The sequence below is a fragment of the Puma concolor genome, chromosome A1 (genome assembly GCF_028749965.1).
Source record: "Puma concolor isolate L17-30 chromosome A1, mPumCon1.1.hap2, whole genome shotgun sequence".
Taxonomy (NCBI): Eukaryota; Metazoa; Chordata; class Mammalia; order Carnivora; family Felidae; genus Puma; species Puma concolor.
In genome coordinates, this window is record NC_141667.1 from 33,489,542 (window position 1) to 33,777,899 (window position 288,358).

Here is a 288,358-nt window from a genome sequence, read left to right on the forward strand (position 1 = left end):
GTGGGGAACAAGGATCTAGCAGAGTTAGACAAGACAATAACTGAAGAAGAGAAAATGGACAGTTAATGACCATGATAGGAACTTTCCAATGGTGATCTGTAAGTCAATGGAATAGGGAAAGCACTTGGGAAAAATTAGTGAGGCTTTTAAATATGTTTGCAAAATATGCTTTTTTTTATCCATCTGTGAAAGTCAAGTGTGAGTCATGGATGTAATATTGTGTTAGGATATGTATATATGTGTGTGTGTGTGTGTGTGTGTGTGTGTGTGTGTGTGTTGTTGTTGTTGTTGTTGTTGTTTGTTTTGTTTTCCTTTCTTTTTGTTGGGGGAGGTGTGGAAATTCTACTCCAGAATGTTCCATTTACCTCCTGAGTGACAGAACTGCATTTAAATCCTATCATCTCAAAGTTTGGTGTACAACACACTTTAAGAGAATCATGAAAACATCTATTTCATTTAGAAGATTGAAACAGGAAGGAGGCTTATCCTTTGCCTTGTACAGGGTCTCCTTTGGTTGAAAATCACTTAAACATTGAACTGAGAACATTTGTTGCCTTTCTTGATTTACAGATGTTTTCTTAGAACTACATTGCCAAACAGTCCCAGCTGGCTGTAGCTAAGGCCTGTGTAAATTGATAAGAAGCATCTGGCTTCAAGACACCAACTAAGTACAGGGGCAGGCTCTTTGTGTCCCCAGAGAATCTGGTTGGGGTAGGAACTAAGTCTCAGAACCACTTGCTGTGTTTGTGAGTGAGTGCCAAGTTAATCCCCAGCAGGAAGAGACAGGGACAGAGCCCACTGCTGGGCTCTTCCCACTGTTGAAAATTCACCAGGCGCTCAGTGGAAATTTTCTTCCTTTCTTCTGCCCTGAGTGTTTTCCCTAACATGAAGGTAAGATAATAATTTCATTACTTTTGTAAGTGAAGCAATCTCAAAAGGGAGTGAGGCTTAACTGAAATGGCTCAAATAAGGAGACGACATGGGGAAATAGGAAAGAGAAAGATATGGGGATAACTTAAAAAAATCCTTATTTAAATATATTTAACAATTCAGACAAAGTGAATTCCTTTTTCTTGTTTTGCAGTAAAATTAGTGGTTCGAAGGTATGGAAATGAGAGTGGAGACTATGTTTATGAAAGTCCTGACTGAGCCATCAAGGAATATAATAGTGCCATTGTTATTTTTAGGGAAAAATACCCTGTCGTGTATTTTGTTTGTTTGTTTGATTTGCAGCTATTCAATGAGTCCCCATGATCTGACTTATCTAAGAGCTTTATAGAAAAGTGAGTTCAGAAACTTGGAACTTTAGAATTTGGAATCCTGGACCAAAGGGTCAAGAATGTGAGAGTGGAAGACACAGAGAGAAGAATGCAATGAAAGGCTTACCAAATGTACATGTTGGCCCAGTGCAATGTAGCCAAATGTTAGAAAAATTACTATTCAACTAAATACAGGACCAAAGACAGTAACTTCAACTCCAACTTATTTATTTTTTAAATGTTTTACTTATTTTTGAGAGACAGAGACAGAGAGAGAGCACACAAGCAGGGGAGGGGCAGAGAGAGACAGGGACAGAGGACCTAAACAGGCACTGCCCTGACAGCAGCGAGCCCATGTGGGGCTTGAACTCATGAACCATGAGACCATGACCCGAGCTGAAGTTGGCCACTCAACCCACTGAGTCACACAGGTGCCCCAATTTTTGTATCATTTTTAAAAAGTTTTTTAAACGTTTATTTATTTTTGAGAAAGACAGAGTGCAAACAGTGGAGGGGCAGAGAGGGAGGGAGACAGAATTTGAAGCAGCTCCAGGCTCTGAGCTGTCAGCACAGAGCCCAACACGGGGCTCGAACCCATGAACTGTGAGGTCGTGACTTGAGCCCAAGTCAGTTGCTTAACCAACTGAGTCACCCAGGTGCCCCAAGTATCATTTATTATTACTTTATGATTGTTCTATCTTGTCCATTTGTTAAGATACTCTTTCTGAAGGTGGGAAATGATAACTTGATGACTTGTTTTCAGGGACTTAGCTAGCAAATTCAAGAAATTCTTTTGGTTAATAGATTCAGCTTGTGTAACTCATGAACAGAACTGCCTTGTAATTAGGCAGATCTTCAGAAGTTACAATAAGGAGTATGTATATGGGGAAGGTGTTGGCAAAGGCACTGCTGAAAAAAATGTATATTCCCTAAAGCTTGATTGAAATTCTTTTAAAACACGTGTAATAATAGACTGTTAAGAATGAATTTTTTCATGATGCCTGCTTTGGCTGAGAGTCAAAGGCCAAGAAGAATAAGTGGTCAGCATCCCCACATTTTAAAGTGAGATAGATACTGGACATTCAAAGCAGTTTTACAAAAGGATAGTGTCTAGTGACCTTTGGCTATCCCCATCCTCCGGAATATATAGGATCGTGCCCCTTAGAGTATAGGGGATGTAGAAAATCATACTCTAGTCATGTCTGGGAAAATCTAAAGGCACAGGCTGGTTCCCTAGCCTGCCTTTAACAGAGTTAATCAACACAGCATTATTGGTTACATTCTGGACATCCAGAGTCTGACAGGATAAGGATGTGTGCAGGTATCGCATGGACACAATGTGGACCTTTAGAAAGGAGCCAGACTTGGGTTGTCAGGGCTTCTGCCTGAGAAACTGCCTGCAGGATGAAGCAACTCCAACAGGCAGCATACATATGGAAAAGGAGTCCCAGGAGGCAAGCACTGGGGAGAGTCAAGTGTGATAAACAAAGAGATGAATCATTTTTGCCAAGAGCATAGTGGTTGTAGATCACCAATGGGGGCCATCCAAAGAACCACAAAAACACAGTGGGAGATAAAGACTTGGCATTCAAATATTCACCACATCCTGGGTCACCATTATGGACTCCAGCTGGATTAGTCACACAAGACCCTTTTTGGCTCTTGTCCCTCTCCTGCTGCTGTGACTTTGAAGAAGACAGAGGCAGTCTGGGGATGTGGGGAAGAAAAGCAGAACAAGGAGGAGGAATTTGGAATCAGACTCCACCCCACTCCCATTATGAGCATCCAGGACCCAGGAGTAGGAGAGACACTTAAAATTGGATATTGAATTGAAATTTGACTGTTAGAGTGTTTCAGAATCTTTGTTTTCCAAAAATGTGACTGTTAGTGCCTATGAGTGACTAATAAAGCTATGGAGATAGGCTTTCCCAGGGACTGAAGAAGAAGTTGACAGCATGGAGTAAAGATATATTGTTGAAAAACAGAAAAATTAACCCAAACCCTTGTAGGTTTTTTTTTAATTGTTTTTAATCCTTGTAATTTTTAATTAAAAACAAAACCTGTAGAAGGTGTTGCTTTATGTTATGTGCTTTACCTGCTCATTAAAAAAATCACATAAGTATTCATACCTCCCCCCACTCATTTCCAGGATGCCCATAGCTGTTTGGTTATGCTAATCAGAATAATAGGCTAAAAGCTTCTGAGAACAATAAAAGACAGAAGTGGGCAACTGGGACTTTACAACTGAAAGGAAGATACCTAATAAGATGGCAGGTGATCTAGGAAGGCAGGGAGAAGGATCTGGAAAAAATGTTGGGAGGCCACTCCACAAATACATGGAAAGAAAAGGTTTGAGGAGGTCAGGGAGAAGAGAAAGAATATTGGCCTGTTAAAATATGGAGTAAGATGGTTTTAAGGACTTTTACACTGGGTTATATATTGAATACAATTGATATCCTTGGAGAATCTCCAGGAAAGATTTGAATGATATTCCCAGACACCCTCAGTTGTCAAAGTAGGGAAATACATAAAAGTAAAAAAAAGTTAATAGAAATTACCTATAATTTCATTACCAGAAATGAACTATTATCCTTTATTATATTTCTTTCTAGATTTGTTTTTAATACATGTTTGACTTTTCAAACAAAATGTAATCCCGTTTTATATACAATTCTGTGACCTTCAATATTTAGGCTGGTGCTGTCATGGACAGATGATTGCAACAGGCCTCACAGGTGTTTTAAAAACCAGAGGAGCTGCCCATAGAACTAACGGGCAGGGTGAGGATCCTGGGCCCTCTGGCTGGGGATGTGCCTCAACTTTTGGTTGACTCTTCATTTATGAAACTTACTTCCCTTCTAACTTCTCACTCTTGGCTGGTCTTTCTTCCAGGCTTCATCCTCTTTGGGTGTCTTCATATGTGTTGAAGTTAGAGTGAAGAAGGGTAGAGAAAGGAATGAAAAGATGATGGGTCCTTAAAAAAATGCTCTAATGAGCTACATTTTCTATTTGCTTGGCTATGACATTCCTCAGTCCCTAGCCTTCTTTACAGAAATGAATAGTAAGAGGTGAGCTCAACAGAATTGTATTAAACTTTTATTTAAAATGGAAACTTAAAGGACAAACAGAGTCAGGGAGACTTCTCCATGTTTCTTTCCTTCTTTATATTCACAACTCACAAATCTTGACTTGCACAAATGTATTCATTTTCAACTCATTAAAGAAATATAAACTAAAGCAATGCTTTATTCTCCCCCCAGGCAATAAGTTTTTTCATCTTGGTGGGATTTGCAGGAGAGTTCCAAATTTTTTCAAGGTGAGAATGTTTTGGATTGTATTGGAGATCATTAAAAATTATTATTATTTTTTTTATTTTTAGGAAGTTCTTTATCATACGGCCTGATTTTAACATTGCAGCCTGAACGTCTTTTTCCCTTCAACACTTATCTTTCTGCGTTTTGAGAAAAGGCAATGATAGCAAAAGCTTGTTTTATTCTCATTCTTATTTTACTTTATTTTATTTCCCATAAGGAAGAAATTTGAAGACTAAAACTACTTCAAAGTTTTCTTCTTGTCCCAGTACCATGATTGTACCTGCAATTCAGAGAATTGCACCGACCTTAGAATTAACACATCTTGGAGTAGAATGTGATCTTTAAATGTAGTCATTGCAAAACATTCTTTGGATTTTAAAGGTTGAGAGTTTTTTTTTTCTTAATTGAAATACAGTTGATACACAATGTTATGTTAACTTCAGGTGTACAACATAGTAATTTGACAAGTCTATACATTATGCTGTGTTCCCCACAAGGGTAACTTCCTTCTGGTTGAGAGTTTTTTTTTTTTTAAGAAAATAGGTGTGCTGACTCTTGAGACCTGGAAAAAAGCCACCATCATTTACTCATGGCTTTCTCTTGCTTTCACTGTCAGTTTGATGGGATAGGACCAGGTCAGTTCATGTTTTCAAACTATCAGAATATGTGTCAGGGGCTGTGCCAGTGACTGGGGACACAAAGGGGGCCAAGTGTCTGAGAGTCCACTGGGTGATACAGATCTTGAAACAGTTGATGTCAATATAAATGTGCTAGGCCTCTGGGAGAGGGCTGCATGGGATACTGTGGGAGCACAGAGAGACGAGACCAAGCTGGCTTCCCTTCCTAAACCTCAGTGTTTGGGGAAGGTCTCTGCCTGTCCCTGGGGCACAACATAGAACAATAGCAAGTTCCGATTGTTTAAGGGTCAAAAACAGTGAGGCATTTGGATCATTGGCACCATGTCAAGACTACAAGTTAGCAAGTTTGGCTTGAAAAAAAGCATGAGAGGCACATGCACTTCAGATCAAACTTCTTACTTTCAGGATCACCTCACAGGCTTAAGATAAGCACAAATCACCTTGACTGAAGGTGTCCCAAGGCTAGGAATCTGCTCAAAATCCAGAAATCAGGATTCTGATTTCCTTTACCCCTTGTAAAATATGCTTTAAGTTAGACTTCCTTAATCGCTGAGGATGAAGTCATGATATGCTCTCTACAAAGCTGGAGTTAAGCATCACACAACAGATTCTCCATTCTTCATGTATTTTAGTGGAGTGGAATTGTTTAAGCTCAAATGGACGCTACTTGGATGTGTTCTTGAGTAGTAGCCTAAATGCACAGGGAGAATATTTAAAAATCAATTTCTGTCCATTTCATCTTTGCCAGTTCTTAGTTTTTCTCTTCTGATAGGGTCTTTTTAGAGCCTTTTGTCTTCCACTTAAGAGTTTCTGTTATAACTCTTCAGTTCATTATTCAGAATCCTTTCAAAGACCGTATACCTTCCTCCTACAAGTTCTCACTTACCCTTCCAACTGTGAACACTCCTTTATCTATATTTCCATAACACATTATACTGTATACATTTTTGTTATGAAATTGATCAAAGTAGGTACATTGCATTATGGATCATGTTTGTATTATTATATTATAATTATTTGTTTACATATGTGTCTTTGTCCTCTTCTCTATCAATGGTCAGTGATCTCTCTGTTATTGTGTCTACAACTTTAGTATCTAAATAGTGCCTGGTACATTATAGATGCTTGATAAGCATTAATCTTGAGAAAAGTTGGTTCCTTCCACGTGTATTTTTATAGATCTTGGGATACTTTTGATGTCTCTTAAAAAATTGTAAAGCAATTATTTTTTTTGAAATATTTTTGACTATTCTTTGTGCCCCCTCTCCCCCATTATCTTTCTACCTGATTTATCATAATTTGGCAGTGCTTCCTCTCCAGTCAATTGCCAGTGGGATTCCTATGCCCTGTGGTCAGAATGCAGTGGTTGTACCAAGACTCAGGTAGGACCATACAAAACTTTGTATTTATTGTTTCCTATGCAGAAATAGCTTACATATGGACAAAATGACATGAGCTTTTGAATGTTATTTTTTATGTTGAAAATATAATTGGTACTTTTAAAGGGAGAAAAGTATGACTCTAGTGATTAATAATGTAATAAAGTAATTTCTGCGTTTCCTATTTTTCTTGCAGGACTTTTCTAAATCTTACATTTGAGCCTAGAAATATACACAGGGTATAGCAATTCACTAACTCTTTAACTAGAGAACTCTTTAATTAGAGGAATAGAGTAGCATGAAATGAAGATAGTAGGTAATTCAAAATCTGTTTCATATTTACTGGGTTCAACTTTTCTTCTTATTTGAAAGGAACGCTAACGAGTAGCAAAACTTTGTTTTACCTAATGAGCTGAATGATCATGAAAAATGAAACATTTGCACCTTTTAAAAAAAGATTTTATATTTAAATAATCTCTACACCCAAGGTGGAGCTCGAACCCACAACCCCAAGATTAAGAATCACCTGTTCTACTGACTGAGCCAGGCAGGTGTCCCTGTATTTTTAAACTTTTTAAACTTTAATTTCTGAGTAATACAAATAAAATACTGGACTTGATCTGGAGATTATAAAGCACTTCTAAAAGTGTTTTTTTTCCCTTATAAGTTATTCATTGGAGGAAACAGGAAGGTCTAAATAAAGAAAACACTATTTACAATTTTACCATTTAAAAGAAACCAGGGGTGTCTGGATGGCTCAGTTGGTTAAGCGTCTGACTCCTAATCTCAGCTCAGGTTATGATCTCAGGGTCCTGAGTTCAAGTCCTGCATTGGGCTCCACACTGGGTATGAAGCCCACTTGAAAAAAAAAAAAAGCATGAGATTTTAGAGGTGCCTGGGTTGCTCAGTTGGTTAAGTGTCCGACTTCAGCTCAGGTCATGATCTCACAGTTCGTGAGTTTGAACCCCGCAATGGGCACACGTCTGTGCTGACAGCTCAGGACCTGCAGCCTGCTTCACATTCTGTGTGTGTCTCTCTCTCTGCTCCTCCCCCACTTATACTCTCTCTCTCTCTCTTTTTTTTTTCTCTCTCTCTCTCTCAAAAATGAATAGACATTAAGAAAAATTTTTTAAAAGAAACCAATATACCATCATTTTGGTATTTATTCTTTCAATTTATCTTCTTTCTCTATGTTTATAATTTTTAAAAATACAATTGTTTGATTAAAGTTTTATATTCTACTATTTAAAAATTTTTGTTTGTTTGTTTATTAAAACTTTTAGAGAGAGAGAGCACAAGCTGGGTAGAGACAGAGGGAGAGAGAGAATCTTACACAGGTTCCATGCTCAGTACCGAACCCAATGTGGGGCTCAATCCTACGAGCCTGGGATCATGACCTGAGCCGAAATCAGGAGTAGGATGCTCAACCGACTGAACATGTAGACACCCCTTTATTGGTTTATTAAAAAAATTGCTTTTATTGTAAACTCCATGCCACACGTGGGGCTCAAACTCATGACCCCGAGATTAAGAGTCATATGCTCCACAGACTAAGCCAGCCAGGTACCCCTATATTCTACTATATTACCATGATACTCTCAGCGTGAATTTTAACAGCTGTATTATTTGCCGTTATATGAATATACCCATCTTATATATCCACTTTCATATTGTTTGAGATTTAGATTATCTACATTTTTGTTTGAGTGAAACTTGAGTGAATGTTTTTGTACATAGAAATCTGTCCTCTTTTCTGATAATTTTCTTAGGACAACTTCCACAAATATAATGTTCATGTTAAAGATTCTAAATATTTGAATGAATAAGTGTTTTTATTGAGATATACTTAACACATAATATTTATATTAGTTTCAGGTCTATAGCATGATTCTATAGTTGCAAAATATTTTAAAGGTGGTTCAGCTTGAATAAAAATGTGTATTTAAAAATCACTTTTTGGGGCGCCTGGGTGGCGCAGTCGGTTAAGCGTCCGACTTCAGCCAGGTCACGATCTCACGATCTCATGGTCCGTGAGTTCGAGCCCCGCGTCAGGCTCTGGGCTGATGGCTCGGAGCCTGGAGCCTGTTTCCGATTCTGTGTCTCCCTCTCTCTCTGCCCCTCCCCCGTTCATGCTCTGTCTCTGTCTGTCCCATAAATAAATAAAAACGTTGAAAAAAAAATTAAAAAAAAATAAAAAATAAAAAATAAAAATCACTTTTTAATTCTTAAAATAACAGAACTGTATTACAGGAGATAATTTCTGTTTTATTTTTTTTATTTTATCAAAACAATTTTTTTAGATGTTTATTTTTGAGAGAGAGAGAGACAGAGCGCAAGCAGGGGAGGGGCAGAGAGAGGGAGACACAGAATCTGAAGCAGGCTCCAGGCTCCGAGCTGTCAGCACAGAGCCTGAGGAGGGGATCGAACCCACAAATTGTGACATCATGACCTGAGCTGAAGTTGGATGCTTAACCGACTGAGCCACCCAGGCGCCCTGATAATTTCTGTTTTGAAGCATCATCATAATCATCATTTTCATCAAACATTTAGTACCTACATGAGTGGTATTTACAAAACCAGTTACTCGAATGTGGAATTTGGCTTTGGGCAAGTAGATGAGTACTCTGAATACAGACAGGCAAATGGGTCCATGAATAACAAGGCAAAAAATCAAATACCGACCACAGAAAACATTTTTATAATTTAAAAACAAGCTAAGAAAGAACACTAAATAGAAAGGGATGAGAGGTATTTTTCATATTAGTAATTTTTTTTCTTTGCATGAAGGTCATCATGCAATGATTACATCCCTAGATGGTAACGACAACATTTTCATCCACAGAGAGACAAGTGAAAATGGAAACGGGGTCATAAGATCAGAAGTTGTCAGGTGAGAATATGGCTGCTCACAGTGGGCAGCTGTCGAGGTCATACTGGTATGTGGAGAGAGGGAAGCATTACTTAGATGAACAACACAATCTGTGCTTTGGAACTTCAGAAAAGGACAATTTAATAAGACATTATGAGAGGCGTCTTCATCAATCAAATACAGAAACTAGAAATTTATGAAGGAACTGCACTGAGTTCTATTCCCCTCTCATATTCCTCCATGGCTCCTCTGCTCAGATACAATGGAAGGTGCCAGCACCAGGCCCAGGTTGACACACAGCTGCTCAGAGATCAAACTGCATTACCGTGACCCTTTGTCCCAATGAGTCCCCACTTCTAACCCAGTTTAGGATGGATGAGGAGATTCAACGTTGGTTTGTGATGAGGGATAGAAGCAAAAATGTGTTCGCATTTAGCCCAGAAGGCTGACCTATAGCTGCGTAGTTCCGATAAGTATCAAATATGTACTGGTTGCTGCATTCTTAGAGTCTCATGACTGTTCATCTCACTTGTTAATATCAAGCTGAATGATAAGCATCGGAGAAATCCTGTGAAACTACTTTTAAGAGTAGAAATTTGAAAAAGACATTTATGATCTAATATTCCCTGCACGTCCTCTCCCCTTTGAGCACTTAGTATAATAACCACCATCTTCACCCAGTAAAAGTGCAGCTCTTTCTCCCCACGGGCCCTGTCCCCGTGCTATAATAAAAGCTCCTTTTTGCACCAAAAATGTCTCAAGAATTCTTTCTTTCTTTCTTTTTTTTTTTTTACTTTTTACTTTTTACTTTTTTCTTTTTCCTTTTTAATTTTTTTAATTTTTAATTTCTTTTTTATTTTGTTTTTTTTTTTAATTTACATCCAAATTAGCATATAGTGCAACAATGATTTCAGAAGTAGATTCCTTAGTGCCCCTTACCCATTTAGCCCATCCCCCCTCCCACAAGCCCTCCCGTAGCCCTCAGTTTGTTCTCCATATTTATGAGTCTCTTCTGTTTTTTCCCCCTCCCTGTTTTTATATTATTTTTGTTTCCCTTCCCTTATGCTCATCTGTTTTGTCTCTTAAAGTCCTCATATGAGTGAAGTCATATGATTTTTGTCTTTCTCCGAGTGACTAATTTCACTTAGCATAATACCCTCTAGTTCCATCCATGTAGTTGCTCAAGAATTCTTTCTTGACCGTTCTCTTCTGACCCCACATCAGTTTGTAGATCCAGTCTTCCCTGTTGATCTTTGCTCAAGGTTTAAATTCTCTGGAATGTCAGATTCTATTTTTTTTTTTTTAATGGGGAAAAGATGAGTACAGGAAGAGGCTTAAGTGATGCATCTTTGATTGCTTTTGGGCAGGAAAAGGATTTTGTGGACCTTTCTTTTTGTTTAAGTGTTAGATATATGTGTTCACATTGATAAAATGAACTTTAGGATGACTTAGGTGTTTCTCGGTTGGCTTGATGATTTCCTCAATTTTCCCATACTTTCTCTCCCAGAGATTTGCCTTTGACATATTTCCCACTTCCGAGGCCAGTGATTTTTATTATCTAGTAAAATTCCGTTGCAGAGGTAGCTTCACCTTTGGATGACCGAGGTTTCTGTGCTGTAAATTTGACTTCCATATTAGCATCTTTCTCTCCAGATTTATTTTGCATTGCCTTCCTGAAGAAGGCTTAACATTCAGCTCAAATCAATTGCCACCATTTTTCTAAAGTTTTTTTTCCTTTTTTTTTAAGAGTTATTTTTTATTTATTTATTTATTTTTTTGAGAGAGAATGAGAGTGCACCTGGGTATACACGAGCCAGGGAGGGGCAGAGGGAGAGACAAAGAGAATCTCAAGTAGACTCCTTGCCCAGTACAGAGCACCACATGGGGCTCAGTCTCACGACTCTGAGATCATGACCTGAGCCCAAATCAAGAGTCGGCCACTGAGCCCACTGATCCACCCAGGTACCCCTCTAAAGGTTTTTCTAACTTTACTTCTTAACCATTGTTCCCAGTATCCTTCCCGCCCTCTGACAAAATCCATTTCTCCTTTCTAGTTGGCACACAGCTTGAGCAGAAACATTAAACGTTCTATATCGTAACCTATTTGCTTATATGTCTACCCAGCTAACTTTTTCAAGTTGCTTTTTTTAAGAGCCACTGTTTTTATTACTATTATTTTTTTAATACTCAACTCTGAGAATAAATACATAGCTGGGAGAACGTCACAAATAATCAAGTGTCACTTGTCACCCACTCCAGGACAAGTAGGTCTGTGGGTTCATTGATTTGGGAGGTTTTACATCTGTGGAACACCAGAACAATTTCCTGAACCCTGTTTCTTCAATTGCATTAATTTCTCTCAGATTTGTTTCTCCGATAAAGGAAAGGAGATATCAGAAAGTACTACCTGTTCTGTGTTTAGACTCGCAGGCGGTCAATAGCTGTTTACGGGCAGTATGGTGGCCATCCCTGTGTCGGAAATGCATTTGAAACACAATCGTGTGAACCTACCCGAGGATGTCCAACAGAAGAGGGATGTGGAGAGCGTTTCAGGTGTTTTTCAGGTATGTTTTCATAGGCTTGGCAGGCAGGGTGTAATTTCAAATGCTATTTGGTTAACTTGCTCAGTATGTGTTTGTTGACTTTTACTGAATGTGTATCGGCCTTAAAATTAATTTCAGGCCAATATCAGTAGGATTTTTATTGGCATATTAATTACATACTCAGTTATCATTATTTAGAATGCAAGAGGAGGCATCCGGTAAGAAAGGTAAGGATACTGCTCACTTCTTTGAAAAGAAATATGGCTGTTGCCAGACCCAAACAGTTCTTGACATTGCATTGTTGGTGGAGATGTAGAGTGAGTCCGGTACACCGAGATTAGGCAAAAACAATGTTACTGCCCAAATTATCATTATGTTTACAAGAGAAGCAACTCTAATTAACTAATCAAGGAGTAATACAGGTCACTCCTATACACTGGGTGATTGAAACACAATTTCAAGTTTTGGCATTGAGTATTATTTGACCTAGTGTTTATGTATCATTTGTGCAGTGAAGTTAATTCAACAACGTTTACCAAATATTCATTATTGTTACTATGTTCCAGATACAGTGGTAAGGATTGTGGATATACAAATGAAATGCTTAGTCTCTTCCCTGAAAAATATTAAAGTTTATGCACAGAATAGTTCATAATTAATCTCCGTGTTAGAAGTGCTCCTCAACAAGACCTGTCAAATTCCTATTTTACTTTCAAAACCCAGATCAGGTGACTCCTCTTTTCAGAAGCATTCCTTAACTTCCCAATTGATAGAGATAATTAACAAATCACTTCTCTGTGTTCCTACATACATTGTACTATCTGTAATCTGGAGAATTTACTGGCCTCGTTATCTCTCTTGGAGACAGTGAACTCCTTGAGGATATGGATTATATTGCTTTAATTTTTTAATGTTTATTTATTTTTGAGAAAGAGAGAGACAGACAGAGTGTGAGCAGGGAGGGGCTGAGAGAGGGGGAAACACGGAATCCGAAGCAGGCTCCAGGCTCCGAGCTGTCAGCACAGAGCCTGACGTGGGGCTCAAACTCACAAACCACCAGATATGACCTGAGCCGAAGTCAGATGCGTAACTGACTGAGCCACCCAGGTGCCCCTGTTGCTTTAATTTTTGCATCTGGAATACTTGGTACATAGTAGACTGTCCACAACACTGGATCGGATTGAGTGAGAGCATAGTGGGATGCATGCTATACCGTCAGGACAGTTGCATGCAATGCACACTATGAAGACACAGAGGAAGGACATGCACTATAGCCTGTGGAGGAGGGATGGTCTCTAAGAGGAGATGATGTTGAATTTGGTTCTTGAAGGGCAGGTTGGTGACAGGTAGAGAAACCCTTCTAGTCTGAGGGAACCATAAGTGCAAGGTCAGTGGAGATGACAGAAGCCTGGCCTTTTATTCATGCAGGTGTGACTGTCGCATCAGAAGCTGGTAGGAGGATGGCTGGAGATGATGCTGGGGAGGTAGGCAAGGGTTAGATCATCTGATACCCTCCAGTGCTTCCTTGATTCCTGGGATGTATGTCTATCATAGCAATTACGTTGCTGAATTATAATGATCTATGTCTTCATAGTCCTTTCTATTAGCTTGTAAAGTATATGAAAAGCCCAGCATACCATTTTTATTTATATTTGTACCTAACACCTGGAAGAGTGTCTTGCACAGAGTATATGCTAAAGATGTGATGAGTGTTAACCTTTTGATCCAGTTTCTATGCTCTCAAAAGCTTACACATCAAATCACCAAAAGAAGCAGAGCTTTGACATCTTGGTCAGTGATGGCAAAAAATAAACTGAAAGTTGAAGGGCAGGATGTCAATCTATCTTCCCAGTGGTCGGCACTGTTTGATTCTGGAAGATTCAGACAAACTGCTTGGTTATGGGTGAGAGCCTGGAATTTGAATTCAGCTTCTATTTTCAATTTTGTGTCCAGCTGAGGTCAGAATCAGTTTTGTGTACTGTAATATGAGGACCCAAATAATCACCAGTCTTTTCCTAGACATCTTGAGGACTGATCTCAAATTCACATTAGAATATTAGTACAATTTTGGGAATCAAAGGCAAAACCCTTTTGATCCCAGGTAGTTTTTCCCTTCTTCCCTCTTTTATTTATTTATTTATTTATTTATTTATTTATTTATTTATTTATTTATTCATTCATTCATTCATTCATTCATTCATTCATTCATTTATTTATGGGGCTTATCTTGTGTACAGGCCAGTGCATCAGCAAATCTTTGGTTTGCAATGGGGATTCTGACTGTGAAGAGGATAGCGCTGATGAAGACAGATGTGAGGACTTAGAAAGCAGACCTTCGTGTGACCTTGATAAACCTCCTCCCAACATAGAACTTACTGGAAATGGGTAAGGTGCTGGCCAGTTTTCTGTGCACATTGATGGATAGTAGCTTTTCATTTTGTTTTGTTTTATTTTATGGTTTGGTAAGTCTGATAACAAATCACCTAATAGCTCAGCCTTTGGCTCAGAGCTCTTTGCCACATCCTGAAACATTTTTTCATTCATACCTGTATACTTGAAAATGTATGTGGTAAATGCAGAGTGTCCAATTGTCCCTTGACTGTCCTGCTTTTAGCCCTGGAGGTCCTATGTCCAGGGACACCCCTCAGACCTGGGGAAACCTGGATAGTTGGTTACCCTATGGGAGAGAGGTAGAAATAGAGAGAGACAGAGGGAGAGAATTGATTCAATGACAGTGATGTGAGGCTCCTTATGAGAATGAAGAGACAATAGAGTAAGAACAGAGAAAGAAGAGAGAAAGTAACGTATTGGAATATTGAGGCTTGAAACATAATTGTCTGAACGGGCTGGGAACTTTCATTTCAAGTGAAGTGAAGACAATCCCATGTTTGTCTTTCCAAAAAGAATTCTGAGGAATTTTGAGGGTCAGATCCAAGTTGAAGATTTCAAGACTTTAAAACAGTCTATTTTAGAGTGATAGAAGTGGCTTTCCTGTCATAGTTTAAAATTCATTAACAGAAAAATGGTAAAATTACTCTAAAGAGTATACCATTCAGTATACTAAGAGGCAAATTAGTTGAAATTTGTTGTAGAAAGTTCTTTCTCCTCAACAGTCATCTTAATTGTATTGGTTTTATTTATAGATTCAACTCAAAACCAGCTGTTGCCATAAATACAAAAGGGCTATGTTTTCCAAACATGTTCTTAGGCTGAAGGATGTTGGATTTCTCCAGTTATTAGTTTTAGCTATTATAGCACCCAGGGGAGGTTGGATAATATATGGTATGCATTAGGACATTGTTCTTTTTATTTGAGCTCTCTCAAAGAGATACTTCACTATATTTAAAAAATTTCTGGAAGTTCTTTTTCAGAAACTGCTATTTCTGATTTCTAACCATCTTTTCTTCCTTCCTTCCTTCCTTCCTTCCTTTTTTTTCTTTTTTAAACAGTTACAACGAACTCACTGGCCAGTTTAGGAACAAAGTCATTAACACTAAAAGTTTTGGTGGTCAATGCAGAAAGGTGTTTAGTGGGGATGGAAGAGATTTTTATAGACTGAGTGGAAATATCCTCTCCTATACATTCCAGGTACTTAATTTCATTGATTTAATTTATTTTTAATCTGTGAATTATTGCCAGAGGTCATTATTTATGTGATATTGATGTTTTGGTATTTGTTGAGAATTTATTTGTGGCCTAATATTTGATCAATTCTTATAAATGATTTATATGGGCTTAGAAAGAACACATATTCTTTAACTCTGGGGTACGGGGAAATGATACTTTAATTTGTCTCATTTAAGCTGAAATATTCTTTTGCCTCATTTTCAAGTCCATGGACCACATGGGCCCCAAATAGGATGGTCTGTCCCTGTACAGTGTCAAAACTCAAGGCCCTGGCCATGACTGGTCATGATAATCTCTTCACCACTGCCACAGTGTCAGCTCACTTAAAAATGCTTTTACTGTTAAATTGTAAACTATTTCATATATGCAAAACAGTGTAAGTAACATAAACATACAGTTTGAAGAAAACTAATTAGATGAATACTCATATATGCCAACCACGTACCTTAAGAAATAGAATATTGCCAATGACTTAAAGGCTCCCATCTACCCCTCTCTGGTCACATCCTCCCCACTCCGACAAACCACCATCTTCTGTTTTGTATTAACCATTTCTTTGTTTTTCTGTATATGTTTATCTCATATGTATTTGTCCCTACATAAAAATTTGTGATTAGTTTTATCTATTTTTTGCCATTTACGTAAGTAAATCTTATAGTATATGTTCTTCTATGACTTTTTCCCCCTCAAAAATCACAGTTTTGAAATTTATTCATGTTAATCTAGATGACGTTTTTATTGCTGGTTCTACTTTTTTCTTATGAAATTGCCTTGCACATTCTTGTGCATGAGTTCCATGCAAATGAACTAGATTTTCTCTAGGGCATACACCTGGTACTTGGATTGCTGCCTTGCAGGTTATCATAGGTTACACTTTACTCAGTAAAGTTTCCAAAATGGATGTATCATCAATTAATACCCAATCTGCAATGTGGAAGGGTGGCCTGTGCTCCATATCCTTGTGAATGTCTGTATTGCTAGACTTTTAAATTTTCCTTAAGGTCTCAGGGTCTTCTTTCCAGGCTTCTGCTTCTTGCAAGCTGTTTCTGTCACACATGCCTAACCTCATTCTATTCCATGATTTCAACACAAAATCCACTCACACAAAAAACAGTTATGGCTTTAGGGGGAGAATCCTGAACATTGGAAGGGAATATTCTGTTGGAGTAGTGCCAACACATTCCACAAAAATGGTGGACATCCTCTGTCTTAAACATCTGTCCTTAGAGTGCCAGTAGGGGAGAGGGGCAGAGGGAGAAAGAATCTTAAGCAGGCTCCATGCTCAGCATGGAGCCCAATGCAGTGCTTGATCCCATGACCCTGGGATCATGATCTGAGCCGAAACCAAGAGTTGGATGCTCAGTTAACTGAGCTGCTCAGGCATCCAAAACATCTGTCTTTCTAGAACCTCAACAGATCAAGATTTCTGGTCTCATCTCATTTTGGCATCTTGTTCTCTTCTTCCAGGATCTCCTCTCTCATTTCTTTCCTCCCTTCTTCCCAGAATTCTAAAAATTTCCAGTTCAGTGCTTCTTATCTCTTAGTCCCGAATTTGTAAACTAAAACTATTGGGATGTTCAGATAGAAGGGCTTTTCGTTTACCAAAATAAACCCCCATCAGAATGCAATTTTGATTATAAACAGCAAACAGCATCATCCTCTGACTTACAACAGAATAAGTTATATTTAAGAGTTATTGTATCATGAAAATGGAAAGTGAAACTGATCTGAAAAATAATAATAGGTACCAATTTTTGATTACCTACTCTGGCATCTGTACTGTTTTAGGCAATTTGTATAGGTTTAATCCTCATAACATCTTTGGAAGGTAAGTAATATTTTACTATTGTATATATGTAGAAATTGAGGCTCAGAGGACTCCAGCTGACTTGCTCTAAATCGCCAAATTAGTAAGTAGTACAGCTTGGATCCAGCCTGTCAGACCTCACAGCCCTTTGTTTTTCTAGTATGTTTTACTCTCCCAGTATCTTGTATTTAACTGCTTTTTCAACTCTAAATTCTATACGGTGTATAATATGTATTGTAATTTAACCATTGGCCAGAAGGGAGAATGTGACATAGGCATATGTAGAAATTTTTTTTCTCCTATTCCTAGGAGGATGGGTTGATAATTCTTCATAATTATAAGAGGGATAATTGCATATATATTTTTGGATCAAATTTAGAATGTTACAGAGCAGAGAAAATAATGAGAGAATTTCTGACATAGTTGGAGGATAGACATGCTGGAAGTCTGCAGTTTCTGAAGAAGAGAAATAATTTAATAACAGCATAATCCTGACATTCATTTCCCTCAGCATGGCTTGGTTTTTGGATTGACATCTGAAATGCCTTTCCAGTCACTGAATTTGAAGGAGTTTGTCAGAGTTAGAGGGAAATTATAGAGATGTTTTGAGGATCCAGCCTGAGGGAAGTGAGATGGAAGCAATGAGTCAGTCCCTGAAGTGCTAACCTCATGTGGATATGCAGGTGGTAAGTGTCTTCCACAGGCAGATAGACCTGAGGCCACTGGGTGTTCAGCTACCTCTGAGTGGAAGATGACTTCTGACTTGTCGGAACATAAACATTAGTAAGTAAACACAGAACAGAATCAGTTAATTTCTCTTGTGATCTCTGTTTCAGTTTTGAGCATTGTAGTTTATCCAGGGCAAACCTGGTCTCTTGTTGACTAAGTCACTTTCTTTGATGCCATGCACTTTCTCTATCTCCTCATATTTTTCATCCCACGAGGAAGCCTTTGACACACAAGCACATTCCTGCTCCATGGTCGCTTTGGAAGGTGCCTCTCCTGTAGTTGTCTGGGAGGCTGCCGAAAGACTTTTTGTTCATTGTCAACTTGGAATGAGTCACAGATGGGAGTAAAAATTAGGGTGGAGAAAATGAATTACTTCTTGGATCCTCCTGTATTTAGTTTTGAATGCACTTCATTATATTTTGGGAAAAGAGATACTAGTGTATATCAAATAAGAATCACAAAATTATATTCTAATGTTATTTTAACTAATGATTAATGATCTGATCCTCTGCTTCCTCTGTTGGTCTGAATCTAGATATCTGAGATTTCTTTTTTTTTTTAGTTTTTAGTTTTATTTATTTATTTTGAGAGAGATAGAGAGATACAGATGGGGGAGGGGACAGAGAAAGGGAGAGAGAGAATCCCAGGCAGGTTCCCTGCTGTCAGCACAGAGTCCGATGTGGGGCTCCATCCCACAAACTGCGAGACCACGACTTGAGCTGAAACCAAGAGTTGGATGCTCAGCCGACTGAGCCACTGAGGCATCCCTGGATATCTGAGATTCCTAAATCTGCCTTTTAAACCAGGAATCATTTAAATGATGACCAAAAAATAGCTCACATACATTATATACTGTCCACTGTTTCAAGTGCTTAATGGATCTTCTTTTCTTTATAATAACCTAAAAAAAGTAGGCACTGCATCTCTATTTTACAGTTGAGGAAACTGAAAGAAACAATGCTGAATGATTTACCCACAATCATAGAGGTAATAGATAACAAACATGGATTCTGAACACAAGAGTGTCTCCAGAACCCTTGTAACACACTATATTTAAGTGGGGTTGGAATATATATGAGTTTGATATATACGGAATGAAACCGTAGAGAGAGAAAAATGGAAGCTGTGGGAGAGGGAATGAATAATGAATTTAATAAGTCCTTAGAAGAGGTGGGAAGGAATGCAATACAGAGAAGAGACAGAGAAGTTAGCTTTATTATTTTTGTTTGTTTGTTTGTTTTTGGAGGATAATTCAGTTTTTTTAAAAAAATATTATTTATTGTCAAGTTGGCTAACATACAGTGTATACAGTGTGCTCTTGGTTTTGGGGGTAGATTTCTGTGATTTATCACTTATATAGAACACCCAGTGCTCATCCCAACAAGTGCCCTCCTCAATGTCCATCACCCATTTCCCCCTCTCCTTTGCCCCTCTGCCATCAACCCTCAGTTTTTTCTCTGCATTTAAGAGTCTCTTATGGTTTGCTTCCCTCTCTGTTTGAAACTATTTTTTCCCCTTCCCTTCTCCCATGGTCTTCTGTTAAGTTTCCCAAGTTCCACATGTGAGTGAAAACATATGATATCTGTCTTTCTCTGACTGACTTATTTCACTTAGCATAATATCCTCCAGTTCCATCCATGTTGTTGCAAATGGCAGGATTTCATTCTTTCTCATTGGCAAGTAGTATTCCATTGTATATATAAACCACATCTTCTTTATCCATTCATCAGTTGATGAACATTTGGACTCTTTCCATAATTTGGCTAATGTTGAAAGTGCTGCTATAAACATTGGGGTAAATGTGCCCTATAAATCAGCACTCCTGTATCCTTTGGATAAATTCCTAGTAGTGCTATTGTTGGGTCATAGGGCAGTTCTATTTTTAATTTTTTGAAGAATCTCCAGACTGTTTTCCAGAGTGACTGCACCAGTTTGCATTCCCACTAACAGTGCAAGATGGTTCCTGTTTCTCCACATCCTTGCCAACATCTGTTGTTTCCTGAGTTGTTAATTTTAGCCGTTCTGACCAATGTGAGGTGATATCTCAGTGTGGTTTTGATTTGTATTTCCCTGATGATGAGTGATGTTGAGCATTTTTTCATGTGTCTGTTGCCATCTGGATGTCTTCTTTGGCAAAGTGTCCATTTGTGTCTTTTGCCCATTTCTTCACTGGGTTATTCATTTTCTGAGTGTTGAGTTTGAGAAGTTCTTTATAGACTTTGGATACTAACTCTTTATCTGATATGTCATTTGCAAATATCTTCTCCCATTCTGTTGGTTGCCTTTTAGTTTTGTTGATTGTTTCCTTTACAGTGTAGAAGCTTTTTAGCTTGATGAGGTCAAATAGTTCGTTTTTGCTTTTATTTCCCTTGCCTTAGAAGATGTGTTGAGCAACAAATTGCCACAGCTGAGGTCAAAGAGGTTGTTGTCTGGTTTCTTTTCTAGGGTTTTGATGGTTTCCTGTCTCACATTTAGGTCTTTCATCCATTTTGAGTTTATTTTTGTGCATGGTGTAAGAAAGTGGTCCAGTTTCATTCTTCTGCATGTTGCTGTCCCGTTCTCCCAGCACCGTTTACTAAAGAGACTGTTTTTTTTCCTATCGGATACTCTTTCCTGCTTTGTCAAAGATTAGTTAGCCATACATTTGTGGGTCCAATTCTGGATTCTCTGTTCTATTCCATTTGTTTATGTATCTGTTTTTGTGCCAATACCTTACTGTCTTGATGATTTCAGCTTTGTATTAGAGGCTAAAGTCTGGAATTGTGATTACTCCTGCTTTGGTTTCCTTTGTCAACATTACTTTGGCTATTTGGGGTCTTTTGTGGTTCCATACAAATTTTAGGACTGTTTATTCTAGCTTTGAGAAGAATGCTGGTGCAATTTCGATTGGGATTGCATGGAATGTGTAGATTTCTTTGGATAGTAGTGACATTTTAGCAATATTTGTTCTTCCAATCCATGAGCATGGAATGTTTTTCCATTTCTTTATATCTTCTTCAATTTCCTTCATAAGTTTTCTATAGCTTTCAGCATACAGATATTTAAACAACTTTGGCTAAGTTTATTCCTATTTTATGGTTCTTGTGCAATTGTAAATGGGATCAATCAGAGAAGTTAGCTTTAGATGGAGGAGGGACACCTGTGGAAGAAAGGAAGAGGAGAAATGTAAATATATTTGTCGATTTGTTAGCCAGAAATTTAGGAATCCTCTGTCTGGTAATGGGAATGTTTGTAAAGAAAGAGGTTAAGGTCATTTTCTGAAAGTGAGGAAAGTGGTTCTAAGATTGGGGGATTGAGGTAGGGGTTGAAATTTTGAAATAGGTACTGTAGAAAATGGGAAAGAAAGAGAACGGACTAAAGAAATATAGGGCTGCTGGACTGCATTGAGGGTTCCCCTGAGATCAGAAATCATGAATGGACTTACAGTGGTACCCATCTATAGCTGTGTGATTTTTCTATTGTAGTGCTAAGTAGCATGGCTGTGAGCATTGAACCAGGTTGGAATTCTGCCTGGCAAGCATGATGGCAGGGTCTATCTAGGCGAGGATGTTAAGTTCATTGATGAGAAACTGTTGAAGTCATGAACCATGAAGGCAATCTGAAAAAGAAAGAAGTGAAAAAAATGAAGGTGCTGATAGGGAGAGAGAAAGGAAACTAAGTTGAAGAACTTGGTAATTGCTCTGGTGATGATAGTATGAGAGTCAAAAGAGTATAGGTGGCAGACTGTAGGATGTTTGAGTTCGTGATTTTAGAGGAAGGATCAGTCTGAGAGAATTCAGGATTCAAAGTTAGATGGGAAAGAGAGTATCAATTCAGGGTCATTTAAGAAAATCACATCAGCTTGAAAAAGATGACTTGGCAGCCATATGTAGAGCAGACGAGAGTGAGGAGGTGCCGAACTAAATCATCTAAGAGGCTTATTTGCATGAATTGAGTATTTGAATTGTAGATCTGAAGAGGGAAAATAGGTTTTCTTTCTTTCTTTTTTTTTTTTTTACATCAAAAGGAAGATAGATAACTTCTCTTTCTTAAGAGAGAGAGAGAAAAAAATTAAATTGTGTGCGTATCTAAACCCTAATAGGACCAAAACAGTATTTAGTGGCTGCAGAAATCTCTAATAGCATTCTTATTAACGTCTTCTTTGTAGTCAATAATAATACATATATTCTCCATCTCAGCTTTGAGCTAAACTTATGCAGTTGACTTTGAAATAGATCCATTTCATAATTTAATGAAAATAATGCCCTAATAAAAGATATGAATAAATCTATCTTTTCGTATCTTGTGGTGTGTTCTTAACATTCATGCATAATTTTGAACATGGGCAATGATAAAAGTAATATAATATTTTCTAGCATTTTCCTGATGAATTTCTTTCTAGTTTTTTTTTTTTTTTTTTTGACTGGGGAATATACTTGCATTGATGTAATTAACGGGATTATTACATTTATAACAGTTTCTCATTTAACATGAGTATTTCTCTTCATAGGCATCATTTAAAATGACTGCATAATAGTCTGCCATTTTCTTTCCTTTTAGGTTTGTGTTTAAAGTATATCATACCCATCATTTTAATTTTCCCTGTGCTTTTTTATACTTCGATCTCAAACACAGATGTGTATGGATATATGCTAACAACGCAAATGCTCGTGGAAACACAGTTACTGATTTGACTATTTTATATGGAGCAGACACTGTGAGAGGGAGTCCTCGAGCGTGTCTTCTTTTATTCTCGCGGTGATTGGCATTTGCTAGCAAATTAATTGCCTATGACTTTTAAAAATTTCAAGATTTTCATGTCAAGATTCAGATTTATCTCCTATCTTGAAAGCAGATCACTTGTCAGTGCCAGAACCTGTAGTTACACATGGTCACTGTATGATGGATTCCTGCGTTGGTGCCCCTTTTCCACAGTGCGCGTGTTCACTTCATCACCCTGCCTTCCCCTGGATGCCTCCAACATTTATATTACTTGCCAGCCCCCTGGAGGCATTTTATTTTGACACTGGATCTAGGATAAAGTAAGGGATAAATAAATGATTATCTTCCTCATCAGTGCTGGAGCTGTCATGACTCTGTTAGCCACATGTGACTATCCTGTTGCCTGCTTCAAAATTCTTGCGGGATGGCCTTTTCTTCTACTATCTATCACAGAAAAAAAATCCAGTTTCAGCATTAATTAGAAAGTTATAGCTACCACTGGATCACATAGAACATTCCCAAAGTCCAAAAGATCTAAATGCTTCAGATCACCGATTTGCATTTCTGTTCCCTTTTATTAGATGAAAAATCAAGAGCCAAGTGCTTTTCAGTTCTCTGTTAGTATGGTTTTGTTAATTTTCTGACTTCTGGCCTAGATGTTGACATTAAACAAAATGGGAGATGTTTGTACACAAATGTATTCTGTGAATCACTTGGGATTACCATTACTGAGACCATGTCTCCTGCTTAACAAAGAATAATTATAGAATGGACTCTATTCCTTATATTTATATGGGCCTGGTCACAATGAGAGCCACAGTTGTTTTGTGTCAATGAAGAGCTTCCTTTTTTTGGAGAGGATTGTGTAAAGAAAGTATTCACGTTAAAGGATCCATGGCAAAAGATTTTGGGTTATACCCAAGGCCTTGATTTAGTCACAACAAAACTTTTCATTTTCTTTATAGGTGAAGATAAATAATGATTTTAATTATGAATTTTACAACAGTAGCTGGTCTTACGTAAAACATACTTCAGCAGAATATACATCATCTAGTAGGAAACGCTCCTTTTTTTTTAGATCTTCAGCATCTTCTTCGTATAGTCATATTTCACATAGCAATGAAATCCAAAAGCAAAAGGTTAGTATGAAACATGAGTTAACTTTTCCATATTTTACTGCTTAAGTATTTCTAACATTAACAAAAGTGTATTTACCAAAAGGATCAGCTTTCATTTTTAAATTAGGGTAGTAGTATCTTCTTCAAACAGACAATGTAATATATTTCCTTAAGAGGTAACATTGTATCGGGGCGCCTGGGTGGCGCAGTCGGTTAAGCGTCCGACTTCAGCCATGTCGCGATCTCGCGGTCCGTGAGTTCGAGCCCCGCGTCGGGCTCTGGGCTGGTGGCTCGGAGCCTGGAGCCTGTTTCCGATTCTGTGTCTCCCTCTCTCTCTGCCCCTCCCCCGTTCATGCTCTGTCTCTCTCTGTCCCAAAAATAAATAAAAACGTTGAAAAAAAAAATTAAAAAAAAAAGAGGTAACATTGTATCTTGTCAATTCTCTTGGATAATATATCTATTAATACTTTGTCTTCTTTCTTTCTTTCTTTCTTTCTTTCTTTCTTTCTTTCTTTCTTTCTTTCTTTCTTTCTTCTTTCTTTCCTCTATGACTAACCTTGGGCTGAAACTCACGACCTCAAGGTTAAGAGTTTCATGCTCCACTGACTGAGCCAGCCAGGCACCCCTATACTTTGTTTTTCTTATTAAAGTATTTGTTCTTATTTGAAAATCTTAAAAAAGCATTACTTTCAAATCTACTAGTTAAAATTTTCTTAAATTTCTAATTTATGATTACTATACATGATTATATGTGTTATAGAATTGAAAAAATCCTGTTAATATATGTTTTCTAAACAGTAATGCTAGAATCTTTCTTAGAAGGTGCATAAAACTAAAAGATTTTAAGACACTTTGTTACTTTTGAGATACCACATTAAAAAAATTTTATTTATTTATTTATTTTGAGAGAGAGAGAGAGAGAGAGAGAGAGAGAGAGAGAGAGAATATGCATGTGAGGGCACGGGGGTAAGAGGAGGGGCAGAGAGAGAGGATCCCAAGCAGGCTAAGTGCTGTCAGCACAAAATTGGATGTGGGGCTTGATCTCTCAAACTGTGAGATCATGACCTGAGCTGAAATCATGAGTTGGACGCTTAAGTGACTGGGCCACCTAGGTGCCCTGAGATACCAAAATTTTTATCTGAGGAAGTTAAAAATCTTATTTTTAGATAGTTTGTTGTTTTGAGATACTAAAATTTTTATCTTGGGCAATCTGAACAGTTGAGATGACTTGTACTAATTGATGTATACCTACTGCTGATGAATTTTCACGTTGACCATCATTCAAAATCTGCATACTTCATCTCATTCTTGAAGTCAGCAACTTGAATAATAAATCACAGGGAGGTATAAAGGAATATTGATTTTGTTTGTTTTGTGACTAAGAATCTGACTATGGGAATAAGAATTGTATAAACATTTATTGTATTTGTATTATTGTTCACAGAAATGAGGATTTGATATAAGGTAGATCTGTCTTGGACATCATTAAAAGATGCTTAGGAAGTGTTTCAAAGACCTCATATCCACTACTGGGTATTTACCCAAAGAATACAAACACTAATTCAAAAAGATAGATGCACACCTATGTTTACTGCAACATTATTTACAATAGCCAAATTATGGAAGCAACCCAAGTGTCCATTGATAGATGAATGGGTAAAGAAGGTATATTATATATATACAATGGAATATTACTCAGGCATAAGGAAGAATGAAATCTTGCCATTTGCAACAACATGGATGGATCAAGAGAGTATAATGTTTAGTGAAATAAGTCATTCAGAGAAAGACAAATACCATATTATTTTACTCACATGTGGAATTTAAGAAAACAAACAACAGGGGCGCCTGGGTGGCTCGGTCAGTTAAGCGTCCGACTTCAGCTCAGGTCATGATCTCATGGTCCGTGAGTTTGAGCCCCGCGTCAGGCTCCGCTCAGAGCCTGGAGCCTGTTTCAGATTCTGTGTATCCCTCTCTCTCTGCCCCTCCCCTGTTCATGCTCGGTCTCTCTCTGTCTCAAAAATAAATAATCGTTAAAAAAAAAAACTAAAAAAAAAAAAAAAGAAGAAAACAAACAACAACGAAAAGAGACAAACCAAAAAACCAGACTCTTAACTATAGAGAACAAACTGATGGTTATCAGAAGGGAGGCAGGTGGGGGGGGATGGGTGAAACAGGTGATGGGGATTAAGGAGTGCACTTGTGATGAGCACTAGGTGGCATATGGAATTGTTGAATCACTATATTGCACACCTGCAACTAATATAACATAGTATGTAAATTACACTAAAATTAAAAAAAAAGCCTCATTATAAAGTGAGGAACCATAGTATGAGATATAAATTATATGTTCACCTTACCTATAAGTCATTGTCAATGTATACTCCTTAGGGACACATTATTTTATATACCTATTTGTGAGCTTGTTTAGTAGGGAATGAAGATGATGCTTTTTTTCTAGTTGAGATTTTAAAGGCCAAATATGTAAGAAATTACGTATCACTCAGATATTCCTATTTGGCATCCCAAAAACTCTTTAGATTGCTTCAGGTGAGTGAGCCCAGAAAAGACCTCATCATGCATCAAAAATAAAAATTCATATAGTTTGGGTTGGAGGTGGCAGTTGATGGAGACATTGAACAGGAAAGTAATTTCACTGACTTTTTATCTTCAAACTAAAACTCCTTTTATTCTTCCTTCTTCCCATAGAGTCATCAATTGTTGGTTGTCCAGAACACTGTGGAAGTGGCTCAGTTTATCAATAACAATCCAGAATTTTTACAACTTGCTGAGCCCTTCTGGAAGGAACTCTCCTACCTTCCCTCTCTGTATGACTACGGTGCCTACCGAAGATTAATCGACCAGTATGGGACACATTATCTGCAGTCTGGGTCCTTAGGAGGAGAGTACAAAATTCTATTTTATGTGGACCCAGAAAAAATCAAAGAAAGCGGTAGAGTATTAAAAAAATTTATTAACTACAAACATTGCAGGAATTTTAATGGGGGAAATAACATGTAGTTAGCTTAAACTTTTAGAGATTTAAAGTATGACAAATAGAGATTAAATTGCAAAGGAATCCAAAGTGGTGTGAATCCATTATAATCTGCTCAAACTCTTCAAACTGCCTACTCTTTTGGCTAGTACCCTGAAATGTGAGATAACCATCATCATTACTGGCTGTCTCCAGGAGCTATTGATTGGATTTTTAGAATACTTTTTAATGTTTTCCATTTCTCAGCTTAAGTAATATTCTTTGAGGAAAAGCTAATAAGGTATTATATTTCAGAAATCAAAATGTTTTAAAGAAGTGTTTTATTTACCTCTGTTCGTTGCCACTCATTCCTTAAAAAAAAAAACCTGCTCTGGATGTCACAAGATTGCTTACTACCTAATTCTTATAATAATGGCTTGAATTTATTGGATGCCTTTCTTACAAGAGGCAAGTTACATGTTAGCAATGATCCTCACTGCTACCCAGAGAGATGGCCACTATAATTCCTGTCCCACAGACTGAGCCATGGAGAGTCAGTGTTAGATAAGACTCACCCAAGGGCATATGGGTTGTAAGGAGGTCTAACTTGCTCCCAAGTCAGCTGAACTTTTTCCTTATGCTGTGTTGTTGCTAGAATGGCCTGATTTTTGTTAGAATCAGTGCACACCACGGAGTTCATGATTTTTTGGACCCCATAGTAAGAGGACAGTCCTCACCATGTGTCCCGATGTGGGAGGGTAGAGGGTGGTGTCTTAGTGTCCATTCCTTCTCTCCAAAGACCTTTTGGCTGGTTTACTAATATTCTAAGTCAAACCTACTTCTTCCCAACTTTGTCCTTCAGCTGATGTCCACACTTCCTTCTCCATTCCAAATCACCTCTTAGGGGTCTTTCTCTTCAGTCAAGGCTCCCTTACAACCTTGGAGGAGAATAACACTTACTACATGAGATTCAGAGGAAATCTTGTAACCTTCCCTTGTGGGTGAATTACAATATTTTTCTATGTTTCCATTGGCTTCCCCCCCCCCCAATTGGGCTTAGTTTTTTTGTTACCAGTTAAGATTTAACTAGAATTTGAACTTTTCTAACTTCCCTGGTTGGAAATGATGTATAAGCACAAGTTTTTTTGTAGCAATGACAGGGACAATATTTCTTTGGAAAATTAATCCAGCAAGTGGCTTGATCTAAACTTAGTTTCACTGCCTCCCAACCTTTATTCCTTATCACTTAAGGAAATAGGGGAGAATTTTATTAAAGCTTCCAATTTGGTCAAAGCATATTTTTTAAGTAAAAATTTTACTCTTGAGAAGTTTCTGTCCTTCCTAAAAGTTCTAACTGAAATATAATCAAAACTCCTGAGATGTAATAGATCCCCCCAATTATTCCTTAAGAAATATTGAGATTATTACAATACAGTTAGCAAAATTATATAAGAAAAATGTATTTCCACACTTATTATTTTCTATCCTTCTTTAAAAAATGCATTGGCAAAACTCCATTTGATAATGAGTAGAAATTGTTACATTCTGAGGTTATGAGTTATGGGAAGGAATTGTTAGAAACTAGAGATAGTAAACATATTAAAATCAAGAGACTGAGGCAGTAGACCTGAGGTTTTAGGAATTAATTACTATAGAATCAGAACCCAGCTTTTGGGGTTTCCAGTAGGTGGACTGGGGCCATCACATGCCTACTTTTATCTGTTTGCTTCATACTTGAGAAGCTGACTGTATGTGGGTCAAAGATATCACTGTTCCGGGTGTTCCTTCCACTGTTTCATGTAGAAATCACCCCAGTCTCCTCTCTCTGATCCAAGATAATGGAAGCCAAAATTGCTGAATCATTTGAAAGTAAGTTTCAGACACACGATGCTTCATTCCTAAGTGTATGCATGTATGTGTTATTTTGTTTAATAACAAAAAACAAATATTCCTTTTTCTGACCCTTGATCCTCCTACAGCACTTGAAAATGTCCCTATCATATCACTGTTGATTAGATGGCCACAATAGTAGAGTATCCCTATCCTCCCACCTGGCTGCATCTCAAAAGACGTGTTTAACAAATGCAGAAATAAAACCTTTAAAACTTTTCCCTCAGGTCTTAGTTCAACAGATATAAAGACATGTACTTCATCAAGTTTCAAATTTTTGTATTCGTCATCAAAGGGCAAATGCAAGGAGCTGGAAGATGCCTTAAAATCAGATTCAGGTAAATAAGAAGGGGACAATTTGCATTACAAGCTTAATCTCCATCCCTCTCTCTTGTGGTTAATTCCTGGCCTCAAGGTCCTTTGAAATTTTAGCAGGTGTTCTATCTTGTGTTTTTAAAAATGTATTTGGTTATTTTTGCCTCTGCTCTCTCTTTCATATGTCATGACAGTGAGACACTGCCATGGAAAGTTCACTGGGTATCTCCTGTGCACTGTAGATGTGTCCTCAGCATATACTACCTTTTCCACCTGCAGTGACAGTTGGCAATCCAGCCTAGAAAAAGGACACCAACAGGAGAGATTTAGTTCCACTCTGACATGGATGCTCAGATGCTGCTGCTGGTGGTGGTGGTGGTCGTGGCGATGGCAGAGGGAGTGGGGAAGGTGGTGTTCTTTGAGTGATTAGAAAGGAACTGGAAAAAAAAAAACTGATTTAGATTGTGTCTAGATGCCCTGTTAAGGAATTTGGATTTCATTCTGGTAACAAGAGGGTACCATTAAAGGATTTAGTACAGGAAGTGATTAAATGAAAGGTTACAAAGATAAAGTTGTAGAGAAAGAAGAGGGACTGAGAAGGGATAATCTCACAGGTTAAGAATCAGCGAAGAGGTGCTTGGCTGCCTCAGTTTGGTAGAGCTTGCAACTCTTGATCTCAGGGTCGTGAGTTTGGGCAAAAAGCCTACTTTAAAAAAAAAAAAAAGAACCAGAAAAGATCAGTAACATTAAAAATAAAGGAGAAAGAGAAGTTAATAAAGAGAAATTCTAGACAGAAGTTAAGTAAGAGAAGGGCTGGAGACTGTTCATTGAATTTGGTGATTACAACTTAACTTGCCTTACAGTGAACTTCTTAGTGTGGTAGCAATGGACTGAGCAGGTACTAGAGCTTAAATTCTCGGTGACAGCATAAATTGGGGCAAAGGTGAAGACTGACCCAGATGCCAGAGTTCTTCCTGAGGAAGTGGGGATTCTTGGGATATTGGCAGATGACTGTAGGAAGGAGGAAGACAGAGGAATGAAACCAGGTGTATTTACTCATTCACTTCCTTCATTCATCAGCTGTTTATGGAGCCTGTGGTACATGCAAGGATTTGTTCTAGGCACTGGGGTACAAGCAGTGGCATGCCGGAGAAAATGGCTGTCTTCATGGAGTTGGCATGACAGAGGAGGAGGACATGTTTTTGTTTTTGTTTTTTTTAATTTTTTTTAAGTGTATTTATTTGAGAGAGAGAGAGAGAGGGATACAGAGAGAGAATATTCATGAGCAGAGGAAGGGCAGAGAGAGAGGGAGAGAGAAAGAATCCCAATCCAACGCTGATGTGGGGCTCGAAATCACAAACTGGTAGGTCATGGCCTGAGCCGAAATCAAGAGTCAGACACCCAACCGACTGAGCCACCCATGTGTCCCAGCAGGACATGCTTTTGAAAGAGATGGAAATATGGTGATCTGGAAATAGAGATGAGTGGGAGCTTTGGGAAGATAGAGACATCAGTTATCAGCTGGGCTGGCTACTGGAAGCTGCTCACTGATTTTATTTGATGTTGTGTTTAACGCACACATAGCACACATAGCTAGGTATTATTCATATTCTCATTATACAGACAGGGACTCCGAGTGACAGAAAGATTGCCCACGATCACGTTTGGTAAGCGTCAGACATGAGATTCAAAGGCATGATGTGTGGCTTCACAGTCTGGGCTCCTGATTGTCGCACCATGCTGCTTGTCTGGGAGAAGAGGGCCAGAGGGAGCAGAGAGCTCCCTGAGGTATGGAGAGAGAGGCTACAGGCTTAAAAATAAAATTAAAATGGATTTCTCAGAATCTGTAATTCATAAACAGGTGTGCCAGGGCAGGCGGTGATTTCTCCAACTTTACTATACGCGGGGATTACCCGGGAAGTTGTTAAGATGCTGGTTCCAAGGCTCTCCTCCCAGCTCTTCTCTTAGCGGGTGTTGAAGCTCAGAAATGTGTAGTCACTCCGGGTAGCAGCGGAGGGACTGAACTTAGTTGTGATAAGCTGCCTTAAAAGAGTGACTATGTGCATATCAAAACCGGAGCTAACAATGACAATGAGGATGCACTCCAGCAATTTGTCAAAAACACCGGGCTTTAATAATTTCTTTTTTTTTAAGTTTCTTTTTTTTAAAGTTCATTTATTTATTTTGAGAGAGAAACAGAGAGAGCAAGGGAGGGACAGAGAAAGAGGGAAAGAGAGAGAATCCCAAGCAGGCTCTGCGCTGTCAGCACAGAGCCCGTCTCGGGGCTCCAACTCACAAACTGTGAGATCATGACCTGAGCCAGTCAGATGCTTAACAGACTGAGGTACCCAGGCACCCTAGGCTTTAATAATTTCTGATAAATGTACAGTTTTTGAATTTGCAAAATTTTACGAAATTTCAAATTTTCATTAAAAGAAATGAACTAAAGATCACCCCAAATCTGGTTTGCAAGTTAGGAATTTCCAGTCATGACCAGCATAAAAATCAATTACAAATGGAGACAAAAATATTTCTGAAATTATAAGGCACTTAAATGCAGAAAAGAATTTAATTGGTATTCACTGTTTAGAACACTTTTCATGTGTTAATGTATGCCTGCTAATTAATAGCTTTTTTTGCTTAGTTAATATTCCAGATGCAATGAACTCCCCCCATTTATTTTTATTTTTATTAAAACATTTTTTTTTAAATGTTTATTTTATTTTTGAGAGAGACAGACAGACAGAGAGTGTGAGAGGGGTGGGGTCAGAGAGGGAGACACAGAATCCAAAGCAATCTCCAGGCTCTGAGCTGTCAGCACAGAGCCCTATGTGGGGCTTGAAATCACAAACTGCGAGATCATGACCAGAGCCAAAGTTGGACGCTTAACCGACTGAGCCACCCAGGCGCCCCTAGTTGAACCATTTAGAAACACATTCCATGATGCTTCATCCCAAAATATATATTTATTTCCTAAGAAATAAGATAGTCTCCTGTATAACATAACGTTCTTATTATACTAAGAACATTAAGAATATGAACAATAATTCCCTAATATCATCTACTGTCAGGTAATGATTGTGTTTTTCTTTTCTTTTTCCTTTTAATAGATATTTTTGAGAGTCGTTTCAGATTTACAGCACAATCGAGCAAAAAGTACGAAGAGTTTCCATATACCCCTGTCAGAAACTAAGGCCTCCCCACTCTCAGCATCCTCCACCACGGGGGTGCATTTGTTCTAAGTGATGAATCTACGTTGACATATCATCATTGCCCAAAGTGCATAGTTTATGTTAGGGTTCCTTCTTGGTGTTATACATTCTATGGGCTTGGACAAATGTATAATGCCATGTGTCTACCATGATAGCGTGATGTAGAGCAATTTCACTGTTCTAACAATCCTCCGTGTTCCAACTATTTACTCTCCCACCCACCACTGCTGGCAATCACTAATGTTTTCATTGTGTCCATAGTTTGTCCTTTACCAGAATAGGATGGGTTGTGTTTTAGTACTTGAGAGACATTTCACTTTTTTATTCTTCTCTTTGTTTCCTTTGTGCATCCTGACCTATTTCATTTGATTTCTCCTCGTATAGGAACTCAAAGCAATGTTCTGCGAGGGAACCCATTTGTCAGGGGGGGCAGTTCGGGCTTCGTGTCTGGCCTCAGTTTCCTGGAGCTGGACAATCCTGCTGGAAACAAAGAGCGATATGCTTCGTGGGCGGAATCTGTGACTGGTCTTCCCCAAGTCATAAAACAAAAGGTACGTCCTGCTCTGTTGAAAGCACACAAAGCAGACATGTTTATTCGCATTGGGAAAATGAGATTAAATCAAGGTGGTTAAACAGAGACAGCTGTAATTACCATTTTTGTATCCCAATTATGTTTTGTATAGCAAAATGAGTGCATACATAATAATAAGAAACAGAAGATTCATTATCTTGCATGTCCATATTTCAATTGTAAAGGTTAAATGTCTTGTAAATCCCAAGGGAAATTAGTAACAAAATTTGCATTTTAAGCTTTTGACCTAAATTTGATTATGTTTTCCTTGGTCTCTAATTCAGAGGAATTATAGATTCTTGCAAGAGGAAGGCATTTAGGCTTGTCTACTGTCTCATCAGATCACCTCTGTTCCTCTGGCCATGGCATGTAGGCTCTTGGAGACATGTAAATTAAAATAGAACAAATCTGACGGGCAGAATTTTAGGATGTTTTATTGATACAGTCACTTCTGTCATAATGCTACGTATGTGTTCCTAAAATCAGACAGCTAGACAGAATTGCACAATGAAGACCCCCTGGCTTATGGGGAAAATGGATTAAGGACACAATACTCAAAAACTTGATCTATGACACTCATTAAAAAAAAAATAGGCATCAGTAAAAACAATAGTATAGCTTTGTATGTGTTAAATTGTTAAGAAACGCATATATATTAATGTAGCACAATTCTTAGAAAAAGACTTGAAGCTTGCTGGGCGCTGGGTGGGTTAGAGCCTTTGACTTATTGGGAAGTGGTGGGAGGAGAGCTGCCAGAGGACAGACGGTTTCTGCATCAGATGTGGATGGGTGTAGTATATTACACAGGCGGTGAACTGCATGGATGCTTGAAGTGTGTGTTTGTGTGTGTGTGTGTTTTGTGTATTCCTATGTTGGTTCAGTTGTGTCCACTTTTCTGGGTTCACCTGGTTTTTCTTACGGATGAAATTGTATGAAATTTGTGATATGCTCATGGTGCTCCCTAACACATCCATCCCAATGGAACAAATTTACCCTTTCAAAACAAGTGCTATGGCAGAACTGATTCTATGATCTATTCTCTGTCATGGGAGTCAAGAAATGTCTCAGGTGAACTTGACTTGGACACATTTTATAATCCGCCCCCCCCCCCAATTACAAAAGCTTCTTAAGCACCCTCCCAACACCATATCCACCCATTTGCCTCTAAGTAAGGGTAAAAGGAAGAGGCCAGTTTTCCTGGGAGGTCTTATCATAACGTGCCACCATCGATATTCACAATGACCTATTTTCAGTGCCAGTGCCCTGTTACAAATCTTAAAAAATTCTAAGTTGTTGATTAGGGAGGATCAGACATTCCTTCTCATTCTCAACTCTGCATTTCTCCACATAGGACTGTCACTATCATAGCTGTGCTAACTTATTATAGGTATACATCCACGCAATGCCATCCAGTCAGTTCTTTTATAATGCAGCGTGAGAGAGTTTGGGCAGAGACGGAGGGAGATGTGGCTGGGTCTGTAAGTTATCCTCCTACTCCAGTGGTATGCTGTAGCCTGCTCAAGATGGACCCTCATAACAGCCAAAGGTGCCTATCTCTTCCCGACTCCATGGTCACTGGCATCCCAGTGGCAACCTGAAATCGGCCATGGGAAGAGTAGTTATACTGCAGAAATTGGCAAATGCTACAAATCAGAGCATTTTTGTTCTTAGGAGAGCAGATTGTTAAAGCTTAGCCAGCACATCTAGGGGCTCCAAGCTGCTTTTCATCAGACATATTCAACACAGAGAAGTAATGTCTGTCTGTTTTAAATTTTGTCAGGAAGAAAGAGTCATGGTCTCTGCTAAGAGACATGTTAAGTCTCTTAGAGCTGGGTATTTAATCTTAAATTTAATTGCACTTGCTTCTTCACTGTAATTTAAGTGCATTTCCTTTTCTTCTGCCCTCTGCAAGGGTAGAAATGTACTTCCTTCAAAATAATCTTTCAATAACTAGAAAATGAATGTCCTGTTGGTTTTGAAAAATTTTATGCAAGATACAAAAAATATTCCTTCCCTGTTCACTCCTATTGTTCCCTTTGTCTTGCAAAGAAAGTGAATTGCTTTCTTCTTATTTGAAGAAGAAATAATTGGAATTAAGATGAGAGTGGCTTTTGATTTTTATTTTAATGGAGATTCAGCCTAAATGCCAGGAGAAAAATATTCTTGCCTAAAACCCCGATTTACTGACCATGATGTCTTTATCTGTATAGCTGACCCCTCTGTATGAGCTGGTAAAGGAAGTACCCTGTGCCTCTGTGAAAAGACTATACCTGAAGCGGGCTCTTGAGGAATATCTGGATGAATTTGACCCCTGCCATTGCCAACCTTGTCAAAATGGTGGCATTGCTACCGTCGAGGGGACCCAGTGTCAGTGCCATTGCAAACCATACACATTTGGCGTGGCTTGTGAGCAAGGAGTCCTCGTGGGAAATGAAGCAGGTCAGTGTGCTGAGTTTTTGCTAGTTATGCTGGCACTGTGAAAAAGGAATCACTCTTTTCCGCTGATCCCTGAGATCATGCTTCTTTGTGTATTAATTTAGTGTCTCCCTTCCTATTGCACTTCTGGGTTCTAGCAAGGGGGTTAAGGCCCTCTGCTGTCTCTGTTTTCCTGTCTTAATGAATAGACCCACCATGCCCTCCATTCCCTGTTCTCCATTAGAATAGATTAATGCCTAAAATACGTCTCTCTTTTATGCCATAGTCAGCTCATTGAGGTTTTGTCGTAACAGGTCTGTGCAGCTAGTGTGCACATGGCTTAACCTTTCCAATTGCAAGCTCTTTGAAATATCTCTATTTCTATTTTGTATTATGTTTTATCAATCAATTACTCACAAATACTTTCTGAACATTTGCTGAATGTGCTCAACTGAAGGCTTGGTGCTTTAGAGGCACGTCAGTTCACACAGAACTGTGTGAAGTTTGACTTTATGAGTAGACAAAGTGTGGGACAGTTTTGTATTTACTTATATGCCTCTCTCCTCTAGAAAACTCATTTCTTAAGGTCAGGGCTGTGATTCCTTTTTTTTATTCCCAGAGCCCAACAAGGCTTGATTCATAGAAGTCACTTAACAAATGTTTGATGAATGAATGAATACATGACTGAACTATGATTGCTTGTAGACAAGCATCAGGAAAGCCTCCTTGCCTCCAAATGTCTTCCCAAGTAGCCTGTCTGGTAAATTGAAATTCTACCACTTTGATTTCATTCCTTTGTGGCTTGGATTTCCTATTATTTGATAAAATGGAAGCTCCCCCTGCTGGTAAGGATTGGGGTAGTGATCATAATATATCAAGCTATTGTTACCCTGTTAATATACTCAGAGGACTACTTTATTAACTCAATTTCTAATTATGGAAGAAAGTATAAGGAAACTCATTGGAAGATATAATCACATTAGTTTAGTTTTGGTGTGTATGATACTCAGGGGTGGGTGCCGAGTGGAGGAGAGACGGATGTAGGCTACACGGTAGAAATAGGTAAGGAGCAGTAAACAAAACCATCTATCAATTGGAAGTAATGTTTCAGGAGCATGGTCTCTGAGATCTGTTTGTAACCAGGAAAGCCAAGTTCTTAGAATATAGTGCAAGTTCTCTCTTGCCTACCCCAAGGTATATGATGGGGGAAAATTCTAAAAACACCGCTGGTCATGAATCGGCCCTGAGTTGGAAGGTGGCCAGGCTGGGTTGAGGAAGTGCCTGCAGACTGAAGGATGTTGACAGGAGGTAAAAGCATTTCTCCTTCTTATGCATTTCCTCATTTTGTACAGTGCCAGCTCTGAGGTTGGCAGTCTGGAACCCAGTAGATTATGTTCTTCTCATGCCCAACCATGGCTTTTCCAATAAAAATGTTAACAGTAGGAACTGCTGTAATGAGAGGAGCCTGGACTCGGCCATAAGACCATGTTGCTGTCTGGACAGGACTCTTGGCAGCCATTGCAGCACCAGACATGACATTTAACCCCCTTGCCTTAGATCCCATACCTATCAAATGAGAATGGTAACAGACTTCCTGCCCACCCGGATGCATTCTTGTGAGAAGTAAATGAATGGCATGAGGTATGACAAAATGCTCTGAAACAGTTCTAAAATAATAAACAAATTTAAGATATAATTGCAAGAAGTTCGTTGATGCAGCCTTAATATCAACAAACCCAGTCAATGTGCAGAGACATTATGGTCATTGAAGAAGACCTCCTGAACAGAGTGAAGGTAGTATGTGCCCAGACTGTCCCCTCCCTCAATAACTGCCTGAGCATGAAGCTTAATACTAGACTCTGAAATCTTTCTCTCCAAGTACTTTCTGAACAGTCTTTCTCTTATCTTACAGGAGGGGTTGATGGAGGTTGGAGTTGCTGGTCCTCTTGGGGCCCCTGCGTTCAAGGGAAGAAATCAAGGAGCCGAGAATGCAATAACCCACCTCCCAGTGGAGGCAGGCAGTCTTGTATTGGAGAGCCAACAGAAAGCAGGCAATGCGAGGAGGAGGAACTCCAGCATTTGCGGTAATGGTGACCAGATCTCCTGGCAATTGCATAGAATAGAGTGCCCTCTGCAGGAAGTGTGGAATATGTGATTGCTGCTATTAAAAGATTTAAAAATTAAATGGCGATTTTTATCAGTGACTTTGCCTTTAGCAGTGGGGTCAGTTGAAGGAAGAAGGCATGTGTGGACAGCTTGCACTTGTGTGTTTCAAGTTTTTCTGATACAGATGTTACAAAAGGCTGGGTAACTAGAAGGTCATCTGGCCAAGGGGATCTGAGCAGCAGCTTTGGCATCAAGCAGATCTGCCACTTTGCTGTGTGACCTTGGTAACACCTCTAAAATTAGTATAATCATAGAAGGTAAAACAATAGTAAAATGTCAGAATTAAATGAGATTCAGCATAGAAAGTGATTAGCACAGTGCCCAGCACATAGTAAGCATTGATTAATAGTTGCATTACTCTTCAGATATACCAATCCTATTCATTCATTTATTCATGTATTCATTCATTCATTCATTCATTCATTCATTCATTCATTCATTCAGGATTAAGCATAAAGCCAGATGCTCTAGATGGCTAATATCTTGACTGATTAGCCCACCAACTTCCCATTTGCCGGGACCTTGCAAATTCATCAAGTCTCCTGACTAGGAAGCTGGTGAGCATATGGAATTACTGTAGGAGGAGAAGCTACCTTTGAGGCACATATCTCTGGGAGGATGAGGGTCTCCAGCAGAGGAGGCCTCTATGGACTGGGCTTCTTTTCCCAGCCACTAGACATGAAGCTGGAAGGAAAGGAACATCCTACGGAGGCACTGAAGGAATTCTCACTCTTCTTGGTGCTTGGAGGGAGAGAATGTTCTCCTCTTCCTGCCCAGTACAAAGAGGAAAATCATGATCAATACTTCACATTTCTGAGTTTCCTCAAAGTGTGGAAAGCGTATAAGGAACTCAGCTGAGAAGAAGGCAACATTCACGGGCTATTCTGTAATGCTTTCCCTCAGATTTCAGATCTCTAGAGTGGAGGTAATACTGGTGGCACGTTGGCTTCAGAGGCCATAAAACTATTGTTTAGTGATGGATGTCACTGGGATTACCATTATTATGAGCTTCCTCTAGAGATTGCCTTGCGGGAGGTAGAAAGAGCATGACATTAGGAGCCGAACCGACTACAACATGAATGCTGCCTTGGTATTTATTACCTTATAACCTTGGACAAGTCATTCAAACTTTATTTTCGTCACATACCTCATAGGGTTACTGTGAAGGTGCATTGAGATGTTGCGTATTTATAGAGCAACTGCCAAGGTGCCTATACAGAGTAGATGTTCCCTTTCTTGCAGGGTCACTAACAGGAATTCCTTTATTTTTAATCCAGAATCAATTTCATGTTAAAGGCACTTCAGAACCAGACAGCCGAAGAAAAAGTAGGTCTGAGGCAGGTGACCTCTAGAAATCCCATGAAGTAGGTGTTTTGTCCAGAGACTTTTATTTCCTTTTCTTTCTCTTTGTTTTTCTTACTACTGACTTAGTAGCTATTTTTTGGTAGTTTATGTTTGAGTTTTCTATCACAGGATATGATCAGATATTGATCCCGAGAATGACAAAAATAGCACATCAGCATGTTTACAGGAATGGAGTTCTTTCAGATGTTAATGAAAAATTCGCTGTGGTGCAAAATATTTATTATGCTGTGGAAATCCATCACATTAATTATGTTTTGTTTCCTTTTTCTTTCAGATTGCTTGAACCACATTGTTTTCCTTTGTCTTTGGTTCCAAAAGAATTCTGTCCATCACCTCCTGCCTTGAAAGATGGATTTGTTCAAGTTGGTTATGAAAGATATATTGTTTTCCTCTGCATATGCTCTTTGCTCCAAGTTCTCTCTCTCCCTAATGTCATAATCGATTTCCTTCTTCCATGATGAAATAGTGCTACAAATAGTTTATATGTGCATTTTAGTTTTAGTGGTAAGGGTTTTAGTTTGTGACTTTACTTCTTTGGCCAAGGTGATTAGAATTCTGCAGAAGGCAGTGTATCTTCTGCAGTAAGGTAAATCAATACTGCTGCCCGATGAAATTAGAAATGTAATCATGCCAGAAGGCTGTTAAACATTTCCATTCTTAACACTAAAATAAGAATCCATAAGCAAGTTCTGCAGCCAAGAGGACTTTCTCTATTCTTGCCACTGAGAAATGTCTTCCTAAAGATTTTTTTTAAATGTTTATTTATTTATTTTTGAGAGAGAGAGAGCAGGGGAGGGGTAGAGAGAGAAGGAGAGATTGAATCCCAAGCAGGCTCTGTGCTGTCAGACTCAGGGCTTGAACCCATGAACTGTGAGATCATGACCTGAGCTGAAATCAAGAGTCAGACACTTAATTGACTGAGCCACCCAGGCGTCCTGAGAAATGTCTTTAAAAATTTTTTTTTCAGAAATGTTGGGTTTGGGAAGAAATATTGGGTTTATTCCGGAAGCCGATAAGACATTTTGCCAGCATTGGTGAGATATGGGTCATTATACTTGGAGAGATTTTCTTGTTTAGGAAGGAACACAAATCACCTGCCACTTGTCATTCTAGGGAATTTTCTTGGCCTTGAGGCCATATTAATTTCTGCTCTTCTCACTGCTTGTTATGATGAGGCTTTGGCCTCAAGCGCCAATGAAGTCTCCTACTGGCTCACGTAGGAGGCTTTTGTCAGGACCCTCTCAGTGCCGCCAGCCTTGCTTTCTCAAAGGGTTTGCCTTTGAAATTCTAGGCCTTTAAACACACACACTGACATTTTGCTGAAGTTTCCCCAAATGTAGATACTGTTGGGAAATGGAAGAGGGCTTCTGTGTGTGTGTGTGTGTGTGTGTGTGTGTGTGTGTGTGTGTGGAGAGAGGGGAATGAGCCCAGCATCTCTAACACTCATTCTGTCCCAGTACAGTCACCACAATCTACTAAGTTCCTGAAGGAAACACAGGCTTGGCGAACAAGGCCAAACAAACTCATATACTTCAGCAAACCATGAACTGTTGTCCCAAACTCCAGTGCATGTGGTGTCCTGTAAGGGGCAGGGGTTCTGAACACTGCCCCATGGACGGGCTACATCACAGTCACCCAGAGAACTTAAGAATAGAGATTGCTGCTTGCCCCTTACCTTCCTTTTTTTTTTTTCTTTTCTTTCTCGTTCTGTAGGTTTAGGATAGAGCCTGAGAGTTGTGCTTTTTTTTTTTTTTCTTTTTTTTTTTTTTTTTAAATTGCTACTAGTGGTTCTGATACAGAACCAAGTTTGGACACTGTTATAACAGTCCCTTCTGTCAGGCAGACCGCCTATTGGCTAGAACCAAAGCAAATCAACTGTGCTTTCCCAATTTATTCAAACTCAAGTATTAACCTGGGCCCTTTGTTTCCTACCACCTGGAGCCAGACTGGACCAGGACTGACAGTGAATAGTAGAAGGCACCTTGGGATTTGGTTCTAATGCCTGGAGTAGCCAGGTGCTAATGCCTAGCTCTCAGCCCTTCCCCAGGCCGATTTTCTTTACCACCCCTGGGGTGGCAGAGAGCCCCAAGAGTGAGGAAAGGAACTAATAGAGATCCCAAAAGAGCATGATTACCCCTTTAAGTTTCAGCTTCAAATTCTTCCTTGCTTCACCATGAAAGCTCACCTCCTGGCATGTCCTTGAATCTGGCCCAGCCACAGTGGCCCTTCCCTTACAGGGTAGGGGCTGGAGCTTAGGATGGGAGAAGATCAGCATTACACTCCCTCTAAAAGTCATCAGTGAGAAACTTAAACTTTCATAAACATGCTGATAGGATTTGCACATTTCTGTCTGTTCCTACCAGCTTTTATTAGGCGGTATGGCTAATGAGCAGCCCATGATGTCTTACTATGAAGAACTGACTAACAAGTACATTTCCGAGATCTGGTAACAACTGTCTTTTCCTGGAACATGCAGGGGCCGGGGGGGGAAGGGACTTGGGCAGTGTCCACAAAAGTAATTTTGGTAAAATGCTTAGTACAGTGCTTGGTATTTGGGGACAATTAATAAATTATATGTGGCATTAATGGTTTTATTTTAGTTAATGGTAGTACCAGTGTTGTTGACTAGGACCATACAGGGAAAATTGTTTTTACAGATAATTTTTTAAATTTTTTTTTTTTTCCAACGTTTATTTATTTTTGGGACAGAGAGAGACAGAGCATGAACGGGGGAGGGGCAGAGAGAGAGGGAGACACAGAATCGGAAACAGACTCCAGGCTCTGAGCCATCCGCCCAGAGCCCGACGCGGGGCTGGAACTCACGGACCGCGAGATCGTGACCTGGATGAAGTCGGACGCTTAACCGACTGCGCCACCCAGGCGCCCCGATAATTTTTTAAATTAGTTATTTGAACTTAGTTTGCCTGATGACTAAAAGAAGGCATCATTTATAGCCCAAATATATCTAAAGAAACTTTTTTTAATGCAAAATAGACATACTCTCTCTCTCTCTTTTATTTCTCTTTAGGATGAAGGTGCAATGTTTCCTGTTGGGAAAAACATAGTATATACTTGCAATGAAGGTTACTCTCTAATTGGAGACCCTGTAGCCAGATGTGGAGAAGATTTACAGTGGCTTGTTGGGGAAATGCATTGTCAGAGTGAGTGGACTTGGTTGTAGCATATAACTTAAGATGAGAGAATAATGTGGAAGGGAATGAATCAAGATGAATAACCGCTCACTGTGTGGCCCGTGTCTTGACATTCCTTTCCTGAGAAGCTCATATGCTCCTGTTCAAGTTTCAGCTGTGTCTTGAAAAAGCCCTCAGCAGTCTCTAGTTGATAGTGCTTCTGTTAGGCGAGGCTCATTTCACTGCAATTTTAACATTTCTGGTGCAAATTCGAATAGGCCAGGGAGCTCCATTCTGGCTAAGACCTTCAGAACATCCCATATAGTTCAATTTCTAGGGATGTGACCAAATCAGTGTACTTCCTTGATTTTCCTGCAGTATTAGTTGGTTCAGCAGATGGATAGAGCTGTAGAGATACATTTTTTGCTATATCAGTTGGTCTAGGCCATGGAGAAAAGCCTAGTGTACACGTGAACATCTTTTTCCTCTTGGGTATATACCTCTGAATAAAGTCTCTGAGTCATACGATGTACATACATTTAGACTTAGTAGATGCTACCAGACTCCCAAATGGTTGTACTAATTTACATCCCTACCAGGATCTGAGAAGCCAAGATTGCTCTGTATCCTTATCAACACTTGTATCAACAATCTTTAAAAAATTTTAGCTATACTGATGAGTGTGTAGCAATATCTTATTTTTAAATTTTGACTTTTCAATTTATATTTTCCTGGTGACTATGTTATGATGCCTGTTTTCATGTTTATTTGCCATTTGCATATCCTCTTTGGTGAAGTGACTATCCAATCTTCAGCTCCCCTTTTCTGTTGGCTTGTCTTTTTCTTATTTGTAGGACCTCCTCTCTTCCTCTTTGTTTCTGTCTCTATCTGTCTCTCTGTCTCTCTCGCCTGGAGTCCTTGAGCAGAAATTACTGAAATAGAATATAAACATTTTCTAGCTTACAGTAACAAAGCCAAAAGTTGGTTCTTTGAAACGTTTAATAAGATGCTTTTGCTTGAAGAGATTTTTTTCCCTTTATTGTGAATCTGCTGATAAGAAGTTGACCCAATCTTTGTTCATCTTAAAATGTCTTTGTTTTATCTTCATTTTTGAAGGATGTTTTTATGGGTAAGGAATTCTAGGTTAGCAGTTATTTTATTTAAGCTCTTTAAAGATTTTATTCTAGTGAGACATTCACTCTTAGTCATACCACTTCTGGTTTGGAAATCTTATGTCTGGACACTTTTGGGAATTTCTCTTTTTTTCTGGTCTTTGGGTTTCAGAAGCACCTCCACAGTGATGTGCCGAGGTGTGATTTTCTTTGTCTCTACCCTGGTTAATATTTGAAGCACTTCTTGAATCTGTGCTTTTATGTCTTTTGTCAATTTCAGGAGCTTCTTCGCCATTGTGTCCTCAATTATTGCCTCTGTCCAATTCTTGCCCATTTTTCCTCACAAGACACAAATGATATATTTTTTTAGATTGTATATATTACTACATTATTTTGTTTTACATAATTTTTTTCTTCTCTCCGTTTCATCCTAAATATTTGTTAATTGATCTAACTTCCAGTTTATTAATTCTCTGTACACTTGTATATAATTTGCTTTTAAGAACTCTGTTGAGATCTTAATTTCATTTTCCAATTCTAGATATTTCATTTGTCCACTTTTCTTTTTTTTCCAACGTTTATTTATTTGTGGGACAGAGAGAGACGGAGCATGAACGGGGGAGGGGCAGAGAGAGAGGGAGACACAGAATCGGAAACAGGCTCCAGGCTCTGAGCCATCAGCCCAGAGCCCGACGCGGGGCTCGAACTCACGGACCGCGAGATCGTGACCTGGCTGAAGTCGGACGCTTAACCGACTGCGCCACCCAGGCGCCCCCATTTGTCCACTTTTCTATACTTTCCTTTTCTCCATTGAAATTCTGTGCCTTGTCATTTAATTTTTTCCCAACATGTAAATCACAGTTATTTCAGGGTCCATGGCTGTTAATCCCATTCTCTGGACCTACTGGGGGTCTGTTTCTATTGTCTTTTTTGGGGTTTTGGTGAATTCTTTTCCTTTTAAATGTCAGAATAGTTTTGATTAAATGCCAGACTTTATGTGTGAAAAAATAATGGAATAGTCTGAGGTTTTGGATGATGTTCTCTTCCTCTAGAAAAGACTTGATTTTGTTTCCTGCAAACAGTGAGGCTGTTTTATGTCCGGTTTACCTTTATTCCTAGGGTGTAACCATTAAGGGATCCTAGTGGAAGGTCTGAGATATCTTCCTAGGTCCCTCCTTTGTGACGGGACTGGACTCTACCTCTTTGTCCCCTAGCCCAATTAGACTGTTAAAAACTCTACTCAGCTTTTCAGCCACGAGCTATAGTTCCTCCTTAGTTTAGCAGCCTTTAAGCATTTTTTTTTCAAACTTAACAAATACCTCAAGGAGAAAGGCATTACCAAATGTTGTAATCACCCCTTTAGACTTCTCGCTAGAATCTTGTACCTTCAAATTTTCATGACCTTGGTATCTCTCTTATGCTTTCGGAAGTACTTTTTCCTTTACTTTTGTATAGCTTTTCTATTTGTCTTTGTGGGAGCATGATTGTGAAGCCAGTGATTGCGTCATGGCCAGAAACAAACAAATCTGATGCTAGATTATTAGGTTTATGAAGGCAGGATATGTAACTTGTATCTTGTTAAATCCCTAGCAGCATACAACGTACTTCGTTAAATATAGGCACTCCATAGATGCTGTTTTTGAATTAATGAGTGAATGGAATTTCTGATGGAAATGGTACAGAAACAGAGCAGTATTTTGTAGAATATTGTCCGAAGTCCATTAGAGAGATTGCCAATTTTTTTTTCAAATCATGAATTCTGACTTGCTTCCCATAAGTGTACATGTTTCTCTTTTTTCTCTTTGCTGTTTTCTCAAGCAGAAGATTTGAGGTAATGAATGTAACTGAGAAAGACTAGAGATGGAAAACCAAAGAACATTTAATACTTGTATGGTTTCAAGGTTAAAGGTGGTTCTTTAAAACTTTCAAATAATAAAAATATCTAATTGGATATATGCTAATGGTATGCAAACAATATGCAACTTTTCTTGGGAAAATTCTGGTAGGACTTCATCAGACCAGAGAGATAAGTGGCAGCGATGGAAAGTTTAGTTTTGACAGCAGCCTGGGCTTTTTAGGTCTCTGTTTATAAGGCTGATTCATTTTATGTTGTCACATTGCTTTGAGGGCAGGAGTGGAGGATGGGAACTGTTTTGGTCTTCAGTCTTTTATTGGTCAATTACATGCCGGGCACTGTGGGACATGTCTTTCCGGGCATCCTAGGAGTGAACTTACCTCTTCCTCTTTGTCCTCTAATGTGAAAAAGCAGAGCATGTGTATTAACACTATTCGAAGTTGTCTTTTTTAAAAAAAGATGGCTTAGGAAAGCAATGACCTTTGTATTCTGTTTTCTTCTATCTTTAGAAATTGCCTGTGTTCTACCTGCCTTGATGGATGGCATACAGAGTCATCCCCACAAACCTTTCTATGCAATTGGTGAGAAAGTGACCATTTCCTGTTCGGGTGACATGTCCTTAAAAGGTCCTTCAACATTTCTCTGTGGATCCAGCCTTAAGTGGAGTCCTGATATGAAGAATGTTCAGTGTGTGCAGAAAGGTGAGTAGCTTGTAGGTCTGTCCAAGGACACCTGCACTCAGGTGAGTGAGGGTCCCTGTGGCGGTCCTTTATGGCACTGGATGGCCATAACTGTGAGTTATTCCCTCTGTCCTTGTCCCCCTACAAGAAGGTCGGCTCATAGATGGGGTAACAGACTTTGTTTCACGTGGCATAGATAGATTCATGGAAAGCAAGGAAAAGCAAGAAGAGCCCTGTGGTTCTGAAACTAACTTAAATCCTTATCAAAGATTAGCTTTGTATCTGTTTTGGTGCCAAGAAAATAAAGGATTTTCAAAGGATGATTTCTGGCTTTTTTCCTGATTTTTTAAATGTACTTTTATTAAGTACCGAGTTTAAAAACATTCTGTATGTTTCCTTTCTGGGTTTTCAGAGGGTTTATTGGCATTATTGAAATAGAAAACTTAAAAGCATTTACATTTAACACTGCAGAGCAGAAGTTATTTAAAGCAAAGTGTTGTGGCTTGTGAAGCCGTTTTTAAGAGTGGAAATCCAAAAATCCAGTATTTTGAACATCAGGCAAATTAAAATGGTCTTTAAAGAAGCTATGGTAAGAAGAGATTTAAAAAGCCGAACTATTTCTTTTTAGAGATATTTAAGGTGGGATGGATTTATTTTTTAAATAACCTCCTATTTCTTCTTTACTTACATTTTTTTAAATAAATGGAAAATACATGTTTGTGACAATTAAAAAACAGGAAAGAAGGAAAACTCACTTGCATTCAATTTTGTATGGTATTCTTATTTTTCTAGTGTATGACTTTATTTTTTATTAGTTTTTTTAATGTTTATTTATTATTGAGAGAGAGAGCATGAGCATGGGAGGGGCAGAGAGGGGAAGACACAGAATCTGAAGCAGGCTCCAGGTTCTGAGCTGTTAGCACAGAGCCCGACGTGGGGCTTGAATTCACAAACCGTGAGATCATGACCAGAGCCGAAGTTGCACTCTTAACCGATTGAGCCACCCAGGAGCCCCTCCAGTGTATGACTTTTATTTAATTCAATGCTGAAGTTTTTGCCTTTTACACTGAGTATGAAGTACTAGATTTCATGAGTGATACCATCAGATGGATCAGATGGTCACAACTTAAGAGGGGGCAGGCTGCACAGAGCCGTCTGTGGCTGATGGCGGGCATGGGCTGTGGTATGAAACATAGATGCTGATGACAGAAAACAGGAGGGCAGCATGGCCAATGGTGTGCCTGCTGTGCTGGTTCCCACGTGCTCGTTAGCAGTCAGAGGTCCAGAGCAGGGACAAGTGCTTTGTTTTTTACTGCGCTGAAGCATAAATAGGAATTTATCAGGCATGTTTGAAGTAATGGACCTGTACCAGGAATTCTAAAATTAAAGAGAACAATGTACACTTGATGAGGTTGCTCTTTTATTCCGAATGAGATATTATATACTTATCTTTCTAAAATGTCTCCTTCATTCGTTTTGTAGCACAATTCAGTATGTATTTTCTCCTACACAGTAGCAAATTCTATTAAAGTTTTAATTAAGGGTATTTTTCAGGCCTGTGTGTTTTTCAGAAGTCATGATGAATATTAACAGTAACTACCCTTAAAATATGTCTATCACAAATAACAAACTCCAGGTTTGTCAGCCTCCGAGGTTGAGCTTTTTCAATACCTGATGTATCGGTATTTAGTCTTTTTTTTTTTTATTGTGGTAAAATAAACATAACATAAAATTTACCATTTCAGCTATTTTTAAATGTACAGTTCAATGCATTAAGTGCATTCCCATTATCGTGCAACCAACATCACCATCCATCTCCAGGACTTTCTCATCTTCACAACTGAAACCCTGTGCTCATTAAACACTAACCACTGATTTGTCCCTCCCTCCATCAGTATGTAGTTTTGACATAAAGATATAGGAAGTTAAGAAAGCTGTGTTCTTAAACGCAAAGGTCTTCGGTCTAGCTGATTCTACCCGTGATTTTTCATAAAGAAATTGTAATAACTTCTGGAAAACATTTAAAATCTAAACTGTCATTCTTATGAATGATTAACAAATAAACTTTTAAAAAATATCATTTCCAGTTTTATTGAGAAATAATTGACATACATCACTGTAGAAGTTCAAGGTATACAGCATGATGGTTTGATTTGCATCCACTGTGAAATGATGACCACGGTAGGTCTGCTTAACATCCGTCATCTCACAAAAGCACAATTAAAAAAAAAAAAAGAAGGGTGCCGGAATGGCTCAGTCAGTTAAGCGTCCCACTTTGCTTAAGTCATGATCTCATGGTTCATGAGTTCGAGCCCCATGTTAGGCTCTGTGCTGACAGCTCAGAGCCTGGAGCCTGCTTCAGAGTCTGTGTCTCCCTCTCTCTCTCTGCCCCTCCCCTGCTCATGCTCTGTCTCTCAAAAAGAAATAAACGTTAAAAAAAAAGAAAAAAAGCAAATTTCTCCTTGTGATGAGAACTCTTATGATCCACTCTTCCAACACTCTACCTGTATATCATTGAGCAGCATCAACCACATTACATTCCCAATACTCATCTCTCTTATAACTGAAATTTTGTACTCTTCGGCCACCTTCTTCCACTCCCCTCCCCTCATCTCTAGCAAATAAACGTCTAAGCACAATGAAGAGCTCATTTGCATGGCTTTATCATAGAACTTTAGTTTTGGTACATTTAGATTAGACTTTTCTTAACCCCAACACTATTGGAAGTTTGGGCCCGGTAGCTCTTTGTTGTGGGAGTCTGTCTTGTGCATTGTAAGATATTTAGACATTGCCAAATTGCCCCTGCTTGAGAAGCACTGATCTAGATAACACCACCTTAAAAAACATTTTATTTTGGAATAATTTTAGATTTCGGAAAAGTTGCAAATAGAGTTTCTATATGCCCTTTACCATGTTCTCATAATATTAACATCTTATATAACTTGACATAATTTAGTGGGTTGACTAAGACATTAATATTAGTGTAATACTATTGACTAAACTACAGACTTTATTTATATATCATCAGGTTTTCCACGAATATCTTTTTTTTTTAATGTTTATTTATTTTGAGAGAGATTGAAAGCACAAGTGAGGGAGGGGCAGAGAGAGAAAGAGGGAGAGACAGAGAATCCCAAGCACACTCAGTGCTGTCCGCACACAGTCCACTGTGGGACTTGAACCCACAAACTGTGAGATCATGACCTGAGATAAAACCAAGAGTCGGATGCTTAACCAACTGAGCCACTGAGGCACCCCTTCACTGATGTTGTTTTAATGGTCTAGGATCCAATTCAGGATACTACATTGCATTTAGGATACTACTATTATAAAGGGGAGTATTTAAAGAATGAGTGCTTATTATACACATTGCTGAACCTGGCAGGCTACAGTTCACATATTTACCATTTTTACAAGTTACGAATTGTCCCCGAGATTTTACTGTCTTATCTAAAGCTCTTAGGTTTTCCAAAGTGAGGAAGTATCACATAGTTTGTGCATCCGTAAAAATATGCTTTTCAGATAAGCTACCTTTATAAATATATCCAACAGAGAACTAGTTTTATGATGGGAAAGTATATATACCATTGAATTCCATTGTCATGAAGCAGGAAGGAGGTGGGAATAACAGGATGTTTTAGGTTAGTCACCTTGTAATCAGGTATAGCTGAGGAGACGACAGTTAAATTAAGCTCTTGTAAGCTGGCCTAAGGTGTTTTCCTATCAAAGTTGGAATGATGGTTCATTTTTGATCCATTTGTAGAAAACATAAAGGAATGGAAAAGGTATAATTAATGTAAGTACCTCTAGATATTTACTCACTGTTGAAAGGAGACCAATTAGACACTTACATATGAGAGGTTGTTAGCAGATCTTGGGGTACCAGGGAGTTCTCCATGTGGAGATCACGTTACGGTGCTTTCTGCCCCACTATAGACAGAGGGGGCAACATGCAGTCCAAACAACAAACAGTTTATAAGCACCGACTGCTTGATGAAAGGCTGCCTGCTCCACTGGCCTTGAATTCAGACAAACATGGACTTAAATCCTGGCTTGACCAATTTGTTAAATGTGTGAACTAGCACTAGTTTCTTAACTTTTCTGACCCTTAATTTCTTTAACTCTGAAGTGGGCATTTGTTAAGGGGGATTAAATATCACAACAGCCACTGTTCCCACAGTAGTAAATGCTCAAGATATGGTAGCATTGAAATTATTTGTAGGCTTCTCCTAGGAACACTGTTGTTTGTAAAATGCTTTACAGCTTTTTTTTTTTTTTTACTGTACAAATTTGTAGCAGTTGAGAATATTACAGAACCTGGTTCAACAATTAAAATAATAGTTTGTTTACCACAAAGAAGCTCTTCTAATGATTGCATCTCCCTTATCCTTTTTTTTTTTTTTTTTTTTTTTTTTTTAGAAACCACTTTAACCCTGGCAGTGCCTGAATGTCAGCCCTGGGAGAAACTGAAGAATTCAAGATGTGTTTGTAAAATGCCTTATGAATGTGGGTAAGCTCTGTCTTTGCTCACCTCTCTCTGGTTTGTTTTACTCAAGATAAAAAATGTTTTGGTAGATGCTAGTGTCTCTGTTTGATCCAGGGTGTTGCTTACCAAGGGTTAAAGATTTTTGCTTGCATTTTAATCTGGCCCATCTGCTGTCTGTTATTTGCCTGGGTCTCTGGGGCTGACACCAGTGGTGTTAAGCAGTGTTCTACTCTGTCTAGAGAAAGGCTGAAGGACTTGGGCACTGCTAGTTTTCTACATAAGATGGGGCAACATGAAAACTTGAGGATTTAGAGCTTACAAAGATTAGGATTGAAATTCCCTTGAAAGATACACTTTTTAAAAAAAAGTTTATTTCTTTATTTTGAGAGAGACAGAGACAGCACGAGCAGGGGAGGGGCAGAGAGAGAGGCAGAGAGAGAATCCCAAGCAGGCTCCGTGCTGTCAGCACAGAGCCCAATGCAGGGCTGGAACTCATGAAACTGTGAGATCGTGACCTGAGCTGAAACCAAGAGTCCATGCTTAACCAACTGAGCCACCCAGCTGTCCAAAGATACACTCTTAATGCAGTACCAATAGAGATACTGGTTTCTGAAATGTCCGTGTCTCTAGATGTGCATTACGAGAATTCCACCCAACTTGAAATCACTCCACCATGGGTGGATATCTGAAGTAGGTACTAGATGTCTATGTTATGGTCCTAGTTGGACAGATTGTATGATTGCATTAAGACAAGAGGAGGTTTCCTAGGGGGACTGTTTACAGAAGTGTGGGCAGAGTGAAAGAAACTGGCAGGACTCCCACAGGGCAGTACTCCCAGACTGCAAACAACCAGGGTACAAATCCATGCCCCCAGGCCTGCAGAGTGACAAGAGGAGCTTTTTTTTTTTTTTTAAGATTTATTTATTTATTTATTTATTTATTTATTTATTTATTTATTTTGAGAGAGAGAGAGAGAGAGAGAGAGAGAGGGGCTGTGTGAGCAAGGGAGGGGCAGAGAGAGAGAGAGAGAGAATCCCAAGCACTGATACTGCAGAGCCCATTGTGGGGTTCAAACCCAAGGAACAGCAAGACCATGACCTGAGCTGAGATCAAGAGTCAGAGGCTCACAGGAAGAGGTGCTCCACAGGAAGAGCTTTTATGCAAAGCTGGAGACAGAGGAAGATTCTGTACAGATGGCAGCCAAGGAAGAGTGGAGTCCCTCATTTTAGGGACCTCAGAGACTGCCCTGGAGTGAGTCAGGGCAGTAAATATCCCTTAAATCTCCTGCCATTGCTCAAATTCACCTGAAGCTAGAGGACAAGGAAGTCTATGGATATAGCTCATAGTTTCAGCCTTCCTGGCAGCAGGGGGGGGGAAGAGTGGAGAACCAATCTGGAGACACAAATGGGAGATATCTAGGCTAAGACATTTATTGGTCATCTTTAAGGCTAAGAATCAAAACACAAATTTACTGACCAGTTACAGTTTGCCCTTGAACAACATGGGGGGTTAGGGGTGCTAATCCCCTCGCATAGTCAAAAATACACATATAACTTTTGACTTCTCCAAAACTTAACTACTGAGAACCTACTGTTGACTGTTACCAATAACATATGTTATGTTACCAATAACATAAATATTTTCTATGTTATATGTATTATTTACTGTATTATTATAATAAAGTAACTAGAGAGAAGAAAATGCTATTAAGAAATCATAAGGAAGAGAAAATACATTTATAGTACTATACTATATCCAAAAAACCCAGGGGCACCTGGGTGGCTCAGTAGGTTAAGCGTTCAATTCTTGGTTTCAGCTCAGGTCATGATCTCGCAGTTCATGGGATTGAGTTCTACTTCGAGAGCCTGCTGGGGATTCTCTCTCTCCCTCTCTCCCTGCTCCTCCCTTGCTCGGGTGCATGCACACTCTCTACATAAATAAATAAACATTAAAAAAAAATCCATGTATAAGTGGACCCACGCATGCAATTAAAACCAATGTTGCTCACGGATCAACTACACTTGGCTTTCAATTATTATTGTCATCAAAACACATATCCAACTCCTTGAACACTCACAGGGAGTAATGGTGATTCTGGTGGCATCTTATAAGATGTAACTTCTTGTGAGAAAAAAATACAGCTAAATAGTGTAAATGGCAGTGGTGGTCAGCCCAGAATATTCTGACTGTGGTGTTATTTTTTATTAATAATTGTTGACTTTGATTCACTTTCATCCTCTTTCCAACTTCTCTGATTCATTTAGTTTATCTGCAGCCTGCTGTTTAGAGACTTGGTGTGAGTTTTCTATCAGATACTGATAACCAGGTGGCTTTACAAGGTCTCTGCCCTTCAAGCTGTTCTGAGTAGTTCGATTTAAGGTTTAAATAAACAGATAAAAGAAAGATATAAGGATTTGTTTTTGTGATGTAAACAACTCCAAGTAAATTTAGCTCTTGGCCATTGAAGAAAGTATGGGAGCTAAACATATATAAAAATAAATATAGACTCCGTCTACTATACAAAAATACTTTGTTGTCTAAGGTTTCACTACAGTAATGCTTTTCTTATCCATCAACATTCAGAAATGTCCTTGTTTTTATTAGTGACATTTCTACAAAGCTGAATCTCACCATTTGAGTACCAATGCTTAAGGAAAAAAAGTAATAATTTTTCTAGAACTATTTCTAAACTATTTTGTAAACATAGATACTTTAAAAAATCCTATTGAAAAATACAGTTTCATCTTCCCTTGAAGCATCGGTCATGAAGTGTTGCACAATGCCGTGTTATGGACAGGAACTCTCCAGGCTACCGGACTGGGAGGAGCTAACTTCTGCCTTCAATGGTCCCACAGGACTGCCATCTCTGAATGTGTGATCTTTGCTGATTTTCTGTCTCCTTCCTGCTTGTCAACCCACCCGTGTCCCCAGCAGACCTTGCCTTCTCTTCTAAGTTGCTGTATCTGATCTGCTGTAGATGAAACAAGATCAACACTAGATATCTCAGCTTGTAAAAATTGGGAGCAAATACAGAGCAAAATTTGTTCATCTCGAAGATCTGAGGAGGGTGAGCCCCAGCGATGAAGGAGATTTGAGTGTTTGCTCCATCTTGTTCCTGTGGGTGGTGACATCTGAGGCACTGAGCTCCCAGCCTCGCCTTTCACTTCACATCCTCCACTTGTAAGAAGGAAAGTCTTCTAAATAATGTAATTTAAAAAATTTGTTTCAGATCCTCCTTGGATGTATGTGCGCAAGATGAGAGAAGCAAAAGGATACTGCCTCTGACAGTTTGCAAGCTGCACGTTCTCCACTGTCAGGGTAGAAATTACACTCTTGCTGATAGGGAGAGCTGCACTCTGCCTGTCGCGGCCCAGAAAGCCTGTGGTGCCTGTCCGCTCTGGGGAAAATGCGATGGTAAGGGGCATTGTGTATTTGTAACTGTAACAGTGCTAAGGTAGTAGTACTGAGGTCTTTTATTTTATTTTATTTTTAAATGTTTATTTATTTTTGAGAGAGACAGAGACAGACTGTGAGCGGGTTAGGGGCAGAGAGAGAGGGAGACAAAGAATCCAAAGCAGGCTCCAGGCTCCGAGCTGTCAGCACAGAGCCCAATGCGGGGCTCGAACTCAACGAGCTGTGAGATCATGACCTGAGCTGAAGTCGGAGGCTCAATCGACTGAGCCACCCAGGCGCCCCAGTACTGAGGCCTTTTAAATGGTAGTTTCTAGTTTAGCAGCAGATCCAAGCAGATCCCTGAGGACATGAAAGTCTCAGGCTGGTTTGAGAGTGAACTGTTCTTATCCACAGTCCTCCTTGGGGAATGGGGTAGGTCAAGTATCTAAGAAGACAAGGAGACATTCTTGATGGTTTGAATGTCCTCCCAAACTCTGGCGATTCTCATTCCACCTTCATGATTTTTGCTCTGTCCTCCTATTATCCATATAATGAACTCATTAAAAAAAAAATAGACTCACAGGGGTGCCTGGGTGGCTCAGTCAGTTAAGAGTCTGACTTCAGCTCAGGTCATGATCTCACAGTTTGTGAGTTCGAGCCCCACATCGGGCTCTCTGCAGACAGCTCAGAACCTGGATCCTGCTTCAGATTCTGTGTCTCCCTCTCTCTCTGCCCCTCCCCACCCCTCTCAAAAATAAGTTAACATTAAAAACATTTTAAAAAATGGACTCACATAAAAATAACTTTTTTAAAAAAGGAAATTTTATCATTTCTTAAAAAGAAGCATCACTTGCCATAAATATTAGATGACCACAAAAATACATATGAAACAAAATAAGGTTGTAGATTCTAGCCAGATGCTGCTGGCAGCTTGAGGGATGCTGCTTCTTTGGGATAAAGGGAGTTCAGCAAGTGTTAGGGGGTGTTAAAAGCATATCAGTGCCAAGGTGACACTTTCTCCTAGAAGTAATAAAAAGAATTTGAAGAGAATAAAAAAAGGAGTTACTCTTTCAAGTTGTGGTTCAAGATTGGCCGGTCAACTGTGTCCATATAGCACTTACAGTGATCTTGAACAACACCCCTGGCATGGCCTACCTCCCACAGTTTCAGGTATATTATCAAGGGGGAAAGCCTGGCTGGCTGCAGCCAAGTCACTGCCTCAGTTTCCCCATCTGTAAATTTGGGAGCCGGACTATGTGATCTGTGAGATCTCTGCCAGCAACTCAGGTCCTCCCCATGGCCTGTGCCAGCCGGGCCCCTGCTCTCTCGCTCCTGGACTGTTGGCCACCCAGGCGATGACATACTGAACTCTAAACCATTGGGTTGGGTTAGGATCGCCGGTCACCAGTGAGCTTGTCATTCCTTTTGGAGACACCTGGCTGGTGCATTCCAGCCTGACACCTAAGCGCACACTGTGAATTCTCCCCCAACTCATTTCTGGCTTTTTTTTTTTTTTAATTTTTTTTAATGTTTATTTTTGAGAGAGAGACAGACAGACTGTGAGCAGGGAGGGACAGAGAGAGAGATGGAGACACAGAATCTGAAGCAGGTTCCAGGCTCTGAGCTGGCAGCACAGAGCCCAATGCAGGGCTTGTACTCAGGAACTGTGAAATCATGACCTGAGCCGAAGTTGGCACTTAGCCCCACCCAGGCGCCCCAGACTTGTTCTCCGCCCCCCTCCCCCCCACTGTCCCCGCACCCCATATGTGGTCTTCTGTGTTTTATGCCCTCTCTCTTAAAGTAAGTTGAGTTCTTTTCTTTGTCTCTGTTTGAGCCTTGAGTCAACTTGGTCTTTGTTGAGGTCTCCTTATCTGGTCAGGGGTTGAGGGCTTACTCAGCTTCTGGCTCCCCTAGCCAGCAGCCCAGAGGAGGAAGAGAGAGAGGGAGTGCCCCTGATTTGGAGAGGGCTGGCCCATGCACCCCCCCCCCCCCCACTCCGGCGGCCTGGTGCCAGCCTAGAACCCTCCTCATGCTGAGTGGAGCGCAATGCTGGGCTTCCCTGGCCCTCCCCCTCTCCCAGGGGAGAGTTGATGCCTCCAGGCAGGAGCTTGGAGAGATCTCCGCAGGGCATCGGGACTTTGGAGGTAATGTGACTTCACTCTCTCACCTCCTCCATGTGCCATTAAGCCTCTGCCGCTCTTCTTTCCAGCCCAGAGCAGCAAATGTGTCTGCAGAGAAGCATCGGAGTGCGAGGAAGGCGGCCTTAGCGTCTGCGTGGAAGTGAACGGTGTGGAGCAGACGATGACCGAGTGTGCGGCCGGCGCGCTCAGGTGCCAAGGGCAGGGCGTCAGGGTCACCAGCACGTGGCCCTGCGGAGCGGGGACCCCGTAGGCTCCCGTGGCCCTTGGCTGGTTCCGAATCCTGCAGCTGCCGTGGCTGAGGTAAAACGTACATACGGTCACTTCTCCCAACTGCCAGCCACCAGTAGAAGCACCGACCTGCGTTCTGCCAAACCTGAACCGAGATGCTCCTGTTCTTCCTATTTAAAATGCCAGTCAGGATGAACAGTACGCACGAACCTTTGCATGAGTTGTGTGTTCCTGGACAAATTGCTGACACGCCTGGACCTTGACTTTTTAATCTGAAAATGAGAGGATTAGACCGGAGAGCCTGGAATACTCCCTTCAGCCCTATGATTCTTTTAAGTATGATGGATTCCACCCATGGGCCCGAAACACTGTACAAAAGGATTAGGAAAACGGTAAGATTAGAGAGGTTGGCTTCTCTCAGTGAAGCTGAATGCAAACGGGACCTTAAATGGAAAAAGACAGATACAAATATCCATCCCAAGGAGTAATCTCTCGCCTGGCCCTGTGGACTCCAGTACCACATGTAAGGATCCTTAAATATTACTGGGAAATGGAACCGCTGAAATTTCAGAACCGAGTTTATTGTGGTACCTTCTGCCTTCTTGTCGAACAACAAACACAATCCCGTCTTCTCTTTGGGGCTTTTCTTTAGTGTGTGTCAAACACGAGGACTGTAATTTGCCCACTTTCTCCCCTTTTCTTCTGTAGGAAACATCAGTTCATGCCTGGGCTGTTGAGTGATCATATATTTGACAGAATAGTTTTCTCTAATGTGAATACATGCTTGGATTTCTCAGAGGGCCATACAGGTACATCAGTGTGAGACATTGGCCTTCTATTTATTCCTTATTCATCTTTCATCAAAACAAAAAACTAGCTGTGGGAGATGACATGAGTGGGCTTAAATGGAATTTAAAATATGCTTTTATATACAAATAATATCTGTGTACTTTTCTGATACTGATAAAGACATTTCAGCAAAACCTTAGTTAAAATGACAGTGATTAAAATCTCATTAAAGATACTATCCTTTGGAATTTTTTGATCTGTATCATGTTTAATTTTAAAGAATCTTCCCATGAAGAATGGCTAATGTGTTCTTTTTAAATATATTTTTATTCTTTAAACTACTTTATTGAGGTATGATTGACATGTAAAAAGCTGTACTGATTTAATATGTACAACTGGATGCGTCTGGGGAGAAGTATATACCAATCAAGACCATAAACCTATCCATCACCTCCCAAAGTTTTCTCCCACCTCTCTTATTATCTTTCTTATTTCTTATTTATTCTTATTTCTCACTTATTTTTATTAAAAATGTCACCTAAGATCTTTCTTCTTAGAAAATCTTAAGTATATGTGAAAGGATTGTTAGCTATAGGCACTATAGCACATAGCTACAGCAATGCTATGTAGTGGATCTCCAGAACTTACTCATCTTGCATAACTAAACCTTGGCACTCTTTAAGCATCACATCCCCGAATGCCCTTCTCCTCAGCCCCTGGCAGCCACCATTCTACACTCTGCTTTATGAATTTGACTTTTATTTTATTATTTATTTATTTGAGAGAGAGGAGCGGGGAGAGGCGAGAGAGAGAGAGAGAGAGAGAGAGACAGAGAGAGAGAATCCTAAACAGTCTCCACACTCAGTCCAGAGCCCTACGTGGGGCTCAATCCCATGACCTTGGGATCATGGTCTGAGCCAAAATCGAGAGTCAGATACTCAACCAACTGAGCTACCCAGGCATCCCTTGAATATTTTAGATCATACCTATACGTGAGATCATCTAGAATTTCTTTCTTTGTTTGGTTTATTTCATTTAGCGTAGTGTCCACATTCTTGTCCACCCACATTGTTGTAAATGGCAGGATTTCCTTCCTTATGAAAGGCTGAATAATATTCCATTGTGTGTATGGAAAATGTACCACATTTTCGTTATTCATTCATCCCTGGATGAACACTTAGGTTGTTTCTGTATCTTGGCTGTTGGGAATAATGCTGCAATGAACATGGGAGTGCAGCTACCTCTTTGGGATCCTGATTTCAATTCCTCTGGATATTTGCTCGGAAGTGGAATTACTAGATCCCATGGTAGTTTTATTTATAACTTTTTGAGGAACCTCCATACTGTTTTCCACAATGGCTGTCTCAATGTGTTCCTACTTGAAATCCACGTAGGATCCAGGTCTAGCTTTATATACCACATTGTCCCTTGAGTGAAGAGTCAGATAGAATATATGGAAGTTATAAGGAGGCAGGTTTAAATAGATTGAAAATAATAATGTTCAGAAATGCTTAATTGAGGCCAACTGCATTTGTTAGAGGTTATAAGGGAGTTAATTTCTACCCTGGGTAGGGAGACAGATTTGAAATTTCAGGCCCAGATGCAGATCCAAAAACCAAGTTGAACAAGTAATTTATTTGGGAGGAAGAGATCAGTATCCTTTCAATAACTTCTCCTTTTGTCTTAAGCTAGTATAAGGTTAAATTTCTACTACTTGTGCTCTACCACCCTCCCTTCCTAATTGATACAGAGGATATGGTAAACATTATCGAATGCTATAGGAGAGGTCAAATGAGGTCTGAAGCAAAGAAATTAGCAGATTTGACAACTAAGATTTGAGAAAGAAGTTTCACAGACTTAGTGAAGGAGAAGTAAGGGGTTAGTGAATAGTTGGTGGAGAAGGAGGGAGCAGGAATGAGGTAGAGAGATGCCATCTTGAAGTATTAAATTTTGTACTTTCTTTCTTTTCTGAACATTCTTACACTCAACCTTTCTTCTAGTTAGGGATGTTCATGATTGCTTATAAGAGTATTAGGATCATTGCAGTAAATCTGCAAGGAGAAAGTAACTTTCAACATTAAGTCTTTTAAAGTGTTTTGAAACTTGAAAATAAGCTCTTGAACATCTAAATAGAAGGCTCGGGGGAAAGCTAGGAGGACTGTTTATGCCATGAAAATTGACTGCAAAGAGAAGAGAGGGAGTGTGAGAATTCCTCCCGTTTGCCCTTCCCGCTGCCTCGGACCAGGTGAGGGTCATCTGGGTTAGAGAGGGCTATAGCCTTGGAGGAGAAGGCAGAAAGTGCTGGCATTAAAGCCTCTGGACCTAGTGGGGGACAGAAGAAGAGGAGGGAATTGGCAGGTGCATTAACCATCCCTAGCCTCAGCGAGGTACATGGGAGCCAAGCCTCATCCTCCACATCATCACTCACAATTTAAGTGGACACAGCAAGTCACCCAGGCAGAGAAGCTGCTTTGGAAGATCTGATCACATTGGAGAGTGTCTTCTTGTGACATTTCCTAATAACTGACCAAATGGAAGTGCTGCTTATCAATGCCCTCAGATTTAGTGAACCTCATCCAGACTGCTCTGCATATAACCTCCCTCCCTTCCACCAACAATCTGGGACACTTGTAATCTCCTGAAACAGAGGAAGGTTCTTATACTCAGGTGAGGGGTACTGGGAGTGTGGGGTGGCAAGCAGAAGTATCTGACAAATGCACCCCGGACCTCTGAGTTACCTGGCAACTGGCCAGCTAACTGGTTAATTGGATCGAGGGCTCCCCTTCTCAGCTGGGAAGGTCATGACTAATCTCAGCTTCATGTGAGAATTATGATCCCATTCTGTTGTGAAGTAGTCACTTTGAGCTGCAGGTGCTGGGCAGATCGTGTAACCAGCATTCCCTAAAACAGGTTGTTATGTGCCTTTACCTTTGGGTTAAGATAAATATGTGTATTAAGGAATACTTTTGAACCCCATAGCTTATCATCTGTTCTATATTTTCTCTCTGTGGATACCAAAATTTCTTACTCCCACACACTCACTAACCCACCATAAGCATTTGGGTTATTTCGTTTTGTAAAAAAATGTTCATTTTTGGGGCGCCTGGGTGGCTCAGTCGGTTAAGCGGCCGACTTCGGCTCAGGTCATGATCTCGCGGTCCATGAGTTCAAGTCCCGCGTCAGGCTCTGTGCTGACAGCTCAGAGCCTGGAACCTGTTTCAGATTCTGTGTCTCCCTCTCTCTGACCCTCCCCCATTCATGCTCTGTCTCTCTCTGTCTCAAAAATAAATAAACATTTAAAAAAATTAAAAAAATAAATAAATAAAAATGTTCATTTTTGAGGGAGAAAGAGAGAGAGGGAGGGAAGGGGGGGAGAGAGAGAGAGAGAGAGAGAGAGAATATGAGGGGAGAGGGGCAGAGAGAGAGGGGGGGGACAGTGGATCCGAAGCTGGCTCGGTGATGACAGGAGAGAGTCCGACACAGGGCCGGAAATCATGAACCACAAGATCATGACCTGAGCCGAAATCAGATGCTTAGTTAACTGAGCCAGCCAGGTGCCCTGGCATTTAGATTATTTCTAATAGCTAGTGGAAGTGGTCATCATAAACTTGAAGATAAACTGAAATGCTATGTACTTTGGGTACAAAATGAAGTAGGTGTTCAAGTGTACCTGTTCTTTTTCTGAGGTAGGAGAGGGGTGGGAAGGGACAAGAGAAAAGAAATGAAAGAGAGGAGAGAGAATCATTTTTAGTACAGGATTAGCAGAAATGAACAGCCACATTTGCCTTGCTACCTACCAGTCCACTGAGATTTTTCCTTCTGGATGGACTAAAGTGTATTCAACACTTGTGCTAGAAATGGAATGACCTGTTTCTTTTTCAGAACACCGAGCCAGAAAGCAACCACAGTAGGAGGCAATTTCCGTTAATATCTGAGAAACCAGAGGTATATGCATGCCTTTCAATTACCTTGGTCTTTCAGGCAGCTCACACATTCGGGGACAGGAAAGCTGATGGCATGATAGGAATCCCTGCTGTGACAACCAAAGCACTTACAATTTGTCTTTTTATTTATTCCTGTCAGGCAAAGCTCCAGATTTACACTCAAAACATCAATCATGTAAGGAAATTTGCTTTTCCAAGCCAAGGGTTAACAAGACTGTATAGAAAGACTGTCGTTGTTTGAGAAGAAATGGGCTGATGGTGACTAGATGCATAGGAGAAGAAAGACAATAAAATGTTATTTTTGATTTACAGGCTGAGGACAATTTCCTGTGAAAGGACAAACATAAAGAACTGTCCTGTTATTGCTGCCATTTGCGCGCGTCCTTAGGAGAGGAGACTTGCACTGAATTCCAGGGGTGGGGTTTTAGGTACACAACACATCAGTGATGTTTAAGACAGAGATGCATTGACTTGAGGCATAAAGTGTATGTGCTGCAGAATGAGTGTCCATTATGTAATAATCAGCTGATCAAGTCGGCTGGGAACACAGAGGGGTCAAGGAATTTTCTATAATTGTGAAATGGAATTTTTCTCATCAAAGGTTAAGTTTCCCAGGCATCCTGAAGACAAAGTGATTAACACAAAAGGCTCAGCATTGATGTGTTATTAGACTATTATACAATCCACGAGTGTATTATGACAGTATTTAATAAATGGCTCCAATAGAACTCTAAGTCTGGAAACTCTTCTCTGCACAGATGCTAAGTATTAAGAGAAACTCCTGAGGTCAGGCATGATGTAAAACTGGACAAGCCAACTAAGTGGATGATTACAGCCCTACTGGATTAAATAGTTTGGTATGATAATAAGGAGCCCTCTGAAGTACTACGGTTATGGTGCACAGAATTCATTAAATGTGATTTTCTGCTTGTTCTATCAGTTGTTATTGAGAGTGTTGACATCTCCAACTGTAAGTGTGGATTTGTTCATTTGCTTTATGTATTTTGAAGCTCTGTTATTAGGCACATAAACTTTTAGAATCATTATGTCCTGTTGATGAATTGAGCCATTTATTGCCATGAAGTGTCTCTTTATCTCTGATGTATCCTTTGTTTTGAAGTCTACTTTGGATTAATATAGCTATACCAGTTTTCCTTTGACTAGTATAGAAGTAACATATATAAGTGATATACATATAAGTAGAGTATATCAGGGCTCTCCAGAGAAACAGACTCTATCTATGTAACTATCTATCTATCATCTATCTATAAAATATGTTTATTATATATTTATTATGAGGAGTTGTCTTATGTGATTGTGGAGCTCAAGTAGTTCTGCAATCTACCATCTACAAGCTGTAGATCCAGAAAACCCTGGTATAAATTCTAGTCTGAGTCTGAAGCCCTGAGAGCCAGGAGCGCCAATGACGTAAGTCCCATTCAAGGGCAAGAGAAGACCAATGTCTCAGCTCAAGCAGTCAGCCAGTGCCCACCCACACTGGGGAGGGCCATCTGCTTTACTCAACTCAGTGATTCAAATGCCAGTGTCTTCTTGAATCACCCTCACAGACACACCCAGAACAAATGTTTAACTAGATACCTGGGCATCCTGTGGCCCAGTCAAGTTGACACATAAAATTAACTCACAGGTCCACTCCTGGTAAACGTGGCACCTATACGCATCTCCAAAATGTACTTAGTCTCCAAAGAAGGATAATAACAAGGTCATAATTCTACCTAATGTAATATAACTGAAAACATAGTAACTACTTCCTCAGAGAGGAGGCAAAGAAATTGAGTGATGTTGACTCTCCTTCCTGATATTCTATAACTTAAGTACTGTGATGTAAAATTAATAATACTTAAATACTATGATATAAAGTCAATAATTTTATGTTGCATGATATAGAGATAGCAAAGAAAATAATGATATTTGCAAATACACAACACACACTTGTAACATAATAAGGAGGAAATACTCATGGCAGTCACAGTCCTCATTTCTGTAACTGGTCATGTGGTTCTACCTGGCATTTATAACTTCTTTCTTCTGCTACCCAATCTGTACTCCCTTCACCTTCAGCAAGCACCTCAGCTAGTTGTGGTTTTCTTACCTGATGGAGTGACCCATATCTTTATTGCTGAATGGTATGGACCATTAGTAGTCCTTCCTGGATTGGGTTGTTGTAGTTTTTCATTGACCTTAATCACAGGGCATAGTAATACTATGAGATGTACTAAGGGAGCTCCTGTATTCCAGACATATTCTTCTTTACCTTCATTGTGGAGTAGTAGTCCAATTTTCCTTTGGCAATCAGGATCAATCACCCCATCCAGCACAGTTATTTCTTCTCTTCCTGTTGACTCAGAGGCATAAGGAGACCAAAGTGGCCAGATGGCAGGTGACTCTAGCCAAATAATTGGACATAGCCCATGAATCAGTATATAATCACACATCTGGCCATTTCTGCTTCTAGGCAAAGTGAACAGCTGAGCGCATTGCTCAAAGTTCTGCCCTCTGGGAGGATTTCCCTTCACCACTGTCCTTCAGGGCTATCCCAGAGAGGCATTGATGACATTATACTGATTGGACCAAATAAGAAAGAAAGAGCAGCTAGTCTTCAAGCACCACTGGATGTGCTGGATCATATGGCTCAAGTAGCACAGCAGCCCAGGCCTGTTGCAGAATCTTTTCTTGTTCTAGGATCCACTCAGCTCTGGCAGCTTTTGGGCCAGTCAGTAAATGTACTAGAGTAACATCCCCAATTGAGGAACATGTTGCCTCCAAAATCTAAAGAGGTCCAGTAGGCATTGTGCCTTTCATGGTTGTAGGAGGGGCCAGATGCAACAACTTATCCTTCACCTTAGATGGGACATGTTGATATGCTCTAGCACTGGCCTCCTAAAAATTTCACTGAGGTCCTTGAATTTATTCAGATTTCTTTCCCACCTTCTGATATGCAAATGTCTTGCCAATAGGTTTGGACTAGCTGCTATTTCTTTCTTATTTGGTCCAATCAGTGTAATGTCATCAACGCAATGAGTTGGTGTGATATAGAAGAGAAAGGTGATTGAGATCTCGGTGAACTAAATTACAACTTAAATTCCACTTGATCATGGTATATGGTCCTTTAAATATGCTGTTGAATTTGGTTTGGTAATACTTTGTTGAAGATTTTCACATCTATGTTTATCAGGAAAATTGGTCTGTAATTTTCTTTTCTTGGGGCTTCCTTTCTGGATTTGGTATCAGGGTAATTCTGCCTTCATAAAATGATTTTGGAAGTGTTCCCTTCTTTTCTCTATTTTTTGGAAGAGTTTGAAAGGATTGGTATTAATTCTTCTTTAAGTGTTGTGTATAATTCACCAGTGAAGCTGTCTTGTCCTGGACTTTTGTTTGTTGGCAGGTTTTTGATGACTAATTCAGTCTTCTTACTAGTAATTGGTCTTGTCATTTATTCTCATAATATTTCCTTAGTCCAAAAGCGTATCACTACTATCTGATATACCAGTTTATCTACTCTGTTAATCACATGCCAAAGTACAGCTTTTATCATTTTACTACCTTGATCAACAACTTCTTTTGGCTACCCACTATCTTCCAGATACAGTATAACTTGATTTGTCGTTCAACATTTGGCCCTCTGCTATTTAACCATCTTTATTTCTTAATAAAACATTTCTGTTATAGTCCGATAGGGTTTTATTCTTTTACAGAATAAAACATTACAGAATGTTATAGACTGGGAACTGACTAGGCCACAAGTCCTGCCATAAGCCTGTCTACCCTCATCCACAGGCCTGTGCAGAACCTCTGAGCGTTGGATGTGAGGTAATTAATGATTTTCTTATGATTCCACTGGGATCAGGGTAAAGATAAATTCCTACTGCCCCTCTACTCTCTGAAAAACAAGTCCTCGTTAACCTATCCTTCAGGCTAATAATAAGCAATTTTCCAGGCTCTCCAGCTCCAAGATAGAGCTTCTTTTTGACCACTGTGCATTTAGGAAGGTGTTAGGGCATTGGTCAATTTAATCCTCTGGATTTACCTCTGAGACTATTTGGAGGAAGTGATAGGTAATGTAGAAGGATTCCTTATCTTATGTTTTTTGGTGGCTCCCAAATTGAAAAAGAAGCTATGAGTCACATGTATTTATAAAATTGTGTTCTCCAAATTTATCTTGCTTTCAGTATAACCACATAATTCAATAAATAAAATCCAGGACAGTTTGTCCAGAAGAAATACAAATAAGTAAGGACGTTTTGTTGAGAAAATAAAGTTTGACTTTTACTTTAAGTAAAATGAAGAAGCAAATGCCATTTCTCATGTCATGACTTGGCAAGTTTACACACACACACACACACACACACACACACACACATAATGAATCCCATTGTCTTTCTCTCATATTGTTCTTGACTCTATCCATGTTTTCTATTGTCCCAGTTTTAGGGATACCTGTAAAAAATGAGTAAGAAAGAGAAATTCAACAAGTGATCATTCCCAGAGTGCAGCCATACAAAATTGCTTATCAGAAAGTTGTTCTCTGTCAGGGGCCTGGAAGAAAGCTCGCGATTAGCTCACAGGTTACCACTGTATCCAGATGACTGTGCATTCTCTAGTCACACACTTAGGTAATCTGAAGGATAATGGTGGGATTGGGGACTAAATCTAGTAGTAATAAAACACTATTAGAAAATCTTTGTTACAATCTCAGAGTGTCTTGAGGGTTCCAGAAAAAGTGCCTGGTCTTGTATTTTATGCTTTAAAACTAGGGCTGTGCAGGGACAATTCCAATTAAGCAATCCTCCTGGCTTCTTTCCCTGGAAGCCTATTTCTTTCTTCCCATCTGTGATCTTTGTTCTTCTCTTTTCTGGTAAAACTGTTTTAGCCGGGTCAGCCAAGCTAAATGTCCCTGATTTACCAGCAGAGCCCTGGCTCTCACTATGGGGTCAAAGGGCAGGGTACAGAATTGCAAAACAGTGATCCTGAGCCCTTTAAAGCAGTTCTAGTCCCTGAAGCACTCTATCCTAAAGTAAACATGAGTTGAGAAATGATTAAATGTACAAATAATAGTAAGGCAAGCAACAGGAGGAGGAATCTGTTGATTTCTTCAATAGTACTTGAACATGCTTTTCCTCTGTAACTCTATTTCCCTGAGACCGCTCCACAAGTATTTCTCCCTTGGGTGATATGCCTGCGTTTGAACCATAAAGATGAACCACAGAGGGCCATTGGAGGACTGACTGTCAAGAGAGGCCTCCAGGGGGGGCTGGTGGCAATTCTGAGAGGGAATAGTAGTCGTTGGGAGGGCTTAATAGAAATAATTGTTGGGGAGAACAAAGAGATCTACGTTTTTCCTGCCACACAACCCGACTGTGGTTCAACTGCAGGGACTGTGAGGCAGGCACAGCGGGAGCGCCAGCTGCTGAGCTGGGATCTTCTGAATGGAGAGGTCGCCTCTTTTTCAGCCCCCCAAGGAGGGCAGCAGCATTCACAGGATCAGGAACACAGCCCCATGGAGGTGGTATAATCAGTTAGTTGTATATGACAGTTGCTGAGTTTACATTAACATTTGTGATTCTAATGATAAATTTATTCATATTGTTAATACTTATACTGTATAGGGCAGCTGGGTGGCTCAGTCGTTAAGCATCTGACTTCAGTTCAAGTCATGACCTCATGCTGAGTTTGAGTCCCACTTTGGGTGAGCTCAAGCCCCACTTCCGGTAAGCCCTGCTTCTCTCTCTCTGTCTCTGTCTCTGTCTCTCTCTCTCTCTCTCCACCCCTCACTCACTTGTGCCCTCTCTCTCTCTCTCTCTCCAAAAAATAAAAATAAAAATAAAAAACATTTATATTGTACAGGTAACATTTACTTAACAATGATTCTATTCTAGGTTTCTAAATGCTTTACATATACATTAATACACTTCATCCCCACAATAGCACCTTGAAGTAGATATCATTACCCTGATTTTACAGATGTGGAAATTGAAGTACAGAGAGGTTAGATGTTTTCCCCCAAGTTACACAACTTGTAAGAAGAGTTGCTGGGATGTGAGGAAAAAATGTGTTGGGAATTCTTGTCAAGAGAGAATCCTAAGATTAGGGTTTAGAGAGATAAAGTTTCAGTGGCAACGTGTGTTTCATGTGCCCGTTCTACCTGGTTTCTTTTCTTTTTAGATTGAAGTACAGTTGACACACAATGTTCTATTAGTTTCAGGTGTACAGCATAGTGATTCAATCGGTCTGTATGTTATGCTTTGCTCACCGTAAGCATAGCTACCATTTGTCATCATGCAACACTATTACAGTACCATGTTCTACCTAATTTCTATCGATCAGTGATGAGGAAGGCTCTTTGTTGGATGCTAGGTGGGATGGAGAATAGTGGTGGAGATATATAAATTAGTATCAGACAAAGTCCTGTGTCAGTGAGTTTATACTCATGTTGAGAATATCCTACAATTCCGAGGTGGCCCAGCTCAAATTCTGACTCTTTGCCCCACGTTTCAAAACTGTCTTGTACAATACTGTGGCTACTAGCTACACATGGCTACTTAAGCTTAACATTAAAAATTTAATTCCTCAGATAGACTAGCTGCATTTCAAGAGCTCAGTTGACACATGTGGCTAGTGGCTACCATATTAGTGTGGATATAGAACGTTTCCATCGCCTGCAGAAAGTTCTAGTGGACGGTGCTCTTTTGAAAAGTCTTTTGACTTGAAATAACCTGCCAAAAGACGTCGACTAAACCCATACCTCTTATTTTCTTTTTCTTGCTCTGTTTCATATATGTTATGCTTGGGAACAGCTTCTGACTTCATTAAGAATTTAATGAAAGCCATTACCCTGAAAGTGCACCTACACAATTATACACAGAAATTTGCATACAACATCGGTGGTATCATGGACTCTTTGTGTAATGTTTACCCCCTGGAGCTTAGTCAATGACCCCAAAACTTAGTGGCTTAAAACAACAAAGATATACTATATGGTTTTGTGGTTCAGGAATTCAGGAGGAGTTCAGCTTAGTGATTCTGGCTCAGGACTCTTATGAGATTGTAGTAGGGTTGCCAGATTTAGTAAATAAAAATACAAGATGCTCAGTTAAATTTTAATTTTAAATAAACAATAAATATTTTTTTTCAGTATAAGTATGTCTCATGTAATAATCAGGGCATACTTTACTAAAAAATACTCATAGTTCACCTGAAATTCAAATTTAATTGGGCATTCTGTATCTTATCTCATAATCCAGTCAATGTGTCAGCTCAGGTTTTAATCGTCTGAAGACCTTCAGACCTGGGGAGGGCTCATGGATCTATTTCCAAGATTGCACATTAACATAGCTAGCAAGTTAGCTCTGGTTGTTTGCAGCAGATATCAGTTCTTTGCCACATGGAACTCTTTTGGGGCTGTTTGAGTATCCCCCTCACTTGGTAGCTGGATTCCCCCAGAGTAAGTGACTCAAGAGAGTTCAATACCATGTGTGATCTCACCTGGGAAATCACACTTTGTAATTTCTGAAATATTGTATTGATTGCACAGGTCATCTTTATTCATTGTGAGAGGGGACAAGATGAATATCAGAGACAAGAATCGCTGGAGGCCATCTTGGAGGCTGGCTCCATCTTCTAGAATTTAGACACAGAGTTCATAGCATATAAGTTCCAAGAGGGTAGAATTTTTCTATTTTTTTGGTTCATAGTCGTAGCCCTAGTAGCTATAACAATGCCTTGTAAATTTTAGGCACTCAATAAATATTTGTTAAATGAATGAATAAGTGGACTCTGGCCTAAAATATCTGACCTAAAAAATTCCTAGGGTCCCTAGAAGATCGGTAGGAACAAAAGATGCTTCCCCAAAGAGGTTGAGGAGGAAGAGATTAGAATATAGGTAACAGGGGGGCGCCTGGGTGGCGCAGTCAGTTGAGCGTCCGACTTCAGCCAGGTCACGATCTCGCGGTCCATGGGTTCGAGCCCCGCGTCGGGCTCTGGGCTGATGGCTCAGAGCCTGGAGCCTGTTTCCGATTCTGTGTCTCCCTCTCTCTCTCTGCCCCTCCCCTGTTCACGCTCTGTCTCTCTCTGTCCCAAAAATAAATAAACGTTGAAAAAAAAAAAATTTTAAAAAAAAAGAATATAGGTAACAGGAATTTGGAAAGGGATGCATCAACTTAATAATGTTGCTAATGAATGATCGTGATGGTTTGGTCGTGTCCAATGAGTACCAGCCTCTGTGTTAGAAACTTCTTGTTATGTACATGATTTCATGTATGTAACCTTTCATGTAGGCATTGTGAAAAAGGGTCAGGAGTTATGATTCAGATGCTGTGAAGAAGATTAACACATGCATGCACACACACACGTACATGCACACACATACACACACACACACGCTATTCAAAGGAAGGAGTGCTCTGGGATAACGACAGAAAGAAAACCATGAGATTTAATACAATGCCAGAATGGGTCTTTTGTAGAAAAGTATCGGGCATAGCCTCGACATAAAAATTACAACCTGAGAAAGAGCACACAGGTTCAAGTTTATTGTAAGACTGCTTTTTAGAAAGTAAAGCGTGTGGGTAGTAATTCAAGGCTGGCAGAGATAATACAGAACAGGGCTATGTGTGGCAATAACAGTAGTCCTTTTCTTAATGGCAGCAGAATTGTTTCCAGTTCTGTCATTTTTTGATATCTGCTGGGACATAATATTCCAGCTATGTGGCTGTCACTACTGAAATTACAGGTTATCCCTCAAGTGAATTTGTGGGGTTTACTTTTTACTAGTGGAAGGTGGCAGGGAGACCACGGAGGGTAAGGAATATATCACTACTCCAAGATCCCTATGCTAGGCGCCATCTCTATCCTCAAAATGCTGCAAGTCTGTAGGTTGTGAGGATGAAGACAGGAGTCAGTTGTAGAAAAAGCCTAGCAGTTTATTTCCTGGTGGTTTACAGAAGGATGCTTATCTCTCTACACCTCCTCAGGAGCGTCTGCAAGGCAGCTTCAGCTGCTCTCTGGACACTGATACAGGGGTCTTGCCGAAGTGCTTGGAGCCCTGAAACAAAGAATAGCAAAGTTCAGTGAACGAGGAAAGCCAAGGCTCAAGCTCTGCCTCCCTGTGAGGCTCCATTGTTCAGGGTTAGCTCTATGCAGAGCCCTGGGTCCATGCTTACATTCCATGCCAATAGGTAGGATTTGGATCTGCAAGGTGAGGATCTATTTTAACACTGACATATGGGAAGAGGAGATCCTGACCTTGTGATCAGTAGGTTTATAGACAATCAGAAAATAATGGTCTGTTGGGAATGATGCCTGCAAAGAGCTGGAGCTGGGGGTTGCTTTATACTCTGGAGAAATCCCAGGATCTAGGGAGCATTAGAGACAATAATGAGGTACTATGATTTTCAGTTTCTGGGCTCACATGGAACTTGGTGCATAATTAACTTCTCCTTCTCACAGATATTTCTCTGACAACAGGCTGCGCAGAAACTAGGGTTGGTACTCACGTGTGGTCAGTTGCTCTTTGTCTAATAACTGCACATATTGGTTGGTCAGATTGAGAACAATGGCATCTAAAATCAACAGGAGAAACAGGTGCTAATTTCGTTATAGAGGAAGAGGCCATGAAAAACTGGTCAGGTTAGGCTCTGCTCCTGGTCAGAAGTTAAATGGTCTGGCTAGTGAATGAGCAAACTCTATGACTCCCTTTGTGCCCCCAGAATGATGCTGGGCTAATGTCTATTGGGTGTTAAGTGTCATGTGTGGAAGTGGTCCCTCGGCCAATGTGCATTTGGGAAAGTTCACCCGGTGTCCTCACAGGGCATGCCGGTTGTTGTCAGGGTTTCTAATGTGTGTAAGATATGATCCCTGTCTTCAAAAAGTTTACAGTGTAGCTGGGGGGATCATATACATGATCCAATAAGGAATCCTTATGTTTTAACTAAGTCTTACAGGTGGCCCATTCACAGTGGGCTGGATTAGTTGGAACTGGCTTCAGGATAAATTTTAGAATTTCATGATAGAAGATCCTGAGGGATTCACTTACTTTCCTCTTTTATTTTATAGATCAGACAAAAAGGCAACACAGAGAATTTAAGTGAATTGTCCAGCATCACAGAGCAGAGCCAAGGTCTGCTGGCCTCTTGACCCACACACTTTCCACTTGTATCATGTTGCTGCTAAAACTCTCAGCTTCGGGGCGCCTGGGTGGCGCAGTCGGTTAAGCGTCCGACTTCAGTCAGGTCACGATCTCGCGGTCCGGGAGTTCGAGCCCCGCGTCAGGCTCTGGGCTGATGGCTCAGAGCCTGGAGCCTGTTTCCGATTCTGTGTCTCCCTCTCTCTCTGCTCCTCCCCCGTTCATGCTCTGTCTCTCTCTGTCCCAAAAATAAATAAACGTTGAAAAAAAAAATTTAAAACTCTCAGCTTCAACTGAGCTTAAAAGGTTTACCATGGCTTATGTTAAGGGACAATGCAAAAGAAACCATTTAGGCAGTGGCAGCTGGCTGGGAGCAAAAACTCAGGCAAAAGAAAGAGTGATGACTTGGAACCAGAGAAGCATGAGGGCCCAGTAGGGAGGAGGGTCTAGTAGGAGGAGAGGAGGTGTTGGGAAGTCAGAAGATGTTTGCAAAAGAGAACAAGTTGGTTCCTTTGAGGGAAGATGTTCCAAGAGGTAAAATGAATTCCTTTCTGGCATTTCTTTTTTGGTCACACCAGTCATACTTGTGTTCATGCTAGAGTAGCTTCCAGTCAAAGCAAAAGTGGATGGGAAGGAGCAACATAACTGAGTAGGGAGTGCAGATGTGCCCTCACCTGTGAGTTTGACAGCAGCACTCCGGATCATCTCCCAGTTGCTGCTGAAGAAGGTGAAAGAGTGTGTGTGGAGGATCCACAGGATTTCCTGGTTTCTCTTTGCCTAAAAGAGATGTATTTTACAAAGAGGACAAAGAGGGAAAGTGACTCTGTGTGAAATTTGGCACCCTCTAGGTCCTGCAAAAGGAAATCTAAAGACCAGTGAACACTCACAGAGCCATTATTTTACTGGGATATGTCTTCTGGCCATTTCAAACCTGAATTTAATCAGGAAAGTACTGGGGGGGGGGGGGCGGGTAGGAGCACCTGGGTGGCTCAGTCAGTTAAGCATCCAACTCTTGATTTCTGCTCAGGTCGTGATCTCATGGTTCATAAGTTCGAGCCCTGCATCAGGCTCCATGCTGCCCATACAGAGTCTACTTGGGATTCTCTCTCTCCTTCTCTCTCTGCTCCTCCCACAGGCATGCTCTCTCTCTCTCTCTCTCTCTCAAAATAAATAAATAAATAAACTTATAAAAAAGAAAAGTCCTGGGGCTTTTGGGACTAATCAACAGATGGGTTTCAGGAATCTTGAAGAACAGATCCCAGTCAGGACTTGGAAAAGAGCAGAGAGTAATGTGGCAGGACACCAAGAATCATTGCTGTCCCTCCAAGACAGTTCTGACTCTGGCCAGAGATCCTTGCTGTGTTGTTTGCTTGTCTGGGATTTGCCTGGACTCTTGGCTATGGCTTTGCAGGCAGCATTTACTGCATGCTCACCAGTTTCACACAGAGTTGCCGGTAGAAATCTCTGGCCCTTGGTAGATCCTGACCATCGAGGAGATGATCTAACACCCCATAGAGTTCCTGAAGGCCCAGAAAAGGGATGCAGATGATCAGGACATCACGGCAAGCCTAAGAAACAGAGTTCTTTGAGTCACAGTCCAGAATACTGGATTGTCTTCTGGAAGAGTGGGGTGCTGCCTAGGGCTGGGAGAGTGGTAGTGGATGCCTGCAATGTGAGGGGCTTACGATCTATGCTGGCACCTTCCCAGATTCAAGGATGGAAGAACAATCTGAGAGAGAGGGCAAGAAAGAACCTAGGGCTGGAGAAGTGGTTTTCAGGTCTAGTTGGGAGTGGTGGCCTCAGATCTGGCTTCTGGTCCAGCTCGACCAGCTCTCCTGGCACTTCTGGCCAAGGGGTGGGGGGTCGAAGGGGTGGGGTGGAGGTGCGGGTGTCTGTGCAAGCACCACTTACAGTTCCAATCTTGGGATTGGGATCCCAGAGGTGGAGAAGGAATGAAATCATGCTCTTTTTTATTTCTTCCGCAAAAAAAATCTTCCACCTTCTTCCTGTTAGGGATGCCAGATTCTCAAATAAGAAGATGGCAGTCAGTCTCACATCATCCTGCTCCTGTGACGACAGATGCATGTCATGGGTGAGTCCCCATCACAGCCTATTCCCAGCCGGTGTCCACCCCCCACCCTGCCCTGTCCCACTTCAGCAGAGGGAGGCTGTGCCCCGGGCACTGGTGCGCTCCAGTCACTGCCCTCATGTGTGCCAAGAACACTCTTTCTTTTCCAGAAGCTCTGCACTCACACTCCACGAGTTTAAATGACCATGGGTCTGGGACTTGGTTTCTGTCAGTTGAGTAGCTACTGGGGAAACATGACCACAGGGATGGTAAACAGGCCAGGAAGGGTTCCTGCTTATGTATTTTATACAAATTAGCCCGACTGCACCACTAGCCTAGACTTATGGGGCTTCAAATCTAAATTGAAGGCCTAAGGCTCTTCTCCAAGGTCCCAAATACTTTCCAATATGATGAAAGGCAACTTGGAAGATCCTTGGTCTCAGAGACAGAGAATAAACAAATAGTGCTTAGCCCTACCCTTGCATATAAGAAGTTCTGGAACATCCTTGCTTGTTGTCCAGGATGGTTAGACAATGATTTTAAGAACCAAAGGGTGAGGTGGTGGAGAAAGATGGTCTTCTATCATCCCCCAAACCTTGCTGATATTGTTCACAGCTCTAACAAACACTGATGGATTTTCTGGAGGTTCTTCTTTTTTTCCTCCCAGGTCCAGAAAAGTAGTTTAAGATACCCATATAAAGGCAGAGTGATGAAGGGAAAAGTCGTTCTGAGTAGCAGAATATTATATTTTGGATTAGCGATAAACAAGGGCCAACTTTTGAAAAGCATCCCCACGAATATGAGGGGGAGAAGATAGAGAAGTATTAATTTTGGTGGCAAGATGGAATGTATCAGAAATGGGCACAGAAGCAAAAATGACAGAAAAAAGGAAGTTAATAAAGATCTTCCAGAAAAAAGAAAGACGGCTGGTTGGGACAAGGCCAGAAAAGTTAAATGAATACATGAGACGTGACCTTGTATCATGGAAAAAGAAGTAGAAATTTCGATGTACTAGAAAAAAAAATTTTTTTTAAGTTTATTTATTCTGAGAGAGAGAGGGAGAGAGAGGGTTGGGGAGGGGCAGAGAATCCCAAGCAGGCTCTGCAATGACAGCTCGATGCGGGGCTCAAACTCACAAACTGTGAGATCATGACCTAATCAAGAGTTGGACGCTTTACTGACTGAGCCACCCAGGTGCCCCTAAAGGTTTTCTTTTCAAGTAATCTCCACACTTAACATGGGCTTGAACTTATATCCCTGAGATCAAGAGTTGCATGCTCTCCTGACTGAACCAGCTATGCTCCCTAAAAGGTCTCTTTTTAGAAAAAAGAAAGCAAACCAATAACAAAATACCTAAAAAGGTATTTACTTTTTTCAAAATCTTTAAAATTTTCCCAAATCAAATAATAGGACCTAATCATAGGTTAAGGAATGATCAACCAGTTGGATGACGAAAAAGCAGAAAAGAAGCAATGAACCTGTTGTAGGTGCTGGGAAAGATCCTAGAGTTTAGTGTCCTTGTTTCGAGTTGAGAGAGTGGAGTCACAGAGAGTAAGGTGGCTGCTCAGGGACGGGGATGGGCGCAAGCAGGGAATGGAGCACGGCATGGCAGCCATATTTTCCGTTCTGCCCCTTCACTGAAGTGTCACCATGTTTTAAGAATTCCAAGAAAGTGCTTAAATATTGAAAGAAATGGAGGAGGGAAGAAGTTTGGAGATTATAGAATTTTATGCTTAATATATAGATTAAAACTGCATGGGCAAGGTTTCATAGAGTATAAATTTATTTGTGAGAAGAGAGCATTGCCAGAGAAAAAAATAGCATGGCATTACTAAGACCTAAGTTTTATCAAACTTCACTTTTATACAAATATGATGGAATTAATACCTATTAAGGATGAGAAAGTGCTAACCTAACAACCAGCAAGACTTTAGTTGTTTTTTTTTTTTCTTTTGCATAAGACTGAGAAACATTATGTTGACCACAAAACTCATAGGTGATTATTGCAGGCTCAGATCCAAGAGAATTATCATCACTGGACCAACAACAGCCTGGGGAACCTAACAAACAGGTGGGGGCCCTGAAGGGGTTGCTTCAGCTCTTTGTTGTCGAAGATTGTCATCAATGATCTGTGTAATGGAAAAAAAAGAGAAAAGAACATCTTTGTTATTTTACAGAAGATACATCATTGGAAGATACAGCATTGAGTGGGAGCCAAGAAAGCAGTTTTGAGGACAAGATGAGAATTAAAAAGTAATGTTGATAACATTGGAGAAGGTAGCTGGAAACAAGCAGAAAGCTGCTGTCAAAGGAAACTAAAAAATACAAAACTGGAGAATTATTGACTGTGGGTATATATTACAGACTAAAATCCAGAAGTCTATACAGTTAACGGATTGTCAAAGAGTCAGGAGGAAAGGGCAAGAGTTAAAAAAAAAAAATTGGAGTGGATAAATAAAAAAATCAGACCTGAGAGGTAATTTTTCTTCAGGTTGTATTCAATACTCTGCAGGCCACATCTAGAGATACAACACAGTCACTGGCTTGTAAAATATTTAAGGAGCTGAAAAATTAGGTTTATTATGAATAATGAAGGAAATGAAGACTTTTCAGTCTGGAGACTAGAAGGTAGAAAGGTAATTTAATCAAGCCTTAATGTTTAAGAGGAGGAAACCAGCAGTTTTCCATCTCCTCTGACAACAAACATGAGGAAACAGTTTTCGATTATAAAAAACAGATATAAGTTGGAGGTGAAAGAGATTTTACACTGATGATGGTGAATAAGCCAAAAATAATAATAAAATCTAGTTTTCTGGAAGGTATAAAGGAAAATGACTTTCCTCTGTTCTAGGGTCACCAACTGATCTTTTTTGAAATTTATTTCTAGGCTATTGACTAGATTGGGGGTTGGCAAGTTCTTTCTGTAAAGGGCCAGACAGTAACTAATTTAGACTTTGGGGGCCATATGGTTTCTGTAACAGCTAATCAACTCTGCAGATGAAGTGTGAAAGCAACCGTAGACAATATGTAACCGGTGAGCGTGGCTGTGCTCCGAATAAAACCTAATTTATGAAAAGATGCTCGGGGCGGGATTTGGCCCACTGGCTATAGTTTATACCGACTCCTCGATGAAGTGAACCACACAAGCATTTTGAACCTTTGAATCTTGATGTGGAAAAGAGTGTTGGAGATGACAAGGTCTTTACTGGGGCCTTTGTTCTGTGTTGAGTTCTGCGGTAATTTTTGGGAATGACACAGGAGAGAGAGAAAGCTGTGAAAGGGAATATACGTGAGGGTATTGCCCTTATGGGCAAGTGGAGCTCAATCCTTGTGATGGGTGAGGAAGCTGGGAAGTTTATTTGCAAACTTGTGTTTCTTATTGTTTATTTCCTGTTTGTTCTCATTTGTCTGGCCCACCCTGCTCAGAGCAATCCTGATTCCCAGGCCAGAGAGTACCCGCAGGCCGAGAGAGAGGCAAGAAGCCAGCAGCCTGCATAAGAACTGTACAAGTGACCTCTGTGCAGGTGACCTGTGTGCGGGTGACCACAGGGGAAGGCCAAGGAATATGGATGGGACACCAGCATTGCCTGCTACCAGCACCACCTGAATCTCTTTCTGTTCACTCACTCCTGGGAGGGCAGAATTCTGAACAGACTCACGTCTTCAAAGAAGGTTCTAGTTTGCAGCACTATTTCTTTGAAGTAGAAGCTCACATCCCGGTCTGTGAGCAGCTCCAGGATCTTTTTTAGAGCCTTCAAGCTTTCACAGACAACCTCGGTGCGGGCCAGGTGATATAGGCCTCTGATGATAGATTCCAGTATCATCTGCTTATGCTTCTTCACCTATTTGGAAATAAGGTCTCGTAATCTTGAAAATTGCTCTCTGTGCATCTAGAATAGGGTAGGAGACTCCCAAGGAAACTGGAATTCTGTTAGGGTCACATACACTTCAACTCCAGAGATACCACTGTAGCAATTTCTTTTGGATTTTTACTTAATTGCTATACAAGCACGAGATGTGGGTTAGTAAATAATTATTTTAAACTCTGATTAAGTGTCCCCCGCACCTACCCCAACTCCCTTTACCTTGTGAGGGGCTCCAGAAGTTGTATTACCAAGCCCTCGGATGGCCATTTGCCTCAAAATGGCGTTGGAGTCCCAGGCACTCTGATCCATCAGGATCAGCACTTCCCGTAGATTCCCATGCTTCCAAAGGATCGGCTCCTTCATGAGCTGAAAACAACCACTTCACCCCTTTAGTTAAAGGAGTGGCCTCTCTTCAGGAGAATGATAAGTGCATCATAACTACAGTTAAAGACTAGCACCCGGCTGCTCTTGGAGCAGGGGGGAAAGCCCTCAGGTGAATCAGCAAGTCTGGCAGAAAGGAATCTCTCTATTTGAGCAGCCCACAGACCAAGGTTACATGGTGATGAGAACCACACTACCCAGTTAAGTAGGATGTCTCTAATCTAAATGGAAAAACAGGAAAACGGGAGTTACTGGCAATGTTCTTTCTCCGGGTTGTCTGGGACAACCTTTATGGCAGGGTGTGAGGGGACAATAATATAGTTCTTGGTTACTTTTTGTTTTGTCCCTGTCATATCTATCGTCCACCCTTCTCTGTCCTGGGAGGTTGGTTCCGGCAGACTGGAGCGAAGGAAGAGGTTTGGGTGAGTTCTTTTTCCTCTCTCGTTCCCTTCTCAGGTACTGTATTTCTGGCGGCGGCTGAATCTCAGTACTACCAAAGCTCTCCTGAAGGGCCCTCTTCTGTGGTTCCAGCTCCCACTGAACTGCTGACCCTAAGAGAAATGCCCCCAAGGGGACCCAGAGAGCCTGCTGGGCAGTGACATGACTGTTCTCTCTTGCCTCAGAGAAGAAAGCTGTGCCGGTTATCCGGTAGTTCTCCGAGGAGGAGGTGAGAGATGCAAACAGTTGCTCCATGATGTCTAGTATGACTCCATGTTGCCACAGCGCCATGCTCCTAGAAAATGCAAGGCTCCAATTGTAGCAGAGACTTTTTTCTTTCTAAACAATGGAGGAGATTTTAGTCTATTTCTCTCTCAGGGAAATAAATGATCTCAAAAGGAATGTTCCATGAAAGAGCACTAAGGATTTGGGCTCTTCCCACCGTCCCTTCCCATCTGCCTTTGCTCTTTCTTCCCTCTTTTTTCCCCTGGACTACAGATCCTTGGTGAGTCCATTGCTTCCAGTAAAGTTGCCTACATGGCAGTTTTTTACTCTGTTTTTAATTTTTCTCCTTTGTATCCAGTTCTCGAATGTCCACACATTACCTGGCCAGTGCACATACTCCTACATGGTGGGTACTGGGGCTGCTGAGAAGGGTCCATAAGTTGTCCCCCTCATCAGATTCCTTGGCAAGGCCCTCTTTCATGGCTTGGGCTTGCACACACTTCAGAGTTGTGATTGAGAGCCTGAAGGAGACAGTGGGCACCACAAAAGTAAGTCAACCCCATACAGGGAGTTGTGAATCCAAGTTCATTCTTTCTGTTCCCCACAAGGCTGCTTCACCCTGGATTAATGGATGTTGTGTGAGGGAAAAAACCAGACAGCCTGATCTCACACTTCAGTTTTGGGGCCAAAGGGGACACTGAGGTGATTTGGACCAGTAAATAATGCCACAAAATTTTGTTAACCTCTCATGAGAAAATAAAGCCCTAAAGATGGAAAGTGCCAAATACTGTATTTCACTGATTCTGAAACAGCCCTTCAGAAGCAGGATGCGGCTTGCAATGGATAGTGTGTTATGACAGTTGGCCAGACAGTGGTTGTGGTGTAGTTGTTATTACCAGTGCGTGCACACGAACATGCATGGATTTAGGCACGGTTGTTTATACTGTTGTCATTTTGGCAACATTGTGTTATTGGAACTACATGTGTTGGGTCTAACCGTTGTTTAAAATGTCTTTACAAAGTGGATTTGAGGGGTGCCGGGTAGCTCAGTCTGTTAAGCGTCTGACTTCAGCTCAGGTCATGATCTCACAGTCTGTGAGTTTGAGCCCCGCGTCGGGCTCTGCGCTGACAGCTCAGAGCCTGGAGCCTGCTTTGGATTCTGTGTCTCCCTCTCTCTCTACCCCTCCCCACTCACACTCTGTTCCTCAGAATGAATAAACGTGAAAAAAAAAAAAAGATTAAAAAAAAAACTAAGGTGGATTTGACATTGGAATGAAAAGTTATGCAAAAGGGCACAGAAACAGAGCGTTGTGATGTAGGATCAAAATGTGCACCTAATAATTCTCAAAGAGCTCTTTGAATAAATACATAGTAAAAAATTTAAAGTATCACAAAGCATTGATTCGTGGCTTAATCAGGATTCTTTCTTTCTTTTTCAATAGTGCACAAAATAATTTTGCTTCCTTCAATTGGTGATATCTTAAATTTAATAAAATATGGTATTTATTTCTATTTTTCTTCTTTCCTTGGTGGCGTTGACTATCCCAGAATTCCAGCTTTCTTTGAAGGGTCTCAAAGAAAGAAAACAAATGGAGCAGGACAGGTTCTCTATGGAAGCAAACAGAGCTGCTATTCGTTGTTATGTGACCATTCTGGGCAACTGTGCTGGGTACTGCTCAGGGAGGAAGAGCAACAGGGCTCAAGGGCAGTGTGGAGACTCGTTGCCTCATGGGTAGTTGAGGCCACGCCAGGAGGCATAGGCGTTGACTAACAGAGCCCCTCGTCTAGAGTCTGGGGTCCAGACAGCTCTGGCAGGCCCTCTGGCCTGGCCATTTACCTGCAGGGGTCTGCGGTCTGCTGCCGTTCTCCCTGTGGCATCACCCGCCGCCTGCGGCTGAAGGTGGAAGTGGGCATTTTCTGGCCCAGCGTGCAGCTGACCAACTTCAGGAGAAGAGTGAACACCTCCGGGTACAAGCTTGTGACAGGGGTGCCTGCCGATACCACTTCATACATAGCACAGGCCGCCTGAGGGGAGAAAGGACTTCGTGGTCAAGCAGGCTCCTGTCCTCCAAGGACATCTCCCTGGTCTGACCTTCAAGTTGTTTTCTCCCCAAAGGATTGCTTTCCAAGTTGACCGCACTCATACTCAAAACGAAACGAAACGAAACGAAACGAAACAAAACGAAACGAAACGAAACAAAACGAAACGAAACGAAACCAAACCAAAACAAAACACAAAAAATGCCAGAAAAGAGGGTGTATTTGTTTGGAAACTTCTCAGCTCATACTGTGTTTCTCTCTCAGGACTGTTATGTTCGGCAACTCCAAACTCTAGGGGGCACCAGTCAGGTGAAATGAAATCTTTTCCAGCATTGAGGTCTTTCAAAGGGGTGCTCTGGCTATCTTAAGACTAATTTGTAAATACAGACCCACAGATTTTCTTTGGGAGGATGAGAAATTTGCTTCTAAAAGTGATCAGCCACAGACAAAATTGCTGCCATATTTGTCCAACTAACTCCAATTAACTGGAGCCGATTTAAAATCAGGGTATAAGAGGGGAAGAAGTATGATTAATGCTACATCACCAAGTTCCAGGTGGGGACAGACCATGGAGTGGGACACAATTCCAGGTATGCGATGGGTTGTCCAACTCACTGAAATCGCCTCCAGCCCAGCTACGTCATCTTCTAATTCATTCTCAAGTTTGTCTGTTAAGGCTCTCAAGAGCTTACCGCTGGAGGCTGTGTTCTCAGCCAGAGCCTTCCACAATGTCTTTGTGTCCCTAGGGTGGTAAGCCAGGAAGCTGATAAGAAACAACTCTTTGGAATATGAGCTTTTTCATCTGTTCCCCTCTAAAACCACATTATGACTAATCAAAATTTCAAGGACAGATGGCGATGCTAACATGCCCGGAGATGATAAGGATGTGTTATTTAACAGTCCAGCATCTGGACTTGGGTTACTGAGGTTTGTTAATGTCCTTTAAGGCACAAACCTCTCACATAGGTGAAATTCAAGGCAACCAGAAAGAAGAGAAATACTCATTTTCTAATATTCACTTATTCCTATGATGTATTTTTTTTTAAAAAAGAAATCTTATCATATTAGGAGGATATGTATATGAAAAACACTTGGAAAAACATTATTTATGATTTAAACACCATTTTTGAACTTATTATTTAGGTGAGATGTTCTCAACCTTTCTTTTTACTCTCTTTCTCTCAAACCACAAATTCTTCCTCAGTGCGGATTAGCATTTCCTGGGAGAAGGAATGAGCTCAGTTAGAATCTACCTGTCAAAGGGCAGAGGCTTCTGTAAAAGGTTAGCAACAACTGCATCCATGTGAAAGCTGGCTATCTGAGAGATGGCTTCCAGCATAAACTGAAAACTTTCCTCCTTTTGTCTGAGGACTGGCATGTGATAGTAAATCATGTTCAAGATCTCCAACAGCTAAAAAAAAAAAAAGTCCAAATCAAACATTAAATTGCCATTTTCCCTCTACTATATGGCTTAGGACACATATAGTCAGCATGTTAATCATGGGTAGTTGATGAATTATATAATAATGTTAGAAACACTAGTTAAGTCTATGCATGGCCTATCTCTTACTCACGAGGGCTGTAGGTATATTGGGTATTTATTTCTAAGTCAATGTAGCAAATATTTAGTGAAAGACTGCATTATGCCAAGTGTTGTGCTAGGCATTGTGGGGGATTTACCAAAGAGGAATATGATGTAGCCCTTTCTCAAAAGGAATGAATGTTCTAAGAAAGAATACCAGCCATATATCCAAAGGCCTGTGCGCCAGGCAGTATATGGCAAATGGTACACAAGAGGTTCGCAAGATTGTGAGGGAACCCAGAAGTAACTGAGGTCACTTTGGAGGGACACCTGATGTGGGTCTTGAAGGATATATAGAAATTTCAAAAGGCAAGGTGGGGATGGTGGGGAAAGTCATCCTCATCCCAAAGAAGAATATAGATAAGGATGTAAAATAAAAAAGCATGATAATGGATGAAGCACAAAAGATTTTTAGAGCAGTGGAAGTATTCTGTATGTTACTGCAATGGTGGATATGTGCAATTACACGTTTGTCAATACCAACAGTTAACTTTAAGGGAAACTGTGGACTTTGAGTGATAATAATGTGTTGATGTAGGTTCATCGATTGTAACAAATGTACCACCATGTTGTAGGATGTTGATGGTAAGGGAGGATACATGTGTGTGGGGAGAGGAGGTACAGGGCTCTATGTCCAATTTTGCTGTGAGCCTAAAACTGCTCTAAAAAAAAAAAAAATATATATATATATATATATATATATATATATATATATATATATATATATATATAAACTAGCATGAGAGCATGGGCCCAAGCAAATATGGAAAACATTTCTGGAACAAGAGAATGGTCCAGTTTGGAACACAGAGAAAATGAGGGTGATAAGAGAAGATAACTTGACAGAAAAGATGAAGCCAGATCCTAGAGAACACTGAAGGTCACCTTCCAAATTTGGATGTGAATCTGTGGGCAGCAGGAAATGATATTATACATTTGGATTTTTGACGTGGAGAAGGGCATATCTATCTGCTAGTAGCTTTGCTTCTAGTAGATATTTCTCTTGTTTATTTTGGATAGATGTTTTTAGGTTAAACATGACATTTACTCTGAATTAAAATTCTTTAAACATAAATATCTGGCAAATATGATTACCACAGAGTCCCATTAGGGGAGGATTTAGGTCCCTATTGCTCCCTTTTAATGCCAAACACACAAATACAACAACATTCCAAATTTATGAAGCTTTGATCTTCCCATGTCCAGTATAATGCCTGCCACATAGTACACACTCAGTAAATTTTTTAAAAAACTGATTGGAGAGTAATTAGCACAGAAATAATTTCTAAAGGTCATACTTTGGAGAATTCTTTAATTTAGGGTGGTTGACTCCGGGACATGGGGACCATAACTTCTTTCACCTGTAGGAGGTGCCTTCATTGAGTTAAAGATTCTCTTCCTCCTTATTAATCTTTGAATTGCCTGAATTTTGTTTCCAACCTCAAGAGAAAGGCTAGAGCATCCCCATTTGGAGCTCTTAACCAAGCTTCCTGAGCTCAAATCCTTTTCACCCTGCCTAACTCTCCAGCTGGGAGTAAGGACTAAGGACTTTCCCTCAATCAGTTCTTCAATGACACCTTCCTTACCAGAAAACAAACCCCAAGGTGTGTGGAAGAGAAGCCTGAAGAGAGGCAGTGGAATTAGAAACTCTACTGATCCTCAGTGGTCATCCCAAAGGTGATCCACACAGTCACCCTCATCCTTATAGATCTAACAGTCCAGTTTTCCAGAATCCAAATGCCCTTGGTTCAGAGCTGCTGTCTCTGGCCAAAGAGTCACAGTTGGGAAAGACTTTTTGATCACAGACTAGAGAGGCAATTGAGACAGGCTGAGACAACATGAGCCTGGTTGTTAATACACAGGTTGGGTCTCTGCTGAGGCCTCCCGAGGCTATGCATGCTCTTGCTTATTTCCCAACAGAGGACAAACTGGGAAGTAGCAATCAACTTGGCATTTCAGAAGTGTTAGAATTCTGCTCGATGGTCAAACTGGCTGTCAGTTCACCTGTTCTTCCAAAGCAGCTCCCTGCTCCTTCAGGGCAGCAACCATCCATATGCCACAGGCCTTTGTACAGGTGGGGTTAAGGGTCTCCAGACCATCCAGGGTTTCCTCCAGGAACATTAGAATTTCTTCATTTGGGATGAGTTTACTGACAATCTGAGAATGTACCCAGAAAGATTCATGTTATCAATCACCTCACTTCATACAACATGCTGCTACTGTTTGTTTTAAGATATTGGAAACCACTGGAATTTCCAAACAGCACATGATTGGAACTATAGAAACTACTAAAACAGATAGAGACAATACCCTACAACCTCTAGGTAAACTTTTCCTACAGTTGCCCTTTTATCATTTTATATTTATTGAAACCCAAGCCTCCTGAGGCAATTTCTTCTCCAAACTTATAGTGTACTCCACAAGGGAAAAATAATGTATAAATTTTGTATAACAATTTATATGATATAAATTACTTCAGCATACAGTTCATATATCACAGAAATATGTCTTAGGTATGCCAAAGAATAGCTAAGGCTTGGGAATTTAGGAAAGTCTATCACCAGGTACTAAGTGCCATGCTGAATAACAGGTGCCTCACAGTTTCCATAAAAGTATGAATTGTTATGATCCCTGTCTTTTACTCTTTCATGTTTCAAAATTAAGAGTAGTCAAAAGTTCTAGAAAATAAAAACTTTTCAATTTGGTCTCTAAGTACAAGAACTATACAGAATGGGTGATAGCAGTGTGTGAGTATGAGTGTGCGTGTGTGTGTGTGTGTGTGTGTGTGTGAACACATATGCATGCGTGCATGAGTCCTAATGAAAAGGCAGGCAGGCAGGTGAAAAGTTAGCAGTTTGAATGAATTCCAGGAACATTGTCTGGGGCTTTAACCAAGCAAGATGGTTGTGATTATGAGTTTGTAGGTATGAAAACATTACTCTTTACAACTGACTTCCCTCTGCATTAAGTGACCTGATGATTGATATTTAATAGTAATGTTCTTGAAAGGAAATGAGTCCCTTTTCATGAATAGTTGCATGTCTCAACCAGTTTCTGAGTCATTTTTGTTCCAAGATCAAGGGACCAGACTGCTGCATCTGTTCTATGTAACACCAAATACCTGCTTGGGCTCCAAACTCAATGGTTATCTGTTTTTTCCTCATATTGGTATGGATGATGGTTTAGCAAGAAAGGAAGGAGGGGAACTCATGTTTTTGGGTACTTATCATGCATCAGACACTTTCTTAGGCATTTGACCTATGTTTCCTCCGTGCCCCTCAACTGGCCTCTCTCCCTTATTCTGGACACTTTCTTGTTGTTTCTGCTGCTGTCACTTTAGTCCAAGCCACCTCCTTGTAGTTTCCTCCAAACTGACCTCATTAATTTCACTCCTGCTGGCCTGTATTGTAGTATGAACACAGCAGCCAGATGACCCTCTGAAATAGAAGTCTGATCATGTTCCTTCTTGCAGGAACACACCTAGCCCATACAGGGCTTGTGCAAATTAGGAAAAGACACCTGTCCTCAAGACAGTTCACTTCTCTCTGTAAGTATATGGTCATAAAGACTGATTTTGTTGGACCTTTTGCTGCCATCTGTGGATAACTACCTTAAAATACATAAATATCTACAATGTTTACATTAAGAATGATGCTGCCTCACATGAAGAGGCCCTTGTGCATTTCGTATCTGGCACAATTGGACATAGTGCCCCGACTTATGCTCAAAACCCTGTGCTGGCTTTTATTTCCAACTGGAGTAAAAGTCAAAGTCTTTGGAGCATCTGGGTGGCTCAGTCGGTTAAGCATCTGACTCTTGGTTTTGGCTCAGGTCATGATCTCAAGGTTCATGAGTTTGAGCCCCACGTCTGCATTGTCAGTGCAGAGTCTGCTTGAGTTTCTCTGTCTCCCTCTCTCTTTCTCTGCCCCTCCCCAACTTGCGCTATCTCTATCTCTCTCAAAATAAGTAAATAAACTAAAAAAAAAGTCAAAGTCTTTAACAAGACCTGGAAGGCAACTGAATCATTCCTGAGCTATCTCTTGGATCTCACTACCTCCTTCTTTCTCTACCTTAGGGCCTCTGTACTTGCTTTCTCCTCTGCCTGGAATGTTCTTTTCCCTCAGTCTTCATGGTCTCCCCTTCACAGTGGCCTTTTCTAGGAAATCGCCCCTCCCTTACTCTCTATTCCCTTACTTGACTATATTTTTCTCAATTATCACTACCTGACATATTTATTTGGCTGACTCCATCCACCAGGATACAAGGTCATCCAGGGCAGGCATTTTGTCTTTTTCTATTCTTAGAGCCTAGAACAAAGTCTGGCATATGATAGGTGCACAGAACATAGTAGGCGAATGCATAAATGATTAAATAAATGAATGAATTCATTGACCAATTCTCAGAACAACTCTAAGAGGTAGGTTATGCATTTCTTTTTAAGATGAGGAGAATGGGTTTCAAGCAGTGCACACAGAATGCGTTCAATAGACTCCAAAGCTCTTGTTGCTTCTACTCCACTCCACTGCCTCCCTTACCCTGAAGAATCTTGGTTCACAATATTTCTCAGAGAATGAAATATAAGCAGCAGGTGTTGACTGGGCACATGCACCCAGGGTTAATGCATGATAGCCTAAAAGAATGGCTAGATCACTGCTCTCCTTGGTGGTGGGGCATACACAGCTTACTTATTTGGAAATCAACCCAGAACTATCTTTACATCCCTTGGCCAGTCCTCCATATCTATTACCTTTGCTATTTTGGAAGAAATCTTGATCTGGACCTGCACATCATCACACTGCAGCCCTTCCTGCAAATCCTGCAGTCTTTCCACCTCTGGGTGAATGCCTAAAATCCACAAGGGGGGACATATGCAAGAGTTTAAAGACCTGATGGGGTTGAAGAGGTTGGCCATATTGAAAGGGCAGGCGTAAAAGCAAACACGTACAGGTGGTTTAGTACCATGCTAAATACTCTGCATACAATGATCTCATCTATTACTCATAAACATCATCTGAGGTAGACACTCCTGTTTTTGCAGATGAGAAAGATGAGACAGAAAGGTATAAAGTCATTTGGCCATGGTTATCTAGCGACTAAAAATAGCAGAGTCAGAATTTGAACCCTGGTCTGTCTGACTTCGGTGCCTAGGCTCTGACTACTCTGCTATGCTGCTCTCTCTGTTGGAGTTCCATTTTGCAGCGAGCCACTTTGGGGAAAATGGAAAGGTAACTATTGCAATAAAAACATCAGCAACTCTGTAAATGATTGTTGGAATCAATTTATAAACCCAGACCTAAGCAGTAACGATTTTCTGCTTGTTGTTTGAATGTATAGTAATTGTGGAAACTACCACCTAAACCATTTTGTGGCAGGCATCCCAGCCCAACAGAACACACATGGACTTTGGAGTCAGACAGACCTGAGCTCACAGCCCAGCTCCACTACTTGCTGGAATGGGTACATTTCTTTCTTTTTTTGAAAAGTTTTTTTGAAGTTTATTTATTTTGAGAGAGAGAGAGAATGAGAGGGGCAGAAAGCGAGGGAGAGAGAATCCCAAGCAGGCTCCCCACTGTCAGTGCAGAGCCCAATGTGGGGCTTGATCCCATGAACCATGAGATCATAACCTGAGCCGAAATCAAGAGTCATACACTTAGCCAACTGAGCCATCCAGGCGCACGGCGGATGGCTATGTTTCTTAACTTCAGGTCTCTTCATCTCAAAACTGATTATTAAATGGGCATTTAATTTAGCATCACACTTGTTACTTGTATTCAATGGGTGTTTCATAATCATATTCCTTCTCTCTGCCATGCTTATTCGATCCATTGAGGAAAAGAGTTAAAGTAAATAATGAAGTATGGGATTTTTTTTTTATTAACAAAGAATACTTGAGAACCTGAATTTTGCATGTTTCAGGAAAATAAAGTACACTAAAGGAAGAATAGGTAGAACAATAATAGAGTTGAAATTCCTATCTTCCTACGAGGTTCCTCTCTGGTACGTTTCTTCTCTTCCTGGGATGGCCTCTTAGTTCTTACCTCCTTAACTCATTTTTTATTTTGTGGCTTGGTACAAGCATATATCCTTAGTGAATTATCTTCCCATACCCCAAGGGACTTTCATACCTAGTTTGACTCTGTTGAACATTATTTTTTCTTCTCCACTGACTAACCACCCCTCCTCCCCCAAGCCAAATCCCACCTTTTAGTTTTAACACATTTTTTATGTGAATTTTACAGTTGTAGTATCTCTGTGTCTCCAGCATCAGAGAAATGCTTGAAACATGGAAAGTGCTTAATAAACATTTTCTGAGTACTTAAAAGAAAGAGAGTGGAACACAGGTGTGAGATGGCATTAAAACTTAGACCCACAACCCCGCAAGTAACCCTCAGTTTGTTCTCCATATTTATGAATCTCTTCTGTTTTGTCCCCCTCCCGGTTTTTAATATTATTTTTGTTTCCCTTCCCTTATGTTCATCTTTTTGTCATATGATTTTTTGTGGGAGGGGGGATGGGCTAAATGGGTAAGGGGCACTAAGGAATATACTCCTGAAATCATTGTTGCATTATATGCTAACTAATTTGGATGTAAATTTAAACAAATAATTAAAACTTAGACCCATGGTCCTGGCCGCGCCTGGGCTGTACAGAACTGCGCATGTGCAGTGCAAGGCCATCCTCTGTGAAGCCACTGCTGGTTGAACCTGGACCTGAGGCCCTGCTTGTTGATTTCAGCCCGAGATTGAGGTTTTAAAATTCCTTATGTTTCCTGATATTGACACTCCACATGTACTTGGAGAGCAGAGTTTCTGTTCTGGAAGCTGGAAAAACCTCCACAAAGTTGTCTCTCTTAGAGAACTTTAGTAATAGTGCTATTTCTTCCTGAAGAAAACCTTGTGATAGAAGAAGCATTGCTAATACGCCTAAGTGCTCAGTGATTTAAACTGGACACTCTCAAAACGTTTTCACCTACCCCAATGGACCTTTATAATGCATCTGTGTCATTATCTTTATTTCTAAAAATAGCAAAAAACAGAGCCATTGGGGAAAAAAGATCCAAAAGAGAGACAAATCCTATACATAATTAATGCATTAGAATGCCGAAACGACTGACCAGCGGAAAGAGAGGGACAGAGAGACATCGATGAACAAAGAGGAAAACTGAGAACAAAAGAAAACAGGTATCTGCTCTTCATTTGTGGGTTTCTCATCTTTCCCTCACCTTTTATACAGAACAGACCAATCGTGGAGCTGGCAGCTGCTTGACGGATGGTGGGCAGGGTGTCACAGGAGTGAGGAGCCAGGAGGCCAAGGAGTGAGCCGATCTTAAAGTGTTCTGGAGCCTGGAGGATAAAGGAGATGGGGCACAAGGTGATGGGGAGGCTTGACATCCCAGGATATTCCCAACAACACTGGAGATGAAGTCCCTTATTTTCCCCCTAAAGGTCCTTAGAATGAAATTGAATCTTGGACTTTCCCTTCAAGGGCAGTGGAAAAGTGAGCCGGCAATGTAAAGGCAGCCAGATAGTTTAATCCTAGTGTCCTTGCCTCACTCTGGGGTCAGGCGACACCTCTCAGGTGCTTCTCTGGAAAGCACTCCATTCTGGGACTGGAGATCCATCATGCATAAGTTTGGGATTCCAGAGGCCTCAGCTGATCCCTACTGTCAGCAAAGGATGAAATCTATTCACTGCTGGGGATTACTTACCTCCACATCATTTGTCAGCACTTGTGCGGTGATCTGGAAGGCTCTTTCTCTTTCCCAGTCTTTTTGTGAAACAAGCCACATTCGGAGAAGCTGTTGGTCAAAGAATAAATGTCCTTTCCTTAGCACTCCTCATATTCACTCATTCTCATTCTCTGGCTCCTGCTGTCTCTGCCTCTTCTGTAACGGTGCTCACCTCCCACAAACAATTTTAAGAGGACTGGCCCTATGTGGTGGGTTAAATGGGTCAGGCTGGACATCTCCCTGGGAAGAGGATGAGGTAGAGTCTGGAGTGTCACCTTGCAGCACAGATGAGGGGATGTGGGAATCAGTTTGAGCAGTGGCCCTACTCACATTGAACATTTCTTGACAGTCCTCCGCTTTCACATTATCCCACATCATGGTCCTCAGCAGCCTTCCCAGAGCATCCATGGATCGTTCGTAGAGAAACTGAAATCCAAAGTGAGCATGAGTGTCAGGCTCCAGCGGGAGAGTAGAGTCCCACTGTAGTTCTTGATTTTACTCAGGCCTCACCCCCACGTACATGGATGTGCTCCTTGTCCTTATCTGTTTCGCCTTCATCTTTGAGTTTTTCCAAAGGTGGAAGGGGAAGCAGCCTCCGAATAGTCTCTTCAAGAATATTGAGATGGTCATTTAGTGAGAGCTGAGGCTTCAGTTTGCTGAAACGAGAACCACGTAGAGGGATGGACGTTAGGATGACAAACAAAACATAGCCCAGAAGAGTACCCAAGAACTGCCAACCATACCTGAAGGGGTCAGATACGTTTGCCGACGTGTTGGAATGTTGAGGGAGGTGGTGACAGAAGCAGGGAGAGGTTGGGCACATGGAATCAGACTGTACTGGCGTGCATAGTCAACATGCCTCATTTCTAATTTATTAGAGTGATGAACAAATCATCCCTAGCTTTGTGGTATTTAATCCTTTATTATATGATCTGTGGTAACATTAACCCACTTGTTTTTTCTAGTGCTCATGGGTTGTGTGTGTGTGTGTGTGTGTGTGTGTGTGTGTGTGTTGGGTGGGGGGAATTCTAAATTTGGAGCAGTGATTTTTATCCATTTCATATGTCTTCTCAGGTTATAACTGGTGTCACACATACTATAGGTACTCATGAATGTACCTATAGTAATGACATTGTAATCATCCTTCCTTCCCCCTCCCTTCCTCCCTCCTTTCTATTCTCCTTCCTTTCCTTCCTTCATTCCCTTCTTTCTTTCTTTCAGGTATTTACTATAAACATCACGAAGGTATGAGCCTAGACATAATGTGGAAAAATGTAAATGTTCGATAAACATGAAAATCCCCATTTATTATTTAATAAATGTAAATCAAGACAATAAAATGCCACTTGTCAGCTACCAAATTAGCAAAGAAATTGAAAATGATGACATGGTTGGGGCAGGGTGAAACTGGTTCTCTCACAGGGGAATAAAAGTCAGTACCAGCTGGGGCAGGTCAATTGAAAGTGTTAAATATGTTGAACAGTCTTTTCATCTTTATTGTCTGGCTGACTTAAAAAAAAATCAACTTATTGAGGCAAAATGTATGCACAACAAGCTGCATCCAGTTAAAAGTATGCAATTAAATGGGTTTTGCACCCGTGAAACCACCACTATAATCAATATAGAACACCTAGATTTTTCCTTATGCCCCTTTACAGTTCATCTCTTCCTTCACTCTAGCCCCTGAAAACTGATTGGTTTTCAGTCATTAGAGATTGGTTTGCCAGTTCTATAGGCGTGCTGTCCAAATGAGGGTAGTCTCTAGCAACAGGCAGCTATCCAATACCTGAGTTGTGGCTAGACTGAATTAAGACATGCTGTAATTCTAAAACGCACTGGATTTTGAAGATTTTGTATGAAAAATCATGTAAATTATCTCATTACACTTGTTAAATATCAAATACACATTGAAATGATAATATACTGAATATATCGGATTAAGTAAAATAATTATTATAATTAATGTTTCTTTTCACTCTTTTAAAAGTGGCTACCAGAAAATTTTAAGTGACATATGTGACTTGCATTATATTTCTACTTGACATTATTTTAGTGCCTAGCTAACTTTTAGTTTATCTTCCACATTTATTTATCTGAGCTTTCTTCAAACTTCACGTATCTTTGTAAACATGGCAACCTGTGCCTTCTCTTAGTTGCTTCTTGCTACAGTTTAGGAGATTATGTGGGTATGTTTTTGCATCTATTTTCCCCAGTATACAAGGCCATATTTTTTTTTTAATTTTTTTTTCAACGTTTATTTATTTTTGGGACAGAGAGAGACAGAGCATGAACGGGGGAGGGGCAGAGAGAGAGGGAGACACAGAATCGGAAACAGGCTCCAGGCTCTGAGCCATCAGCCCAGAGCCTGACGCGGGGCTCAAACTCCCGGACCGCGAGATCGTGACCTGGCTGAAGTCGGACGCTCAACCGACTGCGCCACCCAGGCGCCCCCAAGGCCATATTTTTTAATGGTTATCTTTTTTGAATCTAGCTCAATGCCTGGTACATGGATGACATTGAATACTATTTATTGAACTAAATTGTCAACTTTGATAATTAAAAGTTCAGAGAGCACTTTTTGCATAAAGTGTTCACCAAAATATTTATAGTTTTTATTTTTTAATGTTTTATTTATTCTTGAGAGAGAGAGAGAGAGAGACAGAGAGAGAGAGCATGAGCAGGGGAGGGGCAGAGCGAGAGAGGGACATAGAATCCAAAGCAGGCTCCAGGCTCTGAGCTGTCAGCACAGAGCCCAACGCGGGGGTCGAACTCACAATCCGTGAGATCATGACCTGAAGTCTGATGCTCAACCAGCTGAGCCACCCAGGCGCCCCTATTTATAGTTTTAAAAACTGACAATTAACTATAGCAAGAGGAGGTTGATTAAATAATATGAGATATATCTATACAGTAAGTCATTAAACAGCCATTAAAAATGCTGTTTGTTACCTCAACATAATAAAGGCTATATATGAAAAGGCTACAGCTAATATCATGTTAATGGTGAAAGACTGTAAACTTTTCCTCTGATATTTAGAGGAAAATCTAAGATCAGGGACAAGATAAGGATGCTTGCTTTTGCCACTTTTATTTAACATAATACTGAAAGTGCCAGCCAGAGCTATTAGGCAATAAAAAGAAATAAAAGCCATGTAGATTGGAAAGAAGAAGCAAAATTATCTCTGTTTGCAGAAGATATGATCTTATATATAGAAAACCCTAGGGTGCCTGGGTGGCTCACCCTAGTTGGTTAAGCGTCCAACTTCGGCTCAGGTCATGATCTCGCAGTTTGTGAGTTCAAGTCCTGCATTGGGCTCTGTGCTGACAGCTCAGAGCCTGGAGCCTGCTTTGGCTTCTCTGTCTCCCTCTCTCTCTCTGACCTTCTCCTGCTTGTGCTCTATCTCTCTCTGTCTCTCAAAAATAAATAAACAGTAAAAAAAATTAGAAAACCCCAACATTCACAAAAAAATTATTAGAATAAAACAAATTCAACAATGGTGTAGAATACAAAATCAATATATACCAATCAGTTGTGTTACTACATTAACAATGAATAATCAAAAAGGAAATTAACAATTCCATTTACAATAGCATCAAAAAGAATAAAATATTTAGCCAAGGGAGCAAAAGACTTGTACACTGAAAACCACAAAAGGTTGCTAAAGGAAATTAAAAAAAACACAAATAAATGGAAAAACATCCCATGTTCATTGATTTGGGCGCTTACTTTTGTTAAGATATCCATACTACCCAAAGCAGATTATAGATTTAATGTAACCTCCATCAAAATCCCAGTTTTTGTAGAAATGGAAAATCCATCCTAAAATTCATATGAAATCTCAAGGGACCCCAAATAGCCAAAATAATCTTGAAAAAGGACAAAGTTGGAGTTCTCACACTTCCTGGTTTCAAAGATTATTACAAAAACCACAGTAATCAAAACAGTGTGGTTCTGGCATAAAGAGACAGACATATATAGACAAATGGAATAGAGAGCCCTGGAATAAACTCTGGGATACATGGTCACAAGGGTCCAAGACCATTCAGTGAGGGAAAGGAAAGTCTTTTCAATAGTGTTGGGAAAACTGGATATCCACATACAACAAATGAATGGGACCCTTACCTTATTCCATATACAAAAATCAAGGCAAAATGGACCAAACACCTAAATGTATGAGCTAAAACTCTTCAACTCCTGGAAGAAAACTTTGAGAGAAAGCTTAATGATATTGGATTTGGCAATGATTTCTTGGATATGACACTAAAAGCACAGATAACAAAAGGGAAAATAGACAAATGGAAAATGGACAATAGACAAATGAAAATTAAAGCTTCTGTGCATCAAAGGACACAATTAATACAGTAAAAAGACAGTCTATGGAATGGGAGAAAATATTTACAAATCACATATCTGGTAAGGAGCTTATAACCACAATATACAAAGAACTCTGACAACTCAACAACAAAAACAAAGAATCAATTACAAAAATGGACAAAAGAAGTAAACATTTTTCCAAAGAAGATGTAAAGATAGGTAATGAGCATATGAAAAGATGTTGAAAGTTGCTAAATCATTAGAGAAATGCAATTCAAAACCACAATGAGATTCTAAGGATGGCTGCTATTAAAAATAAACTAGACGGGGCGCCTGGGTGGCGCAGTCGGTTAAGCGTCCGACTTCAGCCAGGTCACGATCTCGCGGTCCGTGAGTTCGAGCCCCGCGTCAGGCTCTGGGCTGACGGCTCAGAGCCTGGAGCCTGTTTCCGATTCTGTGTCTCCCTCTCTCTCTGCCCCTCCCCCGTTCATGCTCTGTCTCTCTCTGTCCCAAAAATAAATAAACGTTGAAAAAAAAAATTAAAAAAAAATAAAAATAAAAATAAACCAGAAAATGACAAGTATTGGCAAAAATATGGAAAAATTAGAACCCTTATGCACTGTTGATGGGAGCATGAAATGGTGCCATTGCTTCAGAAAACAGTATGGTGCTTCCTTAAACAATTAAAAGTAGAATTCTCGTATGATCCGGCAATCCTACTTTTACGTGTATACGCAAAAGAATTAAAAGCAAGGACTGGAAAAGATATTTAGGCACCCATGTTTGTTAGTGGAATTATTCACAAGAATCAAACCATGAACACAACCCAAGCATCCATTGGGTGAATGGATTAACAAAATACGGTGTATATATTAAATGGAATATTATTCAGCCTTAAAAAGGAATGAAATTTTGACACAGGTTATCATATGGATGGACATTATTCCACTGAAATAAGAAAGGCACAAAAAGACAAATACTGCATGATCCCATTATAAGAGGTACCTAAAATACATAGTTCATAGAGACAGAAGGTAGAATGGTGTTTGCCAGCTCTGGTGGGAGGAGGGAACAGGGAGTTGTTTAATGTGTATAGAGCTTCAGTTTTGCAAGATGAAAAGAATTCTTGAGGTTGATTGCACAACAATATGATTATACTTAACACTGCTGCACTATGCACTTAAAAAATAGTTAAGATGATACATTTTTTGGGTATTTTACAACAATTAAAATATTTTTTAAACAAATTTTTTTATGCTTATTTTTTTTTTTGAGAGAGAGACACAAACACACACACACAATGTGGTGAGGAGCAGAGAGAGAGGGAGACAGAAGATCTGAAGTGGTCTCTGCACTGACAGCCCGGAGTCCAATGCAGGGTTCCAACTCACAAACTGTGAGATCATGACCCGAGCCGAAATCGGTTGCTTAACCGACTGAGCCACCCAGGCACCCCTCACAATTAAAATATTTTTAAAAAACAATGAAAAAAGAATAATGTTTGTAAAGAATGGTAATAACATGGGAATATGTAAGGTGAAATAAGGAAAGACAGGATGCACGATCGTATGTAGAGCACAATCTCAACTCTACTTAAAATGAAGAATAGGGTATGCATTGAAGGACACATACCAAAATGTTGAAAATAGGGGGAAATTATTATTATTATTATTTTTAAAGGTTTATTTATTTTAGAGAGAGAGAGCACAAGCTGAGGAGGGGCAGAGAGAGAGGGGGACAGAGGATTCAGGATCTGAAGTGGGCCCTGTGCTGACAGCAGAGAGCTCGATGAGGGGCTCAAACTCACAAATTTGTGAGATCATGACCTGAGCTGAAGTCGGCTGCTCAACTGACTGAGCCACCTGGGAGCCCAAAGTTTTTATTATTTTTAAAAACTTTCTATAGTTTCTAAGTTTTAACAATGAATTTGTATTTCTTTACTGCAGGGGGAAAATATTATTTTAAAATTTTGATTAAGGGGCGCCTGGGTGGCTCAGTCGGCTAAGCGGCCGACTTCGGCTCAGGTCATGATCTCGCGGTCCGTGAGTTTGAGCCCCGCGTTGGACTCTGTGCTGACAGCTCAGAGCCTGGAGCCTGTTTCAGATTCTGTGTCTCCCTCTCTCTGACCCTCCCCTGTTCATGCTCTGTCTCTCCCTGTCTCAAAAATAAATAAATGTTAAAAAAAAGAATTTAAAAATAAAATAAGACAAAATTTTGATTAAAATTATTTTCTTCTTTAGGTTTATTTCTACTAACCAACTAAAATATGATTAGGGCTTTCGTAAGTTTTTTTTTAATGTTTATTTTTGTGTAAGAGAGAGACAGAGCATGAGTAGGGGAGGGGCAGAGAGAGAGGGAGACACAGAATCCATAGCAGGCTCCAGGCTCTGAGCTGTCAGCACTGAGCCCCAAGTGGGACTCAAACTCATGAACCTTGAGATCATGACCTGAGCTGAAGTCAGACACTTAACCGACTGAGACACCCAGGTGCCCCAGGGCTTCATAAGTTTTTAATTGGAATATTAAAATTTGCCTACAGACCAAAGTCTAGGAAAAGAAATTTCCTTTTGCACCAAAACTTCAATCCTTATGTATCAATAAGTCTCACTCCTCTAAGTTGCTCTTTCTCCCTCTTGGTTATCAAATGGTCGGGCTCTTAGTCAGTTCTGTAAGTCTGAAAAGAGGGAGAAGCCCCAACTGAAATAGCCCATCGATGAGCTGTGTTCACTTTGGGAAGGGTGCACTGGTGTATCCACTGACTGAGAAGTCAGTTGATCTGAAGGAGGATATTGGGAAGGAAATATTTTTCTCAATGAGAGCAAGAAAAATTCTCTAAAATTCTCTACCTGAGGTATCTAATGGCGATTAAAGCTTTCCACCGAACAGGGCTAGCTAAGGAATCCAGGGGCTCATCCCTGATGAAGTCCTGTAACACAAACAAGGAGGTGAAATATTTTAGAAAGGGGAGTTTCCACATGCAGCTGCAATCCCATTGGACCACTAGGTGCCCTTGGTCCAAAATATGGCAGAGATCTGTTTATTCCCTGGGACTGGCAAGTTTTACCCACTTAAAAAAAGACAGCTCTGTGCTCTTGGTAACAGACTTTTCATGGCCTTGCCCATGTCCTCTCTGCCCACTCACCAGCATGTAACCCAGTAGCACCTCCTTGTAGGAGAACTTGAACCCCTGATCCTCAGCATCTTGGACAGCAATGCCAATTTCAGTGATACTTCTTGTGAAACTCATTTGCAGATCCATGTCCTAAAACAAAAGGATTCACAGTGCAAGCCAAAGTCTTGGGTACCACACCTGGTTCTATAAACCCAGTTCTTGACCTAGGGTTGAACTATGTGCCCAGACAGAAGTGCGAATCTGTTTCTTTTTCCTTCTCTACCTCAGTTTAGGATCAAAGTTGCAGGGAAATTAAAAAAACAAAGGTCAATTTCTACTCCTTCCATCCCCTACCCCCCACCCCCCATAGATTGAGGTTCTATAAGGCAGTGGCTTTTAAACTTTTTGGACCATAAACCACACAGTAGGAAACAGTTTACAATTCCATTCTGTACTTACATTCTATCTATCTATCTATCTATCTATCTATCTATCTATCTATCTATCTAAATATAATATATATAATACCTGAAATAAAAGTTTTATGATACTTATTATTGCTATGTGCAATGTTCTCTTCTATTTCTTTTATTTCATTAAAAAATTTGCTGGTGCAGTCTATTAAATCTATTACATTGAAATCATAGTCTACTGGTGGGTCACAGCCCATAGCTCTAAAAATACTGTTCTAGTTTGCAGTCTAACTTTCAAACCACCTGTAACCAAATATAGCTCTATGTTCTGTCCTAGATTAAGCTCAGGGATCCTGGCTTCAGAATTGGATTAATTAGTTATATATTGGGATCCTTTCCTCTGGAATCAAACCAAGAGGACATATATGCTTCCTGCATCTCCAGGGAACATACTTGGTATTCAAATGTATTTGTATCAGATACATCATATACATATATCAAATACATATATCAAATATATTGCATACCTTATGCATCACAGACATGCCCAGAACCTGAAAACCAAAGGCAAAAGCAGATATAGAGCCGCAGTTAGAGAGTTCCTTTACACCAGCAAAAAGACCCACCCACCAACCTGAAAACAAGAGTGAAGCAGGACACGGAGTCTTGCCAAGGAGTGGGTGCTGTTCACTCCCTCCCCTATTTCCAAAGTGAGGTCCTGTACATTGGCAGACATTTTCCCCAGGTGAGTGTAATCTACAGAACGCAGCATAAAGATATCAGGCGTTTGGGTTTCAAGCCTCACAATTTAAAGAGACTCTACCAGATTTTGGTAAGAAAAAGGATAGAGGCTGTTGGCAGAAAGACCAGCGAAATGCTATAGAATGAAAGTCATAGGGCAGCTGCCTTTGGAAGGAGATATAGTCAGTTCTGCTATGATGCTGGCATTGAAAATGCAATTTTGTTCCAGTGAAATTGATATGTGAGTAAATACTTCTGGTATATTCTGAATTTTGTGTTTGCTTATGCACAGTTTGGTCCATGACAGCAAAAGGTGAACTAGCTGAATTGAACTGCATAGGAATACTCACACAACACCTCAAACACGCCAGCTGCCTCAGTTTACCATGGTAAGAGCTGCTTCCCATACAAATCTGGCATTCTAGCTGTCTGTCTGATTTCAAACGACCTTCTTTATACCACCATTTCATAATAACTCACAACTTTCACAATTCATGTGTTTTTCAAGGAAAAGTGACATAATTTTTTATAGTACTTAGATATTTCTTAAATGTTTTTTTCTTAAATGGTTTTAAAAATTAGGTTCCTATTTTTTTCTGTGTCATTGATGGGGTTTTTGAATGTTGTGCCCCTTACCCCATTTCCCCCACAATCCTGTGGCTTTTTTGTACTATGTTGTGCATATGCTGTGTTACAGCAGAACTGACTGTACCATGAAAATGTACAGTCATCATTATCTAAAACATCTTTATCTCTTTTCCTCTTTTATTTTTATCCTAATTTTCCTCAATGACTGACTAAAAATTAATGTAACAGAAAACATCTTAATGTTTAATGTTTATTTATTTTTGAGAGAGAGACAGAGTATGAGTGGGGAGAGAGAAGAGAGAGAGACACAGAACCTGAAGCAGGCTTCAGGCTCTGAGCTGTCAGCACAGAAGCCTATGCGGGGCTTGAACTCATAAACCGTGAGATCATGACCTGAGCCGAAGTCGGATGCCCAACCAACTGAGCCACCCAGGTGCCCCAGAAAACATCTTTTTTTAAATCATATTTTTGGTTTTCATAATTGCTTTTCAAATTTTGAGTGCATCAGAATCACCTTTTCAGGAGCACGGCAAAAATACAGATTCATAGATCCATCCCTAAAGGCTGTGATTCATTAGAGATCTCTATTTTTAACAAGCTCTCCAGGTAATTGTCATGCAACCGAAGGGTGAGGATCACTGCCCTAATCCCTTTCACTGGCGTATACTTATATCTGTGATATCATGAGTTCCCTGTGTTTCCATTTTTATCACATACACACATGAATAAATATCAAGAGTACAGATTTATCAAGCAGGTGGTGTGTGGAGGGCACAGAAGAGGAGGTAAGACAGCATAAGGTACCATCCCTAACATCAAGGTGCTGACAGTCTGATGTGGGAGCAGATGTGCACGTAATCGGCAGAAGCTTCTGAAACTTGGCTATGGATAAGAATCATTTATAAACCTTTTAAAATTACAGCTGTCAGACTCCACCCCAGATCTATGGAATCAATCTCCCTGAAAAATGGTTCTGGGAAGCCATATTTCAAACTTGATCCCAAGGTGATTTTTAGGTGGCTGACCTGGTACTAGTTAGCAAAATGGCTAAATTGACAATATATATAAAGTACTTTATTAAAGATATAAAAAGTACTATGGGGGACAGAAGTGATCAGATGAATTCCAACTCAGATGTGTGGCTCTGAGGCAGGAATATTCCTGGCATGTTTGAAGAACATCAGCGACAGCCGGGGGGATTGGTATGAATGTGTGTGTTGGGGTGCGTGCGAAATAGTACCTAATGATGTAGACTGCGTAGATTGGTTAATGATATATTTTTATTTGCTTAAAGATACATGTATTGTGGGGCACCTGGGTGGCTGAGTCGGTTGAGTGTCTGACTTTGGCTCAGGTCATGATCTCACGGTTCAGTTCTACGAGTTTGAGCCCCACATGGGGCTCTGCACTGACAGCACAGAGCCTGCCTCAGGTCCTCTGTCTCCCTCTCTCTCTGCCTCTTCCCTGCTCATGTTCTGTCCCCCTCTCTCTCAAGAATAAATAAACATTAAAAAAATTTAAAAAGATACATGTATTTCGCTTACTATTTGTGAAGCACTGTTTTAGGTGGTTTATCTATACCACGTAAAAGGTTGAACAACTACCATTAGTAACACTTCAGAGACTATTGCAGGGAAGTAATGAATCCGTAATGCCCTAATGAGGTACTGGAGTAATTATTTTAAGTTTGATTCGAGGGAGACTGCTATGGGTACTTATCTAGGAAGGTATCATGGGACATGAACTGCCCAAGGTTTTGGAAAGAAACAAATTACCTGACCCTGTTTTGTTATGAAAAACATTTTTTTTTGTCTTATGTTCTCATCTTCCAAATATACCAGGTCCTGTCTTGCCTTTTGGCCTGTATCTTTTGAGCATGAATATTTCCAAGAGGTGAGCCCCTCCAAGGTTTGGGAACCCCAGCCTAGAAATCCAGGCAGCCCTGTGCTAGCCATTACCTGAGAGCACTGGCTGTAAAGAAATAGGACTTGGGATACGATGTCTTGATCAAGCCTGGTGAGGAGTTGACCCTTAGGAGCATGGAGGGTCACAGCTCCGTAGATTACCATGACATCAGTCTTGGTGAGGCTCTTTTTCCCAGAAAAAATACCCTGAAAGAGAGACATAAAAACTATGATTGAAGGTGTCGCCTTCCTTCCATGTTGTTTCCTAATTCTATGGACTACTACAGGGATTAAGAAATGAGACTGCGATGATGAAAATTACTCTAAAACTGATACGCTTGCTTGGTCAAATTTAAACACCCAAAACTGTGTTGTGGATCTATCAGGCTTTAAAAGAGGTCCCTGTGGGAAAGCGTGTGTTAATTTTTACTTATTACATCTCTTTCCTTCAGGGGAAGCAGAGTGTACACAATGGAAACTGACCAGGAGGCCTGAACAGTTGGTAAAGGGACAAACCTAGGCACACACAGAATTCCTTAGGACCTTTCAAGTCAGCAATAGTGATAGAAAATGGAGTAGTTCTGTTAGATAGCTGGTCATGCTACAGGGCCTGGGCTCAGGCAATTCTCACCTGGACTACAGACCTGGGGACAGGAAGAGGCTGTTCACTGATGGGATCAGTGTCGTTTGCCCTTGCAGTGACCAAAAGCTTTGGGACAGAAAGTTGTTCTTTTTACCTTACATCGATTCATGAAAAACTTTTCCCGATCCTGGAATGTCTTAAGAACTTTTAAAACAGTATCCAAGTGATTCTCAGCGCAGTATCCTAAAATAGATGTTATTCCCTAAAGTCAGAAAAGATAGGAGTTTTGAGTTTAACCATTCACTTATTCAACAAATATTTATGGAACGCCTATTATGTGTCAGGCACTCTTCTAGGTGCTGGGGAGACAACAGTGAACAGAACACACTGAACTCCCTTTCCTTGTAGTGCACACAACCAGGGGGAAATGACAGGGGAATAACTTTAAATAAGCACATAAATTTGCTAAATATGTAAATACATAGTATTTCAATGGTGAGAAGTGCTATGGACAGAAGGAAAACAAGAAAAGAGAATAGCACTGTAGGTTGGGGCATTTTCAATTTAAATGGGTGGAAGTCTTCATTAACAGGGTAACATTGAGTAGTGTTCTGAAATGAATGAGGGAGCAAGCCATTGGACTGGGTGGGAAGGAGAGTTCCAAACAGGATGGGGGAAATGGTGTTAGAAATAATTCCAAGAGCAATAAATGATCACATCTGACAAGGAGAAGATAAATAATAAAAAAGCAGTCTCAAAAGTTCAGTAAGTCTAGTGGTTTCTGACCATTTAATATGGAAGAGAGAATCCTAAACATCTTAAAATTTCTGCGGACAATGTATAACAAAATACACTACAAAATTTTTTTTTATACTAGGTGGTCTTTATTAGCCTGGGAATTTTTAAAATTTATTTTTAATTTTTTTTAACACACTCTCCTTCCTCCACATTCACATATACTCTGCAGCGTAGGCCAGGGTAGGGAATAGGTAAAAGTGCTTTGAAAAAGCTCTCTAGGTTATGCTTATGTTTTCTCTAGGTTGAAAATCAATAGCATCTAAGGTTATTTTCAGCTTGTAAATTCAATGATTTTGATATTTATGATTTAAGTTAAAAAATCAAGGCCAAAATATACTAAAAATACTTTTTATTAAGTAAGAATAATTGAAATTCATTTTTCAATACTTTCACAAACCTGGCTAAATAATGAAGCATTAATCCTGGGATGCAAGTGTGGCTCAATATTCACAAATCAATGAATGTGATATACCACATCAATGAAAGGGTGAAAACCTTTTCAATAGATGCAGAAAAAGCATTTGACAAAGTACATCCATTCATGATAAAAACCCTCAATAAAGTAGGTTTAGAGGGAACATACCTAAACATACCTAAACATGAAAAACCCAGAGCTAACATCATACTCAATGGTAAAAAACTTAAGAGCTTTTCCCTTAAGACCAGGAACAAGACAAGGATGTCTACCCTCACCACTTTTATTCAACATAGTACTGAGAGTCCTAGCCACAGCAATCAGGCGAGTGAAAGAAATAAAAGGCATCCAAATTGATAAGGAAGAAATAAAATTTTCACTATTTGCAGACAACATGATGGTATGCATAGAAAATCCTAAAGACTACCAAAAAACTACTAGAAATGGTAAATGCATTCAGTAAGGTCACAGGACACAAAAACAGTATAGAGAAATCTGTTGCATTTCTACACACTAATAATGAAGTAGCAGAAAGAGAAATTAAGAAAACAATTTCATTTACAATTGCACCAAAAATAATAAAACACCTAGGAATAAACTTAACTAAGGACATGTAAGACATGCACTCTGAAAACTATAACACTGATGAAAGAAATTGAAGACAGCACAAATGGGAAGCTATTCCATCCTCATAGATTGGAAGAACAAATATTGTTAAAATGTCCACATTACCCAAAGTAATCTACACACTTAATGAAATCCCTATCAAAATACCAACAGCATGTTTCACAGAACTAGAACAAATAACCTTAACATTTGTATTGGAACTACAGGAGTGCCTGGGTGGCTCAGTTAAGCCTGCAACTCTTGATTTCAACTCTGGTCTTGATCTCATGGTTTGTGAGATCAAGCCCCACATCAGGCTCTGTGCTGACAGCACGGAGCCTGTTTGGGATTCTCTCTCTCTGACCCTCCCCCACTCATCATGTTCTCTGCCTCTCTGTCAAAATAAATAAATAAACATTAACAAATTAAAAGAACCTATGCTTAATTCACAGTTGTCCCGTGTCTATAAAAGATACTAAACTTCAAAAAAAAAATTGTATGGAGCTACAAAAGACCCTGAATAGTGAAAGCAATCCTGAAAAAGAAGTATAAAACTGGGGCCCTTGGGTGGCTCAGTCAGTTGAGCATCTGACTCTTGGTTTCAGTTTAGGTCATGATCTCATGGTTTGTGGGATTGAGCCCCACGTTGGGACTGCTTGGGATTCTCTCTCTTCTCTCTCTGCCCCTCCCCTCACTTGCTCATGCTCTCTGTCAAATGCATACACAAACATTAAAAAAAAAAAGAAAAAGAAGTTATAATACTGGAGGTATCACAATCTTAGATTTCAAGATATACTACAAAGCTGTAGTATCAAAATATAGACACATAGATCAACAGAACGGAGGGCCCAGAAATGAACCCATGATTATATGGTCAATTAATCTTTGATAAAGGAGGCGAGAATGATGCTGTGAAAACTGGACAGCTACCTACAAAAGAATAAACTGGACCACCTTCTTACACCATATACAAAAATAAGTCAAAATGGATTAAGGACTTAAATGTGAGACCTGGAACCATAAAAATCTCAGAGTAGAGCATAGACAGTAACTTCTCTGATTTTGGTCATAGCAACATTTTTCTTGGTTTATTTCCTGAGGCAAGGGAAACAAAAGCACAAATAAGCTATTAGGACTACATCGAAATAATTATATATATATATTGGGCATATATATATATATGACTTTCCCCCCCAAGTTTTTATTTAAATTCCAGTTGGTTAACCTACAGGGTAATATTAGTTTCAGGTGTATAATTTGGTGCTTCAACACTTACATACAACACCTGGTGCTCATTACTATAAGTGCCCTCTTAATCCCCATCACCTATTTAACCCATCCCCACCCCCCACCTCCTCTCTGGTAACCATCAGTTTGTTCTTTAGAGTTAAGTCTATTTCTTGGTTTGCTTCTCTTCCCCCCACCCCCCATGTTTTTTATTGTTGTTGTTGCTTCTTAAATTCCACATATGAGTGAAACCCAATAGCATGTGTCTTCTCTGACTGACTTATTTTGCTTAAGATTATACTCTCTAGCTCCATCCACCTTCCTGCAAATGGCAAGATTTCATTTTTTTTTATGACTGAGTAGTGTTCCATTATGTATATATACCAAATCTTCTTTATCCATTCATCAGATAGACATTTAGGTTATTTCCATAATTTGGCTTGTTGTTAATAATGCTGCTTATAAGCATCAGGGTGCATGGATCACTTCTAATTATTATTTTTGTATTTTTTGGGTAAACACCCAATGCAATTACTGGATCATAGAGTAGTTCTGTTTTTAACGTTTTGAGGAAGCTCCACACTGTTTTCCACAGTGGCTGCACCAGTTTGCATTCCCACCAATAGTGCAGAAAGGTTCCCCTTTCTCCACATCCTCGCCAACACCTATGGTTTCCTGTGTTGTTAATTTTAGACTTTCTTACAGGCATGAGGTGATATCTCATTGTAGTTTTGATTTGTATTTCCTTGATGATTGGTGAGTGATGTTGAGCATCTTTTCACGTGTTTTGTTGGCCAGCTGGATGTCTCCTTTGGAGAAATGTCTTTTCATGTCTTCTGGCCAGTTTTGAACTGAATTATTTGTTTTTTGGGGGTATTGAGTTTTATAAGTTTATAAGTTCTTTATGTATTTTGGATACGAACCCTTTATCAGATATGTCATTAGTGAATATCTTCTCCCATTCTGTAGGTTGTATTTTACTTTTGTTGATTGTTTCCTTTGCTAAGCAGAAGCTTTTTATTTTGATGTAGTCCCAATAGTTTCATTTTTGCTTTTATTTCCCTTACCTCAGGAGACCCATGTAGTAAGAAGTTGTTACAGCTGATGTCAAAGAGGTTACTGCCTGTGTTCTCTTCTAGGATTTTATGGTTTCCTGTCTCATATTTAGGTCTTTAATCCATTTTTTTAATTTTAGTTTTTTTAAATTTATATCCAGATTAGCATATAGTACAACAATGACTTCAGGAGTAGATTCCTTAATGCCCCTTACCCATTTAGCCCATCCCCCCTCCCACAACCCCTCCAGTAACCCTCAGTTTGTTCTCCATATTTAAGAGTCTCTTATGTTTTGTCCTGTTTTTATATTATTTTTGTTTCCCTTCCCTTATGTTCATCTGTTTTGTCTCTTAAAATCCTCAGATGAGTGAAGTCATATGATTTTTGTCTTTCTCTGATTGACCAATTTCAGTTAGCATAATACCCTCCATTTCCATCCTCCATTTCCATTTCCATTTTCCTTGCAAATGGCAAGATTTCATTCTTTTTGATTGCTGAGTAATACTCCATTGTAGATATATACCACATCTTCTTTATCCATTCATCCATCAATGGACATTTGGGCTCTTTCCATACTTTGGCTATTGTTGACATTGCTGCTATAAACATAGGGGTGCATATGTCCCTTCTAAACAGTACACCTGTATCTCTTGGATAAATACCTAGTAGTGCAATTGCTGGGTTGTAGGGTAGTTCTATTTTTAATTTTTTGAGGAACCTTCAGACTGTTTTCCAGAGTGGCTGTACCAGCTTGCCTTCCCACCAATAAAGCAAAAGATCTTCTTTCTCCCCATCCTCACCAACATCTGTTGTTGCCTGAGTTGTTAATGTTAGCCATTCTGACTGGTATAAGGTGGTATCTCATTGTGGTTTTGATTTGTATTTCCCTGATGATGAATGATGTTGAGCATCTTTTCATGTGTCTGTTGGCCATCTGGATATCTTCCTTGGAGAAGTGTCTGTTCATGTCTTTTGCCCATTTCTTTACTGGATTATTTGTTTTTTGGTGTTGAGTTTGATAAGTTCTTTATAGATTTTGGATACTAACCCTTTATCTGATACGTCATTTGCAAATATCTTCTCCCATTCTGTCAGTTGCCTTTTAGTTTTGTTGATGGTTTCCTTTGTTGTGCAGAAGCTTTTTATTTTGATGAGGTCCCAGTAGTTCATTTTTGCTTTTGTTTCCCTTGCCTCTGGAGATGTGTTGAGTAAGAAGTTGCTGCAGCCAAGATCAAAGAGGCTTTTGCCTTCATTCTCCTTGAGGATTTTGATGGCTTCCTGTCTTACATTGAGGTCTTTCATCCATTTTGAGTTTATTTTTGTGTATGGTGTAAGAAAGTGGTCCAGGTTCATTCTTCTGCATGTCGCTGTCCAGTTTTTCCAGCACCACTTGTTGAAGAGACTATCTTTATTCCACTGGATATGCATTCCTGCTTTGTCAAAGATGAGTTGGCCATACGTTTGTGGGTCCATTTCTGGGTTCTCTATTCTGTTCCACTGATCTGAGTGTCTGTTCTTGTGTCAGTATCATACTGTCTTGATGATTACAGCTTTGTAGTATAGCTTGAAGTCTGGGATTGTGATGCCTCCTGCTTTGGTTTTCTTTTTCAAGATTGCTTTGACTATTCAGGGTCTTTTCTGCTTCCATACACATTTTAGGGTTATTTGTTCTAGCTCTGTGAAGAATGCTGGTGTTATTTTGATAGGGATTGCATTGAATATGTAGATTGCTTTGGGTAGTACTGACATTTTAACAATATGTGTTCTTCCTATCCAGGAGCATGGAATGTTTTTCAATTTTTTTGTGTCTTCTTCCATTTCTTTCATAAGCTTTCTATAGTTTTCAGTGTATAAATTTTTCACCTCTTTGGTTAGATTTATTCCTAGGTATTTTATGGTTTTTAGTGCAATTGTAAATGGGATCGATTCCTTGATTTCTCCTTCTGTTGCTTCATTGTTGGTGAATAGGAATACAGCCGATTTCTGTGCATTGATTTTATATCCTGCAACTTTGCTGAATTCATGAATCAATTCTAGCAGTTTTTTGGTGGAATCTTTTGGGTTTTCCATATAGTGTATCATGTCACCTGCAAAGAGTGAAAGTTTGACCTCCTCCTGGCTGATTCGGTTGCCTTTTATTTCTTTGTGTTGTCTGATTGCAGAGGCTAAGACTTCCAATACTAAGTTGAATAACACTGGTGAGAGTGGACATCCCTGTCTTTTTCCTGACCTTAGGGGGAAAGCTCTCAGTTTTTCCCCATTGAGGATGATATTAGTGTTGGGTCGTTCATATATGGATTTTATGATCTTGAGGTATGATCCTTCTATCCCTACTTTCTTGAGGGTTTTTATCAAGAAAGGATGCTGTATTTTGTCAAATGCTTTCTCTGCATCTATTGAGAGGATCATATGGTTCTTGTCCTTTCTTTTATTGATGTGATGAATCACGTTAATTGTTTTGCAGATATTGAACCAGCCCTGCATCCCAGGTATAAATCTCACTTGGTCGTGGTGAATAGTTTTTTTAATGTATGGATGGATCCATTTGGCTAATATCTTGTTGAGGATTTTTGCATCCATATTCATCAGGGAAATTGGTTTATAGTTCTCCTTTTTAGTGGAGTCTCTGTCTGGTTTTGGAATCAAGGTAATGCTGGCCTCATGGAAAGAGTTTGGAAGTTTTCCTTCCATTTCTATTTTTTGGGCCAGGTTCAAGAGAATAGATGTTAATTCTTCTTTAAATGTTTGGTAGAATTTCCCTGGTAAGCCATTTAGCCCTGGACTCTAATTTTTTGGCAGATTTTTGATTACTAATTTGATTTCCTTACTGGTTATGGGTCTGTTCAAATTTTCTATTTCTTCCTGTTTCAGTTTTGGTAGTGTATACGTATCTAAGAATTTGTCCATTTCTTCCAGATTGCCCATTTTATTGGCATATAATTGCTCATAATATTCTCTTGTTATTGTTCTTATTTCTGTTGTGTTGGTTGTGATTTCTCTTCTTTCATTCTTGATTTTACTTTGGGTCCTTTCCTCTTTCTTTTTGATCAAACTGGCTAGTGGTTTATCAATTTTGTTAATTCTTTCAAAGAACCAGCTTCTGGTTTCATTGATCTGTTCTACTGGTTTTTTTTTTTTTTTGGTTTCAATAGCATTAATTTCTGCTCTAATCTTTATTATTTCCTATCTTCTGCTGGTTTGGGGTTTTATTTGCTATTCTTTTTCCAGCTCCTTAAGGCGTAAGGTTAGGTTGTGTATCTGAGATCTTTCTTCCTTCTTCAGGAAGGCCTGGATTGCTATATACTTTCCTCTTATGACTGCCTTTGCTGCATCTCAGAGGTTTTGGGTTGTGGTGCTATCATTTTCATTGACTTCCATATACTTTTAATTTCTTTAACTGCTTGGTTAGCCCATTCTTTCTTTAGTAGGATGTTCTTTAGCCTCCAAGTATTTGTTACCTTTCCAAATTTTTTCTTGTGGTTGATTTCGAGTTTCATAGTGCTGTGGTCTGAAAATATGCACGGTATGATCTCTATCTTTTTGTACTTGTTGAGGGCTGACTTTTTTCCCAGTATGTGATCGATTCTAGAGAACATTCCATGTGCCCTGGAGAAGAATACATATTCCATTGCTTAGGATGAAATCTTCTGAATATATCTGTTAAGGCCATCTGGTCCAATGTGTCATTCAAAGCCATTGTTTCCTTGTTGATTTTTTGATTAGATGGTCTGTTGTGAGTAGGGTGTTGAAGTCTCCTACTATTATCGTATTATTATCGGTGAGTTTCTGTATGTTTGTGATTAATTGATTTTTATATTTGGGTTTTCCCACATTTGGTGCATAAATGTTTACAATTGTTAGGTCTATAGACCCCTTGATTATGATATAATACCCTTCTGCATCTCTTGATATATTCTTCATTTTAAAGTCTAGATTGTCTGATATAAGTATGGCTACTCTGGCTTTCTCTTGTTGACCATTTGCATGATAGATGGTTCTCCATCCCCTTATTTTCAATCTGTAGGTGTCTTTAGGTTTAAAGTGGGTCTCTTGTAAACAGCATATAGATGGGTCTTGTTTTCTTATCCATTCTGTTACCCTATGTCTTTTGATTGGAGCATTGAGTCCATTGACGTTTAGTGTGAGTACTGAAAGATATGAATTTATTACCATTATGATGCTTGTAGAGGTGGAATTTCTGTTGGTGTTGTCTGGTCCTTTATAATATTGTGTTTTTTCCTCTTTTCTCCCCTCAGAGAGTCCCCCTTAAAATTTCTTGCAGGGCTGGTTTAGTGGTCACAAACTCCTTTAATTTTTGTTTGTCTGGGAAACATTTTATCTCTCCTTCTATTTTGAATGGCAGCCTTGCTGGATAAAGAATTCTTGGCTGAATATTTTTCTGATTCAGCACACTGAATACATCCTGCCACTCCTTTCTGGCCTGCCAAGTTTCTGTGGATAGGTCTGCTGCAAACCTGATCTGTCTTCCCTTGTAGGTTAGGGACTTTTTTTCCCTTGCTGCTTTCATGTTTCTCTGCTTGCCTGAGTATTTTGTGAATTTGACTATATGCCTTGTTGATGGTCGGTTTTTGTTGAATCTAATGGGAGTCCTCTGTGCTTCCTGGATTTTGATGTCTGTCTCTTTCCCCAGGTTAGGAAACATTTCCCCTGTGATTTGCTCACATAACCCTTCTAGCCCTATTTCTTTCTCTTCCTCCTCTGGGACCCCTATGATTCTGATGTTGTTCCTTTTTAAGGAGTCACTGATTTCTCTAATTCTTAAATCATGCTCTTTTGCCTTAATCTCATTCTTTTTTTTCTGCTTTATTATTCTCTGTAAGTTTGTCCTCTATATCGCTGATTCTCTATTCCGCCTCTTCCATCCTTGCCACCACTGCATCCATCTGTGATTGCAGCTCAGTTGTGGCATTTTTTTTTTTTAATTTTTTTTTTCAATGTTTATTTATTTTTGGGACAGAGAGAGACAGAGCGTGAACGGGGGAGGGGCAGAGAGAGAGGGAGACACAGAATCGGAAACAGGCTCCAGGGTCTGAGCCATCAGCCCAGAGCCTGACGCGGGGCTCGAACTCCCGGACCGGGAGATCATGACCTGGCTGAAGTCGGACGCTTAACCGACTGCGCCACCCAGGCACCCCAGTTGTGGCATTTTTAATTTCATTCTCGCTATTTTTTACTTCTTTTATCTCTGCAGAAAGGGATTCTAATCTTTTTTCGACTCCAGCTAGTATTCTTATTATCGTGATTCTAAATTCTGGTTCAGACATCTTGCTTGTGTCTGTGTGTTGGTTATATCGCTGGCTGTCATTACTTCCTGCTCTGTCTTTTGGGGTGAATTCTTTCATTTTGTCATTTTGAAGGGAGAAAATGAATTAATGAAGTAGAAAATTGAAATTAAAAAATTAAAATTAAAAAAATATTAAAATTAAAAATTAAAAACACACCCACACAAAAATCGAATAGATGATGCTAGATCCTAGGTGTGTTTTGGTCTGGGTGTAGAAAGTGGTTTGACAGACTAGAGAAACAAACAAAAAAAAAGGGAAGGAGAGAAAAAAAATAAGGAAATCGTTTGAGAATTTGAAAAAATGAATACACTAAAGTAGACTAAAATACACAAAAGTAGAGAATATGGTAGAAAAAAATTATAGAAAAATATTTTTAATAAAAAGTAAAAAGAAATATGAATTTTTCATTTTCTGTATCTAAGAAAAAAGAAAAGAAACAAAAAAGGAGAAAAAAGATAAAAAAAGAAAAAAGAAAAGACAAAGAAATCGTTTGAAAATTTGAAAAAGTGAATACACTGTAGTAGACTGAAATAAAATGATGGGAGTAAGATAGAATTTGAAAAAATTTACATAAAAGCAAAAAATACAGTAATAAAAAATAAATAAAAATATTTTTAAAAGAAATTGAAAGTAAAAATGAAGTTTTTCTCTTTCTGCATTGAAGAAAAAGAAAAGAAATGAAAAAGAGAAAAAAAGAACAAGAAAGAAAAAAGGAAATTGTTTGAAAATTTGAAAAGGTGAGTACACTGAAGTAGACTAGAATAAAATGATGGAAGTAAAGTAGAATTTGAAAAAATTTACACAGAAGTAAAAAATATGGTAATAAAAATTAAAGACAGATATTTTTAATAAAAGCTGAAAATAAAAATGAGTTTTTTCTCTTTCTGTATTCAAGAAAAAAAAAAGAATTGTAAAAGAGAAAAAGGAAAAAGAGAGAGAGAAAAAAATGGAATAGATGAACCTGCTAACAGATTGAAGTTGGACTGAAATTGCTTCGTTTCCCCCTAGAGGTCAGTCCATGTAGCTGTTTATAGTCCATAGATTAAGCCGGGGGTGAGGTTTGTGTTCTTGAAGAGCGAAGTTGACCCAGTTGGGCGGGGCTCGGTGTAACAGCTCTGCTCTCCTCTAGATGGCGCTGCTAGCCTACTGGGGTGGATTGTTGCGGTGCTCGTCAGTGCGCATGCGCATGCGCATGCGCGGGCGGTGAAAAATGGCGCCATCCGGCCACCCAGTCTGTTCTCCCGGATCAGCAATCCCGCACTGGTCCTCTGTCTTCAGCTCTCTTCCACTCTCCGCTTTTCCACTCTCCGTGACGAGGCCCCAGGTAGTAACTCTCTCCCGAGCTTTGTCTCAGATGCGGCTGTTTTCCCCAGCCCCTTACTTCCGAAGGACTGTGGCTTTGACCTGCTCTGCCCCTCTGCGGGAGGGTATCACTGAGCAATGGCTGAATGAGCAGTGGCCGAATGTTGGCTGCACCCAGGAATGCCTGCTGGATGCTGCTGTTGCTGGTGCCCCAAGACTGCGGCCAGGTGCCAGCCTTCCCCCACAAAAAATCGCGAGACAGTGTAGCCTCAGCATTTCAGGAACCATGGAAAATCGCAACACACATCTGGCACCAGGCTTCACTCTCAACAACCTTGCTCCAGCACCAGTGAATGTGGCTGCCTTCTGGGGTCTGCTGGGACCAGGTGGCCTCACAGCCTCTACCAAACGTCTTTCCAGCAGTGGAACCTCTTCTCCCTGTGTGGCCTGAGAACCTCCTGGACCCCACTCAGCTCCTGGGGATTCACCTTTCCCACCAGAGCACCACCAGGTATGGAGCTGCAGAGTTTCAGACTCTGTGCTTTCCCTGTTTATAGTCTTAATGGAATTTAAACCCTCTCCCTTCTCCTTTCTCCCTTTTTAGTTGAGTCCCTGCGCTGTTTCGAATTTTCCACTTTCTCTCCAGCTGCTTTTGGGGAGGGATGCTTTTCCAGTATTCTCCACCACACCCCTCCCCCCCCCCCCCCCCCCCCCCCCCCCGTCTCTGTCCTCCCTCCACACATAAAAGCAGCTTCCTGCCCTCTGCGGCTTCTCTATCCCTAGTTCACCTCTCCACACAGTGTACCTACTGAATTCTGTGGTTCAGGTTGTGCCGATTGTTGTGTCAATACTCAGATCAGTTTTCCAGTTGTGCAGGATGGTTTAGTGTTGGTCTGGCTGTATTTCATGGACAAAAGACCCACAAAAAACTTCCGTGCTGTTCCGCCATCATGGCTCCTCCCCCTTTAATCCATTTTGAATTTATTTTTGTGTATGGTATAAGAAAGTGGTCCAGTTTCATTCTTTTGCGTGTTGCTGTCCAGTTTTCCCAAAACCATTTGTTGAAAAAGTATCTTTTTTTTTTTCCTATTGGATATTATTTCCTGCTTTGTGGAAGATTAATTGATCATATAATTATTGGTTCATTTCTGGGTTTTCTAGTCTGTTCTGTTGCTCTAGGTGTCTTTTTTGTGCCAGTTACCATACCTTCTTGATCACTACAGATTTGTAATATAACTTGAAGTCTAGAATTTTGATGCTTCCAATTTTGTTTTCCTTTTTCAACATTGCTTTGGCTATTTGGGGTCTTTTTAGTTCCATAAGCAAAGGGGTTTAGGAATACACTTATGATGAGCACTACACTGTACACTTGAAACTAATATACCATTGTATATTAAGTATACTGGAATTAAAATTTAAAAAATAATGGAACATTGATATTTAAACAGAAAAGCAGAATTTTCTGAAAAAATTCTGTTGGATTATTTTGAATGTGTCCATGGATTCTGGGCAAGTAAGACATTGTCATAAGACCTGTCAGTGGTTGTCTGAATGGAATTAGTTTTCGTCATTATACGAACAAATTGAGAGAAAGGAGTCCTACCGGCCGCTGATCTCCTAGTTGGTTGGGAGCAATGAGAAATTCCTTAATCTGTGAGCTTACAAAATCTGTATCTTGGCAGGATGCTAAGGTGGTTCCCAAAGCTTTCCAAAGAAATTTCTGGAAAACAGAAGACAACAAGGAACAGAATGTTAATGGTCGGAAAGCAAAACTCCAGTGAAAAGTGGAAAGAGTTTACACAGTTATCCAAAGGACAGAAATTTGGGTTACTTAATGACTACTTACTAAACATAAACTTCAAGTATTATTTCTTCCTGAAAGTGTTTTCTTCCCCACCAGGCTCTGTCCTTACCTGTGCTCTTTTGTACTCCTCTATGCCTTGTGATGTGCCATTATAATACCTTTTTACTCCCTACTGTAATGTTCAATTTTCTTGATTGTCTTTGTGCTCAGAATTTCAGTTCTTGGTAACAGAGGGCTTTATTGATTGCTTTCAGTGCAGTCTCTGGTAGCTAATAAATGCTCAATAAATGCTTTTAAAATACACATGTTCAGTGAAAACTGAGTTATTTAAAGATGATGTCATCAGATATTCTCAACTTTCAAAGTATATTAACTTACTTTATAGTTTAGGAGATTTAATCTATATAGTTTAGAAAATAATACTTCGTAAGCTCTACTATGATCTCTCTCAGGAGTAGGGTGAGTTGTCTAGAGGTGCTGTAGAACGTGTCCAGGGTGAAGGAGAAAATACATACAGAACTTTTACGTACATGGTATATCTTTTAGTAAGGGATTCTGAGTGAATTAGAGAGGGAAAACTCCCAGTGCAAGTTTGGGAGAGCAAGAGAGCATGCAGGACATAATTCTGTGGCTTCCACGTCCCTTGAGTTGATGAGAATGTTGGATTCATTATGCTAGCCCTAACATGGATACCTCTGTAATGTCTAGATGTAGAAAAGACAAGACAGACGTGACTTTCTGTTCTCGTACATTTAGCCATACAAGATTTAGAACTATGGCAGAGGGAAGAGGGTAGCCCAAGAGTGCCTTCTGTTTGAACACAACACATGCCTGAATGTAAATATGTGTATGTGTATGTATGTATACGTGTGTGTGTGTGTGTGTGTGTGTGTACACATATTGATAGATCTATATTATTGTGGAGGTAAGATACAAGGAAAAAATTCACAAGAGGCGATACTTGCCATATGGCTAGAAAAATGAAGTCATGAAGTCTTAATTTGTTTTCTAACACTAAAATTATCTACAGCTATATAATATCATAGGATTGCCTGGGTGGCTCAGTTGGTTAAGGTTCCAACATTGATTCAGGTCATGATCTCATGGTCCGTGAGTTGGAGCCTCGCGCCGGGCTCTGTGCTGACAGCCTGGAGCCTGCTTCGGATTCTGTGTCTCCCTCTCTCTCTGCCCCTTCCCCGCTAACGCTCTCTCTCTCTCTCTCTCTCTCTCTCTCTCTGTCTTTCAAAAAAATAAACAATAATATCAGATTGCCATCTCCTTATTTAAAGTTTCCATCTTGTCACATACAGTAGAGAAGACTGGCGAGTTGCAGGTTCATTCTAAGGACTCTGTAGGGTTTGAAGGATTGTAGTGATTGAAGCGTCATTATGGATCAAAAGGAACTTATGGCACTAGAGGGAAGGAAAAACTGGTAGTAACCAATAGAGTTAAATTAGGACATTCAAGAGAAATTGTACAGATCAGTCCAACTAGGGATGAGAGGGCTGCATGAGGTGATAGAACTGGTGGAACAACTGCCTGAGTAAGAATCCAATGATGCGGCACCCCTTGCACTCTTGGATTTCCAGGCAAAAGTCCCCCATGATAATAGAACTATAATGAGAAAAACTGTATACCACAGGGGAACAAATATTAATTAGAGCCAAAGCTGCTAGAGTGCATTTAACTCTACCTTGGAGGAAGGACAGGAAGGAGTCTGCAAAAGTCCTATACTGCAGAAAAAAAATGATATTATGTAGGGGACTTATGTGTAAAGGGTTGGCCTTGATGCCTCCCAATAATATTGACTTATTGCTTCTCTGCTGATGTTGGTCAGATTCAGTGTATTGTGTATTCTTCCTCTGAGACTTGGCAAAGAACCCCAGAAATCAGGATCTCAGAACTGGGGAAAAATGTGTTCAATTGCAAAAACAGCCAGAACCTTTCCATCCCACCTCAATCTTGTGACTTGCTTTGACCAATAGAATGTGGCAGAAGTAATAATGTGCCTGTCCAAGAGACTTTGCATACTTCATTACCACAATGATGAGAGCAAGCCTGGGCTGGCCTGCTGGAGGATGGGAGACCACAAGGATCAGAAACTTGTCCTAGTTGAGATCATGACAGACCAGCCAATGCCCAGTATATGCCAGTGAGACTAGTTGATATCAGATGATTTCCCCCTGCCCCCTCCCGTGAGCTCAGCCCAAGCTGTCAATCTGCAAAATTGTAAGCTAAGTAGGAACCTATTATTTTAAGCCACTAGGGGTAGTTTGCTATGCAGCTAAAGCTAATTGGTATACTCTTACTTTCTTGTTGTTAAGTATAATGGCTGAGAGCCATTTAAGCAGCGCATTGCTTGAATTGCTCTGTCTACCCATACCACCACTACCTTGGACTCATCTTGTAAGTCTGGAAGCTATTGGACGAATGGTATTACATGAGATGCACAAGTGTAGTTGTATATGAGAAGTGTATATGAAGAAGTGTATATGAGAAGTGTATATGAGAAGATGAGGCATTGCTCACCAAATATTCCTGATGAGTTTGTCTGCAGGCTTGATAGACCAATTTGGAGAATCAGTACTCTCCCAAATTAGAGAATCAATCAGAGGAACTTTGAATATTGCATAGGAGAGTTGGAAGTTGATAATAAATAATTTGTTGGAATAGATACTTAATACTAGAACTGATGACTTAGGAATATCATTAGAAATGATATAACCAGGGGCGCCTGGGTGGTGCAGTCGGTTAAGCGTCCGACTTCAGCCAGGTCACGATCTCCCTGTCCGTGAGTTCGAGCCCCGCGTCGGGCTCTGGGCTGATGGCTCAGAGCCTGGAGCCTGTTTCCGATTCTGTGTCTCCCTCTCTCTCTGCCCCTCCCCCGTTCATGCTCTGTCTCTCTCTGTCCCAAAAATAAATAAATGTTGAAAAAAAAATTTTTAAAAAAGAAATGATATAACCATAATGATAACCTTGATCTACTTTTTTATGGAGCACAAGTCTTGGGCCTGGCACTTCACTAGGGACTTTATATACTTTATCTCACTGAACCCTTATAACACTACAACCCTCAGAACAGAGTATAACTTTCATTTTAGATGAATATCCTGAGGCTCCAGAGAGGTTAAGTAATTTACCTAAAGTTACACCAGTAGTAAGTAGCAGAAGCTGGAATGAATCCCTTTTGAAATGGATGACTACAACTCAAAGGGTTAGGTAGAAGCCATCTGGGAATAGAGGAAGGAAAGATCTAGTCTTTGAGCATTCTTTTAGTTCTAAGTTTTTGTTAAACTGTAGTAGATGGTTTCTTGTGGCCTGCCTCACAAAGCTGGCCCAAAGGGCACCAATACATAAGCTGACATTAAATCAGTACTGGGACAGGGACTACTATTTTCCTTCGTTACCTATTTTTCTTCCTTCTTTAAAACAGAACACCTGAATTTCAGCTAGGTACATATTTATCTCAAAGGCATTGAACTACTCAGTTTTCCTTGCAGTAGGTGCAGTCCTATGAATAATTTTTGGTTCAATTCGTGGTGAAGAGAAGATAGCATTTTTCCAGTAATTTATCCCTCTTTTTGGTTGTAGTACAGACAAATTGGAAGTTAAACAGCCATTTTAGGTTATAAAGTAGGAAGTAAAGTCCCTTAGTTGAAAAACCAACCTTCTCAAGGGAGGTGTTGCTGTAACTGTTCATTTGCTGGTTGAAATCTCGACTCAATTGAATGGTCCAGGCTATGTCACTGATCTTCCATAAAGATTCTTTGAGCAACTGTTGCAGGAAGTGGAAGTTAGATATGAACACAACTGGTTAATGTACTTTCTTGGTACTTTTTGTTACCTTAGTTTTTCAAAGAATAGATACATATTGAATGAGATTATTCATTTTCCTATTCAAAAAGTTGGTCATTTTGGAAGTTTTCCTCTTATTTTATTAAAGATTATTTATTTATTTATTTATTTATTTATTTATTAATTAATTATTATTTTTTTGGAATGTCTGCACCCAATGTGGGGCTCAAACTCAGAACCCCACGATTAAGAGTTGCACATTCCTCAGACTGAGCCAGCCAGGTCCCCCCTCTTATTTTATCTTATTTATTTATTTATTAAAATTTTTTTTTTACATTTATTCAATTCTGAGAGACAGAGAGAGATGGAGCACAAGCGGGGGAGGGGCAGAGAGAGAGGGAGACACAGAATCCAAAGCAGGCTCCAGGCTCCTAGCTGTCAGCACAGAGCCTGACGCCGGGCTCTAACTCACAGATCGGGAGACCATGACCTGAGCTGAAGTCAGATGCTTAACCGACTGCGCCACCCAGGCACCCCTCTTAGTTTATTTTAATAGCCATATTCTGTTATGTTCTGAATTCCCTTTAAGAACAAGTTACACAGAATGTGGAAGCAACTCCATGTAAATGCCGTCCTTTTTCCTCTTAATAAAAATTGCTGAAAGGATTAAAATAGAAACTAATCCATTCTGAAACTTAAAGTTAACATTTTAAAGTTTTAATCAGATTTGGAAAACTCCATTTGTCAATGTTAGTTTGTTTTATTATATACTAAGAGAAAGGGACATTTTTTGAATAAAGAATTAAAATGTCTTGAAGGAACAATTAAATGTACAAGTACATTTTGCTAACTTCAACTCTAGTAACTAAATATTCCTGTTTCACCAATTGTTCTGAGCCAGGGCCTCAATCAGTCATCTGAACCCATGCCCTTCTTCATTGAACAATACATAAAATTGTGTTTTTGTCTTTTTGGAGAACAAAGTCCATTGAAATTTCTAAAGTCAATTATTTCTCCTGTGTTTTCCCTACTTTAAGCTTAGAAAAGAACATTAAATTTCAAAACCAATGAAGATTTCTATGTATTTTCTTAATAGGAACTCATTCAGTGAGTGGGTCCTTTGATGAGAAGAAATTAAACAGCCTTGGAAGTCTAAGAGAAGAAGGCACAGGCAAGCAGTTTGGGAAGAAGAAGACTAAATGGAAGCACACCCAAGACCGGAAGAGGGAAAAGAATGTTCTCGAGGCTTCCCTCTGGAAAAAGAACCTTCTCTCCTAGTAAGAAAAGTTACTTTAAAATGGTAGTGGGGGGGGAAATAAGGCAGGAATTTTGAGAGAGAGAAGGGGGAAGATAAAAGAAGCATGAATTTAGGAGAGGTAGATCCTAGAATTAAGGACCAGGAGAATAGAGTAGTTGCTTTCAAATCTCATACTGGATAAGAATCCCTTGTGGGAGTCTTTAAAACATGGAGTTCTCAAGAACCAGTCTTAGAGATTCTGATTCTGGAAGGGGCAGTGATGGCACATGGAGGTGATGTGGAAAGGTCACTAAAACTTGACATTTTTAAGAAGCCATAGTTAATTTCTATGTAGGTGGGTTATGAACGGAGACCCTGCTTGATTAAAAGCTTCCTACCCACAAACCCCTTGACCTCCTGTAGGCTCTTGAAATCAGAATCCTCTCTGTAGAGCCAATATCCAACTCCTACCTCCAATTTACCATTTGGGGGATTTGGCACTGTCTGTGGCACTGTTCAGTTCCAAAGATCCAACAAATTTATAGCTAAGAGATTTTTTCTGGAAAAATGGTGTAATGTGGCCCTCTGATTTTTAGAAATCAGGAAAAATATGGTGAGAAACAGAAAGAGGAAGAAACAGTTACATTTAGAAGCATAGAAGTGGAAATTATGTCGATTTGTGTTTCTTTATATAAACAGTAAAAGAATGCAATTATAAGGAGAGGAAAAACTGAAAATTAGAGTAGATTTAAGAAAGACACAAATATTTGTAAGTGATATCTTCAAAAACTATCTGAAACTCTTAAATCAAAGATTTAAGATTATTGTTCAAATTATGGTGATACAAAGACTGTACTTCTGAAGTGATCACTTCTAACATTCTAGTCCTCTTGTTAAGGAAAGGAAATGTTGTTTGCTGTCCTTTGGTATCCAGATCTTTGTAGTGAAGATGGGTAACTCTAGAGGATTTCATCAACCCATCATGAACTATTAGTCTAGAAGCTACCCTTACCTGAAGCAGCATGGTTTCCCATAGCACGATGCTAGTGTTCTTTCCTAGAAATAGAAATTGATGCAATAAACTGCAAAACAAAGGTCAGGACTCTGTTTCTCCCTTGCCAGGTCCCCAGTGGATGCTGGAGCCCCATTTCAAGCTTTACACAGGATGGTTATTTCAGATGTAATTTACTATGTTGCCAACTTTAAGTGCTAGTCAGGTGGGCAGAAAGTCTTCAATCCATGATAAGAATTTAGGCTTTTTGCTACTTTCAACAGTCACTACTGAAGTGACCATATTTTAATATTCTAACATAAATAGTAATAACTTTTTAGAACAATACCAAAAAGGAGTTTCTCTAAATATAAGGAAAAGACCAGAGCGAAAGTAAGAGTTCCTGTTAAGAATGTTACCCCCAGATCCTCCTGTAGTACAAGTATTTGGTACAGAAATAGAACATAAGGAGTCAAGGAAAAAATGTAGCTGTCTACCTTTCATATCAAGTTCATTGTTTTAACTGCCTAGAATGAGCACTAATGGTTTTAGACAGAGAAGTGGTGCCTTGTTCTTTGCGTTCTTGCCTTGTTGGATAAAGACCTGATCCCAATGCTTGTACCTTCCAGAGGCTGCAGGAGCTCAGGTAAGCGTGTTTTCCATAGGTCTACCAATTTTGGGTGAATTATCTCAGGCAATATCTTCAGAAGTCCTATTGCACCAGCGCCACATAATTTCCCTAAACTGGCAAGCATAGATATTACCTGAAAAAATGGAAGATAAAAGGCAAATCAAATTGAGGTATATTTAAAAGTCCTACTTGCCTTTTCTATTTATCACTATCCTGGATTCCCTTGATTCCTACGGTAGACAATCTTAACAAATCATCAGTCTGTTCTTACTTATTTTAGAGCAAAGCTAATATTTAGACAATACTCTCCAATTTTTATCTGAGGATAAAGGTGAAAAAATATATAGAAACCATCAACCAAAAATAAATGGAGGGTACCAACACTTAGATACATTTATTAATTAAGGGCCTGTAGAAATGGTATTTGAGCAAATGATACATATGGGGGAAAAAAGGAAATCTAAATAATAGATTTAGATTTAAGTTCCCCAATCTATGGGGGAAAGAAGGAAATCTAAATAATAGATGTGGAATTTGTTTGAATGGTACTTAGGGATCAAATTCAGTCTATGCTTATTTTAAAATAATAAATTAAGTTTAACAAGCATTTCAGAGTGAGAAGATAATCTTGCCGGCAATCTTAATGAGTGTCATTAGCAGAACATTTATTATGCCTTTCTAGTGTTTCTTTTGGTTTGGAGTTGCTGCGTAATTTTTATTAACATTTATTTAGAAATGAATGATCTGTGCGGTGTCTGGGTGACTCAGTCCATTAAGCGTCTGACTTCAGCTCAGGTCATGATCTCACGGTTTGTGGGTTCAAGCCCCACATCGGGCTCTGTGCTGACAGCTCAGAGCCTGGAGCCTGCTTTGGATTCTGTGTCTCCCTCTCTCTCTGCCCTCCCCACCCCCACACTCTGTCTCTCTCTGTCTCTTAAAAATAAATAAACGTTAAAATAAAAAGAACTCAATGATCTATATTGGCTTAAATTTAACCAGCATTAGTTATTTGTAACTCACTCACCAGAAGCCTGGCCAGTAGCTGTTGTGGTGAAGGAAGTTTCACTAGAAAGAGAAAGTGATTTTCATTATTGCTGTGGCAGCTAGAAAAATTCAGATTGGAGTTGGGTGTATGGTCAAGGTACTGTAGCCTTTCTGGAAATGAACATCTCATAAGAGAAGTGTTTTGCTTTGTTTTTGAATGTACGCACCAGCTCCTGTAGAGATGACAAGTGCTGTTGACTCCTGTGCATTATTCTTCTTCCTTTCCTCTGCCATAATCAAGCTTCTGATGATATTAAACAGGTAGTCCAAAGTTCCTGTGTATTCTGCAGGTACTACAAAAGTCAGGATTCTTGGCCATAGCACCTGTGGAAACAAGGCACAAGACAAGGATTGCCTGTTCTTTTCCATGATTTCTCCTTGGTCCTCACTCTGTGTTGCCCCCTGATTTAGAGTAGGTTCTCTCACTTGCTATTTTTTTTTTTTTTTTTGCTCTTCAGGCCAAATCAAAATGAAGTCATTATATAAAATCTCTGCACAGCACATTCATTTTCAGGTGCTAGTTGTAGTGAGTGTTACTCAGCATTTCTGCATGGGTTTGCTGGTGGAATTTGGGGCAGGACAATCCTTCATTGTGAAGATGAGTTCTACAAAATGCAGGAAGTCTAGCATCCCTGGGCTCCACTCACCAAGTGCCACAAAGCCTCTTATCAATGTGACAACCCAAAAAAAGTTGTATACGTCCCCAAACTCAAAGACTGGAATGGACTGCTCTGAGAGAGGATGATTGGGCACAGACAGTGAATGAGCTGCTGCTACTGTTTGTGCTCCAGGTGCTGACCTTCTTGCTCTGAAATTCTGGAACACCTGTTTCTATAGTCAGTCTGTTTCATGTTCTCTGGAAAACTCCCTTGCCCTGATGGAAACCTAGGTGTTAACATGGACTCTTCCTTTTGTCTTGTCACCCAGACTTAATCACCAAGCCCTGTCCTTTTATCATTATAAGATCTTCCATGCCCCTCCATATCTCTTTCCTTCTCTCATGACCCTGCTCCTATTCCTGTTAAGTTGGAGCTGATCTCAAGCTCCCTCTTTTTGCTCTTAATCTATTCTTATGTAAATACACTCATCTCTTAAAGTTATCATTTAAAAAATTTTTAATGTAGGGGCGCCTGGGTGGCTCAGTCGGTTAAGTGTCTGACTTCGGCTCAGGTCATGATCTCGCGGTCTGTGAGTTCGAGCCCCGCGTTGGGCTCTGTGCAGACAGCTCAGAGCCTGGAGCCTGTTTCAGATTCTGTGTCTCCCTCTCTTTCTGACCCTCCCCCACTCATGCTCTGTCTCTGTCTCAAAAATAAATACACATTAAGAAAAAAAATTTTTTTAATTGTTAATGTTTATTTACTTTTGAGAGAGAGAGACAGGGAGACAGAGCATGAGTAGTGGAGGGACAGGAAGACACAGAATCTGAAAAAGGCTCCAGGCTCTGAGCTGTCAGCACAGAGCCCAGTGTGGGGCTTGAACCCACGAACTACGAGATTATGACCTGAGCTGAAGTCAGATGCTCAAACAACTGAGCCACCCAGGTGCCCCTAAAGTTATCATTTTAAATGTTTAGCTTTTGTTTCAAATTTTGAATGGCTATCCAACACAAGGTAGTGATTTGGCATTTCAGGCCCACAAGAGTATGGCCCGAGACTTCTTTTCATCATTTATCTTTAGATTGAAATGTTTCAAACTTTAGTATGCATCGGAAATATTGGTACTTATTTGCATGCAGATTCATGGGCCCCTTGCTCAGAACGTTGATTCAGTAGGTCTGAGGTATGGAGATCTGCATTTTAAAGAAATATTTTAGATAATCCAAGAACCACATCTTAAAATGCCATCCTAGATGAAACTGATCCATTTAAATTGGTCTGTTGATTTTCTCCTGTCTGTGCTATGCATTTCTAGTCAGTTAATCCTTTCTCAGGTTATTTTTGCTTAGGGAAAATACAGCTTCTGAGGCTTATTCCCCTTAAGGTGCAGATTATTTTTAACCCTCAGGTGAAGTCTGAGAATATGTCCTTTCAACACCTTCTCAGATGAATGGGAAAAGGTTAGCATTCACTGAATCAATATCTCCACACATCACTTACTGTTATGTCTAGACATGTTAGGGGAAGAAGAGAAACAATATATTAAGGTGCTTGTAAACTCTCACTGGCTATCCAGATATAAGAGATCATGAATCAATTCAACACCTGTTTTTGAGAAACTACCATGTTTTGGGCACTGAGCATGGTAATGCACTTCCTCTAATGAGAGCATCAAAAAGCTGATGACACATGAAGGACAAATTCTTGTCTTTACTCCTAAATGGGCAGAGCTTCAGAAAGATGATCAAAGTAACTGTCAGTGGTAACAAAAGACCCCTTACCTGGGGCATGCCAATGACCAGTGGGTCTAGGGTTTTTAAGACCTCAAGGCTTAGTTCCCGAACAGATTTCTCTCCCTTTTCATCCTCATGGGAATTAGGTTTCATTGGTTTTTCCTTCAAGAAAGATGAAACAGGTGACTTGTTAATAGTCCCTCCTGCTGATCCCCTCTGACCTTATTTGGATGCATTCTCAGACTCTGGGGTGGAGGATGTAGTCACTCAAATTAAGGGGCTCAAGGAACCCAGCAATCTTGGTCTTCAGTGTCTAATTTCTGTTTTAAAGTGTTCCTTGGAGGAATGGGTTAGAACACACTGCTGGATAAAGCAGAAAAGCAAAAATTGTGAGGATCCTTGAACTGCAGATGTTCTCTCTCTCCCTCAGGCCTTTGCCATTTTCTCTGGGGCAAAATTTTCAAAGACACTTCTTCCTAGTGGAGTGGACTGTAATTTCAGCTGTCGTGGTCTTACTAAGATCACAGAGCTCTTACCCACATGGTCTTCAGGAAGTCAACCCCAGTGCAGCAAGAGTGGATGTGTCTTGCTTTCTCGGAAGTAATTCATTTTCTCTACCCCTGTCCCAAGCCTTTGAGGAAAGGTTGTCTCCTCCTTAGGGAAAACCATAGTTTCACCTACCTGGGGTTTATCATAAGTTGAAAGTGGTATCAGTGAAAGAAAACTGAGGAGAACACTAAAGGCTGAAAAATCTTTCAATGAAAGTGATAAGATTGAAATATAACTTCTAAATCAGTCATTGAATTGAACCTCAGCCATTAAAAAACAAACAAACCAGTTGAGTCAACTGTCCTGGTTACAGTGTAGCTTTCAAAACCGCACCCTCTTCATCATACCAGATTCTTGTTGGACATGGCAAACTGGGAGAAGATGTAATCAATCAGTGGCCATCCTTCCCTGGCTTCGATGTAGCATTTTTCACACATGGTTTGGATAAGGAGGAGAGTGGAATTCCTTACCTAGAATCATAAAAATGTATTTGCAACATTCTTCTACATTGGGCAGAATATAAATTTAGCTTCTCCTGTCCTTTAACTTTCATGGATTATTTAGTGGGAACCTTTCCAAAAAGGAGTATAAATTGAATGATGGTACTATAAATAGATGGAGGAGGAAGTAAGCTATAGTTTATGATTTAAGGGGTTACAGGAAAGCATCTCTTTCTTTTTTTAAGTGTTTATTTATTTATTTTGAGAGACAGGGAGAAAGAAAGAGAGCATGAGTGCGTGAGCAGGGGAGAGGCAAAGAGAGAGGGAGAGAGAGAATCCCAAGCAGGCTCTGTGCTGTCAGCACATAGCCTGACTTGGGGCTTGATGTCATGAAACATGAGATCGTGACCAGAGCTGAGATCAAGAGTGGGATGGATGCTTAGCTGGCTGAGCCACCCAGGCACCCCTTTTTTGTTTTCTGCTTTTTTTTTTTAATGTTTGGGGAAAGCTCTCTACAGCCAAAATCTTTCTCCCTAGTTCCCAAAACATATCCTCTATTACTATAGATGATGAAATTTTGGTACTGTGGGCTAAAAAAAGCACTGCCTTGCTTTTAAAATCCTCAGTGAAAGATAGCAAGTTGAACTACAGATCTACAATCTTTTACCTACAATTTCAAAACCCAAATAATGCTGGAAACTGGAATTCTGTTTCTTGAGTTTGGCACTAACTCATTTGGTGGCAAAACCCAACTGAACTGTTTTAAAACTATAGTCTTTACTTATTCAATGTAGTGTGAATATGCATATGTTTTCTTGCAGAGATATTAATGAGTTTGTGACTCCTGTCACAGAAATGTTTTTCTGAAATCAGGAAGGTTGTGAATTCTGAAATATATCTGGCCTCAGGGATTAGAACAAGGGATTATGAACCTGTATTACAATGTTTAAATAATTAGTTTTGCTTATTGGATTGCTTCCCTGAGGAATGAAAGCTCAGATCTAATTCTTTACTGAATGGGTGCTTTAATGGAGAGTTGGAAAAAAAGAATAATTTTGAATAAGGAGTTAGGCCACATGGTAGCAATTAGCAATTAGCATAAAGGTACTAGTAGTCTACCTAAGTGAGAAAAAAAAGTTACAAATTTTCTATTTTTGCCTGGGGAGCTGGACTTCCTTAAAGTTTCTGTCCTCTTTTATTCTACCCTAAACTCTTTTAGTACTTTTTCAATTGGCTTGGCCACTTACTGGACAAGGTTTTTTATATGTAATCACTCCACTGTTTATTAACTATTTTTTATTATTTATTTTTTTGTTGTTTCAATTAAAAATTATTTTTAATGTTTATTCATTTTTGAGAGAGAGAGAGTGCAAGCAGGGGAGGGGCAGAGAGAGGGGGAGACACATAATATGAAGCAGGCTTCAGGCTCTGAGGTGTCAGCAGAGAGCCCAGCACAAGGCTTGAACCCATGAACTGGAAGATCATGACCTGAGCGGAAGTCAGATGCTTAATTGACTGAGCCACCCAGGTGCTCCTCAACTTTTAATTTAAATTCTAGTTAGTTAACATGTAGTGTAATATTGGTTTCAGGAATAAAATTTAGTGATTCATCACTTACATGTAACACCCAGTGCTCATCCAAACAAGTGACCTCCTTAATCCCCATCACACATTTAGCCCATTTCCCCACACACCCCCACTTCAGCCCTCAATTTGTTCTCTATAGTTAACAGCCTGTTTCCTTCTTTCCCTTATGTTCATCTGTTTTATTTCTAAAATTCTATATATGAGTGAAATAATATGGCATTTGTCTTTCTCTGACTGACTTATTTCGCTTAACATAATTTTTGTTATTTACTGCATAGCTTTTGTTATAATCATTGTAGACCAAAGCCTCTTAGGGGAATTTTCTTATTTTCATTGGTTTCTGTATAGGACTTTGATCCAAACAAAATATGGTTTTAATTTAAAAAATACAATAATTTCTAGTTCTTATATTTGTTTCAGTACAAGTTATATATCTTTTCTGATATGGAATGCTTTAATCAAATAATCAGGAAATATTGCACAATCTACTATGTTCAAGACTTGCTGTAGGTGCTTCCTAGTTGGAAAATAGGGTATCTAAGCTAAAATTAAAAAAAAAAAACAGGTTTAGGGGTTATTATTTTTTTGGAGGAAGATATGTTATTTTTATAATTAACAATTTTAAAACTACTTGAAGAGCATAGCTCTGTGATGCTCTAGGCAAAAATCTTTTTTTATACTAGTAAGCCCTTGAACTGAGTGTACTTTAGAATTTACCTTGATATAGTTTATCTTTCAGGGAAAGATGGAATTCTACTAAAAATAGAATTCATCACTGAGCTCTTTATAAAGCAATCTCATAAGTAGATTTTTAAAGAATCAAAACCATTTCATTAATTCATTAAAACATCATCAAAAATCAAAGCCCCCATTAATTCTCTTACTTTTATACTGAGGTCGCCCATGACAATTTTGACTGTTCTTTCAATTGAAGTGATATAATCCCTCAATTTGGGCTCTGAAAGACAGGGAGATAAATTAAGAGACTGGGTTCAGTAGGAGTACAGTATGTTCTAGGACTGATGAAAACCTATTAGACTTATGGCACATAACTGCAAAGTCTTTTGTCCATAACATTTCATGTTATTCAGTTTTCTCTTACTCTCTTCTTTTCCAATTTTTAAAAGATGTTAATTGCTCTCTTTGCTCCCTATTGTATTTGGTTTCATCTTGTTTAAAATGTTAGGTTCCAAAGTGGACTCAATATATCATGCCCAATGGATTAGCTTTAAATTTTGTGAGACTATGTTTCTTGTCTGCTGATTCTTCAGTAAATCCCAGGGTTAACTTAATTTTTAAAAATATTATAATGTAATATAATTCATATTGTATTGAATCCAAGATATCATCAACTTTATGAGACATCATTATTTTGTATTGTACCAAAAAAACCCCTTATAGTGGCCGATTATAATTAAAGATGGTATCAATTATGAGATGCACTCCAATATCATGAAAGTATGTGCTTCTTGGCATTAATGAAATATGATATTTCATTAAATTCTGCTCTTTTCTAAATGTACTAATCTCTAGAATATTGTGCATTCCTCCCACCTACTCTCTATTTATTGGGCCACTTAACCAGCTTACTAGATCTTTTAAATTCTAATTCTACTTGTCCTTCTCCCCTAGGTATATCTCTCAATATCATGAAAGAAGAGAGGTCATTGAAAATGCCTGTTTAAAATTAGTAGATTGTAGATGACAGAGAAGACAGAGTTTCACTTGAATGTGATCCTCTATAAACACCCCAAAGACATAGAATAGAGAATGCATAGGCTTCAGTTTTCTTCTTGGCACAAAATAAACCACTGTGACTTCATCCCTTTGCTTACCCTCAGCATTGATAGCCGATCTTAACAAAGTCAAGATTCCCGTTCGAAAGGTTTCATTATTATTTCTCAATTGTTCATCAAAAAATTCCATCAGGTCTGCAGGGTTGGAATGGGCTGAAGGTTGAAGAAATGCTGGTCACAGAACTCATTTTCACCTTAGGTAAAATACTTGCAAATGGGAAAGGGGGGATTCCATGAAGATTGTCACTCTTTGGTTGGTAATTAGATTTTATGATATTGGTGCATCTTTAGCAACACAGAATTAGGCAGTTTGGTCACTAAGAGAGATTTATATACTTAGGTCCACATCGGTTCATGCCTGTGAATATGACTTTATTTGGAAATGAGGTTTTTTACAATGGAATCAAATTAAGATAAGGTTACTAGGGTTGGCCCTAATTCAATATGAGAGGAGGAAAGGAGAGGAGGCAGGGGGAGAATGCCTTATGAACATGGAGGCAAAGGTTGGAGTGATGCTTCACCATTTGTGGAACTAGAGAGCTACATGAGTAAGGCAGGAAGCAGGGAAGAGAGAGAAGGCCTGATGTGAGTAGAGCAGTTTAGGTTCACACTTATCAGAGATAAGGTGAAACAGTTAATTACATCGAGCATAGAACAGAGGAAAGAATAAAAACAGAGGGATCAATTAGGAAAGACCTAGGATATAATAGAAAGGTATGTAGCGAAGTAATAGAAATGACATTTTTGGGGGAGGGAGGATGTCTGGGAGGTATGGGATTGCTCTTGTCCTTACTTCTTAGGGTCTATGTTAGAACAGAGTTTGTATACTGACTCTGAGAGCTACCACTCATTCCTGTTATTCTAACCAGGCAACAAGTGGTATTGTGATGTGAAAGCAAGAAGGAAAGGGAAAGAGTAAAGGGAGAGAGAGAGAGAGAGAGAAGGAATAGGTACTAAGAGATAACCAGGGAGAAAAAAGCATGACTTTGGGTTTGACACAGTTTCAAATAAACTCAAATACCAAGAAAAAAAAGCATTTTGTATCCCTAGGATTACCAATTCACCCTTGTTTGCCTGGAAATAAATTCATGCATATGTGGTCAATTAATTTTTGACAAAGGAGCCAAAAAATATATCAGGGAAAGGATAGACTCTTCAATAAATTGTGTTGGAAAAACTGGACAGCCACATGTCAAAGAATGAAACTGGATCCTTACCTTATACCATATACAAAGATCAAATTAAAAAAAGTGACATGAGGGGCACCTGGGTGGCTCCGTCAGTTAAGCGTCCGACTTTGGCTCAGGTCATGCTCTCGCGGTCCATGAGTTCGAGCCCCGCGTCGGGCTCTGTGCTGACAGCTCAGAGCCTGGAGCCTGTTTCAGATTCTGTGTCTCCCTCTGTCTCTGACCCTCCCCTGTTCATGCTCTCTCTCTCTCTCTCTCTCTCTGTCTCAAAAATAAATAAATGTCAAAAAAAATTAAAAAAAAAAAAAGTGACATGAATGTAAGACCTGAAACCATAAAGCTCCTGGAAGAAAACATAGGTGGTAAGCTCCTTGACAATGGTCTTAGAATGATCTTTTTGGATTTGACACCAAAGGCAACAAAGGCAAAAATAAATAAGCAGAACTATACCAAGCCAAAAATCTTCTGCTCAGCAGAAAAAAATAAATTAACAAAATGAAAAAGCAATATATGGGATGGGAAAAGTATTTGCCAACCATATATCTGGAAAGGGGTTAATCCCCAAAGTATGTCTGGAAATTTTCTGGTTTTAGAACTAGAAGTAAAGGACTTCTGGGGAAACCAGAGTAATTAATTGATTCCCCTACCTGTTGCGCTTCTCTTGGGAATGGGTAGGATAGGGAGAGGCACAGAATACTGTGAGTTTGAAGGAATGTTTTGTGTGTGTGTGTGTGTGTGTGTGTGTGTGAAATAACTAATGTGATAGTTTGCACACCCTTCATCATTGTTGTCATCATCACTGGGAAACTTTTTTATTGAAAACCCTCTGGATGCTGGGTCCTACCTAGAATGAGGAAACAGCTTGAAGCTTCAATTTCATTTTCCTTTACTGGAGGCTCTGAAACTCTGCACACCTGAATGAGAAAGAAGAACCAGGAGGGAGATGTTAACAACAGAAAACCAGTGAAAGTGAAACAATCAGATCTGACAGCAGGGTTTTCTTACCTGGTGGAGTAAATTGATAAAGATGGTTTTTCTCAAGCCCTTTGGAAGGGCAGCATCATAAAGGACCACCGCGGTCAATATTTGTTTTAGACTCTAGAATGAAAGCTCTCAAACGTTAGTTGGAGGCTGCCTGTGAAGCAGCAGCACAGGATGTGGAAGACAGTTACGTTTTGTGAGGCAAACCCATCACCTTCCTGCAGTTACCAGTTTTCTTTAGTGATTCGTGCCTCAGCAGCTTGAAAAGAAAATTCTTAATCTCTTTTTGGAGATTCCATCACCCAGCTATGCCAACCTCTTCTCTACCTCCTATTCCTCAAAAAATATTTAAGTTCAGCTGCCCAAACCAGTATTTCAGTTCCCTTGGGCCTCTTGGGATTTACTGTCTTTCCGGACGGTTTCCAGTAGACTCTGAATCGGTTCCTTTAGGGCGTGGCTCTTACCTGAGTGACGTGGAAATCAATCTCTTTGTCTTTATACTGGTTCAGGAGCCAGGGTACCTGGTCCAGGGCATATTCGCAGAGGTCTTCCCGATGAAGCAGCAAGCTCACTGTGGGGCCATGCGCCTTAACAATGGCCAAAGTCTGCAGAGGCAGCAAACAAATACCATTTCTAATATTTCACTATGTTTTTTGTACATTTGTCAGAATATCAGGGGCTTTAGACAACCCCCAAAAACTTTCCTCCCTGTTTTCAACCAAGAAAGATTCCTTCCAAAAATGGTTAGGTTAAGATCATTGCACGAGGCAATTATATTTATATTTGTATTTATAGCTATATCTACACCTATATCTATACTATTACTCATTTTAGTATTTTTCCTGTCTCCCTATGTCTTTCTTAAGAAAAGAGTTCTTGGGGTGCCTGGGTGGCTCAGTCGGTTGAGCGTCGGACTTCGGCTCAGGTCATGATCTCGCGGTTGACGAGTTGGAGCCCCGCGTGGGGCTCTGTGCTGATAGCTCAGAGCCTGGAGCCTGCTTTGGATTCTATGTCTCCCTTTCTCTCTGCCCCTCCCCTGTTCATGCTCTGTCTCTCTCTGTCTCAAAAATAAATATAACCATTAAAAAAAAGAAAAGAAAAGATTTCTTAAACCTTTCTCTAATGGTCACTTTCTTTCAATATGCTAACAGATTTAAAATTTCCCTCATATTTATTTTTTTAAAAATTTTTAAATGTTTTTATTTATTTTTGAGACAGACAGAGACAGAGCATGAACAGGGGAGAGGCAGAGAGAGAAGGAGACACAGAATCTGAAGCAGGCTCCAGGCTCCGAGCTGTCAGCACAGAGCCTTACACGAGGCTCGAAGTCACGAACTGTGAGATCATGACCTGAGATGAAGTTGGGTGCCCAACCGACTGAGCCACCCAGGCGCCCCGAATTTCCCTCATGTTTAAAAAAAATTCTTTGACTCCATATTACTTAGACCCCGATTCTGTTTCTTTCCTTAAAAAAGTGGAAATGCTGAATCAGTAAATTCTACTCCTGAAACCAATATTACACTATATGTTAATTAACTAGAATTTAAATAAAAACTTGAAACAAACAAGCAAAAAAAGCAAAGCTCTCTGAAAGAGAGGTCTACATTTGCTATCTCCACTTCTCACTTCTCATTTATTCCTCAATCCATTATAATCTGGCTTCTATTGACACAAAAAATGAACATGTATAAAATATAAGTGTAAATAGGTTGATTATAAAAGTTTAGAAATCACAAAAGTTATGATGAAGAAGAAAACACAGTATTCACATTGCTAATAGTATCTATAGTACCCATGACCATACACTGTTTGGTGTATTTTAATATGATTTTTATTTATTTGAAATTTTTTCTATACTTTCTCCATACATTTTAATTTTTTAAAAAATTAGTGTTATTTTTTACAGTTCTACATTCTGCTTTTTCTACCTAATATTATATGATGAATTTTTTTCTGCCTGCTAAGTTTTGTCATACAGCAAAGCATCTCAAAACTTAGTGGCTCATAATAACAACCATTTATTTCACCCAACTGTGTGTCAGCTGGACGATTCTTTTAAGGAATTGGACATTTCCAAGCAATGGACACTTTTCAAGATTATTCTTGCTTGAGCACTGGAACAATACTCCATAGATCTCCCTTTGCTTCTTGAAAATTATTCCTTGCTTAGAACCCTTTCAAAGGTCTCTCATTTCCTATTAAAAAAAAGTCCAAGCTCCTGTGTAGCATTCAAGGCCCTTCATTGTATGGCCAAGACCACCTATCTAGTTTCATTTATTTCTGCCCCTTTATATTCCCCTTTCTCTTCTCCCCTTCTCTTTCTCCCACTGGGCTCACTCAAGTGTGCATGTTATCTCATCTCAGCCTATGCTTCAGTGGGTTTTATTGCCTCTTTAGGGAATGCATCTTGCCTGCAGTGAATGTCTTTATAGGCTGCAAGCTCAGTTTCAATGTCATGGCCTTTCCAGTACTCACCACAGGAGTTAAGTGCTTCTCTCTCTGTGTTCCCTTATTACTTTTGTGTACCTTCTAGTCACTTGTCTAACTCTTTCTGTGGGAAGCTAGGAAAGTGCTTGGCAAATTTGTATTGAATTTTGATTTTCAGGTGCCCTAAAGAGAAGACTTCTACAGGATATTTTAAAAGTTCCATGTTTGCTAATGACTTAACTACCCCAGCATATGTTAAAAAAATAAATGCTTTGGTAGCTTAAAGTATAGAAAAGAAACTGAACTAGAGAAGGCTATGTGTTGCATCTTTTATAATATAGCAATAAAGGACCTAAAAAGGATTTAATTTATACTACATTTAAAAATTATACCAATTAAGCAAGATAAGCAAGGGATTATATGTGAATGCACTTTGTTACCTATTCTGTGCAAGAGATTACAATATTTTGAAGCAGTTATGAACATTCTTTAGATGTTATTTTATTTCATGGTCATCTTCATAGACATAGGAAATTTCTGTGGCCTGTTGTTTTTCTCAGTCAGTGGCTCATCCCAAATATGGGTTATGGGTTATATAAGGCATGAAATAACTAACCTTATGTATATTTTACTCATTTTCAGTTATTTATTGTTCTTTCCATACATTGGCATGTTGGTTCCATGAGAGTGGTGATTTTGGTCTGTTTAATCCCTGCTGTATCCCCAGAATTTGGAACAGTGTCTGGCATATCATGGGGACTCAATAAATATTAGTTCAGGAATGAATAAACAGTGATTTGAAACAGGAAAAACAAAATATTTGATAAACCCGATAAATCACAACTCATAGCATTCCAAAACAACTGAGACTCATTATCACGTCAGAAAGAATGGAGCAAGTTCAACCAGCATGGACACAGAGCTAGCTTGACACATGTTGAGGCCGCCACTCACTTGCACGGGGGAGGTAATGGGGGCCCACTTCTCCATTATATACCGGAACAGCATGAAGATCTTGTCAGATAGTCGGTTGGCGTCCAATCTGGGATAGGGGAAGTCTCTCCAGTGGTTGACATACTTGTAAATGGCCTTGCTGAACTTCTCAAGGGCTGCATTTTAAAAACAACCACAGACTGAGAAAAATTTAAAGATGGGAGTGACCGTAAAATAATTTGAGAAGAGTGCACTGATGATTAGCAAATGTGTAATAATTTCTGTAAAATGTTATGACTGTACCAAATAAACATATAAAAAGTGTTCAGCCACATTAGTGAAATGCAAATTAAAACCATAATGAGATATTGCAACAGACCATCCAGAATTGCTAAAATTTCAGACAATTTCAAATGTTGGTAAGACTAAGGTGCAGTTGGTATTTTCACGTACTGCCTGGGGTCGGGGGGCGTGGAGCATGAATTGATACAAACATTTTAGAAAGCTGTTTTACGCGATCTACCAAAGTTGAATATGTGTTCTTCATGACCCAGAAATTCCACTCCTAATTATATAGTCATTAGCTACACAAGTATATAGGAACTAAAAAACTTATACAAGAATGTTCATATTCACTTTTTTTTTTTAGTAATAGCCTCAAACAGGAAACAGTTTAAATATCTGCCAACAGGTAGGATGGAAAAATTGTAGTACAGGCACGTAATAGTATAGAGAAATGAACACGGACTGTAGTTTCACACAACAACGTGTAGGATCTCAAAAATAGACAAAACTAATCTATGGTTGTCAGGGTTGTGGTTACCCTTGGAGAGGATGAAGATGGTGATGATTGGGAGAAAAGATGAGGCAGTTTCTGGGGTACTAGTAATGTCCTGCTTCTTAACCTGAGTGGCGGTCAAATGAGTAAGTTCATTTTGTGACAACTCATCAACCTGTACACTTCTGATTTCTGTATTTTTCCATGTGTCTGTTTCCCTTCAATAAAATTAAAAAAATGTCTGGCCTGCAAAAATATTTGCACCACCAACCTAAACATACTTACATCAACTGCATTAAATAATAGTTTTTGTTCCTTCAGCCCTCATGTTTCACTAGATGAAAAAGAAAATTCATAGTTTACTCCTTAACGATACCTCACATGCAAAGAATACTCTGGAAACATCCTGAGTATCTTAGAGCTGGCCATTAACTGGCTAATTCACTTTCTCTTCAAACTGATAATCTCCTGCTATGCTTTGTCATAATCTTGTGTGTGTGTGTGTGTGTGTGTGTGTGTGTGTGTGTGTATGTATGTTTGTGTTGCACTGGCCTATAAACAACATGAGAGAAAGGATGTCTTATCTATTGATGGTATCTGAAACAACAAGCACGATGTCTGCTTATTGGCTGATTGGTTGAATGAAGAGCTAAATGAATGGATGGATTACTACAAAACTTTATACCTGTTCTGTAGTGGCAGGCAAAATTTGCTTTAGGACCAAAGGGTTCTAGATAACTTTATAACACAAAGACAGAGAATCCCTTATTCAATGCCATGATGATTTCTAATTTTATTTCCTTTTCCCTGTTGGTTGTTGATGTTGTAGGTAGAAATGCTATTACAGACACCAAAGTTTATTTGCAAGAACACAATGTTAGCTGTGATAGTAAGTAAGGAAATTAAAGGAATTGAAAAGTGGGCTAATCTAGTGTAATTGCTCAAGTCATTGAGCCAGACTGTCACAATTCAAATCCTGGCTCTGCCGCATACTAGCTGTGACCGCAGGCAAACAGTTAACCTTTCTACGTCTCAATTTTCTCATCTGTGAAATGGAGGAAAAATGTTACTTACCTAATAGGTTGTTGTAAGGTTAAAGGAAACAATAATCTTAAAATACCCAAGGCAGTACTCAGGCACATAGTAAATTCTCAGTATGTATCAGATACAAATGTTGCCTTCATTGAGGACAAAACAAGAAGAAATTGACAAAACAACTGAAAAGACTTGGTTGATAGGTAAAGATGACATTCCTGACAGCATGGGCTTTTAAATATTACAAAAGAGTAGTGTTGGGGGCGTCAGAGGTGAGAGAAATCTTAGTAATCACTTTACTTGACATGTTTGGGGTGAAAATGAGATTGAAAGAGGGCAGAGTCACCTGATGGTTCAGTGGATGATCAGAGAGAAGAGTCCAGGTCTCCAGACTCCTCCAAGAAGCCCCTCACTGTGCTGGAAATGTTTTTTCCTAGGAATTCCGGGGCATGTATTTCTTTGTAGACTCTTGATTACTGTAGATGTATTTTAGTTTTGGGGGGAGAGGGGGTTTGTGACCCACAGTTTGTTTACCTATTTTCCTTAATTTTATGATTGTTTGTATTTTTGATTAGTTTGCTTACTTAGCATTACTACAATATTGTGTTATAAGGAAATGCCAAAATTTAGCCTGCTGCTAAGAGCTGGTGAGCTCCTAGAACCATTGTGGGGAAAGTGATGGAACTAAAGAAGGAGGCTAGAAATGGAGGCCTTTCAGGGCAGTGGAAAGAGTATAGACTGGGTGGTCACATAGACATGAATGCTACCTCTCCATCTCATTGACGGTCACCACTTTAAGGAGATTCCTTAATTTCTATGACCCTCAGTTCCTCATCTGTAAAATGGGGTAATAGTACTTACCTTGCTTTGAGGATGGAGAGAGATAGAATTATAATTGCAGTGAGGATTGAGAGAGAAATTTCCATGGGGTAGGCACTCAATAAATGGTAGCTATTATTGTTAGAAAGAACAGAACAAGAGTGAAAGGAAAAATAAAGCATTTGCTCAATTTATAGTGTGGTCTTCACAAAGAGGGAACCATAGGGATACCCACCAATACAGAAAACTCCCTTCATCCTTTCCTCTTCGGCCAGCCTGAGCATGGTTTGCATGGTGAGCAGGGTCATCATCATGAAGGGAATACTCTGGGACACTGCCAAGAGGGGCACAAGAGGAGAAAAGCATTAACCCCTCACACTGGGATGTTCTGTGACTCTTCATGTCAGCATTTCAAGGCTGCATGGGGGGCACAGATGAGGTGCAGCGGGAAGATATCCGCCTCTATCCCTCTCTTGCCATAATGCCTGTCTGTAGTTAGAGAATCAAGGAGTGGTCGGTTTAAAATAAGGTGCTAGCTATAAAGTCACCTGTACCTGTTTTTTGGTAGCAGTTGCTTATTTGGATAATTATTTTATTAATGTCCATCTCTCCCACCAGAAATTTCCTGCATCCCCAGGGCCTAGCACAGGTAATAGGCTCTCAATAAATAAGTAAACAAGCAAACAAATAAATATCTGTCAAGTAAAATGGTGTAGAAAAAAAAATCATAACAAACCCTTAGTTCATGTAAATGTCCAGTGGTTTGTGGAACGTGCCTTGCAGAAAAAGGGCTTTTGCAAAAACAAAGCCAGATGAAAGGGATGGTGAGGGTGGGAGGGAGTCCAGCCAAATCCAGGGCAGCATGGACTCATGGTGAGTCAGCAGACTCATCTATGCTCAGAAACAGCTGCCTAAATCCTGCTATTGATATTCTTTAGCACAGCAGAAGGGAGGTATGTTCTCCTTTCTGTCGTTTGCACCCATTTGGTTTTAGACAATTAGGGTAGTTGTTTCCCAGGAAAATGTGGCGGTTATTTCCTCCATACCGTAGCTCGTTGCCAGTTCAGCCAAAGCAAGCACAATGAATTCATTTGGTAGCTCCAGTATCCTGAAGTTACTTTGGACTTCATACATCACAGAGTTGAAATCATGTGCAGCAAGAGACACCAAAACCTCACCTGCCAGCATTCTGGTTTCTCTGAGGATCTGAGCAAGAAAAGGAAAATAACAATAACAACTAGAGAAAGAGCAGAGTGAGTTTGCAGAGAGGTAACACTCTAGCTAATATTATGAGTTCCCCTGGCTTTGGGATAGAGAGAACAGGCTGTTACTCTCTCAGCGGGGGCAGTGGGGGGGGGGGGAAGCCCCTAGAGTAGGGGTCAGTAGCTGCCAAAATGGAGGTTATTTATTTTTTTTAAAGAGAGGAGCACGAGCACGGAAAAGGGGCAGAAAGAAAGAGAGAGAGTATCTTAAGCAGGCTCCATGCTCAGCGTGGAGACCAGTGAAGGGCTTGATCCCATATGTCCCTGGGATCATGACCTGAGCCCAAATCAAGAGTCAGAAGCTCAACCAACTGAGCCACCCAGGCACCTCTAGATGTAATTTTAATGAATGTTTAAAACCATTTTTTAATAAGGTTCTTGTAAATATGAGGTCAATATATGTTTTCTTGCTAATTAGCCAGGCACTATGAACCTAGGATTTATGTTTTGTGTTTAAGTGATGAATCACTACGGTTGAAAGACTGAAGGGAATGGTGGAAGGGAAATGGGGCCAGGAGTCTAGAGTTTGAGGTTTTAGTATTGTCCTGATCCAATTATCATTGATAGTGGAGATATTTGGAGGGACTTCTGCTTTTGGTAATGCTCAACTAGGTAAATTTGATGAACTCTCCTGCTGAGGAAAATAAAAAGAGCCGGACAAGATATTAAAAAATATACTCATAAAAACATCACAACAAAGGGTAGAATGAATTACTAAATTAAGATCTGGAAAAGATTGGCAATCTGGAGAGATAAGTTCTATAGTTGGGATTGCTTTGCAGTATTTTGGGAAGAATAAACAGAATTTAGCACTAACAAACGGGAAGACCTTGGTCATCCCACTTCTCATCTTTTGGTCTAAGACCCCAAAAGCCTGCATTTAAATGAAAGGTTCAATTGGCCCTCCATGAACTGTAGCCCAACTTGGAGTCACAGATGTGCCCTGCCTCCCCCAACCCCAGCTCCAAAATCTCAAGTCCTGAAATTAATCATGGATTGTTAGTACCCTTCACAGATAACAAGTAAAAATCCTTTCTGGAAGAAAATAACATCTTAGGACTCAAATTATTTCTAGAAATAATTTTTCAGATATAATGCCTAGCGTATGTAGATAAGTAGACACATGAAGAAATCATAATTCATATGGGAAGAAAAAGGAAACTGGGTTCTAGTTACTTGTTCTGTCAATAGCTGTGTTACTTTGAAAAAAAATAAAATGTCTCTAAGCATCAACATGTACATCAACATGTAAATATGATCTCTGAAGTCTTTTTTAGCTTTGCCTCAGTTTCCTTATCGGTGAAGGGATAAATAATAGGTATTGTAATAATATATGAACAAATGAAAGTGATTTGAGGTCCAGACAGCAACGTACAAGAAGCTTATAAATGTCCACGTGGATGCAGCTGGGTCAGTTAAAGACCTGTTGCTGGCCCTGACATTGATTCATCATCAAGAATAAAACTTACATTGGTGTCTCTCATGTCCTTAGAAGCATAATAAATCAACCGTTGGACAATTGCATCATCCAAGATGTCGGTATTCTGAATGACGGAAGTGAGATGACTATAAATGTCTTCCTGTGGACATACACAGAAATTTGAGTTACAAAACTAAAGGAATCAGATTAAGTCCAAGTGAATAACACCATCAAACTGAGCAATGTATTCCTACTTTACAATGGATTTTACATATCTTAATTGGGGCTTCCTGAACATAATATGCAACTTTAGGAGTGAAGGCTTATATGTAAAGCAAAGTTCTTTCTGAAAACTATCTTAACCTGACAACATTACTTCAAGGACATCTAACTGAAGGTGGAGGCACCCTAGCTAACATATCAAAGTCTTGAAAATCACTGTTGTAGGGCCCTCAGGGGACTGGAAATGCCCATTACCCTAACTACTGCTCTTACCACTAGGGAGTGACTATGGTAATAAGGAGCACACTGTGATTCCCAAGGAGGCTGATAAGCTATGAAGCTAGATCCTACGAGAGATTTCTATGCCCTTAGCTTTAGTTCCGCCTTGTAGAGAGAAAGTCGTGAATTCTTTTGGACAGATCTTAACCTTTAGAAATCATGGGGATTGGCCAGGCACTATGTGAAAGGTCCCTTAGGTGGCTACATGGCCTTTGGTAGATGAGAGACTGGTGTTCTGAAATGCCCAACAGCCTCAAGCCTATTGCCTTCCAGGTACTGTGCCCCTGTTGAAGGTGTGGAATAACTCCCTCGAATAAGGGATTCCAATACACTTCAGGGTTGAGAACCACAGATAAAGGTATATGTAGGCCCTGCCCTTCACAGGGAGGCTGCATTGAATCATGATTAGGAGCAATTTTTTTTTTTCTTTTTTTTTTTTAAGTCAGACAGGCTTGTGTTTGGATGCAGTCCTGCTGTTCTGGTCATGTAACTGCTCTGGGTCTCACTCTTCTTAGTTGTGAAATGGAAACAGCTATACCTACCTCATAAAGGTGTGAGGAGTGAATATAATACAATTCACTATTGTTTGGGAAGCATCTAGTGTGCTGCTTCCCAGACAAGTGTCCTTGGAGGTAGATACTATTTTATAAAAGGTTTTTGAAGCCAAGAAAGCCTTCACATCCCAGAGAAATAAATCTCTAATTGTGAAACAGCATCACAGATGAGTAGGGAAGATCTTTTGGGATTTTCCTAGGAAGTTTCATCTTATACAGGAGGAGACTCATCCACATGGTTGTGAGTCTGACATCCCCCTCTTACCACATCTGCCTGTATAAGGTTATAGAAAGGGGCATTCTTTTGCTAGCTTCCATAATTGAATACTCTGATTTTTCAAATACTAATGTCATTGTTTAAACATTATAATGATTTCCATTATAACTGTATTTTCTGAATGATTGAATGCCACATAAGAAGCCAGAGAGAAAAGAGGAAGTCAAGGGAAAGAAAGAGGTATATGAAATGTTGCAATTAGATTAGAGAAAATAAATGCAAAAGAGACTTTTCTCTATTTTCCTTACCTTACTCATATTATCTTCCATGTTCAGCATGCCTAGAGTGAGGTTAATATCTCCAAAAGTATCTAAAATGAACAGAAAAAGAATTAAGTCTCTGCTGAAATGCTCTCCTATTAATTCCAATGCAATAGTTATAGAAATATTATTTTCTGTTGCCTTCTCTCTCTCTCTCATTCCCTCTCTCTCTCCTTTGCCTCCTATCACCCTTCTTCTTTTTTTAATGTTTATTCATTTTTCAGGGAGAGAGAGAGAGAGAGAGAGAGAGAGCACGCGAGCGCGGGGGGGAAGGGTAGAGAGAGAGGGAGACACAGAATCTGAAGCAGGCTTCAGTCTCTGAGTTATCCTCTGAGCCCAAAGTGGGGCTGGAACTCACAAACCACAAAATCATGACCTGAGCCGAAGTTGCCACTTAACCAGCTGAGCCACCCAGGTGCCCCTGGGTGCTTCTTCTTGACTGCCAACTCTGCCAACTCGGATGGCAGGAGCTGTGTCTTATTCATATTTCATATACTTGACATTCTTGCTAATAGCGGATACTTAGTATTTTTTTCAAAATCTAAATTAAAGGGGAAGGGGAAGATAAAAGATGCTATATTGCTAATTATCTCACCTGTCATGTAGGTATCACCCTATGCATTCTCTCTATTAAGGCTCAGCTCTCAGATGCCATGAGATTAAACCCTTATACCCTTAAATGTGAGAGGGCAATTGTGTGGTGTAACGGTTTACTTTCACTTCCCCCTCAGGACCTCCCCCATGTTGTTTTCCATACTTTGGCCACCTCTCGCCTACCTCTCTTTCCCTTTGTCTAACCTTCTGCCAGGTTCCTTTTCTGGTCCCAAGCTCATGGAAACTTCACTTTTATTTATTTATTTTTAAAAGATTTTTAATGTTTAGTTTTGAGAGAGAGAGAGGCCAAGTGTGTGAGTGGGGGGGAGGGGTGGGGGCAGAGAGAGAGAGACTGGGAGACACAGAATCCAAAGCAGGCTCCAGGCTCTGAGCTGTCAGCACAAAGCCCAACATGGCGCTCGAATTCATGAACCATGAGGTCATGATCTGTGCTGAAGTTGGACACTTAACCACCTGAGCCACTCAGGTGCCTGAAACTTCTCTTTTCTGGTAATGACCTAAATTATTTTGACCTGCACTTTCAAGGCATATTTATATTTGAATAAATCTCATTGGAAAAGTGAAAAAAAAATTGAGTCCAAGGAATTAAGCAATTTCAGGCCACATGGTAAGTTGGCAAGACAGAAACTCTTAGAGGTGAGCCTCCAAATCAAGCCACAGTCTGTTTTGGCAAAGCAGATAGGCAACCATCCTTGAAAATTAGGGGAAAATATTTCAAAGGACTCTTCCAGTATTTAAGGTTAAACAACAGACTTTCTTTGTGCTATAGCCACTTTCTTCTCAGGTAGACTACATATTTTTAAAGGTAGGGCACGATTATCTCTCAGGCTCCTAGTCTATCAATGGCCCTTTACAATCAATGTGGCTTTATTATTTTTGAAGAAAAGGAGAGTAAAAGAGAAATAACCTTACTTTGGTGTACCTTTTCATAACATCTTTAAGGTGTAAAGATCTTCCTTAATGACCCACACTATCCCCCTCCCCACATATAGATATGATTGTACAGACACAAAACACTTAGCTCCTCAGGATCCCGTGATGCTCACCTGCAGATTCTTCCATGTCCTGAGTCATGTCTTGGCTGTTTTAGGCTCTCTAAGAGACAGCACCTAAGTATCAGAAATAGTGTGGCTAAAAAATTGAACAAGAAAGTTGGCAAGTTTCTCAGATAAGGCTCACATAAGGTTCTCTAAAGGACATTCCCTCCTCTACTTGATTGGCACAGTGATCTGGAAGCTTCCAGCGATGGGCTGCTATTGAGGAGGATGATGCTGTATTCTACCACTATGACATTTTCTTGCTTCTGAGCTCCTGCTGACCAACAAAATGACTGCATCTCACCGAACACTGTCCCTTGGGTGGAGACCAGAGTATCTGAGAAGGAAGAAATTAGAGACTGGGACTCAAACCATTTTTGTAGACCAAAGGAGTTCCTCTCCCTAAACTTGGGTCCATTGATCACAAATTTGGGAATGGTTTTCAGTGGTCACTTTACTGGCCTGGTGTTGGTAAAGCCTTTATGGTGATCTTGTTGATTGTTCTACTTGGTGAAAGTCAGTCACACAAACTGGGCATGCTCAGTGGGCCGGAATGCCCACCAGAGGCAGTTGAATGGAATGTCCAACTGACAGCAGCAAAGCAAAGCCTTCTTTGCCTCCCTTCCTGTTCCCCATTTCTCCCTCCACCATTCACATGGTCTAGGTCTTGGCCTCACTCTAGACTCAGGCTTTTTTTCTTTGATTCCATTTTCTCTTCTTGTTTTCAAATCATTTTTTATCCACATCCCTTGACTATAATGCTTTCAACTTTACCAGTATGGACCTAAATCTGGTCCCAATGCCCCTGACCCTAAATCTATATGACCACGATTTTCAGTGTATGTCCAGGCTGACTGTATGTTAATGTGGCCGGTGTTAGGTAAGGGGGTACTAGCTGTCTATAGGTCTGGATGTGAAAGGGGCCTTGGAAAGGAGCACATGACAATTCTCATCTGCTGCTTTTCAGTTATTTTTCCTTATTGGTGAAGTTTATTTCAGACTCCTAAGTCAAATGCTTCCAACTAAATCTTTGAATGCATTATTCTTTTTACAGACAGATTATTTTGCATTATATTTATTTTAAAGAGCCTCAGCAAGCTGCTAGTTAAGAACATCTAGAGCTTCCCAAGTCAGCGTCACTATTTCCCAGATTGTGTCCATAAGTGCCTAGTAACAGGAATCCTCTGGTGTCCTTACTCAAAATGTCCATTCCCAGGACAATTATAATGAGGGGCAGAAATCTGTATTTTTAATGAACACCCCTAGTGATTCTTGAGCTCACTATAGTCTGAGAAGCACTGCCTAAGATCATTGCCCAATCACCCACCAGGGGATAATTGAAAATTTAGCAGTTATTTGAAGGGTGTTTGTTGTGAATGGGCGAGAAGACTACTGCTCATCCCCAGTGCCGTGATTTGCTCAACCTTGAAGAATAGGCTGAGAATTGGTAGGTCAGAGAGGTACTGAAGTAGCCTGAAACTCTTAACATCTTGTAGGGAAATAAAGACGTTGCAAATTATGTGCTCTTAGAATCTTAAAGAACAACGTACAATAGAATCAATAATAAGAAAGTGAGCTATTTAGGTAATTGTTATAATCAATTTCTTACTCATTTTGTGAATGGTGGCAAATAATTTTTCTGAATGTCTGTATATCAAGATTTCCTTGATTTCATAGATTAGGGAGGTTAGGAGATGATTGATTTATATTGACTTTGTAATTTATTCATCAGGGCAATCAAAACACATCTTTTTGTTAACTATTCTTTCAGATATAGCACATTTACCCATTGATCTCTCTTTTCATATAGTAACATTGCAGATAGATTTTTAAAAAGTCAAACTTCAAAACAACAAATTTACTGTCATTTTTGTTCCATTTTTCTGGGCCATCTTGTTTCATTTCCCCATTATTTCCTGTTTTTCTTTTTACACCAGGTTAACACAGTATGGGTTTGATTTCTCTGAGGCCCTGGAAGCACGCTAAACACTAACTCTCAAAGCTAATAGGATGGCATGTGCTAACAAATGAAGTATTGTTTCTGAATATATGTTTGCAAGGAAGTTTAAATTCAGCTTGCTAAAGAACTGAATTTAAGAAGAAGTTTAAGAAGAAAGAACTGAGGAGTCTCCCTGGGTATATGATAACCATTCCCTTTCAGTTTAACTTGACAAGTGAGACTACCCAATCCCAGAACTACTATGCCCAAATGAGGTATTATCAGCAGGAATATTAATAAGGCAGTAAAGGTGAAATATAAAACTATGGGAGGATATCTATCAATCAATCTATCCAATATCAAAATTTATAGAAATTTACATTTTTGTGGTTTTAATGGTTTTATTTTGGAATACAATTCATTTGAATGTTGACATGAATCCTTTTATTCTTTAAATGAAGAATTAGATTTTATAAAATATATTTAAAATGGAATTCGGCTCTGCTTTTTTTTTTTTTTTGCAGTCAGTTTTAAAACATAAGCCTAATTGCTTACACTCTGGTGTATAGAAAGGTAAGAAATATTAGATGGTAATTTTATACAGGGCTAAATGTTGCCCTGCTTTTTTAGCAGTCTCTCATTTGCTTCTTTCTTTTCCTTCCTCTTCTTCCTCCTTCCTTTCCATTCTCTCATGTCATTTTCTCTCCAGCCCCCTTTTCTGGTCTCTCTTACTCTGCTTTTTCTACTTGTTGTAAACAGTAATAATAAAAGGATAATTTTCAGCATAATACAGTTGAGTTCCATTTGAAACACATTTACTGACTACTTCTTAGGCAAGAAACCCTATGATAGAGCTGCTCGGACAGACCATGATGAAAGAGGCCATGTTAACTTCAAGGAATTCATGGTCCATGGGGAGAAGCCAGTCTGCTGATACAACTAACTGAAACAATGAGGCAGAGTAGAGATTGTTATGACTGAAGAGTAAACAAAGAACAAGAATGAGTTGTGAATTCTTTGCACAGAGGACAGGGGTAACATTTGAGGTGGTCTTTGAAAGTAGAGATGAGTCCTCTAAATAAATGCAGAGAAATCTTTTTCTCTTTATCCTTCTCTAAGTAGAAGAAAGCAGATCCTCTAACTTCTTCAGCATGAATAGTGAACATAATAGCATTTTCTTGCTTTTTCTATTTTTTTAAACCGAGATTTAGGCTGTTATTGTTTTCAGAGCAAATATACAATGTTTGCGTATGTCTTTATGACAAAATATATATTCAAAGTTCATTCTTTCTTTCTTCCCTTTTTCTTTCTTTCTTTCTTTCTTTCTTTCTTTCTTTCTTTCTTTCTTTCTTTCTTTCTTTCTCTCTCTCTCTTTCTTTCTTTCTTTCTTTCTTTCTTTCTTTCTTTCTTTCTCCTTTTTTTTTTTCCCAGAGAAGTGTTCATGTATGAAATAAAAGGGAAAAGAAGAAACAGCATTAGACTTGGACTAGACTTGGAGTTCACAAACTTCATGTGTGTCTAAGTTTTGATTCAAACTACTATGAATCAAATTACTATGTATTGGTTTGTATTACTATGGTTGTATTACTATGAAAAAAATCAGCCTCTCTAGACTGAGTTTGAGTTCCCAACTGCAAAAAAATGAAAGGATCAGATTAGTTGACCTAAGGATCATTTTGTGCATGAAGCAAATTTGTTTTCACTTTCTTGGTAATACCAAAACAATGTACAATGTTTTTAATTACTAAACAACAAATTTACAAGTGACTTTTTTTTAAATTAGGGCCTTCTGTGGATTGGGAATTTCTTACATTCTGCACCACATAAACCCAGCATGGAGACTTCTTTCTACCTTGAATTTATAGCAGCAGCTAGTGATGTAGGGAGGAGGTCAGAGAAGTTTCCAGGGACTGAATGCAAGCCAGCCATCACTGGGGACAGCATGGTAAGACATGTGACTATACCTCACAGCCTAATATAATGACTGAGCTTAATTTAATGCTTCTTGATTAATAATCCTTAAGAGATATTAGCCATGAATTGCTAATCTGAAGCATGTTTAAACAGCAGCTGCTTTTCTGTGTTTTACTAAGCATGATGCATTTTTAAACTGAAAATATGGTTTTATAGTCATCCTTTCAGGAATTCAGAAGGAGTTAAGAATTGAAGATAGGGAAGGAAACTGTCAAATGGATTTATAAAATGGTTTCATTCTCAAGTGATACATAACTGAAGGTCTTGCAGGCGAGTAATTTTCTAGCAAATTGTTTCCCAAATACCTCTCATAGTAGGCATTTCTAGCTTTGTTACCAACAGGTGCCAGGAGAGGAACATAGACTGACTTCATAAACTGAGTAGTGAGAGAATCAATGGGGGCCCTTTACCTCTGGAAGACCTTGCTTAGCAGCCTGGCATCTGAGGGAATTTGCTTTCTGTGACCTAGAGTTCATTCAGCCTTTCCCAGAGCTTTTAGAAGGTCTAGGTTTTAACGGTCAGTTACCTCCTGTATGCTCAGGTCATGTTATAAGAACATCTTTTTGAATGAAGAATTCAGTTTTAATGGCTGCTAGATAATTGAAAGTAGGATACTTTCATTCTCTCAGCTTTTCATAATAAGTTACTTGGGCCACATAACTGCCTAAGTAACAACTTTTAGAAGAAACAGCCATTGGTATTATATTTTTAAGGATTAAAAGACAATTTTATTACCTCCAGCTGAATGTCTCACATTTAGAAAGAAAAATCTTTTACTTTTTTTTTTTAAAGAAAGAAACACATCTCTGTTTTGATTACTTTTATAAGGTTAACAATGTATTTCTAACTCGTGATTTTGGTGATTTCAACGGATTCTAGATGTGCCTTAAAAATGTGAATATTTTCGTGTTACACTTAGAGATTTTCAGAATCCCCCATGTTCAATGAGGTTTTTTGTTTGTTTACTAATTCTTTTATTTAACAATAAAAGTTTTGTTTTTCCTTTAAAGTAGTGCTATCAACATGAAAAGATGATCAACATCACTCCTCATCAGAGAAATACAAATCAAAACCACACTCAGATACCACCTCACACAGAGTGGCTAAAATGAACAAGTCAAGAGACTATAGATGCTGGCGAGGATGTGGAGAAATGGGAACCCTCTTGCACTGTTGGTGGGAATGCAAACTGGTGCAGCCACTCTGGAAAACAGTGTGGAGGTTCCTCAGAAAATTAAAAATAGATCTACCCTATGACCCAGCAATAGCACTGCTAGGAATTTACCCAAGGGATACAGGAGTGTTGATGCATAGGGGCACTTGTACCCCAATGTTTATAGCAGCACTTTCAACAATAGCCAAATTATGGAAAGAGCCTAAATGTCCATCAACTGACGAATGGATAAAGAAGATGTGGTTTATATATACAATGGAATACTAATTGGCAATGAGAAAGAATGAAATCTGGCCATTTGTAGCAACATGGATGGAACTGGAAGGTATTATGTTAAGTGAAATAAGTCAGTCAGAGAAGGACAGATACCATATGTTTTTACTCATATGTGGATCCTGAGAAACTTAACAGAAGACCATGGGGGAAGGAATGGGGGTGGAAAAGTTATAGAGAGGGAGGGAGGCAAACCATAAGAGACTCTTAAATACTGAGAACAAACTGAGGGTTGATGGGGGGTGGAGGAGAGGGGAAAGTGGGTGATGGGCATTTAGGAGGGCACCTGTTGGGATGAGCACTGGGTGTTGTATGGAAACAAATTTGACAATAAATTTCATATTTAAAAAAAAGTACATAGGCCAGTGGTCCTAGCCTTTTCTTTATGAAATTTTTATCCAACCTATTTTCATATTGAAAATCAATCAGTCATCACAAATCAACTTTTATAAACTGGTTAACTATCATACATTATTAAAAATTAATATTCAAAATTAAAAAAAATAAAGTAGTGCTATCAAAACTGTTCCTCCTGACCCTGACCCTCATAGCTGCATTGGAATTGGGTTTCTTTTCTTTTCTTTTTTTTTCCTCCAAGATTTTATTTAAATTCAAGTTAGTTAACATATAATATAGTATTGGTTTCAGGAGTAGAATTTAGCGATTCATCAATTACATATAATACCCAGTGCTCATCCCAACAAGTGCTCTCCTTAATGCCCAGCACCCATTTAGCCCATCCCTCACCAACCTCCCCTCCAGCAGCCCTAAGTTTGTTCTCTGTATTTATCTCTTTTGGTTTTCCTCCCTCTATGTTTTTATCTTATTTTTCTATCCCTTCCCCTATGTTCATCTGTTCTGTTTCTTAAATTCCATATATGAGTGAAATCATATGATATTTGTCTTTCTCTGACTTATTTCACTTAGCATAATACACTCTAGTTCCATCCACACTATTGCAAATGGCAAGATTTCATTCTTTTTGAGTGCTGAGTAATATTCCATAACACACACCTACCCCCCCCACACACACACGCACCCACACACCCCACATCTTCTTTAACCTTTCATTAGTTGGTGGATGTTCAATAAGTTTTAAAAAACTTATTAAATGAAACTATTCAAAAACATTTTAGTCAAGAAGTGGTGGTAAAAAATTAGGTAAGTTTCAAATAATACAATTTCTGGTTACCAGTAGCACTCAAATATGAACTGGGATTTTTGTTGGAAAGGAGGCAAATCATAAGATCATAAACTGGATCAAGGATTGAAAAACAAAACTTGACCTTCCTGGCTGGTCCTAGTGTTATATAATTCTCCATCTGCTTCCATAGTGCACAGAGAAGAATATGGAAGTCCAAGAAGATGAATCCAGAGCCCATGTCAGCATTTTGTAATTACTAAACCAGAAAAGTAGGTATAAATATTGGAGATGTTTAGCAATGAAGTTACAATCTCTAAGTTTCTATCTTCTGTACAATGGTTAGTTGAAAAAGGAAATGCAAGGGGAAGATGTTGCACTGAGTTTTCATTAAGTTATTACTATCTGTTATTTTGTTTTGGGTTGTTCTCACTTTTGTTGTTTTTATGACCTAACTAAAAAATAGACTGACCAGACCAAATCATTCCAGCAGCATTAAGTTTATTGTGGTCTTAAGAGCATGGTTTCTGATTTTAAGAGAAAGTGTTCTTCCTGAACTCTATGAAATAATCATGCTGATGATATAATCAATCTAATTATTAATTACTCAATTGTTAATTACTTACATGTTAATTACTTCTTAAGCATTTTTCTGTTCTGTATTATATCTCATAAAATAGCATTCCTTAAATCTTCACTGTGTCTTAGTAGTATATTACCTTTACAAAAGCAAATAAACTTTTCTTTGTGGTTTACCACCTAAAGCATGTAACTTCTAAGTCTGTTTCTATTCATTGATTCTTTTTATTCCTCTTATTGGTTATATTTTCCTGCTTCTTTGAATATTTTTCATTGGATGTGAGACGTTGTAAATTATTTTTTGTTGGGTGTCGAATATTTTTAAGCTTTGTTCTGTGACACAGCTAAGTTACAGGGGAACAGTTTGACCCTTTCCACGGTTTCTTTTATGTCTTGTAAGGTATAAGGACCAGACAACCTTAATGAAGGGCAAATTTGGCCCTACCACTCAGGTGATATTCTTCTGTTGTCTTGTGAGTTATGAAGCTTTGCACTCTGGCTGGCTGAAAATATAAGCTATTCCTGGGCCTGTGTGAGCTTTGGGGTCATTACTTCCATTCCTTTGGCATGGTTTGTTCCCTAGTCTTAGTTCTCCCCACGTGTAACCCTTAGTCACTACTCGGCTGCAGACCAGAGGTGAACGCTCTGCAGATCTCCGGAGCTTTCTCCATTGCAGCTCCTTCCTTCCCAGTGCCATACTCACTCTATCCACTTTGCCCTGCCTGGACTCTTAGCTCCATATCTTCCATCAGACAGACCTCCAGGATCTCCCTGGTTTCCTCTACCTTGTTTTGGAGCTTAGAAACTTTTTCCAGAAGTAACGTTGGACAATCCCTGGGACTAACCCCAGATTTTCCTCCTCTCTCAGAGATCAATGTCCTGCACTAACAGGTGCTCAGGTCTGAAAACTGTTTCTTATGTCTGTTCTTTTACTTGTTTTAGGTGGAAAGGTAAATCCAGTCCCTGTCACTTCATCATCTTTGCCAGAAGCAGAAGTCTGTCCACATTCTTACATATATTTGTGTCGTTTCTGTATTGTGAACAGCTGCCACCTGTTTTGCTCCTAGGAACACTAGTGTGTAAATTAGGAATATGTTTCCTTGCAAAACAAACAAACAAACAAACAAACAAACAAAACAGAAACCTGGAAAACACTCTTGACAGTGGCTTAAATATACAATGTTTTGTTGTTCTTATATAAAAATCCATCTGAAGAAAGGAAGCCAGAGATAAAACAGCGGTTTAGCAGTGTTGTTCTGGATCGAGGCTCTTTCTTTTACTGTTTTACTATCTTTAGCATGTGTTTTTGACCTCTTAGTTGCAAGATGGCCTTGCTATACTTCTGCACCTCATGTTGGCATTCCAGAAATGAAGAAGGTAGAAAAGTACAAACCTTTCTCCATTTAAGACTTTATATTTTAAATTTGGGAAGAGAAGACATTCACAGTGAATTCCATTCACATTTTCTTGGTAACAATTTGGTCACATGGCCATTTTTCACTGCAACAGAGCCTGGGAAATCATGTATTTTAGCTTCTATGCCTCTCAATAGAGGAACACAGGGAAGAAAGGAGTTATGAGGATTTTTTAGATAGACAGTCCAGAGTGTCTGCCAGAACAAAAATCCTATTATGTTCCAAACATTTAAGGGTACATGGTAAACCTAAATATGACTAGAGGTCTGTGAGGGAGCCAGATATAGGCATTTATTTCCTTTGTTAGATAACATTTTCCATCTGTGTTTGTCAGTTGGTTTTATGTAAATCATGAATAGCGTATAAAAATAGAGTCAAAATGGTAAAATTAGGGTATAAAAGATAAGTTCAAATGGAGATGATACCTCATAACATTGTCCTAATCTGTGAGGTTTACTCCATTATTATTTGTTCATTATTTAATTTATTTTAGAAGTTCTCAAAATCATTAATTTCAGCCTTCAGTTATTTATGCTTTTGTGCCTCTTGAGCACACACAAAGGCAGAGATAAACCTGTGCGTACATGCGTGCACATGTGCACGCCCACACTCATGAATTTTAATGCTGTTAAGATGATGAAACTTATGGTAATACATTTTCTTTTTTTAAAAAATTCCAGTGTAATGATATACAAGAAGAACTGCAATTAGACTAGATAATTAAACAGATGTTTTGGCATGAACCCAAGATCTCAAGGGATAGACTCTGAGCATAATTAACAATCTTTAATGTGTTCTTTAAAGGGCTGGGCGTGGTTAGTTTCAAGGCTTTTGTTTTTCTGTTTGAGAGTTGAATTGCTTGAGAAAATACAGGAGTTAGAAAATGTAGGAAAACAGGAAAAATTGGCTGGTGGTGGTTGAAGAAGGACTTTGCAGAGAGAAAATAAAAGTCTAAAGAAGATTTGTTTTTATTTAAAAAATATGGAAAATATCAGATATTTGTAAAAATAGAGATGATTGTATAATTAATACTCATATGTGTTTTCGTCACCTGATTAAATAATTATCAAGTCAGAATTACCTCTTTCTTCTATATCCTCTTCTGTTTCCCCATTTGTAGATTGTTTAGAAGCAAATCCCAGTGTATGATTTCATTCACAAATATTTTAGAATGTTTTTCTGAAAACTAAGGGTTCAAGAGTCTTTGAAGAAAAAGTTAGCACAATACCACTATTATACTTAAAAATTAACAATAATTTCCTGATATTATCAAATATTCAGAGTTCAATTTCCTCTTTTTTTTGAGGAGTTTTGAGTTTTTTTGAGTTCATCTGTTTTAGTATGAACCAATTATGATATATCCATTGCAATTAGTTGATATGCTTCTTAAGTTTCTTTTAATCTCTACATTTTAATTGGGATTTCAAAAATTTGATCTGTATGAAGAATGATGTAAATCTTTTCCATATCCTAACTGAACAGTCAATAAAATCTGCATAGTTTACTTGTACTATTTAGAACATATTTGCTTTTGGTGGAATGAAATAAATACTAAATATGGTCTCTTGTTCTGATGTGGGGGTTTGTGTGGGAGGGTGGGGAGCTTCCCCACACCAGTAGGCAGTTCTCAGACACTAGCAGAGTCAAAGAATTCAACTCAGTTCTAACACTGTCTACCTAAACATAGCATCAGATTTCACAAGTAAGGAGCTCAGTTCCACAAAACCTCACTACCTTCCCCCCAACCCCCAACTTCAGATGCCAGGTTATCACTTGTGCTTCCAACCAATTGGCTACAGATCGGCTATAGACCAGAAGTTTCCACAAACTCCTCAGGTTTCATCAGTTTCCTAGAGTGGCTCACAGAAGTCAGAGAAGCAATTTACTTACTAGATCACTGGTTTCTATAAAAGGACTTGGCTCTGGGGCAGCCAGACGGAAGAGATGCATAGGGCAAGGCATGGGAAAATAGCACAGAGCTTCCTTGCCTTCTTCAGGCGCACCATCCTCCCAGCCTCTCCATATGTTCATCAACCCAGAAGCTCTCCGAACCCTGTAAATGTTTCATTACACAGTCATGGTTGCTCACTGGTGATTGAACTCAATCTCTAGCCCCTCTTCCCTCCCTGGAGGTTTTGGAGGTGGGACTGAGAGTTCCAACCCTCTAATCACGTGGTTAGCTCTACAGGCAAACTGCCTTCTCAAAAGTCACCTCATTAACATAGCAAAAGTCACCTTTATGACTCTCAACACCTAGGAAATTCCGAGAACTTTGGGAACTATGAACCAAGAACCCTGGATGGAGACCAGATGTATAGGACAAATATATTTTGGTCATCTGAATGGTCAAGCAATCACTATATTGCATATGGTTTTAAGGTTAGCATGAAGCAAAAGCTGCTATTACCTACCATAACTTAACAACATGTGGGCTGTATTAGACTAATTAAATTTACCCCTATTTACAAAATATGGATGTGGGGGAAAACAATGGTATTAAGGAAAAGGAAATATGCTTAAAAACAACAATACCGTACAATATCAGCTATGAGCAGTTGCCTTATAAAGGCAAACGTACACCCTGTAAGAAAAAATATTATTTATTTATTCATTTATTTATTTATTTATGAGAGAGGGGGAGAGACTGCAAGTTGGGGAGGGGCAGAGAGAGAGGGAGAGAGAATCCCGTGCAGGGTCCGTACCGCCAGTGCAGAGCCTACTGTGTGGGGTTGATCTCACAAGCCAGGAGATCACGACTTGAGCCAAGATCAAGAGTCAGACACTTAACTGACTGAGCCACCCAGGCGCCCCATGAAAGAATATTTTAAAAAGTGCATGTGTGTATGTCTAATTTACATTATATATTGGCAAAATATCTCATTTACAAGTTATAGTACTTAGACAGATTTGTGGTTCTGAAGTTGGCACTTAAATATTTCCCTTGCCTGTCAGGAAGTGTCACTTTTAAGATTTATTAAATGAGTACCATATGCACACTTAGACAGTTTTATTTTAGCGATTGAATTAACAATTTTCACAAGGACCATTTTGTCTCAATTTGTACTGACTGCACTGTTTTAGGTACAGCTTTTTCCACTGCAGGAGGGGTATCAGGCTTATCTATTTTTTAATGCCTTAGCATATCTCTCTTTCCTTCGGTACATGGTGGAGTAAAATGGATGAATGACAGAACCTTAAAATTGGAGGAGATGTTAGATAGTGCTACAGGGTAATATGTTCTCTACTATAGACGCCCCTGCCCTCCTCCTCACCCCACTTCCAGCTCTTAGCAGGTGCCAACTTGGCCTTTGCTGGAAAACTTTCAGTGACAGGGACTCTACCACTTTTACACAGACTATTCTATTTTGACACAGCTCAAATTGTTAAAAAGGCCAGCCTTATGTGCCAATTTCTTTGGTTTTGGGAAGTCTATGTTTGAGTGCAGTTCTGTCTTTTGTAGTGGGAAAATTCTATTCTCACATCCATATGATAGTACTTCAAATATTTGGAAAGATTTCCAGACCCATTCTGTACCTCACAGCTTTTCTTTTTTCTAGAAAAAAGTCTTTAAATGATCTCTTAATAGTTCTTCCAATAATTCGACTTCCAGGTCTCTTGCCTTCTTTCTCACATTCCTATGAATACTTTCTAGTGTTTAAAAGCCCTCTAGATTGGGGCGCCTGGGTGGCTCAGTCAATTGAGCATCTGACTCTTGATTTCGGCTCAGATCATGATCTCACGGTTCGTGGGATCAAGCCCCGTATCGGGCTCTGCGAAGACAGTGGGGAGCCTGTTGGGATTCTCTCTCTCTCTCTCTCTCTCTCTCTCAAAACAAAGAAATAAACATTAAAAAATAAAATAAAAGCCATCTATATTGTCAATAACTGATCACAGTATTCCATACTAATGCGTGCATTGAACTGTGCTTACTTCAGCCTAAGATTCAGATTTTTTTAAAGATAGCTCTACCATATTGGGTTTCTATGCTCTAATTAACTCACAGATTAATGCACATATCTTTTCACTTGAATTGCTGGCACACCAGATCTTCCCCAACTTATATTTGAGCAAAGGAGTCTTTAAAGCCACTTGAAAATTGTATCACTCTGCTAAAGTTAGTCTTACTTGCTTTGGCTTATCGTTCTAGTTTATTTGGGTTGCTTTGTATTCTAACTTATTGATTTTACCTCCTAGATTTTAGAAAAAGTTCAAATAAAACATACTTATTTTCAGTGAGGGCAGGGGATTTTTACTTGTTTGTATTTCTCTGCTTCTAGTTTCTAGAATAGTGCTAGGAATATACTAGGTGCTCAATAAATATTTGTGAAATAAATAAATTTTAAAGATATATGTTTTTGACTAGTTCAGAGGCTGTAAATTAGATGGTCTCAGCCATAGAAATATTTAGAATTGGTAACACAGGGCCAGCCAATAGAGAGAGAATATCAGAGGACCAGAGGCATGTTTATTGGCATATTTACTGAGATGAAGGATAAATCTTTTTAAAGAAACGAATAAAATAAGCTTCACTTGCTCAGGAAGGTGAGCAGGGTTCTAGATTTAGGGATTTCACATGGTAGACAATTATAGATCAAGTCATCACTATGATAATATGGGGAGAGAGATCCTTGTCATTAGGTAGGACAAATGAGTGTGTCCTTCCCCAAAAGGAGCACATCAGGAACTCAGGAACTTTACAACTTCAGTTAAATGTGCAAAACCCAGCTACTAGAAGGAATGAAGTCAAATAACAGTTAATGCACTGTTATAAGGATCACACAAATCTATAGTGTAATCTGTATGGAGGGGATGGGCCTAGAACTAAAATTTGAGGATTACTTCCCAGGCGCCCCAGATTTGCTCCTGGTTCATCAGATCTGGGTCTAAATGGCTTTGAAGAAGACCTTGAGGGATGGGAATGCCAGTGTTATGAACTGAATATTTGTGTCTTCCCGAAATATATTTGTTGAAATCCTAATCCCCAATGTGATGGTATTAGGAAGTGTTGTCTTTGGAAGATAACTAGGTCACAAGGGTGGAGCCCTTATGGATGGGATTAGCGCCCTTATCAAAGAGACTCGGAGAGAGCTCTATCTCCCTATTTCTGTCGCAGGAGGACACAACAAGAAGTTGGCAGTCTGCAACCTGGAGGAAGGTCCTTACCAGAAACTGACTATGCTGGCACCTTGATGTTGGACTTCTCAGCTTCCAGAATTGTGAGAAATAAATTTCTTCTGTCTATAAGCCACCCAGTCTTTTGTACTTTTTTATAACAGCCCGAACTAAGACAATGAGTAAAATAATTTTTTTCCCCCAGAGATTGTGACCAAGGAACTGAGCTCTGGGGAGTAGCACTAGAATTCTTACCTAATTCCAAGCTCTCCTATTCTGGATTAGGGAGGTTTTTGATGTATATTTTGCTTTGTCAAGATTGGCTTGGGAAAGGGAATTGGTTCAAGCCTAAATATTGAGAGAATTTGGGGACTCAGTTTCTAGAGATGGTACATATCAGGGCAGGAAAGATCAAGCAGGGATTGAAATCTGTAGCTGACCCTAGATTATTCTGTCCTTATTGACACTGAGAAACCAGCTATTTGAACACTGATCCTCCGTAAGTCTAGAGATTTTTTTTTCTTTTTCTTTTTTAATTCTAGAGATTTTTCCATGTGTATCTATCACATAGTGCTCTCTCTTGACTACACTATTGAGAAGGTTTTTGCTAAGTCCTCAGTTAAAATGAAAACATACCCTTTATGGTACTCTTAATGAGTCTGAGAATCATGTCAATCAAGGCTACTCAGCTTCAGAAGGGTGTTCAGATTCCTGGCAATCATATCTTTCTTTTCCAACAGCTTATTAATTATATATTTACTGATCTGTCTGAAACATTTTGGGGGGGGTATTAAATTTTAGTTCTCAGGTTCCACTTTCCTCCCCTATTTGAAAAATTAGGACTTTTTCTCTCTGCAGTATTTGTTTTGTTTTGCATTTCTCTCGCCCTTTCAAAATTCCTAAATATTGAGGGTGGGTTCAGGACAAGAGCTGCAATTTCTCCTAGTACACTGAAATGGGACACACCACTTTATCCCTTTTGTCTGATAACCTGGAATCTTCCACTGGCAGTTGGATGGATTTCCTGTATCCACTTCCTTCCTTCCAGCATAGCCCTGAAAGTTCTGTATTCTTTCATGGATGCATGCCTCATCACCTTCTAACTTTGAATATTTCTATGCAACTTTTAGTGTCTCTTGTGTCTTCTCTTCTTTCTTTTTTTTCCCTTTGTTACATGAACTATGTACATGAACTAGTTTCTAGGCCCTTTCATTCCCAAAGAAGGGAGGAAAAATCCCACCAAAAGGAGAATTTAAATGTTGTTTTCTCTCCTTTATGCTAATTAGTCCTTCTGCACCCCTAATAAAAATGTTATATCGTAAATTTTCACAGGTAGTACAGGGGAGGAAAATATTTACTGAGCACCTATTATATTCCAGACACTGCATCATATTGCTTTTCATTATTTTAGTATCCAATCCTTCAACAAAGCTGTAAGGTGAGCATTACTACTCTCATTTCACAAATAAGGAAACTGAGGCTCATAGAGGATGTGATGAAAGGGATGCAGAAAGAAAGATAATTAGTTTTTAGAGCCACACTTGGTTTTTATTGTCTAGATTTAAGTCATATAGTTCAGCAGATGAAATTCATCTATAGTACTTGTCTCCACATTTCCTTTTTGGAACCAGTTTTAATTTCTATCCTCCTGTGTTCTACCCAAGTCCATAAATAATTCTGTTTCAGTTCAAACTTGAATTTTCTCTAGTCAGTCCAAATGTACTCATGTTGCATTTCATCCTCTAGGATATCCCATCCATTTGGCAAGACCAAAATGGAATAATCTGATACCCTTCTCTCTTTGCCCTTGAGGTTCATTTGTTACCAACACCAGGTAGATCTATGCATTGTCAGAGGGACTTCCGGAGACCCAAGACTCAATGTAAAAGGACAACAGTGGAAGTGCAAATTTCTGGTATCATGATAAACACAGTTATATTGAGATGTGAAGGAGGAGTAAAGTTAGGAAGACAGCAAGATTTTCAGGGTCTTCAAAACATCCTACATCCCGTGTGTTCAGGGGACATTCCGATTCTGTCGCCTTTGGCTTACAGCATGTTTGTCGCCATCTTCAGAATGTTTTCATATCCTTCATCTCATCAAAGCTCTGCAAGGTAAAGGAGGCCAGCTATTCTTAACTACACTTTACTGTTGAAGAGACCATGTCTCCCACAGACTTAGCAACTTACATCACCTGACTTCAGGAATAATCCCCTTTGCTATTTTCCTTATTAAAACCAGCAAATGCTTGTGTATTAGAGAGTGGAATTATTGGGTGTTCAAAAGTTGTGTTATTTTGCTGAACATTGAGGAGTAGAACAGGCTCAGGGTGCTTCTGGGGGCTTAAAGGCAGAGATGAGAGTTGAGAGAATGCTTTCCTGGAGCATCTGGATGTCGTGGAGGACGCAGCAGTGCACAAAGGGGGCAATTAGCCCGGGAGGCAGGGGCTTTGGAAAAGCCATAGTCATAAGATGTTAATAACAAAAATTTAAGGAATTGTGTGTATAATGAAAATAGAAACCACAGTTTTCTAAAAACTCCTGAATAATAGATAGTCCAGAGGTGTTAACTTTATCTTGTACCTTAGTCTCCTGTTGGGGAAAACCTGCTCCTTTTAATTTAGACCCAGCTCTGGTGCAGCAATGGCAATTTCCCAGCATCCTCCTCAATTTCTGCTGAGCACTGACTGTTGGGATGCTTCTAATGAGATCAATTATCATGTTGGCAACTCAATAAGACTTCTGTGGGAGAAGTAGAGAGTATGGTTTGAGACAAACACATCCCTGAGCTGTTTTCTATTATTCACACAGGCTACAGATTTTTTGGTAGAAAACTAGACTACAATAAAAATCAATTGCTGTATCAACACAGTACTCCTAAGAGGTGTAACTGTGGTGCCCGGAAGCTAATACGCTACCTTTCTGGGTAGCATATTCTTGGGGAATCCCTTTGGTCTCTCCTCAAAGCAAAAGATACACAAAGAGAAATAGAACTGGTGCTTGAGTGTGAAAGGAGAAGCTTTTTGTGTTCTCCAAGGACTTGTTTATCTCCATATCCCATGGCCAATGTATTGCCCGGTACTCTGTATCAATTTTAATCGCACTCTCATCCATTTGTAACCATGCTTCTATTTGTGTGATGGTGTGATTGATGTCCGTCTTCTCTCCATGAAGACGAGGAGCATGTGTGCTTTGCTATCCACGCGTGTCTTCCGTGCTTAGCGAAGTGCCTCGCCATGGCACCTCAATAAATAGGTAACCACTAACCACCTAGTGAATAAACACAGGTCATCTGCTTGAGTATCATTTGTGAAGTTCACACCGTTTCATTTCAAAATGAAGTTAACCCAATATTAATCATATGCTAAGCAAGGAAAAGGCTAGATCAAATCCTTTGGTCATTTCAGGCAGTCTAAAATTATGGTCTTGTTTTAAATTTATTTCTTTAAATATCTTTCTTCAGTATTTATTTGATGGAATTAAGGGGACAAAGTGGTATTTTTCTGAGATGTGTATTTATTTATTTGAGAGAGAGAGAGAGAGAGACAGAAAGAGAGAGAGGGAGAGACAGAGAATCCCAAGTAGGTTGCCCACTATCCGTGCAGAGCCCGACGCAGGGCTCAAACCCATGAACCATGAGATCATAACCTGAGCCCATGTCAAGAATCAGACGCTTAACCGGCTGAGCCACCCAGGTGACCCCAAAGTAGTTTTTATTAAAGAAGAGTGCATAGACACTGATTTACTTGTAAACTCACATGCAATGACTAAAGTGGATCAGGGTTTACAAACTTGTCAAAATGTTTCCTCTTTATCTTTGTGTTACAGACATTCTTAGTTGTCTCTTAAGTACCTATTCTCTTCTATAGTATTCGAAACTTTCTGCTTCATTAGCAAATAACCTAAAAGGAACATTTCAAACTAAAGATAAGAGTAAAAGTCTCCCTAAATTCTGTTCTCACAACTCTGAAGCCTACAACCTTGACCACACTAAAAGCATAAGATAAAGCTTGTAATTTTATGAAATGTCCTTTATCACGATGATTTGTAACTCTTGATGTAACAAAAAAACATACACAGCCATGTATTAAACTTTACTTCTCTGAAGTGTTTATATTTATTTTGTTAACACTTATTTATTTTTGAGAGACAGAGACAGAGCATGAGTGGGGGAGGAGCAGACACACACACATACACACACACACACACACACACACACACACACAGAATACGAAGCAGGCTCCAGACTCTGAGCTGTCAGCACAGAGCGGGAGCCCGATGCGGGGCTTGAACTCATGAACTGTAAGATCATGACCTGAGCTGAAATTGGATGCTTAACCAGCTGAGCCACCCAGGTGCCCCTGTAGTATTCTTTCCTTCCTCCAGATTGTATATCCTGGACAGCTGCTCTCACATGGGCTTGAATAAAACTCTTCCTTCTTTTTTCTTTTTTTTGGAAATTCTGAAAGGTTTTCATTTTGCATCAGCAGTGCTATGTACCATTTCTTGGTCATGCCTTAGAAGGAAAGGAGGCTGACTTTTGTTTTCTTTCTCCTCCCAGGGAGTTGGAACGTGGGTATGGTGGTGACTTATGTTTGTCTTGAGGCCAACGGTATCACCTAGGGATGACAAAAGAGCATTGTAAGAAGAGCTTGTCACAGATATCGGTGAACCGTTGCACCAACCAAGATGGCCAAACAAAACCTATATTGAGAGAAATAAACTCTGTGCATAACATCTTTAATTATCCATATTTAAGGATGCACCTAATTTTGAACTATCCACTTGTTGCTATGTGAGACTGCTCTCGTCTGTTGCAGAATACTCAAGAGTTGTCAGTGCCAGGAGTAGTGTTTTCAAATTTCCTCTTAAGGGTCCTGTAAGGTTTATATATGGAACAGGATGTGGAAATGTGATTTAGTGTATTTTAGTGATGACTCAGCATGCTTTATAGCTTGACCTCCCCATAATCTGGACAAGAGGTTTCTATTTTTAAAAAGAAGATATTTGGGGCACCTGGGTGACTCAGTTGGTTATGCACCCGACTTGGGCTCAGGTCATGTTCTCACGGTTCATCGCTCCAGCCCCGCGTTGGGCTCTGTGCTGACCGCTCAGAGCCTGGAGCCTACTTTGGATTCTGTGTCTCCCTCTCTGTCTGCCCCTCCCCTGCTTGTGCTCTGTCTTTGTCTCTCAAAAATAAACATTAAAAAATAAATAAAAAGAAGAGCTTTGATGTAAAAGAGATTATTATCAAATAAGAAATTAGTTTTTTGTTTGTTTGTTTTTATTCTATGATGGACAATACTAGATGTTGTCCTGATAGGGGACAGGAAATTTAAATGGAAATACACTCCCTGCAAATGCTCCTCAAAAAACGCCCAGTAATGAAGGTTGAAACCTACAGGCCTCTGAGCCCAACTTAGTTATCAGAGTGCTTTGTGCTTTAATTTTTTCCTTAGATGTGTGGGCAAATGCTGTATCCAAATTTCAGATACAATAATGCTGTATGAAATTCAAGCCCAGAAATCTCAGGGGCATGCAATAACAAACATCTGTTTCCTGCTTATGGATCTGCAGGTCGGCTGGGGTGGCTCCGCCTCAGGTTGCAGGTCAGGGTTGGGGTCTGCTCCATGTATCTGTCATTTTGGGGTCAGAGGCTACGGTGACGCATTGAAAGCTCTGGTCAGACACGGAGCGCAACCGTTGCTGATTGACGCAAATCACGTAGCCAAGCCCTTCCTCAGTGGGGCGGGGGATTATATTCTGCTTCTGTGCAGCAGGTATGTAATTGCGAACAACAATGAAATCTTTGTCATAGCAGGATTTAAAAAGGAGGATTTCATACAAGGTTGGGAAATTTTATATAAGAATCTTAAAAACTGGAGTATCTATCACCTCTGAGCGTATGTTCCCCTATTGGAAAAATGTCGGTGGACCTGAGTACAGCTTTCTTTCTTCAGATGCTCTTCAGCTGGCTAGAATCTCCACTCCCCAGAGTTGCCATTTGTCAATCGTCTTTACTGATCCTTACCCCTCTGACCTTAGGATGCAGTTCAGTTGATGACCTGTTGCTTAGCAGATGGATCAAGATGCACAAAAATACCTCAAAATCCAACTGGAAGGTGTTAAGGGGTTACTTATTACTTATTTATTTAACTATAAATAAGTTTATTTATCTATTTTGAGAGAGACAGAGACAGCGTGAGTGGGGAGAGGCAGAGAGAGAGGAGAGAGAGAGAATCCCAAGCAGGCTTTGTGCCACCAACGCAGAGCTTGATGTGGGGCTTGAACCCAGGAAGCCATGAGATTATGACCTGAGCCCATGACCTGAACTGAAACCAAGAATCGGATGTTCAACTGACTGAGCCACCCAGGCACCCCAAGGGGCTATTTTTTTAAAGTGCAAGTAAATTGCCAGGAGAGAACCGTGGGACAGAGATCATTTGTCTAGTGGCAAGTCATTAGGATAGAAAGAGAGAATAGTTTATGGAACTTTTTATTGAAGAACCAGAATTGGAGCTGAGTCTCAAAGCAAGGGTATAAGTTTGTTATATAGTAAAAAAAGTCTTATTCTAATGAGTGGACTGCAGATAGTAAAGAATATGTGAAAGAGAATCATGTCCTGAGTGTTAGAACAAGGTCAATAACAAGCAAAATGGGAAGATGCACTTATAACTGATCTGTTTATTTTCATGTTGTCATTTTTTTTCTCTTCTGTAAATGACAATTAAGTAAGTGCTTTGGGGGAAGAGAGAGACTATGAAATTGTAGGAATAAAAGATAAAAACTAATCAAACCTTATCAGTTTTTTTCACATCTATCAGTTATTTTATTTAAAAAAAATTTTTAATATTTATTTATTTTTGAGAGAGAGAGGGACAGAGCATGAGTGGGGGATGGGCAGAGGAGAGGGAGACAGAATCCGAAGCAGGCTCCAGGCTCTGAGCTGTCAGGACAGAGCCTGCTGTGGGGCTTGAACCCATGAACTGTGAGATCACGATCTGAGCCAAAGTCAGAAGCTCAGCCAACCGACTGAGCCACCCAGGTGCCCCTCTTTCAGTTATTTTAAAGTGTAATTTTTATAGATTGAAATTTTTATATGTCCTCTTCTTGCATAATGATGGCTTGCCCGTGTCTCTTAGAAGCATGTCCCCTTTGTTCCTGGAATGTGATTACATTCTGTGAAGTCAACCAGCTGGTGATCTTGGGACTTAAATGTTGCTTAAATGTGTACTGTGGCTGACGTTTTAATATTTCAAGAGCTCTTACAGAATATTTCTAGGATTAATTGACCAAAAGCTTTTCCTTCATTGTGTATGGAAGCAATATTCAATCCTTTGTACATTTTGCAACCTGTAGGATTAAAAAGAAAAACACAACAGTCTCTGCTCCATTCTGGGGCAGGTTATGGGGGGTAGATTGGTCAGCTATTGCCACAAAACTGTTGTGTAACAAATCATCCCACAGCTCAGTGGTTTAAAGCAACAGGACTTACTTGCACAGATCTGCGGATTGGCTAAGGGTAGCTGAATTAGGCAGGGCGTGAATGGGCAGTTCTGCTATTTTTGGCTATACTCCTCATGTGCCTGCAGCTTGCTGGGTTCAGCTGATCCAGGCTGGGTAGATTTGTTTTGGGGGTTTCTCATCCCCTACCTGGGTCAGTGAGTCTTTCTCATGGTGCTGGTGGAGTGAAAGAGACCAAGCCCAATCAAGCAAATGCTTTCAACCCCCTGCTTGTATTATGTCTATTAATATCCCATTGGCTAAAGCCAGTCACATGGTTGAGACTAGACTTGGGATGTGGGGGATACTCTGCCTTCAGTGAGAGGGCCTTAGAAAGTTACATGGCAAAGGATATGCAGGAAGCAGTGAAGAACTGGGAACACTAATGCAACCTACCACTGAAAGCTTGATCATACGCTCATTCAAAACATGCACTACAAAAATCAATGGTTTTGAAATTTAAACAGACTTGGAGTCACATCTTGGCTCTGCTCTTTATTTGGTCAATTTTGTCAACTCTAAAATGGGGGATAGTAACAATACCTACTTAATGTTGCAGAAAGTACTTGGAATCTGGTGGGCACTTAATGAATATTAATCCCTTTCTTTTCAAACAGGCTTTCTTTCAAATATCTTTTCATTTTGCTTTATGGAGCTGTGGTTTATTTATCAGAAGCATTTTATAATCTCTATCTTTAAAGAAACGCTTACTTGATACTGTTTGGTTGCATAAATCAAATACCTTGAAGGGTTCTTTTAATCTTGCATGAGAGATACAGATACAGATACAGAGATACAGAGAGAGATATAGTCCACCATCATCATACCTCCCCAGGAAAGTTCCTTCAATTATTTTTCAAAGTCTGCTCATTGAAACTGTCCTGGCATGATCATTTTTTTTTTTTTTGTCAGAACAAGACAAACTGGGTTAAGATAGATTTGTGATTTCTAATGAAAGTCGCATAACTCTAAAAATAAACATGAATTACAGACACACCATGGCGTTCTCTGAGCCTGAAGCAGATTGAAGTCTAAAATAACAGAGAGATGCTACATGCTGAGAGTGCATGAGGTGATATGTTTGAAAGCAAATTGACACTACAGAACTGGATGGAAACAAATTTGTTGTCATGGCAGAATTGTCAAGGGCTGCATCAAATTCCCCTCAAACAACAAATAAATACCATTTTCTAGAAGGAATACTTTTAGTGTTAATATAGGCTTTGTCTAGGAAAGGATGCCAGTTTGTGTTTTTGAGGCAGAATGGAAGGATGATCTCAAATGAAAGTTCTACTCAAAGTGAAAAAAAATAACTGAGGATGTATATCCACTCTACTAAGATCATTAAGCGTATTTATCATATTTTCCTTTCTTAAGGCACTGAAATTTTTAATTCCTATAAGCTGAGTAGGAGAGATACAATCACTTTTATTATTATATTAGAGATGAAAATTATCCATGACATTTTGTTTAAACTCACCAGCCATTAGAGTATGTTTATGAATATGGAATAGATTTTAAGGAGTATATAGCCATTATCTGGTGAAAGTCAGAATGAGCTCTTAGCGGCTTTTTTTGTAATATCAAAGTTAAGCACAAAGATGAGAGTAAAATTTCAGCAACATCCACTTAAAAAGGATTTTTATTAATTAATGTGCATATACAATATTATATAAAATTGAAAGCTATGGATAAGGGGAGTGCATGTGGGTTCATAGGCATATATATATGTATATAAATTAATGACTGGTTTTGGACAAGTTACTAATCTGTCCTACCTCTTCTGCAGAGTTGTTTTGAGTATCAAATGAAACAATATGTGAGAAATTTCTTTTAATTTCAGCGCCGTACCTCTGTCTTTAAGCTGTCATGAAAACCCTTATTCTAGAGTGCTTTTACATCTTCAGGACCTTTTGGTCTTTGAGGTTCTTGTGTATTTCTTTCAAGTCAACCCAATGCCATATTTAAAAAGTTACCAAGATTAGGCAGCATATACCAAGGGCTTTAGTGGTATTCATCCTTGTGTGACCTAGTTATAATTTCATAAATAAGCAATAAAACAAAGTTCTCATCACAGTGGTACTTACAAAATAAAAAAAGATTTAAAACCACAATTTTTCAATAAGAAGGAGATATTTGAATAAATTATGGCATATTTACAACATAGACATTATAATAATTTTAAAAATGAATGTCGTGGCACAATAGAATAATTTAACTGGTATGACACAAGTGCTAATATGTACAATTGGATGCAGACCACTAAGCTGGTATAGAGTTCTGGAAGCCTCTGGCAGTATCAGACATATTCCTCCAGTTTCTGAAGTGTGAGGGAGTCTAATGGCCCCAGATGTGGAAGCCAAGGCAAATTCAGGAGGCGTATATAGAAGGCTTGGGGCAGCAACCATTTCTAACTACTATGGAAATATTTCCATAATTTAGTAACTGAAATCATTAGAGTAAACATTCCAGCTTAGTATCAGCCCATATGTGAACTCAAATGGATAGAATATAAAAGTATATGTATAGTATTATTTTATTAAGTTGTATTTATATATATAGGAAAAATACTGTAGATGATGTAATTATATTTTCTTCTTTAGTTTTGCTCATATTATCCAAATTTTCTACAATGCAATAAGATGGGTTTTTTTTTTTTTTTTTTTTTTGGCATTCTGGATGTTTCTAATTTTTTTTGCTATTGCAGTCTAGAGATGACATGAGCTTTCCCGTGTCCTCAGGTAAAATGTGAAAGAGTTTCTCCTGGTTACACACTTAGAAGTGGGATTGCTAGATAGAAGGGTATCTGGCTGCCCAACTATACAATATGATTCCACAGTGTTTCCCTTGGTGTCATAATTATACCCCATCAGCAACATATAGATGATCCAATGACAGCTATTCCCTTATAATCAGTATTGCCAGATTTAATTTTTCCTAACAATATGAGGTCTGTTTGTTTTTCATTGTGATATTGATTTGCATTTTCTCATACATATATGAATGCCTCTTTCTGTAATCTTATACAGGCAGATGTGGTAAGAGGGGGATGTCAGACTCAACCATGTGGATGAGAGTCTCCTCCTATATAAGCTGAGACTTCCTAGGAAAATCCCAAAAGAACTCCCCTACTCATCTGTGATGCTGTTTCACAATTAGAGATTTATTTCTCTGGGATGTGAAGGCTTTCTTGGCTTCAAAAACCTTTTATAAAGTAGTATCTACCTCCAAGGACACTTGTCTGGGAAGCAGCACACTAGATGCTTCCCAAACAATAGTGAATTGTATTATATTCACTCCTCACACCTTTACGAGGTAGGTATAGCTGTTTCCATTTCACAACTAAGAAGAGTGAGACCCAGAGCAGTTACATGACCAGAACAGCAGGACTACATCCAAACACAAGCCTGTCTGACTTAAAAAAAAAAAAAAGAAAGAAAAAGAAACCTGCTCCTAATCATGATTTAATGTAGCCTCCCTGTGAAGGGCAGGGCCTACATATACCTTTATCAGTGGTTCTCACCCCTGACTATGTATTGGAATCCCTTTTGCCAGGGAGTTATTCCACACCTTCAACAGGGGCACAGTACCTCGAAGGCAATAGGCTTGAGGCTGTTGGGCATTTCAGAACACGTCTCTCCTCTATCGAAGGCCATGTAGCCACCGAAGGGATTTAGAAGAGATCTCTCACACAATGCCTGGCCAAGCCCCATGATTTCCAGACACTGCAGCTCTGTCCAAAAGGAAATGTTGGATGGATGGTGTTTAGGTGACAGTTAAGGTCTGGATCTCCACCAGCCGTATCAGACGTAAGACTCCCTCTTTCCTTCTTGCCCCCTCTTTCTCTGCCTCTTCCTCTTCTCTTTTGCTTTCTCTTTCTCTCACATTGTCCAACCCCATTACATTTAAACATTCCTCTCTACCTTCCATAAAAAATCCAAAACCGTTGTCACCTTGAAAGTCCAGAAGAAAATAAAAGATCTGAAGCTCTCTGATTTCTTTTTGTTGTTTACCTATTAACTGAAATTTTCAAATGTACACACAAAGAAGAGAAATTTAATAGGGACCACACACATACCCTTGTGAGTCTATCAACCAGCTTCAGTTCTTCCTTTTATTTATTTTTTTAAAGATTTTATTTTTAAGTAGTCTCTACACTCAGTGTGGGGCTCGAACTTGCAACCCCGAGATCGAGAGTCACATGTTCCACTGACTGAGCCAGCCAGGCAACCCCAGCTTCAGTTCTTATCAACATTCTGGCATTCTAATTGTATCTAGCACTCTCCACACACACATTTTATCTCATTTTTTTGTTTGAGTATTTAAGGAAAATCACAGCATACCATTTTAGTTGTAAATATTTTAGTTTGTATCTGTTATTTTATTTTTTTTAAGTTTTAAAGGGTTATTCCTTAGGGTATTAGATCTAGTGGTTGGAATGTTAAGATGGCAGAAGTAAGAACTGAGTGATTTAGGGGCGCTTTCTCAAACGTAGAATTTAACACCCTGACAAGGATCCCAGGGAATGGGGCAATTTAACTGCTGGGGTGGTTGTTAGAAGCCTGGAGAAAGTAGTAGCCCACGCTGAATGAAATGGAGATGCTTGAGTTGCTGAGGCGGTTTGTAAAGAAAACAAAAAGGCTGAGGGACGTGAGTGTCTCGGAGTGGATATATTATATGAGGTCAGCAGACCCACTGTATTACCTGGGACACTCCATTCATTAACACCACCAATTATGGCAGAGAAGGGCAGCCAATGAGAGTGCTTTTTACATCCAACTTCAGAGGAGGACAAGAATATAGGAACAAGAGGTTGGGGACAGTTGGCCAATAAAATGTCATCATTATCCCTTGCTCAGCCGATTTTTCATTGCTGTGCCAATTTTCAGATCCAAATTCACAGGATGGTGGTGAATGGAAGGACCTTATAATGTCAAAGCAAATATATACTGTAAAAATACCTCTAGGGGCACTTGGGTGGCTCAGTTGGTTAAGCGTCTGACTTTGGCTCAGGTCACGATCTTGCAGTTCATGGTTCGTGGGTTTGAGCCCGTGTTGGACTCTGCGCTGAGAGCTCAGAGCCTGGAGCTTGCTCTGGATTCTCTGTTTTCCTCTCTCTCAGCCCCTTCCCTGTTTGTGCTCTTTCTCTCTCTCAAAAATAAATAAACTTAAAAAAAAAAAACAACAAAAAACCTCTAGTCCTTCCCCAATGGTACTGACAGCAATTTACGTGAATTACTGTATTCTGGGGAAATAAGAATATCAAAATATTTTGAGTATTATAGGACACAAGGTCTGAGTTAACATGGAGCCTCACTGGAGTCCTCTGTTACAGTGGAGACACACAAGTGCTAGGTAATAACTGGAGTCCTAGCCAAATCCCTCCCTACAATAGGTCTTTTCCTTGTCACTGAGTGTATAATTGGAGTTGACTCACTTGGCAGCTGGAGTAATCTTCACATTGAGATTTTGGCCTGTGGGTTAAGAGCTCCAATGGTGGGGAAGGACAAATGTGAGACTCTGAAACTATGTTAAATCCCAGATAAGATATTAAATATAAAACAATCCTGGGGAATGGGGTGTGGATATTAGTGTCAAACTTAAAGATCTAAAAAAATCCATGGGTAGTGGTTCCTATTATATCCCTCTAATTAGCCAGCCTGGCCCTTGTAGAAACCTGATGGATGCTTGTGAATGTAGACTTCTTCACTCTCATTCAAGTAGCTGTCCTAATTGCAGCTGCCAACCAGACATGGTATCCCTGGGAGAGAAGAGTAATAATGTTTCTGGTATATACTGTGTGGCCCTTCATTTGGTATGTGTTCTCTTCCATTCTCAATAAAATAAAAAAATTTGCATCCATGTAGACAACAATTCATTCCAAGTTTTCCTCAGAGCTATGTTGACTCTCCCATCTTCGGCCATAACAAACTTCAGAGATCTTGACCACCTGGACCATCTGGATTTTGGTAGAACACCACACTAATCCATTACACTGATGATGTGATGCCGCTTGGCCAAGATTAGCGAGAGGTACCTGGCACGCGAGAGACCTTGGTGCTCCAGAGGGTGAGAGAGAAATATATGGATTCAGGGTTCTGACACCTCAGTAAAATTTGTAGATGATGTAGTCAGGGATATGTTAGAGTATCCAACGTAAAAGATAAATTGCTGTGCAATGCCTGACGGTCTTCCTGCCTCCTGGAGCCAGCGTATTCGATACCTAGGAATTGTGCTTCAGCCCATATACAGTAACATGGAAACCTATCAATTTTGACACGGACATTCTTGCCCCTCAGGCCATATGATCCAGCCAACACTATGTCCTTGAAATGTCTGGGGTGAAAAAAGTGTTCATTATGGGATTTGCAAGCCCCAGTGGAAGAATTATAATTCAGGCCTTTGGTGATAATTATACACTTTTTGAGAAACAGCTCCTGTAGAGTTACTGAGTCCTGATAGAAGACTTGACCATGGGTACCAAGGGACTGAACATCCCTCATTTCCTACTATGGTCTGGGTTCTGTGAGATCTGCAGTGTCTAAAGCCAGAGGGGCCCAGTGGAAGTCAGTCATAAGATGGAAATGGCACATCCGGAACTGAGACTGTAGATCTCAAAATGATGCATCCAAGATAGATTAGGTGGGACTGGTCTCATATGATGGGGGCAGGAGAAATATGTGTAGGATGCAAGTGATCCAAGTGGGTCCATTTTTTCCTCCCTTACCAACCATTATATTTGTGAGTGTACAAACACATAACTCTATCCGTAAGTCATTGAAGTACAATATACATTAATACATTTACCTGTTGAGGAGTGTCTGATCGCCAGGGCCTCAGGCCTCTCAGGAATGGGTGATATTAGGAGGTAAGCACTAAAGCCTTCAGATGATGGCTGAGGGGGAGGGGAATTGAAATGGATGGTGAAGAAGGGAGGCAGTTAGCACCGGGTGTGGTCCCAGATTCACAGTAATGACAGAGGCTGCACTTGGTCCCCCTTCAATGTTTACCTCAGGAAAAGAGGCCCATAGAAGCTGCTCTTTGACCATGTATGGAAATGTGGATCTATATAGTCCACGAAAGGTGGACTGCGGCATCTCAGAGGTACGTTGCTCAAATCTGTCTTTAGAAACTGCTGGAAGGAATGTAGTTAGCAGATAGCCCCCAACTACGTTGGGTTCGGTCACTGCATTTAGCCTAAGATCATCCTTTACCTGGGCTGCTCCCAGCCACGGGTAAGTGTGACAGGGGTACAAGAGCCATGCCTGTTCTGCCTGATACGTGACTCATGGAATGGGCAGTCTGCTCTGGGCCCATATCAGCTTGGCTGAGACTTCCTCAGCGGATCTTCCTCTGCATTCTCCTTCCTTCCTGTTATTTTTTCACAGGTGTCAGATCAGTACTGTGAGCAGATTCTCTCTGCATCCTCTAATTTCCTCTCCCCTTTTATTTTTGCCACTAAATCTTCAGTACCTCTCATTTCTTCTTGGTGCCTGCTTCCTGGAGGACCCAAACTGACACAACATAGTTATTTTTTATCTAATGTAATTAATGATAGGCTTTAAAATTGATCTTGTTGTTGTCTTTAGTTTAGTTGTCTTTATTCTTGATTTTTTGTTCCTTTTAACTTCTCACATTATCGTTTTAATCATTGCACCCCCATTACTTTGTTAGTTATATATGTTTTTTAGTATTATTTAGTCAGTATCGATTTAGAGATTACAATCTGTATCCTTAAGTTATTATAGTATAATATATATTAATGCTTTTACCTCTCTTTAGACCCTGCAAGGGCTTTAGAACATTTTAACTTCATTTATCCTCCTCTCAAATTATGTAATGGTGTTTTCATGTCTTTTTCTTCCAAGTTTTCTTCATATTTTATTTAAATCCTCACACAAATGATTACGGAGTCCATATTCATTTGCCCACACATTAGCCTTCCCACCTCAATCATGTTCTTTGTAGCTAAAGAACAACTTTTGTTTTTCTTTTAATTCAGGTCTGCTAATGCTGAATCCTCTCAGTTTGTGTTTCTTGGAAAATATTTTTATATCACCTTCATTTTCAAAAGGTATTTTTGCTGTAGAAATCTATATAGGCAGATGTTTTCTTTCTGTCCTTTCAAAATATGATTGTCAGATCACTGGCTCCCATTATTTCTGTTTAGGAGTCAACTCTAAGATTACTTGTTGCTCCTTTGAAGGCTTTTTTTTTTTTTTTTTTTTGCTTAACAACATTCAAGATTTTTTTCTGCCTTTGCTCTTTAGTCACTTGACCATGCAGTGACTAAATAATGCAGTCTAATTCAGCATTATTCTTAGGGTGTAGCTCTTTAAAGGGTCAATCACAAGCCTGGGGTACTTTTCAGGGCTCCTCTTTTTTGTGTGGTCCTGAAACTCAACTTGTGGTAACTTCACTAATTGGTGTAAAATTTTGCACAGTTTCTCAACCTTTCAGCTGCCATTTTCAGAGTTGGCCATTACCTCAAAAGGAGGAGCTCACTTCTCAGTGCCTGTCTCCTCTGCCTGGATCTGGGCACCATAGATCCTCATTCCATTTGGTAGTTCTCTGATGCTTTTATGCACATTTTCTTAACAAATTATCCAGATGTACTAGCTGTTCTCAGTTGGAGGTTTAGTCTGATAAAACCCCATTGTCATTGCCAAGAGCAGAGTTCCCACATGAGACATTCAGAGCAGTGTGCCGCTCTGGAAATATCACTCTTATCACAGTAAAACTCATAGGTGTGGGCTTATTTTCTTGATTTGTTCTGCTGTGTACCGTGAGTTTCCTTTCTGATAATTCCTGTCTTCCTTTATTTCAAGAAAATTATTAGCCGTGTTCCCTATTCTTTAATTTTGGAACAATTATTAGGTATATGTTGGAGCTTCTCATCTATTCTCCTTACATAATATTTTCTAAGTTCTTATCTTTTGTTATGTTCTACATGTTGTTCTAGGTAAATTCTTAACTACTGTTCTCCAATTTGCCGATTCTGTCCTCAGTTAGATGCTCATTCTATCTTTTTTTGTTTCAGTGTTGTATTTTTCATTTTATAAGTTTTCCTTTGGCCCTATTTACTCTTGACTCACATCTTCCTGTCTTTGCTACCTAATTATTTATTGATTTTGCCTTATAGACATGAGAGCAAGCCTCAGGGAAGAGAGTGGAAGTTCACAGAAGAATGTTCAGCATTTGGCACCATTGGTTTTTGTTTTTGTTTTTGTTTTTTTCCTCCTGAGATATTTGATGATTCTAAAATCAAGAGGTTGAGAAGTTGAGCAGAACTTTTAGTGGATTAATGGGGTCCAGGTAAAAATAGGAATTTTCCCCTTTATTTTCCTCATTGATATGTTGTAAATGAATCTGTCCACTTTAAAATAGTGACAGAAGTACTCAATCTTAGCAGCTTTATTTTGTTGTTGACGTTGTTACTAATATTACTACCCTCCTCTTCCTCTTCCACCTCCTTTTCCTCCTTCTCTGCTTCCTCTTCCTCCTCATCTTTATGGATATTTTAAAGTCCCTAGAAGAATGTTTTCATATTTGGCATTATTTTAGAGTAATGCCTCCTATTTCTTGAGCTTTATGATATTTATTTTTCTCATGTGCTTTGAAATTTTTATTTGAAAATTTCTCTTGTGTAGGTTTTATGTGTATGGGTGCTTGCATTTGTATGTGTTTTCTCTTTCTCTTTTGCCATGTACATATCTCTGTGTTAGTATTTAACAGTTGGCTTTACCCAGTATATTGGAATCCGCACTGTGGAATGAGACATTATTTTGGTAACATGGGCCTATTATGCTGGGAGAATATCAAAGGTTTGCTTCCTAAACCAGGTTAGCTCAACCTAAGTTTGGGATCTCAAATGCAGCTGGTCTCTCTACATGGGATGAGCTTTTTAAAGAAAGATTTTGTTCATGGCAAGAAATCCCTGCTCATCTCTGAATTCATTTAGACCCTATTTGTCTAAAATGTATGTGGCAGATGTTTCTAATCAGCCACCTAAAAATTGATCTAGATGTTTGTTCTGGTTCCATCCTGAAGCTGGATATAGGTCTGTGCTCCTAACCCAGACTTGGTTCTCTTTCTGGTTCATGAATAGCCAGATAAGATCATTTTAAGCACAAACATAACTTTAAAAATATATGCAAATAATTTATCATTACTATGAGCTATAGCAAGTTTTTAATTTAATGGGTAATCTTATAATACTACCTTGATTACAATGAACTATTATTATCAAGGGTAACAATAGTAACAGTAGAAATGGAGTAATTATTACAGTGTCTGCTCACATTAAGCTTGTCATCATCTAAAACCCTCAGATATTTTCATATGAACTGTTGCAAAGTCAGTAATTGATTTTCTACATGCACAAGAATATTTTTGATTTTCATTCATATATTTTTGTAAGTGGATGGAAGGAAACAGCCATATTCACAGTCTCATTAAAGCTATTGTTTATAACAAAATGGGAGAAAAAATAGATCAACCAAACTGTCCACTTTTATTAGGAAGTAGGGAAGTAAATAAATTAACTAAGTCACAACAGATATCTTGAGAGCCGTAGACAAACAAACAAACAAATAAAATATTATGAAAACCACAAATGCAAAAATGACAGTAAAAATTCTGAGATGTTAACCTTGATTGTCTTGTGGGTCATATGCTTTCAAGAGATTTCATTGTTACTTAATTTTTTGTTTTGTGGGTTACATAATGGATTGGGTTTTTATCCTTTCATTAAGTACATTTTCAAAAATTAAGCATATAAAACACATTCAGGCATTTTATCAAAAGCACACTATACTGATATCCTGCCAAATTTGCTTCTATATTAATGCATTTATAAATTCCAAAACTGGCAAGAAACATTTAAGTTGAATGGCTTCCCAACTGAAACATAAGGAAAATAAATATTTTCTTTAAGCATTAAGCAATTTTAGGAAACAGGTACAGAATAGTTCTTTTTATGTCACATTTTTTTCCCATTGGTTTTTTGTTGAATACCCATATGTTTGTACATCACTGGCAGCTTCTATTTTGTGATCATCCTTTTCTTCCTCTTTCTGTTATCTGTTCCTTAGGTGATGAGGTTGAGGCACGTATCTCAAGGGAACAATAAACATATCAGCCAAGATAATCCAATTAATTTATTTGGATTTTAGTTGTAAAATGTTAGATTAACCATAATCCCTGGATCACAATATATTGTCACCATTGGTTTAGGAATAGCCTTCTGTTAGCCTTTTTTTCCCCTTGTTTATGGAATAAAATTTTGACTTCTATTTTACATACAAATATTTGTACCATGAGAAACATGTTGCCATTTCCACTAAGTGGCTGAACAAGAGTAGAGTCCTTGAACAGGATTTACTTATCTTTTGATTATACTCAAAGTCAAAATAAGGTGTGTTAAAGAACAAAAATTCAACAAGTAAATTTAAAGATCTAATTGGCTTTGTTCAAAGATTGTGAATCAGGCAGCATCCCATCTAACAGATAAAAGCGTTGTACAAAATGGGAGGCTTTGTAGACAGAAGTAGTATAGGACAAGGAAGTTATTAGCATAAGAGAAGTGACTCCATTTTGGGCGGGGTGTTTCTTTTTAATGGGTATTAGCAAACATATTTGCATCTAATTAGCAGGAGTTGGAACACTGCATATAAATGTGTTCTAATTGGCAGCTGATTAAAATATTTTTAAAAACAAATTTGAATTCCTTTAGGGGTGATGAGCCCTGTGGGTACATCAAAAGAGTCCTCCCTCCCATTCTGTATGATCATAAAACTTGCTCTTCACCCCTCTTTTGTTTGCTGGCTTTGAAGGCATCTGCATTTTGTCACCCGTGTTTAAAGCCTCAAAATTAATACTTGACTACTCCTGAAAACTGAGCTTCTAAACACAAAATATGTCTGTGCAAAGTGTGTGTAATACAGACAGAAGTAATACTATTGACAAAAATTCCTAAAGGAAAAGTTAACTTGGTATGGTAGAGAATAGTGGGATAAGAATCAGGAGACTTGCATTCTAGTCCTCATTTTGCTCCTAATGAGTTGGTAATCTCAGGAAAACCTTCTAACTTCAGTGACACTTCCCCTGACTCCCTAACCTATTCTCCAATCATTCTACCCAGTTTTGCTCATCAGAACCTGAGGGTCATCTTTTGTATATTTCTCTGCTCAATTCCATTCAAAACATCAGCAAGTCCTGATGATTCTACCTCCAAAATATATCTTGAATCTCGCTACTTCTGTCTCTGTTTTCCACAACAAGCCCAGTCAATGCTTTGAGAGAGGAAGTGACTATGTGCTTGAGTCTAATCACTTCTCTAGTTTTATCAGCGGCGTCCTGCACAACCTAAAGAGCCCACTGGTTTCTCCTTCCCCCAGCAGTGGCCCCTGCCTGGGCCTAGCCCTGATTCTTGGCTTCTATCCAGCTGATGGCTAGGATCAGGTGCCGCCAGGGGCAGAGGCAGAACCTCAGCTCACCTCTGTAAGTTTCCTTCTCTGAAATGTTATCCCCCTTAGTCCTTGTTGCTGCTACAGACCTATTATGCCTCAATATATGATTTTTAAACCTGTTTGGTTTTCCTTTTGTTTTCAGCAGCACATTGGCCTCCCACCTGCCTAAAGGCAAACTAGCTTTATTTTTCAGAGAAGCTCCAGACTCTTTCTCACCTCAGGGTCTTTACATGGGCTATTCGCACTGTCTGCTACTTTCTTTTTTAAATGCTTTTCTTTCTTTCTTTCTTTCTTTCTTTCTTTCTTTTCTTTCTTTCTTTCTTTCTTTCTCTTTCTTTCTTTCGAGAGAACACACACACACAAACACACACATGCGCACACGCACGAGTGGGGGAGGGGCAGAGAGAGTGAGAATCCCAACTAGGCTCCAAGCTCAGTGTAGAGCCTGACACGGGGCTTGACCCCACAACCCTGGGATCATGACCTGGGCCAAAATCAAGAGTCGAATATTCAACCGACGGAGCCACCCAGGCGCCTCCCCTGCTACTTTCTCCCTAAGACTTCACATGTCCTCCAGCTTCTTCCAGCTCTTTAGTTAGTTCTCACTGCAGTCTGTAATAACTTATTTATTAGTAATTAATAATTTATTTTTTGTCTCTTCCATAATAATTTATGCTCCATGAGAATCAGAATCATGTTTGTCCCTAATAGTGCTTTTAGTAAGCTCTCAATTGGATGAATAAATAAATACTGAAATGAATTAGTGAATGAATAATTCAAAAAAGAAAATCGGCTTTATTCTCTTAGGGAAATTAGTTACTTACATAGATTTTGTGTCCTTGGTAGATGACTCCCATATTTATGTTTCTAATCCAGTATTTTCTTTATTTCTCTTATGCTTTTACTTTAAACAATTAAATATATTTTGATCACTTGTGTAAATAGCTCTGTGCCAGTTACTTTGAGGTATACCAAGAAAATTTTGAACATAGCTCCTTTCTTCATGTATATTGTGATCAATTTTAGTAGATATAATTAGTAAAACTTATCATAGCCTTTAGACACAATGCTTAAGCATACAGTAAATGCTTAGTGAATGTTAAGTATATTATTACTGCTGCTTCTGTGGTTGTTATTTAGACAAGCACCCTACGTCAGGAATACTTAAAATGCCTTCTGGGAACTGATTTCCGGATGGACAAGGAGCCTATGACAGAATGTGTATGAACTTTATCACTAATTACCCTGCTTAGTTCAGCCTACTTTTTTTGTTGTTGTGGCGAGACTTTATGGATGAAGGAGGCAATTGGTTGATTTACACTCTGGTTCGAGCTCCTTATCTCCTTGGAAACCACAGTGAATAATTCACAGACACTCTGAGTGATACTACCTGAGGTGACTTTGGTGACAGGTGACCGTGGCACCATCTCTGGGATTGTAGGATCAATTGCCTACCCTTTAACATGGCATATTCTTTGCTCTTTCACCCCAGTCTGTCACAGTACCCTCGTTTTTCTTTCTGCCATTTTCTGTCCTTGTTTATCCTCCATTTCTCACTATTTTAGACAGGGAACAGTCTAGAGATAATGGGTAGGAATGAAACACTTCACTGAACAAGTGGGTGTGGATTTCTGCAATTCCTGAATTTATGGCTAAAGCACAGTCAACCAAGCTGGAGGACTTGGGCATGGTGTCTCAAGGAGCAAACCTTTCGAAAAAGGTATGGGTAGCCATATGGTCTGATCATACGGGCACAAGCCTGGGAACAGAGGCCTTCAAGTGGGTAGAAGGAAAGGGGTGAGGGATGGGGTCAGGACTAGGGCCTGTGTTCAAGGACTCAGAGTGGGCAGTATATGATTCCTGATTTCAATTGCTTATCTCAGCTCAGGTCTGAAACAATTTTCCTGATTGGGTTTTTATTGAGTGTGTGCTATTATCTAAGTTCTGAAGATTCTAGTTTAGTAGGTCTGGGTGGGACTTGGGAATCAATATTTTATTTTATTAAAATTTTTAAACATTTGAGAACAGTTGACATACAATGTTATATTAGTTTTAGGTTCACAACGTAGTAATTTAACACCTCTATACATTATGTCGTGCTCACCACAAGTATACCTACGTCACCATACAATGTTATTACAATATCTGAGAGTCAATATTTTAAAAAATCTTTCCAAATGATTTTGATGACTCCCAGATTTGGGAATCACTACCAGGGGATCCTTTATTATTTCAACGACGTCTCCACTATCTGAAGGAAGTGTCGTTACTTTATTCCTACATGCTTCAGTGTATATTTCCTGAGAATAAAGACATTCTCTTGCAAAACTATTTCAGTTGTCTATTGCTGTATAACAAACTAGTTTCAACTTCATAGTGTAACATGGTATATTACTTATGGCTTCTGTGGATCAGGAATTTGTAGTGGGAGATGGTTTCCGTCTGTTTCATGCTGTCTGAAGCCTCAAGTGGGAAGGTTCAACATTCGTCATTCACATGTCTGGTGTCTGGACTGGGATGTCTCAACATCTGGGCTAAGTTGTTCTGTTGCCTAGGGTCCCTACACATGGACTCTTCATGTATCTTGGGTTTCCTCACAGTGGAGTGGCCTCAGCATCATTGACTTCTACCATAGCAGGTCAGGGCACTAAGAGCAAGTGTTTCTGTGAATAAAGACCTGTTTTTGGACAGTCTCAGAAGTCACATCATGCTTTTGCTCTACTTCGTTAGTGGCAGCAGTCGAAAGCCTGCCAGAATTCAAGGGTATGAAATTAGAACTGACATCTCAATGGAAGAATGTCAGATGATTTGCAGCCATCTTTATTTATTTATTTATTTATAAATTTTTAGACTTTTATTCAGTATTGAGAGGCAGAACATGAGTGGGGGAGCGGCAGAGAGAGCAAGAGACACAGAATCCAAAGCTGGCTCCAGGCTCTGAGCTGTCAGCACAGAGCCCTACGTGGGGCTCGAACTCATGAACAGTGAGATCATGGCCTGAGCCAAAGTGGGCTGTTTAACCGACTGAACCACCCAGGCACCCAGGCAGCCTTCTTTATAATCACAACAGTAACCACTGTATAATTAAAAAATCAATAAATCTGGCCTTGATATAGTTCAGTCTGCTCCTGAGTTCTTAAGTTAGTCTGGGCAGGTTTGACTTCTGCCTGCCTTTTACGAGGTGTATGAAATTTGGCAAGTAACTCTGGTTTCTGATCCTTAATTTCTTCATCTCTAATTTTTGAGATGAATTTTATTTATTTTTGAGAGAGAGACAGAGTGTGAGCAAGGGAGGAGCAGAAAGAGAAGGAGACACAGAATCTGAAGCAGGCTCCAGGCACTGAGCTGTCAGCACAGAGCCCGACACGGGGCTCGAACTCACGAACCGTGAGACCATGACCTGAGCCGATGTCGGACATTCAACCGACTGAGCCACCCAGACGCCCCTTAATTTCTTCATCTCTAAATGAGGCCAACAACACCTATGTCTCTTAAGAGTTTCTGTGAGGACTAAGTAAAAATAGTTATATGATGAGTCTGGCACCTACTAGTGGCTTAGAAAGCTTTAGGTCTCCCTTTCCCTTCAGACAATTAAACATGACACTGAGTCTACAATTAATTGTTGGTTACTTGGGAAACTTCAGAGATGACTTTGGCTTTCCAAGAAATAATGAATAGATTCATTATGAACTTAAATTGTTGCCTTACTAGGTTCCATTTCTGAAGGTTCATCTTTCCTTTGTTAGATGCACAATAAGTATATTCAACCAAGAGAGGAAACACTCCCTTTAAAAACAAACAAACAAACAAACAAACAAACAAACAAACGGGTATTAATCATTTTGAAATAAAAACCTATGCTACCAATCTATCGACATCACAAAAGTACAAACCTCAAGAACATGATTAATTTCTGGATCAGGATATGTTTGGCTATAAGGAGCAGAGAACCCAAATCACAAAATAGCTTAAACAGTAAAGAAAATTTATTATTTTATAACAAGAAGACCAAAAGCATGGACACTCCTGAGTTCAGTAATTCAGTGGCTCAGTGATGTCGCAAAGGGTCCACAAATGGTTCTTTCTAGGTCTCTACTAGAAACTCTTCCACATGTTGGCCTAGACCACAAATGGAAATCCACTCATGGTGGCAAGATGGCTACAGTAGTTCCGGACATCATGTTCAGACCTGGCAACATTCAGAAGAGACCATCTCTTCCTGTGAACTCCTGAAGAATGAGAAATTCCTTCTGTGAAACCCTGCACGAGATGCTCCTCACCTCTCATTCATCAGCCTTGCAATACCTGCACATGTCTAAATCACACAAGTTGGGAAATGGAACCCCACTGACTGACTTAAACAAATTGTTGTATACTTTTTGGTTCTGGTGTTGAGACTGAAACCAGCCTTTTCTGAAATACTGGCCATTGGCAGGGGACTGAATAGATTTTTGGGGGGGGGGGGGAGGGGAGGGACAATAAATACCTGCTACACTCTACTAGTTAGATTTTAAGTTACATCCAAGCTTTGGAAATTGGAATGAAGGATCCTTTTTTTGTTTGTCTGCATCTTTAGTAAATGCTTGAAATTATTTAGAATGCAGTTTTGATAAGCAATTGATGTGAAATAAAATAGGAATGATTTGGTAGTCAAGAAATATAAAGTGGATTTAATTAACTTTGAAAAGCACTTTAAAATAGTAAATGTTTCAAAAAACTAATTAACATTTTTAAGATTCTAAAAATTTTCGCAAATATATTAAGAAATTTTCTATAAGAGTGTTCACCATTTTTATATTTCCTTACATTTCTTCTTAGTCCTAGCAGGTAAACTCTCTACGTAAGAATAGATTTTCTTTGCAACTTTTTCTACTAACACATTTCTCTATAAAATGATGGATGCAATGAAGAATGTATTTAAGAACTAAATATAGTCACTCCCCTTTCCAAATTTTAGTTTGTTTCTGTATTTTTCCCCAAGCACAATAGTAATCATAGGCCATGTCGAAACCATAGCAATTCCTATTTACCATCTATGGCCCCAGAGAAAACTGAGTGTTCTGGAATGCAGTTTGGGGGCAGGGGGGCAGTGAAAGAGATCAGCTTCTTTTTTTTTTATTATGAAATTTATTGTCAAATTGGTTTCCATACAACACCCAGTGCTCATCCCAACAGGTGCCCTCCTCAATACCCATCACCCACCCTCCCCTCCCTCCCACCCCCCATAAATCCTCAGTTTGTTTTCAGTTTTTAGGAGTCTCTTATGTTTTGGCTCCCTCCCTCTCTAACCATTTTTTTCTTTCCTTCCCCTCCCCCACAGTCTTCTGTTAAGTTTCTCAGGATCCACATAGGAGTGAAAACAAAAAGAGATCAGCTTCTAATGTCATCATGTCATTTGTTACAGTTAATGTCAGACAAGTAGGTTAGGTAATGATGTAACAAATACCCCCCTCCCTCAACCTCACATAGGTTTATATTTTGCTCATGCCACATACCCATAGAAGTTTGATGAAGTATAGAAGACTTTGCTCATGTTAATGACTCAGGGACTCAGGCTGATGGAGCAGCCACCATTTCAAATGTGTCACAGGGAAAGGGGAGTTTTGGGGGGAGGGGGATGCCAGCAATTACATGTTTTGTCCAAAAGCTATACAAGTACTTCTGGTCACATTTCACTGGTCAGAATCAATTACGGTACCCCAATGCCACAATCCTACCAGGTCCTCGAGAAATGGAGAGCCAGCAACACTGGTGAGCGGTAATTTTGACAACTGCAGAGATGTACCAGTGTGTAGAGCTCCTTTCAGTAGAAGGGGAGACATGCACCAAAGCAACAGTTTTCAGTTGTTATAAACAAAATGGAAATGCTTCAGTTAGGGTAGTACTCTATATTCTGGTGGTATTACAAATACAGCTTCATGAAAGACAACAAATTCTGGTCTTAGGGCCTTGAACTGTGATGTGGCTTTACCATCATGGTAAGGGTCACATTTTAGGTAAAATGTAACCTTTTCCCAAATCTACCATGTCACTAGGGGGGTGGATCAAGCTAAGTAATCCTTGGAGTGTACTTCCAGCTACCCAGTCTAATTTCCTCTTCACTTTCTATTCCTGGGTCTTCTGTTCACATTGCTTTGATATCATGGATTATTAGGTTTTCAGCTGCAAACAGCAGGCCATCTCCATTGATTTGGCATGAAGCATGATTCATTCTGAAGAGAACTTAAAACCTTTATTTCTGGTGCTGATTATGGGAGTCATGCCCGCATGAGCACTGTGAACATGCACTTGTCATCAGCCTGGTCAGACAGCTGTTTCTGCTTTCTGAGCGCTCTAAGTAAGTCCATGGCTCCTTAATAAATCAGGCTTCATGGCAAGACTGGCAATAGAAGAAATGCCTCATGTGATAGGAAATAAAAGGTGAAGTCCAGCCACTCTTTTCCATCGGTGTTTAATAATATTTTATTATTATTAATAATAATTATTAACTAATAATAATTATTATATCACCCAAGTAGTTGAATACACATTTCATTCTAGGCTCTTTGGTAGTTGCTTTATGTGTGTGTGTGCGTGTGTATATGTGTATAAACTAGAGTGAGTTGACTGGTATTGTCCCCATTTTCCCATGGAAACTGAGTCTCAGAGGTTTGCCCAAGTTCAAGTAGGTACTCAGTGACTCCAACTGTGAGAAGTGAGGCTTGACTTTATTTTATTAACTGTCCAGTTTTTTTTTTTATTCCCTAAAGATGTTTTCTACACCTGTAGTTTTTTAGAACTAACTCATTGCTTTCTCTTTTGTATAATACTGGTTTAAATATACCTTTAAAATCTTCCCAGTCTACTGTGAGTACCTCCAAAATCTCTTCATGATTATGGACCTAACTCCTGTGACTTAGCAGGTACTGAGAAAATGCTTGTGAATGAATGAATGCATGCACGTGAGGCTCACACGTCTGGCTGAAACTCACCTGTCTCACGTGGGCAAGTCCAGACCAGTGGGACTGGCTTAAACTCCAAAGCCGATTTGCCACCAATGTGTCCATCCAAATGGAATTAACTATCTTTTCACCTAAGTAGAAGAGAAAATTTTTAGAATGACGTTCATACCCAATTATAAAAAAAAAAAAATGCATGCTGATTATAAAAAAAATCCAGAAAATTCAGAAAAATATAAACAAGACAATAAAAATAACTGCAAATTCCAGAGGTTTGCTCTCCTAATGATTGTTTTTAAAGACATTTATACATACACAATTTACATAGCTGGAATCATGTGTAGCACTGTAGCCTGGTTTCTCACTTTTTATTATGTCCTTTAAAGTCTTTTAGAAAACATACTTGTCTGTGGTCTCTTACTGTTCCATCATATGGGGGGAAGGCATAATTTATGATTTGACATTTAGGCTCTGTCATTTTTTTGCTATTACCAATAATGTTGTTATGAAGATCTTTCTATATAAAGCTTTGTAAGCATGACTTTCAGTGCATCTGTCCATGGGAGTCCTTTGATCAGTGACACATACCTGTACCAACTGACATTTGACAAGTGCCACTGAAGCTGTATGGCCACAAGTTGTCAGAAAGACTAATAGGGTAGCAGTGGCCTGTCTCACTTTCGTAAAATGACATGGATACAACTATAATTTTGCAGGCCATTTGTGGGGTTAGAAGCTCGACGCCTCATTGATTCCGCACACAACATATTCCAAAAGAATGAAGGTGACCTTAGAGACAGCTAGCCATTTAGAATCCAGTTAAACCAAACTTCAGGATATTTGGTGCCCAACACCAACCAGAGGCATCATTATCTGTCAGATTCTTCTTATCCAGAATTAGAATTTAGCAAGGGTATGTGGATGAGGTCTAGCTGGTGGGTGCGTTCTTCTGGAAAGAACAGAAGAGCTCAATCTTTAAAACTAAGGAATTTTCATTGTGGGAGGCTTTTATAGAAAGAGAAAAAAACAGTAACATATTCTTAAATTTAGTGAACTTTACTGAGGACTGTCAAAAAGAGGAAATCTTTAGTTAAGCTTGAATGTCACCTCACCAGAGGAATGGAGTTTTAAAAATAACAGTCTTAGAATTTTGCTTTCAGGACATCTGAGAGAGATAGCATGTTAATTTACAAAGTTCTTTAAACTGGGGTCCAATTTATTTTGTCAATTTCTTGCAGAATCAACAAAAATTAAAATCCATATATATAGAAAAGGACCTGAACTGTTTCCAGTTACTGAAACTACAAGCATGAATGCTTAGTATTCATCTCTAATAGCCTAAGAGGATAAGCCTTTACCTTTGATCATGAATTTATTTAATCTTCTAGGACAGTGTTGAACATTCTAGATCCAAATTCCAGGTATTTAATATGTTTCAGTTTTGTTCTCTGCTTCATGATGACAATTTAATCTCTAGCTCTTAACACTTTTTCTACTAAATTGCTATATTAATATTAATATGTGTGTGAAAAATTCTACTGGTAAATGGTATGCAAATTAGCCTAATGCAAACTTTATTGCACTCAAAAAATCCTTTGAAACAAAGGTAACTAAAGTGGTAAAAAGAACAACTGATCACCATTAAAAGGGAAGATTGTTACAAGTAAAAGAGTAACATACTTCAAAGCAAACATGACTGATTTTAATCAAGCAATATGAATATAATATCTGGTATAAACACTTGATTATATTATAGGGTGTAAACAGGAAACTTTGTTTTCCCCAGTCACGGTGCTATGGGTTGAATTGTATCCGCAAAAAAAGATACGTTGAAGTCCGAACCTCTGGTCGCTGCAAATGTGACCATATTTAGAAATGGGGTCTTTGCGGCTGTAATCCAATTAAGATGAGATCATTAGAGTGGGCCTAAACTAACATGACTGCTGTGCTCATAAGACAATACACATTTGGGCAGACAGACATGCACCGAAGGAAGACAATGAAGACAGCCATATCCTGATAGAGGTGGAAACGCACAAGTCAAGGAACACTAAACAACACTAAAGAACACCCCCTCACCCAAAATGGTGAGGGCCACTCTCATCAGCATCCTGCCTTCAGCACTCTCTAGGCAGGAGGTGGTTTCATGCACAGGAAGGGAGAATCCCCTCCACACCTGCCCTCATCAGGGTCCACACCTCCCAGGGAGTCCTCCTGCAACATGCTCACAGGCTTCAGCTCTAAGACTCACAATATCCCACCAGCGGGGCAGCCTCTCTGTCCTTGCTGCTGGTGCCCCACACCCTACAAATGATTCTCGCAGGGCTTCGGATGCCTGGCTTCAGTGGATACTTTCTGCATCCTCCACCTCCTCATTCAGGAGAGGAAAAGTTCTAAAAGGTCTCAGGGGAGGAGTAGGACTCTCTCTATGAAAACTGTATTCACTAGGCTGCCGATTCCCATGGCCTCCCTCCCTCCTCCCCTGGTCCCCTGGTCCCAGGTCCTCCTCTCCCCTCAGAACAGTGTGGGACAGGTGTGAGAGCTGGGGAGAGCAGCTCCAACTCAGTCCTGAGGAAATGCTCTTGATTCAGTAGTGGCTCTCCTTGGAACATGGGAGTATTTAATACCTCTTTGCCCTCAGTTTGGACTCTTGGGAGCTCTGAAGGCATGATGCTGACAAGATGGCCTGCACCAATTTTGTGAGATGGGAGGGGGTGGCGTGACTGGGGAAGATAGGTTACTGATTCGTGGGAAGAGAAAAATTCCCACTCAATTGCTGTTACACTAGGAAAATTTTTTCTGTCCTGGTTTTTTTTTTCCTTCCTCATACTTCTTTTTTTTAATTAAATTTAAGTTAACTTTTTAAATTTACATCTAAGCTAGTTAGCATATAGTGCAACAATGATTTCAGGAGTAGATTCCTTAATGCCCCTTACCCATTTAGCCCATCCCCCCTCCCACAACCCCTCCAGCAACCCTCTGTTTGTTCTCCATATTTAAGAGTCTCTTTTTTGCCCCCCTCCCTGTTTTTATATTATTTTTGCTTCCCTTCCCTTATGTTCATCTGTTCTGTGTCTTAAAGTACTCATATGAGTGAAGTCGTATGATATTTGTCATTCTCTGACTAATTTCACTTAGCAATACCCTCTAGTTCCATCCTCGTAGTTGCAAATGGCAAGATTTCATTCTTTTTGATTGCCAAGTAATACTCCATTGTGTATATATACCACATCTTCTTTATCCATTCATCCATCGATGGATGTTCAGGCTCTTTCCATACTTTGGCTATTGTCGATAGTGCTGCTATAAACATCTGGGTGCCCCTTTGGAACAGCATACCTGTATCCCTTGGATAAATACCTAGTAGTGCAATTGCTGGGTCGTTCCTTCCTCATACTTCTGTTTGATATTGCAAGATGTTTTAGATGTTGCCAACATCTTATGATGAATGAGATGGAAGAGGAGTGACATTTAATGTATAAGGTATAATGAGGGTGCTGCAGGTGGCTGTGGCTCACAGCCCCCTTCCACTAGGTGGGAATCCCATTGAGTTTTAGAGGAAGGAAATATCTTTCCACTCAGGGGCTTGGAGATTGGCTGGCTAAGGTTTGGAGATCAGTTAGTAACTCAAACAGAATGAACTGTTGGATGACTCCATTTCTAAACTAAGTGTTTCAAAACGTGACCTTCCCGAATGATCGTTAGTGGTACTACCTGGAAAGTTGTTAGAAATTCTCTGGCCCCACCCCAGACCTACTGAACCAGAAACTGGGGGTGTGTGTATTAACAAGTACTCCAGGTGATTCTGAGACCAATATTTGAGAATTGCTGTTCCAAAGACACTCCTCTTCCCCAATAAAATGACAGTCTAACTTCTCTGAGAAATGGATGTCTACTTGGATATAATTTAACTTAAAAAATTATTCCTTCAAAATTCTCTGATGATTTTCCATCCATCACATACTTCAATTTAAAAGGTTTGGAATGCACTTTAGCTGAGGCAAGAAGAGTCTTTTTTCCTAAGAGTATGGAACTCCAGGAGTTTTTCAACTACTTTAAACAAGGCAATTTCCTCTTGTTCCCAATCATCCCTACTGTGATGCTTATTACTATGGAGTGTCTCCTTGCATGAGATGATGGGACTCACCTTTCCATACATTATTTTTTCCATAGCAATTATCGCCATCACCATCAAACATACTATATATATGTTTATTTTGTTTTTTGTTTGCCTGTCTCCACATGAATGTAAGCTTCATGAAGGCAAGGGATGTTGTCTCTTTTATTCACTGCTGATTCCCCAGCATCCTAAACAGTCTGTGGCACATTGTAGACATTCAGAATTATTTGTGGAATGAATGCATGAAGGAAAGTTGGGTTTTAAGAATGTGTTTTCCAAGTTGTTGTAGGTTTATGTTTATTGAATAATTGAAGACAATTATGGTTTTTGTTCTTAATTGTACTTGTGAGGATGCTTAATACTATAGGCTTCATAAGGTCCTCAGAAGTCCCATCGTTTTAGTGCAGTGTGAACAGAATTCACTGGATCGATGTGAAAGTTACTACTGAGGTGTATGCTACAGAAAACATCATAGGCTGGGATTGGATAGGAAAGACTAAGGCAGGAGAGTCATGGAGAAGAATTATATGAAAGTAACACAAAAGAATTATGTCAGTAACTTCTGGGCACACCAGTCTGCTGTTTGTAGGAGAATGCCCTCTTGTAGGGATTATTTGGGGACAGTAAATCTGTTATTCAGTGATTGTTTTAGGCTGAACACCTCCCAGGATACAGTATTTCCACTTTCCTGTTGGCACATCTTATAGCTCCTATGTCACAGATGTTCACTGTTTTCTCACTCATCGATGATCCCATTTTGATGCAGTAGAGTTGGTTTCCACCCTTGAAGCACTGTGGAGGCAACAGGCAGACACATTCGGAAGTGGCGGCTGAAATGAGAGGGAGACAGTGTGACTCACCACAGGACTTCAGGGTTTGATTTTACCTAATTTGTCCCCAGAGGAGCAGGCACTTTGGTGGCAATGTATCGGAAAGCTAGAACAAAGGCAATGGCCCAAAAGACCCAACTGTGGTCAAATGGAGTGATCTGGATGTGAGAGAACAGAATCCACGAGTCAGCCAGTAAGATTCAGGAGCTGGGCTACCTCTGACACCTTGCTCTCACTCGCTGACCACAACTAATCAGTCACTATATCCTGTCAATCTATTTCTACAACATCTACAGCCTGTCCTCTCTGTTATTTTCTCATTGGTACCACCTTCTATTGAGAATGTACTATGAAACCACATAAGAAGCCAAGTGCTTTGCATGCTGTATTTCATTTAATTCTCAAACATATGAACTATATGTTATCAAACTAATTCTACAAATGAGCTTGTTAGTAATCCCAGAGAGCTTAATTGATCAGCCCACGGTTCCACAATTAGTAGGTGGTAGAGGCAGGTTTTCAATCACGAATAGGCCTTAATTCTTTAACATAACTCTATACCACAGCTATTGACTTCTTTCTAGAATATTTCCAGGTTGGTGATTCTTTTAGGAGGCCTGGTTTCAAAATCACCCAGTCACTTCATAATTCATGTAGATCTTTCATTCATGAAATTGTTTTAAAATGATCACTTGGGATGAACTTACCAAAGTCAAGAATATTAAATAAATTTTGAGTAGAGGGGGGAATATAGGCTCATTTCTATACATGCAGGTTTTAATTAAAGTTCAAGAGCCTCTACAGTTTGCCCTCAAAATCCTTTTGCAACATTGTCTTTTCTGCTTTTTCAATTCCACTTAGAGTAACTCTCTTTCTGCTTCCCAAATGAGACTTTAACAGTGTTCCAGTTTTTGCCCTCTTGCCCATGCTATCCCCTTCTTTTGCTACAGTGATGTGGTCTTTTTTACTTTCTCCCACATGCCCAGTTTCTACAGGCTCACCTCCTCCATGAAGTATTTCATACCCACTTACCCCCACAACAACTGAACTTTAACTAAAGTTTTAACTAGACTTCAATAGTGTAAATTTGTTAGTACTATATCTGGTATTTTTACACTTTCTTGTTAGTTAGCTTTTCATATATGTCTTTCTCCCAAGACAGTTATAAGTGCTTTGTTTGAGCGCTCATTCATCTAGATGTCTCACTTAGCTCTTAACGAGGTGCTCAATTCATTCTGCTTCATCAATTGATTTCAATTCTGAATTTGGGGTGTAGGTATAAGCAATCAAAAAGAAGTATTTTGATAGATCTTGGGTAACTCATGCTGCCAAAATATCTGAGTTAGGCTGAGAATCAGCAATGATGTCATTCAGAAGTAGCTTCTTTTAGGTGGGTATCAGTTCTTTCCCATGTGTCTCAACCAATGGGAGAAAATAGGGAAAGGGAGTGGGGAGATACGCAGAGGCACATAGATAGCCTATCTTTGGTAGAAAACATTTCATGAAAAAGCATGCATTCCCTTGTAAGCCCTGTGTCAACCAGTTAGAAAAGAGTCTCATTGTGGAGGGCCTTGCCGATTGTTGTAAACAGTAGGGTTTAGTGAAGGACAGGAGACTGCTCCACCTTTGGAGAGGATGTCAGTTCCCCAGGCTTGTGGAAAAGCCATGGTCATTATTCTTTTAGTATGGTGTGGCTTAAATGCTCTCAGCAAGATCATTTTCAGACTGCCAGCACCATAAAGCCCTTCCCACCACCTACACTAATGCATCCTGCAACACTCAATTCTCATGCAACCATATTTATGAAACCCTTCCAGGCCAGAAGATTTCTCTCTCTCTCTTACGTGTTCTTATATCATGCTGGCTCGCATCAAAGTTATTAATCCAATTATCACGAAAAGTTACTCCTCCAAGTACTGTGAACAATTGGAAGGTACAAAGCTCGTTTGTCTTTAGAGTCCTCCTCATATTATATACAGTGACTTGTGCATCTTGGATACTAAATGGATGTGTGCTGAATAAATTTCCCCCTTCTATTAGTTGATGGTGGATATTTTTGAAATTTAGGCGAAACATTCAATGTGCATAGAAATAGACTCCTTATGAAGCCATTTGTGTTCTAACTTTTCAAATGGGAACTTGATGTTATTTTGAAGTTCCATTTTTAAACTTTTTCTCTCATTTTAGATAGAGAAGGAAAAGAGTAGCAAAGTACACAATGTCATCAGTAACAGTTTAACCGAGGTGACATTCAGTGCAACTCAAAATTAATAATATCCCAACTTGCCATATGTGGGTTGGGTATAAAATACATTTTTAGCTTTCTCTTTATTCATAAATGCTGAGGTTTGTACATTGATTCTGTTCTATAGTGCAACTGAACAGAATTCTCTATGACGTTGACTTTTGCTCACCAATTAGAGAAGACTGGCACAGGCAGACCTTATCTTTAGGGGGTGGGGAATGCTTTCAGCATTCTGGTTGTGTGTAGGATCAAAGAATATTTTAAATGACTGAAATATATTATTATAAATCGTTCACGTATTAGTCTGACTGCCCCAAGACATTCTGGTCACTTGAGCAATATTGGTAAAGTATTCAAACTTTTTAGTGTTCTTGTTTTAGACAAATGTAGACTCCTGGCGGCTGTGGATTTATTTATCTGTACAGCAGAGAGCCAATAGTAAAGACAGATTTTGATGAAATTGCAAGCCAGAGATTATTTGTTACTCAGACACATTTAAAAAGAATAATTTGTGGAAAAAGAGCAAAAAAAAAAAATCATTGCAATACGGAGTTCCATGAAGATCTTTTCTCCATGATAAAAATGGAAGGACAGAAGCTAACACTAATCACATCCGCTAATACCTCATTATTTCTGAGATGTCAGCTGGGTAATGGTGTTGGTCTGGCAGTTAAAAATGAATGGTAGCATTTAGCCACAAGGTGATTTAATACTGATCAGAATTGGGCAATATATATATCAGACCCTGGCATGCTGTCTCTTATGTGGACTTGCCTTGTTCAGATATGGCACGAAGGTCAGAAGTCTCAGACATTGACCTCCCGAGTGGCCACCCTCAGGTGGCCTATGGACTATGCCACCTGTGTCTACCCTCTGTCATGAATTCAATACTGCCACCTCCCAGGGGAGCTGGATCTTGATAATCAGAGTTAAGTGGATCAGGAAGGAAGTGGATTTGGGTAATAAGACCTGTCTCCTTTTCCAGGACTGAATTGAAGAGCCAAGGGAACATTGAAGTTTTTGTGTTTATTTTTGCAAAGGTAAAGTGGTTTTAGCAAAAATTTAATGTAACAATTCAACAAGTTTCCATTATATACTTTATGTCTCAATCTAAGATAGTTCTCTGAGGATGTGTCACAAAGGAAATCTAGCTGCATACTTGAGTTCTGCTAAATCCTGATCTTCGGCCCATATCTATGTATTGTATAAAGCTTAGCTGAACTGTTTCAGGGTCAAACTTCATCTTAGAGAAAATGTACTCACTGCTGTGAAGTTTCCACTTCCAATTCACAAACAAAAATGCCCATAGCCAATTCGCTTACAGAAAATAGAAATGTAATGCCCCTTCTTAAGTATCAAGTTGGCAGAAAGATAAAGAAGTAATAACTCAAAGTTTCGGTGAAGGTATGGGTGGCAGTCTTTCTTATACATTGTAGACAGGAACATAATATGGTAGAAACATTTCTGGAAAGCAAGTTGATACACTGTGCCAACAAAGACTTTATATGTGAAAATAATATTTACCAATACATTTCATTTTCTAAGGTATATCCTGAGGGAGAATCTAAGATTATAGATTTATCTGTGATCAATTTGCTTATAATAGCAAAATATTGGGAAAAATCTAAACGCTTAACAGAAGATTAAATAAGTTATAGAATGTCCACATGGACTTTTGCAGAGATTGAAAATTATGTAGCAGAATAATATATGATGACATGAAAATAGTTTCATGATATATTAATTGAAAAACAGCAATATAGAAAATAAGATGTGAAGTATGATACCTAAAAAAAAAGTAATATAATCAGGACCACTCCTGTGTATAAGGCCCTGGGGAATTTTTTTTTTATGGGATGCTTCTCTATATAAACAATTACAGTAACTCTGAATTAGAGTGTTAGCACCATACTTAGCAGGCCAATCTCAAGCAGTCCTGGCAAATACCCTGCTTTCTGGGAATGAGAGTCTAGCTCGGAGCCATGGATGACTGCAGGCATGAGTCCCAGAGCACCTTGGAACATCTGGTTGACCCCATGCATGGTGAGAGGGAAGCAGTAGAAGGTTGGAGAATGTTCCACCTGGGAGAAACAGTGCCCGAACCCATGAGAAACCCTGACTGGGCTCAGAGAGTCCTGCCTGATTAACACTGCCAGCCTTGGAGGCTGGCACTGCAGAAGGACTTAAAAAAATTTGAAGAAGATGTTTCTGGCAATTAGTATCCATGAGGAACTCAGTCTAGGCTCTAGGCTCTAGCTATGTTGCCCTACCCAGTCTCAAATGCCTGAGGAAAATTTAGACAATTTTGAGAGAGAGGGAGACAGAATCCCAAGCAGACTCTGCTGACAGTGCGGAGCCTGCTTGGGATTCTGTCTCCTTCTCTCTCTGTCCTTCCCCTGCTTGCTCTCCATCTCTCTCAAAATACATAATCTTTTTTTTTAAAGGGTAGTATATGCATATATGATTGTATATGCATAGAACAATAATTGGGAAGATTCACACTAAAACTACTAAGGTAGTTATTTCTAATAGTGAGTGGGTTATATTTTTGTATTTAAATAAAAAAATTTTATAAAATGTTTTTATAAAACAGTGTAAAGGAATTATTTTTGATTAAGGAAAGGTTTTGTGTGTGTGTGTGTGTGTGTGTGTGTGAGAGAGAGAGAGAGAGAGAGTGTATATAAATGCAAATAAGATTAACTAGTTGAGATGAAGGCTAAGAGAGAGCATTTCCAGTGCGTGGTCACCACCAGGGCTTACCCAAACACTTTTCCCAGTCGTAGCAGGTGTCATAGCCACAGGATTCTTTCTTTGTGCTGTTGGTTGAGAGTTTTGCTCTTTCAAGACCCCATTCTAACTGTGGACCATCTTGGCAGGAACCAATATGTAGAAAATGGAGTTGCTGATTATTTAAACATTTCTGAGCCAAAAACGTACAAGCAGGTGAAGTAAAGTAATGGTTGGTGTCTGTATCAAACACACAGAGATCTTCAGAATAATGGCTGCCCAAGAGAGGAAAGAGCGCATTTATATATGAAGACTAGAAAAAAGGAGATGGCATGTAGCCAATATAATATGTAATCTTTCCAGCCAGTTTTCTGACGACCCGCCTCCCCATCTGCCCCATGCCCCCAACTTCTCTTCTTTCACCTTGTGTGCTCTGGGATTCATCTTTCTAGAATTTCATCTTTTTTTCTTTTAATGTTTATTTATTTTTGAGAGAGACAGAGCATGAACAAGAGAAGGGCAGAGAGTGAGGGAGACACAGAATTTGAAGCAGGCTCCAGGCTCTCAGCTGTCAGCACAGAGCCCGACACAGAGCTCAAACTCACGAACCATGAGATCATGACCTGAGCCAAAGTTGGATGCTTAGCCAACTAAGCCACTAGAATTTCACCTTAATTTTGTGTTACTCCCAATTGTCTTCAAATCAAAGTCTGAATTCTTAAATTCTGGTAATCAAGATCCTCCATTAATTTGACTCCAACTAACTTTCCTTTCTAGAATTATTTTCCTTTCCTTCTTAATCCGTATTACCTGGCAGTTATATTGATCATTTTCTAAAATTATAAGATTACCTTTCCTTTGCTGGCATCTGATGCCCTGCTCAGTCAGCATTGTATTGTCTCTCTTCTATGCCTGTCTGTGTCCAGTTTAATTCCTGACCACACTTTGAATTTTTTTTTTTCAACGTTTATTTATTTTTGGGACAGAGAGAGACAGAGCATGAATGGGGGAGGGGCAGAGAGAGAGGGAGACACAGAATCGGAAACAGGCTCCAGGCTCTGAGCCATCAGCCCAGAGCCCGACGCGGGGCTCGAACTCACAGACCGCGAGATCGTGACCTGGCTGAAGTCGGACGCTTAACCGACTGCGCCACCCAGGCGCCCCTCCTGACCACACTTTGAAGGTAGCCCTGATCAACCTAGCCCATGTAGTCTGGACCTCTTCAGAATTCTCTAACATTCATTAATTTGCGGCACCAGAGTCTTCTATCATTACATAGCTTTGCAAGTGTGTTTGTATACTTTGATTAAGTACATCAGTTTTGATATCATTCCTTGGGTAACTTGCTTAATCTCCCTAAGTAGATGCTAGGTCTTGCTGCTAGGAGGTAATCAGCAGCTACAGTCCTTCTTTTGTTGAGAGGACAAGGGCTGGTTTACTCTAAATTTGAGTTTCTTCTCTGATGTCAATCTTCGAGTTAACAATCAGGGCATCAGGGTGCAAAATTATCTCCAGGTGCTAGAGCTGAGAAGAAAAAGGCCACTCCCTGTGTTCAGAGAACTTAAACTGTGGGGCTAGCCAGTCCCACAAACACCTTCGATGTTGTATAGAAGAGAACAGAGGACTACAGAAAGAGTCTAGAGAGGTAGGGGAGAGCTGAAATTCAGAGAGTTCCAGAGGACAGTCTGCATTCTCATGAGTTGGTATTGGAAAGACAAAGAAGGAAGTTTCTTCTGCATTAAATGGGCAATATGAATGCTGCAGGTACTCCCCCGAAGGCTGTCTGTTGGATGAGGGGACTCCAGCAGCAAGAAACTACATGATGGATCACCCTGGTGAGGATTGAGGGGGGCGGGTAGATAGGACCACCCCTGGGTTGAATTATGTTTGTGGAATTATACAGGAAATGACCCTATAGTGTTAATCAATCAATCAGTCAATCAATCAGTCCCTATAAGTGTTTGTTCACCTGCAGCACAGAGGAACATGAGAGCTAATTGGTGTTAAAGGTGAAGGATAACAACTGGGCACAGTCTGTTGGCTTCCCTTCCCAACATTCAGTCTTTCTTCTCCTCAGTAATATAACTCTAATTTTATTCAATATGTCTATGCATCCAGTCAAAGGTGTATGTGGCCATACGAATAAGAAAAGGTTAATGAGATGAAAGTGAGTGATGGGTCTTCTGAGAATTCTCCTTAAAAACAGAGAAAATGTCCATTTTTGGTCTTCTCCCTTCCTACTCCTGCACAGCAATCTTGGACCATGACACAATTTAAGGATGGTGGAACAAGAGCAGGAAGGAGCCTCGGTCCTATCTGCAACGAGAGTTATCTTACGAGCCCTAGGTTGGCAACCTCTGCATTTATTTTGTGAGATAGAGAAACAAAATTTTATCTTTAGCTAACACTGTTTTGAATTAAATCTGACTGAAAGCCCTTAAATTAAGAAGGATGCTTGGGGCACTTGTGTGGCTCGGTCGGCTAAGCATCTGACTTTGGCTCAGGTTATGATCTGACAATTTGTGGGTTCAAGCCCCATATCCAGCTCTCTGCTGTCAGCACAGAACCTGCTTTGGATCCTCAATTTCTCTCTCTCTCTCTCTCTGCCCTTCCCCCTTTCACAGACACTCTCTCAAAATAAATAAACATTAAAAAAAAAAAAAAAAGAAGCACCCTCAACTCTCCTCAGTTTATTCATTTAAAGGAAAGGCAGTTAGGGGCACCTGGCTGGCTAAGTCAGTGGAGAATGCAACTCTTGATCTTGGGATTGTGAGTTAGAGCTCCACATTGAAGTAGAGATTACTTGAAAAGAAAAGAAAAGAAAAGAAAAGAAAAGAAAAGAAAAGAAAAGAAAAGGCACTTATAACAACAAAGAGGAGATAGCTATCTAGTCATGGCGGTCACAGGATTTTTCATTTTTTTTCTTCGTGCTCTCTACCCCAGCATGAAAAATAAACTGAAGGGGAGTATATATGCATGAAGTCCATGTTCATACCACTTTCTCTATTCTAAGTTTTTGGAGTCACAACCTTGCCCTGTGGTTAGGGGGAAGAGGAAGGCTTTGAGATAATTGAGTCTGAAACCAATTATGGACAGGAATAAGTCTTCATAAACAAAACTAAAACTGTCTTGATAAACAAATTCCATGCAAACTTAGGGAACGGGGCTGACAGATAATTAAGAAAGCTTGCTACCCAGTGGGGAAGAAATCAACAGAGCACAGGGGGTATCAGTTATGTGAAAAATTAATATGTTTCGTGTTTGTGCTTCAAGAAGCTCAGCTCCTCTATCAAACTGGTTACACGAGACTGGTTTTCCCAATTTCCAAATACAGTCCATAGAGTATCTCTCACCTACAGTCTTCTTCTGGAGACATGCAAATGCATTCAGATCCCAACTGTTTTTGTCCTGGTTGACAATGACCCTTTAATTTTGTCAAAACATCTGAAACAAAAGAAAAGGGGTAAAGGACAGTGCACAGCATGACTTCCAAGCGATACATTTGGATTTAGTAGAAAGGCAGTGGCGAAAAGTTCTCACTTATCTGTAGTTAGAGCATTCATTTTGCCTTTTCCAAATATGTTGTCATGAAATATTCCATCTAAAGGTCTTTTCTAGCTCTCATGAGCTGTCATTTTCCAACCTAAAATTGCTGTTAAGTACAGAGAACTGAAGAAAATGGAATTTGTGAAATTTCTGTTCATTTGTTCTTCAAATATTGACTGGGAAACTACAATATTCTCAGCACTGTGTTATGTTCTGGAAATAGTGGACTGACTAAAATTTCACCCAGATTCTATGCTCACAGAGCTTATAGTTTTGTGAGGGCCGAGTGACATTAATCAAACACACCAATACAAATAGAATTGCTCATATTATTAGCATTATTAAAGAGAAAGCATATAATCAGGAAAACTGACGTAGTGAGGAAGGTTCAGAATGGCAAAATGGAAAGAAGAAAGGGAATGTGTTCACAGCAAAGGAAACATCAGGCATGGAAGTTCTACAAAGAGAGACAGCATGTGATTTTCCTGGAACTGAAAGAAGGTCAATGCGGTTGAAATGCAGAAAAACAAGAGCATGGAACAAGATGAGGCCAGAGAGGTGAGTGTGTACCAGGCTGTGCAGGGTCTTATAGAGCTTTTGAAAGACGTTTGCCTTTATTTTATAAACAATGAAAAGTCTTTGGTGGTATAAGTCAGGGGTTGTATGACAAACTCAGGCCCAGATTCTGAAAAAGAAATGAATTGTGGCCTCTGTATACAGAGAATGGATTTGAAGAGATATGGTGGCCAAGAAGGCTATGGGTAGACAGTCTATGAGGTTATTATAGTAGAGCAGGTGAAAGAGGATGGTAATTTGGACCAAAATGTTGAGTTGGAAATGGAGACAAGTAGGTAAACTTGTGACATATTTATCAGGATAGACGGATAAAATTGCCTAATGTGGGTAAGTTATGAGAGCTGCAAAGTATGGTTTCTAGGTTTTTAGTTTGCATTAGATAATAGACATTGGTGCCTTAACTGTAATAGAAAATATTATAAGACGTTTAGTTTTAGGGAGGGGGGTAATGACTCAAGAGTTTCTCTCTGCATATGTTAAATTTATGGTGTCTTTAAGTCACTCAAACAAACTAGATCAAAATAGATACATACAAATGTGACTATTTGGGTTTAACTCAGTGGAGAAGTCTGTGCTAATGATTTAAATTTGTTATTATTCTACGCGGAATCATTGAAACCACAGGTGAGCTGTTGTGTGAAACAGACTTCCCAGGACTGAACCTGATTGGGCATCCACAGAACCACAATGGCTTCTGGAAGCAAGTAATTGTCAAAGGATGGCAGTAGGCAGCTATATCTAGATATCCTGCCACATTAGATGGCAGAACAGGAGACCAAGCTCAAGGGTGCTTTCCTTTTTTTAAATGTTTATTTATTGTGAGAGAGAGAGAGAGAGAGAGAGAGAGAGAGAGAGAAGGGAGATGCAGAGAGAGAGAGAGAGAGAGAGGAAGAGAGAGAGAGAATCCCAAGCAGGGTCCAGGTCCATTGTGGAGATCGCAACCTGAGCCAGCATCAAGAGTAGGATGCTTAACCAACTAAGCCACCCAGGTGTCCCCTCATGGTTACTCCTTTTAGCCTACAAGGCGGAAGGTTTGGTAAGGGAAGGAGGTTTATGTTAGAGGCAAAAACAAATATTATAAAAATTGGTAGGTTTTCCTTTTTTGCTGCTATTTCTGTTTCCTATGATCATTCTCTCACAGGAACCTCTGATGAAATTTGGCCCTTAACCTTCATGAACATGGAGATGTATAGTGGCTGGTAAGGCCTCAGATACTAAGCATTCCATTGACATGGGATTGTTTTTCTTTGTTTTGTTGTAGAGCTATTCCTCTTTGCCCTTTGTAAATAAATCCACACTTAGGTCAGGGAAGGACCCCTAGCTATACATCGTTTCCAGAGAGAATCAGCTTCCTAGTATTTGTCATTACTGATTTGAAGTTGCCACTGATCTCAGGCAAGGAGTCTTTGCTCCCTCAGCGTGTCAGGTTGAAGTCAGAACTGGCTCTCAGCTGCCCACACCGCCTGGAACAGTTTGTGAATGACATGGAAACGAGACGCTGTGTGTGATCTTTGGAGTGCTGGGGTCAAGGGGAACTTCTGGAGGTGTCAATTTCTCAGAGCAGGAAAAAGTAACTGTAGAGGCACCTACCATGTCAATTCCTCAGAAAGCAAAAATCCTTTTTCACACTGAAAGAATTAAAACCCTTTTCCTAACCAGGGATGGCCTGAAAGCCTCTTTATCTCACAGCTCTCCACACATTGAGAGGAAAGAGTGCCCAGTTTTATTGGTGATTTTCTCTCTCTTTCTGACTTCCCTCATTGATCTTTTTGCCAATGTTGTTGGAGAGAAAATACACAAGATAGGATATTTATTTACTTTATCTAGATGTAGAACATTTCATTCTTTCTCAGATTAGATTATAATCTCCATTTTTTTTCCAAACACAGAGTCATGGGCGTGTATGTGTGTGTGTGTGTGTGTGGACAGTGCTGTATAGAGAAGATGCTACTGAAGATACCCGGAAGATCTTAACCTTCTGAAGCCTGTAGTTCCCTCTGATATATATGATCAGGAGTTGAGTGAAATCAAGCCACAGTATCAACCTCAAGTTCTTACAAATTTCCATGATCTCTCTCTTTTTTTAAAGTTTACTTATTTATTTTGAGAGAGAGGGAGAGAGACCAAACAGGGGAGGAGCAGAGAGAGAGAGAGAATCCCAAGTAGGATCTGTGCTGTGAGCCCAGAGGCCAAAGTGGGGCTTGATCTCACAACTGTGAGATCATGACCTGAGCCGAAATCAAGAGTCAGAGGTTCCACCGACTGAGCCACTTAGGTGCCGCCCATGATATCTCTTTATCAGTAATTTTGTTTATTTAATAAGTTAACTTTCCCCCTTTTCTTCATGCATTATAATAGCATAGAAGAGGATAAAGAAGGCCACATGGCAAAGAGCTTGGGGAATGAGTTCAACTGTAGCTCAATTCCTGTTGACTCAAACTGCCTGACCTCGGGTTTAATTTAGTCTCTCACTACCTTCTGCTTTTATGTAAGCAAAATGGGCCTAATCATAGGTGATTTCACATATATCTTCAAGGACCCTCTGAATAAAAATGAGACATTATTTGAACAATTGAAAAATTTGGAAGATATGAATTAGTAGATGCCGTCAACTGTCTTCCAAATAACTGACTTGCCAGGCTAGGTTCCCCAGTCCCTCCATGGTAATTGCCTGACTTCCAAGTTTATGGGTTCCTCTTGTTAGAGGAGGCAGTTAGATAGTAATGAGGAGGGACAAAGCAGATAGGCACCCCTTAGTTGCATTAAAGGGGGGGTGGGAGTCCACTTGTTGCAATAGGAAAATCTCCCACCAACAGCTAGGTGAGGCTTTGTTATATCCTCAGAAGACATTTCCCTCATTATATTAAAAAAAATTTTTTTAACATTTATTTATTTTTGAGAGACAGAGCAAGAAAGAGCACGAGGGGCAAAGAGGTGGGGGGAGGGGGTGGACAAAGAATCCAAAGCAAGCTCCAGGCTCCGTGCTGACAGCTCAGAACTCCTGGAAGATCATGACCTGATCTTGATCTTGAGATCATGACCTGAGCCAAAAGTCTACACTTAACCGGACTGAGCCACCCAGCCACCCGGACATTTCCCTTATTATAATATCATTTGCATTGCAGTTCTGAAAGGTCTCTGCCCCTAAAATCACCATGACAGCTGTGATCAATCCAAAAAAGGAAAGGAAAAGGGTGGAACCTAGATTCCTGAAAAAAGCAGGCTGCTTACCTCAGTGAATATTCCTCCCCTAATTACTCAAAATATAATAAAAGCTTGTAAACCCAAGAAATTTGGGGCATTTGCTCCCTGGAGCCTACCTGGTCTTTCTCTAAGAGTATCCTTTTGCTTTAATAAACCTTCCTGCTTGCACCACCTATCCGCGGTGTCTGTTCTGTCCTCCGATTCCTTCTGGCCCAGAGACCAAGAGACCTAGGGCCTCTTGCAATCTCTTTGGCAACACTGTCTTCCATAGCGTGACACTTCTGCAGCTACAGGCTTATCAGTGTTGTTTGTTTCCAAATCCATTTAGGCCAGTTGTTATTGTGATTGTGTAAGTTAATGAACTGTATCAAGTGATAAACTTTTTTAAATAAAAAGTTGGGAATTTTGAACAATTAAAAATGATTTGCAAAAATTTTGCTTTGAGTTCACTGGGGATGTGACTACTGCAAAAGATTACACAATACGTATATTTCATATATAAAATTTATGTATATAAAGAAATTTAAAATCATTCTCTAGTCAATTTGTTTCAAAAGTGACTTTAACACTTTACTTCTCTTCAAAACAACAGTTCTCAACTCTGCATGCATTTGGGTTTGCTAGAAGAAATCTTAAACAAACGCCAAATAGTAGGCCCTCCCCAGCTCAGTGACATCAGAATTGGGGGAAGGAACCTAATTGGAGGTGTTTTTTAAAGAAGCACCCCACCTGCAATTAAACATGGTTTTAGAGGAACTGATAGGGAATAACATAGGTGGTGAGTCATGTATTTGTTTTATTTGAGGAAGAAGTCTTGGAGCTGAAATCAGAAGACTAGAAAATAAGAGCTTGGGGGGCACCTGGGTGGCTCAGTTGGTTAAGCGTCCATCTTCGGCTTAGGTCATGATCTTGCAGTTGGTGAGTTCAAGCCCCATGTCGGGCTCTGTGCTGACAGCTCAGAGCCTGGAGCCTGCTTCAGATTCTGTGTCTCCCTCTCTCTCCTGCCCCTCCCGTGCTTGTGCTCTGTTCTTGCTCTCTCAAGAATAAATAAACATTGGGGCGCCTGGGTGGCGCAGTCGGTTAGGCGTCCGACTTCAGCCAGGTCACAATCCCGCGGTCCGTGAGTTCAAGCCCCGCGTCGGGCTCTGGGCTGATGGCTCAGAGCCTGGAGCCTGTTTCCGATTCTGTGTCTCCCTCTCTCTCTGCCCCTCCCCCGTTCATGCTCTGTCTCTGTGTGTCCCAAAAATAAATAAACGTTGAAAAAAAAAATTAAAAAAAAAAAAAGAATAAATAAACATTAAAAAAATAAAAAAGAAATAAAAAGAAAATAAGAGCTTGGTCCTATGTCAGAAAATGGGTGGATAATCATGCATTTCTGTTTTAAGTTAAAATAAAATGCTTAGGTAATTAAAAAGTAGTGTGCACTACTTTTTTATGGCCCTCCACTTTAGCCAGATTTTCAGTTTACCATTAATTCTAATTTTGTTGGATGGCCGCGCTTGCATTCCCTCAAAATATTGAAACATTGTATTGGAAAAGAAAATCGACCTTGCTTTCTAAAATTTGAAGATATCTGCTTGACCAATAACTTGTTATCTGCTGCCTGATCTCATCACGACACAGGTTGAAATAGAAAACCTAGCCTGTGAGTGGAAACTTCTGCTTTCTTCTCCCAAAACATCCTCAAGAAATAGCACCCCTGTGGGTGCTATGCTACTACCAGTTTTGGGGGGCACCATCTCAGCAGACCCTAGCATCCTGAGTGACACTCACCTTTTTCACAGGTGAGCGAGTTTGAAATGGGTGGTGTCCAGGAATCCCCACTGCATGTGTACTGTGATGGCCCAGCAACGGCAAAGCCTTTGGGACAGGTTAGCTCAATGGATTCACCGATTGCATATAATCTCTGAAATGGCGAGATGGTCAGAACTTCCTGCACAACTGGCTTGAGGCACTGTGTCCCTGCAGGCAGAGAAACATGTCAGATGTGCTTAGTGGAGCAGAACAGTCAACAAATGTAAGCAAGAGGTGATTTTAGTGGGATTTACTGCATTGGTGCTGCTTTAATGCCATGTTTTGATCAGAAAACTGGGGGTTGGGGTGGGTGGAGGATCCAGGCTTCCCAAGAGAGTCCTCCACCGAGATGCTCCCGTTCGTTCAACTATCTGAGGTGCCCTTGCTAAGGAAGTGGCTCCAGAAACTTCCAACTTTCATTGCATTATTGGGACTTTCTCCTTTCAAAAATTATTTCCCCCCCTCTTCTCCCTAGCAGGTCCTCCTAAGAGGAAGTCACCACATTGTGGATGGCACAGAGGCAGACGTTCTGATTGACAGTGGTTTCAACTCTCCCTAATAACCCTTTGGGGGTCCCTTTTTGAGCCTTATGTGAATTTTGTTTTGACTTTACTGTAGCTTACAAATGGGTATGTGTGGAGCTTACAAACTCCTCCCCTCTTCCTCAGTAAAGGATGTGGATGGGCTCCAAAGAGAAAACTGCATTTCACATAAAATCGCATTTCTGATGCACAAAGAATAGGAGGAGTATCATCTTCCTGGGACTCATTCATTTGCATTAATTTGTACATCAGGCAAGGCAGATGCCTGTGGTTAGATGTAGTTAGAGAACTTCCTGGATTTCTTTGCAAGTGCACGCTTTGTAGTCCTGGGTCTATGAGACCAATACACAGGGGCATGAGAAGTGAAATATGAAGATATTTTGGAACAGAATGTTAGCAGATGAATCCTATTTTCTGCTCACTAAACCTTTTCACCAGAGCTACTAAAAAAAAAAAATAGTATGATATACTGATCTCAGTGTGTGATTTTGCTCTAGCTATATGGGCCACGTTTATTCTTCAGAGCAGTCGCACAAAAAGTTTGGCCAGTACTCACGGTGGCATTCCACATCTCCCTGCCTCCAGGTCCTGTCTGGTAAGCATCTGAAGTACTGGTATCCAACAGCCATGAATCCAGAAAAGCATGAAATTTCAACTTCTTCCCCAACTGCGTACAGTTTCTTTTCATTCTAGAATTAAAATAGAAACCAGCCCATTATCAATGCCAGGGATGATACCTTTCAACACCTCAGGGTCATCCTGGATTCTTTCCATTCCTTAACTCCTGTATCTGCTCAGAGACAGAGTCCTCTCAATTTCTGCTTCTAGACATCCCTCACAGTTTTCTCCTTTCCTTTGCATTGTATTACTTTTGAGTAAAAACTACTGACAGTGGAGATGAGGTCTGTAATAAAGAGCAAAACAGAAAAAAAGGTGAATTTATTCCTGGGAATGGAAACATACAATCTAATTTTATAAAAAGAGTCATTAGAACAATGAATCACTGTTTAAAGCCTTTGTGTGATTTTTAAAATTAGAATGTTGATCATTTTAACAGTTTTTGTAAGCAGCTAGAAAAAATAAGTCAAAAAGTATGTGGGTATCTGGATCTGACAAAATGGAATTTTGAGGATTATGTTCTAGGCCAGGGAATAGCAAATTTTGTCTATAAAGGGCCTCCAAAGTCAATTGCAGCCTATTTTGTTTGTTGCAACTACTCACCTCTGACATTGTTGCCACTATAGACGTATGTAAATAAACAAGTGTGGTTGTATTCCAATGAAACTTTGTTAAAAAAAAGAAAAGAGAAAAAAAACAGAACAGGAAACAGATGGCAGGCCAAATTGCGGCTGTGGGCCTTAGTTTGCTGACTCCTGTTTTAAAAGATTCATTCCCAAAGTGTGGTTCTGGAACTAGCAGCATCAGCATTTCCTGGGAACTCGTTAGATATGGCAGTTTTGGGCCCTGCCCCAGACCTATTGAATCAGAAACTCTAGGCGCGAGACCCAGCAACCTGTGTTTTAACAAGCCCTCCAGTGCACTAGAGTTTGAGAACCTCTTTTCTGAAGACTGACTGACATTGCCTCACTCCCAAATATTTCCTCCACTCAAAATCAACAGAAGACAAACGAACGCGGAAGGTATATTAACCCAGACTATACTCCATGGATATTTGTTTGCTGGCATTGGAGAATTGAGGATTATTGATCTTTGATCATAAATATGATACAGTTGGAAAAAGATTAATTTAAAGGCTTTACTGAGTTGAAGAAAGTTAAAACTTTTTTTTTTAAGTCAAAATTAATTAGGGAACATGCCTTCTGTGATCAATTTTAAATATTACATGTTTCTAATTTATATCTAAAGCCACAGACCTTTCTGAAAAATATATTTAGTTATTTTTAATCATACAAACATTGTAGCTCAGTAATAAAGATAAAATTAAAAGGCATTAAAACTGTATTGACTGCTTAAGAATTCTACAGGTTTCTAACCTAAGGCATTATAGACTCTACATCTCCTGTGACTAGTTTGTCTCTCTGAAAATGTGTGTTAGGTAGAGAATTACTCTCCTCAGATTCAGGAATAAACAGATCTTATTTGTACATTTCTTACAGGTCATCCGAACCTATATATTGTGGTCACGTTCCACTTTCCATTCACATAAGTGGACCATGAGTTTAGGAATTAGTGGTGCCAGGGAAACTGCTGTCCTTTGGTCTAACAACCAAGTATGAAGACCTCTCCAGGGAATTCAAGATGGAGGAGTGGTAGAGCGTTTCTAAGTATTCATTTTTAAGTCAACAGAAGATGATTAAACTGAGAACAATAACCCTACATAAAAGAAAACACATACTTTTTAAGTTCTATTTTTTGGAATTTTTAAAAATGATTCATTTTTTTTTTTTACTGTATTAATTATTTACTGTTATGTAAAAATTACCTCCAATCTTAGTGACTTAAAATAATATACATTGTAACTTTTGTGGGTCAGGAATCTGGGCATGATTTAGCTAGGCCTTCTGCTTCAGAATCTCTCACATGTATGTAATCAAGCTGTCAATGTGGCTATGGTCTCATCTGAAGGACCATCTGGGTAAGGGTTCACTTTCAAGCTCACTCATATGGTTGTTGGCAGGATTCAGTTTCTCAAGGGTTGTTGAGAAAGTCTTATTTCCTTGCTCGTTATTAGCCAGAGGCCAACCTCAGACCACGTGGGCTTCTCAATAGGGTAGCTCACAACAGAGCAGCCTGCTTCATCAGAGGAAGAATGAAAGAAAAATGCAAAGACAGGCTACAAACAAGAAGGAAGTCACAGGCTTTTATAGCAGACTCTTAGAAGTGACATTCCATCACTTTCCCCATAAACTTTTCATTAGAAATAAGTCATTAGGTCCAGCTCACACTCAAGGGGAGAGGATTACACAAGGGCACAAATACCAGAAAGTGGGGATCATTGGAAGCCAAAAAATGATTCATTTTTGAGAGAGTGAGAGAGAGTGCAAGCCGGGGTTGGGGGGGGGGGCAGAGGGAGAGGGAGACAGAGGATCCAAAAAGGGCTCTGCACTGAGAGTGGACAGACCAATGCGAGGCTCAAACTCACAAACCATGAGATCGTGACCCGTGATGAAATCAATGGTCGGATGCTTAACCAACTGAACCACCCAGGAGCCCCATAAGTTCTATTTTTTGAACTCCAAACTTGAAGTGGAGGTCAGGATGCTTACCCGGATAAATCCATTTTCCGGAGGCACTGGCTGAGGACACCCAGAATCTGATTCTGTCTCGGGGAGGTCTACTTCTTTCACTTCTTCGTCATCGCTGATACATGGCTGTCCACTAAAAGGGAAAAATAAATACGTGTGCATATGTATATGTGAAGGTGCACACATATTTGTAAAGAAAGCATTGGAGAGAAATGGGTACGCCAGACCCACGAATACCTTGCTAATACACTGTGTTGGAATAGGTAAAACACGGCTTATTTCTTTACTTAGCAGTAGGAAAATACACCTTCCCCGGCACCCAGCCTTACGTGTTCTCCATGATGGAAAATGTGCAGTGTTCCTCTTGCCGTCTTTCCCCTTCACAGGGTTTCCCTCCTTGCTGGGGGGCAGGGTTGTTGCACTGCCGGGTTCTCGATCTCTTATAAGTAGCATCACACGTGCTCCAGGGAGACCAGCAGCTCCAATTCCCATCCACCGCATCTGGAACACAGGCAACCCACCCACCCATCCAGGCGAGGCTGAGAGAACCGGGGCTGTGAGGCCAAGCCAACTCGGTCTCCTTACTTTTTAGCTGTGTGATTCTTTGAGGAACATCACAGGGTTATCATGAGGATGAAAGGAAACTACCTATGAGAGGGACTGACACCTTGCCTGACTTCCCTTTCCTGTTCCCACAGCCTGAATGAAATGGCAACAATTATGAATCATTTTCAACTATCAGCACCATATTACACACATATGTATATGCATACGGATACATATACATATGAACTTCTTCTGAACAGAATATGTATCAGATTACTTTTTTAAAGGTCATAGAATATATTCTCACCTCCATGACACATCCCCTTGCTAAGGAGCATTAGAGATAGCCAAACTTAGTCCTGAATGAAAACTTTGGTTGTTGGCTTAATTTACCTCTTGTTACAAAGCCGTTGTCACTCTACATTATAACATTCTACTGTTATAACAGCAGTATCACATATTTTATTTTATAGTATAGTTTATTATTTTATTTTATATTATAGGCATTGTGCTGCAATATAAATATAAATATATAAATATCAATATATGTATATGTACATGTATAAAATCTTCAGGTACATGCTGGCATTGCCCCCATTTTATGGATGAATGGATTGGGGCATTGAGGGGCTAGGGGGCTTTCCCAAAGTTACATAGCTGGTAGGTTACAGCCAAGACTTGGTCATACCAGGGCTGTTTGACAAAAGTCAAACTCTAACTTTTTACAAACTTACCTTCCTTGCGAGTTTGGATAAGGTGGAAGCTGTTAATAGACATTTGGTTTTATTTGACCAACCTAGAATACCTTTTGGAGGAGAAAAGGGGCCTACCCCCCAGTATGTTATGCGATACTTACTGGATTTATAATCCGGGGAGCGTCTCTCACAGTTCTCTCCGTACGTGCCGCTCTGACACACACACAGACATTCGGTCCCTGAGAGTGTGGGGCGGCCATTATTAGGGCATGGAGCACACCGGCAAGGGTCAAACTTGGCTGCGTATTCTCGAAAAGCTTTCCTGAGGTTGTTCCGTCTTGTCACCGCACAGGGGATGTTTCTCACCAAGTCGGTGATAGGAGCAAGCTAAGGGCAGAAGGTAGAGAGGAGGTCCAGTTCATCACATCCCTGTGGCACATGTTGCCATCCCTGCTCAGTTCCCACGGACTGAGAGGAAAGGTCTGGAAAATCCTACACTTCAAGGGATTATTGTAGAATATAGCACATCTGCCTGTTGAACCAGTGGAGAAAAACCCTCTCTGTGAGGGTAGGGGATCCTTTTCTTTCCCTTCTCTAGTGGGTAGAGCAGCTCTCTGCAGGGTTAGAAGCCAGAAGCTCTCTGGCTTCTCTTGTCCTTGATGCGATGTTTCTGGAGCACACTTTCCCTGGAATCCTATTATGAAGGAAGCCTCACAGGCAGTGTTGTCACATTACGTCACATTATTTAGGAAGCACCAATTGCATGCATCAAGGCTCTGAGAGAGGTGACTGCGAGTTGGGCAGCTCATGAATGCTCTGTTGAAACCTCATTAGGTTTGATTCAAGCAGAAAAATCCAGAGAGGGTGAGGAGAGGCTTTCTGTGTTCTTGTTTGCCAGGGACAGGATTGGCGCTTGGCAGAACCCCATGACAAAATATGGAGCAGGAGAAATGAACTCGGCCATGGGATGAATGGAAGAATTACAGTAACAAATAATGGAGCTAACACAAAATCAGAGCTCATTTTATTAACATTTTAAAACCTCAAAGGAATGACTATCTTGTGCAGTGGATAACTCACAGCTGCCCAGCCTGGCGGCCAGATCTCACTTTCCCACCATAGCCTATAGAGCTCAAAGTATCTTCACGTTGCGGGTTAATTATTTTACTTTCATAATGATTGAACTCCTTTATCCCCATTTAAATGAAATGAGCAGAACAGCTTCTTTGAGGGCTTTAAAAACTGTGCTTGTGTTTTAGTCAAAACTGGTTCTAAATGGCATATGACTGATATGTGGGCAAAGTATTCCCTACATAATAAAAGTCACCTTTTCATGTAATCACAGCAAATATAGGACAGGTCATTGTAATCCATGGTGATAGAAAAAAAAGCCAAGTGGATCTAAGATCCCATTTATCCCACAGAGCTATAAGTGAAGACTTAGGAGTGCTCATTGAATAAAAAGCTGCAAGAAAAGCACACAGAGCAGATTGATTGTATACTCGGGGAGCTGAAGGCATTATTAAGGCAAGTTTGAACAATTGTATTCACCAAATTCCCCTTCCTGGTATTTTATATGTGCTAGGAATTCTAAATACTGTACTGGAGGATGCTCGTTTCAAAAGCAAAAGCAATCGACGTGTAATCTAACGTTTTTTAAAAAGTACATTGTGCACGTATACTAAAGAAAGACATTTCCTTTATCATCTGCGAGGAAAATCCAAAAGGAATTGTGTGGTGCACGATTTGCTAGAGGACTACTTTAGCTTTCTTACCCATAATATTTTTTACTCTTACCTCAAAGTCAATCACAGCAGGATTTTCCTTCACAGATTCTAACCACTCAGCAAATACCTTCTCGTCAGGACTGGAGTTCCCTCTCTCCCACACCAACTTGGCTGCATACTCACTTCTCCCACCTCGAATCAGGGAGATGCATTTCTCTGCTCCCTGCAAAACCGAGCCTGCAAGGTGTTTTGAGAAAATTACTCATTTAATTTTACTGCAGATTCAAACTTTAAAGAAAAGTCTATTTGCACAGGAGCAGAAGTAGATGGTAGTCATGCGGCTCCACTAAATAAGCTGGTGAAAGGGCACCTGGGTGGTTCAGTCAGTTAAGCATCTGACTCTTGGTTTGGGCTCAGGTCATGGTCTCACGTTCGTGAGTTTGAGCCCTGCATTGGGCTCCAGGCAGAGTCTGCTTGGGATTCTCTCTCTCCCTTTTGAACTCTGCCCCTCCCCTGCTCGTTCTCTCTTTCTCTCTCTCTGTCTCTCTCTCTCTCGTCCCCCCCCCACAAGTAAATAAATAAACTTAAAAAAAAAAAGCTAGTGAAAAGCAAGAGAACACTCCTCAGCCCTACAAGGAGTTTAATAATAGAAAGGATAACAATGTTAGCCGTTACCATTTATGAAGCAACTTGTATATTGCAGGCACTGTGCACATATTGTCTTAAGCAATTCTCACAACAATGTTGAGACGTAGGTATTGTTATAAACACAGACACTGAAGCTAGAAGTAATTTAGCCTGGAACACACGTAGAGTTACTGGGAGTGGGGTAGGGGTGGGAAGCCGACGTACTAACCTGCCCAGGTGAGGACTACTCTGCTCCCTGCCCTTTGATGCCAAACCTCCCATGTTTGACTGATATTAGCATATGTCTTGGGCCTTCAGAATAACATAAGTCACATGGTTTCTGATATCCAATCAGGAGACTTCCAATTACATTAAAAGTTGATAGAATGCTTTCAAGCTTAGAGACAGGTGCAAAAGCACAACTAACCAACGAGAAAGAAAAAGTTAAACCTCAAATTAAGAGCTGGCACAGTGTTTCTTTAGAAGCAATGATATTTAATGTACACAACACAGATCTTTTACACAAATTTTCAAAAACAAGTCCTGTGAACTAATGGGGTCTTTAATAAGGGTAGGATCTGAGGAATAGGAAGGTGTAGGGAGAAATAAAAGCAAATGAAAAGGAGGCCAGTGATATGGGTGACAGTTAATGGCATTAATTTGGTGTTTATTGTGAAGTACCAGTAAGGATTAGCTATGCTTCCACTGTTGAGAAATTCTAGGGGTGCCTGGGTGGGGCAGTCAGCTAAGCGTCTGACTCTTGGTTTCGGCTCAGGTCATGATCTTTCGGCTTCTTAGTTTCAAGCCCCACATCAGGAGCCTGCTTGGGATTCTCTCTCTCCTCTCTCTCTGCCCCTCCCCCACTTGCACTGTCTCTGTCTTTCCCAAAATAAATAAATAAACTTAAAAAAAAGAGTCTAGAATGATCAGAACAATGGGTGAAATACTCTTTCTGTGAAGAAAATAATATGATCCTTTTCAAAGGTTGCATAAGATAACACAGGGGCATGAGAAGAACATTTTAGAGATTTTTGTATTTATTTTTCATATAAATATAGAGAGAAATTAGCATCTGCCAATATATTATATACGGATTGACAGTAGCTCTGACAAGCTAGTTCACATTTGGATTGATACTATGTATTTCATGAATGGATTGACATTAGTTAAGTGTTAAATATGATAAACATAGCATCCTGAAGAAGGAGTGAGCATTAAGTCCATTTACTACTAGTCTGAATAGAACTAACTCTTAAAAGCGAACAAGTGATTTAAACAGATTCCAGGAAGAGGGGCACCTGGGTGACTCAGTCGGTTAAGTCTCTGACTAGGGCTCAGGTCATGATCTCGTGGTTTGTGAGTTTGAGCCCCGTGTTGTGCTCTGTGCTGACAACTAAAAGCCTGGAGCCTGCTTCGGATTCTGTGCCTCCCCCCTCTCCCTGTCCCTCCCCTGCTCACACTCTGTCTTCCTCTCCAAAAATAAATGAACATTAAACAATTTTTAAAAAGATTCCAGGAGGAAAATGCAGATTGAAGATGATACCAATCTTCCAAACATAAACAAAACAACTAGTAGAAGGAAGAACAGATATTTCTTTAAAAAAACTTTTTTTTTTTAACATTTATTCATTTTTGAGAGATGGAGACAGAGCATGAGTGGAGGAGGGGCAGAGAGAGGGGCAGACACAGAATCCGAAGAAGGCTCCAGGCTCTGAGCTGTCAGCACAGAGCCCAATGCGGTGCTCAAACTCACAAACTGTGAAATCATGACATGAGCTGAAGTCAGACGCTTAACAGACTGAGCCACCCAGGCACTCCATGGAAGAACAGATATTTCTTATACAAGCTTCTCATAAGCTACAATATGAGAGTGACACCAAAGCTGCCCAAAACATATCAAAACTTTCAAGGAGTTTTTAATGAAATATTGATTCATCATTACATTCATTCATCGCTCAATATGAGCGAGAGAATGAAATACATTCTGTTTATTTCATATAGGCTATCTTTTAACATTTTCTCTTTTCTACATTTGTATATATTTTGTGTGCATAATATATTTTTAGATAAATATATAAAATTTGTTAGTATTCTTTTAGTAAGTATGTTAGGGATATATAGTAAAAAAAATTAATGAGATGATTACAGATTTAAAAAGTTTGGAGTCCAGTGATTTAATCAGATGAGCTCAGGTTTTGGAATAGACAAATTATGTTTTTGTGTGTGCTTTACTCTTTTTTTTTTTTGAGAGAGAGAGAGAGAGCACAAGTGAGTGAGGGTCAAAGAGAAAGAAAGAGAGAGAGAGAGAGAGAGAGAGAGAGAGAAGTGGGACTCACCCAAAGCAGGGCTTGTGTTTACCCGAAGCAGGGCTTGAGCTTGCAAACCATGAGATCGATCATGACCTGAGCTAAAGTCAGATGCTTAACATCTGAGCCACCCAGGCACTATGTGTACTTAACTCTCAAATGTGCTTTGATTTTTGGCAAATTGTCATCACGATCAACACGTATTTGTGGAGAATCTGCTATATGCCAGGCACTAAAGACTGAGAGAAATGCACAATATGCCTTTTGTATTTGAAGGACTTAGACTCTCTATGAGGAGACAAAATAGGTACATAAAAATACTAGCAGAACTATAGAGAAATTAAAAAAGTAAGGAAGAAAAGGAGAAATGGAAGGAAGGAAAGAAGGAAGGAAAGAAGTTAAGAAGGGAGGGGAGGAAAGGGAAAGAAAGGTAAACAAAAAGACCAATAAAACAGTTTTGCTAAGTGTCACTGAGTGGTCCAACAATGAATGATTCCTGTTTTCAGGGAAGTGAAAGAATTCTGTGATCTTAGGCAATTAGGGAGGGGGGTACGGTGAAAGGACTTTGAGGCAAAGCTAAGACACGGTAGGGGGCAATGTGCTCCCAGCATGGGCAAAGACCCGGAATGAGGGGTGGATGTGCCATGTTCTGGAGACAGTGCATATGGACATCCACTTGAGTTCAAGTTGAAGGTTCAGGTGGGGGAAGAGCAGCAAAACAGAGGATCTGGATGTAAAGCTTTTAATTTTTAGTTGGGGAGTTGGCACAATTCAGGAGTATTAGCAATGTGTCATGTGGACAGTGATGGATAATTGATAAGCCAGTTTGGGGCCCATTGGAATAGTCTCTGATTTGGCAGTGTCCTCACCTTATTCCTACAAGCTGAAAACCGTGGGTCCATCTTTGACATTTTCTCATCTCTTTGTTGGATGGATTTTTAAATTAAGCATTTTTTTCCCTTTTTGTTTTTGTTTTTGTTTGTTTGTTTGTTTGTTTTAGCAAGTACTCAAGAATGCATATTCTCAGAATTCTCTCACGTTTTGAGATGTCTTCCTGTTACCCTTATATATGAAATTATTATTTTTTCCTCTCTCAGAAATTTGTGGACATTATTGTCTTACAACATTGAATTTAGTTATGGCGAAGTCTGAGGCCAGACAGATTGTGTTGTTTTGTTGATCTGTGGGAGATTTGCTCTTTCGGCCAAGATACTTGAAAAATTCATTTTTAAAATCTTGGTAATTAGCAAATTAACTAGAATTTGTCTTGAAGTTGTGTATTTAAACAGTATTTCTGATTCATATAATCAAAACAAATTTCTTCCTTTATTTCAGGGATATGTTTGTTTATAGTTTTTTTTTTTTTTTTTTTTTTTTAACAGCTTTCCTGTTTAATTTCTTGGGATCTCTATTTCAGGAACATGAATTCCCACTGATTAAATTATATTTGTCCTTCCATTTCCATTAGATTTTTCTTAATAACTATTAATGTCTATTTTTCCTCTGTATTTATTATGAATTATTTTAAATCTTTCCTACATGTGATTAACTTTCCTGATTTTATTTTCAGACAATTATATTTTGTCCTTGCAGTATCTAATTTATTTATAACTATCATGGTAATGTTTCTCAATGTTTGTTTGTCTTTGTACCTTAGCTTTGAGATCTGCCTTTTCAATTAATTCTTATAATCTTTTTGTCTCTGAGCACTTGATTTACTGAATTCACAATCTCATTAAATTATTTTATTGCATGAAAAACTGGTATAGACTCTATATCCATTCTTTGGTTTATATTGCTAGGTTATTTGCCTGTTTTGCACGCTCTCTTCCCCCCCCCCCCGTTTTTTTTTTTTTGCTATAATATGAATGCCTAGTTGTCAAACAAATCCTTCTCATTCTGCTTATGCTTAACATGGGCATGTACATGTAGACCATCTATATAATCTGATATTCAAAGTTGCCTATTTATTATTACAGTAAATATTTTATTTTTATTTGTTCTTTGTCTCTGCAAGAGAACATAAGCTTCATATTTTGGGAGTTTCTGTGATTTTGCTTCCCTTTGTTCTTAGCAGAATGAATAGCAATCAGTTAGGCCAAGTCAGGGAACAAGAGAACTTTACGCAGAGGAAGGAGCTCTAAATAATGGCAAGGCACAAGAGAGAGCATGACTTATTTAGGAGACTATATAGTTCAGCTAGGCAGAGAGAGAGAGACTGGAATTTATCTTTAAGGCTATATGAAACCATGATTAAGGCATGAGAGTTTCATGATAAGATTTGCCTTGGAAGAATTTCTTGTCACAAGAAATGTGTAGAATACATTGGCGAAAGTCCACAGTAGAGGCAGGGGGACCAGTTAGGAGGCTTCTGTGGAAATCCAGGTTGGAAATAATGAACGGATGGGTGTGAATGGGAAAAATATTAAGGATGTAGAGTGATTACTTATTGGATGCGAAGGCCAGAAAGAGGGAGAAATTAAAGCAACACTCAGGTTTCTGGCTTGATTTCTGGAGCCTTATTTACATACCTCTCTTAGACTCTTATCATTCTGTATTTTTAATGGTTGTTTATATGTATAGTTACTTTGTAAGCTCCTTCATAGGAATGGCTGAATTATTTCTACGTCACAATGCCTAATACTGAGTTCAGCCCATGGGAAGAACCAATAAATGTTAAAGTAAACAACCTAAGTATAAGATCAAGAACACTTGGGGTGCCTGGGTGGCTCAGTCAGTTGAGCGTTGATTTTGGCTCAGGTCATGACTTCGGCTCGGGTCACGATCTCATGGTCCGTGAGTTCAAGCCCTGCGTCAGGCTCTGTGCTTACAGCTCAGAGCCTGGAGCCTGCTTCAGATTCTGTGTCTCCCTCTATCTCTGCCCCTCCCCCACTCATGCTCTGTCTCTCCCTCTGTCAAAAATAAACATTAAAAAAATTTTAAAAAAAGATCAAGAAAACTTTATTTCCTTTTTAAGTAGTGCTAATGATATTTTATTTGCACCCTCCCCCTACCATACAGAGGGCTTTGAGGTAGATATATGAAATAAGTGAAAGTTAAAAACATTTGCACAAGCAAGGGGCACCTGGGTGGTTCAGTCGGTTAAGTGTGGGATTTTTGATCTCAGCTCAGGCCATGATCTCACAGTTTTTGGGATCGAGCCCTACACTGGGCTCTGCACTGACAGTGTGGAGCCTGCTTGGGATTCTCTCTCTCTATCTCTCTGCCTCTCCCTTTTTCATTCTCTCTCTCTCTCTCTCTCTTTCTCTCTCCCTTTCAATAAATAGACTTAAAAACATAGCGCCCTCAAAGTATAGCATGGTACTCCCATCAGGGCAGCTGCAGGACACATGGGGTAAACCGCTAAGAGAGAGAGCTCTTACCTTCATATTTCTCTGACATCTTGTTCGTGGTGCACCGATGTTCCACTTTTTTTTTCTTAAAACCAAATCTGCGTTTCTTTGTTTCAATCCGGACACAGTTTCGGATTTCTTCCTCTGTTAAACCTAGGAAATGGAGTGCAAACAAAACATCACGAGGATGCGCCACTGCGAATCCTTCCCCAGTTCCTATAAACTCGAATAATTCACACCTTCACCTACAGATTCAGTCCTTTTTAGGCCCTGGGATGATCCTGAACAGAGGAAGTGTTTATGAGTCCCTGCTGTTTCTCCCTTCAACCCTGGCCCTAAGAAGGACATGTAAGGTGACTGTGGCCCATCCCATGGGGATCATGTTGGCTCCTCCCTGTTGCCTACACACAGTGAGCCTCAAAGATCACCTGTCCCACTGGCCACGGCCACTGTATAGTCCTGCAGATCAAGAGATGAACACACGTTCTGTGCGGTGCCCCGGTCAGGCCTTCTTTCTGGGCCACAACTGTTTCTGTGAGGCCTGAGTCCACCTCACTTTTTTGCCCCATTGTCACCTAAAATGGAAATCTTTTTTGTCTTCTCTCCTTCGCTGAACACTCGTTCTCATGCCTGTCTCCCTGGGTCAGCTGCTCACTCTACCTGTACCTCCAAAACTCAGAAATTCTGACTTCCTGACCTATGAATTCTTCTCAGTGTCCTCACTGACTATTCTCTCTCTCTCTCCTCATCACCATTCCAGCCTGTACTCAACGTTTCTCCTGATGTCTCCAAGGGAGGTGAATGCTGCCTCATCCCCAGCCTTGGGAATGAGGTTGATATCTTGGGGGTTGATATCTTCCTAGCTTCCCAGCGCCTCCATAGGATGAGTCTCCAGGTTTAAAATTCTTGTCAAAACCCTGATGCCTGGAAGCTCAGGCTGTTCAGTTCTCATACCTTCAGTCCTCTTTGTTCTTGTCTTTTACCAAACTTGCAAGCATCATTTGTTGAAGATTCTGGCATCTGAGTCACACTTTCCCACCACAATCCCTGTCTATGTTCTCAATGGCTTCAAAATCTATGCTGTGTCAGGGATCAAGTGGGACACAGTGCAGGGAAATAGGTCTGGCTATTTGTAGACTGAGTTGGTGCTGCCCATCTGGGGTAATTTGAAAAGAATCAACGTCTCCTCTTTCTGAAGAGCTTCCTAAGCCTCCTGACCTGCTACCTGAAATACCAAAATTAGATTCCAGATTTTGGTTTTTGTTTTTAACATAATTTATTTCAACTAAAGTATAGCTGACACAAGAATTCAGGTTTTTGATGTTTAGTTAAAAATTGCCTCACAAAACATGAACACACAAGAGATACAACTGTTATGATCAGCTCTTAAGCACCTTAAAGCAAAGTAGTTCATCAAATACTGATGTTCAGGGTTGTAGATCATAATCGGCAGAGGAATATTTTTAGAGCCTGAGGCACAGTTTAGGTGTGATGCTGAAATTGAATCCTAAAGGCACAGATGACTGAGAAATGAGGCCAGGTAGACGGGGATGGGGTGGAAGGGGACGGGGTCTGCCCACTTCATAGTTTTTTCAATAGTTTGACACATTTGAAGGGATGCGTTATAAGTTGGCAGTGAAAAATTCTTAGTTTGAAGTCTTGATGTTTACCTTGCATCTTTAACTCTAATAAACAAACAAACAAACAAACAAACAAACAAACAAAAAGTCTGTTTTTCTTTTTTGGTCAAGCTGAATAAATATGAGTCATTTTTTCCTGGTAGTATTGTTCTAACAAGTAGATCAGTATAATGGTTAGACCATGTTAGGAATTTAATGCATTTATGTTGTAGAGCTCCTATCCTTTTTGAATTTTTTCATTAAGTTTTTATTATTTATAAATAAAAATTAAATGTTCTGTGTCCAATTCATTAACTATAACATAATTAATTAACTATCAACTTAGTGAATTTCATTTTCTGAGGGCTAATGGAGAATCTTTGAAGATTCAAATGGTGAATCCTTCTTATGAGCCATGGCATTCGTTGGTCATGCGGCGATTAAAATATGAAGGCTTTATCAGTGAATTTCTGGATAAGCCTGTCTTCCCCTGTATAACCTGTAGCTTGCTGCCTGACCTCTATCCAATTGCCGGATGCTGTAGCACTTGACCTCTCAAACCCAAGCGTCCCTCTGATGTTGCGTAGGGACAAGCATTTCAGAAATGTCCTCAGCTATTCTGGGCAAAGGTCAACAGTGTTACTTGAAAATGTCATATGGGTAAATGGTGGGGCCAGTAATTGTTTTCCTCCCAGTTCAGAGTAGGAAATGACTTCTCAACAAAAGGAGTTTAAATTACCATCTTGCATATTATGATATTTTAATTCTTTAATGTTCTTACTGTATTTCTGAATTTTTTTTTTCACCTAGCACACTGAAGCAATGTCAACTTTTCTTCAGGTTTTAAATTGACTATGGGACATTGAACAATAGAGGAATATATGAAGGATGCAAATAAAAAGCAATTTAATTTTGCTTTACTCCTCTTGAGGGAGAGAAGGTACTATGAAATATTCAGGTCATACTTTTGAAATTAATGACAAGGGATACAATTCTTACTGAATAAAGCAAATAAAAACCAAGCCTATACTCTAGTTTCATGTTATGGCTACGCAAAGGGAAAAGAAATGGAAAAAGAGAGGAGGAGGCCAGAATATATATTCATTTAGAGAGCAGGCAAAAACAGGTGAGCATACCCACCAAGGAATTCCATTTTATTGAGATTTGTTTCTGTCTGGGCGTGCTTCATCTTAGCCATAATTAAAACTGTGCATCGGTATTATTTTTGTGACTCAGAGAAATATATACTCATTGAATATAAGAATATATATTACATATAAGAATATAGAAATATGTTTAATCAAATATACATATATATACCCTTTAAGTACTATATATGTCATATATGTGTGTGTGTGTGTGTGTGTATATGTGTGTGTGTGTGTACATACATATATATATGCATACATGCATATATATGTATATATATGCATACATGCATATATATGTATATATATGCATACATGCATATATATGTATATATATGCATACATGCATATATATGTATATATATGCATACATGCATATATATGTATATATATGCATACATGCATATATATGTATATAGTTTGTATATGAGTACATAGGTATTTGCAGTCATATATCTCCAGTTTCCTATTACATCTCAAACTCCCTTTCTTTCCCTTATTATGTGTTCCTGTTTGTTAGCCTCTACCTCTATTTATAGAGAAAGACACAGAAGGTGAGAATGTTTCAGTAGGAAAGTGTAGCTCATCACTTCATTTTGGTCAGGGGTCTTCAACTATTAAAATGCTGGATGGTTGATTAAAGATTCACATAGTTCTTTAACTGACCTGATCTCTGAGCCTTTAGAGGCTTTGCTTTGAATGCATGAAAGTACAGCTGATCAAATGAGAAATTATTTTCTGGGCTATAGCAGCAAGTGACCAGAATAATTTCATCCCAGGGGTGAGATGAAACCAATCAAGGGCCACAGATTTTCCCCAAGCACTTTTGCTCAGCATTAATGTTGCTGGTGTTCTCATGGGAGAAGATATCAAATTCATCATACAAACATCACTCCTGTGGAAAGGATAACTGAAATGAAACATAAGGGTCAGGCAATGTGAAAAGCCCATCACAGCATAAATCTTTTGGATTTCAGTAACTCTGTCAGATAGTAATTTTTTTAGATCCTCTTACTGAAAGTCCTTCTCAAAGACATTTATGCCCTCTTCTCTCTTAGGAAGCAGATCATGAGGGATATCTGGTCACTTAAAGTTTGGAATAACTCAGGGCAGCCACATTAAACATTAGTATTTGCCATCATGAGATGTAAGAACAAAGGGATTGACACTCTGTTGGCCCCTGAGTTGGCCTGATGTCTCTTTAAATGAATTCCTGATTTCTTCTATATAAAAGTTACATGATCAAGAATTCTTATTTATATCGGGTAATTGGTCAGTTGAGTTCTGGTTACAGTTTCCTAACCATGTTCTCAAGAGACACATGATAGAATCATCACAAAGGCCCTGTGTCATTTCACAAAGGAGTCTGAAAATGAATTTATCCAATGGTGTTTAAGCTATAATAATAATTAATAGTGGCAATTTAAGCTAACACTTAAGAAACCAAGGTTTATCTATAAACCAAGGTTTTTATTGTTATTTTACATATAAGCAGAAAAATATCCCTGATTATATCTCAAAATAAAAATTTGCCAACTTTCTTCAAAATAAGTGCTTCTCATCTGGTTTCAATTTTATCACTGGTAGGTGCATATCTAGCCCACATTAATTTAGTTCCTTGTCAAGTTCTTAATTGTTCTTTTATCTTAATGCCCTTGGCTTTTACTTAAAACATTATTAAAAGAAAAAGACTTAGAAAATTTGCTATAATTATTGTTCTATAAAATTATTATCTCCTATAAAATTGCTGTAAGTAAATTATCTTTTGGAGTTTAGTTTCAGGACAAATCTCATTTTTCTTGAGGTAATAGCATGTATCTCTCTTTTAGGTTACCACTACTGTGTAGCTTATGATGTTCCCACATGTCAGGAAACTCAGAGACAAATCTAATGCCCAATGAGAGAGGTTAAGTATATTTTTTCTTTTTTGGGGGGGTCCTAATTGTATATTTTTATTTATTTGAGTGTGTACCTTTTGGTTGTTCTTCTTATCATTTTGGAAGTACAGTGGAGTCTAAAAGTTAATAAAGAAGAATTAATAGAATAAGAGAAAAATGAATTGCACGCAGTCGAATCAGGCTTAAGAAAAAAGGGAGGCCGGCAGAAGGTCTACCTGAGTTCTTCAGTTCCTCGACGCTAAACTGGTAGAGGAGGTCATACACGCCGCCCAGGGAGCCAGAGGTGAAATAGTGAGTCCCGAAGTCATCAAATATCCGACTATACAAAGCAAAGTTGTATTCTAGAGGCAGGTGGTTAAGTGCTTTCAAAAAGACATCAGAAAGCTGCAGATCTTTAGTTTTCATTGTGAAGTTTGAGACTTTTACCACCTTATGGACCCTAGTAAAACTAGAATCCTAAATGGAAGAGGAGAAAAGAGGAGAAAAAAGAAAGAAAACAAGATGATTAAACGTAATAAAAGCTTGAAGTGTCAAGCCTTTAAATGTCATCTATATATCACTAGCTGCCTTCCAACCATAACATGATAACTTTAACTCTCTATGGCATGATCTCACACACAAAAACATAATTTTCATTTTATTTTCCACAACTGTTTCCTGCGATGTCCAAAGTGCTGAACAGATAAGATGATCTCAGTCATGTAAACTGTGACTGAGGCATAGGTTTGGTAGGCTTATCAAAAGAGATCAATAGGCATACCAAAGGCATACCAAAAAGAGATCAATCAATTATCAGAAAAGTAAATCTTTCACTCTTGCTTGTCAATCGTAGCTGTGTCCCTACTGAGTTTTTATTTAGAAAGACTTGCTGATGCAACACGTCGAAAAAGGATTGCATATATTTTTAATTGGAAGTTACGCAATTGAGATTCAAGTCACAACTTTGTCACTAACTGGCATTTGCATTTTCTAGGCCCCAGTTGTCTGTGAAATGTCACCTGGTCTATAAATGACAGTTATCCACCAGATGACATACCACACCCCTTTCAACTCTAAGACACTGTGATTCAAAATTACTCAGGGTTAAGATTAAACAAAATTATTTATATTCTCCCTCTTCCACCCATCAACAGAAATATTTGTTTGAGAGTTTTTTTATTCATTTCTTTTTATGTTGGGTTAATCTATGATTTGGTGGTTGGTATTATACCCAAATCTCATTCCATTAAATTATTGTTCTACATATCCACTGAGTTTTATGAGTGTATCCATGTATGCTGTTCTTAAAAAAATTATATAATTTTTATCTATTTCTCAATTTTAGCAAATTGTAGTATTTGAGTCATAGGAGCAGAGAGAGGAGCATATTTCAGCAAAAGAACTTTATCGTAGCTGTAAATTATTAAATCGCCGTTTTCCTGTGTGCTATAATTATGGCATAAAATGTCTGCTAACACAAAAGAAAAGAAATAATCACAAGTATTGAAGAAGAGTCACCATTCACTCCCCTCCCTCTGTCTTTCCCTTTGCTTCTCTCCTACCCCTTTCCACTCCTCACCCTCCCTTTTTGCCTTTTAACACATTTATTGCTCAGCTACCTCAGATGCTGTGGACACAGAAATGGGCAAGGTAGACAAAGTTGATCCCTTTGAGGGGCTTACATTTTCATTGTCCATCAATTCTATTTTTAAGTTTAATACTTGAATTTTGTCACAGAACCATGCCTTTAGAAAGTTGGAGGGACATTATGCTTTTAGTAAGAAGTGCACTCACTTCCAGAGTATCTGAAATACCTATTCAGACATGGACATTGGAATGGGTGGTTCAAAATTTCCAGGTTGCTCTACCAACTAAATTATAAACATACAAGTGAAACTTTGGTAACTCAACTCAGCACAAGCCAAGCATTTATCAAATGCATCATGGTTAAAATGGGGCTATTTTAGGCTAACCCATTACATGACAGTAGGTTATTAACTATGTATGATCGGGATGCCTGGATGGCTCAGTCATTAAGTGTCCCAACCCTTGGTTTTGGCTCAGGTCATGATCTCACAGATCGTGGGTTCGAGCCCTGTGTCGGGCTCTGTGCTGACAACATGGAGCCTGTTTAGGATTCTCTCTCTTTCTCCCTCTCTCTCTGCCTCTCTATCTCTCTCAAAATAAATAAATAAACTTTAAAAAATATTTAAAAAATAAAAAATGTATGATCTGTCTCAACATTCTGTGAGATCTTGCTTTATTTTTACCATCTTTTTGTGGGTTCAACTTCATAAAGTAATTCAGAAAAGCACCGAATCTTACTGAGACACCTGGTATTTTGACTTTGAAACAGATTATCTGCCTAACAAATGTTTAGTTAGATCTGTGATTGATGAAATGAATAAATAAAGCATTAAGCTCCAGTGGAGGGAGTGGATTGATTTTCAAGTTAGTGGTACCTTGTTTTCACTATTTGAAGACTAAGAGACGTTGCAGTAGCGTTTTCTTTCTTTTTTTTTTTTTAACGTTTATTTATTTTTGAGACAGAGAGAGACAGAGCATGAGTGGGGGAGGGTCAGAGAGAGAGAGAGGGAGACACAGAATCCGAAACAGGCTCCAGGCTCTGCACTGTCAGCACAGAGCCCGACGTGGGGCTCGAACTCACAAACCGTGAGATCATGACCTGAGCCGAAGTCGGACGCTTAACTGACTGAGCCACCCAGGCGCCCCATCACTAGTGTTTTCTACTTAACCCAGGATTTCCTTATTCTGTTGCGATCTAATCAAAGATACTGGGTAGAACCCGATGAAGTTGACAGTTTTGTAGGTCAAAAATGGGTGAATATTAGCAGTTTCAAAAGTTCCAGCTGCTACTGTGAATAGCCTAAAATGTTCCCAATTTGGGGCAGACTCTTAGAGGATCAAATAACATCTGTTTATCCACAGATAAGGATTTTACAAGTTTTCTCTAGCATGGCTGAAACATTTATAAACCAATTCTGTGAAGCAAATCTTAATGTTGAGACTGATGTATATATCTATGTCTCTTTCTACATATCCATTTTCCTTCTCATTTTGGACTATATTTTTAAGCAGTTGTTTCCAGTCTTGGCTATATCAGAATGAGCTGGGGGCTTAAAAAAAGAAAACCAGAATCACATGCCCAATCCCAGATATTCTGAATCAGTATATTAAGAGAAGGGCCATGGGATGTATATTTTTACTTCCTAATAATTCTGATACTAACTTGTCTTTTTTGTAAATTTTTAAAATTAGTTTTCTTTATTTTTGAGAGGCAGAGAGAGACAGAACACAAATCGGGGAGGGGCAGAGAGAGAGGGAGACACAGAATCCAAAGCAGGCTCCAGGCTCCTAGCTGTCAGCACAGAGCCGGATGCAGGGCCTGAACTCACGAACCGTGAGATCATGACCTGAGCCGAAGTCGGACGCTCAACCGACTGAGCCACCCAGGCGCCCCAATACTAACTTGTCTTGAGAATATAATTTGCATTAGTCAGCCATAAGAAAGAATGAAATCTTGCCATTTACAATCACACGGATACAGCCAGAGTATTATGCTAAGTGCAGTAAGTCAGAGAAAGACAAATACCAGATGATTTCACTCATATGTGGAATTTAAGAAACGAAACAAATGAACTAGGGGGGAAAAAGAGAGAGACAAATAAAAAAAACAGACGTTTAGTTATACAGAACAAACTGATGGTACCAGAGGGGAAGTGAGTGGGGGGATGGGTTAAAAGGGATGAAGGGGCGCCTGGGTGGCGCAGTCGGTTAAGCGTCCGACTTCAGCCAGGTCACGATCTCGCGGTCCCTGAGTTCGAGCCCCGCGTCAGGCTCGCATCAGGCTCTGGGCTGATGGCTCAGAGCCCGGAGCCTGTTTCCGATTCTGTGTCTCCCTCTCTCTCTGCCCCTTCCCCGTTCATGCTCTGTCTCTCTCTGTCCCAAAAATAAATAAACGTTGAAAAAAAAAAAATTTAAAAGGGATGGGGATTAAGGAGTGCACTTGTCTGATGAGCACCGGGTGTTGTATGGAATTGTTCAATCTCTATATTGTACACCTAAAACTAATATAACACTGTGTTAACTGGAATTAAAATAAAAATTTAAAAGAAAAAAGAATATAATTTGGTAAGTTTGAGAGACACTATGCTACCTATAGCCCATTCTAAAGTGAACTAATGATATGTTATAAAAGGAATCATTTTATTCCCTCTTTTTTCTTTTATGTGTTCATATCACCAGAACTCTACTCTTTTCATAGTTTGTTGAAATTATGAATAACAGAATGAATGAACAAGCAGATAGCTTGAGGTATAATGTAGTGGATATAAACAGTGGGCAAAAATCAGAAAGCTGATTTCAATGCCCGACTCTGGCATTTACTCACTGTGACATCACAGGAGCCACTCAGCTTCTTGAGTTTTAGTGTAGTACTTGGCACATGGTAGATATTTGATAAATATTTCTTGACTTCAGAATAAATACATGGACTTCATGTACTCATCTGTAAAGTGTTCTTGAAAATATCTACTCTGATTCCCCCTTAGGGTTCTTTTCAAGATAAATGAAATTAGCCTAGGAAAATTATCTATAAATGGGGCTATAAATATATATATGAATAAATAAATGTGTGAGAGGCACTATGGTAAGGGCAGGAGGAGCCATAAAATGATGGCCTCCAGCTTCTGTTCCCCTTTGTTCTGGTTGTGGTTCCTCTTTTCACCGTCCCTTCACAGTCTATGATTCAGGGCTCAGTCTTCCCATTCATCTCTTTGGAAGGAGCAAATACCACTGAGAGTGGTGGTTTTGGGAGGAACAGAGACTATTTTTTTTTTTAAGTTCATTTATTTATTTTGAGAGAGAGAGAGAGAGAGCAAGCATGTTGGGGAGGGGCAGAGAGAATCCCAAACAGGCTCAGCATTGTCAGTGCAGAGTCAGACACAGGGCTTGAACTCAAGAACCGTGAGATCACAACCTAAGCTGAAATCAAGAGTCAGACATTTAACCAACTTGGCCACCCCAGGCACCCCAGGAACAGATTCTATTTTAAAAGAACTTTGTAAATGTTTAAAAATGTCTAATAGAAATCTATCTCCTAAATCGCTTAAGAGCTGGAAAACATGTCCAGGAGTTTTAATATACAAATAATAAAAGAAAAAGCAAGGGAGGAAGAAAGATTACTGGATGAAGATATATCTTTACATATTGAAAGAACTTTGTTAGGGGCGCCTGGGTGGCGCAGTCGGTTAAGCGTCCGGCTTCAGCCAGGTCACGATCTCGCGGTCCGTGAGTTCGAGCCCCGTGTCAGGCTCTGGGCTGATGGCTCGGAGCCTGGAGCCTGTTTCCGATTCTGTGTCTCCCTCTCGCTCTGCCCCTCCCCCGTTCATGCTCTGTCTCTCTCTGTCCCAAAAATAAATAAAAACGTTGAAAAAAAAAATTAAAAAAAAAAAAAAAAAGAACTTTGTTAGTTCCTGGCAAGATTAATGGAAGAAGTCTAATACTCAGATACAACCTAAATTATAAACAACAACAATAAAAATTATAAATTTCCAGACAGAGAAAATAAAAGAAAGACAACCAGTTATCCATGTGATTTTTCCTATGCAACAACGAAAAGTAGAAGATAGTGGAATAATATCCACTAACTACCAAGAAAAGAAGACTATGATTCAAGATTCCTATATTTGGCCAAGATATTCCTTATCTTTATTGCTCAAGGAAAATGTAGGCTTTTTAGATATATAAGGACTTAGGGAGTAAATGTATAGACACACACACACACACACACACACACGTACGTATATAAAATATTACACAGATATAAAATACAGACTATGAACTTGGAATTTATAAGTGTTATGTGAGGAATCTTTAAAATAGACTACACAAGAGTCAGGATAAAATACAAATGAACATATGTAATATAAAACTGAACACAAAACAATCCTAGCGAATAGCTTGGAACACAAAGGTTTTGAACTACCTCAGTAAAATTGAGGTTTTGGAGGCCTGTAATGATATTGGTAGGGGAGCAGAATGTAGACCCATTCTCAAGGAGATAGTGGGAATGGGGTGTGGGGAAGTAAAATATCTTTTGGGGGCTGTAGATATTACTTCACGTGATAAAAGAAAAAACATAGGCTTAATTATGCTTGTTAACTAGAGAAAGGTCATCACAAGCAGAATTTAAAAAGTTTAGGGGGCACCTGGGTGGCTCAGTTGGTTAAGCATCCAACTTCAGTTCAGGTCATGATCTCACACCTTGGATCCTCTGTTCCCCTCTCTATGTCCCTCCCTCATTTGCACTCTCTCTAAAAAAGAGAGAACTTGCAAATGTTCTAGTAGAACTTCCAAAATGACCAAAAGGGGTAACCAGAAATGTGACAAAGACAGCCATAGTGGAGAAATAGGAAACAGCAACCAAGTAAAATGAGTATGAAAAACTAAAGATGGAAGAAACATGGTCAAGTGTTTCAGTGAGTTTGTTAAATCAAAGAAGGCAGAATTTCCCTAGCAAAGTTCTAATTGTCAGATTATGTTAAAAAAGTAAAGTTCTGTTACATGTAGCTTATAAAAAATACACCTAAAACACTAAGACAAAGAAAACTTAAACAGAACACAGCCATAAACACAGCCAAATGTGTGCAACATTATACATATCCCTTCTATAACTTTTGAAATGGGATTTATCAACAAACTAAATCTATTTAAATTTGTGTTCGAAATCTTGCCAATTTGATATCAAAAACTCTCCCCTTCTCATTGCATGATTGCTGGACTTAGTGTTAACTTTCAGAAAACAATAAAAAGATCGGGAACCATTTTTATTACCTTTTTGTGGGAGGCTTGAATGGCTTGTTTGAAGGCAGAATTATGGGTGGTGCTTTGAGTTTTCTTTGAGGAATAAAAAATTGGTACATGAAAGCTTTTTTTCTCTTCGCCCCGGAATGCAGCTTGTTTATTTTCATTTTTTGTAAGAGGAACTAAGTCCTTGTAGAAATCGGTTTCTAAATCATCTTCTTCAGTTTGCACCTGGAGAAAAATCCATATGAAATGGGATGAAACTTAGGAAATATTAGAACTACTTGTTAAGATCTCAGGCAATGATGCTTCATTCCTTTATGCATTCAATAAATATTTGTTGAGAACCCATTTTGCTAGAAATAAAAGAAAAATTAGTTCCTGCCCTCCGTGAGTCAATAGTTTAGTTAGAGAGACAAACAAGCACAGACACTTAATCCAGTGTGGGAAGTGATGTGCTCCAAAAGAAGTTGTCCTAAATAATCATTGAACCCAGAGGGGCCACACCAGGAAAGTCTTCGTCAAGGAAACAACTCCTAAAATGATATTTAACAGCATGATAAAAAAAAAAAGAGGGCTATTTCTGGTCTGCCTGTGACTTTGAGCCTCTTTGCAATCTAACTGAAGGTATCTTCCAGAAAATTGAGGCCTAGCAGATGGGAGCACAGATCCTGTCCTTCCTTGCTCTGGTTGCATCCCCACCCACTTAGACTTATTTAGATGTTGGGCATCAGCACTCTACTGGCTATGTCTATGGGACAGAGGACAAATACTTGATTGGTTCTGCATGGTGGAGGGTTATAATCCTTCACTGACTGGGTCTGGAAAGAGGAGGAAAAAAAAAAAAAAGCCAGTGGGACTTGACTTGAAGTAGGAGTGGAGCAGGGTATTTTCCCAGTACAAGTTAAATCCCTGTTATGATTATGCTGGCAAAAAGGGACGATGGATGAATTAAAAAAAAAAGTTGCAAAATAAATTGATTGAAGAGTACTTTATGTTAAAGATGACTGTCTGGTTTGCAATGGAAAAATTTCTTGTTTTAAAATATTCAAAATTAAAATGCACTGTGAGGCAAACCACATGTCACAATCAAAGAGCTTGTACAATTAGGGAGGAAAGACAAAATAACCCAGTTGCAAAAGAATCTTGCTCAATAGTAAGATTCACACAAAAGTTCAATGTGACTTTCGATACTACAGGGCATGCAAGTTAGCCTTTAAAGGGCCCTAAAATGAAGCTCTTCAGTTAGCAATGAAGCGATACAATTCTATTTAAATATAGCTGCTGACATTTCTTTACCATTTCTCTAAAAAAACTCAGACTACAAATATTTTGTTTTATGAATTAGCTCTTTTTTTTTTAAATATGAAATTTATTGTCAAATGAATTAGCTCTTATACACAAAAAGATGTATCTGCTTAAAGGAAAAGATATTTGCATGTAAGGAAGGGGGCTCAGATATCCTGGGCAGCAGCTCAGAGAAAATCTACCCATGGGTGAGCAGGGCTGAAAAATTAGACTGAACTGGAAACCTGGGGCTGGGCCTTGAATGCCCTGAGAAAGTATTTGAATTGACTTGTAAAGGCAAGATTTTGCATATAATAGGTTCTTTAAAACTATTAATGGAATGAATGAAAAATTGGGAGTGTTACTGTGACATCTGTGTTTTTGCAGAGATCAGGTTAACTATAGTTAACTAAGGTGGAGGCACGGAGAGCAGTTGTAAAAAACTGTTAGAGGAAGTCAAATGAGACAGGATAATGGCCAGGTCCATGGGGTGGCGGTTGGGTGGAGAGAAAGTAGGGCATTTGAAAGATATTTAGGAAGTAAGTTCACAGAAATTGTTGACCAAGTAGATGTGGGGGTGACAGGGGGAGAGAGGGAGAGAGGATGGGGATGCTCTTCCATGAAAGGGAACTTGCAAAGCCAAGGCAACTTTTGAAAGGATAGATTTTCCCAGGAAGAGATGTTAACCAAACTCTGGGAACAAGGTTTTAATCTTCATTTACACATTATTATTTTTTAAAGATATTTTTTAAAGTTTATTTATTTATTTTTGAGAGAAAGAGAGAGAGAGAGAACAAGTGAAGGAGGGGCAGAGAGAGAGGGAGACAGAGGATCGAAAGCTCTGTGCTGATAGCAGAAAGCCTGATGCGGGGCTCAAACTCACGAACCCTGAGGTCGTGACCTGAGCTGAAGTCGAATGCTTAACCGACTGAGCCACCCAGGTACCCCCTCATTTACATATAATTACATACATCGCTGAGCCCATCCATCCTCACTGTGGATCCAGTGGGCTGATGACCTAGGAATTTATGTGTGTTGACACTTACTTTTGTGTTTGAAGAAAGGAGATGGGTTTGTAAGGAGGAGCAGAAGGAGATAAGAGGGACTGGAGGAATGGAGACCAGTGGCAACTGACTTCCTGTGCTATGAGGGTCAGAGACAGAACCTGAAGTTGTGAATTTCACATGGGATTTGGGGAGGATTTGAGGGACTGCAGAGCTATGAAAATTTTTAGGCTTTGGGATGCAGCAAGGGGCCTGTCTAGGTAGGCCAGTGTATTGTTAAGAATCAAAGTCTAGCGGTAACCGTACTCTGCAGTTTGCTGTTGACAGCAAATGCTTAGCACACAGCGCCGCCTAGAAAAAGAGAGGAGTATTCCTAAGTAAGTGGTGCAACTGTGCGGACTGATTCAGGGATGTTATGGTGACAGAACTCTGCACTTGGCAGCTGGGGGATCCCTGAGGGGAAGAATTCTTCCTATGGACTTCTATTCTGACTTCCTAGCCAAAGCTTTCCCTTCCCTTCCCTTCACGAGCCTCTTTGTGTACCAGCCAACCTGTTGTTTCACCTGTCTTCATGAACTCCAATACTATGGGAGAAGGGAAGTCAGATGCCTGCTGAATTTCTCCTCCTCTATTGTTCTCAATAAGATACAGCTTACATTTGCACAGCTATCTGCTGACAGCATGAATGAAGTAATACAGGGACCAGTGAAAAGTCCACCACTCTCTTGTGACCTTGACTCTGGTTATTCCCAAACTTTTGTTTGAAGAAATATCACCATGACCTTCGTCAGCAGTTCAATAGTACCTAAGACTCAACAACATATAGTTAGAGATCAACTCAGGTAGCTTCTTGAAGTTCGACAAGTTTTAGATCTACATTGACAATGAAATGAGTCTATTTTATTCTGGATGAGGATTTTCAGGCTGTATTACCCGATGTAACTAGCCATCCAGACTTGGGTTACCAAGTTATGTGGGTGGATCCAGTGGTCTGCTGGTGAATGTTCAAAAACCAGCTCTCTGGCAAGGGGAAAACCTGTGATTTACTACAGCACTTGCCTTTTGTTTTCCTATCATAGCTGATCCCAGCTGCCTGTGTGATGCCCCTTAACTCAAACTCGGAAAGAGATGCACAGCAGCAAATTATTATATAGCATTTTTGTAACATAGATTCAATAGATGTAAGTAACCTCAAGAGCATCGATGGTAAAATGTAACAAAATAATGGAGAATTGATAAATTTTGGGTAATTATCACCTATGCTTTTAATATTTTTATTTAATTGTAAGATTATATATCTAATATTCAGTCATGGCTATGTTTACCAATTGGCTTCCGAAGTTCCCAACAATTTAAGGATTGGCTCTTTTAAGCTGGAAGAGCTGGCTCTGGTACATCATTCATGAACCTCACAGGTGATACTTTTTAAATGGTAGTTTTGAAAGGTACTCAAACCTGGCATGCATTGCACAGTTGTTAATGTCTTTCTTGCTGTTATGATCAAGGGCTCATCTAGCTTCAGCAGCACTGCACTAAGAGCCATGCCATTTACTTGTTGCATAACTCTGAGAAAGTTATCTAACTTTGATCTCCTATTAGTAAGATGGATATAAACAATCTTTTACTTTTCTGGGAAGGTTGTTACGGGAATTGAGTAAGACAGTACAAGCAAACACCTTCAAAACTATCAAGTATGAAAAGTTTAGATAACAAATTTGCCCTCATCTCATGAGCTGAGTTTAACATGTTACTTGTAAAAGTGCATGAAATAGATGCTTGCTGAGAATACCTAAGTATTGGGTGGGAGGGATCACTGTATTTTAAAAGTAACCATATGGATTGATTGTTTAGGTTCAGTGTAACAGTATTATATGTAAACGTTGGGGTTTTAGCTCTGTCTCTAAAGCCTATTCAATACAATACATTTTTTTTTAATTTATTTATTTATTTTGAGGAGAGATAGAGACAGCGCAAGTAGGGTAGGTGCAGAGAGGAGAGGGACAGAGGTACAGAGACTGATGCAGGGCTTGAATTCACAAAACTGTGAGATCATGACCTGAGCCAAATCCAAGAGTCGGATGCTTAACCGACTGAGCCACCCAAGCATCCCTCAATACAATACATCTTAAGAGTAATGTTATTATTGACCGAATTACTATTTCTTTGGAACGGTATCTATTCTGACTTCCTATTTATCATACCAGCAAGACCTTTTCCACCTCCCTTGGTGGTGGTGGACCCCCGGAATTAGCATCTTCTGGATCTGTGGGGAGATAATGGGGAATTTCTTTACCTGGTCACATGTCACTTGTTACCCATGTCACTTCTATCTGCAGGCAGAGATTGGACTTTTTGGGGTCAGTCTCCCAAAAGGTATTTGAATTTGGCAGTTAGTCCCCAAGGACATTTCCTATGCCCACTAAATATATATTAGATGGCTTTAAATTAAGCTGATCAAATTGGAAAACTACTGGTATTTGTTATATGTAAAAGGTTTTCTAAAGGAAGAATTGAATGACTTTTGCTGAAATCACACTATCCATAAAGTAGTCTCAGAAATCATTAGACTCCCTGAAATTCTCTCAAACGTGTCAAATTTGTATGCATGGATGTTACCATTAAAATCACATCTTTCCTCTGTTCTTATTATAAATTAAAAGAAATAGGTTATTGATGGGGTATCTGGATGGTTCAGTTGGTTAAGCATCTGGCTGTTGATTTCGGCTCAGGTCATAATCTCATGGTTTGTGAGATCAAGCCCCTGATCGGGTTCTGTACTGACAGTGTGGAGCCTGCTTGAGACTCCCAATCTCCCTCTCTCTCTCCCCCACTTCTGCTCTCACACGCATGTGCATGCTCTCTCTCTCTCTCTCAAAATAAATGAATTGAAAAAATTTTTCTCCTTTTTTAAAAGTTTATTTATTTATTTATTTATTTATTTTGAGAGAGACAGAGCACAAGTAGGGGAGGGGCAGAGAGAGAGAGAGGGAGAGAGAGAGAGAGAGAGAGAGAGAGAGAGAGAGAGAATCCCAAGCAGGCTCCACACTGCCAGCGCAGAGTCCAATGTGGGGCTGGAACTCATGAAGCCATGAGATCATTATCTGAGCCAAAACCAAGAGTCGGACACTTAACCAACTGAGCCACCCAGGCACCCCTACACTTTTTTTTTTTTTTTTTAAGAAATAGACTGTTTAGTTCAACAAATGTGGACAGCCTATGTATAAGGCACTGGGCTAGATTCTGCGAGTATGTAGCATATCACTCATTACACTTAGGAAAACAGAAAAGCAAATCAACTAGTAAAATAGGAAGAAAGATACGAACTACCCCTGTTACACTTAGCTTCATCTTGATATTTTAAGAAGACAGGCACTCTTACATGTTTGAGTGTTGTGGTTACCTGAGAGAAGTAGCTTTGGTGGGAGGAAATTCTGAATAAAGCAAACCATTTATCTGTGTGGGATATGGTACATCTAAATGTTTACTGGAGAAAGCATGGACTCTGCAGTTTGGGAAGCCTGGACTTGAATCTCTAATCCACTACTTACCAGCTGTTTGCCTATGGGCAAATTAGTTACATTAGTTTTCTCACCTGTAAATTGATGATAATAACACTAACCTCATTGAGTTGTGGAAGGATTAAACATCAACTGTAATAGGTGATATAAAATGTTCATTACCTTTGTATTCTGTCCCTTCATTCATCAGTAATTTTTCATTGGAAATTTTGCTTATCATCACCATCGGCACTAGGGTGCCGCCATGATAGGCTGTCATACCTCAAAGTTAACATTTTCCAAATTGGCTGGAACACGGTATGGATTACTTGCTCTACTGCTTTTGACAGCTTTACATATTCCTCCAGTGAAAGAGTTATCAAGGACTTCTCCTCTGGGCTCTCCTGCTAGAAAATGAAACCTGGAAACAAAGTAATTTTCAAGAATTCAATACATGTAGAACAATCTTTAAAATTTACTGTGCTTATATGAAAGAGATTCCTTTCTTAGACATTTTTGACTCATGACAAATGACTTGAAGAAAAGCCCCCCCGCCTTTTTTTTTTTTTTTTTTCGTTTATGGTGAGGCATCCAGAAATTGCTGGAAGCCAAAACTCAGCCCCTCTGGCTCAGTTAGATTCTTCCCTATTCCACTCACTTAGTTATTCTGGGCTTTTAGCATGAAAAAAAAATTAGGTTTATTTTATTTTATGGCTTATAAAACCGGTGCAAACTTTGGAAGCAGATTATAAAATAAATTATTACATAATTAATGCCATTCTCAGTCCACTTCCTTCAGTATGATACAGTAAAGGAATTCTTACAGAGAGCTAGTAATTAAACATTAATGGCAATATTTTAACAAAATTGTAATATTGTTTTTTAATACCTGTAATATTTAAAATTTATTAAACAAATGCTTACATTTATTTATTCCCATGTATGTATTTACTATATGTATATTTTACACATGTATTTACTATATATTTATACTTACATATATATACATATATATAGTATATGTAAATATATATAGTATATGCAAATATACATATATATTTATTATATGTATGTATGTATATCTGTATGTATATAGTAGACATGTCATGCACTATTTGATCTATATTTAATGTCACTATTATATTTATTTAATAGTTGTGATAATCCTGTGATGTAGATATAGATATAATTATTTTCCCTATTTTACAAATGAGGGAACTCAAGGATATTAGCTTAGCACAAATCAAGTATTTAGTAAATTATAGAAATTTAAGAAATTGTTTTGTGGCAGATGAAAAACTTCTCTAAGATGCCACTAGATTTCCTAAAAACAAAAGTTAGCTATTCAGACCTCATCAAGATAAAAAAGTTCTGCACAGTGAAGGAAACAATCAACAAAACTAAAGGCAACCGACAGAATGGGAGAAGATATTTGCAAATGATATATCAGATAAAGTGTTAGTATCCAAAATCTATAAAGAACTTTTCAAACTCAACATTTAAAAAAGCAAATAATTTGGTGAAGAAACGGGTAGAAGACATGAATAGACACTTTGCCAAAGAAGACATCCAGATGGTTAACAGACACATGAAAAGATGCTCAACATCACTTATTATCAGAGAAATACAAATCAAAACCACAATGAGATAACACTTCACACCTGTCAGAGTGGCTAAAATTAACAACTCAGGAAACAACAGATGTTGGTGAGGATGGGGAGAAAGGAGAACTTTTGCACTGTTAGTAAGAATACAAATGCATGTAGGCACTGTGGAAAACAGTATGGAGTGTCCTCAAAACACTAAAAATAGAACTGCCCTACAACCCAGCAATTGCACTACTAGGTGTTTACCCAAAGGATACAAAAATGCTGATTCAAAGGGGCACATGCACTCTAATATTTCTAGCAGTACTATCAACAATGGCCAAATTATGGAAAGAGCCGAAACGTCCATCGACTGATGAATGGATAAAGCAGATGTGGTATATATATATACAATGGAGTATTAGTTGGCGATCAAAAAGAATGAAATCCTGCCATTTGCAACAATGTGGATGGAACTAGAGTGTATTATGCTAATCAATATAAGTCAGTCAGAGAAAGACAAATATATTATTTCACTCATATGTGGAATTTAAGAAACAAAACAGATGAACATAGAAGGGAAGGAAAAATAAGATAAAAACAGAGGAGGCAAACCGGAAGAGACTCTTAAATACAGAGAATAAACTGAGGGTTTATGGGGTGGGGGGAATGGGTGATGGGCATTAATTAGGGCACCTGTTGGGATGAGCACTGGGTGTCATATGTAAAAGATGCATCACTGGGTTCTACTCCTGAAACCAATGCCACACTGTATGTTAATTAACTTGAATTAAAAAAAAATTAAATAGAACTACCAAAAGAAGATGCTAATATATTTATAAATTCATATAGATATTAATATGTATTCTGTGAAAATAAGTTTTGTGTCAAAAAGTTTGATGATGCTGGATTACATATGATGAGATAATAGAAAAATATATGTAATGATCTGTGCCCCTAGCTCCTGGGGCTTCCTAAGTGATAAGAGCACTGAGAGCATCTTTTGTTCTAATATTGGTTTTTTTTTTTTTTTTAATGTTTATTTATTTTTGAGAGAGAGACAGAGTGCAAGCAGAGGAAGGACAGAGAGAGAGAGAGAGATGCAGAATCTGAAGCAGGCCCCGGGCTCTGGGCTGTCAGCACAGAGCCGGTGCAGGGCTTGAACTCACAGACCGTGAAATCATGACCTGAGCCAAAGTCGGACGCTTAACCAACTGAGCCACCCAGGCACCCCCTAATATTTGGTCTTTGATCCTAGTTTCTGACACAGGGCTCCTAAATCCCCTAGAATTTCCTGGGTGATAAGAGTGTCTTTGTTGTAATGAGGTGACTTTTGGTAGGCTCCTGAGTAGGGGCTGGTCACCAGAAAGACCAAGCCATTTTAGAAGCTTGGAATATCCAGCCTTATCTCCCGCCTCTTGAGAGGGGAGAGGGGCCGGAAATGGAGTCAATGATGGATCATGCCTACATAAAAATCTCACAAGTATGGGGTTCAGATTGCTTCTCAGTTGGTACACATGGAAGTGCTGTGAGAGTGGCCTCCCTGGTGGGGGCATGGAAGCTCCTTGCCTTACTCATCTCTTCCAACTGGAGGTTCATCTGTATTGTTTTTCATATCGTTTTTATCTTAAACTTGTAAACAGTGTTAAAAAAAAGAAACAACAAAATGGAGTCACTTGGGCTAAGCTTCATGTCAGCAAACCAAGACTGAATGCCTAATCTTATTGCAGTTCTCAACTACCTTCCTAGGAATGTGGCCTTAAACCAGCAATGTGGAATTACCTGGTCAGCACTAGTGAAGTAATCTGCCTGATTGACCCCTGCCTTCCCTCATAGTCAAGTGACCTTGCCTGAAATGATCCACTCTTTGCAAAAACTTCCTTGCTCCATCTCCTTCTGCCCATAAAAGTCTTCCATTTTGTATAGCTCCTCAGAGCTCCTATCTGCTAGACGGGATGCTGTCTGATTCATGAATCATTGAATGAAGCCAATTAGATCTTCACTTACTCAGCTGAATTTTGTTTTTTAACAATAGTAAGTAAATTGTTTTACTGAGTTCCATGAGCCATTCTAGCAAATTAATCAAAAGGAGGGAGTCCCGAAAACCTCCTAGGTGTCAGAATCATAGGTGACAATTAGAACTTATGATTAGCATCTGAGGGGGGTGGTCTTGTGGGACCAAGCCATTAACCTGTGGGATTTGACACTATCTTTAGGCAGATGGTATCAGACCTTATACTCTTTCATACAATGTACTTAAGAATTTGTCACAAACAAGAAAGGGCTTGAGAAAAATGGCTCCAGGTCATGAGGAATCTATAAAGGCAGCAGAGAGCCCAAAGATAGTTTGATGAAGGTGGTTCTATGAGGGCCATCCTGAGGAATCTTTTAGGAGTTAATTCAACTATGTAGCAATTTTCACTTTCATTCATTCTCCTCCTTCTGCGGTATTTAACTTGGCTTTAAATATTTTGGTGTTTCAAATACACCATACTCTTTCATATTTTAAGTTTTTAAAGTGTTTTTATCTAGTTTGGCGTTATGTGTCATATTTTGTAACTTTTAAAATTTAATTAAAAATTATAATACACACATAATGTAAATATGCATGTGTGTACCTGTGTGTGTGTGTGTGTGTGTGTGTGTGTGTGTGTGTATGCATTTGTACCTAGACTGAGGCTAAGAAAAAACAAATAGTATGCTGTTATTGCCTGATTCTTGCTTCAGGTTTAATACCTGGTGACTGCTGCTGGCAATGTAGGAATGTTGATATGTCTTGTTAAATTCTTTCTTGGGGAGATGCTACTTCAAAAGAAGTATGGCTGGGGTGCCTGGGTGGCTCAGTCAGTTAAGTGTTCAACTTTGGTTCAGGTCATGATCTTGTGGTTCATGGGTTTGAGCCCCACATCAGGCTCTGTGTTGACAGCTCAGAGCTTGAATTCTGTGTCCTCCTCTCTCTCTGCCCCTCCCCCACTCACACTCGATCTGTCTCTCTCTCAAATAAATAAATAAACAAACATAAAAAGAAGAGGTATGGCTACCTAGGAGGCTACTGTTTTGGGGTGGGAATGTGTTAGAGAGGGGGCAGAGATTCTAAGGCCAGCAGATTAGAAAGAGATTCCAGTAAACAGCTCTCAAAATTCTCAGTCCCTGGAGAGGCGAGGAGAGGACTGGCTGTCCCCGAGCAGCAGGTTTTGCTCATTTCTGAGAAACCTTGGGACAACAGCTCTGGTTGGCAGAGGGCCGCATGGTCCTTTTGCCAAAGTACACATAGCATGTGGTCCTCCCCATCTGTAACTCTAGAGTCTAGACCAACTGAGCAAGAGGTGAATTTGTAATGTCACCCCTCATCAATCAGAACATTAAAAAATGTGATTATCAGTGGGAGTTTTTGGCTGAGGCTTTCTTCCAGGGAAAGGAAAAGAAGGAAACCATTTTTGTACATTGATAAGAAAATGCTATTGAAACACTCTCACTGAAATTAACTCTAATTAGGAATTCTAAGGACAGAACCTCAAACCAGTTTGTAGTCATCCAATGTACACAACAACCCAGAAACATTCAATAACTTCGTTACAATGTAATGAGTTAATGCAGAACTAGTTCTAGAACCTGGATCCCTTTACTTCCAGGCTAGTAGTTGCCCCCCATTTTACTTCTATCCTTGAATTTGGCTCACTAGCTTCTGGTTTTCATTCTACTCAAATAAGGTTGTATTTGCAACTACTGCTGTTTGTCTTTGGTGCCTCCAGGTTTCATATTATACAAGTCTGGCTGCATAACTGAAGACTTAAGAGTCTAATACAGGGGCGCCTGGGTGGCGCAGTCGGTTGAGCGTCCGACTTCAGCCAGGTCACGATCTCGCGGTCCGTGAGTTCGAGCCCCGCGTCAGGCTCTGGGCTGATGGCTCAGAGCCTGGAGCCTGTTTCCGATTCTGTGTCTCCCTCTCTCTCTGCCCCTCCCCTGTTCATGCTCTGTCTCTCTCCGTCCCAAAAATAAATAAACGTTGAAAAAAAAATTAAAAAAAAAAAAAAGAGTCTAATACAAAGCAATAAAAGCCTATAGCAAACTATTTGCTTTCTGGCCCAAAATTGATGGGAAAAAGAGAGTACAGGAGATTATCTGTACTGATTTTCCTTATACTTCCAACTAAGGTTTAGTTCTGTTTTCATTGTCTTATATTTCCCAAAGTATTCTGAGACATTGGCTCGGTCCAATGGATTTAGAATTCCTTGCCAAACCTCCAATGTCCTCATGACCTAAAATAGGAATGTTAGAATTGCTGAGTACTATTCAAAGACTGGAAGGAGGTTTGCCCGGTCTACTGACATTTCTTCCAGTATGTTCTCATTTCTAAGGTGGATATTGTCCTAAATCAGAATGTAATGGTGGGAATAACCTGGGTTTTGAAATCTGGATTTTAATTCTTGTGTCAGCATTTACTAGCTGGTAGACTTGGGCATTTTATCTCACCTTCCTGAGTCTCAGTTTCCTAGTTTGTAAGGTGAGCAAGTAGGACAGGTGACTATGCAGGTTTGATTCCGCCTTTAAACTGTCCTGACCTATCAGTGCATCACATAGTTCATGTGAGAGGAAGTTTGGGTGCCTTAGCCATGTTCAGTTCACCTCTTACCCTCTTTTCTTACCATTGTTTGTTTGTTTGTTTGTTTTTATAAATCACCTTTCTTTTTTTATGTTTGCCTCACTCCTTTCCTTCTGACTTTGTCTCCCATTATTGACTCCGGGCTTGCCTCTCATGCTTGCGGACTGGTTTTCCTTCCTGAGTGTTTTGAGTTTCAAGACAGTCACAAGCATACTTTTCTGATACCCTCTTTCTCCGTTATCAGTGGGAGTTTTTGGCTAAGGTTTTCTTCCAAGGATAGGAAAAGAAGAAAACCATTTCTGCACATCGATAAGATGGTATTGACACACTCTCACTTAAATCAACTCTAATTAGGACTTCTTTTTTTTTTTTTTTTTGGCTTATTTATTTTTGAGAGACAGAGAGAGACAGAGCACAAGTAGGGGAGGGGCAGAGAGAGAATGAGACACAGAATCTGAAGCAGGCTCCAGGCTCTGAGCTGTTAGCACAGCTAACATTTTGGGTCTTGAACTCACATGTGAGATCATGACCTGAGCCGAAGTTGGACGCTTGACTAAGCCACCCAGGTGTCCTATCTAATTAGTACTTCTTAGGACAGAACTTCAGCTTGTAGTCATCCCACATACAGATGAGGAAACTGCATTTCTGATTGGTTACTCACCCATTCAAGACCTAGCCCCAGGAATCTACCTTAGTATTTTCCAGAATGGCTGGCATCCTACCAGTTTGCCTGATTCACTCCAGACCTGTCTGAAGGATATATGAGAATGGAAACAATGTTGATGAAGAGCCTGTGGCATTGCCTGGTACAGACTAATTGTGAAAATGCTAAATTCTTTTGCTCCCTAGGAGTGAGGACCATATCCACATACTGCCTGAGCCAGAAGCCAAGCATTGGAGACAGGGCTGGTAGGAGTCATGAGAGGTTGATGAAGAAGGTGGACAATCATGTTTCTCGTTTCTCATTGTTTTCATTGCTACTTCCAGAGCATTCATTCAGAGATGACTTTACTCCCTTAAATGATAAAAAGACATTACATACCCAGTGCCCATCAACTGTACGCTGGGGATGGGTTGCTTGTGTGGGCACCGTGCTTTTACTCTTCCACAATCCCTTTCATCCGAATTGTCTCCACAGTCATTTTCTCCATTGCACTGTAACCCGTTGGCAATGCAGCGGCCTAGTCAGGAAAAGCAAACAACATTAACAACAAATGATTATTTGCGAAAATATCCATTGATCTTAAATGAGTGAGTGCTTTAAGTTTCAAGGGAGAGTTGTGAGGGAAAGTTTTCATTATTTTTGATACAGATTTAGGAAATATGGAAATAGATGCTAAGCTGCTATTTCCCCTTTTTTTTTTAGGGTTACAGGGTCACCCTAGAATTACTTAGTCACCATTGGGCTAATTGTCTTAAATAAGGGAGGTAGTGCTGGATCCCATTCTCATTACAGTGAACTTGCTGTAGATCATGTTCTGTAGGAGAAAATCAACAGTAAGTTCAGACTTCTGTTTTGATCCAGAACAAAATCAAGGTCACTGTTTTTATTTTTAAAAAACCCTATAATTTAATATATGCACACGATAATACCACTGTATCTCTACATTTTTACGTTGAGTGAGAGAAGCCAGACACATTAGAGTCATGCTGCGTGATTTTTTTAAAATCTGATGTTCAAGAACATAAAATTTATTATATCTCAGTTTTTGAGCAAGTTAAATGCCTAGGTACTACAGTGTTAGGTAGCAGATTAAGTGAGTGAATTTGCAAAATAGTACAAACCCCATGTCCTCAGATAGTTATCTTCTTTTTAAAATTTGCTGAATATCATAAGGATCCTTGGACTCCATGTATATGTATATATTACAGAAATTGAAATGCCTTATGTACAATGACAGCCCCTCTCCTGTCCCTTAGCCTTTGGCATAGAATCGGGGATTCTGGCGTCTGTACGATTATGTACAGGTCTCACTGATGACAAGATTAAATTAAATGTTTTACTCAAGATGATCTGGTTAATTACTTTAAGTTGTGATGAGCATCTTCCTGCAGCTATGCATGACTATTTTGACTAACTGAAATGCTTTGGGGAAATTGGATATTCTGTTGAATTTAATTTTTTTATTACTAGAGAGTTACCCAGAAAGCACTTAGTTTCAACTCTTTCGGTAAATAATCTTCACTAAGAAGGTAGAGAAAAATGAAAGTAATTAAGTCTCTTTCTTTGATTATTCAACATTTTGCATTGTATCTGGACTATGATTAAAAACAATTATTGTTATGAGTACCATAGTCACACAAGACTGAATACTTTGAGAAAATTGAATTTCTGTGAATCCCAAGATATAACCTGAAAGATACTCTGTTTTTAAAATAGCACATCTCTGGTGTTTTGTTTGTTTGCTTTTTTCAGGGCAGAACAGAATGTATAATTTAGTTTGAAATATAGATGTTTTGTCCAAAGGAAACAAAACCCAAATATTACATTTTTTAAAAGTTTTGAGCTTCGCACTTGTAATTGAGTGAAATTGAGCAAAAGCTAATTTTCGATTTGGTTACAGTAAAAGGAGAAGGAAATCCCATTTTATCAGGTAGAGGTAGGGATATACCTGCAGGATATAGTTCTCATTAGCCTAGCTTTGTGAGTAGGGTACTAGATCTGTTTGAATCTAAGAAAACCTATCCATTTGGTTCTTCTGGGGATACTGAAGAGGAGCTATTAGCAAGGGTAGGGATGAAAGCAAGAGGACATCTTTTGAGCGATATTTAGGGGTGGGTGGTGCGAGCGATATAGATCTGATAGTACACAGCTGAGAATGGTTCCAGGCCACAGAGACTCATACTGTGAGCCATAAATATATCTCATACCAGGAGAGGAACGGGAAAGGTGAAGGGCAGTTTGATATAGTGCAGGATTTGCAGAAGTCAGCGTGCTTTAGCCAATGCATGTGTATATAAACTTGCACCTAGAGCTGTGCATCATTTAGAAACCGTACATATTTTTCCTATTTACTTGAACTGATTTGTGTTACTGCAGTGGTATGTTATATGCATAACGAGCTATAAATTCTCTCGTGTTTATGCTTAAAATTAGGATTTTGACAGAGGAGTTGGCATAGTGCATGGGGATTATTAGCCTCATGGGTAATTCTTAAAGATCCATGTATGCATTGAAATCATATATTTAGTCTTGGAGAACTCTGAACAGCAATCATGAGAGAAGAAAGGGAAGAGGGAAACTCTATTTTTTTAAATTAATTTATTTTTATTTAAATGTTTTTTTATTAAAAGTATTTTTTATTTTTTATTATTTTTTTAATTTAGCTATTCTTTTTTATTTTCTTTTTTTATTATGAAATTTATTGTCAAATTGGTTTCCATACAACACCCAGTGCTCATCCCAACAGGTGCCCTCCTCAGTATCCATCACCCACCCACCCCTCCCTCCCTCCCCCCATAAACCCTCAGTTTGTTCTCAGTTTTTAGGAGTCTCTTATGGGGAAACTCTCTTTAGAATAAACAGTTCTTTGTTAATTGAAAGCCAAACATCCTATTGAGTCAAATAATGGTCCATCTAATCTTTTATTCTCTTCGAGAGTGGCATTAGCGTATGGTTTTAGAAGAGCAAAGTGGTATATAATCTTCGGTGGAATATTTAACAACCAATAGGCCACGGCACCACCCAATCGAAATGGATGCCAACCACATCTGTGCCAGGGATTAGCCACTTAGTGGCTGGATCATGGGAAGATCTAGGGATTCCTGGTGAAAGCATCTGGACAGCAGCTCAGGGGTTACTAAGAGAGCTCAGGGTAGGAGCAGCTTACCAAACATGGCACGTGCATGTTAATAGTCCATTTTTATCATTTGCTGTGGGTGTACTGTTGATCACCTGTCTTTACCCCACTAGCTTTCCTGAAATCACTTATTATGAATAGGTGGCTCATGGATGTATCTAAAGCCTTCTCAAACTTGTGAATATTTTGACCTAAACAAAGCCCTTTTGTAGTAAATTTCATAGATTTGACATCCATGGAAGAAAGGAGTTCTTTCTGGTAATTTGTTCCAAAACTACCTTCAAGCTTCGAATAGTTGCACCTCAGTTCTAAATCTTTATCTTAATATTCTGGATTTAATACCTAAGTCTGTATTCTGCTCAGTCATTGCCATCAAGATTTTTTCCATATTCCCTCTTTTGTCAACTAGTGACATGACCTTATGCATGTAGCCGTGAAGTGTGTCTTCCTACCCATGTGCCATCCTCATATCCCAGGTTTTGGCGGGTGTGGGGGTGGGGGATGGCACAGAAGAAAAATCCTGTTGCAGCATTCTTGTCCAACTTTTGAAGAGGCCAGCAAAGCTGAAGGCAGTAAGCAAGGATCAAGAGGAGGAAAATGTTAGATCTAAGGTCTGGGTCAATTTTCTATGCAATTTGAAATCTGCTCTTTAAGTTATAAATACTTTACTTGTCATTGTGTACCAGAGTACACAAAAATTATATGGATTTTATTCATCTGAATTCCAATTTTTATGTCAAATTGACTATTTAGATAAGAGGTGAGTGAACTATGGCTGATGGGCTAAAACTCACCTGCTGCCTGTTTTTGTAAATAAAATTTGATTGGAACACAGCCATGACCATTTGTTTATATATGGTCTGTGGCAGCTTTATGCTACAATGTCAGAGTTGAGTAGTTGCAACAAAAAATGTATGGCCAAAAAGCCTAAAATATTTACTGTCTTGACCTTAACTGAAAAAGTTCACAGAAATCAGATTTAAAGTGTTCAAAATGGTGGTGTTGAAGAGCTGTTAATTATTGAGGATACATATGATTAAGTAATATAGTCAAGATTTGAAATCTAATCTAGTGAAACTGAAATATCTGAATGAGTAATGGACTTGATGGGAGTGTTGCCACTATTTAAATCATTTTCAATCTTCCTTTTGGAATTACCTTTGGAGCCTTTCAATGGACCACCCAAGAAAATCTGTCACATCATCTGTAGTCATCCCCCTGATATATCTTAATATTCTTATCTTAATAAACTGTATTGAAGATCTTTTATATCTGTAATTCTTTTCAGCTGCTTATTCTGATTATGGATTTGTGCTTATTAATAGCTGAGTTTTACAAGTATCTACTTTCTCTTCCTTTTCCTCCTCTCTTCATCCTGCTTTATAACAGTGTAGGGACCTGGGCATCAGTACTTGAAGAGTAAATGGATTATGTACATGGTCAAAGTGATTATAACTTGAAAGCTATAATTTCATACATGAATAGCTTGGCAATTGGTACCATAACTCCCCTGTCTTGCCATACTTAAAATATGGTTAGACTTCTCTATCATGGCTTTTACTGGTAGTCAATTGGAATAACTATTTAGTCAAGTCATTTTTAGTGGAGACTGAACCTTTTTTATAGTACATTACCACTGTCACAGCGGAATTTATTCTTGCAGTCAACCTCTTCAATTTTGCAGAGCTTAGATGGAATGCATGGTTGGAAAGTCACCAGGGGCTCAGTACATGGTTGTCCTCCAAACTGACTGGGTCGCAAGATGGATCTAACCCTAAACTGAAAAGAAAGGAGAGAAAGGTGAGGAACTCTGAGTCAGGGCCAAAGCCTATATATATTCTTCCTCTAGTGATGTTTCCTAAATTAGGTAATGAATTTCCCAGTTCCATTATTGCATGCCCCTAGGAAAGTCATCACCTCTCTGGGCCTCAGTTTTCCAAACTGTAAAATGGGAAAGCAGGACCAAAGATTTCTAAGACTTCTAACTCTGAAACCATATGAGACTAAATTATATCAAAATCAAATGCACAGATATTTACTGAGTGTCTCACATGCAGTAAATCTTCCAGGGAGTAACAATAGCATTTTTATATCTCAAAGGTAGTGTGAAGTGATCAATGTGAAGGGATTTGGGGTTTTTGTCTTTGTTTTTGTGTTTTGCATAAGGAAGTCGACATGGAAAACAAGGTTGACATATTCTCCACATTTTAAAGGATTCTAAATGGTGAGTAATAAAACAGGGAGTCAGGGAAGGATAGACACATGACAAGATCAAAAAGTACTGACTTTGAAGTCAGAAAAATTCAGCTTCAAAATATAGTGTCTCTACTCATCAGAGGCATTTTCTTGGGAAAATTACTATTTCCTAATGAGCTCTAACTTCCTCATCTGTAAAATGGGTAGGAAAGCACACTCTCATGTGTGAACAAGGTGATATAAGGGCCTAGAACAGTTTCCCTCAGACAGTGGGTGCTCCACAAATGAGTTCCTTTTTCTTCCCAAATGTGTGACTGCTGAGCACCCACTCTGATTGGGGTTTCTGTGGGCCAATGCCCTTACAGGAATGAGCTGAAGTGAGTAAATACTGCAGCTGGAAACAATAAACAAATTGAGGGACTTTCCCATGGGAAGAGGGAAATTAGAAGCAGGGCCAGGAGTCAGTCTTTTGATTAATGTCTCTCATTTTTTTTTTTAAGAGAGAGAGAGAGAATTCACATGCAAGACAGGGAGACAGAGAGAGAGAGAGAGAGAGAGAGAATCTTAAGTAGGCTCCAGTCTCCATGCTCAGCATAGAGCCTGACTTGGGGCTTGATCCCATGACCCTGGAATCATGACCTAAACTGAAATCAAGAGTCAGATGCTTAACCAATGGAGCCACGTGGGTGTATCTAATGTCCCTCATTTGTCTGATTTTAAATTTTGGACTGAAATCCCCATTTTCTAGCACCTGCTTTTGCTTTCTGAGCTCTCAGAGGGAACAGGCAGTGGAATCCAGAGCTCAATAAGAACAATATCAATACTGGGGGCAGAATTTCCTTTGAAAGATTGCTAAATGGAATTTTCCCTCAATGGAAGCTGGAATGGTGTATTTTCAGAAACTGAGGAAATTGAGCATTTCTGTGATTGTTGATCCTGTCAGGTCATCCAAATCTTTTATTGTGATTCAGATTTCCTGAAGATGCCCATGGGTCACCTACCTGTTTTTCGACACAAGGGTCACAGGCTGACCATGGTCCATAATCTCCCAGGAGGCAGTTGATAGGACAACGTTGCAAGTTACATTCTCTAGTCTCCAGCTTAGTGCAAAGCTGGTCACAAAAGTTATCCAGATAGTACTGATCAACTACTATTTTTCTGTAATAGTGAGAAAAGATCTGCTTAGAATGAATATATTCACTGTGGTTCCATCCCCATAAGAAAAAATACCACTGAGCATTGACCACGATGAATAAAAGGAAAGAAATTGTTTTGGAAAGTCAGGCAGGTTGGCATCCGTGCAGTTCTTACCACTTAACAGCATTCAGGACTGGATACATAATTTTTGGGGCCCAGTGCAAAATGAAAATGAGGGGCCTCTTGTTAAAACATTATTAGGAATTTTGAGACAGCGACGGCAGCGCATTAAGCCAAGCATGGAGCCCTTCTAAGTGTGGTCCTGTGTGACATCATACGAAACACATCCATGAAGCTGGCCCTCATGGAAGTCTCTGAAGGGACTGGATAGGAAAGAAAAGAAAGAAGAAAGTTTCTGCAAATTCCTTACATTATGACAACACAGTGTAATAAGTATAATGATTGAGACAGAGTCAGAGTGCTGTGAGGCCAAAGATCCAAAGAGAAAAATAATAAGAGAGATAAATCTTGAAAAATTCATGTGACGCCTCCAGGCATCAAAGGGCAGGGTATGCGGGGGGAAAGGCACATGCCAAGATTACAGGTGGAAGAACAGGAAGCATCCAAGGGGGAGCTAGTGAATGGGCCCGGGTGGTGCTGGTGGAGAAGAGCCGGGTGTATTGTTGTGCTTTATTTGGTAGCCAGTGGAGAGCTACTGAGGGACTCTTGAGTGAAGGACTATTAAAGCTTAACCTACTTAGTGGATGGTTTATTGGGGGAGTCAGTTGGTGATTTTAATGAGACTCACACTGCGCATGTAAAAAGTGTTTTGTAAAATAGGTCTCTAAAAACCTATAATGATTAAAGCACATTAAGTATATACCTTTCTTCCCTAGTCATGTGAGCATCTTCATGGAACAGAAACATTGAACAGTTTTAAAGAAACTGTGGGGGCTAAGTAGTCTGAATCGGTGAGAACACTGAATTATTAAATGTTTTCAATTAAACACGGTTTTCCTGCCTTCTTCTACTTGCTGACAATCAAGCTAATAGCTAATAGCGCTGCTCGATTGAGGTCCTGTTAGACTCAGTTTAATGAGTAGAAAATTCTCTATAATTAACTCACTAACTGTAGGCAAGTGGAGCTATACACTGATTGAAAAAAGGCTTGAGTAGAGATTCTTAGCAAGTTAAATAGTCAACAGAAAATATTGCACACATTCTTAATTAAATTTCTTCGAAGCTCCTTGATTTCATGGAGAGAACAAATGCAGACTTCCTTTCAACCGTATGTGGAAAAGACCTCAAATTCCATCCAAATCGAATCCCATGATTTCTTACTTTGAGATATACTTTTTTCTTCCTCATTGCTTGGTGTGGCACTTTTGATATTGCTAAGTCTGTCTGTGAGGTTTCCCATGGCACAAAGTCAATCTTCATAGCTCGCACCCACCTCTGTCTGCTCTGGGTTCCAGAATTGCAGGTTTTTGAGCAGCTGGACCACTGACTCCATGGGTAATGATCACAGAAACAGGGTTGGCACTTGTCAATCAGAGCACTCAGGAGGATGAAATACAAGATGGAGTGTCTGGCCATGCCTTGAAACCTCTAAGCCTTGAAGGGGAATGATAAAATACATATCAAACAGTTGTTGGGGGTAAAACTTTACAAGTCACTCTCAGTTACAGACTCAGCTATGATCTTAGAAATTATTTGCACCTCCCCGCCCCCCTTAACGCAAGTTTACACCTATAAATCCCCGTGCTCATGACTACGAATCCTACTTTCTTTCTTAAGATCCTACTTATATTTTTAGAGTGGATATTCCCATAGTTACAACTCCCAGTACTAGTAAGTTTCTCTGAGCTGTTAGTGACAGGCTATAAGACAAAGTGTTGCAGTATATACATTTGTATTACACTTCATTCCAAAATGGAATTTTGTGTGGGCAGTACCCTCAATTACGTGGCAAGTTTTCATACTCTTCTGTACTGGGGGAGGAGTTTGGAGCATTTTTCTGGAAGCTCTAATTTCTTGGTATCCTAGAAACCTGCTAAAGAGAGTTCAATGTTTAACTGTCTCTACCTATGGAGTCACAGAAGTTAGAGCTGAAATGGATCTTTGAAATCTCCAGGTTAAACCCCCTCATTTCCTGGATAATGAACTGGGGCTTAAGGAGGTACAATAATATTGAGACTACATGGCAACTAAGAGCCGAAGACTCCTCATTCTTGGATGAGGTGCACCCTTTCACTGAACTTCTAATCACATTAATGATTGTGTAACTGGAACATCTAGTTGCTTTGAACTCTACCACCCGGGCCACAAGAGGGTTTTTCCAGATGTAACTGAATGCCAGAGAAAACTTTGACCAGTGGTTCCCCTCTGTGTGCTGTGGAGCCTTGACGATCTGTGAGCTATTGAAAGGAATTTGCAAAACCACTTCTGCTCCCAGTGTTGTTATTTGATCTTTTTTTCTTTTGAAAAAAAATGTTTATTTATTTTTGAGAGAGAGAGAGCACGAGCGAGGAAGGGGCAGAGAGAGGGAGACACAGAATCCCAAGCAGGCTCCAGGCTCTGAGCTCTTGGCACAGAGCCTGATGCGGGGCTCGAACCCGTGAACTGGGAGATCATGACCTGAGCTGAAGTTGGACGTCCAACTGACTGAATCACCTAGGCGCCCCTAGCTGTGTTGATCTTAGTATCTCTCACAAAACAGGCAACATGATTAAGTATATATAGAAAATGCTGCTGTAACTTTCATTTAAAGAGGTAAAATGGCATTCACCTAATTTCTCTGTGTCTCAGTTTCGTCATCTGTAAAACAGCAATAATACTCTCCCTTGTTCATAAGGTTTTTGCTAGAGTTCAGTAAGAAAATTCATGTAAAGTGCTTAGGACAATCCTTGGCATGGAATCATCACTCAATAAAAATTAGCTTTTCAAGTTAGTAATAACATTTAAGAGTGCAACAAATTTAATTATAGCTATTGTTTATGCATTTTTCAAAATTAGGGGCTCTTAAGTATAAGCGAGGATCATGTGAAGACCAAAAATATGTTTTGATATTAAATAAGGCTATTCATATTCAAAAAAAATATGACTTTAGTTACTTTTCATCCTACAAATAAAATCAGATCTCTGAACATTTTATTTGAAATTGCAATTTTCCACCAGTGTTTCCCACCCTCCTTCACTGCTTTGTTTTTCTTTGTTATACATCCCCTCCTGATATATAAATTACTGAAGTTTAATAAATATCTCCTCTTCCCCTTTTCCTTCTTCTTTTTTAAAATGTTTATTTATTTATTTTGAGAGAAAAAGAGGGTGAGTGAATAGAGGAGGGGCTGAAAGAGAGAGAGAGAGAATCCCAAGCAGGCTCAGTTCTGTCAGTGCCTGATGGAGGGCTCGAACTCATGAACTGTGAGATCATGACCTGAGGCAAAATCAACAGTTGGCTGCTTAACCAACTGAGCCACCCAGGTGCCCCTTTCCTTCTTCCTTAGAATGCAAACAGCATGGTGGTTGATCTCTTTTGTCTGTTTTATTCATTTCAGCATTAAGAAGAATGAGAGCAAGCATAGCATATAATGAGTAAATATTTTTGAATGGAGTCTGGGAAACAGTTTAGAAATTGGTTCTTATGAAATAGGAATATAATAATGTGAGTCCGTAATTACAGCCATTTTGTAATAACTGTTCTTAAATTTTCTGTCAAATTAAGGATATTTGATAGATTTTAGAAATGAGCTTGTCTAATTGTCTTCCATTGTTTTCACGAGTGATGGTTTGTAGCATAACTGCTTTACCTCTAGTTTGTTATAACAGTTCACTGAAATAAAAAATTACACCTTTTGAGATTCGGATTTCTTTTAAAGCACTTGTAATTTATTTGGTTAGTCCACCTCTTATTTATCTGATAACATTTATTAAGTTCTGAATTGTATCAAAATGTGAGGCGCCTGGGTGGCTCAGTCGGTTAAGCGTCTGACTTCGGCTCAGGTCATGATCTCTCAGTTTGAGAGTTCAAGCCCCATGTCAGGCTCTATGCTGACAGCTCGGAGCCTGAAGCCTGCTTCAGATTCTGTGTCTCCCTCCCTCTGCTCCTCCCCCGCTCATTCTCTCTCTCTCTCTCTCTCTCTCTCTCTCTCTGTCTCTGATATAAAGAAACATTTAAAAAATTTTAAATTGTATCAAAATGTATGAAGAAGAAAATTAAGATGGTTTATAATATAATCAACCAGAAAATTTCTGCTGACTTTCAAAAAATAAAAACAACACGTGCTTATATTTGAAATTTTTAAACAGGCAAGAAAGAAAAATACAAGGCCAGATTTCTCTTTTACCTGTAGCCAGAATCAGTCCCCACACATAATCACTGTTTTATCTTTTTATAGGTATCCAATGGAAGGAAAATTCTTTTGTACATTACCTTACACATATACATATGCATGTTCTTTAAATATATGCACATAAATAGGACATGTGATGTATATTACTCTGTACTTTGCTGTTTTCACTTCATAATACACTTTGACTATCTTTCTATATTGATAGATGCATATCTACTTCATCTTTTTAATGGTTGCATAGTTTTATACCAATATGGGTGTATTACATTGGATTTAACTATTATCCTAATTTTAGGCATTTAGTTTACACCTACACTGCCATAAACACCTTCATATTGTATCTTAGTATATATACTTTTGTAGTATATGCATGGGACCAATGGGTGTGTTCCTAGCAGTAGGTGACTTAGTCAAATCATGTGAAATTTAAAATATTAATAAGTATTGCCAAATTGCCCTACTGAAATATGGCCACCTCAAATGTTTCAGAGGGTAAGCTTCTGATTATATTTTAATGTATTTTTATGTACTTTTATGTATTTTTAATGTATTTTTTAACATATTTTAATATCTTACATTTCTTAGTTGTGATAAGAGGATACTTCGGCCAAAAAAAAATGGGTTCATCATTTTGTAAATCTTCATTCAAACTAAGAGTTTGGGATCAGATGTAATAATTATTTCTTCAATATGCTCAAATATTAGAGCACTTCTTCTTAATAAACCAGTGAGATTTTTGAACTCCCCTACAAGCTCAGAGAAAAAAGCTACCATAAAAGCAACCAAGACTATTGACACGTGACAGAATGTCCTTCAATTTAAAATGGAATTGACATACATTTGAGTATCCATTGTGTACTGCTCAGCATTGAGTGAGACACAAAGAACAGAATACATTATCACTGTCTGGGGAAGGTAGACAGAAACTGAACATTCTTCCTATGCTTTTCATCCAAGCTTTTTAAATGTAACTCATAGATAAGCTGCTACTTATCTATAAGCGACTACTGCCCTAGGCTATTTGAATCGCAAAAATTAAAGGTTGCTACACTTGCCTGCTGATTTTGGTTCCTTGGTTAGTAACCTATCTTTCTTAGTTTTCCTGGGCAGCCCGGAACCATAGGACATTGGGACAAAGAGTGTCCAGACAGAATTTAGCTTATGATTAGACAGAATAGAATGAGTCTTAAACATCAGACCCAAACTCCAGATTGGGTATTTTTTCACTGGCTTCAGGGTCCTTGAGAGCTTAGACTCCTAAAGAATGTGAAGTTTCCCTGTTAACCAACCACTAGACTGACCACCACTCTACCTTCTCATACCCAAACTGGGATCTTCTCATATAGGAACTGCATCAACAAGGAAGCCTAAACAGAAGAGGGTTTTGTTGTTGTTGTTTATTTATTTACTTCTCTCATACATTTTGAAGAAATGGTTTTCCTCCAGAATAGTTCCTTCAATTGCAGAGAAAACAAAATTTTAAAGCATTTTGTTGAATTAAGATGTAGATGATTGGGGGAAGTTGAATTACAAGAGACTACCAGTTCTCAGTTCTCAGCAGAAAGTATCTGTTTCAACTTCCAAAAGCTTGAAAGGCAAAGATGGACTTTATTCCAACTAATATCAAAAACCGCAAGAACAGAATCCTTATAAAATTATTCTGATCTCTTCTCTGGGTATAACTGTTCTGAGGCAATTTGGAAAATGCTATAAATTAAGACAGTAACGTCAAAGCTTCTGATTTGAGGAGATGCTAATAAAAGAACTAACTGGTATCTTCTCATTTGATAACACTTTATTGTTATGAGGAAAAATTGTTTCATGTTAAAAGGATTAATTTTCATTCAAATAAAGATAATTATTTCTCTAATTTTGTTATTACCATGGCCCAGCATAAAATATCAAATGTTTCCTTATTTATGAATTTCCAACATCTCTGGGCATTTTGAAACATCTAAAATTATATGTGGGCATTTTACCCATTACCATACCATTTTCATAGAGACATGGAACAAAAGAATGTTCAGTGAATAGAGGAAAATAGAAAAAATCTTCTGTGGTGCCATGGTGGGAGAGTACCAATTCTCTAGTTTCTTATAATTGCCACCTCCCTTGTACTCTAAAAGTCAGTGATCCCACTGAACCATTGAAGACAGCTTTGTGAGCATTTAGAGAATTCTAGTGTAGAGTGAAGTCCATCTTATTCTGACCTGTCACCTTCTGATGTACACGCCTCACATGAACGATCTCTCTGTAAGGCAGTTCAGCATATCTTACCCGACAGTTCAAAGGATGTTCTAGTTTGCCCCCAGCTGCAGGTTCTTCCTTTCCATCTCCTTGTAAATTTCTTGAATCTCTTTGTTTCATATTTTGTTCTTCTGTGCATTCCCCAGAGGCTCAAAAAATGATATGTACCATTGCTAGGATAGGCTGGGGTGTCCAGGAGTATGACTCATCTTTTGACTAAAGGGTATGTTTGCTTTACTTTTAACTCTAGTGTAACTCATAGAAAAAACTTGATCTCAACAAGGTAGTTCTCTGGAAGTTCTTTAAGAGACATGATCTTTTAGTTCTTTTGAGATTTAAGCTAGGTAGAAAGGCAAATAAGTGGCTATAATCTGAGTTATGTATTTTCACGCATGAAAGGGTACGTTTGTTGGAAACATGATCCATAACTCTGAAATATTAAGATTACAAATGAAATCTTTATATCACTCACCTGTAAACAGAGTCTGTGGTGTCCAGAGAGCTTATCTGCAAATGGCTGCAAAAATAATAGGGACTTTCTCAAAACAAAAAGGGGTTATATGATAATCCAAACAAGCTTCCTGCCTCCTATTGCTAGCTAACATAAGGTCCTAACCTGGAGATCTAACGTGTTGTCAAAATAAACACACTGTGGAAACTCTGGACTTTGCAAATGATTACTTCAGCAGTAATACTGAAACTGTGTGAGATATTACACAGGGTCCTGAATTTTCAGTGATTTTCCCACTCAAGGGATATTGTAACAGAAAAAAAATCTCTGACTCCATTTTTGAAAACCCCTTTAGAATACATTGCTTAAAATTGTCTTCCCTTTAGGAATGTGTCCAGATAATTAAAATATGTATTGATTCTTATTTTTTTCTGATTATAGAATATTTATTGAGGAAGATTTAGAAAATATGGAAAAATGTGAAGAGGAAAATTAAAATCATTTTTAATAACCAGACAAAATCATTTTTAATAACCAGTATTTACTCCAATACTTGGAGTAAATACTCCCAGTCATATTATATGTATATGTGTGTGTGCCTCTCTCTTTGTAAGTATACACATGCACAGGAATATGTGTACATATATAACTTTATAATTTTGTAAGTGACATCACATATTTTTTAAAGACTCAAATGCACAGAATAGATCACATTCCACAGTTTATAGAGCCATATCATTACTGGTCTGTGCAAGATCTTCTTTTATTTATTTCACTATTTTCTCCCAAGGATCTTGTTTCATTTCTTTTCCTAGATTAGTTACATGTGTTAATGTATTTGATGCCTGTTCTTACATAGGATTATTTAGATATATGTGTATTCTTCAAAAATACAGTCTCATTTTTCCATGTATATTTTTGTAATTTACAGAAATGGTGCTTTGCTAAATGTTTTATTTGGTTTCTTACTTTCTTCATTCACCATTATGCTTCTGAGCCTTATTCAAGGTAAATTTGTTGGAGCATAGACATTCATTATATCAACCACATTTTTCTTATACACTCTCTCAGTGCCTACTTTTGTTCACTTTGACATTCATTGTATCAACCACATTTTACTTATCCATTCTCTTAGCGCCTACTTTTGTTCACTTTGACTCCCTTCAACTATAAGCACAAGGTAATTTTCATTGTGAATTAGTGAGAAAATTCCTAAAAGCACCCAGGTTGCTCTTTGGAAAAACTCTACACATTTACACTCTTAGCAGCAGCTTAGGAGAGTTTCTCACTAGCAGGGTCTCCCTAGCATTTGATGTTACATCTGACATGTGTAATGTGATGTCTTGTGGTTGGTTAAGCAGTGAATTTCAATAGTGAATTTCAGCATCCCTGTGTTCTCACTGCACCTTCTGGTTTCCTATCTGTGAATTAACAATTAATATTCCCTGATTATTTTTCTATTGTGCTTCTTTTCTTTTGTTGCTTGATTTCCTATATACTGATGATTTAAAAAATGTTAAGGATCTCTTCTCAGTTTGTCACATATGTATTAGTTTTTTTTTTGTTTTTTTTTTTTAAATTTTTTTTTCAACGTTTATTTATTTTTGGGACAGAGAGAGACAGAGCATGAAGGGGGGAGGGGCAGAGAGAGAGGGAGACACAGAATCGGAAACAGGCTCCAGGCTCCGAGCCATCAGCCCAGAGCCTGACGCGGGGCTCGAACTCACGGACCGCGAGATCGTGACCTGGCTGAAGTCGGACGCTTAACCGACTGCGCCACCCAGGCGCCCCATGTATTAGTTTTATTGATCGTGTGTTGGAAGAGAAAAAAATCTTAATTTTAAGGTAATCTAATTTGGTGATTCTGTCCTCATAGCTTTTGTTTTGGATAATTTTTCTTTTGCTACAGAAATTATTTGGTTTAAGAAATCTGAAGTCACAGATACATTCCTAAATTTTCGTCACTCTTGCAGTTTTAGATTTTGTGAGTAGTCTTTTAATCCTCTGTAGTTATACTGTATTTTTATAAATGGTGTGAGACAGAATAAAGTAAACAAAACAGAACCCGAGAATCTTATAACCATTTGATAAATGAAGAAAAGAATTTATTAAAACTTAACGACTTTGTATGGTGACAGATGATAACTAAACTTATCGTGATGAGGATTTCATGTGTCTAATTGTTGAACTGCTATGTTGTACATCTGAAATTAACATCTTATATGTCAACTACACTACAATTCAAAGTTAAAAAAAACTCAACAATTATGCTCGATTAAAAGTTTCATCAAATTAGAAACAGAAAATAAATTTCTTATTCTGACAAAGGTGTCTACAAAAAACTTGTAGCTAACATCATAGTTAATGGAAAAATATTGAAGAGTTTCTTCCTTTGTTCAGAAAAGAGAGAAGGATGCCTGCCATCACCACTTCTCAATACTGTACTGGAGATCCTCTAGTATTACTTGTGTAGATAGAAAAATCCCAAAGAATCTACAGACACATTAAAATTAATAATGAATTTAGTGAGATTGCTGGATACAGTTTATTATAGAAATGTTTATGATAGAAAAAGCATCTCCATAAACCAGCAAAAGCAAATACAAATTTAATCTGGGAAGATTTAAAATAGCAATGGCAAGTGTGCTCTTTCCATCTAATGATGATTATACTTCTGGAGAGGTTCACAATATAGCTTGAGATTGGCTAATAGGGATATTATGCTAAGGTGAAGCACAACAAAGTAGTGCAATGGAAAAAGAAAACTGTGGGGATTGAGAATGTGGAGACTTATGTTTCGCTCTTGATTCTGCAACAACTATGTGATCGTTAGCAAATCACATGACTTCATTGAAATTGTTTCTTCTTTTGAAACTAAGTATTTTTCAAACTTTTTCAAAACAGTGGAAAACTTAAAAAAATATTAATTATATCCCAAATATGGAAAACAGCTAAAACAAATACTCCTCAAACAACTTATATTTTCACTATGTAGTGGGAAATGATTATCTGAGCAGGTCTAAAAACTCTTTGAAGTAAAGCAGGAGACGACTGCTCCAAAGTAACATGTTTTAACATGCATGGTAGTAACTTACCCAAGACCAGTGTAAGTCAGAACCAGAGTACAGGTCTCAGATTCACAGTCTGTTGTCTTTCTCCTGTACCATTTTGAGACTTTAAAGATTGAAATTTCAGGCTAAGAAGGAAAACAATAGACCAGCATTGAAGGCACTTTGGGGGTGGTAGGAGTTTCACCCTTGAGTATCTGATAAGATAAATGGGAGAAAAAAATATATGGTAATAATACACCATTTATCTACACTTCTTTCTCTAGTTGGTTCTATGAGGCCCTAAAATGAAATATGTTTTTCCCATGGTCATGGTATTTGGAGCAAAGGGCAAATGCTAGCAGTCATAACCTAGAAAGTCAGAAGCCAAAAGGACAAGCCGAAGTAGGGTTGTTAAGTAATATGGGCTACAAGAAGGGCAGAGAAATGTCTGTCCCTTTACAGAAAAAGTGTTCTGAACCCTGAAACCCAGAGGGAGAGATTTCTGGTCTGATCAATAGAACCACAGTGTCCAGTTGGCTTTGAGAAGCAGAAGTAGAAATAGTCTTCTATGTAAGACGAACAGGTGATTGTTCCAGAGCTAGGAATTGAATGTGTGCAATTACGCTCAGGTACGCCTCTGGCATGAATACGAGTGCTCTCTAAACAGTATCTGGACACATGCTGCTGAGAAACAAAGCATGCTGTGAAATCCGCCAGCCGAACTGTTTCAGCAACTGCAGGCCTTCTAAAGTGCTGGCTGGTGACATGGAATACATTTTTCAATAAAATGCTCTGTATCTGTATAATGCAGAAAGTTGCTGGTGAGCTTAAATGTGTAGACTGACCAGGAGAGAAAGCCTTTACTTGTAAGGGAACAGAAGGGTGTTGAAGGAAATTAGAGCCAGGACGTGGAATGCTAAAATGGAGCAATTATAATTTTTCCAGAAGGAGAATATGTATTCTTTTAAAAATCTTTATTCCTCTCTTAATGATGACGGATTCACAGCCAAATGGTGTTTTCTGCCAAGAAAATAACCCCAAACATAAGATAATGAACAGTGGAGGCTGCTGACTATCTGAAGGCTTTTTCATATGCTAAGCATTCACATGCCAACTTATCATTACAGGAAAAATACTGTAATTTCTTATTAGAGTTAAGGCTAATGACCCCATCTATTTCACAGGCCCCTCAGAGTGTACTTTGTCAGTCAGTGTGTGAGTAAAGTAAAATTACAAATTGAATTATTTCACCCGGACAATCAAAGATCAAAACTCTCAAGTGGAGGAAGTAGAAGTGTGCTTTGGACCTCAGGCTACCATGCTCTTTTCTTCTCCTTTCCTACTAAAATTATTTCCGGGGTAGTCTAAAAGGACTGTATTTAATTACTTAAGTGCTATTCTTCATTAATGTCACTCTTTGCAACATGAGTTACAAACACAATGGGCCTACAAGAACTATTGTCAAACTGAATGACCGTCTTTCAATTTACTGTTGGCTTCTGGGACATCTTACAATAGATAGTTACATATTTTTCTCAAGATTTGACTGAGGTCAAATAGGTCTTGTCCAAACTCTTGAATCAGTTTCCTAGTTGGTTCCATGACATACAGCTATCCCATGCATCTTGAACACTATTACCAAGTTTTCTTGTCTTAATCCGTTCTGGCTGCTGAAACAAAATGCCATGGACTGAGTGGCTTATCAACAACAGAGATTTATTCCTCACAGTTCTGGAGGCTTGGAAGTCCAAGGTCAAGGTGCCGGCAGATTCGGTATCTGGTGAGGACCCACTTCCTGGCTGTTTCATGTTACAGTTTCATATGGTAGAAGGTGCAAAAGAACTGTCTAAAATCTTTTTTATCTTTTTAAGGCACTCATCCCATTCATTGGACTCCACTCTTACAACCTCATCACCACCCAAATCCCCACCTCCAAATAGCATCACATTGGGGATTAGGTTTCAAATATGAATTCAGGGTCATGTAAACATTCAATCTAAAGGTCCACTATGCTGACAATAACAATTTGATATTTGGGTGGCATCTCATGGCTTGCAAAGCACTTTTCTTAGTGCCATAAGAGCAACAGTATCTACTCACCCATTCTGATCAATACATATTCACTGAGCACCTGTTATACACCAGACATTATGTTGAGACTTAAAGAGCAAAAAATGAATAAGTTTGTTAATTTCAAGAACTTTAGTTAAAAGATACAAATAGTTGGCTGGAAAAAATGAATTCTGAAAAATACTGAAAATTATAAGAAATTTATCTCAGAAATTATAGCCTCTCTTGTGCATGCACTCTTTTCTTCAGTTCACATTTATTATAATCATCACTGTTATCATTATTTAAAGACTTCTGTTCACTCATTCACCAAAAATTTACTGTAAGGCACTGTTCTAGGCATTGGACAGTGACTAAGACAAGGAAAAAAAACCCTGCTTTCATGGAGTTCATCATCTATTGGGCAGAAGAGAGAGAAAACAAACCAAATGAGCAAATTATATAGCTTTTTAGCAGCATTTCTTTAATATTTGTAAAATACCGTTTCTTCTAAGAAAAATTGTGGGTCATTCTCTCTGCCTCTATTTTCTCTTGTCCCTATGCTTTATTAGAGAAAATCTGTCCAGCCTTGTCTCAGGAAAGATTTTCCTTGTCAGCAGGAAAATCTAATCCTGCTGTAGGTCTCATGAGTCTGCCTCTTGGGCAGGGTTGATGGGCCAGCATGAGGCATGAGTCAATTGGATTTTATGTGCCAAGGTTAGGAATTGGAACTGCAGTTAAACATAATGTGAACCTTATTTAAGCCATATGCAAAGAGAGGCAGAAAATACCTCTCTGCAGAGACAAAGAAGAATGAAGTGGGGAGTTGAAGAAATACGCCTACAGAGTATAAATGTTGTCCGTCATGAGGCTCAGCTATACTTTCTGCCTTTGCATTCCATAAGGTACACCTGTTCCCTTTCAATAGCACCTGGCAAGCATTTTTCTACTCTCTAAGGGGTTGATTTTTTTTTCCTACTCCACATATAAGTGATATTATGCCATATTTGTCTTTATCTGGCTTATTTCATTTAGCATAATGCCAGCAAGTCTCATCCACATTATCACAAATGACAGGATTTCCTTTTCTCTAGTGGCTAATATTTCATTACACACACACACACACACACACACACACACACACACCCCACTTCTTTATCCACTTATCTGTTGATGGACACCGGTTGTTTCCATAGGTTGGTTATTGTGAATGATGCTGCAAAGAACGTGGCGGAAATGTCTCTTCAAGATTCTGTTTTTGCTTCCTTTAGATTTATAACCAGTAGTGGAATTGCTGGATCATAGGGTAGTTCCCTTTTCAATTTTTTGAAGAGCCTCCATACTGTTTTCCAGAGCGGCTGCACCAGTTTGCATTCCCACTGACAGTGCAAGAGTGTTCCCCTTTCTCCACCTCCTCACCAGCACCTTTGTTTCTTGTGTTGTTGATTTTAGCCATTCTGACAGGTGTGAGTTGATATCTCATTGTGGTTTTGATTTGCATTTCCCTGATGATGGGTGATGCTGAGCACATTTTCATGTGTCTGATCTGTACAGCCCTCATTTTTAATGCAGACAGACTATTATTACTAAGAAGAATCTCAGTCTCTGGGTACATTAGCGATTAGCTATTAGCATTCCCATATCCACCCCCAAACCATTCTGTTATGCTTATTTTCCTTTAATAGACTTGTAATATTTTGAATGTAATCAGAAAAACCTTTTTATAAACTAGATCTAAAAGCAAGAGCAAGGATCTAATAAATAATCTTGGCAGTTTAATTTAACATTTAATTAAAGTATTTCCTTTATTTTATTAAGGACATCTATTTATATTGTTTAAAAAAACAGAACTCAAAGTTTTAAGGCAACAAAACATCATCACTACTTTACCCTTTCCTACTTTCTCATCTTCTCTCCAGGACCAGTCACTTTCAAATCAGAGCTGGATTGTTTTTCTTTTCTTTCTTCTCTTTTTTGTTTTGTGTGCTTTGTTTTTTTATCTTTGTATTTCTTACTACTGGTACCCGTATAACTCCATTTATCCCCCTTCCAGATCTCTTTGCTATGGCTTTCATGTAAACTCCATAATACACTGCTGTTATAGTTTGTGCTGTAAACTATGCATTCACAAGAGGGGTAACATTGCCCTCAAGAGGATGAAAATTGATTGTTGGGGGGTGGTGAAAATTCTTAGATATTACAATTGTCTGTGGCCTTGTAAAGGTTAGCCTTACCAATAGAACATTATTCCTTAGAATTTAACTTCTTTTATTGGGTTTCTTGGGTATCTTGCAAGCACCACTGACATTAAGTTTATGGAAGATACACAGAATGTTTACAAGATTAGTGCTAAATCCATGATGAGCAGATGACTTCTTTTCTTCGATTGCTTCCTCTGTCTTGATGCATATTGCAAGAGGAGGCATATTCGTTAGATGTTATTTATGTTTGACCTCAGCGTTTTTATGTGTGAGTTAGGCTTTGAGAATGAAATAAAAATAATTTATATTTTATTATTGAATTCTACAAGTTATTCAATGTCACATCAAGTGATGAAAAGAAAGAAAATGTTGACAATATCCAAATGAATATCTGGCAGCTATTTAAAAGTTATTTACTCATATCAAGCCAAAATTAAGAGTTTAGTCCACTAATATAATTTTTAAGTAATTTAATTTAAAAAATGTTTATTTTTGAGAGAGCACAAGAGGGGAGGAGTGACAGAGGATTCAAAGCGGGCTCTGCGCTGACAGCAGTGAGCTTGATGTGGGGCTCGAGCTCACAAACTGTAAGATCATGACCTGAACCGAAGTCAGACACTCAACTAACTGAGCTACCCAAGCGCCCCTTAAGCAATTTAATTTTTAAATTACAGCTAACTCTTGAACAACATAGGTTTGAACTACATGAGTCCACTTACATGCAAATTTTCTTTTGACAAGTATAGTACAATACTATACATGTATTTTCTCTTCCTTATGATCTTAATAACATTTTCCTTTCTCTAGCTTACTTTATTGTAAGAATATAGCATATGATACATATACAAAATATCTGTTAATCAAATGTTTATGTTGTTGGTAGAGTTTCTGGTCAATGGTAGGCTATTAGTTAATTTTAAGGGAATCAAAAGTTACATGTCGATTTTTTACAGTGCAGGGAATCGACACTCTTAACCCTTGCATTGTTCAAGGGTCAACTGTAAATTACCTAAAAAAAAAAAACAAGAATAGTTTAAAAATCTCTTATAACTGTGTATTATGTTGCCAATTTGCATATTCATTTTATAGATTACAATTTATAGAACTAAATAAGTTACATTAAAATTTACTGAGCAATAATCATGAAGCTGTTACATGACAATAGCTTTTTAATATTTCAACTTTTTACTTTTAAAAGTGTAGTCATTCTAAAATCTGCATTGAGCAAAAAGTAAACTTTGTATTTTTTGTTTTTATGTTTAAAGTACATATATGCATACAATATATAAGCAGGTATACAATATATCATGGGTGTCAAAATCTCATTGGGGGATGAGCAATTAGGGAAAAAGAAGTGGAAAAAGTTTCTTAGGGAATGATAATGAAAAAAAAAAAGTGGTGAAACTGATTTAAACCAACATGTATTGTAAATAAATTAAAAGGAAAATAATTGCTTGTTTATGTATATCGACAATTTTATCATTTCTTATCCTTGATCTTTGTGTAAGGTTTGATTTTCTAAGCCTAGTGTCTTCTGCTAGAAGAAGATGGGGAGGTACTTGCTTGTCTTGAGTGAGGTAGCCTGATGCCTCCAAGTCCTTTGCCTCCACAGGGTTCTGCAGGTTAAAAAGGGACTCCTCTTTGGTACTCACTCTGTGTGCCTTTTAGCACGTAAGCTTGCTCCATTCTAAGTCAGCTACCTTTCTTCCATTTGCTTTCTGTTTCCAAAAATTATTGAAATATTACATCTACTGACATCTCCTCTGTTCTTCTTGTCCTTTTGGATTTACAACATTTTATTTCTTTCCTGTCATAACAGGAGATTGATGAAATAAGTTTATATGGCCAATTGCTATGTTCAATAGAAATTCTTGGAGCTTCCTAGATGGGAATAAATATAATCTTTTAGCCATATTCATTTAACCAAACACTTTCCCTATCCTCCTCCCCCATCGTAAAATTTTTTAACATCCATCAATCCATTTGAATTTCTACTGTCAATTAAGCTTCCCAATCTGTTTTGATCACAGATATAAAGAATACAATTCAAGAGGATGTGAGGAAAAGATTTGTATTCAGCCTGAAGCTGAAATTACCTCGGGTACTATTATAATACACAAATGCTTTGGTTTTATGGTTTCTCCTATAGCTGACATTTAGGGATGAATAGGTGTTGTTACCCAACTGGGCACTGGGGAGATATATGTCAGAGGAGGCAGGAAAACAAAGAGAGGAGCAGAGAATTAGTTACAAAACTGTGATGATTTCATTATTCTACAAGGGCTAGATGGTTGAATGAAACTGTGCTTGAATAAAAGTACTGTTTCTGCTCTGCTTTCCAGCAATAATAGAGGAAATCAGTGGGGGGCAACAATTACAAAATAGGCTGGTGGGTGAGCAATCCCAGGGCTAGATCACTAAGCAAGACCCTCAAAATGCTGTGGACATGATACCTTTATAGGTATCACAGGAAAATGATAGGTATCATAGGAAAAGAGATCTCAAAATACCTTTTACTGACACCATGGAATATGCCTAATTGACTTCCTAATTGTATTGACCCTATCGTTTCTAATAGGAGAGTGTAAAGCAGTCTATTTGAATAAAAACAGTGTTGTTTCAGGCTTAGATATATGAAAGAAAACAAAGATAAATCCCAGTAGAAGAATTTCACAGTTTATCCAATCTGCTCTTTCTTTAAACCAAGTTTTGAAGCATGATTTTTTTTATTTTCCTCTCTATTACAGAGTCCAGCCCAGGATCACATGTTTCATTTAGCCATCATTGTCTCTCTCTCTGGTTTTTTTTTTTTTTTTTTTTTTTTTTAAGCTTATTTTGAGAGAGAGAGCGAGTGGGGGAGGGACAGAGAAAGAGGGAGTGACAGAGAATCCTGGGAAGACTCCACACTGTCAGCATGGAGCCAGACACAGGGCTTGATCCCACAAACTGAGAGATCATGATCTGAGCTGAAACCAAGAGTCAGATGCTTAGCCAACTGAGCCAACCAGGCACCCTCAACTGTCTCTCTTAATACAAGAACAGATTCATAAATTTTCGTTGTCATTAGTGGCATTGACAATTTTGAAGAATAAAGACCACCTACTTTTAGAATATTCATCATTTGGGGTTTGTCTGACAGGATCACATCTGGAGATAACATCAATTGATTTTTGAATCTCAAGTCACCATTGCATTTTGAGAATAAGTGCATTTGGGGAATACCTGGATTTGATTGGCTAGTATATATTTAGGGTTTTTGTCTCTATTTTCATGAGAAATATTAGCCTGTACTAATATTCTTGAAACATATTTGTCAAAGTTTAGTGTTAAGATTGGATTGGCCAGATTAAACAAGTTGTTAGCTCTTTTCCTATATTGTGGAAGAGTTTGTTTAAGATTGATGTGATTTTAAAATATTTACCAGTAAGTCCAATATGGATCTGAGTGTTTGAGGAGTAAACGATTTAATAACATGTACAATGAATCTAACAGAAATAAGACTTATAGGTTATCTATTTCTTTAATTATGTCATTTTTGCAAAGCTTCTTTCTCTAGGAATTTGTCCATTTCTTTTTTTTCTTCTTTTTTTTGGGCATAAAGTTTCTCACAGTATGCTTCTAAGGTATTTTTAGATTCTGTAGCCTTTTTAGTGATGTCTTTTTTATTATTCTTCATATTAAAATTGTTATTACTAATAATTATTCTCTCTGTGTCTTAAGGTTTCTCAATTTTATTAGTCTTTTCAAAGATCTAATTTTTGGTCTATTGATTTTCTCTTTAGTCATGTTTGTTTTCTGTTTTATTAATTTCTACTCCTAACTTTATCACTTTCTTTTCATGTAGGTTTAGTTTTTTAAATATTTAGTAAACATATCATTTGTCTTCAGCCTTTTCCCTGTTAACACACATTTTAAGGTTTTTAAATTTCCCTTTGAAAACTGATTTCACTTTATAAGATTTGTGTGTTGCATTTCATTTTCCAAATAAATATTTTCTAATTTCTTTTTTTAACTTTATTTTTTATTTTTCAAAATTTACATCCAAATTGGTTACTATATAGTGAAGCAATAATTTCAGTAGATTCCTTAATGCCCCTTACCCATTTAGCCCATGCCCGCTCCCACAACCCCTCCAGCAACTGTAAGTTTGTTCTCCATATTTATGAGACTCTTTAGTTTTGTTCCCCTCCCTGTTTTTACATTATTTTTGTTTCCCTTCCCTTATGTTCATCTGTTTTGTCACTTAAAGTCCTCATATGAATGAAATCATATGATTTTTGTCTTTCTCTGACTAATTTCACTTAGCATCATACCCTCCAGTTCCATCCACGCAGTTGCAAATGGCAAGATTTCATTCTTTTTGATTGCCAAGTAATACTCCATTGTATACATATACCACATTTTCTTTATCCATTGATCCATTGATGGACATTTGGGCTCTTTCCATAGTTTGGCTATTGTTGATAGTGCTGCTATAAACATGGGGGTGCATGTGTCCCTTCAAAACAGCACACCTGTATCCTTTGGATAAATGCCTAATAGTGCAATTGCTGCATCTGTAGGATAGTTCTATTTTTAGTTTTTTGAGAAACCTCCATACTGTTTTCCAGAGTGGCTGCACCAGCTTGCATTTCCACCAACAATGCAAAAGAGATCCTCTTTCTCCGCATCCTCACCAACATCTGTTGTTGCCTGAGTTGTTAATGTTAGCCATTCTGACAGGTGTAAGGTGGTATCTCATTGTGGTTTTCATTTGTATTTCCCTGATCATGAGTGATATTGAGCATTTTTCATGTGTCAGTTGGCCAATCTGGATATCTTCCTTGGAGAAGTGTCTATTCATGTCTTTTGCCTGTTTCTTCACTGGATTATTTGGTTTTTGGGTGTTGAGTTTGATAAGTTCTTTATAGATTCTGGATACTAACCCTTTAGCTGACACGTCATTTGCAAATATCTTCTCCCATTCTGTCAGTTGCCTTTTAGTTTTGCTAACTGTTTCCTTTGCTATGCAGAAGCTTTTTATTTTGATGAGTTCCCAGCAGTTCATTTTTGCTTTTGTTTCCCTTGCCTCCAGAGATGTGTTAAGTAAGAAGTTGCTGTGGCCAAGATCAAAGTAAGAAGTTGCTGTGGCAAAGAGGATTTAGGCTGCTTTCGCCTCGAGGATTTTGATGGCTTCCTGTCTTACATTGAGGTCTTTCATCCGTTTTGAGTTTATTTTTATGTATGGTGTAAGAATGTGGTCCAGGTTCATTCTTCTGCATGTTGCTGTCCAGTTTTCCCAGCACCACTTGCTGAAGAGACTGTCTTTATTCCATTGGATATTCGTTCCTGCTTTGTCAAAGATGAGTTGGCCATACGTTTGTGGGTCCATTTCTGGGTTCTCTATTCTGTTCCATTGATCTGAGTGTCTATTCTTGTGTCAGTACCATACTGTCTTGATGATTACAGCTTTGTAGTATAGCTTGAAGTCTGGGGTTGTGATGCCTCCTACTTTGGTTTCCTTTTTCAAGATTGCTTTGACTATTTGGTGTCTTGTCTGGTTCCATACACATTTTAGGATTATTTGTTCTAGCTCTGTGAAGAATGCTGGTGTTACTTTGATAGGGATTGCATTGAATATGTAGTTTGCTTTGGGTAGTATCAACATTTTAACAATATTTGTTCTTCCTATCCAGGAGCATGGATTCTTTTTCCATTTCTTTGTGTTTTTTCCATTTCTTTCATAAGCTTTCTATAGTTTTCAGTGTATAGATTTTTCACCTCTTTGGTTAGATTTATTCCTAGGTATTTTATGGTTTTTTGTGCAACTGTAAATGGGATTGATTCCTTGATTTCTCTTTCTGTCACTTCATTGTTGGTGTATAGGAATGCAACCGATTTCTGTACATTGATTTTATATCCTGCAACTTTGCTGAACTCATGGATCAATTCTAGCAGTTTTTTGGTGGAATATTTTGGGTTTTCCATATAGAGTATCATATCATCTGCGAAGAGTGAAAGTTTGACCTCCTCCTGGCCGATTCGGTTGCCTTTTATTTCTTTGTGTTGTCTGATTGCAGAGGCTAAGACTTCCAATACTAAGTTAAATAACAGTGGCAAGAGTGGACATCCCTGTCTTGTTCCTGACCTTAGGGGGAAAGCTCTCAGTTTTTCCCCATTGAGGATGATATTAGCGTTGGGTCACTCATATATGGCTTTTATCATCTTGAGGTATGATCCTTCTATCCCTACTTTCTTGAGGGTTTTTATCAAGAAAAGATGCTGTATTTTGTCAAATGCTTTCTCTGCATCTATTGAGAGGATTGTATGGTTCTTGTCCTTTCTTTCATTGATATGATGAATCATGTTAATTGTTATTCATATATTGAACTAGCCCTGCATCCCAGGTATAAATCCCACTTGGTCGTAGTGAATAATTTTTTTAATGTATTGTTGGATCTGGTTGGCTAATATCTTGTTGAGGATTTTTGCATTCATATTCATCAGGGAAATTGGTTTATAGTTCTCCTTTTTAGTGGGGTCTCTGTCTGATTTTGGAATCAGGGTAATGCTGGCTTCACAGAAAGAGTTTGGAAGTTTTCCTTCCATTTATATTTTTTGGAACAGCTTCAAGAGAATAGGTGTTAACTCCTCCTTAAATGTTTGGTAGAATTCCCCTGGAAAGCCATCTAGCCCTGGCTTTTTGGTTTTTTGGCAGATTTTTTATTACTAATTCGATATCCTTACTGGTTCTGGGTCTGTTCAAATTTTCTATTTCTTCCTGTTTCAGTTTTGGTAGTGTATGTGTTTCTAGGGATTTGTCCATTTCTTCCAGATTGCCCATTTTATTGGCATATAATTGCTCATAATATTCTCTTATTATTGTTTTTATTTCTGTTGTGTTGGTTGTGATTTCTCCTCTTTCATTTATGATTTTACTTATTTGGGTCCTTTCCTTTTTCTTTTTGATCAAACTGGCTAGTGGTTTATCAATTTTGTTAATTCTTTCAAATAACCAGCTTCTGGTTTCATTGATCTGTTCCACTGTTTTTTTTGTTTTTTTGGTTTTTTTTTTTTTTTTTTGGTTTTTATAGCATTAATTTCTGCTCTAATCTTTATTATTTCCTGTCTTCTGCTGGTTTTGGGTTTTATTTGCTGTTCTTTTTCCAGCTCTTTAAGGTGTAAGGTTAGGTTGTGTATCTGGGATCTTTCTTCCTTCTTTAGGAAGGCCTGGATTTCTATATACTTTCCTCTTATGACCGGCTTTGCTGCATCCCAGAGGTTTTGGGTTGTGGTGCTATCATTTTCATTGACTTCCATATACTTTTTAATTTCTTCTTTAACTGCTTGGTTAGCCCATTCATTCTTTAGTCGGATGTTCTTCAGTCTCCAAGTATTTGTTACCTTTCCAAAATTTTTCTTGTGGTTGATTTCGAGTTTCATAGCATTGTGGTCTGAAAATATGCACAGTATGATGTATTTACTTAGGGCTGATTTGTGTCCCAGTATATGGTCTATTCTGGAGAAGGTTCCATGTGCACTGGAGAAGAATGTATATTCTGCTGCTTTAGGACGAAATGTTCTGAATGTATTTGTTAAGTCCATCTAGTCCAGTGTGTCATTCAAAGCCATTGTTTCCTTATTGATTTTTTGATTAGATGATCTGTCCATTGCTCTAAGTGGGGTGTTGAAGTCTCCTACTATTATGGTATTACTATCAATGAGTTTCTTTATGTTTGTGATTAATTGATTTATATATTTGGGTGCCGCCACATTTGGCGCATAAATGTTTACAATTGTTAGGTCTATAGACCCCTTGATTATCATATAATGCCCTTCTGCATCTCTTGATACAGTCTTTATTTTAAAGTCTGGATTGTCTGATATAAGTATGGCTACTCTGGCTTTCTTTTGTTGACCATTAGCATGATAGCTGGTTCTCCATCCCCTTATTTTCAATCTGTAGGTTTCTTTAGGTCTAAAGTGGGCCTCTTGTAAACAGCATATAGATGGGTCTTGTTTTCTTATCCATTCTGTTACCCTATGTCTTTTGATTGGAGCATTGAGTCCATTGATGTTTAGAGTGAGTACTGAAAGATATGAATCTATTGCCATTATGATGCTTGTAGAGGTGGAGTTTCTGGTGGTGATCTCTGGTCCTTTCTAATATTTTGTTGCTTTTGATACATATATGTACATATATATATATACACATATATACATATATACATACATATACAAATATATACATATATATACATATATACATATACATACAAATATATATATATGTATATATATTTTCCTCTTTTCTCCCCTCAGAGAGTCCCCCTTAAAATTTCTTGCAGGGCTGGTTTAGTAGTCACAAACTCCTTTAATTTTTGTTTGTCTGGGAAACACTTTATCTCTCCTTCTATTTTGAATGGCAGCCTTGCTGGATAAAGAATTCTTGTCTGAATATTTTTCTGATTCAGCACACTGAATACATCCTGCCACTCCTTTCTGGCCAGCCAAGTTTCTGTGGCTAGGTCTGCTGCAAACCTGATATGTCTTCCCTTGTAGGTTAGGGACTTTTTTTCCCTTGCTGCTTTCCTGATTTTCTCCTTGCTTGAGTATTTGTGAATTTGACTATGATATGCCTTGTTGATGGTCGGTTTTTGTTGAATCTAATGGGGGTCCTCTGTGCTTCTTGGATTTTGATGTCTGTCTCTTTCCCCAGGTTAGGAAAGTTTTCCCCTATGATTTGCTCACATAACCCTTCTACCCCTATTTCTCTCTTCCTCCTCTGGGACCCCTATGATTCTGATGTTGTTCCTTTTTAAGGAGTCACTGATTTCTCTAATTCTTAAATCGTGCTCCTTTGCCTTAATCTCCCTCTTTTTTCTGCTTCATTATTCTCTATAAGTGTGTCCTCTATATCGCTGATTCTCTGTTCTGCCTTGTCCATCCTTGCCGCCACTGCATCCATCCGTGATTGCAGATCAGTTGTAGCAGTTTTAATTTCATTCTCGCTATTTTTTACTTCTTTCATCTCTGCAGAAAGGGATTCTAATCTATTTTCGACTCCAGCTAGTATTCTTATTATCGTGATTCTAAATTCTGGTTCAGATATCTTGCTTGTGTCTGTGTGTTGGTTAAATCCCTGGCTGTCGTTTCTTCATCCTCTTTCTTTTGGTGTGAATACCTTTGTTCTGTCATTTTGAAGGGAGAAAAGGAATTAATGAGGTAGAAAAATTGGAATTAAAAAAATTAAAATTAAAAAGTATCAAAATTAAAAATTAAAAACACACACAGAAAAATCGAATAGATGATGCTAGATCCTAGGTGTGTTTTGCTCTGGGTGTAGAAAGTGGTTTGACAGATTAGAGAAACAAATGAACAAAAAAAAGGGGGGGGAGAGAAAACAAAAAGGAAATCATTTGAGATTTTGAAAAAATGAATACACTAAAGTAGACTAAAATACACAAAAGTAGAGAACATAGTTAAAAAATTATAGAAAAATATTTTTTTTAATTTTTTTTTTCAACGTTTATTTATTTTTGGGATAGAGAGAGACAGAGCATGAACGGGGGAGGGGCAGAGAGAGAGGGAGACACAGAATCGGAAACAGGCTCCAGGCTCTGAGCCATCAGCCCAGAGCCTGACGCGGGGCTCGAACTCACGGACCGTGAGATTGTGACCTGGCTGAAGTCGGACGCTTAACCGACTGTGCCACCCAGGCGCCCCTAGAAAAATATTTTTAATAAAAATTAGAAAGAAATATGAATTTTTTTGTTTTCTGTATTTAAGAAAAAAGAAAAGAAATGAAAAAGAGAAAAAAGATAAAAAAGAATAAAGAAAAGACAAAGAAAGAAATCGTTTGAAAATTTGAAAAAGTGAATACACTGTAGTAGACTGAAATAAAATGACGGGAGTAACATAGAATTTGAAAAATTTACATAAAAGCAAAAAATATAGTAATAAAAATTAAATAAAAATATTTTTAAAAGAAAATTAAAGTAAAAATGAAGTTTTTCTCTTTCTGCATTCAAGAAAAAGAAAAGAAATTAAAAAGAGAAAAAAGAAAAAGAAAGAAAAAAGAAAATTTGAAAAAGTGAGTACACTGAAAATAAATGACTAAAATAAAATGATGGAAGTAGATCAAATAAAGTATTTTTTTCAAATAAAGTAGAATTTGAAAAAATTTACACAAAGTAAAAAATATAGTAATAAAAATTAAAGACAGATAGTTTTAATAAAATTTGAAAATAAAAATGAGTTTTTTTCTTTCTGTATTCAAGAAAAAGAGAAGAATTGTAACAGAAAAAAAGGATAAAGAGAGAGAGAAAAAAATTGAATAATGAACCTGCTAACAGATTGAAGTAGGACTGAAAGTGCTTCATTTTCTCCTACCATGTAGCTCTTTATAGTCCATACATTAAGCCGGCAGTGAGGTTTGTGTTCTTGAAGAGCGAAGTTGGCCCAATTGGGCGGGGCTCGGTGTAACAGCTCCACTTTCCACTAGATGGAGCTGCTAGCCTACTGGGGTGGATTGTTGCGGTGCTGGTCAGTGCACATGCGCATGCGTGGGAGCGGTGAAAAATGGCGCCACCCAGCCACCCAGTCTGTTCTTCCAGATCAGCAATTGAGCACTGATCCTCCGTCTTCAGCTCTCTTCCACTCTCCTCTTTTCCACTCTCCGTGACCAGGCCCCAGGCAGTACCTCTCTCCCAAGTTTTGTCTCAGATGCGGCTGTTTTCCCCAGCCCCTTACTTCCGAAGGACTGCGGCTTTGACCCACTCTGCCCCTCTGTGGGAGGGTCTCACCGAACAATGGCCGAATGAGCAATGGCCGAATGTCGGCTGCACCCAGGACGCCTGCTGGACCCTGCTGTTGCCAGTGCCCCAAGACTGCAGCCAGATGCCAGCCCACCCCCCAAAAAATCGTGAGACAGTGTAGCCTCAGCATTTCAGGGACCATGGAAAATGCAACACACATCTGGCACCAGGCTTCACCCTCAACAACCTTGCCCCAGCACCAGCGAATGTGGCTGCCTTCCGGGGTCTGCTGGGACCAGGTGGCTTCAACAGTCTCTACCAAATGTCCTTCCAGCAGTGGAACCGCTTTTCCCCGTGTGGCCTGAGAACCTCCTGGACCCCACTCAGCTCCTGGGGATTCACCTTTCCCACCAGGGCACCACCAGGTATGGAGCTGCGGAGTTGCAGCCTTTGCGCTCCCCTTGTTTACAGTCTTAATGGAATTTAAACCCTCTCCTTTCTCCTTTTTCCCTTTTTAGTTTAGTCCCTGCAGCTGTTTCGAATTTTCCACTTTCTCTCCAGCTGCTTTTGGGGAGGGGTGCTTTTCCCATATGCTCCCCCCTCCCCAGTCTCCATCCTCTCTCCGCCCGCAGAAGGAGTTCCCTACCTTTCAGGGCTTCTTGCTCCCCAAGTTCAGCTCTTAGTGTTGCGTACCTGCTGAATTCTGTGGTTCAGGTTGTGCAGATTGTTGTGTTAATCTTCCAATCGGTTTTCTAGGTGTGTAGGATGGTTTAGTGTTGGTCTGGCTATACTTCATGGACACGAGACACACAAAAAGCTTCCATGCTCTTCTGCCATCTTGGCTCCTCCCCTTTTCTAACTTCCATTAATATTATGTCTTTGAACCATAGGTAATCTAGAAGTGTATTACTTGTTCCAAATATTTTATAATTTTTTTCCCTATTAAAGGGTTTATTTTCTTCTTTATGTTTAGAAACAAAGAACTGACCTCACCCTCTCCCCCCACATCCCACCTCAGCCTTTCCTGTTGAAGGAAAAAGGAGGAAGAGTGATGGCAGGGGTGTTGGGGGGGTGTTGAATGTGAGAGTTCTTTCTCCCCACTTTGCCTACGGTCACTCCCCTTTTCAGCATCCCCCTCCAAAAAATATAGATTTGAACATGACTTGCCACCCATGGTGGGGTTGGGGAAACATAGCCAGAGTCAAAAAAGTAATACCCATTCTCAACAAAAAAATTGGTTCAGAGAGTGTCTGGCTGAAACTGGTAAGGGAGGGAGGTGGGGAGAAGGATAGCTGAGGAAGCTGCTGAGTGGAGGGAGGGCAGAGAGCCTGGGACCCTCCTTCTCCCTGCACCAGCCACCCCCTCTTTGCAGCTCCCTTCTAGCAGAACTGGTCTTCGTCTTTCATCCCCTTCCGTGGCTGCTGGGCAAAGTCCTCAAACACGATGCCATCGTCTGTGGCATAGTTGGTTTCAACTTCAATGAGGTTGGTGTCCACAGGGGCATCAGCTTCAGGCACGGCTGTCTGGGGCCCAGGGAGGGTGATGTGCTCATGGGGCTTGGGGTGCATAAGAACAAAAGGCACATCAATGGAGACATCCCCACCACGAGACACCACTAGCTTCACCCTGACCCTGTAGAACCCCAGGATTCCCAGCACCTGCTCTTTGGCACCCTCCTTCACGATGGTGCTGGAATCCAGTTTGGTGTCCTTGTGCTTGAACTTCCCATCCAGGCCAAGACCACGCTTCTTCCAGTTGTTGCTGAGCAGTAGTGTGATATACACCTTCCGAAGGTGGAACCGGGTGACACCTGGTCATCTTGCTCAATCTGAGCCACAGGACACTTGTACTGGGCAGTGCTGAGAGGCAGATGTTGGCGTGCTGTCTCACAGAGACTTTGGTCTTCTGGACGGTCTTGGTGGAATTGGTGACAGGGACGTTGATGTTGAGGGGTTCCCCTTGGTTTTATAGCTCTTCGTCCAGGGAAGCCTCAGGTACAGGGAGCAGTCAGACATAAAGTGAAGTGTGGTTTCTACTGAAATCTGAGTGCCTGGTTTCTTTGGTGGAAATTGCAGCTTTTGGATCACCGGACACACAAAGTTCCTTCTGTGGCTTTTCCTTTTCTAGTGGCTTAGCACAGAGGCTCGAATCTCAAAGTCTTCCCCACAAGCCTTCCTTGTGTCTTCTGGGTCTGGCTACAGTGTGACAAAGCAGGGCAGATTATGGGGTATTATATCCAGGTCCTCACGGTCATAGCAGAAGGCATCAGTGAGGGTCACAAACATTTTTTGGTGCTTCAAGTAGTCAGGGTCCATAAGCACCACGTCATCACTTTGTCCAGGGTAGTGTGCAAAGTCCCACTTGCCTAAGTACACGCTGAGCTTGCAGTTAGGGCTCAACTTCTTGGAGACCCTGGTGCCAGGTTTCTCCCCATGGTGCTCACATCAGGTGCCCCAGGGGTTCCCGGGTCCCTGGCTCCTAGTCTCCTAGCTTGCTGCCAAGTTCTTTCTCCTCCCCAACCATTGCCTATGCATGCATGCCCTCTGCTTCCAAATATATATACAATAAAACCTTGGTTTGCCATCATAATTTGTTCCAGAAACATGCTTGTAATCCAAAGCACTTGTATGTCAAAGTAAATTACCCCATAAGAAATAATGGAAAACTCTGATGAGTCGTTTCACAACCCAAAAATATTCATATAAAAATGATTTACAATACTGTAATATAATACAAAATCATAAAAAAATACAAAATATAGAGAAAAATGAACAAATTAACTTGCACTTACGTTTGAAACCCTTCACGACCAGTGTGGGGGAGACAAGAGAGAGGAGGGTCATTTTGTAGGACGACTTCACTAATGGAATCACTGCTATCTATTGGTTCAACAGAATCTTTTTCTTTTTGTGCAACTTTAAACAAGAAACCTATCCAATGACACTTGCTTTTGCCTCCTTTTGAGGATTTCATGGAAATGAGACATTGCATTATTATTTAACAGATTCATCGCTTGCATTGTTACAGCCTTATTTGGGTGGTGCTTTTCTACAACATTTTGCACCGTTTCCCATATTACATATCTCCCTAATCTCATTTGAAGTGAGGTATTCCCCTGCCTTTTTCTCCTCCTCCTCTGCAGATGAGATGAAGACATAGACTTCTTATAAAATCTTGCAATTTTGGCCACTCGCATACCTTGTTCGTACTTCTCGATGATTTCCTTCTTAACTTCCACAGTAATCATCTCCTTCTTCTTACCACCTTTCTTTTTCAATATTTTCCTGCATGGGGGCTATTGTATATGCTCACATAGCACGTTGACTACAGTGCAGAATTAATAAAATCTTGCTATATACTGTATTTAATGTACCTGGCAATAAGGCAGCAGAGGAAAGGGTCTATATCTGCAGGCAGCTTGACCTAGAATGAAGCAAAGCATTCCTAAGCTTACTCTTGTATGGAAAAGCAAAGGACTGTTCATAGGTGCTTTGAAGTGACAAAAAATACACTAATGCCAGTTGTGGGCACCTTCCAACGTTCTGAAATATCACTGATTTCTGTCAAACACCACGGCCTGAGTCCCAGCATCTGAGCATAGGAGACAGTCACCCACAATCCCTCAGGGAGAGAGAGAGAGAGAGAGAAGAACCATTGGCTCAGCTGTGATCATGTGACATTTGGCATCACATGCTACTCGTATTGCAAGACATCACTTGTTTATTAACATTTATTAGAAATGTTCGCTTGTCTTGTGGAATACTCGCAGAACAAATTACTTGCAATCCAAGATTTTACTGTGAGATACATATGTGTGTGTGTGTGTGTGTGTGTATAGTTATATATAACTGTAACTGTGATATATGTATATATATGGTTTAAAAAAACATATATATGTTTTAATTTTAGAGAAAAAGAAGGTGGGGGAGTGGGAGAGAGAGGCAGACCTTGATCCCACGACCCTGGGTTCACAACCACAGCCAAAATCAAGAGTCACTCACCTAACCAATTGAGCCACCCAGGCACACTGCTTCCAAATATTTCAGAATACATATGCATAGCTAAATTCCACTACTGTTTGGGATTATATTTATATATCTCCATCCCTCTAAACCATTGAGACTTGCATTATGACTCAACATATGATCATTTACCAATATATGGTAAATATTTCACATGTACTTGAAAAGTGTGTATAAAGAAGTTTTATAATCTTTTATCTATTTTAATTAGATCAAATTTATTAAAAGCAACCTTCAAATCTTCGATATCTTTACTGAGTTGCCTGTTCTATCGGTTACTATTGAGAAGTGCTTTAAAACCTCCCAACAGCTTTACCCATCTCTTGAGTTCTGGCTCTCTTCAACATCCTACTAACTTTTGTCTCCTGAGCACTGTGAAGTAGGAAAAAGCTCTGATCTGCTGCTTTTCATTAGGACTCTGGCCTGCAGCACTTATATATCAGAAAATTCCTTAAAAGGAAAAGTAGTAGAGGGGCGCCTGGGTGGCTCAGTCGGCTAAGCGTCTGACTTCAGCTCAGGTCATGATCTCGCGGTCCGTGAGTTCGAGCCCCGCATCAGGCTCTGGGCTGATGGCTCAGAGCCTGGAGGCTGCTTCAGATTCTGTGTCTCCCTCTCTCTCTGCCCCTCCCCTGTTCATGCTCTGTCTCTCTCTGTCTCAAAAATAAATAAACGTTAAAAAATTTTATTTTTTATTTTTTTTTTTATTTTTTTTTCAACATTTATTTATTTTTGGGACAGAGAGAGACAGAGCATGAACGGGGGAGGGGCAGAGAGAGAGGGAGACACAGAATCGGAAACAGGCTCCAGGCTCTGAGCCATCAGCCCAGAGCCTGACGTGGGGCTCGAACTCACGGACTGCGAGATCATGACCTGGCTGAAGTCGGACGCTTAACCGACTGCGCCACCCAGGCGCCCCCAAAAAATTTTTTTTTTAAAAAAGGGAAAAGTAGTAGAGAATTTCTCTCACTGCAGTGGATTTTCCTTTTCTCAGGTTTCTTTGTTGCTAAAGTATTTCTTGCCCTGATTATTCTCTTTTTTTTTTCTTTTAAAATTAAGTTTTGTTTAGTTTTGACAGAGAGAGAGCAATCGAGGGAAGGGCAGAGAGAGAGGGATACAGAATCCCAAGCAGACTTCCCTCTGCCAACGTAGAGCCTGATGTGGGGCTCAAACTCATGAACCATGAGATTTTGACCTGAGCCAAAGTCAAGAGTCTGACGCTTGACAGACTGAGCCACCCAGGTGCCCCTATTCTCTTTTTAATTTCAACATTTAGAGTCGCTTTTCTAGGAGGTTTGTTTTGATAGGAAATACTCTGCCAGAGAGAGAGAATCAAAACTCACATATGCATAGTTTCTGATTGGTAAAGTAACACTTCTGTTTTGTAGAAATTTGGAAAGTCAGAAAAGTAAAAAAAAAGAAATTAAAAAATCTTCCACCATCTTCACCTGGCTAATTCGTAGTCATCTTTCTGTTTTCTACCTCATTTAACTTTTTCAGTGTCTAATCAACCCCCATTTATATTAAATTAGCTGCTATTCATAGCACCTTGTATTTTTTGTTGTTGTTTACACTTTTCACAATGTGTTACTATAGATTTATTTCTGTATTTATTTGATTGGCACTTGTCTGTTTCACTAGATTATTAGTTCTAGTGTTGCAAGGACCACGTCTACTTCTCTCTGTAAACATATTATCTATTATGGACTATTTGATATGTATGAAATATGCTTTTTGAGCAGTATTTCTTTTTTGTGTGCATATATGTGTATGTTTTCAATTAATATTCTATTCTGCATGTAATCTCTATGTGTATTTTCCCATTTTCTGTATTTTAAAAATTTGTTTGATGACATATCATATACATTTCTCCATAGGAAGACTGTCTTCTAATACTAGCTCAGTCACCAACTATTTGACCTTGGACATATCAGTTAATATTTATAGGGCTCAGTTTCCTCATCTGTAAAATAAGGAAATGATAATCGCCTTAACTACTCATTTGGAGAATTGTCAAAAGTAAATGAGCCCCACTGATATGCAAGGAAATTGTGGCATAAAAGATACAGAACATGAAATAGTTAAACAAGGATGCATTAAACTGTTGCTACCATTGTTGCTTGATGGATTGTCTACAAAAAGACCATTGGGACCATAAGTGATATGAAAGAGCCATGTTTACCTCATATCTCTAGGGAAAATGTAACACTTTCTATTGACCACATAAATGGAGAAGCTCTTCACACATAGAATGTTTACATCATGGCAGAGAGATAAGTATCACAGAGCAATTAGGTAAGAAAACAACATAGAGCTAAAACAAGATGCAGCTATTTCCATTACAGAAAAGTAGGCAATTAGCTTTTTGTAGAGCACTTTAGCGGGTGGCAAACATCTGCAGAAATGTAATAAACACTCAGTTGCTTCTAAGTAAGTGCATGAGCAAAAAGAAATAATTGCAGTTATTAATAAGGGATGAGAAGAAAACAATCTCTCCCATCTTAGAAGATTGGAAAGAAAATCACCATGAGACAAACCCAGATGACATGAGATCATTTATTCTAACTATCCTGGGTTATATGCAGGCGTTATGAGAATCTTATCAATGTATGTTTTTCCAGGTTAGTTAATTCTTTCATTAAATTTATTTGTTTTTCTTTTTTTGGTATAATATACATATGGCAACATTATCACTACTGAATACTGCTTTAATCATTTCCACAAATATTTGCTTTCTTGATAAATTCTTGAGATTAAATTAACACCTTCAAGTATTGCTATATGTGATACCTGGATGGGTAGACCCTACTAACCATTTGAGTGAAGGTTTTAGAACTCAGAGTTTGCAAAACGAGGTGAACAGTACTACCTACGTAATGATCTATCTCAAGAATGATCTTCCCAGATGAACTTTGCATTATTTCTTTTGAAGAATAAAAGTAAAAAGCACTATATAATTGCAAGGCATCAATATAGAAACACCCCCAGAGTACGTAGATTCCTTGTCTCAATAATAGAAATGCCACTTTCCCTTAATGTTCAGGGAAAATTCTAGCATTCTCCCAATAAGTGAAACTTTGTTATTCTAAGTTTCTTTTGTTTGGAAAATGTTGCATTACTCGGGAACTAGAATCACTTCATCAGAGAATTTAGAAATAAATATACTTCCCAAATGCTTGTTCGTTTAAATTCTATCTGGCAAAGTGGCCATTTAATCAACAGAGTGAGAAAAATAGAGATTTAATCTATAGCTTAATTGGGCTAGCAACTAATGAATGTTTCAGCTTCTTCTAGCTCCTTCTTCTAGCTGAATGTAGGAGCTAGAAGAAGCTGAAACATTCATTAGTCTGTGGTTTCTCCAATTTTATAAATGATTATTGGTGACTAATGAAGCAATCCTCTACCTCCTCTGTACCATTTGTGGAAACAGAAGCACAGAAAATCCTCTGCTTTTACACTGCCATGCTAAGGTGACTCCATTTGTTAAAGATGCCAAGGGAACACAATTACTCCTGTTCATTAATTACTAGTTAAAGCAGCTTTACTACCATCAGAAACTAAGAAAGTTATGAGAAATGTCAAGGTAGTAAAATATGGAAGTACATTTGCAACTGTGAATTATTCAGAACTCAAGACAGACAATTTATTACTACTTGTTGCTATAATAAATCCTCACTAATGGAACCCTATTAATTAGGAGTTTGGGATGATTTGGAGTCTTGGCTGAGATCTGTCCTTTTATTTATTAGAAAGACATTTGGAAAGCAAGTTAGTAGTCAAGCAATAAGGGCAATATATATTTTTTAAAGTCCAGGCTCTCTGCTGCCCTTCTTTATTAATAAATAATAAATGCCATTGTTGCATTTTTTGACCTAGTAAAAGAGGAGGATGCAAAGGCAAGTTTTGTCACACATGAAACCATAGTAATAAAGCCTGTAGACCACTGAAAAGAAGAGAAGAAGAGGAGATGAAAAATTTAAGGAAATAATGGGCAAGAGATGAGTCATGAGCTATGCTCATGAGTGGTGTGCTGGTAAATGTTTAATAATTGTAGCATCTTCCAATTTCTGTAGTGTAAATACTCACGTTATGGACAATTTCCAGCTACCAATCGGATATTATTGAGTACAGAGGTAGAAAGAGAAAATATACATAAATAACCTCAAGGGCATAGGTATTATTAAAGTCTATTTTACTACTAAAATGCTGATAAAGTTAGTAAAAATGTATTAAGATGATAAGGATGCGATGATTTGGAGTATTTATTGCTTTTGTTTTTAATTAATTTAAACCTAAGTTCATATAATTTAATTTAAAATAAAGTCTGGTTTTAACAACTAGCTGGCAGCATTCCTAAACTTTCATGAGCTGGTATATATAAGTTGGCTCTAGTATACCATTACATCTTGGTAACACACTCTGTCTCCCAGAGTTGAAACCTAGGGTGCAGCAAAATATATCCAAACAAATTGTGAGTCCAAATAAATATTGGACTTTGAACTATGATACCTTGGACATAGATGGAAACGATTATAAAGCTTTCAGAGAAGCCCTGAATTCAGAATGGTGTCACAAACAATATGGCAGGCCAACAAGAAAGCAGGAATATTGCAGGAAGTAAATGGACCAGGGATAATTTTCCTAATTGTGGGAAGCCTATTTGTCATATCCTCAGCTCTTGTGTGCCTATTGAGAAAACTCTGATAGAAAAGGAAAGGCCTTGATTAGATGCTATGGCAAGGAACACATGTTTCATGGTGGGTGTCAGCATAAAGCCTCTAAAGACCAAATAGAAAGACTCGTTCAAAATGAATGCCAGTTGTAGATGCTGAGCAAGTCATTAGGACAAAGCCCATTACTGTGGCAGCCAACGTGGTGTGAAATGACAGTCTGTGGATTCGAGGCCCCATCCCACCACCTCTATGAGTGTTTGGATGAATCTGGAAACAGAGAAGGTAGAAAAGAAACCCTATGACAGACCAAAAGATAAAATTGATAGGAATTTAAATTTTGAGCTGACTGAATATTTACCTTGAATAAGAATATTAATTTGAAAGTTCAAAATATTTTTCTTCAGCCATTGAGTTAGGGTCAGGAAGGCAAGAAGAACTCACAGAAAACAAAGTTACATTTTTGAGGTACATCTGAGTTCTAGCAGGTAAAAATACCAATTCCACTATAGTCAGTACACCCTTGTAAGGAGACCGTTTCTTATTTTAAGAAAATTTTCAAAAACCTCTCTATAATCTAAAAAATCTTTCCATAATCTATTTCTTAAAATAACTTCTAAATTGTGTTTCACTCCCAAATACATTTCTAGCTAAGGTTTTTACATTAAGTTTCTTTCTCGTGTTTACAAAAGCCTTCAGAAATCTCATGTTTATGGTTTCAGGCATTCCCAGAGCAGTGTTTCTAAATCTGAGCTTTCAGTTCTCCTGATTTACAGCCTTGAGGTCACCATTTATTTCTTCCTTTCCCCAGACCTATATGCCCAGTCAACAGGCCCTTTCAACTCTGCCTTCATGGGCTTTCTTATATCTCTTTATTCCTTCTGATTCCTCCTGTCTTATCTAGAATCCGGGCTCCTTCCACCTCATGTTTAAGTAACTATGATAGTCTCCTAGCTGATCTCTCTACTTTCAGCCCCTTCTAAAAGTTATGTTGGCGTTGTTTCTTAGTACCCTCTGTTTATCATATCCACACTCTTGCTCTTAATCCACAATAACTCTCTTATGTTGAGTCTAAATGCTCAGCTTGATAATCGCCCTTTTCCATCAGCCAGCTGGTTTTTAACAGTGTTGTAATTCTTTCCTACCACAAACTGTTCTCACGGCAAGCAACTTGCCTTTCTGTTATACTTGTCAACTTTCCACTTGTCTGCTCATTTCTCTATCCTCCCCTGCCCTTGTCCTAAAATCTCTTCAACCCACTCATGAAAAACCTATATGCTCTCAGCCAAATCCCATTTCGTACTCTAAACTTTCCTCGCCTCTCCAGCCCCTAGGCCAAGTTCCAGATTAGAGTATCTATAAGGCTATTATCTGCGTCACAGAAAATGCCATTGATTAGACATTTTCTTGGTCTGCTCATTATGTCTCATGTATCAAACCAGATTGTAAAGTACTTAAGAACAGTTTAGAGCTTCTCCTTGTATATTCTTCATAACACTTAGCATAATATTGGGCTTGTGTGTTGATACTTAAATTCTTTTTTTTTTGAAAAGCCATTTATTTATTTATATCCATTAAGCAAATCTTATTTCCTTGGTTTATTGCAATATACATTTGGGGAATAAAATTCCATTCCTTTAAGGATACTTCATTAATTGAAACTAGCCTTTTTCCAATCCATCTAAACTGAGATGTTTACTTGCCTATGGCAATTTTTAAACATAATCTACATGTATGTGCTATGGATTAGTATGAAGTAGTTTATTTTTTGCGAGTCTGTTTTAGTCAATATACTTGATTATATCATAGAAAAATAAAACCACTGACCCATCACCAACCTATCAACCATCCCTTTAGTTATTTAGCAATGCAGGATTGGGTAGTAACTGGTTTATTTATTCATTTATTTGGCAAATGTGAATCAGACACTTGTTTTGTGTTAGGCATGAGTCTAGGACCTAGGTAGGTGCCAATGTACATATGACCCCTTCTTTCAAAAGCTTAGAGTCTTTTAAGAAGATAAACAATAAACAATAATGAAAAAACAAGTTAAAATACTATGGAGGCAGTGAAGCAGTGTGGGTAGAAGAGCAAGTTCTGAAGTTGGTCGGCTTGAGTGGACCATGGATGGGCTCACAGCTTTCTAACTGTGTGATATTGACAAATTTCTTAACCTTACCAAGACTCACTGTCTTCATTTGTAAACGTGGAATAAATGTAGTCATCACAAGAATTAAATTTAAAAACTTAATGTAAATTACTAGAATTTAGAGGGCCATCTAAAGTACTAATAGCAAGTATGTATAGATAAATTTGTAATTTTATTATAATCACAAATATTAACAGTGTAATGAAGGCAAGATACAGGTTGGCAGTGCAGGGGCAGAGTCTGGAATCAGGAAGGTTTCCCTTCGGAGGTGAGAAAGAGAGTGGTCTAAAAACTAAATGGTGGGATTAGAGGTTGAACTAATCCACAGAAGAAGATAGAATTTTAGAAGAAAGGCAAGACTTATGGTCTAGAAGAAGAGACGGGGTGGGAGTGCAGGAAAGAACACCAACTTCTATTTCTTGACCTTCTGGTACACTTGGTAAGCAGCAGCTACCACTGGTGAAAGATTAAAAGAGAGCCTGGTTTTATTAAGGACAACAGATAAAGAAAGTGTTAAGGCCACAAGTGGGCTTGTTTCAAGTGCAACTTATTTCACCAACATAAGGATGGATCTTTGACTATAATGTATCAAAGAGTAATGGAGCAGGAAATGGGTCAGTCTTCAGGCAAACGATTAACCAAACTTAGTGTCATTTGAAAAAATAAATGGATTGAATAATTTTCATGTTGACACTCCCATCTTATGATTTACGGGTGCCTTGTTTTTCTCTTAGTTTGTGACATTACAGATATTACAAATAACTATTCACTTATGTTGAAGAAATTTTTTGTTCTTGGCCTTTGTAAGCTTGTAGAGGGCTTCATAATAATGCATTAGGCTTTTAAAATAGAAGGTCTTGAATTTGGCTGATGTATTTTAAGTTCCTGATTTATAAAGCTCTTCTGGGAACAATGCAACTCGTTACTGAACTAGACATGACTGTTAGTATTTAGTGTGTCTGCTGTCTAGAGTGTGGGGGTAGCAATAGCAATGGGTGACCTGCCATATCCCCTTAGCTCACCCCTACACACTGAAGCCTGCTTAATGAAATCTCTGCTACTCCCTACCTGAGGCTCGTTAATGACCCTGGGAAGTTTCAGCCTATGCAAAAGTCAAGCCAGAAATGCCAGGGAGTTAATGCTGCTGGAGTAGCCCTCAGCCTTGGACAGTTGGGGATTTGGTAGAAAGATGCTCACACTTTCACACGTTCTCTCTCCTCAGATGGAATAAGTCTGAGATGTGTTCCATATTGTCGCTTCGAACTCTATAGTGGAATTAAGTGTCCCAGATCCTGTCTGCTCCTGACTGAATCAGGAATTTTCCTCTGACAGATCTCCCTTCTCTTTGTTAATGGTTCCCATAGACATATATCCATGCTCCCATTTCTCCAATTTCAAAAACAAACCAAAATAAAACAATTACCCTCATTTCAACCTCCAACTACCCTGCATTACTCTGCTTATTTTTTCAGCAAAACTGAAAGTCCCTTATTTTTATGCCAGTTTTTCTTTTTTTTATCATTTAATCTTTTCTGTTTTTTGACAGATACAATGACTTAAAAAAAAATAAACAAGCACAAAAACTGTGTTTAAAAAAAGTCTAGAAACTTTTTAACCAGATTTAAAACTGAAAATATTTTACCATAGATGTTAACATATTTTTCTATAAATCACTGTGTTTCTACCAAATCACAAAACTTGATATGACTTCTGAAAAGTGAAGAACAACACCAGGGATGATTCTCACAAGCAAAAAATTAAATTACTTTAATTCTCCTGATCACTTTATAACATATTTGTAGTATCATTCAAATCTTGATTTAAATTCTTATAAATGTATTATGAAAAGAAATGAAAGAAGGATGAAAAGAAAGAAAACAAATTTGAAAACGATTATTTTTACATTGTCTTGCAGAGCCTCAGGACCCAAAGGAGAACCAGAAAGTCAAATTTTATAAATTTATTTATTCTATATGGAATGAGAAAGGATTCTAACCCTTATTCAAATTTTTTTTTTAGATTCAAATTTCGGCATTGTAGTACTTTCATGATTTTTTGTTTGTTTGTCTTTAGGTTTTTTGTATGTTTATTTATTTTTGAGAGAGAGAGAGAGAGAGAGAGAGGTGCAGAGAGAGGGGAAGACACAGAACCTGAAGCAGGCTCTAGGCTTCGAGTTGTCAGCACAGTCTTGTCACGGGGCTTGAACTCAAGATCATGACCTGAGCCCAAGCTGGATGCTCAATCAATTGACCCACCCAGGTGCCCCAGTAGTTTCATGATTTTATTTAATGTGTTTATTAGCTAAAATATGAGGCAGTCACATTTAAATGAAAATAGCAAGATTATATACTATCACAGGAAGAGCTTCAGACTACAAGGCTCTTTTCCAAACGTTAGACCTTGGGACCCAGTTATTTAAATGCCTGTTGCTGTGGTTTGGGAATAATAGCACTGAGCCTAGATGGTTTTTGCGAAAATTATTTAAGATAGGGGCGCCTGGGTGGCGCAGTCGGTTAAGCGTCCGACTTCAGCCAGGTCACGATCTCGCGGTCCGGGAGTTCGAGCCCCGCGTCAGGCTCTGGGCTGATGGCTCAGAGCCTGGAGCCTGTTTCCGATTCTGTGTCTCCCTCTCTCTCTGCCCCTCCCCCGTTCATGCTCTGTCTCTCTCTGTCCCAAAAATAAAACGTTGAAAAAAAAAAATTTAAGATAATGTCAAAGAGTTTCCTAACAGAACTAAAGTGCAGTTCAACCAACTGTAATGTAATAGCCTGAACTTAGTCAAAACTCAAATGCAGTTGACCTTGAACAACATGGGTTTGAACTGCATGGGCCACTTATACACACATTTTTTTCAATAAATATATTGTCAAGTTTTTTGGAGATTTTTCTCTTACAATTTTCTTAATATAATTTTCTTTTCTCTAGTTTACTTTGTTGCAAGAATATAACATATAATATATATAGCATGCAACATACATGTTAATTGACTATTGATGTTATCAGTAGGGCTTCTGGTCAAAGGTCAACAGTAGGCCACTAGTCGTTAAGTTTTTGGGGAATCAAAAGTTATATACAGATTTTTGACTGTGTGGGGGTTTGGCATCTGACTCCATGTTGTTCAAGGGTAAACTGTAATTTTTAAAAACTATTATCTACTTTGATTTCCAGCAATAACTCAAAAAGTTAAAAACAGAGAAATACACAACTAAAACCCAGCCATATCACAGAAGATTATAAAAATTTTTGGAAAGCTCACAAGGGATCTTTTCATATTAAACAGGTTTTAAAGCTAGAGACTTGTTGCATGAAAGTACCCACATCTACACATATATGAGGAGATTAACCAAGATGTTCATGGGTTTTAGTTTTGTAATAAAGAACTGGACTCTGGGTCATTATCACAGCTGAGAAATTACATCCTAAAAACTTGAAAAAAAGAATGTACTAAGTTGGTGTTGCCTTTAGGGGATATTGCTCTAATGGACTTGAAAAAATTAACTTACTCAACTTAAAAATTATTAAGTTAAACATTTGATGAAATTTTAAAAAAAGATATGAATCCCACCATAGCTCTTCGTGATGGAAAAAAAACAAAGGATAAAAAGGTTTAATTGTCCAAGGCTGAACTAAATACAGAGCTTATTTTATCCTGTTCCTTGGTATTTATATAGATTTCCAGAGTTTCTTATGTTTATTCCATCATCAGCGTAAACAATGATGTCTAGGCTGTTAACAGGTTCAACTTTAGTTTTAAATCCTATTTTCAAGTCCAAAGCTATTAAATCTCCAGCTGTCCCAATTTTGAGCACTTGAAATTACAAGAAATCTTTTGTTTTCTGAGATACTAGCACTCTTTTGCTACAGTAAGATTTAAACTGTTTTCAGTATGTTACCACCTTACATAAAACCATCAAACCCCTTGGCACAAGCATTGAGAATCTAAATTACTAATTGCTTACAGTGGGTGTTAGCTACAATTTCAGGAAAAAGAAATTTCTGTTTACTAATTAGTCCATTTCAATGGCCTGAGTCTATATTGCCCCCCCCCCCAAAAAAAAAGAAGAAGAAGAAGAGTATCCAGTCCAGTTTCTAATATTTTCCATATGTTAAACCTATTAAGAATAGGGACAGCATCAGGGGTGCTGTTGGCATTATGATGTGAGAGTTCTTCATTGAGTCAGAATGTCTTGTACGCATTGTGGGTTATTTGGCATCTCTGGCCTTGTACTCACTAAATGCCTGGGGCTGTCCCAGTCATTATGACAATCAAAAACCTCCTCCACACATTTCCAAATGTTCTCTGGAAGCAAATCACCCCCAGCTGAAAACCTAAACCTCAGAGGAAGAACTAACTTGTTTTTTGATGCATCTGTTTATTATCCACTTATAGATAACGATTTCTAGGTTATTCACAAGTTATAGCCAAAGTTTTCTATAGTTTAATTTTTTTCAAAAGTATCAGTCAGGCTAACATTTTTTTTCTATTCTGCCACAAGCTTAATATAAATTCTAGAACTCAAATATATTTTAAATTCTTAGTCTGGACAAATGAAGTAGTTACCACATGGTAGACTTACCAGGTGCGTGCACGTGCACACAACAACAACAACAACAACAACAACAACTTTGTGACTTTGTTACATAATTTTCTGCAGGAAAAAGATCCACAGCAAATTTTTGAGAATCTGGCTTATAAACATAATAATATCAAACTGCTTAATCAGCACTTTCAGACTTCCTCTTTTAGTAAATCCAGAATCGTTCACTAAAACAAAACAAACACCCCATGACTTCTCTAGTCTTGAACACCAGTCTTAAAGATAAACAGTATGAATAAGGAGAAACAGAATGAACATATGAAGCTATTAACAAGTTAGATATGACAAGATTGCACTTCAATTAGTAATGACAAGATAGTACATGAAGGTTTGCTTCCCAAATGCATAAATAAAATCTCCACTCACCTCACATAGACCTTGTCACACAGTCATCTCATATTAGAGAGGATACGGTGTGTTATGTGCTATAAAACATAGTCTATAACAGTTACTGACTTAGTCAATTTATATCTAGAAATCTTTTTTTTTTAACCAGCCATTCTAAGAAACACAAACTTCACATGCATGCCCACTACTACAGGAAAGAGGATAATAAAAAAATGGAAAAGTTACCATTTACCTATGACTTAAAAAAATACCAGCACAAAATTCAGCTCAACAGCCAAGCCTCAGGTAACAAATTTCATATTCCTTATTATGGCTTTCATCAAGAATCTCAATATGTCTTGAAATGTTTAGGTGAGATGCATTTCTCTTCAAAAACATTCTAGCTTTCAAGACTCAGCTTCAAAACAAAATTGGATAAATATTAAGTTGAAGGTAAATTAAGAGAGACTCAAATCTATTTTAGTGAGAAATCTCTATAAATTCTATAACTGCGTAAAATTTCTACATGTTTAAGTTTCTTAAAACTTTATTTAAATTTAAAAAAATTAATGTTTGTTTTTTCAACAGAGAAAGAGAGAGAGAGAGGGAGAAGAGAGAAACAGAGAGACAGAGCTTGAGTGGGGGAGGGGCGGAGAGAGAGGGAGACACAGAATCTGAAGGAGGCTCCAGGCTCTGAGTTGTCAGCACAGAGCCCGATGCGGGGCTTGAATTCACAAACCATGAGATCGTGAAGTGAGCTGAAGTTGATGCTTAACAGACTGAGCTACCCATGCAACCCAAAACTTTTTTTTTTTTAATGTGTTCAAGTCCTGTTTTTTTTTAGAAGGAGAAACAGCAGAACTAGGAAGGAGGGATGTGAGAAAAAGACACCAGTGCCCCTTGATGGGTGAGATCCAGCACAGGCTTTGTCTGTGTGTGTGATCAAGGCCACCCAGCAGCCTCCACCAGCCTTTTCCTGTGAGGACAGGGTGTGAGGAAAACCTGGGCAGACATGAATTTTCCATGAGGGTGTGGGTGGGATAAATTGGATCTGGGTCCCCTGGACCAGGTGAAAAAGCCAGAGCCCACAGCATCCTTGGCAATGCAAATAGAGGCACAATGGTGGTGTTTGGTTTCTTTTTTCTACCATTCTTCCTTTTTTTCAACAAATACAAACTAAACATGAAACAAATATTTACTCCAATTTTTATCAATTGTGAATTCAGGGAAAGAACATTGGAGTTGCATCTAAATATTTAAAATCTATCTACAATTATAATGTTTCAAATAGAAACAACAGTAGTTTAAGAATTGTTACCAGTCCTGGAGTGCCTGGGTGGCTCAGTTGGTTAAGCACCTGACTTCGGTTCAGGTCATGATCTCGTGGTTCATGGGTTCAAGCCTTGCATCAGGCTCTGTGCTGACAGCTCAAGCCTGGAGCCTGCTTCAGATTCTGTGTCTCCCTCTCTCTCAGCCCTTCCCTTGCTCATGTTCTGGCTCTCTCTGTCTCTCAAAAACAAATAGATGTTAAAAAAAAGTTTTTTTTAATTGTTACTAGTCCAAAGATTAACATCTTTTATTTCATTTTTTTTAAATTAAGTTTTTAATTTTGCTTCCAGTATAGTTAACATACAGTGTTATATCAGTTTCAGGACCTTTTATTTCATTTTTAATGAGATTTTTAAAAATAACAATAGCACTACACCAGAAGGGGTGATTTTTCCTGCTTTCAAAATACTTTTCAAATTCTGGCTTTAACTTTTGGAATACACAGAAACTAAATAAAAAAAGTTCTATTGAATGAAACATATTAACTACTGTAACAAGCAAGACATGTTCTTCTGGAGCAAGGAAAACAACTGGCAGAAAAAGAAAAGAAAGTCCTGTCAATATAGGATGAGTAAGCAAATTCTATCCTTCCTTCCTTCCCTCCTTCCTTCCTTCCTTCCATCTCTCTTTTCTTTCTTCTTTGTCCTTCCTTCCTTTCAAACTCCACTTTTCCTAAAGTGGATTTCACAAAACTGGAATCGAAGAACTAAGGTGGGTAGGGAGGAGGAACAAAGTACAAACAGAAAACAAAAAGGGGTAGATTCACAGAAAACAGAAAATTTATAGTCAACCTACGGTCCCACTCCAATGTGGTAGAAGCTGCTTGAAGTAATTTAAAATGGAGCAGGAGCTCGGGTTTGTACTGTGGTGTGAAAATCAGGAAGGAATTCACCACAGGAAACCAATATGCCTTCCTATTTATTCCACATTCTGCTTCCTGTAGCCTTTCTCCTCAGGAAGGGCCTCTTTCTACTACTTTTTCACTCTCTTGGAGGACTTCTGAGCATACACACCAAGCAGGAAGTTTGAATTTCCTGGGATGATTTAAAAGATCATTTTAGGGGCACCTGGGTGGCTCAGTCGGTTATGCATCTGACTTTGGCTCAGGTCATGATATCATGGTTTGTGAGTTCAAGCCCTGCATTGGCCTCTGGGCTGAAAGCTTGGAGCCTGCTTCAACTTCTGTGTCTCCCTCTCTCTCTGCTCCTCCCCCCCTTGTGCTCTGTCTCTCTCTCAAAAATAAATAAATGTTAAACAAAAAATT

The 288,358-nt window shown here is 39.1% G+C and overlaps 3 protein-coding genes, 1 long non-coding RNA gene and 1 pseudogene across 11 annotated transcripts; 2 read left to right on the forward strand and 3 right to left on the reverse strand.

The window, feature by feature from the left end:
- Positions 1–621: 621 nt before the first annotated feature.
- On the forward strand, positions 622–56,955 carry C7 (complement C7). 2 transcript variants are annotated; one of them, XM_086677846.1, is made up of 18 exons: positions 622–891; positions 4,520–4,575; positions 6,518–6,593; positions 11,882–12,023; positions 14,240–14,387; positions 15,452–15,590; positions 23,832–24,005; positions 26,694–26,937; positions 29,076–29,186; positions 32,760–32,926; positions 35,157–35,385; positions 37,274–37,445; positions 39,167–39,254; positions 41,921–42,053; positions 45,500–45,691; positions 50,090–50,180; positions 53,386–53,570; positions 55,759–56,955. In XM_086677846.1, the coding sequence occupies exons 1-18, from the start codon at positions 886–888 to the stop codon at positions 55,938–55,940; spliced, it is 2,535 nt and encodes an 844-aa protein (XP_086533972.1). In that variant the 5' UTR covers positions 622–885; the 3' UTR covers positions 55,941–56,955. The 2 variants fall into 2 exon arrangements, with proteins under 2 accessions (XP_086533972.1, XP_086533976.1); XM_086677850.1 differs by lacking the exons at positions 4,520–4,575; positions 6,518–6,593 and having other exon boundaries at positions 623–891.
- Positions 56,956–68,794: 11,839 nt separating this feature from the next.
- On the forward strand, positions 68,795–79,309 carry LOC147584088 (uncharacterized). Its single transcript, XR_015240973.1, has 4 exons — positions 68,795–70,786; positions 72,806–72,884; positions 74,822–74,931; positions 75,038–79,309. It is a non-coding gene; the product is annotated as an uncharacterized LOC147584088 (long non-coding RNA).
- On the reverse strand, positions 69,186–142,315 carry MROH2B (maestro heat like repeat family member 2B). 5 transcript variants are annotated; one of them, XM_086677816.1, is made up of 43 exons: positions 142,239–142,315; positions 141,786–142,113; positions 140,113–140,174; positions 138,582–138,692; positions 136,897–137,056; positions 136,086–136,184; positions 133,240–133,394; positions 130,323–130,463; positions 129,883–129,975; positions 129,722–129,791; positions 127,730–127,843; positions 126,779–126,852; positions 124,215–124,337; positions 123,367–123,480; positions 121,157–121,313; positions 120,970–121,010; positions 119,937–120,078; positions 119,336–119,379; positions 116,959–117,066; positions 113,091–113,207; positions 100,932–101,039; positions 100,249–100,401; positions 97,489–97,515; positions 96,579–96,698; positions 96,283–96,362; positions 89,642–89,777; positions 89,452–89,547; positions 89,101–89,190; positions 88,615–88,735; positions 86,140–86,237; positions 83,397–83,549; positions 81,064–81,221; positions 80,426–80,552; positions 79,608–79,795; positions 78,151–78,291; positions 77,726–77,840; positions 76,946–77,092; positions 76,520–76,702; positions 72,704–72,859; positions 72,226–72,360; positions 71,467–71,569; positions 70,164–70,229; positions 69,186–69,712 (listed from the first exon to the last, which is right to left on the reverse strand). In XM_086677816.1, the coding sequence occupies exons 2-43, from the start codon at positions 141,811–141,813 to the stop codon at positions 69,606–69,608; spliced, it is 4,761 nt and encodes a 1,586-aa protein (XP_086533942.1). In that variant the 5' UTR covers positions 141,814–142,113; positions 142,239–142,315; the 3' UTR covers positions 69,186–69,605. The 5 variants fall into 5 exon arrangements, 3 of the variants coding, with proteins under 3 accessions (XP_086533942.1, XP_025779895.1, XP_086533954.1); XM_025924110.2 differs by lacking the exon at positions 142,239–142,315 and having other exon boundaries at positions 141,786–141,830; positions 141,919–142,232; XM_086677828.1 differs by lacking the exons at positions 72,226–72,360; positions 142,239–142,315 and having other exon boundaries at positions 141,786–142,232.
- Positions 142,316–186,738: 44,423 nt separating this feature from the next.
- Positions 186,739–252,136, reverse strand: C6 (complement C6). Of its 3 annotated transcripts, none has more exons than XM_086677895.1 (18): positions 251,987–252,136; positions 246,370–246,530; positions 244,781–244,937; positions 243,218–243,362; positions 238,826–238,964; positions 231,877–232,015; positions 225,837–226,037; positions 219,218–219,458; positions 214,368–214,490; positions 208,122–208,288; positions 206,486–206,711; positions 205,413–205,584; positions 205,105–205,216; positions 202,434–202,566; positions 201,315–201,503; positions 195,569–195,659; positions 192,249–192,490; positions 186,739–187,243 (listed from the first exon to the last, which is right to left on the reverse strand). In XM_086677895.1, the coding sequence occupies exons 2-18, from the start codon at positions 246,510–246,512 to the stop codon at positions 187,062–187,064; spliced, it is 2,802 nt and encodes a 933-aa protein (XP_086534021.1). In that variant the 5' UTR covers positions 246,513–246,530; positions 251,987–252,136; the 3' UTR covers positions 186,739–187,061. The 3 variants fall into 3 exon arrangements, with proteins under 3 accessions (XP_086534021.1, XP_025780140.1, XP_086534031.1); XM_025924355.2 differs by lacking the exon at positions 251,987–252,136 and adding an exon at positions 251,545–251,710; XM_086677905.1 differs by lacking the exons at positions 186,739–187,243; positions 192,249–192,490; positions 195,569–195,659; positions 251,987–252,136 and adding exons at positions 200,318–200,575; positions 251,545–251,710.
- Positions 252,137–271,187: 19,051 nt separating this feature from the next.
- LOC112860463 (beta-arrestin-2 pseudogene) overlaps positions 271,188–288,358 on the reverse strand; it is a 21,757-nt pseudogene continuing 4,586 nt past the window's right edge.

Coding starts and splice junctions, on each gene's coding strand:
- C6 (XM_086677895.1), bottom strand. CDS start 246,512: ATGGCCAGACACTCCATCTTGTATTTCATCCTCCTGAGTGCTCTGATT. Junction 214,491..219,217: donor CGAGGAACTGAAGAACTCAG/GTAGACCTTCTG, acceptor TCCATTTCCTAG/GTTTAACAGAGGAAGAAATC. Junction 187,244..192,248: donor CGACTGGGAAAAGTGTTTGG/GTAAGCCCTGGT, acceptor CTCTCATTTCAG/CCGCCACTTCCGAATGTGTC.
- MROH2B (XM_086677816.1), bottom strand. CDS start 141,813: ATGACTCAGGACATGGAAGAATCTGCAG. Junction 83,550..86,139: donor TTTCTTCCAAAATAGCAAAG/GTAATAGATATG, acceptor GTACATTCTCAG/ATTGTCAGTAAACTCATCCC. Junction 76,703..76,945: donor CTTCTGGAGCCCCTCACAAG/GTAAAGGGAGTT, acceptor ATTTCCAAATAG/GTGAAGAAGCATAAGCAGAT.
- C7 (XM_086677846.1), top strand. Junction 26,938..29,075: donor AGAAAAAATCAAAGAAAGCG/GTAGAGTATTAA, acceptor CTTTTCCCTCAG/GTCTTAGTTCAACAGATATA. Junction 45,692..50,089: donor TGTTCAGTGTGTGCAGAAAG/GTGAGTAGCTTG, acceptor TTTTTTTTTTAG/AAACCACTTTAACCCTGGCA.